The following is a 255262-nucleotide window of genomic DNA, read 5'->3' as shown; positions in this document are numbered from 1 at the left end:
AAGTGCTGGTTTTATCCTTAAACGCCCAAAATGGCTTGGGACTGGGTTACCTGTGAGAGCGCCTTGCCCCATATGTCCCAACCTGGATCTTAAGACCTTTTTTTGGAGATCTGAGTGCCCCTGCCAAACAAGATGAGGTGGGCAGCTACTAGGGAGAGGGCCTTTTCGGGGGTTGCAGCTTCCTGAAGTGATAACCTCCCCACTGAGGTTCACCTGGTGTCATCATTTTGTTCTTTCAGATGCCAGGTAAAGACCTTTTTGTTCACTCATGTCTTTTAAATTTTGATTTTCAATTTTTATTTTTAACTGATTTTAAAAGAATTTTTAAACTGCTTTGTATTGTGTTAGCAGTCCCCTGCTAACGGAGCAAAGAGGCACCTTTTTTAAAAAAATTACTTTTTATTCAATTTTTCACAACGTAAGATACACACACGCACGCACAAAAAGAAGAAAGAAAGAAAGAAAGAAAGAAAGAAAGAAAGAAAGAAAGAAAACACAAACAAAACAAACAAACAAAAAACATGAGGACTTCCATCTCATCATTAGAACAAGTATCAGTTACAATACCCAAGTCTTGCCTGAGTTAATCGTGAGTTAATCGTTCTCCCCCCAATAAATCGTACATAAGTCAGCTCTAGGGCATTTTAAAAACATTTTTGTTACCACTCAAAAGCCTGATAGAAATCCATTTTATAATATGTTTTTAGGTAAATAAGGAGAGGGTCCCACTCCCTTTTAAATGCTTCAAATTTATTTCTTAATAATGCGGTTCGCTTTGCCATTTCTGCCAACTCTAACACTTTAAGTATCCAATCCTCTGTACTCAGGGACTGAATGTCTTTCCATTTGTATGCAAATGTCAGTCTTGCTGCTGCTGTCAGATACATAAAGAGTATTTCCAGTATTTCCTAGGCAATGTATTTCCAGTATTTCCTAGGCAATGAACTGTTATCAATACCTAATAGTATTGTTTCTGGGCTCTTAGGGAAAGTCATTTTAAACACTTTCTTAAGCTCATTGTATATTAAATCCCAATAGCCTTTAGACTTATTACAAGTCCACCATAAAAGTATATAGGAACCCTCCTCTTTTTTACACTTCCAACATTTGTTTGACATGTTCTTGTAAATTAAAGCCAACTTCTTAGGAGTTAAATGCCATCTGTACATCATCTTAAGATTATTTTCCTTTAAATTAGAACAGGCAGTGTATTTAATGTCTTCTATCGATAGTTTTCCCCATTTCTCCAAGTCTATATTGTAACCAAAATCCTGAGCCCATTTAATCACTGAAGTTTTCACTACTTCCATTCTTGTATCTTCTAATAATAATAACAGATCGTACATCCTAGAAACTAGTTTGTCTTCCTTGTCACACGACTGTTGTTCAAATTCTGACTTTGATTGATTAAAACCCTTTTTGCAATCTTGCTTGAATAAGGTGCTAATTTGGTCATACTGAAACCAAGAAATGTTCCAATCCTGCGTAAGATCTAGTTTTTAAAGTTTGTATTTTGCACCTTGGAGAACAAGCAGTTGTCGATACATAGGCCATGTCTGTTGCATATTTTTCTGTTTTCTAGATGTAACTTCCAGTGGAGATACCCAAAGTGGAATTTTTGGTTCTAACACAAGTTTTTTTTTTCATCCATACCATATATAAACTTTTTCTGTGATTTAAGAAGTCTTCATTTACTTTTACCTTATCATAAAATAGATATGCACGCCAACCATATCTTATATCGAATCCTTCCAAATCTAACAGTTTTGGATTTTTAAATGTAATCCATTCTTTCATCCAGCTTAGGCATATTGCTTCAAAATATAACTTAGAATTCGGTAACGCAAACCCTCATCTCTTCCTGTCATCTGTTAGGTTTTTAAAATTTATTCTTGGTTTTTTGCCCTGCCAAATAAAGTTCTTTACGTCTTTATGCCATTGATCAAAAATTGACATTGTATTTATTATTGGTATTGTCCGGAAGAAATATAACATTTTCGGAAGAACATTCATTTTGATAACAGAAACTCTTCCACTTAACGATAAATTCAATCTATTCCATCTACATAAGTCTATCTTTATTTCCTTCCAGATATTAATATAATTATTTTGAAACAATAAGGCATTATTTGTTGTAAGTATAACTCCTAGGTATTTTACCTTTTCCCCCACATTGAAACTAGATCTCAAGACAAATTTTTCAATATCTTCTTCGTTCATATTTTTAATTAATACCTTTGTCTTATCCTAATTTATATAGAACCCTGCCAAATTCCCATATGATTCTGATATTTCCAATAGTGTATCAATTGACTCTAAAGGATCTTGTAAAAACAACACTATATCGTCTGCAAAGGCTCTTAGTTTGTATCTTTGTGTCCTTATTGACAATCCTTGTATTTTGGTCTCTTCCCTTATCATCCTGCACATAATTTCCAAGACCAATATAAATAATAATGGAGACAGGGGGCAACCTTGTCTAGTACCTTTTTGAAAACTAAAATAATCTGTAAGTTCTCCATTAACCTTAATGTTTGTGTTTTGTTCAGAATATATAGACCCAATCACCCTTATATAATTAGCTCCAAACTCTACAATTTCCAGGGTTTTCAACATAAATTGCCAGGAGATGTTATCAAAAGCTTTCTCTGCGTCCAAAAATAACATAGCCAGTTGTTTATCATTATGCTTTTCGTAATATTCTAATACATTTAAAACAGTTCACACATTGTCCTTTATTTGCCTTTTTGGTAGAAATCCAGCCTGATCTTCATGAATTAACTCTACCAAGACTCCCTCCATTCTTTTAGCAAGTATAGAAGCAAATAATTTATAATCATTATTAAGTAAGGAGATTGGTCTATAATTTCTAACCAGAGTTTGATCTTGGCAGGATTTTGGTATTAATGTAATATTCACCTGCCTCCATGAATCAGGGAACCAACCCTTCATCATAATATCATTCATTGTCCATTGTAATGATTGAGACACCTTTTAAAAGTAGTGATTCTCTTTATTTAGGAGGCGAAGAACAACTGGCCCATCCATCCCCAGCACAGCATCCCTTCAGTGGCTGTTGCTGGTGTCTATCTTATGTTTCTTTTTTAGACTGTGAGCCCTTTGGGGGTAGGGGTGTGCACGGAACTGCCAACTGCGGTCCGGCACTGGGGTGGGGGGTACCTTTAAGAGCGGCGGGAGGGTTTACTTACCCCTCCCGCCGCTTTCCCACTCTGGCGCCGTAAACTTACGAGTAATTGGGGTGGCAGGATACCTCCCTGCCGCCCCTTCCCCGGCGTTGCTTGCAAAACCTCCCAGGAGTGCTTTGCACGCGCACGTCACAGAGATGTGAAGCGCGCGCTCGTCTCTGTGATGTGCGCGCGCGCAAAGCACTCCTGGGAGGTTTTGCAAGCAACGTCGGGGAAGGGGCGGCAGGGAGGTATCCTGCCGCCCCAATTACTCGTAAGTTTACGGCGCCAGAGCGGGAAAGCAGTGGGAGGGGTAAGTAAACCCTCCCGCCGCTCTTAAAGGTACCCCCCACCCCGAACCGAACCACCCAGGTCCGGACCGGTCCGGAGGCCTTTTCAATGACCGGTCTGGGCCCATCCCTATTTGGGGACAGGGAACCATTTTATTTATTTATTTATATCTATTGTAAACTGCTTTGGGAACCTTTGTTAAAAAGTGGTATATAAATAATTGTCATATTTGTATTTTTTATTTTCTTTCTTCCCTCCACCTGCCCCTTTTGGCCTACTATGATTTAATATGTTATGTGTTTTTATTTCATGTTTTATGCTGTGTTGTGAGCTGCCCAGCGAACAGTTTGTTATGGGGCAGCTAAATTTATTAATAATAACAACAACAACAATTATTAAATAGCACAGTTGCATAACAATTTTTTAACTCCACTGACTGCAAAGAAAACAGAAATAATTTAGTGGTGTACAGTGAACATTTTGAAAACCAAATTGGATAGAGATGTACAAGAAAATCTAGGAGCACAATTGTTGACTTTGATGGGAAATGGAATTAGACCACTGTCCTGCTTTCTTACAGGAATGCCTAGTGCACTGGCAAGTGACCTTTCCCCAATCAAATGGCATTTGGAATAGCTGATTTTTGTTAGGCTGTTCATTAATGATTACTCATCTTGTTCCTGTGTGAGAGGATCAGTCTGGATTATGTTTTGTTCAACTTAATGTACACTTGGTCTGTTACTTATTTGGGAACATTAATTGAAGAGCAGAGACCACAGAAAGAACCTTGTCCAGGCACAGGCGAGTCATACAGTGCCCAGTATCTTGCATTTTGTATTGCATGTCTTTGTAAGACTTAAAGAAGAAGCATCTGGTTAGGAACATAGCAACATAGGAAGCTGCAGGGGCGTATCTAGGGTGGGGCAGGCAGGGCACATGCCCCGGGCGCCACTTGAAGGGGGGCGCAATTTTTAAAAATTATTTTTTTTAAAAAAAGTCCACCGAAAACAAAATGGCCACCGCACATGCTCAAATGGCCTCTGTGAGACCCTAGGCCATGCCAGGCCTTGCAGAAGCCATTTGAGCATGCATGGTGGCTATTCTGTTTTCAGCAGCCATTTTTTAAAAAATAATTTTTTAAAATGGCCACTGTACATGCTCAAATGGTCCCTGTGAAGCCCTAGAGGCCAGCAGGGGGAGGGGGAACCTTTTCATACCCCCCATGGCCTTTAGGAAGCCCCCTGAAGGGTCTACAGGTAAAAAAAGAGTTTTTTAAAAAATTTAATATAATATGTCACTGTACACATATTCAGATTGGCACTATGTACAGAGAATCAGGGCTTGTGAATACTGAGCTGAAGCTTATAAGCTAGGATTGTATTCATTTGCTCTTACTTTGCTTCTTGTGATAAGTGAGTTAAATGTGATGTCTTAATAATATGGCTATTAATGGTGAGTTTGTCTTTAAATCAGTGTGAAATCCTTAGTATTAAGGCCCACTGGGAGTTTCTTGCTATCTTTCTCTCATTTTAATTGTCTTTCTGAAAGACTAGAATACATTCTAAACAGTGACACAGTTTACTCTGTATATCCTTTAATTATTTTCAGAGTATCTGGGAAAAGTCAAATTCTCAATTTATTTTTAAAACTTGTGTAATAGTGATGCTACAATGCATAGTAGAGAATTAGACAGGCAATTGTGTTTAGTTTTCCAAGTACAGCTCCACATAGTATTTGGGTATTTCATGAGCCCCAGCATACTGAAATTTGTAGTTTTCCAGCATTTTTTGGTCTGGCTATGTCCACTGCTAAATAGTTTTTGAAATATTAATAGATTGATGATCTTGACTTGTATTTTTCAGCTGATAGTATGGTAAAGTTATCTGAAAGATGGGTGTCAGATGTTTAGACAGGGGGCGTAATTTCAATGCTTGCCCTAGGCGCTATTTTCCCTAGATATGCCTCTGGGAAGCTGCCATATACTGAGTCAGACCATAGGTCCATCTAGCTCAGTATTGTCTGCACAGACTGGCAGCAGCTTCTCCTCCAAGATTGCAGGCAGGAATCTCTCTCAGCCCTATCTTGGAGAAGCCAGGGAGGGAACTTGAAACCTTCTACTCTTCCCAGAGCTGCTCCATCCTCTGAGGGGAATATTTTACAGTGCTCACACTTCTAGTCTCCCATTCATATACAACCAGGATGGACCCTGCTTAGCTAAGGGGACATGTCATGCTTGCTACCACAAGACCAGCTCTCCTCTCCAAGGTTGCCACACTTGAGGGATGCAGATGCCATCCATGCCATGTAATAATCCCAGAAGGCACTATTAAGATCATACATATTCCCAGTCTTGTTTACTAACCAACAGGCAAAAGTCTAATGAAATACCTGTAAAAGAACACCCTTCTCTGCTTCCCTAATTTCAGCCACGAGCAGAACACAGGAAAATTCACCAGTTTACCATGCTTTATATAATATTTGCCGGCTTTTTATTTAATGAGAAGAAATGGGAATCGGACCTTGTAATTAGTTTACTGGAGTGGAAATTCTCTAGCTGACACTCTTGTGGCACAGAACTGTGTAATTTTCAATGATTACAAATACAAAACCCCAAAATTATGAATGATTGATCACAAGATAAATTGGACATACAAGTTCTATGATATCTGCATTTGCTGGTCTTGTGGTAGCAAGTATGACTTGTCCCCTTAGCTAAGCAGGGTACGCCCTGGTTGCATATGAATGGGAGACTAGAAGTGTCAGCACTGTAAGATATTCCCCTTAGGGGATGGGGCCGCTCTGGGAAGAGCAGAAGGTTTCAAGTTCCCTCCCTGGCTTCTCCAAGATAGGACAAGATTTTTTTTTTATAGGACAAGATTTTTTTATTGAACCAACACACTACCAAAGCATACAGTACATTGCCAAAGCACAATTATATACAAAGTGATAGGGCTGAGAGAGATTCCTGCCTGCAACCTTGGAGAAGCTGCTGCCAGTCTGTGCAGACAATACTGAGCTAGATGGATCTATGGTCTGACTCAGTATATGGCAGCTTCCTATGTTTCACCTTGTGAATGCATGAATTTGAACTTTGCTTTGATCATTTATTTCAATTATGATTATGAGCCATGTAAGTGTTCAAAATGAATTTCACCTATTAATCCAAAGCATTCTCCTATGCAAGTTCAGAGATTATAGATCAAGTCTAGTGTGGCCCAAAGACTTCACAGTCCCTTAAAGTAATTGTCAAGCATTATTTCATTTACACCAGCTATTTAGCTTTTCCAACTTGTAAGTATTTTATTGCATGGATGCTACTAACCATTTGTGCATTAAAATGTTTATTTGAAGATGCTGTGAGCATTAAGTATGCTTGTATGCATGTAAAAGGAACTTTGTTTCTCCTGGCAGATGAACTCCAAACATGTTCAAGATAAGAACATTGCTTTAATAATGATAATGATAATGATAATGATAATAATAAGAAAAAGATCGCACAGACTGACTACAAACAAAGGCATGACAAAGTAGCAGGGATGATACACTGGAACATCTGCAAAAAATACAAGCTACCTGTAGCCAAAAATTGGTGGGACCATAAAATTGAAAAAGTTGAAGAAAATGAAGATGTAAAAATATTATGGGACTTCCGACTACAGACAGACAAACATCTGCCACACAATACACCAGATATAACTATAGTCGAGAAGAAAGAAAAACAAGTCAAAATAATCAACATAGCAATACCAGGGGATAGCAGAATAGAAGACAAAGAAATAGAAAAAATCAACAAATACAAAGATCTATAAATTGAAATTGAAAGGCTGTGGCAGAAAAAGACCAAAATAATCCCAGTGGTAATTGGCGCCCTGGGTACAGTTCCAAAAGACCTTGAAGAGCACCTCAACACCATAGGGGCCACAGAAATCACCACCAGCCAATTACAAAAAGCAGCTTTACTGGGAACAGCCTATATTCTGCGATGATATCTATAACAACTGACAATAAAATTCAGCCATCCCAGGTCCTTGGGAAGGACTCGATGTCTGGATAAAACAAACCAGTCAATAACACCTGTCTGACTGTGTAAAATAATAATAATAATACTATAATTGCTGTCAATGTAAATGTTACTTGGTAATCTGACAGATGACCGACTCTGACACTGATACCTTATTCAGGGTACCTGCCACTATTTTACCATAGATCTGCATACAGGTTGATATGAATTATCGTTTTTGCTTTTTAAAAAATCTTAATTATTTTTAACTGCCATGATGTAAACTGTTTCGGCACCTCTAATTTCAGGCAGAAAAGCAGGTCTCCCTAAAATCAAAGATCAGCCGAGGAGGCTCTGTTTCATGTTCCTACTTCCATGGAAGTCAGATTGGCCTTCACAAGGAGCAGGGCCTTAATTGTTGTCCCCAAATTGTGGAATGCATGTTTACAGGTTGTACATCCAACTCCTTCCTTTTTAGCATCCTGCAGGCAGAAGGCACTTCTCTTTTAACAGGCCTTTGGTTCTAGCATCTAGCAATATCTGCTGCTTTGCTGCTTTTTAAATTGATTTGATTTGATGAATTTTAAATTGACTCTATTGTTTTATTTTTAACTGCTCTGGGAAAAACTACTTTATGAAAAGCAGTCTGTTAAATAAAACCACCAAATAATTATTCCTCCTCTGCCCACTGAGCACAGCAGCTAATTCTCAAATCAGGTTAGAGGAGCTGGCTGTAAGAAGATGAATGTACACACCTGTGCATAGGTGTGCAGACATGCATCCTGAATGTTCAGCTTCCGATCCTCACTCAGAAATGCATAGGAAGTGCTTTGTCATCTTGCTGAGGCATGTAAAGGCCCATTTCTCAAACTTTTTTTTGGTAATCCAGTTAAACATAGTCAAAATGGAAGGAGAAATGACCGAAACAGCATGAATAGAAACCTAAGAAATGTCAGGCCACCATAACTATTAACACCCAGCTTCTTTAAATGAGTGGAAGTGCTGTCCTCTAGAGGCTACATTTGAGCATGAAATGACAACAGCATGACTTAGGGCTGTTAAGTTCATAAATGTGCATCACTTGATCATTTCTAGAATATAAATACTAATTGAACGGCAAAGCATTGTTCTGGAGGGGTGTGAGGTGATATGAGTTGTTCTATCTGTGATGTTTAATAATAGCTATTTATACATGCAAATTACCACAATATTTGCTTTTGTGCTTTTACCACCTGCATAGCTTGCAGAAATGCAACTTTAAAAATGTATTTAGTTATTATTAAGGCTGTCCGAACCTCCTCTTTGGTGCTGTTGCATATATTTCAAAGCACACATTTTCCCCATTCCATAACTGATACTAGCAGGAATGTTGTTTGATTTAGGCTTTCAGAGATTTTAGTGTCAGCCAAAGTTAATACCTGTGGATTCTCCTTCATTCTGCATAAGTTAGGGGGTGGTGGGCTTCCAGTTCTGGCAAAAAGCGATTGTTGCTATTTGTCTTGATTTCTTTCTGTCTGTCTGGTGGAATATCTTTGCCACATTTGTAATGACTGAGGGATTTGTTTTATCTTCTCACCTAATCTCCTCCAGTACAGATCCAGCTCCTCCCAAAAGCAGCAAGAAAGCAATGCTGCAAGCTGGTGAGGGGAAGAAATTTGAAGATGCACAAAAGAAACAAATTTCCATGCGGTGAGATATGCAGTGACTGGAAAGGAAGACATAGATGCTATTCACATGCACACCGAAAACCATGCTAAGGAAGCACAGCCCAGTTGCTGTACACGTCTGTACCGCTGGGATTGGGCCTGATCCTGGTGGCACCTTGGTGGCAAACCTGCCTCGACAGTCACCCTCCATAATGAGGATAGGAGAGCGAGCCCTCTTCTAATCCTGTTTTTGTGATTGCCAGCTTGCAGATCGTCTGTGGCTTGCAGCCATAGCTGGAAGACTGAGGAGATCCTGGACAGCTTCAGGGAGGGGAAGGGGATCCCTATAATGCATCGTGCACTCACATGGTGCCTTATTGGAGCTCTGGGGTTGGGCGGTGATGCAGGGAGACATGTTTCTGCTCCCCAGCCCTCCGAGTGACCACCAGCACCCGGTAGTTGTCTGGGCAGGTGATCTGCCCGCTGAGGAGGACACCATTGATCATCTGTGGGGAGGTAAGCTCTTTAGGACTTCCTCCCCACTAACCCTCTTGCCCTTGCCTTTGTCACTCCTTGTGAGAAAGAGCTCATAGTTTAGCATGTTATTCAAGGATGATAGAATAAGATGTTCATTACAAGGCAGTTCATTTGAAAAACTAAAGGGACCAAAAACTATTTCAGGCCAAATTTCATATAGTCTGGTCAATTTTGTATGTCACAATTTCCTGTTAGTCTTAAAGACACTTAATAATGCTTCATCTTCATCACACACAATCAGATTTTTGTCTACAAATTCTCTGAATGCAACTTCACTGCTGCTATGACAAACATCATTTTAGTAACATATTTATCTCTACCAGAGCAAATTCAGCTACTGCTGTGTTGTCCATGACCTGGATCTGGTTATAAAATGAGGGAAGTCCTTAGATCTTATATTTTCATAAAGATTACATTCTAATAGGTAATATGGAAAGGCTTCTACAACCCAGTCCCCACAAAGACCTAACAAAGGAACATAGGGAGCTGCCTCATATGGAGGCAGACCATTGGTCCATCCAACTCAGTATTGTAATGTCTACACTGTCTGACAGTGGCTCTCCAATATTTCAGGCAGGAATCATTCTAGTCCTCCCTGGAGATGCCAGGTATTGAAGTGATAAAGCAGATGCTCTACCACTGATCTATGACTACATCCCCCACTGAAGCTACAAACTTAGATTCATAAGATGTTCTTTGTTTTTCTATCAGCCTTCCAAAAGTAATCATAACAGAATTTATAGTGGCGATAGTGATAAATCATGTAGGCTGAGCATTTGAGAAGATGGTGGCAAAGACAACTGTTTAAAATGAGTGACACAAATGACTCTGCTTAATTCTTATGAAAGAAATAACCCAGCCCACATTAGCCTTCAGACACTCAATGTTCATTAAATAAAGAGAAATTAAAAATGTATTGATTGATCACTTTTAGAAACCTTTAGAAGTATTAGTTCAGAGGCCTTGATGTGTGTATTAGTTCAGGGGCCCAGAGTGCTAAATTTATTTTAACCTTGATTTGAAATTTGAAAACTGCCCAGAGACATACGTTTTGGGCAGTATAAAAATATGTTAAATAAATAAATAAATAAATAAATAAATAAATAGAGATTTTCCACATGTTAAAATGGTTATGTGCTGATTAACATTTTTTAAAAGACTGACAAAAAACTTTACATTCAAGCGGCATTTATTTATTTATTCATTCATTCAACACATTGTATACCGCCCAAAACGCAAATCTGCTTGGCTTCCAAAATGTCAAATTTTGAAACCTAAATTACACTGTGTTCCACATAAATTGAGTTGTAGAGTGCCACTACCAATGCTACAATCCAGTCAGATTCTGAAACTTTTCAGATCTGAGGCATTTGAACTGGAATTAATTGTTCTGTTTCAAATTCATTTCAAATCTAAATGCATACACATAGCCACTATTCCATATCCAGATTTTGCATGTCTTCAATGCCTCATTCGACTTTATGCAGAAGCAGACATAAGGCAGGGCAGGGGAGCACGCTGGAGAGGATTTTCTGGCTGCTTTACCCTGAGACTTGGTCTGAAATGAATTTTCTTTTTCATGAGGAGGAGAACAAGTAGATCGTTGAGTAACAATGCCATTCATTGAGTAAAGAGGAAAGGCCCAGCTGTCTCTGGGGAGGGTAGGATGAATGGGACAATCAATTTTAAGCAGTTTTCCCCTCAAAAAATTTCCCAGTGTTGCACTTTTATGTGGTTGCCACTCTGGCAGGAAGCCCCTGTGCTGTAGACATATGAAACATTCATTTTTTAAAATGCCATGGACATTAAAGTGGGTTTCTCAGTGCCCAGGTGTTATGCAGGCAAGAATTTGGGCAGCAGGGTTGTATATAAACACACGGTGGCATGAAAAGTTCCTAGTCTGTTTATTGAATGAAAGACAGCAATAAAATGCCATCCTTTGCAGTTTGTACACCCACAAGCACTCAAGCAAACATCCCCTGAGCCTCTCCTTATCACTTTATTACACCTGCTAAAATGAATAGATTAAAAGGCAGTGGAGGGAGAGAAGGCATAAGAATCCTGCAGAAAGGCTGGGTTTTGGGATTGTTAATTATTCTCTGGGGTCTCTAATCTTTAACTGGCAAACAGCATCACTAACTGTCTTAAACCTCCTCCTGGAAGACACTGATAATAAACCATCTGCATGAAGGAACCCAATTATCTAGCCCTCTGCAGCCGCCTCTGACATGGCTGTAGCAGGAGATAATAAATGCACAGTATGTAATAATGACACGTCATTTACGATTATCTCACCGATACATGACCTTTTAGCTCTATTGTTTGCACTCCTAAAAAGAGAGAGAAAGAGAGAATATTTGGTGCTAATCTCTCTCTCTCTCTCTCTCTCTCTCTCTCTCTCACACACACACACACACACACACACACACCTTCCTCAATCCTATGATGTAACCTTGTTGTGAATGCAACTGGAACCTATCGGTCTGGTTGACTGGATTTATAACCCATCCCCTCAGTCCTCTTTAATAAATTTGCTGTTTCAGTTGCAGCCATCGTTACCATGGTGATGGAGAGAGAAGGCTAAAAAGGTACAGAAATAGCATCATGCTAAAGGGAGCTGTTTGGGCCTAACACTCAAGTGATAAGATGTCTATCTCCATTACTGACCATCTCCCATCCGCTCCCATCCACCCCTTTCCCACGATGATGGATTTGAAGTTGTCCTCAAAGAGAGAGGGGAGGAGGAAGAGGGCCTTTACCATGACTTCTGGAGCCAGAAACTCAGTCTGACAGCATCTTGCTCCCAAACCTGCTGAGAATGGAGGTGATGAAAAGCCCACAGTTTCAGCCATAAGCCAGAGCTCAGGTTTTCAGCATTATCAAATGATAATGATATTGTTACAAAGAAAGATATTTTTACATGCTCATACAACACTGTACTTATTCTTTTCTTTAGAAGATAGAATTGCTCTTGTCCAGTTTCATACAAACCCCATCCAGACATTATTAAAAGTGCTGCTCACAGTTACAGTGTCAAAAGCAGTTCAGAAGTCATTTACTCCCTTGACCTAGCAGCTCACGGGTACAGTGGTATGAAAAGGGAAGTGCCGTAACCATGATGACAGGCACGTCCGTGATTGTCAGTCTCGACTGATCAGGCTGAGGAGGTGAGTGACAGCTAGGGATGTGCACGGAACCGTGCCAGGGCAGTTCGAAGGCTACGGGGGTCTCCCTTTAAGAGCAGGGGGAGGGTGCACTTGCCCCTCCTGCCACTTTCCCCCCCACCAGTGTCAGTTTTTTAAAAAAGCCCATCGGGGTGGCAGCATACCTCCCTGCCACTCTGTTGCCCTCGTCTTCCGGATATGACCGGAAGTTGCTGACGTGTGCGTCAGCGTACCTCCCTGCTGTCGCCCCGATGGGCTTTTAAAAAAACTGACGCCGGTGGGGGGAAAGCAGTGGGAGGGGTAAGTGTGCCCTCCCCCACTCTTAAAGGGAGACCCCCCCGCTGCCTTTGAACCGGCGGAATTGCCGGTTCTTTGAACCGGTTCGGCGGCCCATAAAGGCACTTCCCTAGTGACAGCACCGCTTTCAGTGCTGTAACCATGAGCAGCACCTTAAAAAACAATCTACATGGGGCTACAGTGGTGGTTAATTGGAGTGCAGTTTTCATGACATATTCAAGGTAAGTATATACACATGTAGAGGAAGGATGGTCATTAAGACATTTGACCCTCTGAACATGACTGATTTTTGCGGTTCGGTTTGAATTCAGACTGAATTTGATCCGAACTGCTGGTCTGCAAACCAGTTCAGCTGAACCGAATGGCTGATCCATTCTGTTCAGTTGGATCAGTTTGGCATTTCCAGGGGCTCTGCTTGTAAAGGGGAATCCAGTGAGGATTCCTCTTTAGAAGCAAAGAGGAATCCTGGCTTTAAAAGGCTTCTAAAGGGCATCCGGGGCAGGGATGGGAGGCACCTTTGAAAGAAAATGTAAGGTGCTTACTGCCTGGTCCAGCCACCTCTCCTCAAAATCCTGACACTCCCCGCAGCAGGCCGCCCACATGGCAGCAGCGTGGTTCTGCAACTGACCTTGCCACACAAATGGCCTCTGCAGATGCACGGAGGTCACACAAATGACCTCCCCACATCAACAGAGGCCAGGTCAGTTTCCAAAATATGCTGCTGCGCGAGCAGGCTACTGAGGGGAATGCCAGGGTTTTGAGGCGCAGTGGCAGCCTGGGAAGAACCAGGCAGTAAGCACATTACATCTACTTTTAAAGGTGCCCTCTCTCCACTCCCTAGCTGCCCTTTGGAAGCCTTTTAAAGCCAGGATTATCCTGTGTTTGTAAATTCCCTTTTACAAGTATAGCCCCTCAAACTGTAGCTAACTGGTCCGCCATGGCCCAGGCTCGGTTCAATTGTGGACCAGCCTGCTTCTCCTGGAGGCCGGTCCGGCTTGCAATAGAACCAGCCTAGTTCATGGCGGACTGGTTCGGTGTCAAACAGTTCGTTCACATCCCTACCAGACTCTAGGCTTGCCATTTGCATGTATGGAATCCTACATGCACAGGGCACTTTCACAAGACACTGAACATATTGCTGCTGGAGGATATGGACAGCAGGCATGTCAGGTGCCCTCCCACTTATGTTCAATATACATATGTTGGAGAATGTCTGCACATCACTCTGCAGGGCCGGACTGGGGGCACTGAGAGGGTGGTGGAATGTATGTGGGGAGGGCGAGGGTTTTGAGGAGAATGGGTGCTTAAGGGTGGGAGTATTCACTGCTGCCAAGTGCAGCAGGGCTCAGGGGCACCTTGGAGATGGGGTGCACCGGGAATATGCCCTGTTGCCCTGTGGGCCAGTCTGAGCCTGCCACTCTGTGTATGCTCAGTTGAATGTCTGCATGGTGTCTATAATGCATGTACAAAAGTTTGCAGGTAGGATTCTCTTCCTTCAGGCTTCAGTGGGGTCAGAGATTAGCAGCAGGTACAGGTACATTACCAGAGAAGGCGGGAGGTGGGGAGGAACCAAAAGCAGCTATGTATTTATGGTTGGGTAGTCAGGTTCCCAAAGATGGTGGGGGTAAGGGTGGGGTAGGGGAGGGGAGGGGAGGGGGGAGGGGAGAGAAAGCAAGGCAAAACAGTCTGTGCAGCTTAAGTTGTTCAGATGGCGGAACCAAGCCTGAAGCAACAGCTATATGGCACCACTCAAGCCCCCAGATAATCTGGTCTGGCTGGGCTGATGAGCAACAATATCCTCTCTGGCCATCATATGGGTGGCACTGCATATCACGCACCTGAAGTGTGACCCAGAGGAGTCCCAGGATGAAGAGAGCAAGACCCCTGAGCTGGACACTGGGCAGTCTCAGATGAAGTGGTCTTCACCCCTGACCCCAAAGTAGACTCTCAGGACGAGGCAGGGTTCAAGGGGCCCTTGCCTCCATCAACAGAAATGCTAGCACCTGCTGACCCCCTCAAGGCTCCCTTGCCCTTGTCCTCCAAGTCAGAAGCAGAAGCACCCTGATCCTCATCAGGGCGCTTTCCAGACTAGACCCTGCAATGGGGTCAGGATGCATCTCGGAAGTGTGTGCTTCCACACTTCATGCGTTCTGACACCGCAGTCCCTACGCAGACAGCAGGGTGCCGTTCACATTTCCAATGCCTTGTTTCGAATTTAATCGCTGCAAAATGGAGCTACAATGTCGTACATTTGGCATGGAAAAGTTGCTGTTTTGTCAGGTTATTAGTTGCTGCAAGACTTGCCCGAACGGAGGCATTTTGGTGCTCATGAGCAGCTAGACTGGAAAGTGCCCAGCAGCCACCCAGCTATGCTGCAGCCAGGGCACAAGAAACAGGATGCAGACCCTTTAAGACCACAGTCATTTCAGGCTTGAGTGGGTCTGCATTGCTGGTTCTGTATTTAAGGCTTCGGTTTGCCTCCACTGTTTGCTGAAGCAACTTCATTGTGGATGCATGCTACCTTGTGCCTGTTCCCTGCACTTGCATTTCTTAGCTTCTCTGACTCGTTGCTTGTTTTAACTCCAATCTTGCCTGTTACTAAGAGACTGATTTTTGGCTCCTGACTAAGGAGTCAGGTTTGTATAACTTTCACTTGCCTGCCCCTGACAAACTGATCTCTAGCTTCTGACTTCTTGCTTGTTTGACTCTGGCTTGCCTCCTCCAATGGTGCATTTCCTGCTACACTTGACTAGGGATGTACGTACCAGTCTGGTTCGAAACACTGACTCAAACTGGGTGGGTTTGAGAGGTATGGGTTTGAACTGGACTGATCCCTGTTTGAACTGGATCCCTGCATGGGATTGCGAGTGGAGCATGGCAGCTTGCAGGTGCTGCGTATATGCTGGTAAGCACCTGCTTATTATTCCTTAAAGGTGTCTCTGGCTACCCCGCCAGCACTGTCCTCACTGGCCACTCCTGTCCAATATACAATATGGGAATAGTAAATATGACTGACATTGTACAGGTTGTTGTGAGAATGCCTGAGATGCTCAGTAAGTGCTATATAAATGCTGAGTATTATAAACACTCATTTTTTAAAACAAGAAAGATGTTCCGTGTCTTGCTGATTTTCTTCTGACTGAAGCATTTACATTTAAAGACTTACATAAGAACATTAAAAAGCCCTGCTGGATCAGGACCAAGGCCTATCTAGTTCAGCATCCTGTTTCACACAGTGATCCACCAGATGCCTCTGGGAAGCCTACAGGCAAGAGCTGGAAACTTGCCTCTCTCCTACTGTTACTTCCCTGCAACTGATATTTAGTAGCATCTTGCCTCTGAGGCTGGAAGTGGCCTATAGCCCTCAAGCAGATATTGATACTGATAGCTACTTGATTGATATCAAGTAGATATTGATAGACCTGTCCTCCATGAATTTATCTAAACCCCTCTTAAAGCCATCCAGGCTGTTGGCTGTCACCACATCTTTTGGAAGAGAATTCTATAGGTTGATTATGTGTTACATGAAGAAGACTTGAATGCCATTTCAGAAACCCTGTCTACAGGAACAGAAGGAGGCTGACGGCGGCCCGTGTTTGGCTACTGCAGTGGTCCCCTGCCCCCCCCCCATGTCTGACGTCAGAAGCAGAGGGCTGGCTAGCCATGCCCCACATCTGATGTCAAGTGCAGGGGCGTGGTCTTCCTCCCAAACGGGGCCGTGCAGCCCTATTTGGAAGGGAGAAAGGCCCCACTGTGTTGGCATCGAGGCCTGGAGCAGCTTTAAAAGGCAGGAAGAGTCACTCCAGCTGCACTGCCAATGCAGTGCGGGCCAATTTCGGTCCCAAATGGGTCTGTGCAATAACGCTCCCCATATCTAACATCAGACGTGGGGGCTGTGTCTGGGGCCGCGAGGCGTGGCCCCAGGGGGCGGTGGCCTGTATTCTTTGAACCCGTTCGCCTAATGGTGGCTCCGCCCCTGCCTGTCTACATGGCACTTGCTTGCTGTTAAATCTTATATATTTTACCTTAACAGCTGTGATATAGTTTAAAATTAGCCACTTTCAAAGCTTTTTTAGCTGTACAGTTTCATTATAGCATTGCAGTTCCAACTTTATATCTGGAATGAGAGCAAACAATTGGATTTTACAGGAGAATCCTTTTGTCTTTTGAAGTATTCTGGAGTGTAAAAATAATTGAAATGCTTAAAGTTCTCCCTAAATATATTTCAGACAGACTTTTTGCTTCTTGGTATTTATTTTTTTACCATCCATGTAGCTGGTTTCTTCTAAAAATATATGCAATAATAGTTTGTAAATCCCTTTGCTGCCACCTAGTGTTTTGATTTAAGTTAGTTTCCTTCCTACCTTTTGCCACTTGACCTTGCTGCACATTCACACTGGACTTCTGGAAATGCTTTCACCGCTTTATGAATTATATTGAATTGCTTTACATGATTATAGTGTGGAAGAAAGCAACAGTCCTGTTGTTTCAGACTAAGCTGATCAGAATCCAAGTATGCATTGGCTTAGAAATAAATTCAAGATAGCCAAATTCCACGGATAGTTGGGCATCTGACTCTTGAAGCTATCTGAGGCAGCTTCAAAAGTACTGGGGCAACATGAAGTGGTTGCCTCCAGTGCAGTGTGAGAAGGGTCCAGGTGGCAGCGAGTGCTGGATGGATCCCCCACCTCCACAGGTGTCACCCCATGGGCCTTCTGTGTCTGCCCACTGCCACCTCCCTTCCTCACCCTACTGGAACATGCTGCTTATCTCCTCCTCCTTACCCCTCTGAGTGCCTCTTTCCCCCACCAATGCAAGCTGGAAGTGCTCCTGCCTGACTTGTTCGCATAGTTTGAGAGTGCTTGTCTGCCACTAATGCCACAGTCGCATTGGTCCGAGAATGCTGAGCACCTGCCTGCAGATGGAAATGACAAATGGTGGTGACTGCAGTAGCAGGTGGCAGCAGAAGGTGGCAGCCTTCAGTCCCTCTGCTGCCGCCATAGGTGTGCCCTGTTTGGAAGAAGGAGCAGAAGCAGTGCTGGCACACCACCATTTGAATTTCTCACAGTGCCTTTTGATCTGCAACACATCTGAAGCACTGTGAGATAATTACAATGATGGTGCATCAGCTCTGAGAGGAACACCAGGAAACAGGTAGGCCCAGTGGCACTGCAGGTGACAGTAGTGATGGGTCCCTGCTGGGACACCGGGCCTTGGCAGTTGTTTGAAGGTGCCACATGCTAACACTAGGCCTGGCGTTATGATACAGATGAGCAGAGCCACGCTATAATGTTCTTCAGTCACATATAACAGAACCAAACCTTACTAAAGCATGCTCACCTAAACCATATTGTAACACTGCTGACAAGGATGAATATGTGGATTGGGAAAGCGCTTTTTAAAGAAAGTAGTGTGGATTATTACTGATATTTAAACACTACAATGAGATGCAGTAACACGAACACACCCTTACTTAAAGTTGTGTAGCAATATTGGCTGTGGCCTATGATTAGTAGATTTTTTGGTGCCTGCCTGCCCCCATGCCCCCTGCTGCGGCTGCTCACCTTGCAGACTCCCGCACCCTGCCTGCTTCTCACCTTCACTGCCCCTGCTTAGCTGCTCACTCACTGTCACTGACAACACTGGTGACACATCCTAAAAACATCACCACCCTGGCACGAGCCCATCTCTATGAGAACAGGCGCCAGGATGGTGACTGTGATGCCTCACCGTGAGATTCTGAGATGTTTGCAGCTGGATAATCAGCAGCTGCCACCACTTGAGGAGACTTTCAGCTCTCAGCCGGATCCCTCAAGCATCTCAGGGTAACTGTGTGGACTTGCCAAACCATCCTTCTATCTTCACATGGGAATTGGCAGCAAAAGATGCCACAGAGGATTAACAACCACCAGGGATCTATTCTTGTTTGAAATAAATATAAGCCAGCACTGGGCTCCCAGCCTAGCCGGGAACATGCCTCTCTGCCTTTGCAAATAGGGAGAGGCACTCCTGGCCGCGCTGCAAATGTGGCACTGGCCGAAATTTACTTGCAAATGGGTTATGCGGCCCCACTTGCTAACATGGCCAGACCCCCTGCGTCCGATGTCAGATGCACGGGGTGTAGCTTGGGTAGTGGGGGCTGGAGGCAGCAGGGTGGAAGGGGGCCACCAGCATCCTTGCTCCACCATTGTAGGGTTTTGGGGGTGTGTTTTTTTTGAGATTGTGGCTGTGGGAAGCAAACCCATCTTATGCCTTCTATCTGCTAGGGATGTGCATGGAACTGGTGCCCTTGGAGCCAATGGGGGGGGATAGCTTTAAGGATGGTAGAGGGTGCACTTAGCCCCCCCCACACACACCTCACTTCCCCCTCTGGTGCTCTGTGCAAAAATAGCCCAGTGGGGTGATAGCGTACCTCCTTGACACCCCATTCAACCCCTGACCGGAAGCGACCAGAAGTGCCCAGCATGCGCACAAACGCTGTGCATGCGTGTGACATGCAAGTGCCCACCCACGATGTGTGCATGTGCGCCGGGCACTTCTGGTCACTTCTGGTTGGGTGATCAACAGGGCTGCAAGGAGGTATGCTGCCGCCCCACTGGACTATTTTTAAACAGAGCACCGGAAGGGGAAGCACGGTGGTGTGTGTGTGTAAGTGCAAGTGCAAGTGCACCCTCCTCATCCTTAAAGCTATCCCCCCCACCTTTGAACTGTCAGAAGTGCCGGTATTTTGAATCGGTTCGGAGGCCCGTAAAAAGGCCTCCAAGCTGGTTCATGCACATCCCTACCATCTGCCTGGCCGTCTGTCTGGCCGTGCATATCTTTTAAAAAAAACCAAAAACTTTCTGAAGCTTTTTTAGCCCATTCACTCACAAGCAGCTGATTTCTGGGTTTCACCTGGTGAGGTAACTCTCCCTTAGATTTTCTGATGTTACCTCACTTCCCCTGCGACTCTCTGGTTTTATGTTAGTTTTCTTCCGGGTTCACATTGCGTATCCATGGTTACTTTAAATTTTTTCCCTCTGGTCTGTCTGACTGACTTCGTTTGTCTGAACCACAAACTCAACTCTGATCCTGACCCTGAAATTACAAATGGTTCAAAGGACCCCAAACCAACATTTTTGAAGTTGGATTAGATTAGGTCGGACTCAATCCCAACTTTTCTGTCCATTCACAGGCCTACTAATAACTCAGGAACTAGTGGGTAGATTTTTCTCTCAAAACAATATAGGATTATGCTTCAGCATATACCTGAATTTTAAAAAAACATTTAAAGGGACACTAAAAACATTATAATATGTATCACTCAATGACAAATACACTGAACCAAGACTTACATTCTGTTTTGGGTGGCAGTATCAAGGCAATGAGAGCTTATGTGCATTCAAAGTGGGGCCTTCCTGATTCAACCGGAGCGAGATCTAAAATTAACCGAGTGAACATCAAAAAAACTTGTGTGTTCCCCTAGAGGGAACACTGGAAAGGAACTGTTTGTGTAGGCTTTCATTTGTTTTTGATCCTACTAAACTGTTTAGTAAGACTGTTTGTGGAAGCGTTATCAGCTACTGACGTTGCCAAAAGATTACTGTTAGCACAATTGCTAAATTCTAATACCTCTTTTAAAGTTAGAAACTGGGTTATTATCTGAAAATATATCAACCAGGAAAGGAATGTGACAAGGGTGGTTGCTGGTCCCATTTTTGTTTGTTTTGTATTAATAATATCGTACAAGAATTTACTAGTCCAAAGTTTTGGATATTATACTTTCTGTCCTTTTGGCTGACATTTCCACTCACAGAAAAGCAACAACAACACAAACCACAAAAAAAACCCGCATGTGCACACCACTAGTGGCCCCGCTTCTGAAGCAGGGATGCCCACATGGGTGGGAGGGGCAATTTTCATGGATTCCTTCTCCCACAAAAGCACTCTGTGAGAACTGGAAGTAGGCCACCGAGGGTCACACAGGGGCTATTGCTGGTACCTCGCTCCCTTTTTAGTTTTTGAAAACATTTGACGGGAATATTTTCCCCCTTATTTCTCTTTCAATGTAAACTGGTTTTAGAACTTCTTGAAAAGCAATATATACTTATTGTTAACAAGAACAATAATTCATATATATTTAAAATCCAGGCCCTCATTTAGGCTTCATCTGCACATTTCAATCGAATGGGAACTGCAGATAATGAACTGGGAACCAACTCGAACATTTACTAACACTTTTGCAGTAAAGAGGACAGGCTGGACTTACTATTCAGCATAGAACCTCATCCTGCCTCTTTGCTTTTAAAATTATTATAAACATCAAGAATACTTCTCTGGCAGAAATCCTATAATTTTCATTAAAGGAATAACAAAATCCTGGCATTTACAGCTAAAACTCAAGGCACATACCTATTTTAAATTTTTTTAACCCTAGCAATTTTATGGACAAAGTCTTTCCACTTCAAGGTCTGATCATGCATCTTCCCCCCCACCCACCCTTCAGAATATTCTACCCACAAACAAGAACTCTAAACAATTAATTCAGGCTCACTCTACATACACTATACAATATCATATTTGTGAATCTAGCAAAAGAGAACACATAAAGTGCTCTCTTAAGTGCTCTCCCAGTAAAGGTTATTACTGAGCCTTTATGAGTTTCAGTAATTAAGTGATTTTAATTACTGAACAGTAGCTATAATTGCGCTAGACAAGTGTTCAAGTCAGTACAAGATGCAGGGTTGAGCCATGGAGATGCTATTGCAATATGCAGATTTCATGCTTATTAAAGTGCTTTTGAACTTCTCTCTGCTGTTAATATGAATGTGTAAAAGACAGAACTGCAGTTTTACATGTGCTTGTATGAGGTTTTTTAAATGATTGATTGATGGCCATATAGAAAGGTGGATCTAAAATCACAATTCAGCTCTCCTGCATTTTTATTTTGCCAGCAAACACATGCATTCTGTCTGAAATGTATTTTCAGTCCTTGGTCCACCATGTTGTTCACAGAGCTGTAAACATGTAAGAATGCCTGCCTGGAGGTGGTAAGGGGCTGGATGAGGGATAACAAACTGAGACTGATTCCAGATAAAAGGGAGATACTTCTGTGTGTGGTCGGAGCTCCAGAGACTATTTTGATCTGCCGATTCTGGATGAGGTCACATGTCCCCAGAAGGAACAGCTCTGTGTCCCTAAGCCCCTGGACACTCTGATGCTGCTTTGACATTTTTGCTCCCCTTTTGGTAAGCTGTTGTATAGTTTTGGCAATAGTGTTTTGACTCTGTGAGGAGGCATCTGGAGTGGTGTGGCCTTTTCCTTTCCCCCCCTTTTAGGAGGCATGGCAGTGGTTTAAAGGGCAGGAAGGCCAAACCAAGCATATATTGGAGTGGACTATTGGGGAAGCCTAAAGCAACAACACCCCCCGCTCTGATTTGGAAATTGATGTGGTGAGTGGTTTGAGATTCTACCATCCCCATGTGCACCAACACCACTGATAATGAGAGGAAGTAAAAGAAGGGCAGCCTACCCCACTACTTCCAACTGCAAAGCAAGGTACAGATGCCTATCTTTCCTAAAACCACAGCCCTTTGACTCCCAGTGGCAAAAGCCATGCTGATGCTAGGATTTATCGGATGCTTAGCCGCCAACGAACTCCGAACTTGGCAGCTACGCTGGCTGCCGAGCTGATGTTGAATGGACATGGACTGGCAGGGTGAGACTTTATACAGCTGCCCCACAACCTCTCCTATTGGGCATACAAGAGTGCACTGACCCACGCAGACAGCAGCTCTATGTATCTCAACACCCTTTGGGCCGGGCACAACCTTGTCCCCACCTCAGAGCCCTGATGGGCTGAACAGGAGTGGTAATTCATGCTTGACTAACAGTGGATGACAGCTAGACGAAATTACTCTTGAGTAGTCCCCTTGAAACTAATATGCTAAATTAGTCATGACTATTTTTTACTCCCTCTGCTAAATGGCCAAAGAAGCAGCTTTCAAAGTGGTAATTCTCTTATATATAGCAGGGGAAGAACAACTGACCCTATTCAGATCCAGCACAAGATCCTTATAGTGGATGTTGCTGGTGTCTACTTGATGCTTCTTTTTAGACTGTGAGCTCTTTGAGGACAGGAAACCATCTTATATAGACATAGACATAGGCATAAGACCTGTTCAACTTTGCCCCCCCCCTGCAGATGTTGGCCTACAACTCCCATAATCCCTGGCTATTAGCCAATGTGGCTGGGGATTATGGGAGTTATAGTCTAAAAACAGCTGGCGGGGGGCAAAGGCCACACACACACACACACACACCACTTTGATAACTTTTTGAATAATAAATGATCTATAGGTACTTCTCAGTTCATGTTGAGAATAAGTTCAGGATCAGTCCAAAACATTTTGCTGTTGGAGGCAAAAGACAAGAAGGCCCACTGCCCCAACCAGCACCAGCTTGCTAGAGACCCAGAGAAAAAGCTCTGCAATGCCACCCCCACCCCACCCCCCAGCATTCTGCCCCCATCATCTCGAGTGAAACACTAAACTAGTGTTTTGAAATAATAATGTTATGGTCAGTTGCACTGAGGCAGAACTCCTTGATCCCAAAATCAAAAGGTTGTGATGTAAGTGATAAGAGCATAGCTACTGCATTTTTAAAATTATCAGACATAATTGTTTCATGGAATAGAATAAGCAGCTCAATATTAGCCTCACAACAACGAGAAATGGCAGGCTGTTGACCTCATGGTACATTAGTGTTCATGTGTATGCATGTACACTAGCAGGGGTGTGGGGACAATGGAGCAGGGGGGACACGCCTCCCTTGGCTGCCAGGATCTAGGGGAACCACCAAGGAACCCCCATGCCCAGAGTACACCTCTACACCCAACCCTTCCTCACCCAGCCAGAATTCGGCACGCCCCTCTCCTTCGCAGCAAGCATTTCAGTGAAACGCTGGCTGGGAAGGATCCCTAGCGGTCACTCCCCCTGCATCCACATCAGATGCAGGGGGTGTGGTCAGTGCCTGGACAAGGCTATTCAGCCTCCTTGCAAAGTTTCCCCTCCACAGTCAGTGGTTCGATGAATCATTGACTGGAAGTTCCTCTCTCTGCAAGGCAGAGAAAGGAGCTCCCAGCCAGTAAATTCAATGAACCTCTGACTGAGGATGGGAAATTTGCATTGGGGCTGAATAGTCCTGTCCTGGTACAGACCATGCCCCTGCATCGGTCATGGATGCAGGAGATGTGGCTAGGATGCACACATGCTAATACGTGCACAGTAATCAATGAGGAAGGGAGCTGCCAGTGGGACCTATCCCATGGCAGCCAGCAGTCTCCCTACATGCCTGTGTATTAGAGACAGGATGAATCCATTGAGCATCTAGATTTGGGGGTGGGGACTGGACTGGACCCTGAAGTACAGCACTTCACACAAGCAAAATCTTTGCTTCCTCAAAAGACAAAAACAGGGAGGGACAAAATATGGAAAGTGATTTACTAGGGACAATTATTATTTTCTGGTCCCTGTCCATAGTAAAACACTACCCAATATATGTCCCACTGCTGCAGGCTCCTAAGGAACTGCTGGTAGTCTTGCACAAGAGTGCAAGAGCACAAGTACATGAGGTAGCATGCTTGCAATTCAGGAGCACTACTTACACTGGAAATACCAGTAAACCTCTACCTGCAGAACTGCTATTTGCAGTTCCATGTAGGGATGTGTGAACCAGTTTGATCTCGATCCAATTTGAGCTTGAGCTTCTTTGGCTCAAGGTCAAGCCGAACCCCCTGGGCCAACCAGGTGACAGGGCCAACCATGTGACAGGGCCGAACCCCCTGGATCAACCAGGTGCCAGGGGTGTCAGGTGACATTACATTTTGTTTTAAAAATCTTTTACCTACAGCTTCTGAGGACTTTGGAGGCCTTGGGGGTGCTGCAGCAGCTGCAGGGGGTTCCTCCAGAGGCTCCCCCTCCCCCTGCTGGCCTCCCACAAGTCTCTACAGGTTGGGTTAGCCCATTTTGGGACTTTTGGGGGGGCTGTTGCACATGCACACAGGTCATTTACATGACTGGGTTACAGCCTGGGTCATGCAGATGGCCCATGTGCATGTGTGGCAGCCCAAAAATGGCCGCTACATGCGCAATCAGGGCCGAAATGGCTCTGAAATGGGCCGAACTAGCCCATGGAGACTCGGAGGGAGGCTGGTGGGGGAGAGGGAGCTACAAGATACCCCCACGTGGATGCAGCAGTATCCGCCCACCCCCCGGCCACAGGTTGCTGAAGTCCTTGACAGTGGTAAGTCAAACTTGTAAAAAACAAAATTTAATGTTACCTGGAACCCCTGCACTAGGCCCAAACCAGTTTGAATTTGAACCGAGCCGGGCCCTCCATTCAGGGGGGCAAAACCGAACATGCCTGGTCCAGTTCGAGTCCAGTTTGGTGCACAACCCTTGTTCCACGTTTGATTAACACCCAATTTCATTATTAAGGGATATGAAAGGGTTAAAACCCATGTATCCATGGTTTCTAGAGGGTGGTGGTCACTTCCGGTTGACAATTTGTCAGGACGAGCCATTTTGTGGCTAATTTCGTTTTTAAAAGGCATTAGGGGTGTGCATTTCGTTTTTAAAAGGCATTAGGGGTTTTTTGTGATTCGATTTGTACCCAAATCGAAACACCCCCGTTTCGATTTGTGTCCGAATCTGACCCATCCGAATCAGCCCAGATTCTATTTGGATCCAAATTTATCTGAATCGGAATCGATTTGGATCAGAGAAATGGGTCGTGGGCCAAAAGAGTGGGATGGCTGGTAGTGCCTAATGGGTGGAGGCTACCACACCAATTTCCAAAAAATTGGGCAAAGGGTTGATTTAAACTTTTTTTTTGACGTTTATGAGTCTTTAAGATTCCCCCCCCCCCCATTAGCAATAGCAAATGAGAGTGGATTCATGGTTTCTCATTGAAAATCTCATATGCGAGAGAATCTACACTCAGAACACTTCCAAAACAACAGAACCCAGTACACCATGGGTTATCAAGCCATGGGGGTAGTTGGCACCCTATGTTCACTATGCCGCCACTCTCTCTGGGCCACCCAAGTGCCCCACATGTGCAATTATGGGGCTGCTGAAACCTCCATTCTTCCCTATGGCAAAAAATGAGTAAATGAGTAAACTTCATTTCAAAATGAAATGAGTAAACTTCATTTCAAAAATCAAATAATATTGAGCCCTATGCCCAATCACTCTGAAACCTAGGTGGTAGCAGGCACCCATTGGGGCACTACCACCCAAACCACTCTCTCCCCCCCCCCAAATAACATCAACATCACACATCTACCCGCAGAGCTTTGCAAAGAACAAGTTTTGGTCATGCACATTCACATCCCCCCCCCCGAAATGCAATTTATCCACACACAAGAGTGTGAAACAACAACTAAAAACAAACACCACACATAACTTTTAAAATTCAATTGCTGTAAGCCAAGACCCCGCACTCCACTGAAATTCAATTGCTGCCACCCCTCAACTCCCTGCTGCCCTGCTGCCACCCCTCAACCCCCCCGCTCCCCTGCTGCCACCCCTCAACCCCCCGCTCCCCTGCTGCCACCCCTCAACCCCCAGCTCCCCTGCGGCCACCCCTCAATCCCCAGCTCCCCTGCGGCCACCCCTCAACCCCCCGCTCCCCTGCTGCCACCCCTCAACCCCCGGCTCCCCTGCTGCCACCCCTCAACCCCCCGCTCCGTGCTGCCTCCCCTCAACCCCCGCTCCCCTGCTGCCACCCCTCTGCCACCCCTCAACCCCCCATCCCCTGCTGCCACCCCTCAACCCCCGATCCCCTGCTGCCACCCCTCAACCCCCCGCTCCCCTGCTGCCACTCCTCAGCCCCCTGCTCCCCTGCTTCCACCCCTCAACCCCCCGCTCCCCTGCTGCCACCCCTCAACCCCCCAGTCCCCTGCTGCCACTCCTCAGCCCCCCGCTCCCCTGCTGCCACCCCTCAGCCCCCCGCTCCCCTGCTGCCACCCCTCAACCCCCCGCTCACCTGCTGCCACCCCTCAACCCCCCGCTCCCCTGCTGCCACCCCTCTGCCACCCCTCAACCCCCCGCTCCCCTGCTGCCACCCCTCAACCCCCCACTCCCCTGCTGCCTCCCCTCAACCCCCCACTCCTCTGCTGCCACCCCTCTGCCACCCCTCAACCCCCCATCCCCTGCTGCCACCCCTCAACCCCTGCTCCCCTGCTGCCACCCCTCAACCCCCCGCTCCCCTGCTGCCACCACTCACCCCCGCTCCCCTGCTGCCACCCCAGACCCCACGCTGCGCTCCTCCAACCCCAGACCCCATGCTTCTCTCCTCCAACCCCAGACCCCACGCTGCGGTGATGCAAATGCAAAGCCCAAAGAATACAGCATTCCAGAGGTAGGGTACACTCACTCACCAGGGCTGGGGCTGGTGTCTAGCAGACAGAAAGAAACATCACAGGCTGACATCAATTCTCTCAAGGGGGTGGGGGGTGGGGAATCTTCCCAGGAACTAAAAAGCGATAGATCCAAGCCATTCCCATGCTGGCATGCAGTAGCAGGCTGGGCTCTGGCTAACCACAAGGTAGGCACAGGCAATAGTGGTGGTGGCTAGCATGGCATGGCATGGCATCATCATCATGGCAAGCAACTTGAGGCATGCAATATAAAGAACAGCTGTACATTGAAATAGAAAGGCAGAATGGCGACTTGAAAAGCCCTCCGTGAACTCCCACCCCGCCTTGCCCCTTCCCCTGGCCAATGTGGGGTCAGCAAAGAGTGGCAAGAGGGAGAAGAGCCAATGGGGAACAAGGAGAGGGAGTCATCAGCTGGTCAGATCGTGCTTACGTGCACCACTGGAAGGCTGGAAGCACTAAAGAGATGGCAAGGAAACAGAAAGCAGAGAGAGACTCAGAGATCATCACAAAATGGAGTCCCGAAACTACAAATACTTTGGTATCGAAGCAGGGGGTGATTCGTTTCGGGGACAAATCGTTTTGGAAATGCAATTGGGTGATTTGTTTTGTTGACAAATCACCCAAAATGGCCATTTTCAGGCACAAATCGTTTTGGGGACAGAACATTTCGCTCATCCCTAAAAGGCATTCCACCTGCAATTTTTCACAGTTGGGGGGGGGCATTTTGCAGTTGGGGGGCATTCCTGAGCACATGTAAACCCCATGGAGCATGGTATAGTAAACATTTTCAGTTATTTTTCAGTTTTTAACCCTTTTTCACTGTTTTCCTGCTATTTTTTCCACCTTTTTGTCCATCTTGGAGCCTAACTCCCCATTTCGGATAGGCATAATGCCTTGTTACTCACAGTAGTAGGCAAGAAATGGAACTCCCACAAGAAACGGAGTTTGCCTGTACCTGAAAGGCTAAGCCCATAACTTGGGGGTTCTTTAAGCCTCAACACTATCCCTGGAGGCCAAGTGATGGCAGTGCCCAGGAGTGCCTTTTACCAGCTTTGACTGGTATGCCAGCTGCAACCCTACTTGGAGAAACCAGAACTGACCTCTGTCACTCATGCATTGGTCACATCCAGATTGGACTACTGCAATGCACTCTATGTGGGGCTTCCTTTGAAGACTGCTTGGAAGTTTCATCTATTTCAGAACACTGCCCAAAGGATGCCTGTGAACAGCAGTCGCTACACAAAGGCAGAGCTATAAATGGGCAGAGGTGTTCTAACATGAGCCACCCAGTGTTTGGGAGCTGCTTCTCACCTCTTCCCTCTCCTCCACACCGGGCACCAGCCATTTGACTAATCTTGCTGCTACTTCCTGCCCCCACTCACTTGCCTGCCACCCTCTTGCTAGTGGCGCTGCCAGGCTCCTGGGAGACAGGAAGCAGAAAAGCCCTGAAACAGGAGCTTCCTCTTTCTGCCCAGGAACTGGCTGAGAATTGAAGATGCATATGCTGTTTTGAACTACACCTGGTTTCGCACTCTGTACATGCTCAGAGGGAAAGAGGCAAAGTCACATCATACACAAACTGAATTGGTTCTTGGAGATGGTGACCATGTAGGATCTGGGCGCGCAAACAGAGATAGAGAGACACACACTCAGAAAGTTCAATGGGCTTTATTATAAAAAGTTGCTCATCAGGATAAAATAATCCACATTAAAAACATGTTTCCAATTCAAAGTGTAGTATAATGTGCCTAACTAACATATGTGTGTGCAATCCAGTAATTACAGCTATCTAACAATCTAACAAATCCTAAATAAAACATTTAGAGAGAAGCAGAGAAAGAAAAAGGAGGCAGGAGGGGGGGCTTAGGAAGGGGGTAGCAGTGATTAGTAGGAAGGAGGGAAGAGGGATCCAAGGCTTGTGAAGGCAGCATATTACCAGGATTAGAGGCTTGAGAGCAGTGGGGCTTTCAGCTGAAGAAGAGCGGCTGTAGCTGGGAACAGCAACTTGGGAGTGGTGGTCTGGCTTCTGGTGTTCAAGCAGGCTGGTCAAGCAGACAGTTTGCTCAGAGAGAGGCAGAGAGTGAAGGTACCATGGCTGGGGAAGTCTTGACTTCTCACTGCGCAGTGGACGTCACAGACAGTTCCTGTCCATGGACAGAGTTCTTGCTTGTTGCCCCGTGGCTTAGCAGCAAACCCTTGGATTGCTCATGAGCAGATCTTGCTTGTAGGCAAAAAACTGCCTGTAGGCACAAGACTGCCCATCTGCCATGTCCGGAGACTCCTTCTTATAGTGGTTCCATCCTTTGATGTTCATTTGAGTCTTCTGGATCACAAAAGGCATCTATTCCTGCTAACCTCTGAATATTGTCTTTTAATTATCAAAATTAGCTCAGGATATTTGGTCAGTCCAGGGTAAACAGGGTCTCTCTTGTTAGCAGAGTATTGTTCTATTGTCATTCCCCAAAACAAATCTACATCTTCTCCTGCCTTTCCCCAAGAATGTTAAAAGTCAGGAGTTAGTGAAAGAGTTAGTTCTATTTTTGTGAGACAGTAATTAAATTACTTCTTGTGTACCTCTATCTAGTGTGTAATTATAACAAAAGAATATTTCAAGTAACATCAAAAAGGGGTACATGCGTGAGGCGAGTTAATCAACACATTTGACTAAGGCAGAAGCATCCTGTCAGTGAGGTAAGGAGATTACTGGACAGCAGGTTAATTTCAGCAGTGTGAGACTGGTAATTAAGCCTCACCCATTGTATCTCTTGTGAGTTCCACAAACACTTATAAACAATGCTAGATTACCCCTGCCTTTACAAATCATTTACCAAGCAGTCATAAGATCTGGGTGTCAGTTCACCTTGAGTTCAGGCATTTAATTGAACTCTTAATATAAAATGAAATCAGACACAGACCGGAATTCCATATACTTCTGGGCCGGTACCTCTGGATCTAAGGCTGGGGTACATGTGCCCCCAACAATGCACTCTCCTGAATGCACATGTGACCACCCTCCATTTGCAGCCAGTTACAGTCCGGGTGGAAGGAGAACACTCCAGTTTCATGGTTTTTCTGCTTCTTGCCACCTGGGAGCCTGAGAAGCCAGCAGGAAGCAGAGCGAGCGGCAAGAAGCTGTTCTACTGTCAAGTGGACAGTGGGCATCCCTCCACAGGAGAGACTGCCTGGGTGGTGGTGGAAGCAACAGAGGCAGGGCTTCCACGCTAATATGCTTTCTTACCTTCTTACTACTCTGCTCCATGCACACACACATAATAGATCCCTGCTTCTAGAGGCTTATAATACAGAAACAAGCACACAAAGGAGAGTAGAGGAAGGGGAACAAAATGGGGACCAGGGGGAAATATGCATTTATTTCAGTAAATACAGTAAATTTGGTTGCAGCAGAGGATGGAGAGCAAGGAGTTTTGCCAAAATGGAGAAGGTGGGGTTTGAAGCAGTATTGGGAGGAAAGGAAATGGCATTATGCAAATGTTATCGGGTAGGTGCCATTATGTGGAAAACTATAGGCTATGAGAAAGTAGTGTTGGTTCATTAATCATTACACCACCTTCAGATCCTCATTTGTAAAATGGAATCACAGTGAATCTCACCCTTAACAAGGTGCTAACTCATTGCTGCTGCTGTTGTGGCACCAGATCGAAGTATACAACAAGGGGAAAGAAACAGAGCAGGATAATTAGAAACAAGGAAGTAAATAGGAGATAGGGAAGGGAGGAAAGCAGACCACAGTGGGAAAATAGCCTAGGAAGAGAGAAAGAAGGAAGGACACACAGGGAAAACAGATTAAAGGGATACAAAACAGGAAGAATGTGGAAGCTTTACTAAGGCAAAATGGAATCAAGTTGGAAGGACAAAGGCAAGTGAAATAGTGCTGATGAGTTAAAGAATGGGTGGGGTGGATTTAAAGAGGATAACAAGACAGAGAATGTAAGGACAGGTGGAGATTGTGACATGTGAAGGAGGATGAGAGAATGGAGCAAAGAAGTGGGAAGGCTGGATGATGGCAACAAAATAAACTTGAAGAGTAAAGGAGGGGAGATGGGAGGACGGCGACGACAACAACCTTTGTTAGCTGCCACATAGACAATTGTTTTCTGGGTGGCTCACAACACAGCATTAAAACATAACAGACCAAAAGGCGGGGTGAGGGACAAGAAAAGGATTTTGAAGGGTGGGGGAAGTGGCAGGGAAGATAAACTGAGTGAAGGGTGCAAGCAAGCAGATTTTTCCTGAAAGCAGCACAATGTGCACCCTCCTCCTCCTCCCTGGGACTGAAGGAAAGGTTCCAAATGGGAAACAATTGCTGTAGTTCCCACCCAGGGGGGCAGTGCATGAGGGAGAATGACTTGATTCAAGGAGCCTGCAAGAAAAGTGAGACAGCTGCAATTCTGTTCCCTTCAGCAATTCTCAAACCAACCAATGGGAGATGGCCCTAGAGCAGGGCTGCACAACCTCAGCCCTTCAGCCAATGTGGGACTACAACTCTCATCATTACCAACTATTGGCCACTGTGGCTGGGGATGATGGGAGTTGTAGTCCAAAAACAGTTGTAGGGACAATGGTGTGCAGCCCTGCCGTAAAGATACCCAGGATGTCATAGAGGTTTGGGCAATTTTCTATTTCCCAATGTGAGGAGCACATGGCAGCAATGACGTGTGACTCTCTCATGCTCTTTTTAGCTAGCCACTACTGAAGGGGTTAAAAGCAGTGTGTAATGGCGTTCTCTGCTTCTTCCTCTAAGCACCTTTCTGTTGGCATATGGAGAATTGAGGGGCTTGTGACATCATAATGGAGGGGACAGCCACCCCCACACCCTCCCGTCCTATCTTATTGGGCTGTCCATCAAGCTATTGAGCAGCTGCTTGGTCAGTAGGGAATGGCTGGGAGACCAAATGGCAGGTGGCTGTCTCTGCTCTTCCCTGATGGGTGGAAGCTCTGCTTTGCAGCTCGGCAGCTGTTTCCACTGCCACCAGCACCATTCTAACTGGACTCAGGATGAGAGGAGGAAGTGAGTGGGTGCTACCTCTGCCTCCACTGCTACTGTAGGCGATTGGCATGCAGCTGTTCAAGCAGCTGCTGCCATGCTGATGTATTTTCATCTGCCATTGGGACCAATGTACTGCGCTGTCACTTCTTCTAGGCCACTTGAAGAAAAGGAGGAGAGTGGAGCAGCAGCACAGAAGCTTCAATGGAAAAGGGAGATGAAGAAGTGAAGTAGTGTAGTCCCATTTAGCCTTGTTTCATTCTCCCCACAATGAGTGGGCTAGGCATGTGTGCATGCCAGCTGACCCCATGTGGTGACTAGAGCAGATGGGGCAGTGCAGAGGACTCTCCCCCCACTCCTTTCCTCTCGCTCCCCAACCACTCTCTCAATATGCTGCTGAGTTAGACAGCAACACTGGCACAGCATTCAATAATCCACAGCATGAGGCAATGGCCTCACTGTGCCTCATTAAGTTGCCGCCCTTAGTATAAGCGACTTCTTCATCATTAAATATTAGGGCATTCAAAGACTCTAGAAAAGGCTTAGTATTCCACTTAATGAAGTTGTTCACCTTCATTGCTACAGAGAAGAGGTAGCCATGCAAATGAAGATTAGTCAAGAGGCTTAGATATGGGGTGGATTGAACATTGTACAAATGTGTGCAGAGCACATGGGCCACCAAGAAAGGTGGTGGGGAGCTACTATACATCTCCTGATGCATAATCAGAGGCCTGTTGCTTGCCTCCACAGGCCCCTGTGCACACCCGCTGCTCACCTTCGTGACCCTCACCAAAAAAGCTAGCCATGGGCCACTACAACATTGCTACGCCACTGAGAAAGCATATGCCTAATGAGACCTTTACTCTGAACATTAAACAAATGTTTGTTTAAAGCCATAAACACACACATAATCTAATACATAATTTGCATTAACTGATGCAAGGAGCAAAGTGTGAAGTTTTATACCTGCCCTCTTTATCCAGAGTTTGTTTATAACTCTCTTAACTGAAGTAGGGCAAAATGTAGATGATATATGAATCATAATATGATTAAGAAATATAGGTTACCCTGGGAGCAATGCCAATAGCTCCACCTCAGATTAGGTGTGTGTTTGCTTATTGGCTGCAGCAGCTACTTTTATGCAGGTTAAAAAAAAAAATAGATTTTTGTACATGCTGAAAAGGAAATCGATGCTTATCACCACTCTAAAGAGTCCATCATAGCATTCATGACAGAGAGAATGGCAGACCTCTTTTCCCAGCTCTTGCTCTCCGGTGTGGGAATCTGTCTTGTTTATGTGCTGATGAAAATTATCCAGTTGTATTACAAGAGACAAGCACTGCTCAAAGTCTTCAAGAATTTCCCAGGCCCTCGTAGCCACTGGCTGTATGGTAATGTCCACCAGGTAAGCAAAATGATGGGGATGGGGTGGGGTATGCTTGAGGGAGGAAAGGAGGGAGGAAGGAGGCATATCTACAGAAAATAGTGTCCATGGCAAGCACTGAAAATGCGCCTCTGTCCAAACATCTGACGTTAACTTAGAATAAAAACTGCTTGGTTCCAGTAGGGTGGGAAAAAAGTAACTTAGAAGGGAAATACAAAAACAAGCCCAACTCCCACACAAAATCAGCACAAGTTTCCTGTAAGAATTCAGCAGTAAACTGGGTTTTCCAACAGTCTCCAAAATTGTCTCCTCCCTATTTACTGAGCCATCCATGATTGATCCCTACAGGGATCATAATTCATTACAGTAGAGATATTCAAATGTGTGCCCTCTGATGCTGCTAGACTACAGCTCCCATCATCCACAGACAAAACCCCCCACCATGGGTGATGGATGATGTAGTCTAACACCTGGGGACCCATGTCTGAGAACCCCCCGCACTCAACAACCGAGAAACAAAGAAATAATTACTTTGACATTTATCTTTTACATTTGTATTCCAGTCTTCTTCTAAGGAACTCGGGGTGGCATATATGGAGGTGGTTCCCACGATCTGGGAACCGCCAAGATGGGGTTTGTGAGGAGAGTGGGCTTAATCTGCTCTCCTTGCAGATGACCCGTTAGTCAGCTGCGGACAGCCGAACCAGCTACCCACACGACTGCCAGCTCCATTATGGAGTCGGCGGGGGCTGGGGAGTTCGGGGGCCGCGTGGCATCTCGGAAGATCCAGCATGCCCTGCGTGAGCACACAGGGCATGCTAGAGATACCCCCGGGCTGGGAGGCTGCTTTTCAGCCCCCTCATGAGTAGCCGTGGCGCGGAGGCGCACCACTGCAACTCACAATTTTTTTAAAAACGGGTTTGTGGAGCACTCACTCCGCAAACCTGGTTTAAGCGGAGGGGTAGTTTGGCGGGTTAACCCCCTGGAGGACACCGGACTCACTTGCGAGGCCAGTGGTTCTCACGGTCCACTGAAATCGGGCTAAGCTCCCCTAGCCCGATTTCGGTGGCCCGTGTGAATAGCCTCATGGACTCCCACATTTTAGTCTCTAACTTGAAAGGAGGATGCTCAAAAACATTCAAAAACCTGATTCCCACATGCACCCTGAAGCAAAAGGTAAAGGTAAAGTATGCAGTTAAGTCAATTTCTACTCCTGCCGCCCACAGAGCCCTGTTGTTTTCTTTTGGTAGAATACAGGAGAGGTTTACCAACCCTGAAGTGGTACAGTCCAATCTTTCACCTCAGGGCTATACTACATCATTTTAATGAATATGTAGGCTGGAACTGCAGTGGATCCGCCTATCACAAGCTCTTCAGACTTTGAGTGAAGATACTTGTAGGGTTTGCATTCTTACTGTAGCAAAAACTACTTTAATTTTTCTTACAATAAACTCCTTTTGTTAATTAAAACCTCTCTCCCAAGCCAGTTTTCTTGAGTACAGACACTTGCACAAATTAAAACTGCTTGGAACTGTCTCCCCTTTTGATCTAAATTCCCCACATTTGCCCAAACTGGGGGTGTTGTCCAATCATCCCGAAGGCAGTTCCTTCAACAGTACAAGCTGACAAAGGATGGAGAACTACATTGTGTAGCGCACACATGTACCCAATAAACACAGTATCACAGTTCCAGACTAAATAACGTCTAGAAGTGCCCTTCTATTCCTTTTGGCCGGAGAGATATTTGAAAAATATTTTTTTTAAAAAATAAATAACTCAGAAGCCATAAAGTGCTGAATAAAACTTCTGATAGTCATACACTGGGATTTTGATGCTTGTTGGCCAGAGGCATATCTAGGGAAAATAGCGCCTAGGGCAAGCACTGAAATTGCGCCCCTGTCCAAACAGGGATGATAGGACTTGTAGTCAACAACATCTGGAAATCCCTGTTAAAAGGAACACTGTACCATCTAGACATGGTTGTTGATCAAAACCTGAAAACATGAGCCATTTTTATTAAAGACTTAGAACAACAGTCAGGAGTTATGTGAGGATTCCAGTGTCATTTTCTGTCTCATCTCATGCTTTTTAAAAACCATGACTTTGTCCTAAAGAATCACCTGCCCAAATTCCTGACAGCCTTTGTCTTGTGATGACAGTTGGCTCATGATGGGGTATATGTGCATTCACCACCCGAGTGCTTACTTTGGCACCAGGAGGGAGGAGGATACATTAGTTTGCCACACTTGACAGAGGAATTTGCAACAGGAGAAGACAGCCAAGTTCTGCCAGCGCCAAAACCAGCCCTTGCCAGACTAAGAAATTATTGTAATTTGCCCCTTCCTGTCACAAGCAGTGTGCTGTTCTTTTATTATTGACTCTCAGATATCCTAACTCAGATATCTCAGTCATGGATGGAAAATATAGGGTCAATTTACAAGAGACACATTTTCTACATGGAAGTTTCTTCTGTGCAGGTGTTGTGCAGAAACCCATGTGTAGTGATCAATACATATGTATCTATTCCGCACAGTTTCTTACAAAAATGACATCCCCACAGGAAATTTTGCTTCACATTAACTAGTTCTGGGTGAGGCAATGGACAAGAATTTGGCAAAAGAATTTGGGTAGTATAAAAATACGTTAAATAAATAAAATATGTGTTTTTATCTTGTTGTAAACCTCCCAGAGACATAAGTTTTGGGTTGTATAAAATATGTTAAATAAATAAAATAAAATGATATTCCATTTACCAAGAAACGCAGACAATGTAAGCATAAAGCCAGATACAATAAAGCCGGAAGTGCATCAGAGACCCTGGGCTACAGCAAGGTCTTTTATATGTTGTTCTATATGCAAGGAACTATCATATTTGCAAGGAAGTTAAAGGATAAGCAAATTACAGTGTTTAAGAAGCAGAGCCCCACACACCCAGTTCTTTTCCCTATGACCAGAACAGGGTCATGTTCTACTGGAATATCTCCTATGTTAATGGATAACTTTCTACTGAATTTTACTCTTAGTGGAAGCAAGCTAGGTGTGTTATTTATGTTTCAAAATCTAAATCTAGATCAATTTGCTTGGATTAATATTGAACACACAAAATTTGAATCTAGATTAATTTTAACCTGTTCCTTTAAAATGAAATTACATTAATATAAATGTAAAGCTGGCTTTATTTAACTGAATGACTATTTACATTTCAATTTTTAAAAAAATCATATGAAGTTCAGAATAATATCTAATTCAGCAAAGTAAATTAGTTAATTTTAATTCTGTTTCACTGAATATAAATTTTTGGCAGTTTGAGAGAAGCAAATGTTTACATCAATTGCAAACATCTTGTATTTTTAGAGCTAAATGGCTATTTAGTACAATGTGTTGGATGTAGAGAATTTTGAATTCATAAAAATGAAAGTGTAAATCAGCTTTCTCAGTTTAAAAGCTGCACCTACCAAAATTCCCTTCCTCCATATACAACTAAAAGGAAGGCACTCTCTCCTCCTTTGCAGCTGAGCACTCGATCTGCAGCCCTGTTCCTTCCTTTTCCCCACCAGCAATGGGTTTTCCCTTCTTCGATACAGTCAAGGCTTCCGTTCTCTTCCTTGAACTCACCCTCTTCTTGCAGGATTTCCATTGAAAAACCTCCTGCCTTGCAAACTGCAAGCCACAACTGCTCACAGTTTGGAAAATGCAAACACAAGTTTTTTTTAAACAAGAAGGAGGCGGGACAGGATGGAACCTGGAGAGCATTCACATTTCTGGACCTCTCTAGGCATGAACTCTCTGTTCATTTAACCCTTTCAGCCTCTCCTGAAAAACTAGTTTGTTGCAGTTCTCTTACATTTCTTTTATTGTATACATTTTGAAAAAGAAACAAACATCCTCTGCGGGGGCAGGGGGGAAGCATCAGCCTGAGAAAGCACCAGTCAGATATAATTTCCTTGAGACTACTTGAGAGCAGGCAGGGCACAGGCAATTTACTTACTTTGGACTCTGGGGTGGGTCAGGACTTGCAGCAAGAACATAGGACTAGACAGCAGGGCAGGCAGCTGCAGTGCTTGCAAATGGGAACAAGCAACCCTGCCCAGGTTACTAGGATTCCCCCTCCCCAGCACTTGCCAGTGTTTGCTGCCTGAAAGCAAGCCCTCAAATGAATCGGAAGAGATTGCTCAGGCTCCTAAGAGCTTGAGGCCACGCCCCCTTAGATATCACATGCAAAGGGGAGGGGCCTCAAGCTCCTTGCTCTGGCTCTTTGGAGCTTGAGGCCACGCCCCCTTTGACACCACATGCCCTGCAATGGTGCCCAGGGCACGTGCCCTGCCTGCCCCACCCGCCCCACCCGCCCCACCCTTGTTACGCCACTGCTGTTGGCTTTTCTGAAGATTTACAGAAGCAACTTAGATACATTGGAAGCTGCTTTATGCTGAATCAGACACTCCATCTAGCTTGGCATTGTCTACTCTGATGGGCAGCGGCTCTCATTGACATATATATAATATATATATATAACCTTAGCCCCTTTGGGGGGGCTTCTTAAAGGCTGTGGTGGGTCTGCAAAAGTTCCCCTCCTCCTGCTGGACTCTTAATTTACCACCACAGCCCATCCTATGCTACAAATTTGTAAAAATGACCACCAAAAATGGCTGCCTCACAAAAATTAATCTCTAAAATGTATAAATTACTACTTTTGGAGGAGACTAGAGAGGAATTGGTTAAAACAACTATGATAAAATGGGCTCAAGATGTTGGACATAATATAGAAATGGCAGCGTGGGAGAAGCTATGGAAAAGTGATTTAAAATTTACTGCTTGTTATGCTTTGAAGGAAAATTATTACAAAATGATGTATAGATGGTATCTAACGCCTAAAAAACTGGCATTAATGTATAAAAATGTTCCAAACAAATGTTGGAAGTGTGGGCATACTGAAGGTACTTTTTTTCATATGTGGTGGACATGTGGGAGGGCCAAGGCCTATTGGGACATGATATATAATGAACTGAAGAAGATATTTAAAGTGACATTTCCTAAGAAGCCAGAATTCTTCCTGCTAGGAATAACACAAGGAGCAATTTCTAGAAATAATTTAACTTTTTTTATGTATGCTTCTACGGCGGCCAGAATATTATATGCACAGAAATGGAAGACTAACGAACTACCTTCAAAAGAAGATTGGTTGATAAAAACTTTAGAATATGCAGAAATGGCAAAACTTACAACATTGATTAGAGACCAAAGTTTAGAACGCTTCAAGGAAGATTGGAAACCTTTTTTGGTTTATTTAAAGAATTATTTTCCCACTATGGATCTTACAGCAGGATTTGAAATCTGAAATGCAGGATGGGCAGTTTAATGGTGGTGGAAGGTTTAAATTTGTGTTTTTCGTTTCTTAATTAATGTTATAACAAGGGTAAAATTTATAGTTGGTATCACGAAAAGAGGTGCGCGGGAAGTCAAATTATAAATCTGTTTATTAGGGGGGGGGGGAAATGGCTGCCTCACATGCTCAAATGGTCCCTGTGAAGTCCTAAGCCTTGCCAGGCCTCACAGAGGCCATTTGAGCATGCGTGGCGACCGCACTGACCTGTGCAGGCCTGAATGGGCTCAAAAATCAGCCCGGGAAGGGCTGCAGAAATAAATTAATTGGCTGGTGGGGGAGTGGGAACCTTTGGAGGGCCCACCCCTCCGGCGGCCTTTAGGAAGCCCCTCAAAGGGGCTACAGGTTAAAATTTAACCACCACCACCCCCACGAACTGGGGAGGTGGTGGGAAGCAGCATGGCATTGGCGACCCCCTTCAAGTGGTGCCCAGGGCACATGCCCTGGCTACCCCAGCCTAGATATACCCCACTAGGTACAGGACAACATTGAGCATAATCAAGACATAGCTTAATTCATCCTGTAACATTTGAAGACTTTTTACTAGGCTTATTATAGTATATTACACGGAATCTTGTATGTTTGTTTGGTGATTTAGCTGAATCTGTCAATTGGATGTGTTTGTTCATGCATTAGAAAGATTTATGAGAAATTCTGTTCAAACAGAGCAAAAACAAAAACAAGCAGAGTAAAAGCACCCGCAAGGTAGTAAATAACTTCCTCTACATACATTCTTTTTTTTTCAGGGAGGGAGGAGTTAGGGTAAGCAGCAGGCCTTCCTTCTATATTAGAAACCCACTTCTGCATATCAGACTTCTCTATCAGCTGTCACAGTTTTCAGTCCCTGAGCACTTTGAGTCCCAAAGTGCCACTGAAGTTCTCTATCAAAGAATGTCCTACTCTGTTTTGATGTGCATGGTTATGCTCTAAAGTCCATAACCATGTACATCATGTGGAATTGGCACAGCTCAACTGCAGTATACTCTGCAGATTGTATACCCAAGCTATAGATATTTTAGAACTCACTCTCAGGCAACAAGTTTGGACTTATAAACAAACACTTGCCTGTCTGTCAGTGGCAAGTAACAATCACCTCAAGGCCAGCAGGGGTCAATTTTACAAATGTTCTTTTCAAAAGATCATAAATGACGAAGGTAAGCATGTATAGGCTAGTAGCATTCATGAGACTATTTTCAAAGCGAATGTGATTATTCCAGTTAGCCTAGTTGATTACAAGGAGTGGTTTTATTAGTAGTTACACAAGTAGTAGTTAGTAGTTACACAAAACTTTCTGAACAGACTTTTCTTGCAGCATACTCATCAAAGCCTTCATGGGAGGATTGCTGATGTTGTGGTAGCAAACATGCATTGTCCCCTCAGCTAAGCAGGGCCCACCCTGGTTTGCATTTGAATGGGAAACTACATGTGAGCACTGTAAGGTTTTCCCCTTAGGGGAAGGGGCTGCTCTGGGAAGAGTATCTAAGGTTCCAAGTTCTCTCCCTGGCATCTCCAAGATAGGGCTGAGAGGGACTCCTTTCTGCAACCTTGGAGAAGTTGCGGCCAGTCTATGTAGACAATAGGGGTGTGCATGAAATGATTTTTTGTGATTTGACTTGTACCCATATCGAAACACCCCTGTTTTGATTTGTGTCTGAATCTGACCAATCCGAATCAGCCCTTTGGATCCGAATTTATCCAAATCTGAATCGATTTGCATCAGAAAAATTGGTCCTGGGGCCAAAAGAGTGGGGTGGGGTGGTAGTGTCTAATGAGTGGAGGCTACCACCCAAATTTCCAAAAAAAATAGGCAAAGGGTTGATTTAATTTTTTTTAAAGTTTATGTGTCTTTAAGATTTTCCCCAGAGGGAATAATGGGTTTCAGCAGCACCATAACTCCACTTGTGGGGCACTTGGGTGGCCCAGAGAGAGTGGTGGCATAGTGCACATAGGATGCCAACCATCCCCATGGCTTGATAACCCATGGTGTACTAGGTTCTGCTGTTTTGGAGGTGTTTTGAGTGTAGATTCTCTGGTAGCAATAGAAAATGAGAGTGGATTCATGGTTTCTCATTGAAAATCTCATATGCTACCAGAGAATCTACACTCAGAACACCTCCAAAACAACAGAACCCAGTGCCCCATGGGTTAGCAAGGGACAACTTTTTAAATTCAATTGTTGCAACCCCAGACCCCGCGCTCTGCTGCTGCAACCCCAGACCCCGCGCTCTGCTGCTGCAACCCCAGACCCTGCGCTCCGCTGCTGCAACCCTAGACCCTGCGCTCCGCTGCTGCAACCCTAGACCCTGCGCTCCGCTGCTGCAACCCTAGACCCCGCGCTCCGCTGCTGCAACCCTAGACCCCGCGCTCTGCTGCTGCAACCCCAGACCCCGCTCTCCGCTGCTGCAACCCCAAAGCCCAAAGAATACAGAATTCCAGAGGTTGGGTACACTCACTCACCAGGGCTGGTGGCTGGCAGACACACAGAAACATCACAGGCTGGCACAATTCTCTCAAGGGGGTGGGCAGAAATATCTTCCCAGGAACAAAAAAACAGATAGATCCAAGCCATTCCCACACTGGCATGCAGTAGCAGGCTGGGCTCAGGCTAACAACAAGGCAGGCACAGGCAATGGTGGTGGCTGGCATGGCATGGCACGGCATCATCATCATGGCAAGCAACTTGAGGCATGCAATATAAAGAACAGTTTGTTGAACATTCAAACAGAAAAGCAGAATGGCGACTTGAAAAGCCCTCCGTGAACTCCCACCCCGCCTTGCCCCTTCCCCTGGCCAATGTGGGGTCAGCAAAGAGTGGCAACAGGGAGAAAAGCCAATGTGGAACAAGGAGAGGGAGTCATCAGCTGGTCAGATCATGCCTACGAAGTGTGGGCAATTTAAAGAGACGGAAAGGAAACAGAAAGCAGAGAGAGACTCAGAGATCGTTCCAAAATGGAGTCCTGAAACTACAAATACTTCGGCACCGAAGCAGGGGTGATTCGTTTCTGGGGCAAATCTTTTTTGGAAATGCAATCAAGTGATTTGTTCTGTTGACAAATCACCCAAAATGGCCATTTTCAGGCACAAATTGTTTCAGGGACAGAACGTTTTACTCATCCCTAGTAGACAATACTGAGCTAGATGGACTAGCGGTCTGACTCGGTATAAGGCAGCTTCCTATGTTCCTATGTCCATGTCATATTGTTGACATCCTTCATATCATGTTATTGTCCCTTCCCAATTGTCTCCTCCACGTACATTTGCCTTTCCCTACTGTATGATATGATCATCAGTAACCATGTTTTAAATTCCAGCAGGAGTACCCCCATTCATCTGTTACAACAAAACAGAACCAGAAAAATCAGGCACCTTAAAAACCCAGGCTTATAATGGCCCACATTTTCACCATTACTATCCCAGTTCCATGCTTTGTACAAGATCTTGGTCCAGGGCAAAAGCAGTCTTCTCTCCAGCCTCTTGATACCAAGCTATACAGATCCAGTAAATGATCTGAATGACCTCATGAGCCCATAGTTCAGAGAGGGGGCACAAAATTAGGGGGCAGTTTACCTGGTCAACTTATGGCAGTTTCTTGGCAGTTTAAAATTTAAAAAACACACACCACAAATTAAAACAAAATCAGAACATTAAAACGATTTAGAATTTAACACAATGTTAAAACTGTACAATCTGTTAAAAACTGTAAATCTAATTAAAAGCCTGGGTGAATAAATGTGTCTTAACTGCCTCTTAAAAAGTTGTTAGAGATGGGAAGGCTCTTATTTCAACAGGGAACACATTCCAAAGCCTTGGGGCAGCAACGAAGGCCCATTCTTGAGTTGCCACCAGATGAGCTGATGGCAACTGCAGACGAACCTCTCTAGATGATCTCAATGGGCAGTGGGGCTCATGGTTAAGAAGATGTTCATTTAAATACCCAGTGCCTCAGCTGTTTAGGACTTTATAGGTAATATCCTGTACCTTGTATTGTGCCAGGAAAACTTATCAGCAGCCAGTGTAGCTCTTCCAAGACAGGAGTGATATGGTCTCTCTGAGATGACCCAGAGACCAACCTGGTTGCTGCATTCTGTACCAACTGTAGTTTCCAGACTATGTACAAAGGCAGCCCCACATAGAATGCATTGCAGTAGTCAAGTCTGGAGATTACCAGCATATGTACTACCATTCTGAGGTCATTCCTCTCAAGAAACAGATGCAGCTGGTGCTATGAGGCAAAAGGCGTACACTGCGCAGATGAAAATGAATGACCCTTCTTTCCCTGCAGATCACCAGCTACAGTGAAGAACTGACCATGATGAGGGGTTGGGCAGAAAAATTCCCCTATGCTTATCCTAGATGGTTTGGTGGATATATACCTATCTTAGTTATCACCCATCCCGATTATGCCAAAACTGTTTTTGGAAGAGGAGGTAAGTGCATTTCATTGAAGATTGGTATATGCCCCCACTTCCCTGAGCAGTGAAAAGCTACAAGTGCTAACTGGGTTTTGGTTTCTTTTGGAGGAGAAATCCACTGGTGACTTAGGGTGTCTTGGTGATGTTTGGTTTATTTACAAATATGTACGTTGAACACCAGGTGGAGACAACCAGCATGCACTCCCACAAGGCAGCATGGCTGCTACCTCATATCACATCCTCAGAGAGACACCCCTAAATCACACAGGTGCCTTCAGGCTCAGTCATCTCTCAGCACAGTCTCTCATTCTATCTGGCCCAGTTCGGACATAGTGTGAAACCTTGGGTAGATGAAGCTGCGGTTAATCTTTGAAGCTGTGAGTCATGCTGCAGACAATCATTCGACCGCGGTTTCCCAACCTGTGGATTTGGGGCATAAGAACCACTCCTTCTTCTTAGTCCACCCAGGCTGCAGCCCAGTAAGATCTGTTCCGCTCATGTCGTCAACCTGTAGGGATGTGTACAGAACCAGTTCAGTGCTCCTTTTCTGGAGTGCCAAACCAGTTTGAAATGCTGGCATTGAAGCCAGTTCAGAGGTCAGGGGAGTTACTTTAAGGGGCAGAGAGGGTGCTTCTTACTTGCTGATCCCTGCCCCACCGCTTTCTCCCCACCGGCGCTCTCCCAAAAAGCACAGGGATGCAGCATCCCTCTTAGCAACCCCGTTCACTGTTGCCACGCAAATGGCTGATGCACATGGGAGGAGGAATGCTGCAGCCCCACGCCCATGCTTTTGGGGAGAGTGCTGGTGGGGGGAAAGTGGTGGGGCAGGGATGGGCAGGTAAGAGGCCCCCTCCTTGCTGTTACATGATGTCACAGCCATGCAATGTCCATACTCAAACTGCGCAGGCGTGCAGGAGAGGCCAACCAGCCACAGCACCTACCGCTGCTGTCACAGGGTGTGTGTGTGGCCTGCTCTGTTTGGCACCCCCCCCCCCTCCAACAGTGAAGATGAGAAATATTGGTGGGGTGGCAGGCAACAGCACAGCAGTGGTAGGGCAGCCCCCCAGATCACTGTGAGGACGTCCAGGAGGCAAGAGGCCTCTGCTTGTGGGCCCCTTGTGGGGCCTCTGACCCTCTGGGCCCAGGCACATTTGTCCAATGGATGCTACACCTATAGTCATGGGAAGCTTTCTGCTTGTAGTCTGCAATCGCTGCATTTAAAAGGGCTGTCATGGGGACTCCCCCTGGTAGCAATTCCATTTCTAACCCATTCACCACCATTGGATGTGAGCCTACAACTAGCAAGTGGACTCTCCCTAGGGGGAATCTGCTTGCTGCATTGGTCTTAAACATCCAGAAAAATGACTTGTCTCTTCTGGCTGTGAAGATCCCTATATTCCCCTTGTGGGGGTCCTCTTTTAATCTCCCTGGGGAAAGATAAACTGCCTTCTTCAGTTGGAGAGGAAGGGACTTGGGACCCCTTCCCCTTAAAGGGATAACATTTTCCCCAATGTATAGGTGGCAGAGGCTCTCCTGAGCAAGGGATTGACCTGTGTAGGCACTATGAGACACAACAAGCCAGATATACCCCCAAAGATGCAACCACATTCACAAAGGGAACACTGCTATCTGTGTTTGGCTTGGATGGACAGAAGAAGTTAGTATTGGTATTGGTATCAAGCAGAAGACTATTCAAGTGATTAAAATGCTTCAGCAACAGCTCTCTATGTTGCTATTAAATGAAATTGAATGGAATTTAAAATATGTGAAACAAAAGTCATTTGAATTTGCAAACAAACCAGGCAAGTTATTGGCTTGGAAAGTTATTTCCAAGTTATTGGCTTGGAAAATTAGCAGTGAGAAAAAGAATAAGCACATATCCAAGATATCAACAAAAAATGGGCTTTCTTATGATGAAAGGGAAATAAAAAGGGAATTCTTCAGATATTACTCTGAATTATATAAGGGAAACAAAGTAGAAGATATAAAAATCGATAAATTTCTGAAGACACAAAATATTCCACAACTTTCTAAGGATCATATAGAAATTATGAATGCACCAATTTCAATGATGGAAATAACGGAAGTAATAAACCAAAGCAAAGCTAATAAAGCACCAGGGCCTGACAGCTTACCAGCTTCATACTACAAATCATTTAAAGATCAATTACTACAGCCTTTGCAATGATTGATGATGAATGATACTTTGCAAAGCGGAAAGATGCCGGAGTCTTGGAAGTATGCCAACATTGCAGTAATTCCAAAACCGGATCAAGATTCAACGCAAGTCAGGAATTAAAGGCCAATCTCACTGTTAAATAATGATTATAAACTTTTTGCTGCCATTTTGGCAAGGAGAATGAAGGTTGTACTAAGAGCTTCTATTCATGAAGATCAAGCAGGCTTTTTGCCAAAAAGACAATTAAGAGACAATGTGAGAACAGTCTTGAATGTATTGGAGTATTATGAAAAACACAATGATAAACAGATAGCTATGATCTTTCTGGATGCAGAGAAAGTATTTGACAATGTCTCCTGGCAGTTTATGTGGAGGCTACTGGATGCAATGGGAGTTGGTAATAATTTTATTAGGGCCATTAAGACAATATATTCGGAGCAATATGCTAAAATTATTATAAATAGGGAACTATCAAATAATTGTAAAATACAAAAAGGAACTAGACAAGGTTGTCCACTTTCCCCATTACTTTTTATAATCGTTCTGGAAGTGCTCTGTAGAAATATGAGAGAAGATGAACAAATACAAGGCCCGAAAGTAGGGAAACAGGACTATAAACTTAGAGCCTTTGCGGATGATGTGGTGTTTTTTCTAGAAAATCCATTAGAGAAGATCGGAAGGCTCTTGGAAAAAATAGAACAATTTGGCCAATTGGCTGGGTTTTATATAAATAAGAGTAAAACGAAGGTGTTGACAAAAAATATGGACCAGAAATCCAATGATAGATTTTATGAAATAAGCAAATTGAAAGTGGAGAAGAAAATTAAATATTTGGATGTCTGGCTGACAAACAAAAATTCTTTGTTGTTTTCAAATAATTATATCAAAATATGGAATACAGTAAAAATTGATTTGCAAAGATGGACTAGAATGAACTTATCTTTAATGGGAAGAATTTCAGTTGTGAAGATTGACGTGGTTTGTTTGACATGGTTAAAGGAATGGATAACGTTAAGAAATCCCAGAGTACTTGATCTGGAAAGATTCGATAGAAGGTTTGGATGGCATTCATATCTGTGGTACAATAAAAGCAAAGTGCATAAAGATTTTCTTAATCACTATGTAAGAAGGAGTCAAATGGGAGTGTGGGTAAAATACAAAAAATGGCTGGAATCTAAAACTCCATTATGTGTATCCCCGATTGAAGCTTTGGCACGTAAAGAGACAAATATGCAATCTGAATGGGGTACCTATAGAGATTTGCTATGTTTTCAAGAGAAGGGCTGTAAATTAAAAAACCTAATTGAAGTACAAAATTTGGTTAGTAACTGGTTTCAGTATCATCAGCTAAATGAAATTTATAAGAAGGATCTTAAAGTTGGATTTGAGGATCAAATGTTGAGATTCGAGAAGGAGTTGTGTGAAAATGATGAAAAATTAGTATCTAAGATGTATGTTGTTGCTTTTGGAGGAGACAAGAGATGCAGTGGTTAAAATGACTATGATAAAATGGGCTCAAGATGTGGGTCATAATATAGATATGGCAGCTTGGGAAAAATTATGGAAAACTAATATAAAGTTAACTGCATGTTATACTTTAAAAGAAAATTATTATAAGATGATGTACAGGTGGTATTCGACACCGAAAAAATTAACATTAATGTCTAAAAATGTTTCAAACAAATGTTGGAAATGTGGACAATGTGAAGGAACCTTTTTCCACATGTGGTGGTCATGCAGGAAGGCAAAGGCCTTTTGGGATATGATATATAATGAGCTGAAGAAAATTTTTTAAATGACATTTCCTAAGAGGCCAGAATCCTTCCTGCTGGGAATAAGTCAAGGAGAGTTTTAAAGAAGAAATTTAACATTTTTTATGTATGCAACCACGGCAGCTAGAATAGTATATGCACAGAAATGGAAAGACAATAAAATGCCCTCAAAAGAAGACTGGTTGATAAAAATTTTGGAATATGCTGAGATGGCAAAACTTACAGCACTTATAAGGGATGAAAACTTGGAATGTTTCAAAGAAGGCTGGGAACCATTCTTACTTTATTTAAAGAACTATTTTTCTAACATGGACCTTTCAGCAGGGTTTGACATTTAATAATAACAGCAGGTTGGGTAGGATAAAATCGCATTGCAGTGTGGAGTATATATGTTTTGAATTACTATAGCAATGGTTTATATGTATAGCTAACATGAACCACACAGACTGGTAAGCAGGAAGTCAATATTTACTTAGTTAAATGTAATTGGATTGTTAAGATATTATAAAAACCAATAAAATTTTAAAATGCGAAGAAAGGTGCTCTAGGCCCCTGATCATCTTGGTTGCCCTCTTCTGCACCTTTTCCAGTTCTACAGTGTACGTTTTTAGGTGTGGTGACCAGAATTGTATGCAGTACTCCAGGTGTGGCCGCACCATCGTTTTGTATAAGGGCATTATAATATTAGCCATTTTATTTTCAATCCCCTTCCTAATGATCCCTAGCATGGAATTGGCCTTTTTCATAGCTGCTGCACATTGAGTCGACACTTTCAACAAGCTGTCCACCATGACCCCAAGATCCCTCTCCTGGTCAATCACTGACTGCTCAGATCCCATCAGCGTATACTTGAAGTTGGGGTTTTTCGTCCCAATGTGCATCACTTTACACTTGCCAATATTGAACCACATTTGCCACTTTGTCGCCCACTCACCCAGTTTGGTGAGATCCTTTTGGAGCTCCCCACAATCCATTTTGGATTTCACTACCCAAAAGAGTTTGGTATCACCTGCAAATTTGGCCACCTCACTGCTTATCCCTACTTCTAGATCATTTATGAATAAATTAAAAAGCACCGGCCCCAGTAAAGATCTCTGGGGGACCCCACTTCTTACTTCCCTCCATTGTGAAAACTCTCCATTTATCTCTACCCTCTGTTTCCTGTCTTTCAACCAGTTAGCAATCCACACATGTACTTGTCCCCTTATCCTATGACTTCTAAGTTTCCTCAGGAGTCTTTGATGAGGAACTTTGTCAAAAGCTTTTTGGAAGCCCAGGTATACTATGTCAACTGGATCACCTTGATCCACACACTTGTTGACACTCTCAAAGAACCCAAAAGGTTGGTGAGCCAAGATTTACCTTTGCAGAATCCATGCTGGTTCTCTCCCAGCAGGGCCTGTTCTTCTATGTGCTTTACAGTTTTATCCTTGAGGATGTTTTCCATCAATTTGCCTGGAACTGACTTTTTGAAAATCAGTATTGCATTTGCTACTTTCCAGTCCTCCGGTACAGAGCCCAATTTCAGGGATAAGTTATATATTTTAGCAAGGAGGTTGGCAATTTCACATTTGAGTTCTTTGAGGACTCTTGGACGGATGCCATCCGGCCCTGGCGATTTGTTAGTTTTTAGTTTTTCCAGACAGTTTAGAACATCATCTCTTGTCACTTCTATCTGACTCAGTTCTTTAGCCTCCATCCTCAAAAAGCCTGGTTCAGGGACAGATATATGCTCAGTATCCTCTGCCATGAAGACAGATGCAAAGAATTCATTTAGCATCTATGCAACCTCCATATTCTCTTCAATAATCCCTTTCACTCCCTCATTGTCTAATGGTCACTGCCTCCCTGTCAGGTTTCCTGCTTCTGATGCATTTAAAGAAGCTTTTGTTATTCCCCTTGATACTTTTAGCTAAATGTTCCTCAAACTCTCTTTTTGCTTCCCTTATTGTCACCTTGCATTTCTTTTGCCAGAGTTTGTGTTCCTTTCTTTTCTCTTCATTTGGACAGGCCTTCCAATTTTGGAAGGAAGTTTTCTTCCCTTTTATGGCTTCCTTGACATTACCTATTAGCCATGCTAGCATCCTCCTGGACTTAGTGGTACCTTTCCTCCTTTTGGGTATACAATCTAACTGGGCATCAATTGCTGTTCCTTCAGTTTCTCAACTGTGGATGGTGCTTCTGTTTCCCCTACTCCACACACACTTGGAATTTGGTGTGGTTTTTGACATTTGGTTTTTGTATTTGTCTGCAATGGGAATAAAAAAGAAGATTTCTGTTCTTTCTTAAAAATGCCACTATGAACTAAGATGTCCAGACTTGCTGTAGATTATAATTCTTAACTCCAACTGAAGTTTTTCACTTCTCTTATTTTCTAGATCCAAAGGCTAAGATCACCTATCAGTGCTTGATTCCCTGGATTGGTATGTGTAAACATTTATTTATGAGCAATTTCTCTCTATTATTTTTTCATATGCATAGCAGTAGAGAAGCGTGGTGTAGTGGTTAGAGTGCTGGACTAGGACCGGGGAGACCCGAGTTCAAATCCCCATTCAGCCATGAAACTAGCTGGGTGACTCTGGGCCAGTCACTTCTCTCTCAGCCTAACCTACTTCACAGGGTTGTTGTGAAAGAGAAACTCAAGTATGTAGTACACCGCTCTGGGCTCATTGGAGGAAGAGCGGGATATAAATGTAAAAATAATCATCATCATCTTAAGAATTTCCTAAGATCTGTCACCCAACCCCTAATGTTATTTATGCAGCTTAGAAAATTTTCATTCTGCTTTCAAAGTTTGGATGACTTCATCCCTAAAAAGTATACTTAGGACACACAATCATTCTTAGATGGGACTTGGGAGGTATAGGAGAATAATGAAGCACATCTGAAAATAACATATTGTGGGTGTGGGCCAGCTGCGTTGACTACAGGAGATAAGCAAAGAATGCAGCACCAAAGTTTATTCTTGTATCTTGCAATCCTACCAAGTTTTGGGAGCTGGGACCACTCCCGTTTTGCACTCATGTACTTATAAAAAGCAAAGTAAGGGGGGGCACTTAATTGTCTGTCAAGCCACAGCTGGGACGTAGAAGTGTGCCTTACCCAGATTCCATCCTCAGCTTCAGAATGAGATAGATGGAAAAATCAGGGACGGAGCTCTAATTGTGCACACGGGTTCCATGAATCTATGCACAGCTGCCATCAGGACTGCTGCGATCACTGCAATGGGCACCTGGCAGTGGCCTCCCCAGTGCCCCTTTTCTCCCTGCTGCGCATGTAGTGCCCCTTTTCTCCCTGCTGCACATGCAGCAGCGGCAGCCTCCCCGAGGGAGCAACCTGCCGCTCAGCTGCCACTTCTGCCACTGCCATGTGTGGCAGGGAGAGAAGGGGCGCCCTGTAGAAAGGTGGAAAGAGAAGGTGCACTGCTGGGGGGGGCATTGGGAGGGGGAGGCTGCTGCTGGATTGGGGAAGGCAGGCAGCCCAAACGCAGGCTGCCTATGCTCTCCCTACGCTACAGGGGAAAATAGTTAAGCTGGGGCTTGACAGACTATCAAGCTCCCCCGACCTATCCCGTTAGTTGTCACCAGGAATTCAAATTACATTGAAGGTGAGGAACCTGGCTCACTCCATGTATGAAATATTAACCATATAGTCTGAACTGAGAGACCAGGCTGTGCCCCAAAGTCCTTCCTTATTCCCTTTAGTCTTGGCTGGGCCTCGGACACAGGGAGAGGGGGTTGAGTTCACCCTCCTCCTGTTGTGCTGTTTCGCCACTGAGCTCAGCCCCTTGCCGAGTGTCCTGTACTTCCTCTGGGTTTGGTCTGCTCTCATCACTGGCTGAGCCTGCATTAAATAAAGGGGAACAGGTCAAACATCTGGTCCTGGCTACTCCCTTCTGCCCTACTAGCTTGTACATCTCCTCAGGCATTTCCTTCTGCTCCTGCCCCTGCCATGCCCATTTCCACCTCCTGCCTCTTTCCTTGACTGTTTGTGCTAGCCACCCTGCCAATCCCCTTGGCACTAGCTGACTGACGTCATCTTGTGTTGCCGACCCTGCTCTCCGCCCCCATTCTACCATCTGGCTGCTTGGGGAGCTCCTAGCCCACTCATTCATGTCTTGGCCTGCCACTGCTGCTCTGACTCCTCTGGAGTGGCTAGCTGCCACCTTGGAGAAACTTCCAGACAATGAAGTGACCAGCAAGGGACAGAAACCATATCAAGAAACACCCCTCACCCTCATAATGCAGGATATCCTTGGCATGGCTATTGTCAGACCGAACAATATGGACAGTTCTTCATTCAAACCACTAATTGTATAGACTGGTGCTCATGTACTTTGTCTTACTGGTGGAACCCACACCACCAGAAGAACATAACATATGGTTGATGATGAGTAGGAAATGGAGTTTCAGTTAACCAACTGATTTTAGAAGCTATGAGCATGACTTTTTAAAGTGTCACAAGCAAGGATTCTGATTCTCAATTGACTCTAAATCAGTGGAATGTGAAATTAAACGATGTAGCAGAACTATGTGCTGTGTTTAACTGACATTGGGAAAATCCTAATATGCACCTGTATGCACAGATATTAAGAAAAGGCCAACATAGTTTAATCTCCTGAATAATATAGGAGCTGGAATTATTTAACTGAGGGGTTGTTGTTGTTTTTTAAATACTCTGCAACCTTCCTTCCTGTTTTTACAAAAACATGGAAGTTGTTGGCTATAATCACTGAATTAGGTAATAATTCATTATGTATCATTCTGCAATTTGGGGGTGGGGTTCAACCTCTTACCACATTGTTGTTATATAAGTAATAAATAATATTGAATAAATGTTATTTTATATATATATATATATATATATATATATATATATATATATATATATATGCTTTTTGTTACCACTATTCAGCCTCATTTAAGATTTTTTTACTTCATGAGTTTCAGTGAGGGGGGGGCATTTTAAAAAATCTTATCTCTGGGCCCACTCCAACCTTGCTACGCCTCTGGTCATCTTAAATTGAAAGTCATCTTGTATTCAGGTAAATAATGTAATTAATTTGCCCTTGTATCATGCAAGCAAAAGCAGGATGGAATTCATAGTCCATAGAGAAATGGTAACCTGTGACTGATCACAGACAATTAACAATTATTTGTGTGGTAACCCTGGAATAACTACTCTGAGACTGGAGAAAGGCAACTGGTGGTAAGAGCACTGAAGGAGCCATCACTGACAATGGTGTATGTACATACTCTGTATTCACAAGGGCAGACATCTACCACCCCACCCCCAGTCATGCACAAAGGAAAGGACACACTGTAATGGCATTGCTTCTTTTCCTGGAGCATTATGAGCTGGCTGTTGAGAAGGAAAGCAGAGTTTTTAAACCCCACTGTTGTTGTCTGTGGAGGCAGTTAAAGAGTTAAAAGAGAGAAGACGAGCCCACCATGCTGCCACTAGATATGCCTCTCCTCCATCCCAAGATATCAGACTGATCTGATGAGGAAGGATAGCCTTGGATGCAACATCAACCTGATGTATTTGTTCAGAATCGTATCAGACCTCGTTCAATCCAAACATTTTGTCAATGCACAATCCCAATAAGCAGTCTTGAGTGCAAGCTCTTACATCTGTCAATCTGGGTATAATACAAACATTAGTTTATTGTGATCTGCTGATTTAAGAAGAATTTGCTATTTGTATGCATAGGGGAAGGACTCCTTGTCTTAAACGGTCCCAAGTGGCACCAGCATAGGCGGTTGTTAACACCAGCTTTCCATTTTGATATTTTGAAACCCTACGTGGCACAAATAGCGGATTCAACCAAAGTTATGCTGGTAAGTAGCCTATTTTTCAGATTGTACAAGTGATATCATAGGTCTCAATTCTACTAATATACTTAACAGTATAGGGTATACCTGTAATTAGGAACATAGAATCATAGGAAGCTGCCATATACTGAATCAGACCACTTGTCCATCTAGTTCAGTATTGTCTATGTAGACTGTCAGCAGCTTCTCCCAGGTTACAGGCAAGGGTCTTTCTCAACCCTATCTGGAGATGTCAGAAAGGGAACTTGAAATCTTCTGCTTTTCCCATAGCAACCCCCTCCCCTAAGGGGAATATCTTATAGTGCTCACATGTAGTCTCAAATACAAATAAGGGTGGGTCCTGCATAGCAAAGGGGACAATTCATGCCTGCTACCACAAGACCAGCTCTTCTCCCATACACTTTATTGCAGCAAAGTGTAAGTCCTAACCCAATTTTTATGCACATCTTTATGGGGCAGGTGGTGGAGTACCAATCAGAAGAGTCAGCACTCTTTGCAGTGACATGAAGGCCTTCCCTTTTCAGAACTTTATGTTTCCCTAATGCTCCTCCCATGGTGCTGCACGGCTTTAATATCTGCACGTGACGGCAAGCGGGGCAATCTGTCTTTGTTCTCCATTTCCAAAGACTCCTTTATGCCAGCTGCAATTTGAGATTCCTTTCCCAGTTCTACACTGCATAGTGTTCAGCTGCAGTCTGAGCACAAGTATTCCAGACTTCATACAGAGCAATATAGCACAAAGAAAACTGGGGATCAGGTGCAAATTGAGCATATCTAATGAGAATCCTGCATATTTCATTTTAAAAATTAGGAGCAGAATAGCAAGAAATGACCCGATAATGTTCCTAACATGAAGCAGGTAATCAGAGTGATCACACTACCAATTATACTCATTTATGGTGCAGATCCTGTAGCATGGTTACACAGCACTGCACCAATGTACATCCTATGCATGGTGTAATGCATATTACACAAAGATACTTCACATTGGTACGCACTCAGAGAAGAAATGAATAAAATTTGTGGGCTTCTATAGACACTGCCTAGATGCAATGGCTGACACGACACACAACCTACTGCCTCCATAATAATCCGCCTGGGACTGCTTCAGACTTCAAAGGCAGCCCTGATGCCAGGGGGCATGGCAGATGGAGGTGGTTGCCAAGCCGGTGGCAGGGATGGGGTCGGAGAGAGGAGAGAGGGGGGAGAAGGAAAGCACTGTACTGAAGGGGTAAATAAAACACACGGGGGAGGATACGGGTCGGGTGAGGCTTGGGTGTTTGGAGTGTGAAGCCGCCTTTAAATATGGTTTGGCCAGTGATGAGGGGCAGAAGGGAGAGCTGTCGTCTCCTGGTGAGGAGCCATCCCTAGTACAGAACTGCCAAGGAGGAGGACCCAGATGCTGCTAACCCCTTCCTCTTGCTCTGAGGCCTGTCCCTGGTGCTTCCAACTGACCCCCTTAAAGGGGCCAAGAGCACACCTGGACCAACATAATAAAATAAATAATTTCATTTTAAGAGCAGGTGCTTCGCTTTCAGGCCATCTAAGCAATAGAAAGCGTCTCATCTCTGTTTACTACATTAGGATAAATGGGAGAAGCTGATTGCAAAGGATCCCACAACATCTTTGGAGATGTTTGACCATGTCAGTTTAATGACTCTTGACAGCATCATGAAATCTGCCTTCAGCTACAAGAGCAACTGCCAGACGGACAGGTCAGTACTGTTAAATTCTACTACGGTGGAGTGTTCTTGGTGGCATTTCCTTAATTTGTATTTCATGTTTGTTTCCCTTTAGAGAACTGGTTTATTATGTCAAAGCTGTGTCTGATCTGACTCTACTAGTATTTCAGAGAGCTACCTCTGCATTTCTTCAAAATGACCTCTATTACCTATGCCCATCAGGATGGCGCTTTAAGGAAGCCTGCAAGTTGGCGCATCAGCATACAGGTACCTCTCAAAACATTCTTCTCCTTCTCCCAAATAAGGTTCAAGGAAATTATCTACCGCACTCTGTGACTTAGTTTGCCATGATAGTGACTAACTAGTGAGTGGTACTATTAGAGAAATACTATTAGAGAAATAGATAAAGATGGCTGGTGGATAAGAGCCAGGAATTCTGGGCTGTATCTGTTGCTTGACTTTGAGAGTCAGTGGTGCTGGGCAGCAAACTGACCTGGAAATCTTTTTAAAAGCTGGAACCCCTTCCCATAATATTGTTGTGTAGGGGCTATGAAGTGGTATGGGAAAGGGGCTCTAAACATTACACACACACACACACACACACACACACACACACACACACACACACACACACTATTGATATACCACCTTATACATCTCTAGGTGGTATACACAAGCCAGATTACAATATAACAACAATTAAAACACTTTCACCAAATAAAAGCAATTAGAAAACAATTCACAGAGAGAAACCAAATAATTCCACACGATAAAAACAATTAAACAGTTTTAAATTAATTTTAATTAAAGGCCTGAGAAAACAGGTGTGTCTTAAGGGTCTTTTGAAAAGCAGTCAGAGATGGAGAAGCTCTTGTTTTGACCAGGACTGCATTCCAAAGGCCTGGCCCTGAGTCGCCACTAGATGAGCCGGTGGCAGCCATAACTGGACTTCCCCAGATGATCTTAATATTCATTTGGGTTCATGACAAAGAAGACAATCTCTTAAGTAACCTGGACCTAAGCCGTTCAGGGCTTCATAGGTAATGACCAGAACTTCATATTTTGCTCGGAAACATATTTTCAGCCAGTGCAATTCTTTCAGAATTGGTGTTATATGGTCCTTTCAGGTTATCTCAGAGACTAACCTGGCTGCCACATTCTGTACCAGTTGTACATAGGCAGCCCCATGTAGAGTGCATTACAGTAGTCAAGCCTGGAGGTCACCAGCATATGTACATTTACCTCCAGAAATGAGTGTCGTTGACTATTATTTGGGGTGTTTTTCTCTTTTAGGATAGTTTAACCCCACCTTTTGGGTTTGTTTTATCAGCATCAAGAGTCAGCATAGTTGGGTAGCTGCCAGGCCCCTCAGAAGGACCTGCTTTTGATTGCTGAGACCATATTTTTTTCTGTAGCCTTCATGTGATGCTGGTGGAGCAACTCTCTTGGGGCCCACTGAAGTACAAGGGGGCCCACGGAAGGCTTTTTGACTCTTATTATTGCCCCTGAAACAAAAAGAGATTTGTTGAGTAAAAGAAACATGGCTTGGATGAACTGAATTCACATGTTTGTCCTGGGTGGGCTGGGAGGGTGTGGGGGGCAGGGGTGGATTAAGCTTTTTGCTGTCTATAGGCAGCCAAAGATTTGCTGCCCTGGTGGCAAGGGTTCCCCTTAACAAGTAAAGGGCTTGTGGGGGGGCAGTTAAATGTGGGGGAGATTTTTTACTTTTAAACTATGGCTGAGCAGGAGTGGTGTGGCAGGGACAGCGGCAGGAGCTCCTAGTGGGCCCACCCACTGGCGAAAACATGACAGGTTGAGCACTGGATGGTGTCGGAGATGGTGGCAAGAGAGCTCCTCACATGGGCTCGCCTTCCTCACAAATGACACAGATCAGGCCCATTTTAGACCTTTGCACATGCATGGAGCTGCCCAGCTTTCAGGAGCCGGGCAGCTCAGGTTCTTTGAACCCGTCTGTACAATTATATCTCCACCCCTGCCTCCTCCCCATGCCACTTGCAAAGTGTGCAGAATTTTGAGAGGGGGCTGGCCTCCATCAGAGGTGTGGGGCACAGCAGCACTTGGTATTGAAGCCACAGGCCAGTTCCCACAAGAATGAATTGTTCCCTTTGCTAAGCAGGGTTCATTTGGGTTTGCATTTGGATGGGTGACAACATGCGAGCTCTGTTTGCTGTAAGATCTTCCCCTTAGGGGATGTGGCTGTAGCACAGTGGTAGAACATCTGCTTACATATAGAAGGTCCCAGGTTCACTCCTGGGCATTAGGGATGTGCGGACAGGTTCATTTCTGAACCTGTTTGACACCAAATTGGTTCGGTTCAGTGGTTCAATATTGGGCTGAACCCCCCTCCTGGTTCGATTCGATATCGAACCGAACCCTCTGACCTGTTCAGGGGGTTATAAGTTTTTTTAAAAAAATTTAAATTTACTCACCCCCTCTGGGAGGCTTCTCTGAGGCTGTAGGGGGGTGTCTGGAGGTGCCCCCCCTCCCACCGGCTCAGTTAATGCCCAAATGGCCTGTGGCTTCAGGCCTCTGCATGTGCGCAGAGGCCTGAAATGGGCCGAAACTGGCTTGACCTGTGTCATTTGGGAGGAAGGCAGGCCCATGTGAGGAGCTTTCTCGCCACCATCTCTGCCGCCATCCAGCGCCCAACCTGATTTGGGAGGTGGGTGGGCCCACTAGGAGCTCTCGCTGCCTTCCCCACCATGCCACCACCTCACAGTGGCAGTTTTAAAATTTTTTTTAAAAAAGATTTAACTTCCTCCCACCCCCTAAGATTTGCCATTCCCCAAGATTTACTGCCGTAGGCAATTACCTCTATTGTCTATGTGCTAATCTGCCCCTGCATGGGGGGTGGGGGGAAGGCTGCACTTAAGCTACCTTCCCCTCAGATGACCAAATTTTCTTTTCTCAGCGTGCCTCCCACATGCCCACATTGACAGGCAAGCTCCGTGAAGCATGGGGCAGGGTGAAGGGATCCGGGGCCAGAACTTGTTGTTCCAGCCTCCATGCATCCTTCAATGCAACACGTGGCACATGTGTTGCATTGGGGATTCCCGCATCAGACGGGCACTCTGTGGACAGCCCAGGCAGGGTTAGGCTGGTTGTGCGAACAGCCTCAGAGGCTTACACACCATTCAGCATGACACCTATGGAAGGGGGGACACTGCGGTTCATGGAAAGGGGGTGCACACATGCCCGGCTTCTGGAGCAGCTGAGAGCCCCTCCCCACTGCTAGCAGAGACAGGGACTGCTGTGTGCACACTAATCCATGTGTCTTTGCTCCTGTGCCACTCCTGCTAGTGTGAATAGTAGCAGGAAGGGTGCAGGAGTGAAGATGCAGGACTTGGCGCCCATGCAGCAGTCCCTGTCTCTGCTAGCAATGGGGATGGACTCTCAGCTGCTGCAGAAGCCGGGCATGTGTGGGTAGCATGCTGTGTGGTACACATGCCACTGGGAATTAAGTACTCACCACTCCTGTTTAAGTGATAGCTTCCCAGAGGGAAATAGATCTTTCTGCTGGACCCTGCAGCTCCATGCCATTGCTTGAGCTACCCCCACCCCACCCCCACCCCACCCCCTTTCCATTACCGCATGCCATATCCTGTACTGGGTTAATCCTTTTTGCTTTATTTAATTTTTATTGTATATTCTAGTATTAAAGTGATTACTAGACCATCCTGACTTCTTCCATAAACATATATAATTTTATCATTCATCACTTGAAGCAAAAGGGATACCTTAAAATAAAACAAATCAAGCACAACATTATTTTTGAGTCAAGTCTCCTTTTATTCTCTGGCTCTCTCAAAGAGAATTGACATCCAAATTTCCATCGAATCTTAACAGGACATTTTAGCTGTATACGTGTGTGTGTGTGTGTGTGTGTGTGTGTGTGCCAGAAAAAGGTTGCCAATACTTTTACCCCTCTCTTTTAGGAGTTAAAACACTAACCTGCTGCATCTAATAGCAATAGCAATAGCAATAGCAATAGCACTTACATTTATATACCGCTCTATAGCCGAAGCTCTCTAAGCGGTTTACAATGATTTAGCATATTGCCCCCCAACATCCTGGGTACTCATTTTACCGACCTCGGAAGGATGGAAGGCTGAGTCACCCTTGAGCCCCTGGTCAGGATCGAACTTGTAACCTTCTGGTTACAGGGCGGCAGTTTTACCACTGCGCCACCAGGGGCTCTTCTAAGCCAGAGAGCCAGCGTGGTGTAGTGGTTAGAGTGCTGGACTAGGACCAGGGAGACCCGAGTTCAAATCCCCATTCAGCCATGAAACTAGCTGGGTGACTCTGGGCCAGTCACTTCTCTCTCAGCCCAACCTACTTCACAGGGTTGTTGTGAAAGAGAAATTCAAGTATGTAGTACACCGCTCTGGGCTCCTTGGAGGAAGAGCAGGATATAAATGTAAAATAATAATAATAATAATAATTATTATTATTATTTTTCAACAGATTGTGCCAAAACAGATTGCGCCAAATTGTGGGTGGTGGTGTCTCTTTGTCACTTAGTTGAGGTATGCAAGATTTCAGGGAGATTGGAAAGGTACTTTTGATTGAGTAATAGAATATTTGGGATTTATAATGGTGAGACAACTTCTTATCGTAACTATACTGGCACTGCCATGCCAGTATAATTTTAATATTCCTTAATTTGTGCATTTGAAATGTTTACTACCTATTGTGATCTTAAGGATAAAGTGGGTCAGTTTTGTAAACAAATACATTTTGGTATGTCCCTGCTGGTATAACTTTATCACTCTTCTAATACTCTTCTAATACTCTTCTTTTGTAGTAAAAGTAATTGAGGAGAGGAAGAAATCCCTTCAGAATGAACAGGAACTTGAAAAGATCCAGAAGAAGCGACACTTGGATTTCTTGGACATTCTTCTTTGTGCCAAGGTGAGAAATCATATGAACCTGTGTGGCACCCCCACCCCCCAACCTTATATTATTCTTATCTTTAAAATCACCACTCTAAGAGACTGAGTTTTTCAGTCTGTTTAGAGCTTTGTTTCTGCTCATGAGGGGATGAGCCATTAAAAATGGTATAAACAAGAACAAACCAATGCAACAAATATAAATGACAGATCTTAAAATCAATATCATTAACATTGTTAATGAAGCTATATATCCGCTCAGAATGTTTCAAGTAGATTTATACATAATACATTCCAAATTATATCCTATAGCCTGGCACAACAACTCTATTCAGATGTTTGATAGGAAACCACTATACACTGTCTCAGTGCCAAAAGCAGGTCCAGATCTCCAGTCCCGGTATGTCACTTACTCCCTCCACCATGCCACTCATGGTTACCATGGCATTTGTCTGAAGAGGCAGACACTGTAACCATGCGGGTGACTGCTTCTATAATTGGCAGCTGGGATTGTCCTCCAGCTGTTACAGAAACACTCACCATCACAGCTACAGCATTTGCCTCTTCAGACAAGCACAGTGGTGAACATGAATGGCACTGTGGAGGGCATGGGTGACATGCTAGGGTGGGACATCTGGACCTGCATTTGGTGCTGGAACCATGTACAGCAGTTTCATATCAAATGTCTGAATAGGGCCAACATGTCTCTGATTACACAGTGCCTGTGTATTATTAGGGATGTGCACGAACCTGTCTGGAGGCCATGTTAGAGGCCTCCGGACGGGTTCGGAATTGGGCCAGTCCGGCAGTCTGGCACTGGGGGGGGGGAGGGGAGGGGAGGGGAGGTAGTACTTTCCCCTCCCGCCGCTCTTCCCCCTCTGGCGCTCGACTTTTACGCAAAGTTTTGGGGGTGGCAGCGTTCCTCCCTGCCGCCCCTGGCCTCGTTGTTGCCTGGAAAAAGAGGAAGTTGCTGGTACGCATGTGCCTGTCGCGGCCCATGTGCGCCTGTCGCTGCTGTGCGTGCACCGCACACGTCACACGTTGCGTGCGCATACAACGTGTGACGTGTGCAGCGCACGCAACATGTGACGTGTGCGGCGCGTGTGCGGTGCGTGTGCGGCACGTGTGCGGCGCGTGTGCGGCGCGTGTGCGGTGGCGACGGGCGCGCGTGGGCCACGACAGGCCCATGCGTGCTGGTGACTTCCTCTTTTTCTGGGCAACAATGGGGCCAGAGGTGGCAGGGAGGAACACTGCCACCCCTAAAACTTTGCGTAAAAGTTGAGCGCCAGAGGGGGAAGAGCGGCGGGAGGGGTAAGTACTAGACTCCCCCCCAGTGCCGGACCGCGCCTCCGTGGTCCGTGCACATCCCTATGTATTATAGGGATGTGCACAGAACTGGATTGCACAGTTCAGCGCAAATCTAGACCAGATTCGAGCCACTCTGGGCAGCTTGGGCTAGATCGAGCCCGGCCCAATCCAGTTCCACCATCGAGGAGCCAGCTCAAGGGGTTTGACGGCTATACTTGTAAGGGGGAATCCAGCAAAGATCCCAGCCAGTGTTCCCTCTAACAGGGATTCCCAGATGTTGTTGACTACAATTCCCAAAATCCTCAATCAAAAGCCATTGCAGCTGGGGATCCTGGGAGTTGTAGTCAACAACATCTGGGAATCCCTGTTAGAGGGAACACTGATCCCAGCTACTGATGTTCCAGCAAGGATCCAAGCTATTTGTGGATCCCTGATGATAAAAATGAAAGTGAGAAGTTAGATAAGAAGATGAAGAATGGTATACCGCGTTTGAGCGTGAAAAGTGGGATAGATCTAAGGAAAGAAGGTCTGGTTTTCCATGCCACAGTAAATTTCTTCACTGTGAATGCAAAGAAGTATAAAAGATAAATTGACTAGCAGCTCAGTCCAGGGATTCCAAAGTCTGCATGCTGGGCTGACATTAGATTCCAAGCTGAGATAATTCATAGTATGTAAAGTAAAGTAAAGTGTGCCGTTGAGTCGGTGTTGACTCCTGGTGACCACATATCGCTGTGGCTGTCTTTGGTAGAATATGGGGGTGGGGTGGGTTACCATTGCCATCTCTCGTGCAGTGTGAGATGATGCCTTTCAGCATCTTCCTATATCACTGCTGCCTGATATAGGTGTTTCCCATAGTCTGAGAAACATACTAGCGGGGATTCGAACTGGCAAACTGGCTTGCTAGTCAAGTCATTTCCCCGCTATGCCATTAAGTGGTATTCATAGTATGTAGTAACAGCCAAATAATCTTATTTCAAGTCAAGAGCTTGGAGGATATATATGTGTGTGTGTGTGTGTGTGTATATATATATATATATATATATATATATATATATATATATATACATACACACACACACACACACACACACACACACACACACACACACACACCCCCTAGCTGCAGCAGAAATGCACAGGTAAGGAGAGCACTGCTAATTAATATGGCCTGGAGACACAGAGTTAAAATTCTAAATAAAGTAGTTTATTTAGGAAATACATCAGGGAAATAAATAAGCCTACATGTCTAGCTGGTTGCTAGCTACATACAAGAAAAGGGGAAGGGAGAAGATGGAAGTCTCTCTCTCCAGGGCGCTTTCTAGATTCCAAGCTGTTCAGCAGTAAAATGCTTTGGCTTGGCAGGATTGTTTTGAAAACGAAAATAGCTTGCGCAACCCTCCTACAATGGGAAAATACAGCTATTTTTCTGCAATGAACTTGCAACATTGTAGGACTAAAACACGAGGATAAAATCTGAAAGAAAGCATCGGAAATGTGAATGGCACCTTTCTGACAGTGCAGGGACTGCGATGTCAAAACACAGGCAGTACAGAAGCACATTTAACAGACAGTAGTGACACTGTTGTAGTGTGCAATCTGGAAGTGCCCAGGCAAGAGAATGAAACCTAAGATTAATTCTAACAAAGGGGAATCAGAGGAGAGAAAGCATGCTCAGAGAGGGAATGCCCTTACCAGCTGTCTGTACTCCGAATGAACCTAGTGGTCAATAGGGTTGCTGGTGCCAAGAGTCAATGCCATTAGGAGCTGCATCTCCAACAATCCATAGGATTAATCTGAAGACTGAGATCCCATTTTTCTGACACATTAGGATCTGGTGTGGTTAATTTCACATTCCCATTCAGTTATAGTGATAAAAAAGTCAAAAAATCATTCTAATCAATTTTTTCTCTGTTCATCCACACTACTGGGATGCTTTGCCTGTTAGGAATGTGCTGAACTGGTTCATTCATGAACCAGAACACTGTGAGCCATGCCAGTTTGAGTGGTTTGATCGCAAACTGCTTCAAACTGCTGTGAACTGGTTTGTCAAAATGAGCAGCCCAGCCAATCAGTTTCACTGAACCGGTTCGCATACCTGCGATTCGGTCTGAATTCTGTTTGAATTTGAACTGAACCACACCAAATGGTCTGTGCTCATCCCTAGCACCTGCACAGATCAATATCCAGGGCATTTCCATAGTTTCTCAAGATTCTTCTGCATCACCCTATAAGCCAAGTGTGACCATCAAGGAAGGGTGGTTGGAAATGTAATGCTTCACCATGAGGTTTTGAGATATTTATATCTAGATCATCAGTCACTGCCAGCACTTGAGGAAACTTTCAGCACTCACCCTGATCCCTCAAGAATCTCAGGGTCACTGTGTTGTCTTAGCACAACAATTCTTCTGTCTTCATGTTGGAATTGAGAATTTAAATGAAATGCCACCGAGGATAAGCAACCACCAAGGATTTATTCTGGTTTGAATATAACACTTTTCTCCTTTGCACAGAACTACATAAAGCACATCTTTCCACCAGTAACAGTTTCACTCCAACTGACCTTAACTGTCACAGACTTCTTCCAATTTGCATATGGAATCCCACTGCCCAGTCACCACAGTGCTTGTGCTACCTCTGCAACATCCGTACAAAAGCCTCCATTATAACTGTACACCTCATGTTCTACATATTTTCTAACCGCAATTCTAGAATAAGAGAAACCCCCCAGGGTGTCACGGGAACATCTCCCTTCAGTTTCTTTGTGAATGCTACTGAGGAAACATTAGACCTTGCAATTCCAGCTCTCTCTTTTGATAGTTCCTGACAGTGAATAAAAGAAAAAGATGAGTTCAGTGTAGCTTCAACAGTGTTGCTGTTTTTAGTTAAGTAAACTACATTTATATTTAAAATGTTCACTTTTTAAAAAACACACCAAGAGCTCTGTCCTTGCAAGGACTGACTGAACTAACCGTGCACAAGGCTTGCTTCATAGTTCTGGGTGGTGGAGGGGTCAGAGGAAGCAATTTCTACTTGGCTGTCTGCAAAACTGCTCATGGTCCAGGAATCTGCCCATGATGGATTCATGATCCTCATGGACATATTCGTGGACCCAAAAGGGCTTTTGGAGATGGGAAATAAGCAAAGGTAGAATGGGACAAAACTTTCAGAGGTGGTAGACCATTGTTAGGGATGATGGTGGACCCTTGTTAGGGCTGGATACCATTGCAATTTCATGTAGAGATGCTGGGGTTTCAGAGAAGCAAGCACACAACTCTTTCACATTTAGATGCTTAGATACTTGCTTTCAGCAATTGCAAGCCTAAAAACATAACAAACAAACAAACAAACAAATAATGAGGCTATTCACACAATTGTAGAAAATTGGGCTAGCCTCCACTAGCCCGATTTTCTACAACCATATGAACCACCGGGCTTGGTTGCGAACCTGGTGGTTCCTGAGTGGGTAACCCGCTCAAGTAACTCTCCCCTTAAACCGGGTTTGTGGAGCGAGCACTCCACAAACCCGTTTTTTTAAAACTCGTGAGTTGCCATGGTGTGGCTCCATGCCGCAACTACTCACGAGTAGACCCCCGGCCTTAGAAGCAGCCTCCTGGCTCGGGGGTCTCTCCAGTATGCCCTGCATGCTCGTGCAGGGCATACTGGAGCTTCCGGGGGCTGCGCGGCCCCCGAACTCCCCAGCCCCGGCTGGCTCTGTGACGGAGCCGACAGTTGTGTGGGTGGCCGCTGCGGCTGCCCAGAGCAGACTGGCTGGTTGTCTGTGGAGAGAGCAAGCTAAGCCCGCTCTCCCCGCTCACCCTCCCCAGGTGGGTCTCTTTGATCATGAGACCTGCCTCAATAACAGCCTCGCTGGATCAGGTTCAAGGCCTATCTAGTCCAACATCCTGTTTCCCACAGTGGCTCACCAGATGCCTCTGAGAAGCCCACAAGCAAGATGTGAAGGCATACCCTCTCGCTTGCTGTTGCTCCCCTGCAATTGGTATTTAGAGGCATCTTGCCTCTGAGGCTGGAGGTAGCCTATAGCCATCAGACTAGTAGCCATTGATAGACTTGTCCTCCATGAATTTGTCTAAGCCCCTTTTAAAGCCATTCATTTTAGTCATTTACTCATTGAAAAACCATTCTTATCAGTCAGATAACTCTTCTTCCCTCTCAGCATTTTCCACATATGGAACATCTTAAGATGTTTTTAAAATACAAGTTTTGAAACAAAATAGAAGAAAAACACCAATCAGAAAACAATGCAGAAAATATTGGCCAGAATTGTATTGAATAACACTTGATATTATAATGTAAAAACTAGGGATGTGCAAAACGTTTTGATGTTGAAATGTTTCAACTTGAAATTGGCTGTTTCGAGTGTTTCAAGCTCAAAACAGTGTTTCAAGCTCAAAAAGGCCTATTTCAAGCCTATTTCAAGCTCAGAACAAAACAACTCCATTTTGATTGAAATCTTTCAGCGTTATACTGCCATTCTGGAGGCCTGTTTCCCCTTTGCTGATTGTTTTCTGTCACTGGCTTCTGATTGGCTTGCAATGGCAAGGAATGCAAAAAGAGAGCCAGCATGGCATAGTGGTTAGAGTGGTGGAATAGGACCAGGAAGACCCAAGTTCAAATCCCCATTCAGCCATGAATCCCCATTCAACTCCATTTACTCACTGGGTGACTCTGGGCCAGCCACTTATCTCTCAGCCTAACTTACCTCCAGGCCCATAGCTAGCCTCAAAGCTTTTGGGGGGAATCACAAAAGTCGGGGGGGGGATATATGGCTCTTTAAAAACAATTTGCAGCCTGGGGCACTTATATTGAAGTAGTGCAAGGACATCATTCTGCATACAATTTTTCTGAATCCAGTTTCTGATCTGGAAAGGTCCCTCCATACACTGGATGTCAGTAGGTGCATGTCAACTACATCAGTAGAACACAACCTATAAGAAAGGACAGAAATTAATTTATTGCATACCAGGGGAAGAAGAAAAAAATACGTTATGTCTCTTCCCAGAGATCATTTCATTGGATCATGAATACAATTAATGTGGCATACTAACTTGCTAAGCAGTCCTCTCTATTGTGCATAAGAACACATTTTTCAAGGGCAGGGGGGACTTCAGCCGCAAATATTCAGGCACTTCAATCCCTGATGTATGTAGCACTGCAACTTGGTCCATAGTATCCCTGTTCATCAAGCATTATGCCTTGGATGTCCCATCAAGGAAAGATGCATTATGTGGAAGAACTGTCCTACAGCATATTCTACTATGACTTTATCTACCTCCAGATAAGTTAGCTAGCTGATCCCTCAGTCCCCTGTGTGGATGCACAGAGGACCACAAAGCATATAAACATATATGCTTTGGACCACAAAGCATATAAAGCCAGGGGTGCTTTCTGTCAGCTTCAGCTGATACGCCAGCTGCACCTGTTTCTTGAGATCAATGACCTTAAAACAGTGGTACATTTGTTGGTAACCTCCAGACTTGACTTTTGTAATGCGCTGTACGTGGGGCTGCCTTTGTACGTAGTCCAGAAGCTCCAGTTGGTTCAGAATGAGGCAGCCAGGCTGGTCTCTGGGTCATCTCAGAGAGACCACATTCCTCCTTTACTGATGTAGCTTCATTGGCTGCCAATAGTTTCTGGGCAAAACACAAAATGCTAGTTATAACTTATAAAGCCCTAAACAGCTTAGGCCCTGGGTATTTAAGAGAGCATTTTCTTCACTATGAGCCACACCGTTCATTGAGGTCATCTGAGGAGGTCCGTCTCCAGCTACCACCAACTCATTTGGTGGCTACACAGAGACGGGCCTTCTCGGCTGCTGCCCCAAGATTGTGGAATGTGCTCCCTGCTGAGATATGATCCTCCCCATCTCTGGCAATTTTCAAAAAACTTTTGAAAACACATCTCTTCAACCAGGCTTTCTCAGCTTTTAAAAACTGTCTGTTTGTGTTTTTAATTTTATGGCTGTTTTTTAATTGTTGCATTGATTAACTTTTATATGTGTTTTAATTGTTTTTATGTTAACCGCCCTAGAGATGAAAGTTTGGGCAGTATAGAAGTTTAATAAACAAACAAACAAACAAACAAACAGCTTGCTTACCCCTATGTAGATACACATGATCCACCTATCTATCCCATTAAAGGTGAAAAGAAAACTTTGTGGTTAAAGTTTCTTACCTTGCTGAATTTAGGTCAACATACACTTGCTGTCGGCAAGATTCCAGGCATCCTTCTTTAGCAATTCTGCCTAGTATGTCGGGCAATGTTAATGTGTCTCAAGATGCTCTGGAAGTTCTGGGTGTTGGTTTGTGCAGGCAGTTTTCCAGTAGTGGGTATGTGCAAAGGACCACTTGAAGATAATCAGTTACAGGGAAGCAACTCTTTTTTAAAAAATACATTTTGTTTTAAAAAAATACTCACCACGTTATTTGCTTCTCCCCTTTCCCCCTTCATATACCTTATCAGGATGAAAATGGAGTTGGGTTGTCTGATGAAGACCTCCGTGCCGAGGTGGACACTTTCATGTTTGAGGGTCATGATACAACGGCCAGTGGGATCTCCTGGTCCTTATTTTGCATGGCACAGCATCCTGAGCACCAGCAGAGATGCAGGGAAGAAATCAAGGACATTCTGGGAGATCGAGAGAACATTCAGTGGTGAGATCAATACTGTTTGTCTTTCTTTTCCCCTTAATTTTGTAAACTAAAGGATAACTTAGATGGTATATAGGAAGTCTGTGAACAGTTTCCCTACTTTTTTGTTAACTGAAAAGCGCTGCAGAAGAAAGATAGGTGGGAGGGGGTCCTTCCTTTCTCATTCCACTGTTTATCCACTCAAATGAATCATCTCCACGTTGCTTTTCTTCTTCTTTTTCCCCTGGCTGGGGAGGTAGGGGAGATTATGAGAGGAAAAACATCAGGAAAGAAAACAGTTAAGCAGCCCCTCCTGCTTCCACTCCTGCATTCCCAATCATATATGTTCTAAGAAATAAGAAGCCTAAAGATAAAAATGTCTGTTCTTTAGATGTTTGTAATCCCCTGACATGTGATCACAACCAGTGGTGGAGACAGGGGAACGGAGCCCCATGTTCTCCCCCCATCGCTGCTGGCCCCACTGTCCCTGCTGGGTGCATGTCAGTGACACCTCTTGAGTGTGATGTAATGAGCATGGGGCATGGCCCAAGCTCTGGAGGGCCTGCGTGAGCCCTCCGGAGCTCATTTGCAGCTGGTGTTTGCTGGATCGAGGCATTGATTTCCCTTTCTCTCACTCACTGGGGAAAGAGAACAGGAGATGCATGTGCCCAGCCAGCAAACGCTAACTGGAAATGAGCTTGGGCCATGCCCTGGTGCATGGCATCACACAGAAGGGGCCTGGCTAGAACCCCAGAAGGGCCATGCAAGCCCTCTGGGACTCATTCCCAGACAGCATTTGTTGGCAGGGTGAACCTTTCATTCATTTTCTCCCTCAGGGGAGAATGGACAAAACACATACCCAGTCAGCAAATGCCAGCTAGGAATGAGCTCCAGAGGGCTAATGCGGCCCTTCAGGAGCTCTAGCCAGGGGCAGGGGCCGAATCAGGTGGTTCCCACGAGTTGGGCAGCCCAGGTTCTTAAAACTTGTATGGCCAGTTATAGCTCTGCCCCAGATTACAACCACCCACTTGTCAGTCTTTTTCCCACTCCTGGTGCATCACATTCCTTCTCCCAATCATGTGTGGGTGGTGGTATCCAAGCCACCCCTTCATACATGATCTAAATACTTGGTTACAATAGTATTTTGAGCCTGTGTGAGGGGGTAGTACAGGGGGAGTACAGATGGATACCAAGTTCTTATGATCAGGAGTACAGGAAAGGGGTCCCCAGAAGGGGGAACAGGACATGCTTGTGCACATTCCTAATCATGTGTTGGTGGGGTCAAATATGTGGTCCAAACCAGTTCCATGATAACTGGAAAATTCTGCCAATCTTCAGAATATGGAGCAGATGAACAATCATTAGTGGATGCTCTTGTTTATTTCTCTGCTATGTTTCAACTCAGAGAAGCAAATCCTAACCACATTTACCGAGAAGTTCCACTGGACTTAAGTGGTATTTACTTCCATACAAACATGTTTGTGATTTCTGCCTTAAGGTTTAAAGCTGGATGTAAGATTCAGGGTTTAGGACAGGTTTCTTCCAAATGCCACCATGAACATTAAACAGCTGTGTCATCTCAACATGGTATCAGCCTCAAATCACCAAATCATTAATATCATAATTACCATTTGAGCTAAAAGGGTTCTTCCCATTACATCAGGTATAGAAAAGGAACTATTTTCTCATACCTTGACTTTAAAGAATTCAAAATAGGGAGACTATTATTTAGTTTTCATAACTTATACTGCATAACTTAGACCTAGATGGTACACAGTAACTGGTGCCTGCTGATTCACTAGCAGAATAATGAATTGCTTTCTCTGCAACTTTCAGGGATGATCTTGGTAAGATGACTTATACTACCATGTGCATCAAGGAGAGCTTCCGTCTGTATCCTCCAGTTCCACTAGTGTCCCGACAACTGAGCAAGCCTATCACATTTTTTGATGGACGCACTTTGCCTGAAGGTTTGCAGAGTTTCTTTATTAAGAGCAAAATTCTACTTTTCATTCCATTCTGTGTTGCTCAGTGCAAGAGCAACTTGCCCTGACACCTTAGCCCTGTAGTCATAGTACTAATGGCAAACAAGATGACCAGGGGCCTGGAGCACCTTCCTTATCAGGCAAGGCTACAGCACCTGGGGCTTTTTTGTTTGGAAAAGAGGTGACTATGGGGAAACATGATAGAGGTTTATAAAATTATGCATGGAGTAGAGAAAGTGGCCAGAGAGAAAAGTTTCTGCCTTTCTCACAACACTAGAACCAAGGGTCATCCTATGAAACTGATGGCCAGGTCCAACAAAAAGAAGTACTTTTTCACATAGTGCACAATTCATCTATGGAATTCTCTGCCACGGGATGTGTGAAGGCTACTAGCTTGGATGGCTTTAGAAGGGGTTTAGACAAATTCATGGAGGACAGGTCTATCAATGGCTACTAGTCTGGTGGCTATAGATCACCACCTGCTTCAGGCAAGATGCCTCTAAATAGCAGTTGCAGGGGAACAACTGCAAGGGAGAGGACATGCCCTCATCTTTTGCCTGTGGGTTTCTCAGAGGCATCTGGTGGGCCACTGTAGGAAACAGGTTGCTGGACTAGATGGGCATTGGGTCTGATCCAGCAGGGCTCTCCTCATGTTCATATGGGTGAAGCTTTAAGATACCATATTTCTAGGTCAAGGTGGCTTCAGGTATAACCAGGACACACCAAAAGAGAAGTGCACAATGAATTTGGTCCCTCTTTTTGCCTCGGTAATGTGCCACAAAGGAATTTGCACATCTCCTTGTATTCCAGTATAAGGGTAGCTAGCTACCCTGTAGGAGAGATTAATTAATTCACCTTTCAGATGTTACAAAGGAAGTGCCAATGATGAAAGAGCAATGTATTCATGCTTTCTAGGAAGTTATGAAACTGCCCAAAGACAAGCTAGCATTTGGAAATCCCATCGAGGTACCTATGGAGCACAAGCTATTGGCTACCTCTTCTGTGCAAGGCCCATTGAAATGATGAAGAAGTGCACAAAAGCACAGTGCCCTAATATTTCTTCAACTTGTCTAGAAGATTCTATTCTCATCCATGTTAATGATCTTATCCAGGTAATAACCTTATTACAAGGAGGCTCTGTCATGCCCTTCTAGGGACCTAAGGCACAGTTCTAAAGCACACAGTTTCTCAGGAAACTGACAACCACAGGCTTTAATCAAAATCAACAATAAACTTCATTGATTACAAACTTTTATTGAACACAAAACAAGGCTTGGGTAGGATAAAATGCTTGGGGCATTCCCACATGACACAGAACATGCAAGATAGACTGGGCGCTAATGCTTAACCTGTGCTATGTGGATTTTTTGATGTGTATGCTATGCTACCTAAGCTACTCTAATTTGAGGTGCTGAAATGATTCAAGCAGCTGCAGCTGAAACATTTTGGCGGGGGGCGAGTGGTAGCTTTAAGGAGCAGGTATGCAGGTCCTTACCTGCTCCTCCACAGCCCCACCACCATTCCAGTCATTGTGCTGCCAAAAAGAACTCATACAGCTGCTTCCTTGTTCCCAGCAGCCTGCATGCAGTGTTGGCATATACATGGTGTCCATGTGGGCACCAACTCTCTATAGGCGTACATGCAGGAATGCATGGAGTATGGAGAACGTGTCTCAAAAGGACTATGCAACGTTGATGGCAATGTTGACTAGGCAATGTTGACAGGGTTTGGGGAAGTCTTCAGGACTGTTGGGAAATAACCATGTGGTCAGCCTTGCTTAGGGAGTCAAGGAGCCTTTGTCAGACTCTCAAAGGAATCAGATGAATTTGCCATGCTTTTTGGCTTCCTAGGCTATTCCTAATGCCAGTGTTAAACACTGTCCAATTCCTAGACTGTTTCCTCTCAAACACAGGTCAATTCATTGCCAAGTACTTCTGTAGGGGTGCCAAAAAGAAAGATGTGTGCGCCGGTGGATCTATTTTGGGACGCCATAAAAGCTTAAAGAAAGTTACTAACTTATCCTTGTACTAATTTAAACTTGTCTAGGTAATACTACAAAGGTACTCTAGTTTGAATAAGCACGTGCTTGCTGTAAGAAAGCTCCATTGAAACCTAACATGTATCTTTCATTTAAAGTAGAAGTCCTACAAATTTCCATACTCCTTGGCACTTCCTGCCTCAAGAGCTAAAGACTATCTATCTATCTATCTATCTATCTATCTATCTATCTATCTATCTATCTATCTATCACTTATTTATTTAACATATTTATATATTGCCCCAAACCTGCATCTCTGAGAAGTTAGTAGAGGAAAGGTAGAGATAAGAATGAGATGGGTCCACATGGCATCGAGTGTGAGTGAAATGGGTAAAGATTGTCAGATCCAGCTGCAAAGTTATTAATTTGTTGCATACAGCAATATTTGATGTCACTTTCTGCAGGATGGTGAGGTTTTGAATGAATGACCAGCCTATCTGGTTCTGTACTTAGGATCTGGACAAACTAATGTCCAGCTCTTACTGGTCTGAACTTGAAACTGCTTCATGATGAGCCAAATGCCAATGCTGATGTCTGTGGGGAAAAAACCCTTTTGTTATCAAATCTGGAGTTCTGTTGAGCATTCAAACCACTTTTTCAAAATACAACTGTACTTACAGTTCTCAGCAGTGTTCACACCATCTCTGGATGGAGATGACACAGAGTTAGATATCTGTGCAGAGAAGGATCAGTTTTGTTCCAATGTCCTGGCTGAATCCCAAGGACCTGGGATGGCTGAATTTTATTGTCAGTGTTGTTGCTGTTGTTATTGATATTGTCGCAGAATATAGGCTGTTCCCAGAAAAGTTGCTTTTTGTAATTGGCTGGTGGTGATTTCTGTGGCCCTTATGGTGTTGAGGTGCTCTTCAAGTTGTTTTGGAATTGCACCTAGGACGCCAGTTACCACTGGGATGATGATGATGATGATGATGATGATGATGATGATGATGATGATGATGATGGATTTACACAGTCAGACAGGTATTATTATTATTATTATTATTATTATTATTATTATTATTATTACATTTATATCCCACTCCTCCTCCAAGGAGCCCAGAGCGGTGTACTACATACTTGAGTTTCTCTTTCACAACAACCCTGTGAAGTAGGTTAGGCTGAGAGAGAAGTGACTGGCCCAGAGTCACCCAGCTAGTTTCATGACTGAATGGGGATTTGAACTCGGGTCTCCCCAGTCCTAGTCCAGCACTCTAACCACTATACCATGCTGGCTCTTTTTAGGATATACCAAACCCAATTTAGGATATACCACACCCAAACTTCTTCAGGGGTTAAAAGGACCAGATTAACAAGTCTTGATTCTTTTACACTCAGGTTTGTTAATTTGTAGCATCACATAGAAAACTCATGGTTGTAAACACTCCAGACAGAACCATTACAAAAAACATAGGTCAGAATCTAACAAATGGAAGCCCAAAGTTGTGGAAGTAATTCTTCAGGTCTTTGGTAGGGATGTGCAAATTGATTGGGCTTGCTGGAGAGCTGGTCTACCAATAGAACCCAATGGGTAGACCAAGTGTCTAGACAGTGACCTGGAATGACCCAGTCTAAGGAGACCTGCTCTATCCATTGTGTTCTATGGGTAGACCAGCTCTCCAGAAAACCCAATGGGTAATCTGTGTAAACCGCCCTGAGCCATTTTTGGAAGGGCGGTATAGAAATCAAATTATTATTATTATTATTATTATTATTATTATTAAACACCTAACAAGCCTTCATAAACAACTATCAAAACAGTTCAATCACATTATGAAAGGCGGTGATATTGAACAATGGCTAACAACTGGGAAAACTCATCTCATTATGAAAGACCCAGCAAAAGGTGCAGTTCCAAGTAATTATAGACCGATAACCTGCCTGCCAACCATGTTCAAATTATTAACTGGAATAATAGCAGATGAAGTGATGCAACACTTATTAACTAACAAACAGCTTCCAGTTGAACAGAAAGGAAATTGCCCGAACACCAGAGGCACAAAAGACCAGCCGCTGATTGACAAAATGATTTTAGAAAACTGCAAGAGAAGAAAAACCAATCTAAGTGTTGCATGGATTGACTACAAGAAAGGCTTCGATTCATTGCCTCACACATGGATACTAAAATGTTTAGAAACAACTGGTGTCAGCAAAAACATTCAGATATTTATTTAAAAAGCAATGAGCATGTGGAGTACACAGTTAACAATCAATGGCAAGGCACTTGGACAGGTTAGCATTAGAAGAGGCATTTTCCAAGGGGACTCACTATCTCCTCTGTTGTTTGTAATCGCCATGACCCCACTTTCACAAATACTAAACAAAACAAGCCTCGGATACCAAACATCTAAAACATCCAGTAAAATCAACCATCTGCTGTACATGGACGTTCTGAAGTTGTATGGAAAGTCCCAGTCAGAAATCGAATCACTGCTAAACACTGTCCATATATTCAGTAGCGATATAGCAATGGAGTTTGGACTAGACAAGTGTGCTGCATTAATAATGAACAGAGGGAAAATAACAAAAACAGAAGGAATAGAACTGCCCAATGGAAGCAACATCAAGAACCTGGAAGAGAAAGAACCTTACAAATACTTGGGCATTCTCCAGGCTGATAACATCGAACACACTGAAGTTAAAAGAAAAATTGGAAGTGAATACATCAGGAGAGTGAGAAAAACCCTCAAGTCCAAACTCAATGGCGGGAACATCATACAAGCCATAAACACCTGGGCTATATCTGTTATTAGATACACTGCAGGAATAATAGACTGGACCCAGGCAGAGCTAGAGACGCTAGATCGTAAGACCAGGAAAATCATGACCATCAATCATGCTCTGCACCCCCACAGTGATGTAGATAGGCTCTACCTCCCTCACAGCTCAGGTGGAAGAGGAATGCTGCAAGTCCATCAAACAGTAGAGGAGGAGAAAAGAGGCCTTGAAGAATATATAAGGGACAGTGAAGAAGATGCACTTCAAATGGTCAGGAACACAAAACTATTCAACACCAATGAAACAAAACAGGCCTACAAGAAAGAACAAGTCAAGAACCGAGCAGAAAAATGGAGAAATAAGCCCCTGCATGGTCAATATTTACACAATATAAGTGGAAAATCAGACATCACCAAGACCTGGCAATGGCTTAAGAATGGCAACTTGAAGAAAGAAACAGAGGGTTTAATACTGGCTGCACAAGAACAGGCACTAAGAACAAATGCAATAAGAGCAAAAGTAGAAAAATCCACAACAAACAGCAAGTGCTGCCTTTGTAAAGAAGCAGATGAAACAGTGGACCACCTGATCAGCTGTTGTAAGAAGATCGCACAGACTGACTACAAACAAAGGCATGACAAGGTAGCAGGGATGATACACTGGAACATCTGCAAAAAATACAATTGGTGGGACCATAAAATTGAAAAAGTTGAAGAAAATGAAGATGTAAAAATATTATGGGACTTCCGACTACAAACAGACAAACATCTGCCACACAATACACCAGATATAACTGTAGTCGAGAAGAAAGAAAAGCAAGTCAAAATAATCGACATAGCAATACCAGGGGATAGCAGAATAGAAGAAAAAGAAATAGAAAAAATCAACAAATACAAAGATCTACAAATTGAAATTGAAAGGCTGTGGCAGAAGAAGACCAAAATAATCCCAGTGGTAATTGGCGCCCTGGGTGCAGTTCCAAAAGACCTTGAAGAGCACCTCAACACCATAGGGGCCACAGAAATCACCATCAGCCAATTACAAAAAGCAGCTTTACTGGGAACAGCCTATATTCTGCGACGATATCTATAACCATTGACAATAAAATTCTGGCATCCCAGGTCCTTGGGAAGGACTCGATGTCTGGATAAAACAAACCAGTCAATAACACCTGTCTGACTGTGTAAACAAGAAATAATAATAATAATAATAATAATAATAATAATAATAATAATAATAATACCCATTGGATCTGCTGGAGAGCTGGTCTACTCATTGAACCCAGTGGGAAGACCATGTCTTCCTTATAAAAGTAGTAGGTCTGCCTTTTAAAATTTTTAAAAATTTACCAAAAATCAACCAAGTGCTCGATTGCTGTGTGGGTTGGGTGGTGGGTAGCACCCATGGTGCTTCACCACCCATCCCATTTTGGTGCCCCTAGCCCTTTAAAAATTGGCCAAATCAATTCAAATTTGAATTGACCCAGATTAGATGGCAGCAGATTCAAGTCTGAATTGAATCAGGCTGATTCAATTTGAACTCAAATCAAATCACAAAATTCAGTTTGTATACATCCCTAATCTTTGGATCCTGGTCTTCATTTATCTTGTCTTAAAGCATCCAGTGTTCTAAGATTTTGTTGAAAGGTTGTGCTGTCGAGTCGGAGTCAACTCCTGGCAACCACAGAGCCATGTGGTTTTCTTTGGTAGAATACAGGAGGGGTTTACCATTTCCATCATCCATACAGTGTGAGATGATCTCTTTCAGCACCTTCCTATATTGCGGCTGCCTGATATAGAAGTTTCCCATATTCTGGGAAACACACCAGCAGGATTCGTCTCTAGTCAGCCTCCTGGTCTCTAGGCAGGAACTTCCCCACTGTGCCATGTAACCACCTATTAATATTTTTTTACAGGCATAATGATTGGAATTAACATTGACTGCATTCATAAGAACCCAACTATATGGCAAGATCCTGAGGTAATTAATTTCTTTAAAATCAGGGGAAGAGGACAACTGTTTAACTAAATGAAAGGATTTCCCTATAGTTTGAAGTTCTACAGGCTTCCAATGTGCACAAGCCTTAAGATTAACTTAAATGTTGAATGTACGGCATACTCACTATTTTCAGGTCAAGATAAACCACTCTTGCTTTCAAAGGACTGCAAGCCTGCCTATGCTGAGGCAGCAAAGGTAAAGTGTGCTGTCAAGTCAATTTCGACTCCTGGCGACCACAGAACCATGTGCTTTTCTTTGGTAGAATACAGGAGGGGTTTACCATTGCGTCCTCCTGTGCAATATAGGGGTGTGCACGGAACCGGCTGGCCCAGTTTGGTTCGAGTCCAGACTGGACTCAAACCAGACAGGACAAGTGTGGTCTGGCCCCCATCAAACCTTCCCCGGTCTGGTCCAGGTCCGGACAGTTTGTGGATTTTAAAAAATATATATTATTTTTAAATGAATGTAAAAGTACCTTTAGCTCCTTTGGGGGGCTTCCTGTATGCCACGGGGGGAGGGGAGTGTCTCCGCGAGGGTTCCCCTTCCCCCCCCGCCGGCCTCTGAAATCACCGCTGCTGCCTGGGAGACTGATCATTTTTGGTTTTTTCAAAGATGTCCACCGTGCATGTGCAAATGACCTCTGTGAGGCCGTGCCCATGGGCCATGCCAGGCCTCGCAGAGGCCATTTACGCATGTGCGGCGGTGGCCAAAATGGCTGCCACTGCTTACTACAGAGGCCTGAATGGGCCAAAAATGATCAGTCTCCCAGGCCGCGGCAGTTATTTCAAAGGCCGGCGGGGGGAAGGGTAACCCTCGTAGACACACACACACCCCGCGGCATACAGGAAGCCCCCCGAAGGGGCTAAGAGTATTTTTACATTCATTTAATTTTTTTAAAAAAAATCTGCAAACTGCCCAGAGGTTTGGTTCCGGTCCAGACGGAACGGGGGGGGGGGGTTCAGTTTGATCCCGAACCCCCGAACCTCCAGACCGAATCTCCGGACCACCAAACCAGTCCACACATCCCTAGCTCAGTATGAGATGATGCTTTTTCTGCATCTTCCTATATCCCTGCTACCTGCTGCCCGATATAGTACAAGCAGGGATACAAAACGGCAACCTTCTGCTTTTTAGTCAAGCATTTCCCTGCTGCGCCTCTTAAAGTGACTTCAGAAGGTATATACAGAGAATATAAAACCAAGGCCTCACTACTTATAATAGTGCAGTTGGCCCTAATTGGAGTGAACATTGCTGCACGCATATTTAGGCAAGGTTGGGTAAATTAAGAGAAGATTATTGAAATACAACACTAAGCAAAAAAATAAATCCAGCTCTTATGAGGTATTCTTAGTAAGCCCTGGCAGACAGAGGCGTAACTAGGGAAAACGGCGCCCGGGGCAAGCACTGAAATGGCGCCCCCCGTGCCACCCCCCCCCAACATACTACATTATACTTAGGTTTTTCCTCACAAGCGCCCGCCGCCTCCAAGCCAGGCCACTGACTGGCCACCAGGTGCCAGCAAAGCAATGGGGGGGTGGGGTGGGCGGCGCGGAAGGGACCGCTCGTGGGGGAGGGGGCGCCGATGTGCTCCCTTGACTGCTGCGGCGCTGCTGCACTGAGCAGGAAACATTTGTATTAACAAAAACTAACAAAAAATTTAAAAAAAATTTGTCATGGCGGCGCCCCCCATGTGACCAGAAAAGATGGCGCCCGGGGCACGTGCCCCCCCTGCCCCCCCTATAGTTACGCCTCTGCAGCAGAATTCCTCAGATATCCATAGGCTGATCAACTACAAACTATGAAGACGAATCTAGTCAGCTGCAAGGTAGCAAAGGGCATGCTGGCCCTCTCCGTCTTGAGTCTGGAAGTCACCAGCTGCTGGATTCCTGCTCAGACCAGAGGCCGAATTATCCTGCTCTGCAAAAGGGGACATGATGATATTGACCATATGGAGTTAATGTGATAATGTGAATTTATGTCAAAGATTCATAAACAGGAAGGGCTTCTGTTCTCAGACAGAAGTGGGAGAGTGGAATTGACTATTTAGGGGGCAGAGTGACAGTTAGTGACGGTTAGTAACAGTAAGAATGTCAGAGACAGAAGCATAGTAGAGTTTATAGGGGACAATGTTAAGAAGCTGGTGATTGTATAAAAGTTAGGAAGCCTAACTACCTAAGAGAAAAAGAGCATTTTTCTGGAAAATAGTACAAGTCAGAAATGGTACAAGTTGGAAAGTTCTATTTGGATACATTTTTCTCTTGTTTTGTTTTGTAAGAGGCTGACTTTAATTGTTAATTGTAACAATTGTTAATTGTTAATTGTAACAATTGTTAATTGTTAATTAAAAGGTATTAGACAATATACATGAGTATATGCTATTATCAGAAAATGAATCATTTATTTATATATATAATTCTCCTGGGTGTGCCCAGGAGAAATGCGTCCCGGCAGCCCAGCTGATTGGCTGGGCTGCAGGGGGCGCCTGATTGGCTGGCAGCACACCCAGGAGAATTCGCTTGCTGGGCGGCTGCGGAGGCAAGGCGGCGGGCCGAGGGCCGCGGCGGCAGAGCCCAGCGAGGCGGTGGGCCCAGCAAGGTGGCGGTGGCGGCGGCCCCGGCCGTGAGGCGGGGCGAGGCGGCGGGCCCAGCACGATGGCGGCGGGCCAGGCCGTGGTGGCAGGGCCCAGCGAGCGGCGGGCCCAGCGAGGCGGGGCAAGGCAGCGGGGCCCAGCGAGGCGGAGGGGCCGGGCCCGGCTGCGGAGGCGAGGCAGCGGGCCTGATGGCGGCATTCTGGGGCTGGCCGCGGCATCGGCGGCGGCACTCTGGGGCCAGCCAGGCCCGCTGGTGGCGGCAGCCGCACTCTGCCCCGCCGGAGACGGGGGGTGGGAGGAGAGAGAGAGGTAGCCTGGCCCGGCCGGGCCCGGCCGCGGAAGCGAGGCAGCGGGACTGGCCGGGCCCGGCCACGGAGGCGAGGCGGCGGCGGCCGCACTCGGCCCCCGCAGGGCGGCGGCGGCCGCACGGGTCAGCTAGTATATATATAATTCTCTAAGGCATACCCATGGCTAATCCTGTGTGTGGCAGCTCTTGCAAGAGTTTGTGAGCAGAAGCACCTGACTGGGCAGTGTGGATTCCATATGCAGATAGGGAAGAGGAGCCTGTGAGAGCAGAAGCACCATGGTGATTAGGCAGTGGGGATTCCATATGCAGATAGGGAGGAGAAGCGTGTGGCTAGATGCTACAGCCGTGACCAAGAGGGGTGAAGGGGATGGAAGCAATGGGATGATGGAGGAGGATCAGGAGTGCAGCTCAGGTGAGGGTGGCAAGAACTCTGAGGTGATGGGGGCTGTGAGTGAAGGGGGCTCTGGGGTGAGGGGAGCAATCAAGTACTAGCGCGCAGATGTTCTGCGTGGGTTAAGCTACTTTATAGTATTAACAAACTGGCTATTTGTTTTAAACTGGTGGAGTTCTGGTTTGTTGAACCCCTGTCCCTAAAGCCATACCACACCACACCACACTACCTTTCCTTGTAGCAAGGGCAGAAAGTGACAATAGGGGAACTGAGATAAAAAGAGGAGCACAGTAGCGAAGCTGAGGCTGCATGTAACTTGTTTTGTGTCCATAAGGATTATCATGTTAACAGCTCTTTCAGAAATAGATATAAGATACATGCTGCAGCTGGTGTCAAAACCTATCATCTAAAGAACCCCCAAGAACATAAACATGAACTCTCTTACTAGGTTTATGATCCTGCAAGATTTTCAGCAGAGAACAAATCCCGAAGGCATCCTCATGCATTTATCCCCTTTGCAGCTGGTTCAAGGTGAGTATGACACTTGCTCTTTTAATAACAGTGGCTGGCATGATGCACAGCAGCAAGTCCTTGCTGAGCACCATGTAGGGGGATTATACAGCAGCCCCAAAACTGCAGGCAATAAGCAGTTGTACCATCAGTGCTAATGCAGTTACTCCCATTGTTGAATGGGAGCCACTGTAGTCACACTGATGGCACAACTGCTTGTTTCCTGCAGCCATACTGCTGCACAGCATGTCAGCCATTGATTTTTAAAACACTATGGTTTGTCTCAAGGCATTGCTTGGATATACTAAACATGACAGTATGTCTCCAAATACTAGTTGCTGGGAAATAACAATAGCAGAGGGCTGTTTGTCCTATGACCCACTTTTGGGCTTCTACGTTTCAAGTTCCTATGAAAACTAGATTTCCGCTAGAAGTTTCCGGAAGGAAATTCAACCAACAGGGCAATGTCTTACAATTAGAATAATCCCAGGAGGCTGTGAAATTCACACTGCTAATCTCCCAGATTAAATGTGGGGATGTCCTTGAAGGTAGTAGTTGATTTTCTCCAAGGCAGATCCTGAGGGTTGCTTTGCCCTCAAGGAAATATTTTCACATGTTAAAGGGAGGGCTCAGGAAAGGAAAGATCAGCAAAATTTCCCCCCTCTCTACAGACATGATGGAACTGGATTACTAAATATTGCGAAGGAGCTTTGCATGAAGCACCTCCATTCCATTAGTGAGATGTGAGCCATTATTTTTCATATCCTACGCTAGATAACTATATATATATATATATATATATATATATATATATATATATATATATATATATATATACACACACACACACACACACACACATACTTCTATCAGTGGCGGAGCGTGACCACCGGCGGCCCGTGTGCAGCCGTGGCGGCGGCCCCGCTCACCCCACCCCCCCGCGTCTGACATCAGACACGGGGTTGGCCACACCCCCGCGTCTGACATCAGACGCGGGGGTTGTGGTCTGGTTCCCGAATGGAGCCACAAGGCTGCGTTCGGCAGCAGATGGAGTCTAGCTCCTGAAGGAACCGTGTGGCAGCTTCGAGAGCTAAATGAAGGCTCGCGCTGCATTCTCAGTGCAGCCAGGAGTAGCTCTTCCCTGGGAAGAGCCACTCCTAGCCGCCTTCGTTTAGCTCCCAAAGGGGCTTTTGCAGCACTGGCCATTTAACTCCTGAAGTGGCCCCTTCAGGAGCTACTTAGGCTGGCGCTGCATTTGCAGTGCAGCCAGGAGTGGCTCTTCCCTGCCTTGGCTGCGCTGCAGTGGCCATTTAGTTCTCAAACGGGGGCTGCGTGGGCCCCACTCAAGAGCTAAACCAGCACCCTCGCACCTGACGTCAGACACGGGTGTGTGTGTGTCGGGGCTGCAAGACGCGGCCTCTGATTGGGCACGACCCGGGTTCTTTGAACCTGTTGGCCCAATGGTGGCTCCGCCCTGCAGCTCACTTATACTTGCCATAGGCATGGCACATTTGCCCCACTCAGTCTGCTGAAGCATGAGGCAAGAGGAGTTTTGATTGGTGGAGGTACCTGGTGTGATTAGGGTAAGCTCATTGCTCATTCTTCTGCATGCCCAGGCCCTCATTTGGCTTCAGAGCAGCATCCCTCCCTCCCTCCCTCCCTAAAGCACAGTGTGGCCATGTGCTGGTTGTTCTTCTGGGAGCTGGGTAGGCATTCTTTTGCTTTCCATGAATTGGCCATGTTGGGGAATCTTGTTTACCTACCACACTGTTCTTCTTAATTAGGTTTCCTGACCACAACTGGCAGCTGCAGTCAGTGTGAGTCTGTGGGCACCTAGGCCATCTTACTATTGGGCACCCTAAGGCACACATTTGGCATGATGAGATGTTCCAGCCATTTCCCTAGAGCAGGGGTGAGGGGAACCTTGGCCCTCCAGCTGTTTTTGAACTACAACTCCCACCATCCCCAGCCACAATAATTGTGGCTGGGGGTGATGGGGTTTCTCTAATCAAGATGGTATTGCCAACCTTAAAGACTGCATGGCTTGAGCATGTATGTGAAGTGATTTACCTATACCTGGACTTTTTCAGGTTAGTTAAGAGGAGCAGCAGTTCAGCCACAGAACTTTGATGCTGCTTTGAACTAGGGTGTAATTGCCCAATACACACTTAGGCTAGGGGGTTCACAAGTGGTGAACCCCCTAGCCTACACTGCTGTGGAGATCCCACTCTACTGTGGAAGTGGAGTGCCAATTCCTTTTCCAGTCTTAATTGCATGTTGAATTTAAGTAAAGTTGTGGCCCTTCTTCCGGGTTCTGCCTCATTGTCTTCATTGGTGTGGGGACAATATATATATACCGATTTCCAACAACCACAACAATTCTCAAAGTGGTTTACAAATTTCATAAATAATGACCTATGCTATTAAACAAGCATTACATGGAAGATCATTATTACTTTTGTTCAACCTGAAATGGTTAAGTCAGTGACTGGTTACTGGCCTCATTTGCATGTAATGCAAAACCACAGTTAAATGGGGCAGAGGTTGGAACTCTGTTACATCCAAATGCATGCAAACATGGTTTTGTGACAAAAGTGACCTGTGATTTGCCTTACCAAACTCCAATTTGAACCTTCAGTTTGTAGCATTTCACCACCGCAGCCTGAGGTTTGGCGGTGTTGCCGTTACATCCAAACATGGACAGCGCCATAACCGTGGTTTTGTTCACTGTCCAGAGCTGCAATCATAGAGCAGCACAGACCCACCCGGGAGTGTGACCACTCAATGCCTGTGGTGCTTCTCGCTGGCTGCTTCTCTGAACACTTGTCCCACTCCCGCTGTCTCCAATCCAACAAAGCAGTTGCCCAGTAACAGGGACACCACAGCATCCCAGCCCAGGTTTGTCAGCTTGTCAAATGGCAAAGACACACAGGAGCATCTCCTCTTTCCACTCTGTCCCTTGCCCCCCCTCCTCGGTAAGCAGGAGAGAAAGGGGATGGGATGACAGCATGGGCATTAAGTGCTTTGCTCCCCAAGAATGAATCAACACTGACATGTGTTTACGAGCATACCCCTTTGAGATGGCAACACAGACGGGGCAACCCTATTAGAGCGCTGGGACAGAAACGTATGGGAGGGTGGCAATATATGGGGTTGGGTATAATAGGCAGTCCCAACCAGGGTTTCTTAAATGTCTATTTTTTGCACAATGATGTTGAAGGGGCCCCCAGTCACTTCCCCTTGTGGGTACCTGTGCAGGTACTCTAGGCTTATTCATGAGAAGGGCCAGGCAGCAGGATCAGCATTGCCTCAGTGAAAGGAGTGTTTCTACATGCATGACAACTATGGACGCTGATCCTGAGCAGACCTCTCACTAATGAGAGTCTAAGGCCATGGGGATACCCCCTCACAAGTCATGAAAAGAGCCATCTGTGGGGACAGGGGTGTTGGGCAGAATCGCTAATAATGTGTGACAACAATCCCCCTTCTCCCATGGACCGCTCTCTCATGAGAATGTCAGGCCATGGGGGTGGGGTGGCAGATGCTGGCAAGCCTGGTTGCTCTATATAAGAAAGCCACGGAGATGGGTACCCTGCCAATGGCTCTCCCCGTTGTGGTTATTTCCTTAAAGAAGCTGACAAACTGTGCCCTCTGCCAGCCCGTAAGCCCATTTGAACATGTCTACCTTTCTATGTTCCCGGAACAGCAACCCCACTCTTCTGGGATTGCTGGAAATTGGGGCTCCCCTCCTGTAATTCCCTCAAGTGGCAGATCTGCATACGGCACAAGTCCAGTCCCAAAATGAAAATTTGGAATTAGAGTAAAGATTTGTCCCCACGCCCGGTATTTCCCCAGGCTGCACGCACGGCTAGGCTCTGACATATGGAGCTTCAAAATATCATTTGGGAGCATCAAAGGCTTCCCTGGAGATGAGGGGGCAGATGTGTCAGTTCTATCATTAACCAGAGAGTGTGGGGACCCTGCACAATGGGGGCCCCTTTGTTGGGTATGCTTAACTCATGAGTGCATAGTCTGATGGAAGACTGAAGGTCTGGATGAGCCTAAGATCCTCTCCAGCAGACTAGCCCTCTCATGAAGTATTAGTCTGCTGGTGGCAAGCCACCAGTGGGGCAGGAGTGTGGTTTGGTCTGCATCGACTGCTTTGCCCGGGCGAACCCTTGCAAGAGCATCCTTGGTCACAGTGGGCAGACCCTCAAGATCCTTTGCCCCCCCCCCATATACATATCCCCTTCTAGGAAGTCATCATGTTCCCTTCCCTTTCCTGAGTAACAGGGAAATATTGCTTCCCCAAGAACTCCCGCACATGGCTCTTTGGAGGGTGGTGATGCAATCCGCTGTCAGAGTAAGGACTGGCATGGCATGACACTTAAAGGGATTTAAATGCCCTTTCCTGAGGGGTGGGGTGGACCATTCTGAAAAGGCTCAATTGCATTTGGCACACCCCTTTTAAGATTGTGGCCAATGGCTGCCGCTCCAGTGATGTGCTGACGCCCACAGTCTGGTGATGCAAACACTATGGACCTTGCTGAGATGCGGCCTTGGCAGGGCAGGAAGGAGGAGGGGCTCCCCTACCCTGAAATCAGAGGTTGCCGAACTGCAGTTGGATGAATGTCTGTGATGCGATTCACATGAGTTAGAAAAATTAAACACAGGTCTGGCAACTTCCCGATTCACTTTACATGTGAAATGCGGCCATTGAAATATGTAGCTATGGTTTAAAGAGATTTGTTTGTAAAAAAAAAAAAAAACTGCTTATAAAGACCAGATCTTACTGATGCCTTTCAATGTCCTGATTTACTAAGGAGCTCAGGGTACAGCTGTAAACTAGAGATTGTCTGTGAGCCATACCCCATTTTATTGTGCTTCATACTTGATTTGCAAAAGGAGATCACTGACTGCTAGGTGACTGAGTAACATATAAACTAGCTTGGAATGTTTGAATATAAAGAGGGGTCCCTTTACAATTGGACAAATGTGGACAATTTTCACTGACTTCTTTCATTTCCTCTCTCATTAGGAACTGCATTGGGCAGCTGTTTGCCATGAATGAGGTGAAAATAGCTCTTGCTCTGACATTGCTGCGCTTTGAAATCTTGCCAGACCCAACCAAAATTCCCTGTCCTGTACCTCAGTTGGTCCTGAGGTCTGAAAATGGAATACATCTCTTCTTAAGGAAGCTCAACTGATATAAGAAAATTCTCTCAGTGATCTGTTTGCCAGCCTTCCACAACTGGTGTCAGGCATAGTGTTTGATATGCTTGAATTGTATAGTGAATCTGCAGATAGGTTTCATTCAATTGGAGTACGCTGATTTTGCCAAACTATTGCATCTGCTGTCTTGACTTAGTGAGGTCATTCACACAATCAAAAACCTGGGTTTGGGAGTTGTGTGTACTCCCAATTTTTGATTGTGTGGAAGCAAGGTTAGACGAAACCCTCGCTAGAAGTGATTGTGTGGAAGCAAGGTTAGAGGAAAACCTGGCTTTTCCTCTAACCTTGCTTCCACACAATCACTTCTAGCCAGGGTTTCGTCTAACCTTGCTTCCACATAATCAAAAATTGGGAGGCACACAGCTCCCAAACCCAGGTTTTTGATTGTATGAATGACCTCATTGTGTGTGTTGCTCAATGAAAATGCTGTGTGAAAAGCTATATGCCTGGAGTTATTCTGTGTGAATACTACACAAGATCTTATAAGTGGCAAAGATGATGGGATACAGAAGCTTGTACAGAACAGAAAAAACCTGGAAGATTAGTGAAACTGCAGGCTATAGAGGACCAACTTTGCTAGTCCTGTGGAAGACTAGCCTACTTTACACAGAGCAGGTTAGCCTTCTCCCATCGAAACCCTTCAGAGCTCTTGGCATTGAAGAGCCCTTGGAATTGATAGACTTGTTTTTTAGACCCATCGGGAGGAGTAGTCCTTGCTTGGCAGGAACTGGCAGTGACTGCAGTTCTTTAAACCTGACTCCCACATAAAACCCACAAAGACATCCCTGCTCTGTATCCTTTTGTGTCCCTTCACATATCCACTTGACCAGCCCCCACTGATGTCTGTTGTCTGGGGGTGCATAGGCACATCAGACGGATCCTGTAAACCATGGCCATATCATACATTAACACCTTTGTGCACTGACACATTGGCTAGGTTGCTTTGATCTAGTATTAATAATGGATGAACAACAGAGTAATTATTTGCATTGGATCAGATCCAATAATTTGATCTGTGCACAGCCCTAGGAATCAGCTTCAACCATTCACCAACTTACATTGTACTCTAACTAAAAGGTGAATGCCTCACCCAGTAGGTGGCATGACAACCATGTTAATCTCTTGCAGCAAAAAGGACCAAGGTTCCTGTGGCCTGGCAATTACACCAAATAACTGGATCAACTTGTTTGTGAAAATACAAAAGCAAACTGGTTCTGAGACGTGTTCTTTGTTGGGCATTCTTCTTTGTGTTAGAGGCAGTGGCAAATCACACAAATCCCCTTAAGAGAAAACGCTAAGCACAAATGAAGGATCCACAATGTATGAATGAATTATTATTTGTGAAAAAAATGACTGAAAAGCTTTAAACAGATCCAAATTTTGGATGATCTAATACCAAGGATTCTTATTTAGTGTTACTTGGGTATGCATATAATCCAGAAAGAATTCAGACTTTCAGCCAGGCCTTATATGCTTCTCTTTACGTTCTTCTCTTTGTAAACCTTACTGTTGGCTGCTTGATTACTGTGTAATGTAGTATATTCAGGAGGGCCCCACAGGCATGAACTTGCTTATCCAGTTAACATCAGCTATGATCCAAGATGAGCCCTATGCTCCCTGTCTCAATTTATCAGGGACAAGCCTGGTTTTCTGGAATCTGTCCCTAAAAAATTATTTCCCCTATTATATTTTCTCCCAATTTTTGCCTCTCAGGGATGCCTTCTTTAATTCAATTTTTAATGTAAGTTGCTAGAGTTGTCATTCTTCAAGATCCTACTCCACATGCTGAAATCTGCTGAAGCCCGTTTGCCAAGCACGCAAGACAGGGCCTCCTTAGTTGTTGCCCCCAGACTGTGGAACTCACTCTCAGCTGTGACCTGTGTGGCTCTCTCTCTCCCAGTCCTTAGGAGGAAAGTGAATACTGCCCTGTTTATCCAGGCTTACGGCCAATGCCCTGTCTTTTGTTCTTTTTAAATCTTTAGCTGTATTTGTTCTGTTTTAATGTTTTTATCGAATTAATTTTATCTAGTTAACTGCCCTGGGGTTTTAGGATGAGGGGCGGTATAATAATGAAATGAATAAAATAAAAATTTGGGCTCTGGGGGTAGCTGGGTTTGTGTGAGAATTGAGAGTCTGCCTGCACCTAAGATCCCCGCTGCCGTGTCTGCAGAATGAGGCGGGGGCGGGGTTGTGCCTCCAACCACTGAATCAGGCATGTCGGTCACCATCTTAGGCCCCCTCCACGTGGCCAGTACCGACCAATTGTGGGCGGGGAAAGTCTTACCCGGCCGCTGCCATTCCACTCAGTCCTCCAGCAGCCAGGCAAGTGGAAGGAGTGCTGGTCGCTCACTCATCGTGGTCAGGCCGAACATGAGCGTGCGGAACATGGAGCCTGTGATGATTGCGAGTGTCAGTGGGCCAGGGAGCCAATCAGTGTGGCATTCAGGGGGAGACCCCGCACTGGGGGCACCCCGTAATGGGCCCAGGTGGGAGAGCAGCGCTGAGAGGCGCGGCGAGGCACCAAGTGGCCGGGGGCCTTTTCTAGGCCTGGAGTGATATCTGAACACTTTACTTAGGGTTCCTTTCATTGGGGGTGGGGTTATTTGGCGACCTCCTTACCTGCTAGCATCAGTTCAGTGGGGAGCATTCCCCGAGGGAGTGAATTCAGGGGGAGCATTCATCTATTCAGGGGGGAGCGTGCATTAATCATTGGGGAACATTTATTGATTCAGAGGGGAGTGTTTATTAATCTTGTTGGGGAGTGTTTATTAATCTCAGAGAGCATTTATTAATTTCATTGGGTAGTTTCTGTTAATTCTATTGGGTAGCATTTATTAATTGGGGGGCATTTATTAATTTCATGGAGGAGCATTTATTAATTTCATCGGAAGCATTTATTAATTTCATCGGGGTGCATTTATTAAATTCATCAGGGAGCATTTATTAAATTTATTGGGGATTCTATTGGGTAGCATTTATTAATTGGGGAGCACTTATTAATTTAATGGGGAGCATTTATTAAATTCATTGCAGGCCATTTTTAAATTCTGTTGGGGACATTTGTTAATTCAGTGGTTCAGTGGCTTTCAGTGGCGGGGGATAACCCATTGGGGACAGCTGCATTACTGGAGGCGTTTGCTGACTCTTCTGGATTTTAGTAAGCCATGTCATCAAGGAAGGGGCCTGGCAAGGCTAAGGGCAAGAGGAAGACCCCTGCCCCTAAGCAGCCTCCACCATGGCCCAGAGATCCTGAAGCCTCCTCCAGTTCAGAGGATGAAGGGCAGCTCATGCTGCTGCAGATCTTGTCCTGCTTGGAGGCTCTGGAGTCCAAAGGGTGGAACTCCCCATGGCGAGGGTTCCAAAAAAGTTGGGAAGGAGGGGTCAAAGGAGGCAGGGAACTGGTCTAACAAGCAGCTGCAACCTTTACAGTTAATCGAGGCGAGGCTGGTGGTGCTGGAGAAAGGTGCTAGGAAGAAGGCTGGGACAGCAGATGCTTCCAGACTTCTGGAGACACCCAATTGTAACACCTTGGACACAGACGTAGGATCATTTGGTGAGTCTGGTTGGGGTTGGGGCTATCCCCCGTGGGCTGGGCATCTGGCCAATGTCTGGGGAGGTGGGGTTGAAATGCCAGCATGGCAGATGGGAGCAGGTTTCTCAACCCCCAACTGGGCAGGGACTGCAGGGGAGGGGAACTGGATAAAAGGGCAGCACTAGTAGCACAGCATCAGCAGCTTATGCCCTGGGAGTTGAGTGGGGGGAGTGATGATGGCGGGCACGGACCCAGGACAGTTGGATGAGTGCAAGGTGTCAACAGCGATGAACGATGAGATGGAGCAGTACCCTCAGGGGGAAGTGTCTTTGCCCTTGGGCAATCACTTGCTGCTGGCCACAAAGGAAAAAATTTGGAGGAACGAATATATGGATATGTTCTGGGAAATGGAACCCAGGGATGGAGACAAAGGGGACTTTAAAGACAAGGAGAGGCTCAGGTACAAGGTGGTAGACCACAACTGGTCGAACTGGCTGGTTGGGTACATGGTGTATAGCTGGCTGTAACTGGCTGGTTGGGGGTGTTGTTGCAGAAACTGGCTGGTTGGGGGTGTTGTTGCAGAAACAGCCAGCACGGGGAGCGTCCATGGTTCAGTAGCTAGACATCATCCACCACACATTCTTAGAGTTCAGTGGGCCTGCTTGGGCCCGTTATGATGCGGCATTTAGGAGACACTTAGCCCTGAAGCCAGCTCTTCCTTAGGATTGTCACCGTCAACAGCTCTGGTTGTGGATTATGGGTCCCAACTGGCCAGTGAATGGGGAGTACTCTGACAGTGGACACTTAATAATTAAGTCTGCTGCAACACCCACTAGGGGCTAGGCACCTGGGTCAGTAGGCTAGTTCCACCAGCTTTGCTAGGAATTTGCATCCTCAGGAGTGTGCTCCCATCGCCTGTGTCAATTTCCTGTGTCAAGGAAGTGGTGGACCTCCTGGTAGAAATGTTCCAGTGTGGGCGACCTGCAGGAGGTGATGTTGGGGTTCCAAGAGAAGGAGCTCCCAGGTGTCCTTTACTGTATAGATGGCACACATGTGGAGATTTTAGCGCGCGCGCACACACACACACACTGATGAGTACTTCAGGCAGAAGCACTACTACAACATGACCCTCCAAGTTGTGGTGGACTCAATGGATGTCTACACCCAGGTGTCATGGACGACTACACCCAGGTGTCGAGCAGAAGCCATGACATAGCAATTTTCTGGACCTCCCCGCTCACCTCAAGCTGCACTCCAGTACCTGGGTGAACTAAGTGAGTGGGTGACAGGTAAAGCCAGTGATATTCAGGAACCAGGGATATAGCCTGCAGGAGTGAATGGTCATCCCTTATCATGCACCCATAGATGCCCAGAAGAGGAACTTCAACTTTAGGCACAGCAGTGTGAGTATCGTTGTGTGACAACAGTGTTCAGGAAGCTGGAGGCCCAGTGGTGCACCCTCTACACCTTGCTGGATGTGGAGGAGAATCTTGTGCCAAAAGTGATTGTGGTCTGCTGCATCTTGCACAATATATATGAGTCAAGGGGAGGCATCCTGCTTGAGGAGCCCGTGGACCCACCCCACACATCCAGATGGTGAATGCGGTGGTGAAGGGATGCCCGACAGAATTGAAACCGTGGGTTCATCAACCTCTGGTTTAGCGTTATGTGCAAATGCAGCCTATGTGTTTGATTTTATGTGCCCGTCTTAGACTACAATAAAAGGTCTAATAGTCTGCCTCTCAAATTCTGTGAATGTTTTCTTAAGTTGGCAGCGGGATGAGCAGGTGAAGGGGCACCCGCTTCTTTGTTGTTTCAATTGCGTAAGGGCAAAGTTCTGCACCTGAAGAATGTTCTGAAGCTGAACTCTGGCACAAATAAATTCCTGCTTCAGGACCCTTTGCCACAAAAACCTTTATCCCAAATGTATGAGAACTGGATGGAGTTTAGATACACCCACCCACATGCAATTAATGGCACATGGGGGGAGGACAGAGTGAACCGCTAGTGAAACCTCATTCTAAGGGTGTGCATGCAGTTTCTGATTTTGAAATCAGTTAATTTGTGGGGGAGGGTCCTCTTTGGTTTGTTTGGGGCAATTGCTTCTTATAATATTTAAAAATTGTATGAACTTAAGGGAAGACATTCACATGCATTAGATATAGTTTACATATATCCTTGTATTGTGGGAATGGGTGATGAATAGCGCTTGGCAAACCCTCCCTGGTTGCTTCTGGGGGGGGTCAGTGTGGTATTATTCCCAATATTATTCCCAATAATGCCCATGACAGAGAGTTGCTTATAAATTAAATTGCCCTTCTTTCCCAAATCAAAGACATCCATGAATATGATAGAGTTTTAGATCTGGACGAGGGACAGCAACCACATAAAACATTTGCAAAAAATAAACAGAGAATTGGCTCAGAGTACAGAAGTCATTCAACAAACGTGCTTGTGATGTAGGTGGCGCGCGTGCACAGTGGCGACAGGCGCGTGCACGCCGCCACTCGCACATGCGTGCTGCTATTACGGAGACTAACAAGCAACAACGAGGGAGACTAACAAGCAACAACAACGAGGAACGCTGCCGCCCCAAAAACTTCACTTTAAACTACAGCGCCAGAGGGGGAAGAGCGGCGGGAGGGGTAAGTTCTACGCCCACGCCCTTAAAGGTAGACCCCCCCTCGGTGCCGGACCGCTCCGAACCGGTTCAGAGGCCTCCAACATGGCCTCCAGACCGGTTCGTGCACACCCCTATTGTAGACATGTGTGAATGCAGTTGTGCAGCACAACACTGGAAATAATGGGTGTCACATTGTGCAATTGAGTTTGAACACCATCAGCAGTGCTTACATACATGTAGAAGTGTTAATGGTGTTGCAATCACCTGTGTTACCCTGTGCAGTGTGTGAGCCATTCACTTTTTAGTTAATGTAATCTCACAGCAATCCATGAAGGCTTCAGAAAGAGAAAAGGATTTAACGTTTGCACGTATGCCAACAAGGCAGTTGGCTTTGGGTGTCTGATCTGTAGAATGCTGACTGGTCATGCCCAGAATATCATTTTATGGTCCAAACTGGAGAAGAACCTTTGGGGACATGGCACTCAATTAGGAATGCAGCCAAGCATTACCAGCTGGACAAATGCATATTCCAAACGAAATCATGATGAATGTTGGCAGCATCAATAGTGGTAATGAGCTGGGTATTTTTCCCCAAGCACTTCAAAACAAAGGAAGCTTCCTGCTTCTCACAGGAAGTGAAGCCCCTCTTTGAGACTTTCCAGATTCTATAACATTCCTTCCTGGGTTAACATGAGAGTTGTGACTAAAGAACCAGACAGATGATCTCACCAGTAAGCATGACTATTCTATTGAGCAAGTGGCTGCAGGCACATCCTGGGCATCTATGGGAAGGTACTCTTGACATTAGTACTACTAAGTATGAGTAACCATTCTCCCACACTATTGTGAAATGCTTACATTCGGGCAGTTTTTCAGTTTTTCTTCTCTCTTTGATACTAGCTGCCTACTTTTCAACAGTGCAGGTGGACAGAAACCAGTGGGAGTGAGGTTTTCCTTTAGTAACTTCAAGCCTTTGAGATTCAGCCTTTGGGGAAGAGGAGCTGGTGTTGTGGTAGTGAGCATGGACTGTCCCCTTTGCTAAGCAGGGTCTGCCCTGGTTTGCATCTGGATGGGTGAGTGCTGCCTGCTGAAAGCTATTTCCCTTAAGGGATGGGGTCATAGCTCAGTTGTAGAGCATCTGTTTGCATAGAGGAGATTCCAGCTCCACTCCCTGACATCTCCTGGCGGGGCTGGGAGAAACTCCTACCTGAAATCTTGTAGAGCTGTTACTAGTCGGTGAAGACAATACTGAGTTAGATAGACCAATGGTCTGTATAAGGCAGCTTTCTATGTTCCTAGCATATGCTGAAACCAAAGAAGCAAACCAACCAGTGGCAGTGACATTTTCCTTTATTAGGTCCAAGCCTTTAAGGCTGGAGTTCTATATACACTTAGCTGTGCATAAGCCCTTGTGCATTATCTGGGGCTTTCTTCTGAGTCAATGTGCACAGAGTTGGACCACACATCGCAAGTTTCCTCTCCAAAGCGAGTTGATATTACTTTACCTGTGTAGGCTGTAATTTTAAACAGTGGAAATATCTGAACCCTTAAAACTAAAAGTCCTTCCTTCCTACCTACCTTCCTAATAACCTTTGTCCCACTGTAATCCAGTGGGTAGAAAATTTCCCTTACATAAATTTCCTCTAGATGAAAGGGAAAGTAACTACCGTATTTTACGGACTATAAGACGCTACAGACTATAGGACGCACCTTAATTTTAATCCAGTTTTTCAGGGTTTTAACATATTAAACTGTTATCAACTGTACCGAAAAGTCCTGCTACCGGTAGCGCCAGGAAAGGACTCTCAGCCTTTCTTCTTGCCTCAGATAAGTCCTCTTTCAATTGCTGCTACTCCACTCCTTGTTTTCTCTTCAACCTGCTTCTGACTCTATTAAAAAACAACAACACCTCTTTCGTTTCCCAGCTCTCCACTCCTCACCAGTATGCACATACCAGATGAGGGAGCTCTGCTTTCTTAATTCTTTTCACTTTCTTCACTCCTGCTAGCTCCAGGAAAGGACTTTCAGCCTTGCTTCAGTTTGTTCTCCTCGCCTCAGATAAGTCCTCTTTCAATTGTTGGTACTCCACTCCTTGTTTTCTCTTCAACCTGCTTCTGACTCTATTTTAAAAAAAAACACCACCCTCTTTCGTTTTCCAGCGCTCCGGTTCTCATCAGTATGCACATACCAGAGGAGGGAGCGGCTACCACTTCGGCTTTCTTAATTCTTTACACTTTCTTCAGCTGAATATGCTTGCAGAAAGTAAAACAGAAAGCTGAAAACAATGGTGTTGCTGGTGGTGATGTAATTGCACGATCGGGGAGTCCACAGGCCTAGCGGCGGAGGGTGAGCTGGAGCAGCAGTCCCCAGGCTGCACAGAGTTAATAGCATCGTTTAGCATTGTTTGCTGGGGGATACTCCCCCCGCCTCGGGCAGGCTTGCGAGTAAAAGACGCACCTGAATTTTGGTGGCTATTTTTCGAGTGAAAAAATGCGTCTTATAGTCCGTAAAATACGGTAAGCATTACAAAACATAACCCAACCTGAGAAGGAAGCGTGAGGGGCAAATGACTGGCTATTGTTTATTAACCACAGAAGACACACACACACACGCACACGCACACGGACACTCTCTCTATAAAAGCTACTAGAAAGGATAGGAGTTTCAGCACAATGGCTTCCATAATGGAGAAAATAGTGGCCTCCAGTCCCCAGTTCCTGCATCTATTTATTGGGCTCTTCTTCTTTTATGTGCTGCTGAAAACTGTTCAGTTATATTGGAGGAAACAGGTGTTTCTCAGAAGCTTCAGGAGTTTCCCAGGCCCTCCCCGACATTGGCTTTATGGCAACAACAAGGAGGTAAGGAAGGTGGCTTTGGGGAAAGGGGGACATGTAATTTCAACAGGAGTGATCCGTAACTAGGGTGACCAGGTGCAAAGGAAGACAGGGAGTCTGCATTTCTAATAGGGATGTGCGTTTCATTTCGGATACAAAACAGGCCATTTCAGCTGTTTTGTAGCCAAAACAAAACACCCAATGCTCAAAACAGAAAATTTTGTAGCCAAAACAAAACATCCCTGTTTCGGATACAAAATGTTTTGTTGTTTCAGCTGTTTGGGAACTCCATTTTGCAATCGCAGAAAGTCTTTCTCCTTCAGTCTCCATTTTTAGTTTTGACATCTGTTTGAATTTCCAGCCCTTCCAGCACGCAGATTAGCCAGAAAAAGCATGGCCAGCAAAAGCATGGGCTGATCTGCTGGCAATTGCCTCCTTATTCCTTTTAAGCAAATTTAAGGGTAAATTTTACCCTCATTGGCCAGTGGGGCAGTGTGCATTTCATTGTTGTTGTTTCACACTGTTGTGTGTAGATCAATTGCATTTCGGGTGGGGGGGATGTGGATGTGCATGACCTTTGGAAATCTGCCTGATTTTTTCCAACGCTCTGCTATTGTTGATGTGTGATGTTGATGTTATTTGGGGTGGATTGGGGGCAGAAAGGGGGCTTAAGGGGCAGAAGAGTGGTTCAGGTGGTAGTGCCCCAATGGGTGCCTGCTGCCACCCAGATTCCAAAGGAATTTGGAAAAGGGCTGATTTTTAAAGAATTTCTGAAGTTTACATGTCTTTGGGGCAGATTCGGGGCAGAAAGGGGGCCTGAGGGGCAAAATGGTGGGTTGGGTGGCAAGGGATGCCTGCTACCCAAGGGGTGCCTGCCACAGCCCAAAGGAATTCCAAAGGAATATGGCAAAGGGCTGATTTATTAGTAATTGTTGGAAGTTTACGCTTCTTTAAATCCCCCCCCCCCCAGGAATAATGGAGGTTTCAACAGACCCATAACTCCACCTGGGTGGCACTGGGGTGGCCGGGAGTGAGTGGTGGTGTAGTGCACATAGGGTGCCAACCACCCCCATGGGTTGCTAACCCATGGGGTGCTGGGTTTTGTTGTTTCTGAGGTGTTCTGAGTGTAGATTCTCTGGTAGCATATGCGATTTTCAATGACAAACCATGAATCCACTCTCATATGCTACCAGAGGATCTGAATCTACACTCAAAACATCTCAGAAACAACAGAACCCAGTAGCCCATGGGTTAGCAACCCATGGGGGTGGTTGGCACCCTATGTGGTCTACACCACCACTCGCTCTGGGCCACCCCAGTGCCCCCCAAGTGCAGTTATGGGGCAGGAATTATGGAGGTCCATCATTCCCTATGGGGAAGAACTTTACAGACATCCAAACTCCATTACATCTTTAAAAATCAGCCTTCTGCCCAATTCCTTTGAAATAATTCTGGCAGCTTCCTTGTCCCCACTGGGCATTACCACCCACCCTACTCTGCTCTGGGCCACCCCCTTTCCCCCAACATTAAGCTATACTTTTGCTAAAACCTCAATTCTTCCCTTAGTGAAAAATCCTATACTTCAAAAATTCACCAAAACCCAGCCCTTTGCCCAATTCCTCTGAAACTTGGGTGGTAGTTTCCACTCATTGGGCACTATCACCCCCACCCACTAGTTTTTCCCTAGGGCCATTTTTTAAAATCCAAAACGTTTCGGATTCGGATTTTGCAATTTCAAACAATAACAAAATTGGGGTGTTTCGGATTGGCTGGTTTAGAACAAAGAACAAAACGGGGGTATTTTGGATTTGGGCCAAAAACAAAAAACAAAAAATTTGGGCCGAAAACAAAATGCACAACCCTAATTTCTAACATGTAGAAGAGGGGATTTTGGGCAGGGGCAGGTTTCCCCCCCTTGCATAACAAGCTAAGAATGCTAAAACCTCTTTGCCTAAACAACTGTTAGAGATACTTTATCTGTTGATGGGATATTCTTGAGACATTCTAGGCATTGGGTTAAAGAGCACAAGGACAATTATGACTGCAAGAGTGAGCAAAAAAATATTACAATTTGAAGGAAGGAAGGTGAAGGTCTAATCTAGTTTCATATTTCATCAACTTTAGTTTGCATTACTGGAAAAAATGGTGGCGTGCTGGAGAGAAGACCAGCTTCCCAGTGGCAATCACTGAGATGATCACCTGCCACAGTAAAACACTGCCACAGTAAAACACTGTGGTGATCAGCTAGTACATGCTGTCAATCAAAAGGAATTTACATTTAGGAACCTCCTCTGGAGAGAATTCCCAAAGGAGGGGCTATGTAATTGTGTAACTGGTGTGTACAAAATTCAGTTGGAGCAAACTGACATTCTCAGATAGGGCTGGAGGGAGCCAGCATTAGATAGGGCTTCGATGATAGGGGTGTGCATAAAACCGGCTGGCCCGGTTTGGTCTGAGTCTGGACCGGACTTAAACCTGACCAGACCAGTTCGGTCTGGCACTCCTTTGAACCCACCCCCCAGTCCGGTTCAGTCCCGGGGAGGTTCGCAATTTTTATATTTCTCTATCTCTATATTTATTTATTTTAAAAAATTACCTTCAGCCCCTTCAAGGGGCTTCCTGTAGGCCACGGGTGTATGTGTGTATGTGTCTGTCCACGAAGGCTCCCCCTCCCCCCACCGGCCTCTTACATCACCGCCACGGCCTGTCCGGAGCCTCTTTTCTGGCTCATTCGGGCCTCCGTAGATCAGCACAGTGGCCATTTTGGAGGCCACCGTGCATGCGCAAATGGCCTCTGTGAGGCCTGGCATGACTCAGGGCCTCGCAGAGACCATTTGCACATGTGGGGTGGCCATTTTGTTTTTGGCAGCCATTTTAAAAAAAATTAAAAGAAATGGTTGCTGTGCATGCACATATGGTCTCTGTGAGGCCCAGGGCTATGCCAGGCCTCACAGAGGCCATTTGTGCATGCACAGTGGCCTCCAAAATGGCCACTGCAATGATCTACTGAGGTCCGAATTGGCCAGAAAAGATGGGCCACGGTGGTGATGTGAAAGGCTGGTGGGGGGAGGGAGAACCCTCATGGACCCCCCCCCACGGCCTACAGGAAGCCCCCCGAAAGGGCTGAAAGTTTTTTAAAAATATATTTTTTTAAAAAATTGTGGACTTGTGCAGGGGTTTGGTTCTAGTCTGGACAGAATGGGGGGTGGGGGTGTTTGGTTTGACCCCAAGCCCCTGAACCAAACTGCCGAATCCCCGGACCGGTTCTGCACATCCCTATTGCATGCATGCATACGTTCGATTTCTATACCGCCCTTCCAAAAATTGCTCAGGGTGGTTTACACTATTAGTTGAGCCAGGGATGGGGCAGAGGGCTAGAGAGAGGATCTTTGGTTTGGGTCTCTAAAGCAGGACTGAGGGTGGAATTGGGAGGCTGGTGGGTAAGTTGTACACACCTAAGAATACCTCTATAAATCAAGCCTGACTATCACTTTGTGAATCCTATGAGTGTACGGTTTAATATACAGAGACACCTAATGGCGCAGTGAGGAAGTAACCTGCCTAGAGAGCAGGATGCTGTTGGTTCGAATTCCCGCTGGTGTGTTTCCCAGAATATGGGAAACTCCTATATTGGGCAGCAACAGCATAGGAAGGTGCTGAAAGGCATCATCTCATACTGCACAGGAGTAGGCAATGGTGGTAAACCCCTCCTGTATTCTACCAAGAAAACCACATGGCTCTGTGGTCACCAGGAGTTAACACTGTCTCAAAGCAACATAGGAAGCTGCCATATACTGAGTCAGACCATTGGTCTATGTAGCTCAGTATTGTCTTCACAGACTGGAGAAGCCAGAGAGGGAACTCTCTTGGAGAAGCCAGAGAGGGAACTCATCTTGCCAGAGAGGGAACTCATCTTGGAGAAGCCAGAGAGGGAACTTGAAACCTTCTGCTCTTTGCAGAGTGGCTCCATCCCCTGAGGGGAATATCTTACAGTGCTCACACTTCTAGTCCCCCATTCATATGCAACAAGGGTGGACCCTGCTTAGCTAAGGGGTCAGGTCATGCTTGCTACCTCAAGACCAGCTCTTGTCTCCAATCGACAGTACAATCTTTCCTTTATACAGCCAAGGAAGTTATGTCCGAGGAATGGTGTTGAAAGTCTAAAGAAGCTTGTTTTGCCTTAATAGACACCTCAATATCTTTACAGTAAAGCCTTTGTTGACACTGACAAAATCTTCTATAAGTACAAGAGTTTTGAATACCATCATGAAAAATAAGAAGTGGTGTACTGACTAGCCAGTAAAGACTAAGCTTGTTACTTTGTTCCAGAAACCATTACACATGTGTCCCTACATTGTAGAGAATAGAAACCACCGAAGCTATTGTACTACAATAAGATTATTTTATATAGGACTTGCCTAGTCCCAACCTCGGGTGGGTCCCTGAAAAATAACAGGAAGAAAAGGCAGGCATCCCTCAACTGGAGCAGCCGGGAGCAGAGGGTTCCCAAGCAGCTTGAGTCGTGAGAATAGCCTTAGTACCCTTTTAATGTCAAAGGTAATGATATCCCCATCTTTGGTATCAGTGCCTCTAATATTTCCTCGACAATAGAGGAAGTAGCTTGGGAATGAGGAAATGGGAAACAACTTTAAGCAACAATGGGATCACATCCTTCCATAGAACCAAGTCTACCATACTCACAAAAATATATCCATAAAGGACCATGTACGAATCATATTTGGAAAACAAATTTTTTATACAATGCAGGCACGCTCTTGTAAAACTGTGAGCCCTTTCTCATGACAAGTGAGAAAGGGTAACCCAGTCTGCAGGGAGGACGCCCAAAAGCACTTACCTCCCCGAAGGCTATCATTCCATTGTCCCTGGGCGGGCAGATCACCTGCCCAGACAAGCACCAGCTGCTGCTGGCAGCTCCAGGAGTCGGAGTGCCAGGACATGCCACCGCATATCGCCCTGCCCCCGGAGAGCCAATAATGCACCACGCAAATGCACAGTGCATTATGGAGATTCCCCTCCCTGAATATGCCAGCCACGGCTTCATAGGTGGGTTTGACGCCATGCTGCTGCCGGGATTGGGCTGATCCCAGTGGTACGCATGTACCTACAAAACTGACCTGGGCTCTCTTAGCCTGGTTTTGCACACACATGTGAATCGCCTCTGTATTTTGCAGAAAAGGTAAATGATTCAAGTTTTTGTGAAAATAAAATCATCTGCATACAGTAGATGAGGTTCCTGAATAAACATGTTCTCTTTTTACTCTCTGTAATCTCAGATCAGTCGAGGAAGAGAATTAGACAAGCTCTCAGAATGGGCAGAAAAATATCCCTATGCCTTCCCTAGATGGTTTGGTGGGTTTTTGCCTGTGTTAGTAGTCAACCATCCTGATTACGCCAAAGCTGTGTTTGGTCGAGGAGGTAAGTTTTTTATTCCAGAAAGATCAGCCTTCAGTAGCAGAATGCTCTTTCTGCAAAGCGGTTCCCAAATTTCTCTTCATTCATGGCTTTCTTTCCTACTTATTAATAGTTTATTGAATGTTTTTCCTATAACAAGTAACAATATACAAAAATAGCAATAGCAATAGCAATAGCACTTACATTTATATACCGCTCTATAGCTGGAAGCTCTCTAAGCGGTTTACAATGATTTAGCATATTGCCCCCCAACATTCTGGGTACTCATTTTACCGACCTCGGAAGGATGGAAGGCTGAGTCAACCTTGAGCCCCTGGTCAGGATCGAACTTGCAACCTTCTGGTTACAGGGCAGCAGTTTTACCACTGCGCCACCAGGGGCTTGAAAAGAAAAGAACATACAGAGAGCAGTTCTTTTACCCATAGTGTTCCCCTGCAACACTCCACCAACAGCTGCCCTGAGACAAAGCAAAACAAACAGATGACAAATGAGGGGGAGAAAAACTTACTGGGCATTTTCTAGATTAAACCCTACAACAGTGTCACTACAGATCTGCTGAGTGTGCTTCCGTACTTCCTATGTTGTGACACCGCAGTCCTTGCGCTGACAGCAAGGTGCCATTCACATTTCCGATGCCGTCTTTCGGATTGTAACTTTGTGTTATAGTGCTACAAGGTTGCAAGTCCGTTGCAGAAAAATAACTGTATTTTCCCATTGCAGGAGTTTGAGATTCTGGGGATCATTTTGAATACAATCCTGCCAAGTCAAAGCATTTTACCCCTATTGTAGTGTGTCATCTGGAAAGCGCCCTTTTCTGTTTAAGGCTACTGTGCCTTATGCAAGGTGGAATGTTACGGTAGGAACTTTAGTTAGCAAAAAGATCATCTGTTCTTTGTGGCCCTTTCAAGTTCCACTTGGATGGCATTGATACACTGCCACCAAGAGGTGTGGGGGGGGGGGCGGGGTAATAGATCCTTGTATACCAGGCCCCAAAGGTAGCAGGGGCCCCATCACATTGCTTTGCCCCTCCCTCTGGTGCAGCACTGGCATCCTGACCACAGAAAAAGAGAGAAACAGTGCAGGGGATGGGTAATTTCTGGAGCATGCTTGTTGAAGAGTAGCAGAAAGCACACTCCAGACACAACCCGTCCTCTGTTCTGTTAACCTTTCTCTGTCTGTGGCTGAGATTCTGGTGCTGCAGCCAAGCCACAAGGCCAAGCTGCTCCTCCTGACCACAGCAACTCAGCCTGAGCCACCTTGCTGGGCAGGCAGACATGAAAATAGAGGAGGTATCTCATCCAAAATGTGCTTGCTGCTCCTCTCCTGGGCACTTGGGAACAGTCTCAGGGAAACTAACAACCTGAAAAAGCAGCAACTTTTTCACGCCGGATTACACAATGTCATAGCACTAAATCACAGCGATTAAATTCAAAGCAAGGCATCGGAAATGTGAATGACACCCTGCTGTCCACATTGAGACTGCAGTATCACAACGCAGGAAGTGTGGAAGTTCACTTCAGACATCCACTGTGACCCAGTTGCAGGGTGTAATCTGGAAAGTGCTCTGCTGTGAGGCTCATTTAGCTGCATGTTTACTGCCAGCTCCCTACTGACACCTCCTGCGCCTCATAATCATTCAGCTGCTGGGGTGCAGGAGGAGGGCTGCAGAGAGGTTAGTTTGGGCTTTGTTGTCTTTCAGTGTTTCAGTAATAACTAAACTAAGTCCAAGACAGACCTATAAATATCAAACTTAAAATAACAAACAAAAGCTTGGGTGACTGGCTGACATACTGCTCAAATCTCCACATGCGTTTAGCATAACACTGATGCTGCTGCATTTTCCTACTGCAAGCTGCACACTTGCAGAAGTGCCAGAATTCACGCAAGGGACTTGCGTGATCACACAGAGCTATTATTTCCAATTTCAGCCTTTCCACAAGTTGTGCTTTTGCAACTGGCACTAGGAAGACACAGCAGTCCTCTTGTTGCACTAAATGCACGCAGAGTGTTGCATGGTATGTCAGCCATTTACTGCAGCCTTACCTCAGGGGAAATGCTTGACTAACAAGCAGAAGGTTGCCGGTTTGAATCCCTGCTGGTATGTTTCCCAGACTATGGGAAACACCTATATCAGGCAGCAGCGATATAGGTAGATGCTGAAAGGCATCATCTCATACTGCACGGGAGATGGCAATGGTAAACCCCTCCTGTGTTCTACCAAAGAAAACCACAGGGCTCTTGGGCGCCAGGAGTAGAAATTAACTTGGTGGCACACTTTATCTTTACCTTACCTCAGGCTCCAGCTTTGCACTTTGCTGTTAAATTCTTCTGTTATATTTTTCAGACCCCAAGGCTATGGTCACCTACAGATTCTTGGCACCTTGGATTGGTAGGTAGAACTATGATTCATCCACTATGCAAATTTGAGTGTTTGGGTACAAGCATTGCAACCCCATTATCTGAACCTTAGTCATACAAAAATGTTTATTATCACATTCTAGTCTTCTTTCCCCTGAGGTTGCCCTATTTGTGTAAAACTAAGCTCACTCCCATGTATTCCATCTTTTTATTCCAGTATTGGAGGTGTCCCACAAGATATTCAGTTAAATATTATGCTACTTCTGTTGTACACTCCCCACTTCCCTGAGTGCTGATCAGTTTTCCATAGGCAAGGTGACTCAGGTTTTGGCTTCCCTTGAAGCAGAGATCACACAATCCTGGCAATCCTGGTTAAAGAGTTAACCAGGATTTCTGAACCCTGCTGAGTTGATTGTGAGAAACCAGAATTTCTGGGCAATCCTGGTCATACTGCTGCGGTTAAACTGCATTTAAGCAGGATAGATGTCCAGGGTCTGATCTGATCCTGGTTATCTATCCTGGTTAAATGCAGTTTAACCACAGTAGTTTGAGTAGGATTGCCCAGATATTCTGGGTTCTCACAATCAGTTCAACAGGGTTCAGTGATCCTGGTTAACTCTTCAGCCAGGATCACTGTGATTGTGTGAACACATCCTTAGTTTATTTACAGATATATAAGCTGAGCATCAGGTGAAAGCAACCAGCATTAACCATCCGGCAGCATTATCTCATATTAGATTCCCAAATAGAGACCCCTGAACCCCAAAGGTGTCCTCAGCTTTTGGTTTAGTCTCTCATTTAATGTCTCTGTGTCACTCAGAAGCTGCAGACTGCAATTTCTTGTCAATCCCACAGCCACTGTCCTCTCAACTGGGGACGCCTTCCAGTTCTGTAGGCTTTTCTACTTTGCAGACATTCCGGAGCCTTATATCTCCCAGTCATTAATTCCCATTAAGAAACATCTACTGGCCATTAAAGAATGTTGATGTTCTTCTTTTGTCGTCCCATATTCTGACCAGGCATTGCCTTAGGGCAGTGATGACCACTCAACAGCAAAAGGACATTATATCTACAGCAATAATGTGTCTAAAAGTTTCAATCTCAAATTTGCTTTATTGGTTGAAGCCGAACTATTCACAGTATGTTTCATGTTCTATTGTTCCAGAAACAGAATTCCACACCACACCTTTTATCTTGAGGGTGCCTGAAGCTACCTGGGGGTTCTTTGATAGGGGTATGCACAAAACAAAAGTTTGTGGTCCAGTCCAAATTCAGTTCTGAATTCAGACCAAACTGCTGGTCTGTGAACTGGTTCAGTCCAGTTCAGCCCAGCCACGAACTGGTTCAATGGTTCGAGGGCTGGTGAGGGCAGCAACAGGCATCTTTAAAAATAAATAAGCAGGTCCTTACTGGCACTACCAGCACTACCAGAGCTCCAGGCAGCTTCCTGTTGTGGCAGCACTCCCCCCACAAGCAGCCCACGTGCGGATGCATGGCTCTGGCACTCACCTGGCCCCTGTGCATGTGCAGGCTGCTGGGGGGAGTGCTGCCTCAACAGGAAGCTGCCTGGAGTGCTGGTAGCTTTGGTAAGGACCTGCATATTTACTTTTAAAGATGCCTCTTGCTGCCCCCCACCAGCCCCACCCTCACCAGCCCTCGAACCAACAACTGGTTGTTCGTGCTTGGGCTGAACACGACTGAACCGGTTCTCAGACCAAAGTACAAACCCTCAGTCTGCTCACACCCCTATTTTTTGAGTTGATGGTGAGGTCAGTATTTTGAATAAATCAGATGCTAAATGCACAGGTTTATCTATCTATCTATCTATCTATCTATCTATCTATCTATCTAATTTATAACATCGAAATCTCTAGGCGATGTATAGAATTAAAACATAATATAATATAAAACATTTAAAATTCATAAAAAGATAAAAATCATAATAGATAAAAACACATTAATAATTAAAAATTAGATTTCAGTTAGATTTAGATTTAATTAATTGGATTGAGTTAGATTTAGATTTAAAATTAGATTTAGTTTTGCAAAATTAAAAACAAAACAAAACAAAACAGAGTATCGTGTAGGCAAAAACTAGCTCTTGATCTTTATGCCCACAGGAGAAGGACTGCTGCTCCTAAACGGACCAAAATGGTTTCAGCACCGCCGATTGCTAACTCCAGGGTTCCACTATGACATTTTGAAACCTTACGTAGCACTGATTGCAGAGTCAACCAAAGTGATGCTGGTAAATGTGGATGCTGGTGTTGGAATGTCTCACTAATGTAACAAATGAGCATTTCTTTCTTTTTAAAAAAATTTAATGTTTTCTGACATTTTGTATTTTACATACATCTTTCCCAGTCCCCCCCTCCCTCCCCCCCACCCCGCCTCAGAGCACGACCTCCGCTCCCCCAGCCAGCCTTCTTACGCTGCACTGGCTGTGAGGAGATGGGGAAAGAAAGGAGAGGGGGAGGGGGAGGGGGAGCAGAGGGGGAGGGAGGGAAGAAGAGAAGGAAATACACACTATTGCACCAATAGATCAGAAAGGGTGTTTTTTCTAAATTATGGCTATGGAGAAGCTTACTGGTATGGAAGAGATTAACACTGCGACAATTGAGCATTTCTGTGTGAACCAAGGAGAAAATGTTTGGCAAGCCATCCCTCTCCCCAACACCTCTCCCGACAGGGCACATTCACATGATCCAGTGTGTTATTTATCAGACATAAAGGTGATTATCCCTTGGTAAGGATGACTTTGTTGAAATATATGTTTTTACATGATTTAAAAAAGCTGTGATTGATCTGTGTTAACAACTATGCTGTTTTGTCTCAAAAGCTTGTGCTCTATCTTTTGATTTCTGTTTTAGTGTAAATGGGAGAAGCTGATTGCGAAGGATACGATGAAATCTCTGGAGATGTTTGAACATATCAGCTTGATGACTCTAGACAGCATAATGAAATGTGCATTCAGTTACCAGAGCAGCAGCCAGACTGACAGGTTTCTGTTGTCCAAACTTGTTTAGTTTAGTGGCTAATTGATGAATTGATTACGTTTATATCCGACTTGTCCTCCAAGGAGCCAAGCATGGTGTGCATGGCTGTGCCCCAGTTTTATCTGTTGAGGGGTGTGGGGAGAAACATTAAAGTCCTCACATAGCAGAGTATGCTATGATGGTAAAGAAGGTCAGCCCAAGAGATTATATGAAGACAGTAGGTTGAGTTAAAAAAAACAAATAAAGATTTATTAAGAAACTAAAACATCACATACTGAGAGAGACATAGACCAACATCCCACACAAGCACTAGCTTTCAACAACTGAACAGTTTTAACTGACCAAGACAGACCAATTAACATCTCAGCATACCTCAAGTGGCCAAAAGAGGTTACTTCAGTGCTAAGAGCAATGTTTTTAGAATTCTCACTTCTAACACTCATTGTCATTGCTAGGGATGTGCACAGAACCGGCTGGCCCGGTTCAGTTCAAGTCCAGACTGGACTCAAACCTTACCAGGCAACTTCGGTCTGGCACCCCCTCGAACCCCTCCCCCTTTGGTTCAGTCCAGTGGGGTTTGCAGACCTTTTAAAAAATTTATTTATTTATTTATTTGGTATCTTACCCAGCTCAGGGGAGTTGGAGGTGGTGGTGGGGTCGGGGGTTCCGCTGAGGTTCCCCCTTCCCCCCACTGGCCTCAGTACAGCCCAAACTGGCCCATTGTGCACAATTGGCGTCTGAGAGGCCTGGCATGACCCAGGCCTGTCAGAGGCCAATTGTGCAGGCGCATCAGCCTCCAAAATGGCTGCCACATTGAGGGGGAAGTCTCGAATGGGCCGAAGAGCTGCTGAACGGGCCAGTTCAGGCTGCATTGAGGCTGTCGGGGGAGAGGGTGCACACACACACACACCTGCCGCCCCAAGGAACTCCCCCAAAGGGGATAAAGTACCAAATTTTAAAATTTGTTTTAAAGGGTCCACCCCATCCCCACCCCCGAACAGTCAGGGGGTGTTCAGTCTGTGGTCGGACCAAACAGGGGGTGGTAAGTTCGGCCCCAGACTGTCAAACTAAACTGGCTTGACATCAAACTTGTTCAACGTTGAGCTGGTTTGCACATCCCTACTCATCCCTTCTCATTGCTCGAGCACCAATCAACAACACCCATAATCTCTTGCAATGCAAGAAAATGATCTCTTGGCAATGTCTTATTCTCCACTGGGCAGTTTCCAATTCCATGAATCCCTTTTTCTTGTACATAGATTTACGATCTGTTCTGTCTTCTGCCCAACATGCATCCACATAATCCACTAGTGTAGGTTTACTGTTTGTTGCAGGCAATTTAAGTTTTAAGGTACCTATCCAGTCTTTTAAATCTAGAGCATAGATTCTCTGGTAGCAAATGAGATTTTCAATGACAAACCATGAATCCACTCTCATTTGCTACCAGAAAATCTACATTCAGAACACCTCAAAAACAACAAAACCCTGTACCCCATGGGTTAGCAACCCATGGGGGTGGTTGGCACCCTCTGTGCACTACACCACCACTTACTCTGGGCCACCCCAGCACCCCCCAAGTGCAGTTATGGGGCTGCTGAAACCTCCATTCTTCCTTATGGAGAAAAAAAAGATGCATAAACTTCAAAAATCACTTTAAAATCAACCCGTTGCCCAGTTCCTTTCAAATAATTCTGGTAGATTCCTTGCCCCCCTTGGGAACTACCACCCACCTCACTCCTCTCTAGGCCACCCCTTTCCCTACAACGTGAAGTGATACATTTGCTGGAATCCTCATTATTCCCTATAAGGAATTAAAAAATTCTTTTAAAAATCACCAATAATTGGAGTGTCCGATTGCCTTGGGGGTTTGTGGGTGGTAGGAACCCCTGGATGCCTACCACCCACCCCACTTTTGTGGCCCTAGGTGCTCCACAATAGGGGATTATAGGCTGGTTTGAGTCCCATTATACCCTATGAGAAAAATAATTAAAAATATTTCAAATATTCATAAAAAATCATAGGAGTGACTGATTGCTTTGGGGTTTGTGTGGTTGTTGGCACCCATGGGTGCTCTGCAATAGGGAATAATGGTCTGGTTCGAGTCCCATTATATCCTATGAGGAAAAAATTAAAATAAATGTCAAAAATTCATTAAAAAATCATGAGTGTACGATGGGGGGTGGGGTCAAGCAAAACCAAAACCGAACCTCCCTCTCCTGGTTTGATTTTTTCCTCAGAATTTATAATGCATTTATTAGTAATATAAGTAAAAACGGAAAAGGTTACATCTCTGAGAGTCATACATGATTACAAACAAAAGCATATCCATCATAAAAGCCTCTTCTATATGCAAGATACAAATAGTAATTAGATATATTTTTATGTGTGTGTGTGTGTATATAATTATAGAGTAAGAAATGTTAACATGGGCCTCAGTCTTACCATCAGTAAAATTTCAGACCTCTGAACCAACTGAAAATTTTTAACAGTTAGACAATATGAAGAGGAGTGAGACATAACGAACAAAAAAAACCCCATATACATGAGTATTATAGCTGATTCGGGCACAGAGTAAAACATCCACAGCAAGGGTCCCTTCTCATACCCACAAGCTCAAAGGTATTAATAAACATATTATTAATTAATAATATACAATAATATATCAATAAAAACTTATGATTAACCAGGGTGAAAATTCATACCCAACAAAAAGTAAAACCTTCATAAATGTAACTCACTGAAATTCATAAAATCAGTGAATATAATTTCCCTACATAAATTTCATCCTTCTTTTGATTCAAAACCTGTATAAAAATTGTCCAGAAGCTTTCTCAAAATAAGGTCCCAAATGCTCAAGTCTCTTTCTAACCTTTTCCATCCTAGTTCTTCTGACTGACACGTAAAAATACTGATAAAATAATTCCTAACAGAATACCGAATAATAGCATAGCAATAATAATAATACCATTTGTTCCACTGCTAGATTGATAAAATCTGTGAGAAAACAACAACAAATTAATATCTTTTAACAACCCTTCCTACTAGTACAAAAACAAAAGAAAGCTTCTCTTGTAAAGAACTATAAATTCAATAGGCCTATCATGACAGATTAAAAAGGCATGGAAAAAAATTCCTGGTCCGGGTTTCAATATTAAGTTATATAAACAAGAAATGAAGGTTCAATTGGTTGTTACCTGACTTATAAAAGCTAAAAGCTATATTTCATACAGATACATAAATGCCATAAGTTCTAGACAGGAACTCGAAAATAAAAATACAGTTATTGTATCACCAGCAAAGTACGTAGAGGGGTCCCTCAAAACAGAACAATAGCCAGCCAAAATATAAAGCTCAGTGCCAAATCATGCAGCAAAATCTTCAGCATATGATGAGAGATAATTGGACCAAATGGGAGCCAAAACATCTGGACAGCTAGCCAGATGTTTCTCTTCGAGACGCCATCTTCGTAAACTCCCGGTTTGAACCCAGATTGAATTCGAACTGAACCTGGCAAACCGGTTTTGTGCACATCCCTACCTCAGACTATACACAAGTGTGGGCACAAACAATGCATCCTCAATAGTCAATTTCACTGTTTCTCCTTTTTGCAGTTTGCAGTGAAGCCTTGCAGAACCTCTGCCTTCACCAAACATCTGCTTCCCATATGCTAGAAAAATTGGAATCTTATAATTTGTGTCCAACTTAGTAAATTTTTATCTTTATTTAATCAAACTGCAGGTTGTGCCTGAATCAATACAAATTCCAGCATTACATTTTGTAGAACTTGCTCTTAAATTCTTCTCTGTATTAGCAACTTATGTTTTATGTTTGTCAGACTTATTCTCTTCTTGCTTCTTCTTTGTATAGTTAGGTGACTCACATCGCTTGAAAAGTGGTTTCACCTACATTTTATGTGCAAATTCTTTGTTCCAAAGAAACTGAGCCTTCATACGTCTGGGACTCCCACAGACAAAACACTTTTTGTTCTTTGGATAAATATTAAAAGCATTTTCTTCACTTGACTCCAGTTGCTGCCCATTGCCTCTGCATAAATCTCTCTCTCTCTCTCTCTCTCTCTCTCTATCTCTATCTATCTATCTATCTATCTATCTATTTATAGATTTAATATATCACCTAATCCACAGACTCAGGGCAGTGTACAAGGCAAAACAGCATCCAAGATTTTACAGGGGGGGGGGGAGAGAGAGAGAGAGAGAGAGTTATTCAAAGGGCAAATGCCTGGTGGAAAAGAAACGTCATCAATAAGACCTTAAAGGCTGAAAGGGAGGAGGCAGACCGAATATGGGGGGGGGAGAATTCCAAAGTGAAGGGGCAGCTACAGAGAAAGCCCTTCCATGGGCCCTAATACTACGGACCTCTCTGAGACCAGGGAACGAAAGAAGGGTAACCTGAGAAGAATGCCCATTGCTGCCCATTGCCTCCCATCCACCCCACACCCAGCCACTTATTTCAACCCCATTTTTTGCTGCTAGGGTTCCCTCTTTGCTTGTAAAGCAGAATCCTTACTGAATTCCCCTTTACAAAGCATGCTGAACCGGGTTGAAATGGGCTGAACCAGTTTGACCCAAGGTGCACAAACTGAACCACCACCAGCCACTAGCAAACTGGCTTGTGGATCAACGGTTCAGTTACAATTCAGTTCTGGAGCGATTCCATGCACACCCCTACTCTAGGCCCATAGACGCAAAACCCAGAGAACTTACATTTTGGGCGGTAGAAAACATTTAAATCCTCACATAGCAGAGTATGCTTTCGTGGTTAAAAAGTTCAGCCCAAGAGATTCGCTGAAGACAGTAGGCTGAGTTCAAAAAAAGTATTATTAAAAAACTAAACATCACATACTAAGAGAGAGTCATTGAACAACATACCCAAACAGACACTAGCTTTCAACAACATCTGAACAGTTCTAACTGGCTCTAACTAACCAAGACAGGCCTACTAACATCTCATCATGCCTCTAGTGGCCAAAAGAAGTTACTGTGGTGCTAAGAGCAATGATTTTGAATTCTCACTTCTAGCATTATCCTCACAACAACCCTGTGAGGTAGGCTAGGCTGAGAGATAGTGACAAGCTCACTATCAGACACGATGATGGATAAACCACAAATGGGTTTCCTCAGCCACAAGTCCTATACTCTAATCAATCCTTTGACCATTCTCATGTAAATTAAAGAGTTTTTAAAACAAGGTCTTCCTTGCTTTTTCCTCCAGTGAGTTGGATTGTTACATCAAAGCTGTCTACGACCTGACCTATCTGGTGTCTCGGAGAGTCCGCACTCTCTTGCATCGGAATGATTTAATCTATCGGTGCAGCTCACCAGGGCGTCATTTCCTGGAAGCCTGCAGATTGGCTCATCAACATACAGGTAACATGCCATATTTGATCAGCTTCCCCCTCTTTCACTTATAGGAGAACTAATGGATGAAAATATTAGTATTTTTTCTGTAAACCTGTGTTAGTCCATGGTGGAGGAGAAAAAGACAAAAGAATCCAGTAGGTTGGGGAGAACAGGTATGAAAATGCTGTATTAATCAGACTTAAGGGGATATCTTGGATGGTTTTAATAGGGATTCCTATAAACTCCTTTCACTTAATTAGCTAAGGTGAAATTTCCATGTACCTGAAAAATTGCCACCTTAGCAACACAATTGCTCAGGATCATTTCCTGGAAGGCTACAGATGAGCCCGTAAGTCAGGACATCCTGTTAATTACTGAGAGGTAACGGTTCTTGCAAGGTGGAAGTTTCAGTATTTTACTGTGTTCATTAAGATCACCCCCTAATACATCAATATCACCACCACTACAATACAGCACATCAGACTGCACAATTAAGCACTCAGTTACCTCTGTTGTCAGTGGTTCCTTTTTCCAAGCAAGGACAGTTTCCACGTAATTGCCAAATTCAGATCTAACAGGAAACTGGAGGTCTCTTCACCTCTGGTTTCCTAACCTGCATTTCCGAACTTGGGGAAATGTAGTTTGTGGGGGAAAGCAACCCACAGTTTCCCTCCCTGAACTCCAATCTGAACCTTCAGTTCAGAGTGGAGTTTGGGCACTGCAAACTTAATTTCTCCAGCACCAACATTATATCTGAATGCCTGGCACCATAGTTTCAGCCCCTTGGAACTGGAGCTGAGGGAGGAAGTTCCTCCCTCACTCTAGCCCAAATGACTGTGCAGACTGTCCTTCTGTCGAGAAGGAAGCCCACACAGCCAGCTTCCCCACCTCTTTGCAGTCTCACTGACTGCAGAGAAGCAGCTCTCCCCAATGTCCAAACATGGAGGGGAGAGCAGTGGGGGCGGTGGGAGGTGCAGAGTGTCTGAACGTCTTGCATCTGAACAGAGCCAATGACATCTCTTACTTCATCCCACAGAGATGAAGCATATGTGAGTGCCTCTGCATATGTGAGTGCCTTTTTACTGCAGCATATGAGAGTGCCTCTTTCATTAGGTAGACATAGGTTGAGATAGAAAGAAAAATAGACTAGATAAAGTGTTAATGGAGGACAAGAGAAATATAAGCAATCTATAGCTAATTATGAAAAGAGTGTGAAACACAAGACATTACATAACCTAATTTGCTAGAACTTCAAACCGTGAACTCTGGTACTCAACATGCTGCCTATATTGAAATAGCTACTGGAATTAATATGTTGCTGTTGAGTGCGGCAGACAAAGGGGTAAATAGATTGCAGTTCTGCAGAGGAAGGGGGTGAGCACTTGAGATGCTCCTACAAAACAATATCCATAATATTCCTTCATTCCAATCTACAGAACCCTGCATAGAGAACTTTGTGTGGTGTAATAAGACTAAGCTGTGTATAACTGTTTCTGCATGCTCACCTGATGAATAGGTCAACATTGGGTTAGAGGGGTTCCCAACCTTTGGACCCCATCTACAATTCCCATCACTCCAGCCACATCCCCAGCCACAGTGGTCGAAGGCCATTGGTCAAAGGCCATCACCATTTATCAGTTATGAGCATAACATGATTGGATTGCCTTCAGGGAGTGGGGCACAGGGAATTAAAGACCACGGACATTTACTGGTTATTGGTTTTACATGCTAAGTTATGGCATCTCCCTTAGGCATCTCACTTCATCATCTATCTGAGGAGATTCCTTTAAATAACAGATCCCTAGTCCTTACAATCCCACTGCTCTAATTATTTTTAATCTCTGAGTAAATCCTTTTAAACATTTCTTGATAGAATGGAATAGCCTTAGGCATTGGAAAGAACCACTAAAAGAGACAGTGAGAGACATCATGATGCATCCATTGACATTACCGATATACCAGGAATGCTGTGCTTGTAAAAGGCAGCCCCAGCAGTGCTGCTTCCATTGGTGGTCCTTCCATTGGGAACAATGGAAGTGGTGCTGTGTAACTGCAGCAGCACTGGTTTTAGGGAGCTGTGCAGGAGTACTCTTACACAAGACCACTGGGACTGCCTTTACAAGCATAGCAGCCCTGGCATGTCAATAAAACTGATGGAAGACTGCATCATGTTGGCCATTGATTTTTATTTTGTTATTTTACATCTATGTACTATAGAGCCTCACCAGTACTCTAATGCCATTTCCTCTTTCTCCCCCTTCTCATTATCAGTCCAGTAGCAAATGAAGGAGAGGCATAGGTGGATGCATGTGGCAGCAGCTATTGCTGCTGCAAATGAGAAGGCAGCAGAGGTGAGTGTGTGTGTGCATGCAAAGACACGTGCACATGTGCATGCGCACATGCACACACACAATATCAAGGAACAGCTCTTACTGCTACAGCTTAAATAAGTATAGCCTCCCTCAAGCCATCACTGCCAAATTTATTCTGAGGCAAAAACACATTTTTTAATATCAAATACAGTGGTCCCTCTACTTACGAAATTAATCCGTTCTGAATGCACATTTGTAAGTCGAAAAGTTCGTAAGTCGAAAAGCGGTTTCCCATAGGAATGCATTGGGAACGGATTAATGCGTTCCGGAGCCTAGAAAAAAGACCCAGACCCCCAGTAAGGCTTGCAAACTGCACAGGAACATTTCTTTTCAAGAATAAACAGGCAGTAAACAGGCAGGCAAGTCAAGGAAACCACATGTAAAATTCGTAAGTCGAGGAAACCCCATCTAAAAATTTGTAAGTCGAAAAAAACGCATCTAAAACCGGATCTAAAACTGCCGTTTGTAACTCGAAAAATACTTATGTCGAGTAGTTCGTAAGTCGAGGGACCACTGTAATCCTTTAGAGTGTTCTCCACAGTGCTTCTATTTTTTTTTTTTTTAAAGAGGAAGGATATAATACACAAAGATATAAAACTCAGGATCCAGAGGAGGAAGCAATTGTAACATGAAGCCTTAAGAGAGGAAAGAGTTGCTCCTTTAGTGTCGCTTACTAAGCAGACTTATGAGAGAGCAAAGATAGAACTCAATGGGATGCCCAGCCTGGGTTAGGCTGCACGTGAGACCTGCCAGGATCAGGCCCAATCCCGACTCCCTCCCCCCAGACTACTTGCTCATGTGTGAGCGGGGCGCTTAGAGTGTGCGTGCCACACAGTGTATTGTCGGATCCCCGGAGACCAGGATAACGAGTACTGGCCTCTATTTACCCACGCTGCCAGGAGCAGCAGGGAGATTCATCCTCTTCAGAGATGCGAACAGTCATCTGGGGGAATGTAGATTGGACCCTGCCTTCCCCCCACCCACCCGACTTCACGTGCAGTCGTGTGAACAGCCCAAATAAAAAATCTTGCCTTCAATTTAAAATCTGCACATGTTTCAAATAACAGAAACCATGCTTTGTTCAATGGCTTTCAGCCATCTAGAGCTGCTCACAGTAGGATATGAGAAACAGGGCTATGTGAATAAGTAGTCTGATTTCAGTTGTTGCTTGCAAAAGAGTGTAAAGACCCCCTCAAAAAAGCAACATTTATTTTAAGGCTGTATATTCCAGTTTACCTTCAAAAAGCATCCAAAGTGACTTACAACGGTTCATTCAAAAACAAAAGTACAATAGAAATGAACAACCAGAATACTGCAGCAATCAGAAAATAAAAGCCAAATGGAGCACAAGAACACAATAAAAATAGCTCTAAAATACCTGTTGAAAAAGGTGAGTCTGTAATTGGCACTAAAATTAGGGTTTAGCACCCCTACTAACTTGGCAAAGAGGCACCTATTAACATGGTATTCTCTTTCTTTAGCAGGGGGAGAGTAACTGGCCCCATCCACCCCCAGCACAGTATCTCCAGTGGTGACTGTTGCTGGTGTGTATCTTATGTTTCTTTTTATATTGTGAGCCCTTTGGGGACAGGGATCCATCTTATTTATTTATTATTTCTCTGTGTAAACTGCCCTCAGCCATTTTTGGAAGGGCAGTATAGAAATCAAATGAATGAATAAATGAATAAATAAATAAATGCCAAAATGTAGGAGGATCCGTAGGAAATCTCATCTCCCGTGGAAAGGAATTCTGCAGAACAGGTACCACAGTAGAGAAGATCCTTTCTTTATTCTGCTTTATCTGCTTGCTGGGACAGCATTATCCTGACAGAAGTCCAACAACTCTCAATGACAATTCCTTAACATTTGTCACAGAAAAAGTCATAGAAGAAAGAAAGAGATACTTCAAGGAGGAAGGAGAACTTGAAATGCTCCAGAAGAAACGGCACTTAGATTTTCTGGATATTCTTCTGTGTGCCAAGGTAAGAAACTTCAATCCAGCAATACAATGGACACTGTGTCTATGTGCCATTGGCAGAGATCTGAAGAAAACTGACACTAGCTAGTCCACAATCACCATGCTGTTTTCCAGACTGGGGTTTGTACGACGGTGTAAAGTGGTGTAAGTTAGGACAAGAGTATATAAAGCACAAAAAGTCAATAAGTATTAATAAGCATAAATCAGAGTAAATCAGAGCGTTCACATTGCTGCTTTTTATTATGATTGATTATGGTGCCTTATGTTCTTTCAAACATTGGTTTGTTCACAGACGTTGGCTTTCCCCAATGCATCCTGCCCATTTCTGGTCAATAGGGTTCAAGAAGAGGCAGGGATGTCCTACCTTCTGCTTTGTATTAGTGCATTTATCTTGCACCCAGATAGGCAAAGAGTACCTGTGTACACATGCAAGGTGCCCATTTTTAGCCTACTTTCCAGTAGGCTCATGAGATCACCCAGCATTCCATGTCTGTGTCTGTGTGTCCCAATCAACTTTGCAATGCCTAAACCAATATGAACCAAATTGGGTACAGTTGTAGGGACAAATAGGGCATAGTTTGTGCCTCCATAGCCTAGTTTGTGATGTTGTCATCCATCCCAATTCAAGATGGCAGATGTGTAAACATTTGAGGTGCAAGTGGGATATTATTTATGGACTAGGACTGGGAAGACCCAAGTACAAATCTCTATTCAGCCATGAAACTCACTGAGGTCATTCACACAATCGAAAACTGTGTTCTACCTGGGTTTGGGAACTGTGTGTACTTCCAATTTTTGATTGTGTGGAAGCAAAGTTAGAGGAAAACCTGGGTAGAAGTGATTGTGTGGAAGCAAGGTTAGAGGAAAACCTGGGTAGCTTTTTCTCCTACCTTGGTTCCACACAATCAAAAATTGGGAGTACACACAGTTCCCAAACCCAGGTAGAACACAGTTTTCGATTGTGTGAATGACCTCATTGGGTGACTCTGAGCCAGTCACATATCTTTCAACCTAACCTACCTCACAGGGTTGTTCTGAGGGTAAACATAACCATGTACTGGGTGCTCTGGGCTCCTTGGAGGAAAAGCGAGATATAAATGTAATGAATGAATGAATGAATGAATGAATGAATTTGATTTATATACAACCTTTCCAAAAAATGGCTCAGGGCAGTTTACATCAAAATACCTTGTGAACCGCCTAACCAATTTGAACCAAATTTGCTGCAGCTATAGGGACACCTTAATGGTGTAGTTTGTAATGATATCAGTCATCCATCTGTAGCTTAGCTCCTCAAAGTCCACCCTCCCCAGGTGTTTTTCTCCTCAGTTAAGTTCTGAGATGGAAAGTGACCTCATCTGGGTAAAAGGTGCCTAAGGAAAGGGGAGGTTAGAGACAGAAGGCTCAGTATCCCTTATCTACATGCTCCTTTTACTATTCTAATTACCCCCTGTCACATTTGCATCCACACTTTTCACTCTCTACATGACTAGGGGAGGACGCTTAACTTTAAGCATGCATCTAGTTGTAGTAGGTTTCCTACTAGTTACTATGAAACATATATGTGCAATATAAATATTGCAAGCATGTGTATTACAAGACAGGTCTGAAATATCTAGAGCTCACATTTATCATGGCTACTCCCATTGGGCTGAATCCCTGTGCCCTGAACATGTTGTTAATTTGTTCCTGGTGCCAGAGGTACTCTTACCCCTGGAGTTATGTGCCAAAGTCCAGGGCCCCCACAGCTCCGGGGCCTGCCAAATCCTCTCTAGTCTTTCCCAGGTAGTGTGGTCAATGAGCTGCTGGCCCGCACTGCACTGGGTAACCGAGCTTGACTGTGGCCAAGCATGACCTCTGCTTTAGAGACAGAGTGGGGAGTGGGGAAAGAAATATGTGGACTGGGAATATGTTAAGTTGTGTGCTGAAATGTTTCTGCTAATGCATATTTTCATAAATATAGCTATTTTATACACTTACATTCTTGTGAGTTCAGTTGCTGTTTGTGCCCTTGTGTTAAAAATACTGCATGTGTCACAGTGTGTGTGTATAGGGGGATGATGCTTCCCTTGCAGTGAGGGAGGGGGCAGGCTCCAATGGCTTTTAGGTCCAGACTCCAAAATTACCTAGGTGCACCTCTGCCTGGTACTTCTGAACCACTTTGATTAATAAATGTCCAGCAAATGGGGCCTTTTTCTCCTTTCCATGCCTTTTAACTATGACAATGTATTTATCTCTAACCAGCCCTAACTTATCTAATGGCTAATCTCCTTGTTTCCTGAGGATGAAAATGGAGCTGGGTTATCTGATGAAGATCTGCGTGCTGAGGTGGACACTTTCATGTTTGAAGGCCATGATACCACGGCCAGTGGGATATCCTGGACTTTATATGCCATGGCTCAGAATCCAGAACACCAGCAAAGGTGCAGAGAAGAGATAATGGAGACACTAGGAGAACGAGACGTAGTTCAATGGTGAGAGCTTTAAGACAGCATCTCTGCATATATTTTTAAAGTTTAATGGAACTCAAAAGGGAAGCAAGCCTACTGTAGTTCTGCAATTTAGAATTAGAAGCTCAATGTAAGAGGGGAGTTACATAGAACATTTCACCATTCCACTCCTCCTCCTTTCCCCCCGTTGAAATAATGATTTGCTGAGAGGAGGATACAATTAGGTTGCATAATCCTAAGGCTCTTTACTCCCAAGCAGACACTGAGGCTATTCTCACGATCGTCTAAAATCGGGTTAGGGGAGCCTAGCCCAATTTTAGCAGAATGTGAGAATCACCAGGCGAGCCCAGTTGCCTCAAAGTGGGTAACCCACTTGCGAAGCCCTCCCCTGAGCCCAGGTTTCGGGGTCCTGTGTTGCTGTGGCGTATCTCCGCAGCATGGCAACTCATGAGGAGACCCCCAACCGGGAGGCTAAAAAGCAGCCTCCCGGTTGGGTCTCTCCAGCATGCTCTGCATGCTCACACAGAGCATGCTGGAACTTCTGGGGGCCATGTGCCCCCCGAACTCCCAAGCCCCCGCCGGCTCTGTGACAGAGCTGGCAGTCATGTGGGTGTCTGATCCGGCCGCCCAGGGCTTCTCCTCCAGTCATCTGCGGGGAGCCCGCTCTCCCTGCAAACCCGCTCTGGGCGAGTCTCACCGATCGTGAGACTCGCCTCACCGATCGTGAGACTCGCCTCATTGACAGAATTTCACAATTGCTGAGTTTATCTTCCCCTTATTACAAGATTACTCTGTAGTACCTCCTTGGGATCCTATTGTTCTTCAGTTTTCCATTGTCTTAGTCCCAATCATAGCAAGCTGTTTCATTCATTTTGTAACATTTATTAACAGAGTTTGATATGTATCTAAAAGCTCTTGTTGTGTTTTTTTTTTAAAAAGCAATAGCCCTATATGTAAGATTCTGATAAATTACAAAGTTATGTGCTCAAAATATAGTATCCAAGATTTCTAGACCATATAGGTATCAGCTCCATTACAGAAGCATTTCTGGATAGGATATCTGAGGCAAAGAGAGAGATTGGTGTTCAGTGATATATTTCAACACCAATACACCCCCCCAGACATTCTGAGTGATAATCTGTTGCACAGCTGCCAGTAGTAATTATCATTGGGGGAACAAGAGTTGCTTAAACATGGTTTCCTTCAATTCTTTCAGGGATGACCTGGGGAAGATTCCTTACACCACCATGTGTATTAAGGAAAGTCTCCGTCTTTACCCTCCAGTCCCTTCAGTGACCCGGCAGCTCAGCACACCGATCACATTTTGTGATGGACGTACCTTGCCTGAAGGTTAGTTCAGACTTTGTGGGCCATGTTCTACCTTTTGACTCTTTGACTACAGTGAATAAAATATTTGGAGGCATGATCCAACTAAAGTTATGCTTTTTTCCTCAATGAAATCAGTGTGCAGTAACTAACTAATGCAGCCCTTGCATTAGAACATTTGTATGCACAACCGTTTTTGTTGATTCCTCACTTTCTTCTTCCTCTTGAAAATATGTCCCTGAGAGCCAAGAAACCATCAGATATATAACTGGAGGTAGCAGAAGGAAGAAGGAGATTGTAAAAAATGGTCGCACGTGCAAAACATTCTAATGGGAGAAGCATTAGTCTGGACACTTAAAAGTGTTTAATCTTAACTGCATTGTGCCCTTTTAAAAATGGTTCCAATTTGACTCCATTTCTAAGCTGGCTGAAATTCTGCCACTGTAAATGTCAGAATTCAGATTCTCTGTAGACCTATTCAGACACTGAGACACTTCACACAGGCAGCTTCACACAGGCACACAGGCACACAGGAATTTGGTGGGGAGAGCGGGCTTAACCCGCTGTCTCCACACATGAGAACGTGCTCACTGCTGGGCGGCCAGATCGTCCACCCAGATTAGTGGCTGTTCCAGTCAGGCACTCCCGCACCTGGCTGTAGGGATTTGCGAACAGTTCAACGGGGGTTCGGTTCAATGTCGAAACAGTTCATTTCGATGGTTCCGGGGTTGAACCGATCCTCCCCCTGTTCGAACCAACCCTGCTTAAAAAAATTTTTTTTAATGGCTGCCACGCATGCGCAAATGGTCTCTGCGAGGCCCTAGGCCATGCCAGGCCTTGCAGAGGCCATTTGGTGGGGAAAATGGCCACCGCAGAAAAATACGGAGGCCCAGAAAAAGTGGCCGAATGGGCCACGGCAGTGATGAATGAGGCCAGCGGGGGGAGGGGGAACCTCGGCCTAGAGGAAGCCCCCCAAAGGGGCTAAAGGTAATTTATTTGTTTTAAAAATTAAAAAAAATATTACGAACCCCCGCGGACTAGACCGAACTGAGGGGGCGGGTTCAAAGGGATGCCAGAACAAACTGGTCCAGTCAGGTGCAAGTCCGGTCCATACTCGAACCGAACAGGGCCAGCCGGTTCCGTGCACATCCCTACCTGGCTGCAGATCCTTTGGGGAGCTCTGGGGGTTGGAGGAAGGGGAGTGTGGTGCCACTGTGTGGTGCCCAGCCCCAAGAAGGCACCACACAAGTGCATGGTGCCCCCATTAGGTTACAGGCAGCCACAGCTGACACATGATCAAAAGGACGAAGTTAACAGAGCGCTTGCTAACCTCGTTTAGGGGTAGGGTTTTTTAGGTGGGCTAGCCATCAGAGAACCAGCAGGCACTCCCACAAGCCTGGTTGTTCTCACAACCACTTGAAAGCAGGCTGGGCTGCATTAGCCTGCTTTTGCGTGGTTGTGTGAATAGCTTCATTATGCTGTATCAGAATACAGATGTCCTTATACAGGTACATGTATTTGTGTGCATTACTTCACCTGAATTTATTTAAAAAGTCAACCTGTATACACACCCCTCAAATGCATGGTACAGACAGATGTACTGCTGAAGGGTACTACTTTAACATGTGAATAGTGCTTTTGTTGCCCTTCTCCCTGGTCTTATCCATGTACCAGGATGTTTGAATCCAAAACCTGGCAACCCTATTTAGGAAGCTGTTCACCTGCACTGGTGTGACATCAGAGTCCCGCTTGAGGACTGCTTTTTGCTCCCCAGTTGAACCCACTGATGAAGGCCCTACTGGTGCGCCATCATTGCTGGAGATATGGTTGATGAAGACAGAGGAGAGGGCCTCCTTAGTAGCAGCTCCTTGGCTTTGGAACTCCTGCCTGTCTGCTCTGATGAGCAGAGCAGCTTATCAAAACGACATCAAGGAAGGAGGGGAAAACATCTCTGCAACGGAGCTACTCTTCTCCTGGCACACTGGAGAGGCAGAAGAAAGAGAGAAAAGTGCATTTTGTGTTTTTCCTGTTGGGGTAATTACTTAAACAGCAGCGTATTTCAAGAGCTAACTCACTCCCATTACAGCAGAAGTTAACAGGGTCTCAGGGGCAAAGCTTGTAAATGGTAAGTATGGAGATTCATGTAAGGTTAAACTAATCTACTTTATTCAGAAGTACATGAAGATAGGAAAAGACCTATATCTAACTTCTGGCTACATGTTGGTCAGAGAGAAACCTATAGAAGCATGGTGCTCAGAGAGAGAGAGCTAGAAGCATTCTGGGAAGCAGAAGGAAGTCACTCCAAGGAATTTCCTGAGTGCATTCTATCAGTAGAGGGGGGTCACAGAGGAAGAGATAAACAGGAAAGAGAAGGAGACCACAACTATCTATTTCTACTCCCAATGCCCCTAGTGGTCATTAGGGTTATTGGTCCAAAAGGTCTATGCCATCTGGAGCTGGATCTCCAACATTTCCCCACCACTGCCAGGAAAGGTTAGGGGAAGATAGAGAACTGGCAGAAGAGAAGGGGGTGAAGAATTTCTCCAAATTCAAGACAAGTCTTGGAGCTTTTTAGAAGGCTTTTCTGTAATTAATGAGGATCTGTTAGCTCAGCATATTCAAGACTGTTTTCTCACAGGAATACAGAATGCAAACCTAATTAGCACTGCACCTCTGGAAAGCCATTGCACTTTGTTATGCAGAAGAAGATCAGAATATTAGCTGTTAATTTCTTGAAGAAGCTCACAGAACTGTTGATGGTTGAGACTTCTTGTCATTATTTTGATGACAATCTGCACAACCATATCCATTACTTTTGTGGTCTCCTCTGGAAAGGAGAACAACACCTCTTGGTGGACTATGCAGTGAAATGAAATTATTTCATTCTCCATCCTTTTTCAAAATAAGGAAGCAAAACCCTTTTGTGCCCTCTCTGTGTTCAGTGCCCCATCTGTAACAGCAACAGAAATTATTTTGTTAATGTCAATATCTTTTGGTTTCAAGCATTCATGGATCGCAGATAATGAGGTGGGTCTCACGATCACAAGATCTTAGCCCGCTCTCCCCGCAGACGAACAAGGCAGCAAAGCTGGCCAGATCAGCTGCCCACATGACTGCCAGCTCTGTCACGGAGCCAGTCTTTCTTCCCTCAGTTGATATCTTAGCTATGGGCAAAAGCCTAAGTATTTACTGTCTTTGGATACTAACATCAACCTTGATATCACATTATTTTCCAGGTTCCTTGGTAGCAATTAACATTTATAACATCCACCGAAACCCAGCTGCATGGCAAGACCCGGAGGTAGGGGTGTGCCTTTCATTTTGGATACAAAATGTTTTGTGCACAAAACAGGCCGTTTCGGCTGTTTTGTAGCCAAAAGAAAACACCCAGTGCTCAAAACAGAAATTTTTGTAGCCGAAACAAAATGTCCCTGTTTCGGATACAAAATGTTTTGTTGTTTCGGCTGTTTTGGAACTCCATTTTGCAATCGTGAAAATTCTTTCTCCTTCAGTCTCCATCTTGAGTTTTGACAACTGTTTGAATTTCCGGCCCTTCCAGCCTGAAGATTGGCCAGCGAAAGCATGGGCTGATCTGCTGGCAATTGCCTCCTTATTCCTTTTAAGCAAATTTAAGGGTAAAATTTATCCTCATTGGTCAGTGGGGGAGTGTGCACACTCCATGGGGCAGTGTGCATTTCATTATTGTTGTTTCACACTGTTGTGTGTAGATCAATTGCATTTCCAGGGGAGGGGGTGGATGTGCATGAGCTTTGGAAATCTGCCTGGTTTTTTGCAAAGCTCTGCTGTTGTTGTTGATGTGTGATGTTGATGTTATTTGGGGTGGATTCAGGGCAGAAAGGGGGCTTTGGGGGCAGAAGAGTGGATCAGGTGGTAGTGCCCCAATGGGTGCCTGCTGCCACCCAGATTCCAAAGGAATTGGGGAAAGGGCTGTTTTTTAAAAAATTTCTGAAGTTTACATGTCTTTGGGGCAGATTCAGAGCAGAAAGGGGGCCTGAGGGACAAAACAGTGGGTTGGGTTGCAGTGCCAAGGGGTGCCTGCCACAACCCAGATTCCAAAGGGTTGCAGTGCCAAGGGGTGCCTGCCACAACCCAGATTCCAAAGGAACAGGGCAGATAGCTGATTTCGTAGGAATTGTTGAAGTTTACACGTCTTTAAGGTTTTACCCATAGGGAATAATGGAGGTTTCAACAGACCCATAACTCCTCCTGGGGAGCACTGGGGTGGCCAGGAGCGAGTGGTGGTGTAGTGTACATAGGGTGCCAACCACCCCCATGGGTTGCTAACCCATGGACTGCTGGGTTCTCTTGTTTCTGAGGTGTTCTGAGTGTAGATTCTCTGGTAGCATATGAGATTTTCAATGACAGACCATGAATCCACTCTCATATGCTACCAGAGAATCTACACTCAAAACATCTTAGAAACAACAGAACCCAGTACCCCAAGGGTTAGCAACCCATGGGGGTGGTTGGCCCCTATGTGCTCTACACCACCACTCGCTCTGGGCCACCCCAGTGCCCCCCCAAGTGCAGTTATGTGGCTGCTGAAAACTCCATCATTCCCTATGGGGAGGACTTTAAAGATGCGTAAACTCTATTAAATCTTTAAAAAATCAGCCCTCTGCCTAATTCCTTTGAAATAATTCTAGCACCTTCCTTGCCCCCACTGGGCACTACCACCCACCCTACTCTGCTCTGGGCCACCCCCTTTCCACCCAACGTGAAGCTATACTTTTGCTGAAACCTACATTATTCCCTATGGAAAAAATCTTAAACTTCAAAGATTCAACAAAAATCAGCCCTTTGCCCAATTCTTCTGAAATTTGGATGGTAGCTTCCACCCATTGGGCACTACCACCCCCCCACACCCATTAGTTTTGCCCCAGGGCCATTTGTTAAAATCCAAAATGTTTCGGGTTCGGATTTTGCAATTTCGAACAAAGAACAAAATTGGGGTGATTCGGATTGGATGATTTTGAACAAAAAACAAAATGGGGTGTTTTGGATTCGGGCAAAAAACAAAACGGTGGGGGGGGGAGCACAACCCTACCTGGAGGTAATTGTGTGAAGGCAGCTGACAGTTTTCACAAGTTACAAAGTTTGAAAATATGGCTTGGGCTTATCTGTACATTTTAATTCAATGTGAATTAGTTCTATAGTGGAGTAACCACAGCTCTGAGATATGTTGCCATTAGAATCAAATAGAGTATGCTACTGCAAGGGGTCTTAAACTCTGGTCACCAGTTGTTGTTGGCCTACATTAGAGCTGTAGTCTAACAACATCTGGAGAACAGAATTTGAGAACCCCTGTGCTACCACTTGCTTCAAGCCCCAGTGGCTTCCCAGAGGCAGCTAGCTGACCACTGTGGAATGCAGGATGACGGATGTGATGGACTTTTGGTCTGATGCTGCAGACCTCTCCTTAATTCAGGAGACCAGTGCTAGGGCCAGTGCTTAGATCTTTCCCCTCATGCCATTTCCTGCTAAAATCACCTCTTTTCCCTAGTGGAGCTTCAAGAACAGTGTGTTTTTTTTAACAGAAAAATGGCATAAGATGAATAGAATTAAGAACACACACAGAGAGAGACAGCTCTTCTGCTTTGCTGCCTCTTTGTTTTTTGTATTTCAAAATGCAGCCAATCAGTTTATTACTGAGAGTAACACGCCATTTAGTCAGTGACATTTTTTTCTAGAATTGTTGTTGACTAATCTGAAAATAAATCTTTTGACTCAGCCCTTCAAAACTGTGCTAAGGAATGACATTTTTTTAAAGATATGTTTTAAAAATAGACATATTTGTCCTGATCATTGACAAATTAGATCACATACACAAAATGATGCTCTGTGCACAGTTCCTATAGATGCATCTCGGCATTCAGCACCTACATCTGCTTATATGACTCCACTTACTGGATGGAACCATGGACAGCACTCAGCAGAAGGTTATTTAACAGCACATCACCAGGGTCTTTTACGCAACAAGTTTTACCGTGAGTTCGCTTTGCTGTGAACTTGAAGTCGTCCCCCCAAAACCTGCTGCAAATAGTGGATTTTTTTTACCCCGGATATAAATCGGGCTATACCCTAACGTGCAGTTAAAAACTCGAATTGTGTGTTAATGGCTCCCCAATAACTCGCAGGGACTTCGGAGTAAATCTAGCCAATATGTGGACTCTATTCCAGAGGAGATGTGATTTAATGGGCTTCAAAAGCCCCATGTGAAAAGCTTCCTGCTAGGGAAGTGGTCAGTGTACAGCTTGGGACAATATAATTGGGTTTCTTTAATTTGTTCCTTATTTTGGAGCATTTAACTAGATTTCGAATTTAGCTCTGTAACCTTGAGGAGTAGAATTTTACTTTGAGATAAATAAGGAAATCTGGAATTCTGAGAATTCTTACACAATCCTGTAGGCAGCACAGAAGTATCCTGAAAAGCACTGGACCTAGAAGATGCATATTGCTCAAGATGGCATTAAAAAAAAAACCAACAATGTGAAACAAGATACAGCCTCAAGAGATTATAGCTGACATAGGACTTCAGCAGCCAGAGGTGTTAAAAATACCTTTGCATTCTCCTACTTTAGGTATTTGATCCCACAAGATTCTCACTAGAGAACTCTTCTCGGCGTCATTCCCATGCTTTTGTGCCTTTTGCAGCTGGATCAAGGCAAGTATGCATTTAATTGAATTTGATCATTATCCACATCTCTGCATCTCAAAGACAAAGTGCACCAACTCTTTACACAGAAGATCTGAAGTAGGGGAGTGAGAAGTAGATGACAAGCAAGAGATAAGGGAGGAAAGGACTAGGGAAGCCTGTCTTATGGTCATGATCAATACTATCAAAGGAAATCAGATAGATAAATAAATAAATAAATATCTGGTGGAATCAGTAGGGAGACATTGCTGGAGTCAATGAAGCTATTCCCACGATCACTAGAAAGTGGGCTAAGCTCCCTTAACCCACTTTCCAGTGACTGCTAGAACCACCGGGCAAGCTTGGTGCTTCCAAGGCAGCTAACCCAACTAAATCCTCCTCCCCTTAAACGAGGTTAATGGAGCGAGTGCTCCATTAACCTTGTTCTTTTGCACATGTGCAGACACGGCATGCAGGTGACACATGAGTAGACCCCTGACCGGGAGGCTACAAGCAGCCTCCCAGTCTTGTGGGTCCCCCCACAATGTCCCGTGCACTTGCGTGGGGCATCCTGGGACTTCTGGGGGCCGAGGGGCCCCAATCCTCACAGCCTCCACCGGCTCTGTGATGGGGCTGGTATTCATGTGGGCAGTCGATCCAGCCACACAGGGCTGCAGTCGTGAACGTCTGTGGGGAGAGCCCAGTAAGGTTCTGTCTTGTGCTTGTGTATGAGGGACACATTATTTTTGCTGGTCCCCCTCCACTTCTCTCTCTAGACCCCTGTAACCCCCCAAAATATGCTTCTGAGAGTTGGGGCAGGTGCAGGCAGGCTTTGGGAATACAATGATATGCAGTACAGGGGGACTACAGAGTGAAGAGGTGAAAATCACATTTCCCCCTGCACAATTGCGAGACAGTGAGGCTATTCACACGATGGGGTGAAATCGGGCTAGCAGAGGCTAGCCTGATCTCGCCACATCATGTGAGCCACCAGGCTCCACTACGAGTGGTGGTTCCTAGGCAGGTAACCCGCCTAACTACCCTTGCCCTAAAACCAGGTTTGCAGAGCGCGTGCTCTGCAAACCTGGTTTTAAAGATCATAAGTAGCCATGGCGCAGCTCCCTGCCATTGTTACTCATGAGTAGACCCCCCGAAAAGCCACCTCCTGGCTGGGGGGACGACTCCCCAGTATGCTCTGCGCAGTGCATACTGGAGCTTCCGGTGATTGTGATACCCGGCACATTGTGTGAAAAACAGGGTTTGATGCAATCCATTCTTTAGAATAAGGGGCTATTCTGACGATCGGCAAAAAATGAGCTAGGAGAACCTAGCCCTCCTAGCCTGATTTTTGCCGATTGTAAGAACCACCGGTGGTTAACCCACTCAAGTACCCCTCCCCTTAGCCCGGTGGTTAACCCGCTCAAGTACCCCTCCCCTTAGCCCAGGTTTGCGGAGCAAGTGCTCCGCAAACCCGGGCTATTTGATCATGAGTAGCTGCGGCACGGCTTTGCACCATGGCTACTCATGAGGAGACCCCCCCAGAGGGGAGGCAAAAAGCCGCCTCCCGGCTCCAGGGGTCTTGCCAGCATGCCCTGCGCACTTCCACAGGGCATGCTGAAGTTTGCGGGATTGGCCCCTGCTCTCCTCACAGTTTTTGAAAAAGCGTCGCTCACGGATCGTGAGACCAGCCTCAACGTGTCACTGCTGCTACACCTGACTCCCATAATTCCCAATGAGAGTCAGGTGCAACAGCAATGACACAGATCATTGTTGGCATGGAGCCTCCTGCATCTTCACTAGTAACACAGACAGAGTAGTGAGCCTGTGTCATACATGCATACAGCCAGTGAGCCTGCATCCCTCTCGGGTGCATAGCTGACTGCATGGTGTGTAAGCCAGTTTGACTATTTTCAGCTTTAGGAAACAACCAGAGGGTTCTCATTCAATCAGCTTGTAGCTATATGGTTACAACATGGTTCCAGGCCAGGAAGTAGTGAGACCCCAAAAAGAGACTGTATGCTTTATATCAGGTCTGCAGGCCTTATTATGGGCAGCTTTTGCTTACAAAAACTAGAAATGTTGTCAAATAGAACATTTTGATAAATATGTCCTGTAAATATGCCCATTGATATGCCTCAAACACCTGGCCTGCCAAGCTAATATAAGGAAGAACCATGTATGTCAGTGTGAACAACTTGAAAGTAAGGTGGGATAGAAATGAAATAAATAAAATGTCTCAGAAGATGAAGTTTCATGGCCTGTGAGACATCAGTGCCTTCTGGACAAAAGAAAGTAAAATTGTGTCACACTTACATTTCTTCAAATGGGAATCTGAATCCCACAGGGCCCAACAGCTGAGGAACAATTCTTGCATGCATCCAACTTGTATATAGGGCACATACCTGATCTTCTTGCCACAATGTTCCAGGGTATGTGAGACCTCCCTCTTCCTCTCCTTACCTGCAGCTCAAGGCAGGAGCCTCCTCGCAATTATGGTGCTTCAGTGATATTGGTAAACCAAGCAACTGGGGACATATCTGGCAAATTCTAAACTGGAATGACGGAAAGTCCATAGCTCAGTGGCAGAGTACATGCTCGACTTCTGTAACACCCTAGATTCAGCATCTGGAATATCCAACTAGAAGGGCTATATCAGTCTGAGAGACAATCCTTAAAGGGCTAGAGATTCTCTAAAGCAGTCAATACTGGACCAGAGGCAACAATGGTCTGACAAGGAGTCAGACTGCACATTATCTTAAAGAAGTTCTTAACACTGGCATAATTGCCTCTTTTCAATGAAATAGCAGCTGAATTGGGCCTCAGATTGGGACCACAGTATGGAGGGAAGAGGGCTTTAGCCTACCCCTGACATGGTAGAGAGCCAGCGTGGTGTAGTGGTTAGAGTGCTGGACTAGGACCAGGGAGACCTGAGTTCAAATCCCCATTCAGCCATGATACTAGCTGGGTGACTCTGGGCCAGTCACTTCTCTCTCAGCCTAACCTACTTCACAGGGTTGTTGTGAGGAGAAACCTAAGTATGTAGTACATCGCTCTGGGCTCCTTGGAGGAAGGATGTAAATGATACAATGTAAAATAAAATAATAATAATAATAATGGCCCTCATCCAGATCCTCTCCACTCTGTAGGTGCTATATGCTAAGGAGAGAAAAATATCTCCCATCGATACCAGCTTCCACCCACCCCAAGGGAAATACTGTAGCAGCTGCAGAGATATGAGACCCATGGCAGAGGACAGGATTAAAACCCCTTTTCCTCCATGCCACAGTTCCCATCTGCAGGGACTCAATACAGCTACTCTTTAGTTTAAAATTAAGAAGCATGTCACCATCATTAAGCATATGCTTAACGTTGTGTGTAGTTTGACCCTAACTGAGAGCTGATGCAGAGCAGGGCTTAAGAGCAGGCTGTCAATAATATTAACATTAGCTCCAAAGAAACTCCTTATTGAAATATACAACGTGGATCATTTTCTCTGAGAGAAAATCTTTATCCCTAGAGAAGCCTGTGTTCAGCTCATAGAACTTTAGGGTATTTGGAAGTAAAGCTCCCTCTGATTGTAAGCTCCATACTGCCATTCTCAAAAGCTTCTCTCTTTCTCCCTCCCCCCAGGAACTGCATTGGGCAGCAGTTTGCCATGAATGAGATGAAAGTGGCTCTTGTCCAAATCCTGCTCCGATTTGAAATCTTGCCTGATCCAGCAAAGCCTCCTGTCCCAGTCCCACAGCTTGTCCTGAAGTCTGATAATGGAATAAACCTATTGCTAAAGAGACTCAACTGATAGCAAAGAGCCCCAAAGGAATTTTTCTTTCAGTATCGGTTCTCAGGGTCAAACTAGATGAGACAACAATGATCCTTGGTCAGATCTTTCATCTTTTTGAATTCTGTAAAAGGCAGGCACTAGGGCCCCTAAATTCACTTAACCCTTTACCCCCTTGCTATTTTCCCGATAAACCCTCCACCCCCTGGAGTTATTTGCCTCATTTGTGAAAACTTATGTGTACCTATATAAGAGTTTCATGGAGGTTATTTTCATCAGGAAAATGGCAAGGGGAAACAGTTAACATCTTCTTTCACAGCCGAATGGTCACATTACAAACTGGGTTTCCAGTTACATAAATTCCCATCGCTTTCCATTAATATAAATGGAAAGAGGTGGGAGATCCAGTCCCAGATCTCCAGCATCTCGTCTAGTTTGGCCCTTCGCTGTATGTCATTCTTCGTTGCTGTAAACATTTGCTTCTATTGTGACCACTCCTTTCCATTTCATTGTTAAGTTCCAAAGGGAAACAAATTAAGTAAAATCCATTTCATTTGTTAGGCAAGGTCATTTCTATAAAAATTCTGCTTCTGACCTCATTTCCTGTACAGAGCAAGGCATTCTTCCTTGGTGGTGGAAAACATGGGCCTGATTGGAACTAGAGTTAATCTAGTCATCATGAACAGAAAACATGGGCCTGATTGGAACTAGAGTTAATCTAGTTATCATGCACTTGGCAGACCCATTAACAATTTGATGTACATATTGCATTGTTAGCAAAGGCCCAGAATGTAGCGCACACCCTAAGGGCTGGAAATTGGCTCCTTGTTAGCTCCTTTGCTATGGCATTTGTTTACTTATACCCTAACCCCAGGCCATAGCCAACCTTCCTCAATTGGTAGGATTGCTATTTTTCTGGGTGAGACTTCATAGAAATGAATAGAAAACCAGTTATTTCCTTATAATCAACACAAACTCCTGTATCCCTCTTACCAAGTCCCAAAATGTCCATGAATTGCTGAAAACGTCACTTTGAACCAAGCGGAATCTTGAACTAGTATAGCTGTGTGACACTCCCGCTGAATAAAACCCATGAAGTTTTCCTGGGTATAACAGGAAATTGTGAGTGGTATTGCAACAGGGATAACAGCTAAGTGGAGGAATATGTGAGCCTAATATGACCAGACACAGGCCAGAGTTCGTTTAAGAGCTTTTTCCATGGCACTGGTAGAGGTCAAGTAATCATATTTCTCTGCCACCATAATGTCAGTACAGTTTCTGACAGGAGAGTTTTTCCAAGTAGTAAAAGACATTGAAAGTTCCGGATGCTTCACTTAAGTGTGTGACTGCTCGGTGGACTGTTGTGACATTGTTGTGAATAGTCTCTTCTCTCTCTAAAGAGCTAACAGGAAGCAAACCCCTGTCTTGAATGACAGGTTTTTGCACCTAGGACACCAATTTTAAAGTTCTGGTTTAAATCCAGTTTAAGTCCAATTTTTAAGTCCAGTTTTAAGTTGTGCTGAGGTTGGGTTGAAGTTGTAATGTGTGTGGGTTTCTCTGGAGATGGGGAGTCAGGGAGTGCCTTCGTTGAAGGTGGGGCAGCTATTCCGGTGGTGTTGGAGAATAGAAGAAGAAACGTTGGCAGGTCAGCAGGCTGTTCCAGGGGAAGGGTGGTCAGAAATCTAATAGCTGTCCCCCTTTCCGGCTGTCCTGCCAGCTCTTTGACCTCGGGGAGCACTGCCAATATCCCACATAACCTTACTTTGCTCCTCTGCAATGCCAGGTCGGTCCAGAATAAATCAGAACTCATCCATGATTTGATCATGGATGAAGGGGCCAACCTGATGTGTATTACTGAGACTTGGTTGGGGGAGGCTAGTGGTCCAGTCTGGTCCCAGCTTCTCCCGCCAGGATAGTCTGTAGAGGAGCAGGTGAGGGGATGTGGGCGGGGAGGTGGAGTGGCTGTGGTCTATAAGGATAACATCTCCCTTACCAGGGTCCCTGTTCGGGTATCGGACCATATTGAATGTGTGTATTTGAGTTTGGGGACCACGGATAGATTGGGACTTCTGTTGGTGTACCGATTGCCCCGCTGCCCAACAGAATCCCTTACTGAGCTCACGGACTTGGTCGCGGAACTTGCGTTGGAGTTTCCCAGACTTTTGGTGCTGGGGGACTTCAATGTTCATTTTGGGACCAATTTGTCCGGGGCAGATCAGGAGTTCATAGCGGCCATGATGACTATGAGCCTATCTCAAGCGGTCTCTGATTCAACGCATATTGCAGGTCACACGCTTGATTTGTTCTTTTATTCTGATCAGGGTGGTGTTCTGTGGGTGGGGACTCCTACGATTTCCCCGTTGTCATGGACGGACCACCATCTGGTTAAGGTTGGACTTACAACTGCTTTCCACTTTCGCAGGGGCGAGGGGCCTATTAGAATGGTCCGCCCGAAGAGGTTACTGGATCCGGTAGGATTCCAAGAAGCCTTGGAGGGATTTAATGTTGGCTCTGCTGGTGATCCTGTTGATGCCCTGGTTGAGAACTCAAACAACTTGCTCACTAGGGCAGTAAACACGATTGCTCCTAAGCGTCCCCTCCGACCTGCTTCAAAATTGGCCCCTTGGTATATGGAAGATCTACGGGGGCTGAAGTGGCAAGGTAGGCGACTGGAGCGCAAGTGGAGAAAAACTCGACTCGAATCCGACAGATTACGACATGGAGCACATTTAAAGATCTATGCTCAGGCGATACATGCGGCAAAGAAGCGGTTCTTTTCTGCCCGTATTGCCTCTGCGAGTTCACGTCCGGCGGAGTTGTTCAGGGTTGTGAGGGGACTAGTATCTGCCCCCTCTCCCTTGAACCAGAATTTGGAGGCATCAGTTACCCGCTGTGGTGTGTTTAATGAATTTTTCGCAGACAAAATCTCTCGGATTCGGGCCGACCTAGATGGAGACTCCACAATTAATTTGATGTCTGAACTGGAGGTGTCCGACAACTCCTCTTATACGATTTGACTGGATCAATTTCAGTTTGTGACTCCTGATGATGTGAACTAGTTGCTTGGAGTGGTGAGGCCTACCACTTGTCCTCTTGATCCTTGTCCAACATGGCTTGTTCGATCTAGCAGGGAGGCTGTTGTAGGAGGCCTGGTAGAAATCATAAATGCTTCTCTGAGGGAGGGCAGGATGCCTCCTTGTCTTAAGGAGGCAATTATTAGACCTCTTCTAAAGAAGCCTGCGTTAGATCCCTCAGAGTTGAGCAATTATAGGCCAGTTTCCAATCTCCCATGGCTGGGCAAGGTAATTGAGAGGGTGGTGGCCTCTCAGCTCCAGGCGGTCTTGGAGGAAACTGATTATCTAGACCCATTTCAAACTGGTTTTCGGGCGGGCTATGGGGTGGAGACTGCCTTGGTCGGCCTGATGGATGATCTCCAATTGGCAATTGACAGAGGAAGTGTGACTCTGTTGGTCCTCTTGGATCTCTCAGCGGCTTTCGATACTATCGACCGTAGTATCCTTCTGGAACGTCTGAGGGGGTTGGGGGTGGGAGGCACTGTTTTACAGTGGTTCCACTCCTACCTCTCGGACAGATTCCAGATGGTGTCGATTGGAGATTGTTGCTCTTCAAAATCTGACCTTAAGTATGGTGTCCCTCAAGGCTCCATACTCTCTCCAATGCTTTTTAACATCTCCATGAAACCGCTGGGAGAGATCATCAGGGGATTTGGAGCTGGGTGTTACCAGTATGCTGATGACACCCAGATCCACTTCTCCATGTCAACCTTGTCAGGAGTTGGCATATCCTCCCTAAATGCCTGCCTGGAAGCAGTAATGGGCTGGATGAGGGAGAATAAACTGAAGCTGAATCCAGATAAGACGGAGGTACTTATTGTGTGGCGTCGGAACTCTAGAGACGATTTTGATCTGCCTGTTCTAGATGGGGTCACACTTCCCCAAAAGGAACAGGTTCGCAGTCTGGGAGTACTTCTGGATCAACGTCTCTCCTTGGTTTCTCAGGTTGAGGCGGTGGCCAGGGGTGCTTTCTATCAGCTCCGGCTGATACGCCAGCTGCGCCCGTTCCTCGAGATCAATGACCTCAAAACAGTGGTACATTTGTTGGTGATCTCCAGACTGGACTTCTGTAACGCACTCTATGTGGGGCTGCCTTTGTACATAGTCTGGAAACTTCAGTTGGTTCAGAATGCAGCAGCCAGGTTGGTCTCTGGGTCATCTCGTAGAGACCACATTACTCCTTTGTTGATGGAGTTACAATGGCTGCCAATAGGTTTCCGGGCAAAATACAAAGTGCTAGTCATAACTTATAAAGCCCTAAACGGCTTAGGCCCTCGGTATTTAAGAGAGCGTCTTCTTCGCTATGAGCCCCACCGGTCGCTGAGGTCACTTGAGGAGGTCCGTCTCCAGTTGCCACCAACTCGTTTGGTGGCTACACAGAGACGGGCCTTCTCGACTGCTGCCCCAAGATTGTGGAATGCGCTCCCTGCTGAGATACGATCCTCCCCATCTCTGGCAATTTTCAGGAAACACCTGAAAACACATCTCTTCAACCAGGCTTTCTCAGCTTTTTAAAACTTGTTTTTAAATTGTTCTGATTATTTAATTGTTGTTTTATGATGTTTTTAATTGTTAATCATTGTTTTATACTTTATAATTTTTGTTTAATTATTAATTGATTTTAATGGTGTTTTAATGTAAACCGCCTTGAGCCTTTTGGAAGGGCGATATAAAAGTTTTATTAATAATAACAACAACAACAACAACCACTGGGATAATTTTGGTCTTTTTCTGCCACAGCCTTTCAATTTCAATTTGTAAATCTTTGTATTTTGTCATTTTTTTCCATTTCTTTTTCTTCTATTATATTATATATATTCTATTAATAATAATATATTAGTATATATTATATATTATATTATATATATTCTATTCTATTCTAATATATATTCTATTAAATAATAATAATAATAATAATACAAAAAGCAGCTTTACTGGGAACAGCCTATATTCTGCGATGATATCTATTGATGTAGTATGGTAGACTTGACCCAGTAGGGGAGGTTCTTTTCTGGGCGGATGGAGCCCAATAACCAGCCCAGATGAGAGGACTTAAAGATCAAAGCTTTTATTCTGCCTTAAGAACAGAGGTGTTACTTTGGCTTATGCTCAAAGCAAGACAAAGGAATATTCATACATCCATACCTTTATACAAGAAAAATTCAAAAGTCATCCACACAAAACAACAGCATGTTGTTGCCAGAGTGCTTAACCAAGGCCAGGCACAAACCACAAGCATGTACACGGGCAGACAGCCAGCTTCTTCCTAGTCATATCAGCTTTTTCTTACATATCACAGTCGGTCACTGTAACCTATGGGGGATGGAAAACTACTAGAGAAACATAGTTTTGACAGTGCGTTGCACTGACAAGCAAAGCAACATCTCTTGCAGAGAACCATTATTTCAAACTAATTCAGGCTGTGCAATTCTATGCATTTCTAATTTACTATACATCAATTCCCTATACATCATCTATAACAACAACAACATTGACAACAAAATTCAGCCATCATAAGAACATAAGAACAGCCCTCCTGGATCAGGCCCAAGGCCCATCTAGTCCAGCATCCTGTTTCACACAGTGGCCCACCAGATGCCACTGGAAGCCACAGGCAGGAGTTGAGAGCGTGCCCTCTCTCCTGCCATTACTCCCCTGCAACTGGTACTCAGAGGCACCCTGTCCTTGAGGCTGGAGGTGGCCCATAGCCGTCCAACTAGTAGCCATTGATAGACCTCTCCTCCATGAAGTCATCCAAACCCCTCTTAAAGCCATCCAGGTTGTTGGCTGTCACCACATCCTGTGGCAGAGAGTTCCACAAATGGATCATGCGTTGTGTGAAAAAGTACTTCCGTTTGTTGGTCCTAGACCTCCTGGCAATCAATTTCATGGAGTGACCCCTGGTTCTAGTGTTGTGTGAGAGGGAAAAGAATCTCTCTCTCTCCACTTTCTCCACACCATGCATGACCTTATAGACCTCTATCATGTCTCCCCACAGTTGTCTTTTTTCTAAACTAAAAAGCCCTAGGTGTTGTAGTCTTGCCTCATAAGAAAGGTGCTCTAGGCTCCTGATCATCTTGGTTGCCCTCTTCTGTACCTTCTCCAGTTCAACAATGTCCTTTTTAAGATGTGGTGACCAGAATTGTACGCAGTACTCCAAGTGTGCTCGCACCATAGTTTTGTATAAGGGCATTATAATGTTAGCCGTTTTATTTTCAATCCCCTTTCTAATGATCCCTAGCATGGAATTAGCCTTTTTCACCCTAGGTCTTTGGGAAGGACTCGATGTCTGGATAAAACAAACCAGTCAATAACACCTGTCTGACTGTGTAAACAAGAAATAATAAAAAAACAACTATTCAACACCAATGAAACAAAGCAGGCCTACAAGAAAGAACAAGTCAAGAACCGAGCAGAAAAATAAGCCACTGAATGGTCAATATTTGCACAATATAACTGGAAAATCAGACATCACCAAGACCTGGCAATGGCTTAAGAATGGCAACTTGAAGAAAGAAACAGAGGGTTTAATACTGGCTGCACAAGAACAGGCACTAAGAACAAATGCAATAAGAGCAAAAGTCGAAAAGTCAATCACAAACAGCAAGTGCTGCCTTTGTAAAGAAGCAGATGAAACAGTGGACCACCTAATCAGCTGTTGTAAAAAAAATCGCACAGACTGACTACAAACAAAGGCATGACAAGGTAGCAGGGATGATACACTGGAACATCTGCAAAAAATACAAGCTACTTGTAGCCAAAACTTGGTGGGACCATAACATTTAAAAAGTTGTAGAAAATGAAGATGCAAAAATATTATGGGACTTCCGACTACAAACAGACAAACATCTGCCACACAATACGCCAGATATAACTGTAGTCGAGAAGAAAGAAAAACAAGTCAAAATAATCGACATAGCAATACCAGGGGATAGCTGAATAGAAGAAAAAGAAATAGAAAAAATCACCAAATACAAAGATCTACAGATTGAGATTGAAAGGCTGTGGCAGAAAAAGACCCAAATAATCCCAGTGGTAATTGGCACCCTAGGTGCAATTCCAAAACAACTTGAAGAGCACCTCAACACCATAGGGGCCACAGAAATCACCACCAGCCACTTACAAAAAGCAACTTTACTGGGAACAGCCTATATTTTGCAACAATATCTATAATAACCAACAGTATTGTTGATAAAATTCAGCCATCCCAGGTCCTTGGGAAGGACCCGATGTCTGGATAAAACAAACCAGTCAATAACACCTGTCTGACTGTATAGACAAGAAATAATAATAATAATAATAATAATAATAATAATAATATTTCATTCATTCATTCATTCATTCATTCATTCATTCATTCGATTTATATAACGCCCTTCCAAAAATGGCTCAGGGCAGTTTGCACAGAGAAATAATAAATATATAAGATGGATCCCTGTCCCTAAAGGGCTCGCAATCTAAAAAGAAACCTAAGATAGACACCAACAACAGTCACTGGAGGTACTGTGCTGGGGGTGGATAGGGCCAGTTACTCTCCCCCTGCTGAATAAAAAGAATCTCCATGTTAAAAGGTGCCTCTTTGCCAAGTTAGCAGGGGCTAACTTGAATGCCATGTGGCATTTTGAATGCGGTCAAGTTTCCCCCAGCATTGCCTCTTCCATGCATGCGGCTCTGTACAATTCTGTCTTTCATTTGGTGGTTGCCATAGCACCACCAGCCCACTGAATATTAATAGTATGTCCTATGTCAACTTGCAAAGGCAATGCAATGCTACAGGTTGCCAATTTGCACAGTTGAACAGTTGTTGCTATGCAATCATTCTAACTTGCTTTTGTTCTTGTTGTTGCAGTTATCATGTTCATTAAAAAAACACAACAATGCCAATATTTTTTGGTTCACAAGTTTATGTTAAGAGTAGGGATGTGCACAAAACTAGTTTGCCCTGTTCGGTTCGAATTCAAACCAGTTTCGAACCAGGAGGGGGTGGTTCGGTTTTGGTTTTGCTCAAACCTCCCCCTGGTTCGGTTCGAATTTGAACTGTTTTGAACCACTTATAACTGGTTTGGACATCCAAAAATGGGTAGGGGGGTATCTGGCAACCAGGGGTACCTGCCACCCAAACCCCAAAGCAATTGGATACTTGTACGATTTTTTAATGAATTTTGGGGAAAAAAATTATTTTTTTCTCATAGGGTATAATGGGACTCGAACCACCCCATTATTCCCTATTTTGTAGCACCCATGGGTGCCAAAAACCATGCAAACCCCGAAGCAATTGGACACCCCTATGATTTTTAAGAATATTTGAAATATTTTTAATTATTTTTCTCATAGGGTATAATGGGACCCGAACCAGCCCATATCCCCTATTTTGGAGCACCTAGGGGTGCAAAAGTGGGGTGGGTGGTAGACACCCAGGGGTGACTACCACCCACAAAGTTCCAAGGCAATCAGACACTCCTCTGATTATTGGTGAATTTTAAAATTATTTTGAATTCCTCATAGAGAATAATGAGGATTGCAGCAAATGTATAGCTTCACGTCAGGGAGAAAGGGGTGTCCTAGAGTGGAGTGTGGAGGGTGGTATTTCCCAAGGTGGGCAAGGAAGCTATCAGAATTATTTGAAAGAAATTGGGCAAAAGGCTGATTTTAAAGTGATTTTTGAAGTTTACGCAACTTTAAGGATTTTCTCCATAAAGAAGCATGGAGGTGTCGGCAAATGTATAGCTTCACGTCGGGGGGAAAGGGGTGTCCAAGAACGGAGTGTGGTGGGTGGTAGTGCCCAAGGGGGGCCAGGAAGCTATCAGAATTATTTGAAAGGAACTAGGCAAAGGGCTGATTTTTAAGTGATTTTTGAAGTTTATGTGTCTTTAAGGTTAGCAGACGAGAGTGGATTCATGGTTTGTCATTGAAAATCTTATATGCTACCAAAGAATCTACACTCAGAACACTTCAGTAACAACAAAACCCAGTACCTCATGGGTTAGCAACCCATGGAGGTGGTTGGCACCCTCGCTCTGGGCCACCCCAGCACCCCTCAAGTGCAGTTATGGGGCTGCTGAAACCTGCATTCTTCCCTATGGAGAAAAACCTTAAAGCCACTTGTGGGGTGCTGGGATGGCCCAGAGTGAGTGGTGGTCTAGTGCAAAGATTTACGTCCGAACTTACCTGATATCCCTGGTGCACAACCTGGAGGCGGTCTACCCTCCTCCACTCGATCTCCTCCGTAGAGTCAAAAGCCAAGTCTTCCATTTAGTATGGCACACGGCATCCTTCCCGTTGGACCATGTGGTAGCCTTTATGGAGGCTGAGCGGGTGTCTAGCTTTACCGGCCCTGCAGCCCTACGTTGTGACTGAATTTATGTCCTACAATTTTGGAAACTGGATTTTTGTAAATGTTTGCAACAGATCCAACCTCTTACAAAAGACTTGGGTTTCACTTTTCGCCCTGCACTGGCAGAAGTCAATATGGGGTAAGGTGTGGTGGGAGAAAGGAAATTTTGAGGGAAACGTCATGCAAACATTGAAAGGGGACCATCAGGATTTTCTGAGAGATTTGTTATTTACATTTTTAAAATGGAAGCTTGTTCCAGATCTCTTTAAAGAATCCTCCTCGGTCAAGCAGCTAAGGAAAACAATTTATGTGGGGATTCTGGAAGAGGCTTTTTTCAAACCCGCTTTAGAACATAAATGCCACATACGCCACACTTCACAATATCTGTTGCAGCCCGATAAGCCTATAGCTCTGTTTAAGGGGGAAAAGGTCCCCTTTCATATTTGGGAAATGAGGTGGCATTTATACCACCAAGTGTTACTGCTTAATGAGACTAAAGCATGGCTCCCAGAGAACCAACACACAGGAGTGTCCCAGAATTATTTGCCAGCAAAAAGCCAGCGCCCTAGGCACAACGTTCAGGGAAACCTACTCGCACTTCTTAAAGGAGTGTGTGGTGGCCAAGGCAGTGTGACATAGAGTAAGTAGAGTAAGAAATTCATAATCTTAATTCCTTACTGACCTTCAAGAAAGCCCTTAAAACTCATCTGTTTGGCCTGGCCTTTCAGGGTTTTTAATTAGTTTTAATTGTTTTAATGTTAACCTGGTTTTCAGGGTTTTAATTGTTCTGATAGTTTAATTATTTTTAAGATGTTTTTAAATTGGTGTTCATATTTGTATTTCTGTTTTAATTGTTTTTAATGATTTCTGTTTTTAATTGTAAACCACCCTGAGCCATTTTGGAAGGGAGGTATAAACATCAAACAAATAAATAAATAAATAAATAAATAAGCAAGCAAGCAAGCAAGTTATTAGAGTGGCCTGGTTTGGAAAAACAGACTTGGGAAGAATTAACCTCTGGTTCGAGTGATAGAACCATTATTCGGGGTCCCAGTAAAAAGCCCTCGAAGAAATGGGATGGGATGGGGGCTCTCCTATAAGGAAATTGGAACATCCCCCCACTTTGTAATCTGGCTAGTAAACCTATATGTCATTAACGCTATGTTCCTGCATAGGACTGGGGAGGTAAGACGTGACCAAGAGATACATGTGGATAAGACAGTGAATTTTTTCTGGAAGAGACTGTATGGTTTTGTGCAGAAAGACAAATGTACTTCTTCCAAAATTCAATGGGACAAGTTGTGGAAATGGACCTTAGATGTGACACCCCCGATCACCTGATTTGTTTTATACCCCCTTTCCTTGGGCTACAGTATTGTTTACATATACCTCACAACTTTGTTGTTTTCCAACCTCATATCTCTAAATCTCTGTGGGGTGTGTGTGTGTGTGTGTGTACACACCCAATGTAAAAACAGATCTTTTGTATATAATTGTGCTATGATAACGTACTGTAGTCTCTCCCCCCACCGCCCACCAAAAAAAAAGGTCTTCCCAAGCTGTCTCTCCATTCCAGAGAGCAACTAGAGCTTTGACAGGAACACCTACCCCCAGAGCCTTCAGGAATCGATTGGAGTCCATCAGTTAGCACATACTGTAAGATGTTCCTTTAAAAAAAATACAACTAAGGCATTTATACTTTTAAATGTCATAATTTTACTAAACAATAATTATAAATCGGTTAAAGCAAAAAACGGTTGGTTTACAGGGTAATTATGAGTGTGACAGTTCCAGCTGAACTCCAAAAAGCAAAGAGATTTGATGGCCCATGATGTTCACACTTCAGACCTGATGCCCAGTCTGAGATACTGTTTTGGCTTACAATATCATAACAATGGAAATACAATTTGTCTTCCATGCTCCAGTACCCTACCTCCTTAGGTTGTGTAGCTAACAGCACTCACCATATGCTCAGAAGCACATGTTAACAAACTATTCCTAAATATAGCTGTCACATTAGTTCACATATTTTTTTTAATCTTGCCATCAACCTACAAAGGTAGTGGATTGAAGCATGGAAGACCTTGCCAAATTGTGTGGGAACCCCAGCAGTTCCCAGATGCCCTGTGTGAGTGACGAGCCTCCTCTTTGTCACTCCCCATCCACTCTTCCTTTCTTTTAATATTTAAATTTTTATTGATTTTAACAATATCTTAACATTCACATCACATTAAACAAATATTGACTTCCCGCTCACACCTCCTCATGAATCACCAACTATAGAATTAACCCTTGCTATAATAATAATTCAAAACATATATCTTAAACCTTACAAATTCAATTTTGATCTACCGAACCTGCTAATATTACTAAATTTCAAACCCTGTTGTAAAATCAATATTAGGGAAATAGTTCTTTAAGTATAATAAAAATGGTTTCCAATCTTCTTTAAAACATTCCAAATTTTGATCTCTTATCAGTACTGTGAGTTTTGCCATCTCCGCATATTCCAAAATTTTTATCAGCCAATCTTCTTTTGAAGTCAGTTCATTACTCTTCCATTTCTGCGCATATATTATTCTGGCCGCTGTAGTAGCGTACATAAAGAATTTTAAGTTGGTTGCAGAAAACACTCCTTGCGTTATTCCCAGCAGGAAGGATTCTGGCTTCCTAGGAAATGTCATTTTAAAATTTTTCTTTAACTCATTATATATCATGTCCCAAAAGGCCTTAGCCTTCCTACAAGACCACCACATATGAAAAAAGTTCCTTCAGAGTGTCCACATTTCCAACATTTGTTTGAAACATTTTTATACATTAATGCCAGTTTTTTAGGCGTCAAATACCACCTATACATCATTTTGTAATAATTTTCTTTTAAAAGATAACATGCAGTGAACTTTAAATCAGTTTTCCATAATTTTTCCCAGGCTGCCATTTCTATATTATACCCCACATCTTGAGCCCATTTTACCATAGTCGTTTTAACCACTTCATCTCTTGTCTCCTCCATAAGCAAGAGCTTATACATTTTAGAAACTAATTTTTCATCATTTTCACACAACTCCTTCTCAAATCTCGACGTCTGACCCTCAGATCCAACATTAAGATCTTTCTTATAAACTTCATTTAGCTGATGGTACTGAAACCAATTACTGACCCAATTTTGTACTTCAATTAAACTTTTTAACTTACAGTCCTTTTCTTGAAAACATAACAAATCCCTATAAGTACCCCATTGCGATTGCATATTTACCTCTTTAAGTGCTAGAGCTTCAATCGGGGATAACCATAGCGGAGTTTTAGGTTCCAACCATTTTTTATATTTTACCCAAACTCTCTCCCCATCCACTCTTCCAGATGATCCCAAGGAATGCTGCAGCTGCCCAGCTTTCCCCACACCAGTGCTAGGCGGCTTTTAAAGAGCCATCCCCACCACCCTCCTACATGGGGCAGACTTGCCCCATGAGAAGCTAACTCCTAGTGGTCGGGGATGGGAATTCTGAAGCAGAATTCCAACTTTTACCAAAGTGCACAGTTCTAAGCAGAAATATTTCCCCAGCCAACAATGGCAGAGGCCTTTCAAAACTGTTTCCAGGGCAACAAGGGCAGAAGCTGTTTACTCCTCCCTCCCACTCTGCCCACTCACTCCCTTTCCCCTCCCGCTTTCTCCTCACAGACATTCCAACTTTACTAGGCATATGCAAACTTGATGTTATGGGCCCTCTTTGTTCTTAATTTGCAGAAATTCAACACACATTTATTTGAAGTAACCCATGACAGTGTATTGTGCAGAAGACAGACTAACTAAAGAGACTTTTCCTAAAGCAATCGATTCAGCCTGTGCTTCCCTAGTCTACACTAAAAAAAATCCCATCATAAAGATAGAAAAAAGACCCAACTGTGGTCTAAATGTTTCATGTCTGCTTTTTAACTTTTACTGCTCATAACTTAGCCATTTCCCCACAGATTCGATTAAAAAACAAGTTATTCTAGTAAGAACTAATCTGCTACTTTCCTTTCACTATCTCTATAACTGGACTACATTTGGTTCAAATCGAGGTCCACCAGTTAGATCTCTTGCATGTCAAATGTTCACATGTCTGCCATTTTGGATCTGGGTGGATGACATCATTACAAACGACACCACTGAGGTGTCGCTGTGTGTCACTCACTACGACTGTACCAAATTTGGTTCAAATCGATTGGACAGTCCTCAAGTTAGTGCACTTGCACCTCAAAAGTTCACACGTCTACCATCTTGAATTGGGGTGAATGACATCATCACAAACTACGCCATTGGGGCATCACTATGTGTCCCTACAGCTATAGCAAATTTGATTCAAATTGGTTAGGTGGTTCACAAGTTAGCCGACTTGCGCCTCAAAAGTTTATGTGTCTGCCATCTTGAATTGGGGTGGATGACATAATCACAAACTACACCATTGAGGTGTCCCTATGTGTCCCTATAACTGTACCCAATTTTGTTCATATTGGTCCATGCGTTGTGAAGTTGATGTGGGGAACACAGACATGGACACTTGGATACACAGAATGTCGGGTGATCTCATAAGCCTACTGGAAAGTAGGCTAAAAAATGACACAGCACAGTTGTTCAGCCGGTGATTCTGAGTGTAACATTCCTCATTACATGAATAATGCAAACAGAAAGAAGCCACAGAAGGTTGTGCAGAGGTGGGGGCAGAGTCAGGACATTCTTCACACAGCAGGCTTTACCGCAAGTTTACTGTGAACTCCAAGTTGTCCAGAAAAAGTAGCAAAAAGTGGATTTTTAAAACCCCAGAAATAAATTGGGCTACACTCTAATGCACAGTGAAAAACCCAAATTTTTCAATGTATGTGAAGATCTCCCTGCTAGCTTGCAGGGACTTCGGGGCAAATCTGCCCAATATGTGAACACATACCTTCCATTCCAGAGGAGATGCAAAGTAAATGGCTTTAAAAGCCCTGTGTGAAAAACACCCAGATGAAATAACATGATGGAATGCTGTTCTACCTCTCCACCCATACAGAAGTGCTCTTACTTCTGGGCCAAAGTCCAGGGCCTCTGGGCCGAAGTCCAGGGCCTCCACATCCTCTGTGGGCCTCCAAATCTTCCTTAATCTGTCCTGAGTGGTGCTGGCCCACCACTGTGCCTGTTGCCTGAAAGTGACCTCTGCTTTAGAGACAGAGGGGGAGTGATGAAATAAACACGTGGGATGGGAGTATACTGTGTTGTGTGTTGAAATGTTTCTGTTAATGCATATTTGCATAAATATACCTGTTTTCTATTCCTAAATTCTTGTGAGTTCAGTTGCTATTCCCTCAAGAATCCACGTTACAAATACTGTGTGTGTCGCGGTGTGAGTGTATGTGTGTGTGGGGGGCCCTCCAAAGTGGTGGCGGGGGTGGGGGCTCCAAAGGCCTTTAGATCCAGGCTCCAAAACTACCTAGGTGCACCTCTGCACCCATAACATACAGCCACTCCCATGCCTGTGTAATATATGTAGTGCTTGTGATTAACCTATAAGATGCTGATTATGTACTTCCTTGTATGGATCTTCGTGTCAAGATGAATTGGGGTGAGACTTGGAGGAAGCAGATTCCAAGCTACCTAATTTAAATGTTCTGTTCTTTCCTAAGAGTTTTCTACCTACAACAAGCCTCTTGCAATATCTGACTTTCTTTTCACTCTCTCCACACAAGTAGGCAGGGTAATAGATTGCTTCTTTCCCTGCAGGAGGGTGAAACACAGATTCCCCCCAACCTGAGATATGGACCAAGTTGGCACTGCAGACAATCACATAGCTCAGTTTCTTGGAAGTAGCCAAGCTAAGCCAGAGGTATGCCCCCAGCCTCAACCTCCAAGTGAGGCCCTGGATGCTATTCCCAGCCTGCTTTGCACGGCCTTCCAACTGGCAAGCTTTCACCATGTAATCCACCTAGAAACCATTAGCCCTGATTGCAAAAGAGGGCTGGTTCATCTGGAATGAAGCCAGAGATACATGTGGGTTCAGAAACAGCACACACCTCAGTGGGAGAAGCACTTAGTAGGGATGTGCAAACCAGCTCAACGTTGAACGGGGCCAGCTGGTTCCATGCACATCACTAGCACTTAGTTTGGCAAGCCAACTTCAAATCTTGGTTACACATCTAGGCTTGATGTCCTCAGTGAAACTCAGGTTTCTGGCAGAGGTGCACTAACCCCTGGACCTTGGAAGTCTGTTCCTCCAAGGTCCAGGGGGTCTCCAAATGGCCCAGGCTGGGAGCCTCCAGCAGCCTCCCCACACCCACCAAAGCTCTGCTATTTTTTTAAATGCTTACCATGGCCAAGGGTGTGGCTCCAGCAGGGAGTGGAGCAGACCCACACATACATAATCTAAGAGCAGTGGCTTACATAATATGCAAGCTTAACATCAACGGAAGACATTAGAGTGCTACTGCTGCAGAAAGAGAAGCATTGCTACGAGTATGTCATGTTTAGCCTGCTTTCCAAGGGGAAGAAAGCTTATGAGATCATGTCTGTATGTGTGTCCATGTTTCCCCAAAATAACTATTGTATTTACAGTCCAACACAAAACAAATTTACAGTACCTGGGCGGGGGTCTCAGGGAATCCTGATGGGAGTATTTTTATTTCAGTCCAACATATTTAAAAAGTTGGCAACCACTCAATTTAGAAGCACCCTCACTTTAGAACCCAGATGTTTACAGCCTGATACATACCAGATCAGAGGCGTATCTTTTTTGTTGTTCTTTAAATTTTTATTGCTTTTAACAATATCTTAACGTTCACAACACATTAAACAAATATTGACTTCCCGCTCACACCTCCTCGTGAATCACCAACTACAGAATTAACCCTTGCTATTATAATAATTCAAAACATATATCTAAACCTTACAAACTCGATTTTGATCTACTCAACCTGCTAATATTACTAAATTTCAAACCCTGTTGTAAAATCAATATTAGGAAAGTAGTTCTTTAAATACAATAAGAATGGTTTCCAATCTTCTTTAAAACATTCCAAATTTTGGTCTCTTATCAGTACTGTAAGTTTTGCCATCTCCGCATATTCCAAAATTTTTATCAGCCAATCTTCTTTTGAGGGCAGTTCATTACTCTTCTATTTCTGCGCATATATTATTCTGGCCGCCAAGGTAGCGTACATAAAGAATGTTAAGTTGGTTGTAGAAAACACTCCTTGGTTATTCCCAGCAGGAAGGATTCTGGCTTCCTAGGAAATGTCATTTTGAAAGTTTTCTTTAATTCATTATATATCATGTCCTAAAAGGCCTTAGCCTTCCTATAAGTCCACCACATATGAAAAAAAGTTCCTTCAGAGTGTCCACATTTCCAACATTTGTTTGAAACATTTTTATACATTAATGCCAGTTTTTTAGGTGTCAAATACCACCTATACATCATTTTATAATAATTTTCTTTTAAAACATAGCATGCAGTGAACTTTAAATCAGTTTTCCATAATTTTTCCCAGGCTGCCATTTCTATATTATACCCCACATCTTGAGCCCATTTTACCATAGTCATTTTAACCACTTCATCTCTTGTCTCCTCCAAAAGCAAAAGCTTATACATTTTAGAAACTAATTTTTCATCATTTTCACACAACTCCTTCTCAAATCTCGACATCTGATCCTCAAATCCAACTTTAAGATCCTTCTTATAAACTTCATTTAAGCTGATGGTACTGAAACCAGTCATTAACCAAATTTTGTACTTCAATTAAACTTTTTAACTTACAGTCCTTTTCTTGAAAACATAACAAATCCCTATAGGTACCCCATTGCGATTGCATATTTACCTCTTTACGTGCTAGAGCTTCAATCGGGGATAACCTTAACGGAGTTTTAGGTTCCAACCATTTTTTATATTTTACCCAAACTCTCATTAAACTCCAGTTCAAACTCCAGATCAGAGGCGTATCTAGGGAAAATAGCGCCTAGGGCAAGCACTGAAATTGCACCCCCTGTCCAAACATCTGACACCCATCTTTCAGGTAACTTTACCATAATATCAGCTGAAAAATACAAGTCAAGCTCGTTAATCTTTTAATATTTCAAAAACTATTTAGCAGTAGACGTAGCCAGACCAAAAAATGCTGTGAAACCACAAATTTCAGTATGCTGGGGCTCATGAAATACCCAAATACTATGTGGAGGTGTACTTGGAAAACTCAACTGAAGTGCCTGTCTAATTCTCTACTATGCATTAAGGCATCACTGTTATATAAGTTTTAAAAATAAATGGAGAATTTGACTTTTCCCAGATACTCTGAAAATAATTAAAGGATATGCAGAGTAAACTGTGTCACTGCTTGGAATATATTCTAGTATTTCAGAAAGACAATTAAAATGAGGGAAAGAGAGCAAGAAACTCCCAGTGGGCCTTAATACTAATGATTTCACACTGATTCAAAGACAAACTCACAATTAATAGCCATATTATTAAGACATCACATTTAACTCACTTATCACAAGAAGCAAAGTAAGAGCAAATGAATACAATCCTAGCTCATAAGCTTCAGCTCAGTATTCACAAGCCCTGATTCGCTGTACATAGTGCCAAACTAAATATGTGTACAGTGACTTATATTATATTGTATTTTTTTAAAAAAATACCTGTAGCCCCTTTGGGGGGCTTCCTAAAATCTGGGGGGGGGTCCTGCAAAGGTTCCGCCTCCCCCCACTGGCCTCTCGGGCCTTGCAGCGACCATTTGAGCATGTGTGGTGGCCATTTTCTTTTTTCTTTTTAAATGGCCACTGGAAACAAAATGGCCACCGCACATGCTCAAATGGCCTCTGTGAGTCCTGGCATGGCCTAGGGCCTCACAGAGACCATTTGAGCATGCACGGTGGCCATTTTGTTTTCGGTGGCCATTTAAAATAAATAAATAAATGGCGCCCCCCCTTAAAGTGGCGCCCAGGCACGTGCTGGGCCTGTAGATATGCCCCTGTACCAGATTTACAAAACATGGGAGTGGGTTTGAGGAGGTCCTAACAGGGGCAGTGGCATTTCAATCTGCCATCTTGAAACAAGATGGTTAGAGAGTTGCTCTGTAGACTGGGATGTATGGATTCCACCTGACTGTTCCTCCGTGTTTTCTTTGACATGGATATTGCTGGTCAGTCATGCAAAAGGCGAATTTGGCCTTTTGAGTGATATTCAATTATGTAATTATTGTATTACATAATTACAATACATTATGTAATTACAACAATTATGTAATTATTGGATTACTATTCTATTCATTGTAATAGCAAGAGCAGGATACTATTTCCATTTATAAAGCAAAGGACTTTGAACCCTTGCCGAGACCCTGGAAGAAAAAAAGGATCAGGACTGTGATCCTACCTGCCCCTGCAGCACTGCACCACTGCTCTAGAATTCTGACTACATTGTGATAACACTGCAACAGCGTGAGAGCCAGTGTGGTGTAGTGGTCAGAGTGCTGGATTAGGACCGGGGAGACCCGAGTTCAAATCCCCATTCAGCCATGATACTTGCTGGCTGACTCTGGGCCAGTCACTTCTCTCTCAGCCTAACCTACTTCACAGGGTTGTTGTGAGGAGAAGTGTAAGTATGTAGTATACCGCTCTGGGCTCCTTGGAGGGAGAGTGGGATATAAATTGTAAAAATTAAAAAATAAACAAACAATGTCCAGCCTCAATTCTAAAAGACTCCATAAACAATGGGCTAGTTTAAGGAACAGTCTATAAAAGAGCAAATGTACCCTGGTCAGTACTTATATTTATGGAGTCTACCATTTTTATTCTTAGGAACTGGAAGTAATGAAACATAACAATTGTTGTAATGTCAAGCATCAGGAGAGAGCCTTCAGATTCAGATATATCCCATTCTTGGACCGGGTAACAACCTGTTGAATGGGAATGGGGTGGTGGGAAGGATCAGGAGACAACTCAAACCGCAGAAGCGTCAAGGCAAGAGCAATTTTCATCTCATTCATAGCAAATTGCTGCCCTATGCAATTCCTGCATAGGAAAAGAGAAAGAAATAATACATTTTAAATAGTCTTTCAAGAAAATGGTGCATTATGTATTTAGACAAAGAAAACTTTAATCCTGGAATTCAGGTCCAGGTATTATATACCTTCTGAAAGTATCTGGATATATTTATTTAGTGTATTTCTATAGAAGTGATTTATATAGAAGTGATCTGCAATTTTATAAACCTTGAATACAGTCTTGCCTTTCATGGAAGATATGAGATGACATCCAGACTAATATTCCATGGACATGCCAGGTTTTTCTGTTGCATGAGGGGGATTTTTGCCAATGCGCCTTTTCCTCAGCAGCTGCCTGTGCCTTTCTAAATCATGTCGCTGAGAGTTGGGGGACCCTTAGGGAGATAATTTCAGATGGTACAGATGGCTGCAGAGGCTAGGGAAGATACTGATAATCACACACACACACCATCCCAACCCCATGTACGAGGTGGGGGGGAATGGTGCATCCATGGAAGATTAATCTGGATGCCAGGCAATGTCATGACCTCCTTCATGGAAGATTTTTTATTTTAAAAAATCAGAATATCAAATTTAAAAAACTTACCTTGGACCAGCAGCAAAAGGAAGGAAAGCATATGGGTGGCGATGTTCTGTATTGCCTGGGGAAAATCTTAGAGGATTGAAGAGCTGAAGCAGAAAATAAAAATCGTGAAAGTCTGAATCAAGTGGTAATGGATCCATTAGGCAGTAGTCAGGGCCAGAGGGGAAACTGCCTACAGGAAAACTGCTACACTTAGCAATGTTTTTCTGCAATAGGTTAATCAAGCGAGCCATGCTGCACACTGTAATGAAAGGTGAAACAGCAGCTAATATAACCTTCAAGAAAATTACTTCATAGCTACAAATGCAGTGATTAGTTAACACCTGAGGTGCTACCCAGAAAGGAAGGAAAGGGCTTTTCCAAACACCCCACAAAACAAAACAAAAAGATCAACCTATTGTAGGCAATACTCCAAATCCAGCTGTTGTCCTTTCTGTCAGCGTGCTATAGTGGTTAGAGTGCTGGACTAGGACTGGGGAGACCCGAGTTCAAATCCCCATTCAGCCATAATACTAACTGGGTGACTCTGGGCCAATCACTTCTCTCTCAGCCTAACCTATTTCACAGGGTTGTTGTGAATTCAATTCACACTCAATTTTCGATGGGTGTCTGAATTTAAATTGACCAAAGGGCCTGAGCAGAGCCATTTTGGCCCAAGCACAATCATTTTGTGCTGTTTTGCTGTAAGACTCTGTTTTTGCTGAGAACAGCAGAAGAGCACAAAAACACCTCCATTGTGGAGCACTTTGGTTTTCGCCTCTCTCCTCCTAGTCAAAACAAGGCCGAGCTTGGAGCATGATAATGAGGCCATCGGCTACTGGCCTCATTGGGGAATTGGGAGGGGAGAGGTGAGAGTGAAACTGCTTAACTAGGGCCTGAAACAGAATGTCTTTGTTTCAATATCTGAAACAAAATTTGAAATGTTCTTGGCCAGTAAACTCCTCTCCCCCTCCAATGATGCTATACACAGGACACAGGTCTGTAAATTGTGGCCTACCAAGCAGAATATAACACACAGCCATGTTTTGTGACCTTCAGGTACCTACTAACTCCCTAATCATTTTGCAATCCTAGACAGTTAGCAAAAACAGATAGTTTCTCAAGACCCTGAGAGACTGCCATACATTTGGTTAGGTATGGGAATATATAACCATAGGGTATGGTAGGGGACAGGTTTTGGAAGTTGCCTTCAGAGAGGGCATCTGTTTCCCCAAGAGATGGAGAAGTGAGAATAGTGACATTTGCATGAGAGGTGGGGAAACACTTCTTTCCCCCTTCCTTTGCCTGCTGATGAAGCCATCTTAACAAAATGTGAATGGGTAGCAGAATTCCATGATAAACCTACTGCTTCTCCCTGTCCCACCCGCCAACACTTTCCCCGTAATGCAGCAATGAGAGCCAAAAGAGGAGAGGTATTTTTCCTTCCCATTTTGGATATTTGATTCTGGAGAAAGAGAAACATTGGAGTCACCTATGAGACCAAAAGGACATGACGTTAAACATGCCATCCTTGTTCTGGGGCTTCCTGTCACTTTCAAATAGCAATCATGCAAGAGAGCATGGTTAGGTGCAGAGGTAGAAGATGTTTTGCACCACTTTCATGCCAAAAATACCCCCTACAAGCTGCTATGGTTCCCTGAAGATGCAACTGAAGCAAATGCTGTCTTTGGGGGCTCATAATAGTTGGGGGAGCAGACTTTCCGCAGGAAAATGGTGCAGAATTAAAAGGCTGAAGACCCTCTACTGCCATATAGCAGTGCCAATCAAGACTGGGCATTTCATTGGCTATGTGAAAGTGAAAGTAAGCCCTAAACAGAGCCAGCCTCATTATAAGGCAGACAGAAAGCTTCCTCAGAATGATCAGGGACTAGTGTAGGAGGGCAGTTACCACCCACCACCACTGCCCCACCTGCCTACCACCTAGCATCAAGACTCACTCTACGCTCTTACCTGGCAGCTTGTGGTGATCTGATGCACTCAGTCAGTAGGCCTGAAGAGCTGCTCCTTCTTCCACAGTGGATTTCGAAGAGAGGAGGGTGGGGGAGATATTCTAGCCCACCACTCACCTGTCCTCCACTTCCACTCCATCCCCCTCTTCTTTTTCCAAATCAGCTGGGAAAGGAGGAGGAGCTCTTTGTATCTGCTGGCTGGGCTCATTAGATCACCACCACATGTGTGCTGGTGGGATGCATTTAGCACTCCAGACACCTAGATGTTTTGGGCCATTCTTGGTCCCAAATTAAATTACAATGTATTTAACATCATGGTAGCTGGGGTGGCAACTCCCCTAGGATTACAAGACTGCTGCAAAATTTTATGAGTTCCACAGATTTGCGATGGGGGCAGAGAATGAGTTAGCAGCATCTCTAGAGTAAGAGTGTAGTGGAAGAATGAGAGACAACTGGAGAGAGAGAGATGGAATGAAGACAGTATTTTAGTCATTCATTTTTATATACCGCCCTTCGTGCTCCTAGGATGGTTAACAAGATAAAAACAATTCAATAAAAACATAAAAACAGAACAAATGCAGCTAAAGAAGGATTAAGAACAGTAGAAGGATGAAGGATGACTGAGGACATTTCCAGATGACAATAAACTGTGGGATGTCGAAAGCTTTCATATAATTCCAAGTGTGATCTTCCTCCTCATACACACACTTCTGCAGGCTTGTGTGTTACTTCCTAGCGCACACATTGAGCAGGAACCTCACATGGTTTTCACAGTGCCACTTGCCAGCCAGCTTTTACAGTCCAAGAAGACCCCACCCTTTTTCATTACTATTTTTGTGGTGACTGGAGGGATGGGTGGATTCTGCTCGGAAAGCAAACATTGACCAGCAGGTGGTGCTGCAAAAACCATTTTGTAGTGATGTGCACGGTCCGGAGAAGTCCGGACCGGCACCGAAGGGGGGCCTTGTTTCTAGGGCGGGGAGGGCTTGCTTAGCCCTCCCGCCTCCTTGCCCCCGCCAGCGCCCGTATTGAACAGTATAGGGGCGCTGGAAACCAGCCGCCCCCCCCGCTGCCACCGCCGCCGCGGTGAAATAACCCCCAAAGTCAGCCAGCCAGCCAGCCCTCCCTCCCTCCCAGCTAGCTGCCCTCCCACCCACCCACCCGCTCGAACACTGGATAAAAAACGAGAGGAGCTCCGGCACAGAGCTCCTCTCGTTCGGAAGGCCTCCTGAAGAATGGCGGCTTGCGCGCGCGCGCATGCGCGTGCCGCAAAGCACGCCGTTCTCCGGAGGCCCGGTCTACCCGGTGGGAAAGGGCCGGGTAGACCGGGCCTCCGATCGCTGAGTAGACCGGGCCTCCGATCGCCGGAGGCCCGGTCTACCCAGCGATCGGAGGCCCGGTCTACCCGGCCCTTTCCCGCTGGGTAGACCGGGCCTCCGGAGAACGGCGTGCTTTGTGGTGCGTGCATGCGCGCGCGCGCAAGCCGCCATTCTTCAGGAGGCCTTCCGAACGAGAGGAGCTCTGTGCCGGAGCTCCTCTCGTTTTTTTATCCAGTGTTCGAGCGGGTGAGCGAGCGGGTGGGTGGGTGGGAGGGCAGCTAGCTGGGAGGGAGGGAGGGCTGGCTGGCTGGCTGACTTTGGGGGTTATTTCGCCGCGGCGGCGGCAGCGGGGGGGGGCGGCTGGTTTCCAGCGCCCCTATACTGTTCAATACGGGCGCTGGCGGGGGCAAGGAGGCAGGAGGGCTAAGCAAGCCCTCCCGCCCTTAAAGGCATACCCCCCACCCGGACCCGGACCAGGCAGGGCCGGACCGGTCCGGCAGTTCGGCCATTCTTTGGAATGGCCGCCGGACCGGTTCGGGCACACTGCTACCATTTTGGGTCCCTGCTCAGCACAGAGGGTAAGATCATGCTAGGAAGTAGCACTGAAGCCTGCAGCAGTGTGTGCAAGATGGTACGTGGAACTTGCACAAAGGTTTTGAACATCTCACAGTTCATTGCCATAAGGAAATGCCCAGAAAAAGGTTGGTGATGAAGAAAGCCGATAATGCTGATTATCATATAGTTTATTATTTAGAAACATTTCTTCATTTATTTATTAAGTGACTGCCTGGAGTCATGTATCCTAAATACATCATTTATTAATTTAAAGCACTTCTGTGCTCTGATCTGGGTGTATGCTGAGCATAATATATCCCCTTCCACATTCTTGCTTTGACACTGCTCAGGTAGATACATTAAAGGAGAGCCCTGCTGATGTCTAACACAATAATTGCTGGTGGTAGCTACTTATTTCGGGAGTTTTGATCCAGTAGTCATGAACTAGACTAGAGTACTAGACACAGTCTTATTTTAGCTTACTAATTGACTCCTGAACAGGGCCAGCCAAGGATTGCCAGGCGAAGACTGCCTTTGGCATCCCTTTCGTCCGCACAGGAGGGCACCTCCTGGAGGGTGGGCAAGTGGGCGGGCGGGCGGGCAGACAGTCCGTCCCCATTGCCCTCCCACCCATCTGCCTGCTCTCCTCACTACCTCCACCTGCAGCTCCTGCTGCTGCCTCCTGCTTCTGGACAGCCGGCCCACCACAGTGCATTATAATGACATCACTGAGCAACACAGCAATGTGATTATAATACACCATGGCAGGCCAGGTGCTCAGAAGCAACGGCAGTGGCAAAAGTGGCAAGTGAAGGCAGTGAGGACAGCAAGTGAGCAAGTAGTCTACAGGGATGGAGAGCATCTGCTTGCTCACCTGCCCGCTTGGGTGATGGGAGGTGTGTGCATCTGCCTACTTGCACAGGGAGGCCCATGTGGATGGCACGTGACCCAGGCCATTGGTGCTTCTCCCCACTTGGCAACCTAAGCAATTGCCTAGTTCGCCTAGCGGACAGGCTGGCTGGCCCTGCCTGAAGGCCAGGGCCTTGAGTGGGACCCCAGGTACATCACAGTGATCTGTTTTTGTTTTTATTGAAACTCCTATGATCCTGCGTTATCAGTACTCCCATCAAGATATGGTTAATTGAAGCTTTTTTCAATATACTGTACTCCACATGGCATAAGAAATGCCTCTCGCTTTACAAGAAACAGAGGATGCATCTGTATTTCTGGTGTGTCCAAGCTCTCTCTTTTATCTAAACAGGACATTTGGAAGTACTAGTGTTCATGGGATAGGAAAGAACAACCTTCAAGGATATTCCAGAAGTATTGGGGGGGGCAGGGGGCATTTGGAAAGGATTTCAAGCTTCTTGCACTAAAACTTGATTGACTAAATTTAATCAATTCCTGATATTTTCCATTAATCTGTTCTTAAAAGTCCCTAGTGTGGATATTCCCCTCAACCTCCTCTGTTAATTTGGTTGACTGCCCACCCATTCTTTGATAGTTTCTTCTAGTGTTCAGCTTTGATCTTATCTTCTGTGAACCTGTTCTATTCAGTGCTCTTTTCCTTAGAGAAATGTTTACATGACGCAGAATTGTTGCTGTATTCTTTGCTATCTTGTTCTCATTTCAGTACTAAATGCATTGTTACCACAGCCTCATCAACAAGATCTTGCTATCATACATCTAGTCATCTATCAGAAAAATATTGCAATCATTTTATTATTTATTACCTCAGGATCGTCCCAAATCTCAGAATTTCTATGAAGTCCATAAATACTCAGTGAAACAAGGAATCCTGTGAAGAAAAGAGAGAAGCAATTAGTCGAAAGTCTATTATAATACAATTAGCAGAAGTTAATTAACATGCCATGTGATTTAAACAACACTGAAGTTCTCAGCAGCTGATTTGTACAGACTGGTTGATTTATGCAGTAGCTGTTGGAGATGGAGTTCCAGTGCATCGGCCTTTTGCACCAACTATCCTAATGACCACTAGGGGCATTAGGAGCAGAGGTAGCTAGTGAGGGTCTCCTTTATCTGTCCCTGCTTTTCTTTACTCTATGACCCCTACTTTGACTCCTCAGGTACTTCCTGTAGTGAGTCAGTTCTCTTCCTTCCCTCCTAGAGAGAAGATGGAAACATCTCTCTCTCTCCCTTCCCTTATGTAGCTGAATATGTAGCCTTCCCTTATGTAGCTCCCTCTTGCTCTCCCTTCCCTTATGTAGCTGATAGATAGGATAGGTCTTTCCTATCCCAAATGTATCCTCTCTAATAAAACGCTTGGTGTCCGTCCGTGCCTCCCTGTTCTGGGCATGCGCGCAGCGCATGCCCAGAACAGGGCAAGGGAGACATGATCGCCGGCACCCAGCAGCCATCTTGGGCGGCCAGAAGCAGCTGCCCCGAAGAAGCCAGAGAAGTGGCGGCGGGGGAAACTGACCGAGGCGGCGGCAGAGCCGCCGCCTCGGCCGAAAGAGACGGAGGCCGGGGGCGGAGCAGAGGCCATGTAACTTTTTAAAAAACTGCTCCTGCGGCCGACGCCGCCGACCCTCCCTCCCAGCTGCCGAGTCCCCCTTACACTGGCCCACTTCCATCGGCCGAAGAAAGCCCTCAATTTAAGAGGCAGAGAGGAGCTCGCAAGCAGAGCTCCTCTCTGTGCAAAGCCTCTTCCCGAACTGCCGCTTTGGGCACAAAGGACGCAAGCGCCCAAAGCGGCAGTTCGGGAAGAGGCTTTGCACAGAGAGGAGCTCTGCTTGCGAGCTCCTCTCTGCCTCTTAAATTGAGGGCTTTCTTCGGCCGACGGAAGTGGGCCAGGGTAAGGGGGACTCGGCAGCTGGGAGGGAGGGTCGGCGGCGTCGGCCGCGGGAGCAATTTTTTTTTAAAGTTACATGGCCTCCGCTCCGCCCCCAGTCCCGGCCTCCGTCTCCCCGGCCTGACGGGGGCAAGTGCCTGGGCCGATTTGGCCCTTAAATGTAGGGGGGGACACAAAGGAGCTGGGAGGGCGGGCAGCCAGACGGCGGAGGGAGGGGGAATGGCGGCGGGGGGCCAGGAGCACCGTTACTAGCGCCCGTTATTCAACGGGCCGAAATTCACTTGTTTCACTAATAAACCTATTTAGTTTAGACTCTACAGTGATTTCCATGTGTGTTACTTAAACAGCTACAACAACTAAACTCTGCACTCTAACTGGAGTGATAGCTTCCTTGGTGCTTTGCTAAATAATCACAAACCCCAGCAGTAGCGCCCATGTTCTCAGCTTATTCTTGCACTGAGAACAGGAAGTCAGTTATAGAATACATGGCCTAAACTCATCCACATTGCTCATTTGTTTGTATAACAATCAACCAGTAACAGCCTTTCCTTTCCCCTAAACAGTGAACTGGAAGTGTACCCTGTCCTGACTGACAGGCTAGTGCTCAACCAATCAGCCACAAGGTGTGTGGGACCTAGAGGGCCATAAGGCAGGAAGAAAAGGGTTTCTTTGTTCCAAAGGAGCCAGGCTGGGCTTGCAGCAGGATGTGTGGCCATAGAAATGGCTGCAGAGAGGAGGACTTCAGGTCTTGGAAGATAAGACTGCAGAGGTGAGTTCAAGGGAGAAGGAAGCCAGGGCTTTTTGGCTTCTGGACGTTTAGCCTAGGGAACAGTTTGTTAGTTTGTGTTCAACTTTTATTTTCCTTTCATGTGCTCTGTATATCCTTACGACTGGTCTAGGACTGTGTACCTGTAATATAACTAAGCTAAGCAACAATAGCCTGTGCTCATCCATCCAGGGTGCTGCAGAACTCTCTGTAAATTTTTGAAGGTGCTTTTGTATGTTCCTACATCCCTGTTCCTTGCAACTGGGGTGCTTTTTTGAAGCATTATTGCAACTACTGACTGTTTCTTTTACCTGTAACTAAAAGCTGAGAGAGGCTCAGATGGAAACTGCCTATAGTATTTTGAATAAAATTTATTTTTCTTTTTTGTTCTTTGTAGTTTTAACCAGCGTCTTTGAGTGGATTTTTAACTCAGGAAAAGCGGGGGCTGGAAAGGGGTTTACACTGGTGCAACACGCCTCAATTTGATCATTCAGCTACCAAATTTTCTCACCGTGTGTAAGCTTGCATGTGGAAGGCTTTTGTACTTTTCCAATTGTAAGAGAAGGAGAGTCTCCCTGGAAATTCACCCAAGCCCGAGGGGTGGGGGGGAGGTAAACTCTGTTGGTAATCAGGTGTGGTGGCAGCGTATTATCTACCAGGAAAGTTTTGAGGGAGAAGCCTTTGACCCAGAGAGCATGGAGGGAATGACTCAGCATTTTTCTTCCCCTCACATGGGCTTGCACTAAGACAAAGGATGGGTAAATCCGCTATAGTTTGAACTGTAATCCCATTTTTTGCAAGGAAACACACACACACACACACACACACACCTGTGGCCTATCACTAGTTTGATATCACTTGTTAGTAATCTCAAGTGGCCCTACCCTTGGCAGTAGACTCATCAGAAACTATCATTTCCAAAGTCTGCCTAGGAACATAACACTCTTATCGGAGTCTTCCAGAGCTATTTCATAAAAGATGTAGTCCAAAGCATTTTTCCAGTTCCAGACATGTTTTCAATACCCTAAAGTCAGACTCCTCCAGTATGGAGAAGCTGGGTGTAAACAAGATCAGACATATGCATTATGTAATACCACCAATTCCAAGATGCACAGTCTAATCTGTGAAGCCAGCATCATATGTGAAGCATTTTTCAAGTTTGTTTAAATGACATGGAAATTAAGGTGGGAAGGAAACAAGAATGGTGCAATGCAGTTTATTAAAGAGTAGATCCCAATGCATTTCAGGTAAAACTCTTCTTCAAGGGAAGTGGTTTACAGAGCACAATAAAGGTAAAGTGTGCCGGTGTCGACTCCTGATGACCACATAGCCCTGTGGTTGTCTTTGGTCGAATACAGGAGGGGTTTACCATTGCCTCCTCCTGTGCAGCATGAGATGATGCCTTTCAGCATCTTCCTATATTGCTGCTGCCCGATATAAGTGTTTCCCATAGTCTGGGAAACATACCAGCAGGAATTTGAACTGGCAACCTCTGGCTTGCTAATCAAGTCATTTCCCCACTGCGCCATTAGGTGGCTACACAGGGCACAATACTTGACTTCTAAACAGTTTAGCCTTTGGGAGTACAAGCAGTCCTTGACTTAAAATGTTCCAAGAAGATAAATGGCACTGAAAATGTTTGTAAACTGCTTCCTTGTTTCAACTTTACAACACTAGCCACAAGAAGGGAGGCTCTGCTAGATGGCTGCTGGTGCATGGGCTAAAGGAGGAGGAGGCAGAGGAAGTAACAATGACAGCTCAGGCTCACGTTGCCTTTGAGACAGGCAGTCCTGCTGGCAGCTGTGTCTGAGGCAGTGGAGGGGCTGGCTGACTTTCCATCCAAGATAACCCCCACTGCCACTTCCGTGCCTCCAGCCTCAGCTGCTGCACTGGGATGGTAAGAGGGAAACAGCCTGGTCTGTTCCCAGACCGCATATCACTTCTGTTGGAGTTTGTGATTGTTTAGCAAAGCACCAAGAGGAAGCTGCCCACTCTAGTTACAAAGTAGTGCAGAGCTTTATTGTTGCAGTTAGTCAAGAACAAGCATGGAGATTCTAGTGCAGTATAAACTAAGTAAGGTTTATTAGGTTAAGTACATTTGAGATAGGAAAGACATATCCTAACTATGAGCTACATAATGAACAGGAAGGGGGAGAGAGAGAGAGATGCTCCCATCTGCTCTCACAGGAGAAAGGAAGTAGGATTGACTCACTACAGGAAATGCATGAAGAGTCAAGGCAGGGGTCATAAAGTAGAGGCAAAGTAGAGACAGGTAAGGGGACCCTCATAACTACCTCAGCTCCCAGTGCCCCTACTGGTCATTAGGATAGTTGGTGCAAAAGGTCGATGCACTGGAACTCCATCTCCGCGGCTCTTCCCACGCAGCCCCATTTGGGACCAAAATAATGAGCCCTGCATCTGATGTCAGATGCGGGGGGGCATGTCTGGGACCACGCTCACGGCCCCTGATTGGTGGCGGTCTGGGTTCTTTGAACTTATTTGCTCAGTGGTGGCTCCACCCCTGGTTTCCAGTGAGAAATCAGTTTCTAAGTTAAGACACAGTTTTCAAGAACAAACTGTCTCGTAATTCTGAGGACATTCTGTAAGGGTGAAAATCATAAGAACTAACTCTCATCTTAAACCAAGGATTTTACATACAAACACACGCTCATGCCTGTGGCCTGGAACTGTTTTGATATCACTTGGTAGTTATCTCAAGTAGCCTTGCCCTTGTCAGTGGACCCAGCAAAAACTATCATTTCTACAGGCTACATAGGAACATAACAGCCGTATCAGGGTCTTCCAGAGCTGTTCCAGAAGAGGCATTTTTCCAGTTCTAAACATGTTTTCAATACCAGAAAGCTAGACTTCTCCAGTACTGAGAAGCTAGGTATAAACCAGAAAAAACATATGCATTATATATTACCACCAGATGCAAGAAGAACCACCATCCATATCCAGATATACCCATATATGAGCTCAGCTTCCACCTGAATAAAGGTATAAAGATTGTGACAAACTGTGGCAGCTGGAGAAGGCTGTTGGGAAGAAGAGTCACATGTACATCTTCTACAGTCTCCTCAGATGAACTCCACATCTTGACTGATCTCAGCACATATGCCTGCTTGGAAGTGGTGACATTTGACAATACACTTTTCAGAACCTGCTACTGTTGATTTCATGTGAGCTTAGTTGAAATAATTACATAATCTTTAATGTGTAAGAAGAGCAACTAAGAATCAGAGCACTTTAAAAATACAAGCTAAAGAGAGCAGCATTACAAAACCAAAACAGCAGTGGTAGAATTCAATGGATGCAGCAGATAAATCTATCAAGAAGAATCAAATATTGGTCCCAAAATGTTTCAAGGATCTACTTGTCATCAGGGGACTAAAAGCATTCTAAATTTTTCTGCAGAAGCCTTCCCCAGGAGAGTAGCACACAGTGTCCTGTGCCTTATGTAAATATGACCCTGAGGGTTACATAGCCATCAGGGACATATTTTAGGGTTGTGCAGAGCACTTCCAGGGGAAGGAGAGAGGAGTGAAATTCAATCACCACCACCCCATTTCTTTTTTCCCTGGAAGTGTTCTGTGCCACCTGAAAGTATATCCCTGAGGGCTGTGTGACTTTCAGGGACATACTTATACAAGGCATAGAATACTTTGAAGAGAAGGAAGGATTCCTGAAAATGTGCCCTTCCCACTGTGCCTAGGGCAGGTTCTCCACATAGGGTGCAATGTTCACATTCCATGGCCACTGCATTTGTTAAGATGTCAGCCACTGTGTAAAAACAAAGTCACAAGAGGAAATGAGAGTTAAGTAAATGTTTGGATAAAGCAGAGGAAAAACAGACCTTTTGGTAAGGTTCGTCCATCATGAAATGTTACAGGTTTATTCAGTTCTCGACCTATTAGAGGTACTGGAGGATAAAGGCGAAGACTCTCTTTAATGCACATCGTACAGTAAGTCATCTTCCCCAGATCTTCCCTGAAAGTCATCAGAAAATATATTGGATTTAGGTCTCATAAACATTTTGTTTTATAACTGCTTCCCTCGTAAACACAAAAAAATCTTATGTAAGCTTAACTAAGACATTACTCAGAGACAACTCCATTTTCTCCTTCTCCTTTCCCTCTTTTTTCTTTCTGACTCCACCCACCACACTCTCCCTACAGGATCCCCCCACTGGGATAAACTTCTAAAAGACAAAACATAAAAGATTACTAGATAGAATACAACAATAAAAGATCTCTTCTCCACTCGCAAATCCAATAATCCAAAGCTCCAAGGGGTACATTTGCAGGAATTCAAATTGGAAAACTTCAGATCCAAAGCTCACACATGAAAAACTTGGTATCTTATGAGCGGACAGGCTGAGCACTGAAGTAGAGAGAGGAAATGAGCAAGAGCTGGTCCCTACAGGTATGCAGGAAAACAGTATTTGGAAACTCCTCTCAACCTTCAGAAATGTCTGGTGTCTTCAAGGATGTTGCTTTCATACTACCTCTCTCGGAGGTTCTCAGTCAGCCAGTAGACTGGAGGAGAGCACTTCTGTGCCTTTGGTCCTAAAGGGGGAGCAGGAATTGGATGTGGAGGACATTTGTCTTTTGAGACAATGCTCTTGCATAGGATCCTTTAAACAATACCCTGTCAGAGCCAAACTATACATTTCATTACATGTATACTTTGGTCCTGTATATTTGTCCCACCGCCCCACAAGATAAATAGCAGCCATGTGTGTACTGTATATAGAGGTGATGAGAATCAGCACCGTAGTGTTCAGGGAGGGGGGCTTTAATGCTTTCCCCCACCATCTTCTGAATCCAGATTCTCCCCTATTGCAACTGTTATTTTCCATAGTAGGGAAAGTTCCATTGGCACTTGTTATGCTTAGTTGTGAGCCCCCACTTCCCACATCTAACATCCAAAGCTGCAGTCCTATATGCAATTAGGCTGACTTCCTTAAGATTTAAACAGCCTCACGATTATGCAGTCCAAGACTTCCTAAACTACATTGCAGTGCTATCTTTTATCATATGTATTTGTAAAAAAAATCTTCTTCTCTATATTTGTTTTACATTTCTTTCTTTTTTAAAGTCAAGACTATGACCCAGAGATGCATGCATTAAGTGAAGAACAGGAGAAACGTCTGACCATTGAATATTCCTTTGATCCTCAAGAAGCTCCATTATCTCTTCTCTGCATCTCTGCTGATGTTCAGGGTTCTGGGCCATACAATAGAAGAGCCAAGAGATTCCACTAGCTGTAGTATCATGGCCTTCAAACATGAACGTGTCCACCTCAGCACGTAAGTCTTCAGCTGATAACGGATTTCCATTTTCATCCTAACACAGGGAATAGATTATTTTATGGCTTTTGTAAGACCAAATGTATGAGCTTGATATGGGAACAAAGCCATTCATCATCCTTTTAAAACAAGCCCGCACAATGACCCACTAAGCTGTACATGACCCACCTGGTGGGCCACAATGCATGGCTGGCAGATCACAAGTTGTGCAGGCGTGCTCTAAAATGGCGAGAAGCATCTTCTTCTTCAACTGCAAGCTGTCTACCAGAAAGTGCTGTGCCATGGAGAGATGAATGGCCTATCAAGCATAAGACTCCTATAGTCAGGCCTACAAAGTTGACGTAATCAAAATAATGCATGTAGATACTTTTTCATTGTGTACTTCTGAGTTCCTGTTTGTTATCCCTTGTCTGAAGAAGAGCAGGAGAGCAGAGAGTACTGTATCTACCTGAATCCAAGACTAGATTTTTGCCAAATTCTTTGCCGTTAGAAATTGGAGGGTCATCTTAAATTCAGAATCTTCTTCCTTTTGGGTTAATTCAGGTATAACTTGTATTTAACCTCTGTTTTCTATGGGAGTCATCTTAAATTTGGAGCTGTCTTGTATTAGGGTAAATACGACACATGCACTGGAGTAATGGCATCATCAGATGCCAGAAGGCTGAGATATAATTTCGCTCTTGTGCTGATGTTCTTTGGCAGAGGTTCCCAACCTTGGGTCCCCAGATGTTGTTGGATTGCAACTCCCAGCTGCCTCCTCTACAGTGACTGGGGATGATGGAAGTTGTTTCCCAACAACATCTGGAGACCCATGGATGGGAACCCCTGCTCAGTGGTATGCATGGGGGGTGGGGGTGATTGCGCCAGCTGGTCTTGCTTCCTTAGCATTCATTACATTCACACATTGGATGACATGTCTGCACAGACACATAAGGGGACATATGATGGCATGACTCCATCCTATGCACATTGGGGTCTACATACATATATGAGTCCCTGGGCAGACATGATGTCCAATGTGTGGTATTTGTGTAACTGGGGGTGCAACCAGCAGGTGCAATCACCATCTTCCCATATGCACAATGGGCTTCTGTGGCATTTATTTATTTTACTTATCCTCATAAAAGCCCTGTGGTCATCATTATTTATTTATATCTATGTAAACTGCTTTGGGGACTTTTGTTGAAAAGTGGTATATAAATATTTATCATAGTCATAATAATAATAATAATAATAATTATTATTATTTTGATTTCTATACTGCCCTCCCAAAAATAGCTCGGGCCGGGTTACAAAGAGAAACAATAAATAAATAAGATGGCTCCCTGTCTCCAAAGGGCTCACATTCTAAAACGAAACATAAGATAGACACCAGCAACAGTCACTGGAAGTACTGTGCTGGGGGTGGATAGGGCCAGTTACTCTTCCCCTGCTAAATAAAGAGAATCATCACAGTAAAAGGTGCCTCTTTGCCCAGTTAGCAGGGGTTCATATTATCCCTATCTACAGACAGTGGGATTAAAAGAGAGATGCATTTCCAAAGAATGACTCAAATGAACCCTTTGGTTACTAGGCCATATTGGCTATCACATTTCTACAAATAATGCATGGCTCTTGCAATATCCAACCCATGCTGCTGCATGAAGGAAAGTAGGAAGGGTTTTGGACAAGCTTTCATAACTTATGACTCACCCAATCGGAATGCTTCCAACCATTCGTGTATTGTGGCCTGGGCTTGAAAGACTGGTAGACTACATGGGAGGAATGGCCCAGCCTCAAAGGCTTGAGGGTTCTGCTTGGGAATCTAGAGGCTCTCAGACAATTAGACATGGAGATGGTCTCATGGTAGACCCACAGAGAGTGACTGAAAGACTCTGGTTTCCAAGAATGCCCAGGGCAGGTCTCCCCACAACTGCCCCACACAACGAATGCTCAAGGGCAGTGATTTCAGTTCAGATCAGCTATTCTGAACACTATGGTTCAGTGTCCCAACTTTGGGTTCAGTTTAAGAGGAAACAGATTATGCACACAACTACTCAGCTGGGTAAGGTCTATAGCTGGCAGCTCTTTTCACCAGATTTCCAAGATAGCAGCAGCAAAGACACCTTCAAGGGATCTCACAACTGTGTCTAGGAGACAGAACCTTTTAGAGAATTATTTCCTCTGCAAGGCCCCAAAGGCAGGAAAACATAGGTTTAAAGGTGGCCAGAGGAATTCCAGGTACCAGACTTGGAGAGGATGTAGTGGTGGCTTTTCAGAGGAAGCCCAGAACAAATGGGTGCTATTATGCTGAATCTGATTAACTGATATGGAATTTGAACTTGATAAGTTATACATTTTAAAACAAAATAATCAATTGTTTACAAAGTGCTTGCTGGGGCCATGTTATCTGGGCAGATCAGTGATAGCTGTGCAGATGACTTGTGAAATGGATCTGGAAAAGCTCCTAGCATTTTCTAACCCACAATGATTGAAAGTTCCCCTCCCCTCTGCCTCGTGCTGCGGGGAGGTCCTTTTCCCCAGCCCAGCTCAGCACGAGGACCAAGAAGGGTCCTGATTGGCTGGCCGGGCTTGGTGGGCGTGGTTTCGGCCGAAAACGGCCGTTCCACGCTCTGAGCCGACCAGTCCTTTTGGATTGTCGGCGAGAGAGGAGCTCTTTAGTCGAGCTCCTTTCTCCTCTAGTGGGGGGGGGGGGGTTTCGCCCGAATGCGGGCGTGGGGGCATTCGGCGGTGGTTCCGTCGCGGCGGCAACAGGTTTCTGGGCTTGTCGGGGGTAGCCCCGGAGAGGCGCGGCTGCAGCTGCGGGGGTTGTTCCGGCCCGGTGGAGCCTTCTCGTCGCGGCGTATTTCTTTGCTTCTGGGCTTCGGCCTGTTGGGTTTGTGGGTCCCTTAGCCACTGGGGGGTGGACAAGCCAGGGTGTGGGGTCCGGTGCGGGGGCGGGTGGCTTCCGGGGGCCCCCATTTTCCTGTTTTGGGAAGGTGCTGGTGGCTTTTCCTAGTTTGGGCTACTGATTTTGCTGGGGCCTTTGCAGGCCTGTGGTTACAAGTCTTCCTCTGGGCTTTGGGGGCTTGCTTTGGGGGGTTTTTTGTCTGTGTTTATTTTTTACTCCTATCTGGTATTGTGTGCTGTGATGCCCCGTAAGGCGAAAAGAAAAGAAAGGGGGGCGTCCCGTTCGTCCGCCTAAGAGGCCTGCACCCCCTCCTTCTTCCTCAGAGGAGGAAGATGAGGAAATGGCTCTTATTCGTGGCTTAATCACCCGTATCGAGGCGCTAGAGAAGGCGAAGGCTGCTCCTTCTGACCCGGGGGCCGGGCCTTCTGGCGGGGGTGGGGTTCCGCCTCCCAAGGTTCCCCGGCGGACCAGGGGGTCTGCCAGGAGTCAGCTACTAACGTCTATTTCTAGCAGGTTGGAGGCGCTGGAGAGAGGATTGAACCCATCAGGCCTGGCCCCCCCCGGGGGGCCGGAAGCGCCTTCTGCTCCTGAGGGACCAGCCCCGGCTCCGCCTGTTCCTGTGCTGCCATCTCCCGTGGACCCGGCTCCTGATGTTCCTGCGTCATCGCTGCCTGTGCCTGCCGCTTCGGTTGGACATCCGCCTGCAGATCCGGCTATGCCGTTGGTTCCGGGTGAGCCAGCAGCACCGACACCTCCCGGCGGCACCGGCCAGTGGCCTGCTGTTCCCTGGCCGATTCCTGCCATGGGTGGATGGGGGCCAGCTTCCTACTGGTCCCCCTATACACAACACTTGGGTATGGGTTTTCCTTTGGCGTTTCCTGGGGTCACGGCTGGTACACAGGGTGCAGCAGAGCAGGTATGGTTGGGCGGGCGGCCTGCGAGTGGCCCGTTCCCCTCCCCCAGTTTTCCTTCTTCAGAGCAGAATGCCGCTAATCGGCCTGGGTATTACCCAATGGGGATTCTGCCTTCGGCCCAGCACGCCCCCTACGGGGGCATGGGCCTTCCCCTAGGGGATCACTTGTTGCCTTCTACCAGGGAAAAGATTCTCAAGGGGGAGTATGTAGACATCTTTAGTCTTCTGTTTAGGGAACCAGAAGTTAAACATAAGGAGGGTGAGTCTTGCAAGGAGCATGAGGCCACCAAGAGAAAGCCAGTGGAAAAAACATGGAATAACTGGCTGTCTGGCTTTACTATCTACATGGGCGTGATACTTCAGGCGCAGCCGGCTCGGGGCCCGGCTCTCCTGAAGTATATGGATATCATTCACCGTGCTGTCTCAGATTTTGCTGGATCTTCATGGATCCGTTATGATGAGAGTTTCCGTATGAGGGCAGCTTTGGATCCCACTCTGCCGTGGGATACACCTCTGCAGGAACTATGGCTGGTGATCATGTCTCCAGCTCGCCCAGTTGAAGGTGACCGCTCGGATAGTGGACACTTGTTGTCCAGGCCTTCCGGGGTTTCGGCCGCAGCGGGGGCGGGCCAGCAGTGGGTTCAACCCCATCTGGTCTGCTGGGAGTATAACACCAGCGGCAAGTGCTCTCACTCCCCCTGTCGCTTCAGGCACGCATGCGGTTTTTGCGGAGCAAAGCACCCCAGTACATCGTGCTCCCGAGCCAAACCTGGTGGTCCCGGGTCCAAGTTTAGGCCTGGAAACAATCGGAAGGGTGGTCCCCCCCCACCCCCTTCGGGTAAGGGGCCCCAGCCCCATCAGGCTTGACGTGTTAGAGCGCTTGCTGATGGACTACCCTGACCGGTTGGCAGCCTCTTATCTACTTTTGGGCTTTCGGGATGGCTTCCGGATTCCTTCCTCTGCACGCCGGGGGCTAGGGAGTCCTCGTAATCTTAGATCTGTGGTGGGCAAGGAGGATGTGGTATTACGGAAGATTACTAAGGAGGTGGTGGCAGGTAGGGTGTTAGGCCCCTTCGATGCCCCTCCTTTTCCCCGGTTACGAACCTCGCCCCTTGGAGTGGTTCCAAAAAAGGTTCCTGGTGAATTCCGGTTAATTCACCACCTTTCGTATCCCAAAGGGTTGTCTGTCAATGATGGCATACCCGATAGTTTGTGTTCGGTTCGTTACACTTCCTTTGATGAGGCAGTCAGAGTAGTTAGGGGTCAGGGCCCAGGGGCCCTTTTGGCCAAATGTGATATTGAATCCGCCTTTCGCCTGCTGCCCGTTCATCCGGACGACTTTGAGTTGCTGGGCTTCACATTTGCTGGCCAGTTCTATTTTGATCGGGCCTTGCCAATGGGTTGCTCGATCTCTTGTGCCGCCTTTGAGGCTTTCAGCTCTTTTTTGGAATGGGCGGTCAGGCGTAGGGCGGGCCTTCAATCTACAGCTCATTATTTAGACGATTTTCTTTTTGTCGGTAGGGGCAATTCAGGGGAATGCCACCGCTTGTTGCGCTCCTTTATGGGGCTGGCGGAGGAGCTTGGGGTACCGCTGGCTAAGGATAAAACTGAAGGGCCAGTTACCCGGCTTTCCTTCTTGGGTATTGAGATTGATACGCTTGCTGGTTGTGCTAGACTCCCGCAGGCTAAACTACTAGTGCTGGTGGAGCTGCTTAGGGCCTTAGGGCGGGCCCGTAAAGCCTCCCTTAGGGAGCTTCAGGTGGTAACGGGGCATCTTAACTTTGCTTGCAGGGTTGTTGCCCCTGGTCGGGCCTTTCTGCGTAGGATCTGTGACTTGACAATGGGCCTGCGCGCTCCCCATCACAGGGTCCGGGTTACTGAAGGGGTCAGGGCTGATTTGTCCCTTTGGGAGTCCTTTCTGGCCGGCTACAATGGGGTTACTTTTTGGAGACAGGAGCAGCTTTTAGAGGCTGATCTGCAGGTCCATTCGGACGCTGCTGGAGGTGCAGGTTTTGGGCTTTACTTTAGGGGCCGCTGGTGTGCTGCTCCCTGGCCTCGGGACTGGTTTGAACGCGGGGTAACGCGGGATTTGACCTTTTTGGAACTGTTCCCAATAGTGGTGGCAGTTCACATCTGGGCTGAGGAGTTTGCTGACTCCTCAGTTCGTTTCTGGTGCGACAACCAGGCAGTGGTGCAGGTTGTCAACTCTCAGTCTTCGCGCTCCCCTAGGGTTATGGTTCTGGTCAGAGCTTTAGTTTTGCAGTGTCTGCGGGCCAACATTTTGTTCCGCTCCCGCCATGTGCCGGGGATTCGGAACGACATCGCTGACGCTCTGTCTCGTTTCCAGGTGGACAGATTCAGAGCGTTAGCTCCCGAGGCTTCTCTGCACCCGGACCCCATGCCGGCTTTCCTTTGGCAGCTTGGCAGGTGGAGGCGCAGCAGGCGATAGCGGCGTCTCTGGCGCCTGGCACCAGAGTTAGCTACGCAGCCAAGCTTGAGGCTTTTGCCCTTTTTCGAAGGGCTGAAGGTTTGCCTGAGGTTTGGCCGGTCCCCGTGGGTCAGCTGCAACAGTTCCTAGTCACGTTACGCAGAGCAGGACGGGCCGTGTCCACCCTGGGTGGTTATTTAGCTGCCCTTGCATTTGAGGCGCAGGTGAGGGGGGTGGGTGATTTTTCCTCCGACCCTCGCGTGCGGCGCATGCTGGAGGGCTGGGCCAGGGCTGACCCTGGCCCTGGAGACTCTAGGCGGCCCTTTACCCTGGATATGGTGACCGCTACACTCAGTCAGTTAGCCGGGTGCTGTGCAGATTCTTGGGAGGTGTCTTTGTTCCGGGCTGCGGTTTTAGTGGCTTTTTTCGGAGCCTTTCGCCCCGGGGAGCTGCTCCCGCGCAGCAGGGTTTCCCCTCGTGACCGTTGTCTGCAGTTCTCCGACCTGTCATTGTCAGGAGAAGAGGCGCAGCTTTTTCTTCGCCGCTCTAAGACGGATCAGCGGGGGAGGGGCCAGACGGTTCGCTTGGCGGCCGCTGGGGATAGGCAAATTTGCCCGGTGTCGGCCCTCAGAGCCTATGTGGCTCTGGGACCGGACTCTGGGGGGTGTTTGTTCGCGCATTCGGATCGGACTCCTCTTACCCAGTATCAGTTTCTTTCAGTGATTAAAAAGGCCCTTAGCGCGGCCCTGATTCCCCTTGAGGGAATTACGCTTCACTCTTTCCGCATTGGGGCAGCTACTACTGCCACGAGGTTGGGCCTCCAGGAAGCGGAGGTTCGGAGGATTGGGAGGTGGAAGTCCGTGGCGGTCAGATGCTATGTGCGCTGACAGCGGGCTTTTTTCGGCTGCTATTGATTGTGTTTTTTCCCTTGGCAGGTGTTGGGGGATCGGTGGCTCCAGTACGGATCCTGTTGTGCGGCCACTCGCTGGTCTTTTGGGCCTTCAAGCGGGCTAGCACGTCTCGTTGGGGATCCCAGCTTGGGTTTGGAAGACGGGCTGCTGTGTACTGGTTGGGCATGCGTGGGATGCTCTGGAACCAGCTACTGCCCGCACTTAGGGAGCACTTAGATAGTTTTTCCCCGCCCGACATCTTGGTTTTGCATTTAGGGGAAAATGACCTAGGCAAGCGGACTGGCCTGTCTATTGTTCAGCAGGCCTCCTCTGATTTGTCCTTATTGCAGGAATGGATGCCCGGGGTGCTTATTCTCTGGGTTAATTGGCTGCAGTGTAGGGTGTGGCGGAATGCCCGTTCGGGGCTTTGTCTAGAAAAGGCTAGGCGCAAAGCTTCAGCCGCAATTGGGAAACTTGTGATAGCTGCCGGTGGTGCTGTAATACACCACCCTAATGTGGTGGCTCGTCTTCCCGAGTTATATCGTGCCGATGGGGTTCACCTTTCGGAGCTTGGTTGTGATCTATATTTAGGTAACATACAGAGGAGGCTTGCTGAATTTTTGGGCAGTGGTGGGGCAGGGAGGTCAAGCGTGGGCTAACCTCCCTGGGTGGCGGTAACAGTGCGGGCTGAGGGGTAAGCAAGGTATAGTATCGGTGAGCACCCTTGGATATTTAAAGGTGGATTGGTTAATCGCTCCTTTGTTGCCTGTGCGGCGCGGGGAGTAATTGATGGCCATGAAACCTGCTCCAGGTCTTCACCATCCTTTGGGCTGCGCGGTCCGGGGGGGTGAATACCGGGAGCTGTCCAGGTCCCCTCTTCTAAGGGGGTGGTTGGCTTTGATGGAATAGGGCAGGGCGTGCCTGCCCCCTTTCCGGAGCCAGGGTGTGTCGCCCAAAGTGGCAATGGGCAGGATGAGGGTAATCCTAGCCCTTGCCTAGGAGCCCGCACTGTTTCGTTGGTGATTCATCACCCACTGTTCAGTTCGCCTTTGCTGGTTGTTAATTAATTAATAAAGAGAGGCCCTTTACCCATAAAGAATGTCTAAGTGTCTTCTTGGGCCGGGGTCTGGGGAAAGTTCCCCTCCCCTCTGCCTCGTGCTGCGGGGAGGTCCTTTTCCCCAGCCCAGCTCAGCACGAGGACCAAGAAGGGTCCTGATTGGCTGGCCGGGCTTGGTGGGCGTGGTTTCGGCCGAAAACGGCCGTTCCACGCTCTGAGCCGACCAGTCCTTTTGGATTGTCCCCTCCCTCCCTTCCCTGGTGCAGAGCGGGTCTAGAGATTGGTCGCCTCTGGGGCCGAGTAGGAATTTTTTGCCCTTAACCGATTGGCCATGGTTGGGGTTTTTTTCGCCTACTCCGTTCTGTATTCAGTGAGTAGTTAGGTTTTAGGTTGGCCACGTTAGCGGTAACAGTGCGGGCTGAGGGGTAAGCAAGGTATAGTATCGGTGAGCACCCTTGGATATTTAAAGGTGGATTGGTTAATCGCTCCTTTGTTGCCTGTGCGGCGCGGGGAGTAATTGATGGCCATGAAACCTGCTCCAGGTCTTCACCATCCTTTGGGCTGCGCGGTCCGGGGGGGTGAATACCGGGAGCTGTCCAGGTCCCCTCTTCTAAGGGGGTGGTTGGCTTTGATGGAATAGGGCAGGGCGTGCCTGCCCCCTTTCCGGAGCCAGGGTGTGTCGCCCAAAGTGGCAATGGGCAGGATGAGGGTAATCCTAGCCCTTGCCTAGGAGCCCGCACTGTTTCGTTGGTGATTCATCACCCACTGTTCAGTTCGCCTTTGCTGGTTGTTAATTAATTAATAAAGAGAGGCCCTTTACCCATAAAGAATGTCTAAGTGTCTTCTTGGGCCGGGGTCTGGGGAAACAATCATTTCAAACTATCAATAAGTTCCTACAACATTCACCTTTGCACAAAGAAGAATGTCCAGAAAGTCCAAACGCCTCTTCTTTAGGATTTTCTCAAGTTCTTGTTCATTCTTGAGGGACTCCTTTCTCTCTCTTATTACATTATCTGCATTAGATATTAAGATTGAGAAAAGATGTACATAAGACCTAAGTGGAAATAATGATATTGCTTGTGCAAAATTCATCTGTATTGGTTTGCTTTATATAATGATGTTGGTGTTTGGTTACTATAAAGGATGATCTCTATGTTCACTGAGGCAGTTGCCCTGTAACCAATGAAAGTTCTGTTTGTTTAGCTGGCTTGTTCTACCTTTTTCTGTTTACAGACAGTAGTTTTGACACACTACTTAGGGGTTTTGATGTCATTGCGAACTGTCCAATGAGAAGGGTCCCACAGATAAAGGTCCTGCCCAATCAAATTAAAGCAGAACTCTGCAGATGAAGGATTTAAGCCAATCCGTTTAAAAGGTGGCAGCTGCTCTAGGATTGTCTAGGCTTACCTGGCCATCTTGGAGACTGGAATAGAAGCAGTGGGTTCTGAGCAAACTCACAGAGTAAGTTAGCTGGGATGTCAGATGGAGAACCATGGAAAAAGAAGAGCTGAAAAAAGGAGGAGTAAAAGGAAGAAGGCAACATGAGGAGGGCAGCAGAAAGGTAGACACTGAAGAGCTGATCATTAGAAAGATTGAACAGGAAGGTTGTCTCTGACCAAGATCTTAAAAAGAGCTGAGAGTCTGGCTTGAGCATCTCACCTAAGGAACTTTACCCCTGCATCTTCAAGAAATTGAACAGTTGAGGGAGCTTAGCTGATTAGAGAAGATACCTCATTTTTAGAGAGTCTGGCAGTTGTGTTCAACTGGCCAGTATTGGAGTGGACAACCAGACTGAAGACTTCATACCTGAGACAGCAGACAACAACTGCTGTCTTCATACCTGATATAGCAGACAACACTTGGATAGCTGCAGCAGAACTCTCAAGGTCCAACATTCTAAAGCTACCTGCCACAACATCCACTAGAGACTGGTGAAGAAGAAAAAGTTCCTTTTCATTTGAGGCTTGTGTCATCCATATGCCTCAATGAGTACTGGATGAAAAAAGAGAATCAAATCTGGAGTTTTGGGAGAGATAGGGAGTAAACTCAGCTTAATTAGACAAACCCTTTAGAACTTTAAGATTATTTGTTTTAAAACTAATTTTGAATTACTTAGCTTAAATACATTTTTTTATTATTCCCATGATACCCAATATTTTGCTGTTACATCAACAATCTCAAATCTCTCTGTGTATGGTTCCATGCCTTTGCGAAAACAGCACCTACCACAAGGAGGAACTGCATGAGGGTGATTAGGTATCTGAGGGGTGCTGGGGATTCAGTCTTTAGTGCTTTTGTGGCAAAGCCTCTGACACTGACTGAACTGCAGTGGTAGCTCAGATTGTTTCATTGCCCAAGAAAGCAAATACTTTGCAGTCCAAATTGTTGAGAGAAAAGAAAGTTGTCAGTTTGCATGAAATTAAAATCTCACATAGAAGAAGGCTGAGATTGGGAAAAGGTCTCAGGACTTAAGGAAGCTGGGGAAACTGAGATGGAAGGTGACTGAATAAAAAGTGCAGAGTGGGCAATGGACTGAGAAAAAGGAACATGGAGGAAAGCTAAGAGGCAAATAACTATTATATAAAATATGTATTCGCTGATTACTAGCCTCAAGTCTCTTTGGTAGTAGCCAAGTTTTAGGCAGTGGCTATTAACATCAGAAAGCAGCTGGCGATGTAACCAATAAGAAATATACTTTGGGGTACCTATAAGAAATATTGGCGGGGGGGGGGCTACCCAGGGTCAGATTGTTTCTCTGATTGCTGTCAATACTGTTCCTATATGGATTTTTGTTATGTTAAAATTGGTTTATTCACTGTAATAAATTATAACCTACTTACAGTAACTCAGATCAGAAAGTGGAGAACAAGGTTTGATGAAAAGGACAGGGAATTAAGGCATCAAAGGGCTAATAAGAGAGGAAGCTCTGAAAAAACTTCACAGCACATATGATAAGGAAGGGGTACAAGCTGAGGGGAGAGAAAGAGATGAGTGCTAGAGAGGCTGGTCTCGCGATATGAAATGGAATGAAGCAGGCAGTGGCCCGAGAACATAAAACAATTGAGTGGTGGATATGTGACACTGGAGAAAAGAGGATCCAAGGAGAAAGTCAGACTAGATGACAGGGAGATTCTGCCAGTTGTGGCTTCTACTGTTGGGACTTTGAGGGTCCCAATTAATTACTGATTACAATTAGACACCAGTAGTAGTTTGACTGCATGAAACATGAACTGACATACTGTGCAAGGCAGCATGAGTGGCTTGAGCACTATCTGTACCCCATGCACACATGTAAACAGTTTTGATGGAGCTGTGCTGCAGGCAGGGCAGCAACACTCTATAGTAAGGGCTCCCTGCATGCAGTTGCACAATGCTCATTATTTCGAATGGGCGTCAAGTTGCCCAACTGCATGTAGGGAGCCCTTAATGCAGAGGGCTACTGGCTTGTGGTGGCACACTCCCGCCAGAAGTGTTTACATGTGTGCAGGGGTGTGAGAGGCAGTGCTCAAACCAGCCACAGAAGGCATGCTTCTCCTTCATTTTATCAGGTCATTTGGTGCAGACATCTAACCTTTATTCAGGATGAAAATGATTAGCATACCAATCACTTCCACAACCCATTATTTAGTACCACTCACAGACAGCAATTACTGTTTAATGAAAATGTTGTTTAAATGTGTGACCAGTAAGAATGACTGTTGCCTACTGTCTTCAGGAAAGCTTTTTTATTGTTTCATTTATTATCATACATGTATTCCTGGATTTTCAAAGGACTACTTACAAGTTGAAATTGACAACCAACATGTAGCTGCATGTGTATATACAACTTTCATTCTCCTGAACAGGAGAATGATGTAGGGGCAGGGTAGAAATATTTTAAATAAACATATTTACTCTATACATCTTGGTAATTGTAGTGTATGATCACATGACTACCGTGTAAAATAGCCAATGAATGAAGCTTATCTTCACTCTTAATTTCCACTTCCACAACAGCCATTCACAAGCCAAAAGTAAGCAAATATCTTGACCTCTCTAAACCTTTGCAGTTCAGGAAGGGTTGAGTAAGCTCTAGAAATATATACCAGAAGCCAGAAAAAAAGCTTGAACTATAATGATGTGGGGAGAAGAAGACCTTATCTATAAGACATACCTGTGTGAAGATGGGCTACTTTGCAAGCCTTGTAAAACTGACGTCCTTGGGAGCTCAACCAATATATGAGTTTATAATGGAATAAAGGTGTCTTCAGTTGCTGATCAAACATGAAGCTGAGATCAAGGACAGTATTAATGTAGGGATTATCCCTGTGGGCAGAGAGAAAGTGGAAATGGATAAGACTGAAGCAGCAGTTTTTAATTTATAAAATACTTATATACCACTTTTCAACAAAAAGTTCACATAACATTTTACATATCAGAGAAATGGGGGGGGGGTTGTTCCATATGCCAAAGGGGCTCACAATCTTAAAAAGCAAACAGAAGGGAGATACTAGCAAGAGCCACTGAAAAAGATATTGTACTAGGGCTGAATAGGAACAGTTGCTCTCCCCCTACTAAATATAAAAGAACCACCTTCTGAAAGGTGCCTCTTTGCCCAGTTATAAGGGGGATAGATCATAAGAATGTAAGAACAGCCCTGCTGGATCAGGCTCAAGGCCCATCTAGTCCAGCATCCTGTTTCACACAGTGGCCCACCAGATGCTGCTGGAAGCCACAGGCAGAGCATGCCCTCTCTCCTGAAGTTACTCTCCTGCAACTGGGATATTGCCGCTCTGAAGAAAACAAGATTATTGATTTGATTTGATTTGATTTGATTTGATTTGATTTGAATACAACCCTTCCAAAATGGCTCAGGGCAGTTTACAACATGATAAAAACAATTAAAACAAATTAACAATTAAAATTAAACTATTAAAACACAATAAAACCAATTAAGCAGCTAAAAACCCTGGAAATCAGGGCAACAATTTAAAACAATGTAAAACAGTTAATCATTTAAAACCCTGGAAGGCCAGGCCAAACAGATAGGTTTTAAGGGCTCTCCTGAAGGACAGCAATGATCTCAAATTACGAATTTCTGCCAGGAGTGCATTCCACAGCCCAGGAGCAGCTACAGAGAAGGCCCGCCTCTGCGTCACCACCAGATGAACCGGTGGCAACTGGAGACGGATCTCTTCAGATGATCTTAACATGCAGTGGGGATCATGTAGAAGTAGATGCTCTCTTATATAACTCACACCTAAGCCATTCCGGGCTTTAAAGGTAATAACCAGCACTTTGTATTTTGCCCGGAAACATATCGGCAGCCAGTGTAACTGTTTCAAGACAGGCATAATGCGGTCTCTCCAGGTTGCCCCAGAGACTAATCTGGCTGCCGCATTCTGAACTAACTGAAGTTTCCAGACTACATACAAAGGCAGCCCCACATAGAGCACATTGCAGTAATCAAGCTGGGAGGTTACCAGCTGATGCACCACTGTTTTGAGGTCATCCTCTTCAAGGAATGGGTGCAGCTGTTGAATCAGCTGAAGCTGAGAGAAAGAACTCCTGGCCATGGCCTCCACCTGAGATATCAGGGTGAGGCCTGGGTCCAGGAGTACTCCCAAGCTGCACACCTGCTCCTTTTGGGGGAGTGTAACCCCATTCAGCACAGGAAGATCGAACTCACCCCTCAGATTCTGAGCCCCCACAATGAGCACCTCAGTCTTGCTTGGATTCAGCTTCAATTTGTTATCCCTCATCCAGCCCATTACTGCCTGTGGGCAGGCATTTAGGGAATGAATGCCACTTCCTGAAGATGAAAAGGAGAAGTAGATTTGGGTGTCATCAGCTTACTGATAACACCCAGCACCAAATCTCCTGATGACCTCACCCAGCGATTTCATGTAGATATTAAAAAGCATTGGTGACAGAATGGAGCCCTGAGGGACTCCATATACCAGCTCCCATTTTGAGCAGCAACTGTCACTAAGCTCCACCATCTGGAATCTACCCGAGAGATTGGAGCAGAACCACTGCAAAGCAGTGCCCCCTATCCCAACTCCTCCAGGCGATCCAGGTCCGGACAAGACTCGAACCTGACCGCACCAGTTCAGTCTGGCACCACCTCAACCCTCCCCCCCCCATTCGGTTTGGTCCGAGGGGCGTTCGCGCAGAACTATGGAGGCCTGTAGTTTGTGCAGTGACCATTTTGGATGACGCCGCACATGCTGGCCTCAGTGAGGCCATGGCCTCATGGCCAGGTGAGGCCATGGATCATGCCAGGCCTCACACACGCCATTTGCGCATGCGTGGCAGCATCCCAAATGGCCACTGCACCAAACTACGGAGGCCTGAACCAGCCAAACCGGTCTCTTCCACAGACCCCACCCCTGCCGCCTCGACGACCTTCCTTGAAGGGGAAAAGGTTAAAAAAATTAACTTTTAAAAATCATGAGTGGGGGGACACCAGGTGTGGGGACTGATCCTTACTCCCATTTAAAATTCCTGGGCTCAGGCCAGCATTACACCATATGCAAATCTCCTGCCATGGGGAATAGAGGGAGAGGAGAGCCCCAATTTCCAGCGATCCCAGGAGAACGTGGTCACTCTTTGAGGGCACAAGCAAGGGTGCACATGTCCACATGGGCGGACCAGCTGGCAGGGAGTACACTTTGACAGCTGCTTGGCAGCAGTCATCAAAACAGGGAGAGCAGTTGTTGGGGTACCTGTCCCCATAGCTTTCCTGCATAGAGCAACCTAGTTTGATGTAGCACCCCAATGGCCTGGCACTCTTGTGAGAGAGTGATCCATGGAAGAAGGGGTTGTTTTGTCATCAAACACTGTTCGAGATGGTGGCTGACACCCCTGCCCTGTCACTGCAGATAGTTCTTCTTATGTGTTGTGGGGGTGGATTGTCTCCATCATGAGCAGTCTGCTTGGGATCAGCATCCATCATTATCAGAGATGAGGAATCTCCCCTCTCTCTGTTGGCAGTACTGATTCTGCTGCCCAACCCTTCTCATGAATGAGCCTAGTTTATGAAGCAAACGTCCCCAATGGGGAAGGGACGGATTCCCCCCTTCCCCAACTTTTTTGTGCAAAAAATAGAACTTGGCTGCTCAGGAATTCCTGGGTGGGGCTACCTTTTGAACCCAACCCCAGGTCCCCCCACAAGCCATATGTTACTATCCCAGTGCTGTGATGGGGTGCTCTGTGTATGGGGCCACCTAGAGTGTTTGTGCAAGTGAACATACAACATTGTTCCTTTATTTTGGGGGAGTGAAGCACTTTATATCCGCCCTGTCACCCCATCCCCATTCCCTCCTGTTTACCAGGAGGAGGGAGCAAGGGACAGAGTGGGAAGAGGTGTGTGACTTTGCTGCTTGACAGGCTGACAAGCTTGGGATGGGAAGTGGTGGCGTCCCTGTTGCCAGCCAGCAGCATGGCTGGATTGGTGACAAGATGGGTAGGGCTGGTTCTCAGAGAGGTGGCCAGTAAGAAGCACCTCAGGCATAGAGTCGGCACAATCCTGGGTGAATCTGCACCGCTGTCTCTATAATTGTGGTTTCAAAAACAGTACAAAACCATGGTTATGGTGGTATCTGGGTTCGGATGTAATGCTTCAGCGGTCAAACCCCAGGTCTCAGCAGCGAACATTACTACAGACCCAAGGTTCAAATTGGAGTTTGCTAAGGCAAACCAGAGGTTGCTTTTGGCTCAAAACTGTAGTTGCATGAATTAGGATGTAATGGAGTTCCAACCTCTGTCCTGTTTAACTCTGGTTTCACGTTATGTTTGAATTCAGCCTAAAAGATCTCCTGCAAAGTTGATGAGATATGACAGACAGATAATATTAGAAGGTCCCAGTCAGTATTCCATCTAACAGGGATCCCCAGCTTTTGATAACTACAAGTTCCATAATACCCAAACAAAAGCCATTGCAGCTGGGGATTCCGGGAGTTGTAGTCAACAACACCGAGGAATCCCTGTTAGAGGGAACACTGGTCCCAGTTCTGAGTCCTAATTTATTATTGCGATAGTATTGTAGTTGCAAAAAAATTGTTTCCTCAGAGTCAGTCTTCACACTGGAATGGAAACATATGCACACACAAATCACAAGGGTTGCTGCTGGGATCGTGCAGTTACTTCTCATACCAGCGCCAGCCCTTGGCACAGACAAGTATGTTTCTGGCTACCCAACTTATCTGAAGAAGGCATATTATACTCACCTGTCTGTCTGACAATTGCTCTGATAGCTGAAAGCACATTTCATGATGCTATCAAGAGTCATCAGGCTGACATGTTTGAACATCTCCACTGTTGCTGTAGTATCTTTGGGGACCAGTTTTTGCCATTTATCCTAATATTGTAGGAAAGAAACAGAAATGAGAGCAGGGATGCCTCAAGAAAGATGGATTGATTAATTATCAGACACTGGATCATATTCTGTAGGTGTATGCAAACTTCAGCATTGTACAAACTATTCATCATATCTAATGGAACAGCTTTTAGTTTGAGAAGTTCCTTCAGGAGGGAGGTGTGGGAAAGCAAATTCTTGGACTTTATCCCAGAGATATGAGGGAGACAAAATAATGATGGGAGGGGAATATTTTCATTATTCAGCATCTGGAGGCAGAGCTAGAGTGGACCAACTTTAGCCACATTTTGACTGAGTAGAATTTGCAATGCAGATTGCAGAGAAGACCAGAGCAGTGAGCGAAGCACAGAGTCACCCCTGCTGACTTAGCAAAGAGGCACCTTTTAAAATTGGTGATATCTTTACTTAGCAAGAGGAGAGCAACTGGCCCTGTCCATCCCCAGTACAGCATTCTTCCAATGGCTGTTGCTGGTGTTTACCTTATGTTTCTTTTTCGATTGTGAGCCCTTTGGGGACAGGGAGAAAAGCAGTATAGAAACTGTCTAGAGCCTTCAGTAGTGGGCAGTATACAAATACATTAAATAAATAAATAAATAATCGTCATGATTCATATTATAGCAACGTAACATTGTGCATCATTCATTCATTCATTCATTCATTCATTTGATTTCTATACTGCCCTTCCAAAAAATGGCTCAAGGTAGTTTACATGGAGAAATAACAAACAACATAAGATCATGTTGTTCAATGTCCCCTTCTCATGCCAGACATACTGGCATAAATTTAATGGCTACAATAAAAAGAACTGTACATCCCATTTACACACTAAAAAGGGGTGGAGATACAATAAGACAGACGAGTATGAAAATACCGCACTCCCTGTCTCTGGCACTGCCTTGACCTAATACAAGGGCTGTCCAGCTTGCAATCCCCTCCCTCCCTCCTCCCTATGGCCAGCTTGCCAGCTCACCAGCCACTCCCACTGCTGCTTGCTGCCGTGCTCCTCTCCACGGCAGTGCACCACACTGCCCATTTTGGGACTCAAGGAGATTTCAAAATATCTTTGTGATAAGGCATATTGTGTTGCAGGGGGCAGTCAGTCTGTTATTTTAGAAAGTGGATTCATGGAAACCCCTGGACATGTTTAAAGTAACTCTGAACTGAAGCAATAAACTGGATTTTATATATACACACACAGACACACACCCCTGTATCTATATCTATATCTATATCTATATCTATATCTATATCTATATCTATATCTATATCTATATCTATATCTATATCTATATCTATATCTCTCACAGCAGTTTCTCATTAAGGGAATGAGCAGAGCTGATCTTGGGATGGTAGAAATCAAGTTCCTTACCAGCATCACTTGGACGGAATCTGCCATTAGAGTTACATAAGGCTTCAGGATATCATAATGAAATCCTGGAGTCAGAAGCTTCCGGTGCTGCTGCCATTTGGATCCACTCAGGAGGAGCAATCCCTTACCTACCAGAGGGGAAGGGAAGATGAAAAACTCAAGCCAAAGAAAAATGATGGCACATTTTACAACATGGTCTAATTCTAATAGTAAATTCCATGCCAAAAAGCAAAGTATATTTCCCTACCATTGGTGGAGGGAGGCCAGCAGTGGCCCATGTCCGGCCGCCGGGGCAGCCCTCCTTGCCCCACCCCTGCATCTGACATCAGATGCGGGTGGTTAGCCACGCCCCACACATCTGGCGGCAGATGCGGGGGGGCTGATCTAGCTCCCGAATGAGCTAGACCATGCCCCCTCGTCTAACGTCTGATGGCCATTTGGGAGTTAGATCAGGGCCAGCGCTGCATTCACAGCAAAACCAGAAGCAGCTCTCCCTGCCAAAGTCAAGGAGAGCTGCTCCTGGCCGTGCAGCGAATTCAGCGCTGGCCATTTAATTCCCAAACGGGGCCACGCAGCCCCATTCAGGAGCTAATCCACACACACCCTGTGTCTGATGTCAGACACGGGGTGTGTGTTGGGGTCATGAGGTGTGGCTCCTGAGGGGCAGCGGCCTGGGTTCTTTGAACCCAGTCGCCCAATAGTGGCTACACCTCTGTTCCCTACAACTTTAAAAGTGCATCGTTTAAATGTCATAAACACTTGTAAATGGGACAGAGACACTTTTTAAAGTAGTCGCGATCTTACATTTAGCAGAGAGAGGGAGCAACTATCCTATTCCTGTGCAGCCCAGCATAGTGTGAACTAGGGATGTGCATGAAATGTATGTTTTGTTTTGTTTCAAGCTCAAAACAAAAATGCAGGTGGTCATAACATTTTGTTGAAACAGCCGTTGAACCGACTGTTTCGACAAAACAAAACTCAAAATATTTCGAGTGTTCCAGCCATAGAGAACAATGGGGGAATTGAAACACTCCATTGTTCCCCATGGGTAGCACCTAGGGATATTATTCTCAGTTCTAAGAGAACCACAAAATCATATGTTCTTTCCTCCTCTCCTGATGTATCTGCTTCAAGAGGGGCATACTATAAGGGCTCTCTCTGCCTCCCAGTCCCTTTGAATACATTTGAACCCATCCCCCACTTTTGGGCTCCCCCCCCCAGCCAATGGTGGCACCCTTTGAATACATTTTGAAACTCCCTCCATTTGGGATCCCTCTCTCTCCTCTCTCTCACCAGCCAATGGGAGCACATTTGCCTATGACAACCTTTGATTTGTATGATAACAAGCCAACCAAGAAGCATGGAGATCACAAGCCAATCGGAAGCCAGTGCCAGAAAATCATTCAGCAAGGGAAGAACAGGCCTCCAAAATGGCGTTTGAACCATTGAAATGCTTTGAATCGAAACTGGGTTGTTTTGTTCCGAGCTCGAAACAGGTCCTTTATTTAAAGGGTGTTTTGTTTCGAGCTCAAAACACTTGAAACAGCCCATTTTGAGTCGACTTGAAACGTTTCGAAGTTGAAACATTTTGCACATCGTGAACCCTTTGGGGACAGGGAAATATGTTCTCATTCCTTTTGCACTCTGATAACATTCTGTTGGTGTTGAAAAGCAGTACATACACTTCCTAAACAATAACAATAAATATATACACTTATTATTGCAAATATATAATGGTTTATTCATACACATAAACCATATTTCATCCTCAAAATATTAAGATTTTCAGAATAACCAGATTTATTATAAAACATTTGTAAGTCTGATTCCCAAGTAATGTGGGCAGAAAAATGCTAGCCAAACAAGTACACGGGGCAAGTAAGCCCACTGTCAGGGCTTCATTTTTTAAAGCACACACATACCAGCAACCTAATGTGAAAAGAGAGCATTTGCATTGTGAAAAGGTGTGCCTATGTAATTTTGGAGCCTGGACCTAAAGGCCTTTGGAGGCCACCCCCAGTGCAAGTTAAGCATCATTTTTTAAACACATGGGTTATTGAGGGAACAAACCACACCAACCAGCACAGTCTAAAGTGGGGGGGGGCAGGGGTGTGTTGAGGCCCTCGACTTTGGTCCTGAAGTCTGGGGGTAAGAGTGCCTGAGATACTGGTATGTATGTAGCTGTAGTTAGGAGTGTGCACAAACTGTTTGCCGTGCCGACAAACTGGTTTGGCTCAAACCGGGCTGGTTTGGACCAGGCCAGACCAAACCCAGTTTGGGAAAACTAGTTCAGCAGCAAAGGAGAGGCTGGGCGAACAGCGAGAAAGGTAAAAGGGTCCTTACCTGGCTGGCACAGCTGCCACCACCACAACTCACATCCCCTGGTGCAGCCCCAAGCATGTATGAAGGTCCGTTTACCAAGCCGCCCACACTGCATAAACGGAGCCTCGTGCACACTTTGGGCCATGCCAGGGGACAAGTGGTGCTACCAGCAGCCACACCAGCCAGGTAAGGACCTTTTAACCTCTCTCAGCCAGCTAGTTTGACCAAACCAGTTCGGCAGCATACAGTTTGGCTCAAATTCGATTCAAATTTGAGCCAAACCATGATTTTTGGTTCGTGCACACGCCTAACTGTAGTACTGTCTTAAATTTCTGCTCTGAGTCGGGGGTAGGACTAAAAGACCTCCAGGATCCCTTCCAATTCTAAAATTATATATTTCGATGTAAATTTTCAATGTAAAAATGTAATTGTACATACAATAAGTAAATAATAATAACAATGAAGAAAATACATACCAATCCAAGGAATTAAGAAGTCGTATGTTACACTAGATTTAGGATCTGAAAATAGAATTCGGTAAATAGAAGGGGTGGAATAGTGTTAGCATAAAATGAAATAAAGCATTTGTGAAAACAAACTTTAAATACTTAAGGTTCTAAAATGTTTTCTGCTGTCTTAGTGTGAGGAACTGATACCAACTTAATGTCCTCTCTCATGATCTCATTATATGCAAAGATACAGTCTACAAATCATATCTTTGCAAATGTGAGCTGAAATAAAAAAGGGAAGCCTACATTTTCAAGAGATTTATCTGCACAACAGAATGCACCAAATTTTATGTAGTGAGACAAGAGAACTAAATTATATATGGTCTAAAATTATGTTTTGCTGAAGCTAATTAATTCCAAATGTATTCAATGGGATTTTAATGGGACTTAGGCATGACCAATTTAAACTGGATCAGTTTTCCTTTAGATGTGTACTCCAAAGAGGTTCATCAAAATCATTTCGTGAAATTCAGCCATCCTCCCTGGCCCATCATTTGTGCTGTTTTTGGTCACCTGAAACATACACCCTATGCTATCGACTCTTTCTGACATCAGTCTGAAGCCCTTTTTTGACCAGTTATTCTTGGTTCTGCCCTTCCTCGGTTATTTGTCCCCTTTGTCCTTTTTTGCAGGCCTCACACCTCATCATATTCCTAAGCCATGTTTGAGCCAGTTTCTTCGTCAGCCAAACAAACCACCCTCACAAAAACATTTGCCAGGTTTCTGACTGCTGACATAGTCGCACAATACTAGGGTTGGGAACTACTGCTGTGCTCAGTCTCCCAAAGGAGCGGAGCCTGACTGCCTAATAAAACCATTATCTGTGGAAGAGAACGAAAGCATCATCACACCCCCATTGCATACGTGTCCTAGCTGCAGAGTTGCTTTGGCCTGGCATAATAACAGGCTGTCCAGATGGCTCCTGCACCTTTAGTATATGCACAAACACAGGCATTTCAGCAGGTGCGACTTTTCTTTCTTCTGCACGACAAGCTGCACATGCTGAAATTCTCTCTTCTATACAATTATTAAGGATTTAGGAGCCCTGTCCTCTTTTCCATCTGGCCACTTTACCATTATGCCAGACCAAAGCAACCCTGCAGCTCCATCTGGCCACCTAAAAATTGGGCGGAGGGGCACTGAAAATGAGTCACAACTGTGGCTCATTCTCACTTCTTGCCACATCCCAGCTCCCTCACTTTTTTGCCTCATGCCACCGTGGCCTTAACCTAAGGCATTTAGATTGGGGACTGCACTGTTTGGTAGGCTGCCACCGATAGGTAGGTATGTCATAAAGAAAGAAAGAAAGAAAGAAAGGGTGGGGAAAACAAATGGCTACCCATCTTTGTTTTACATCTTGCCCAGATGGGATCACTTTTATATTAAAACACTTGGCACACAGACTGGTTATTCACCTGGTTCCCCAACCATTTGAATAATCAGTGCATGCACTTAGAGTTAATATGGCGGGAGGCAAGACAAGTCAAAGTGAGGCAGCCAGGGCAGGGGGTGGAGAGCAGGAATGAGCCACAGCTACAGTTCATTTATTCTCCCCTTGTCCTACCTGTACCATCCATTACAGATTTAAAAGACTTGTTTTGTACTCTAAATCTCCTTCTTAGGTCCCTGCAAGGCACAGGTGGTTCTGGGATTTGTAGTTCTTCCCACCCCGCCCCCGAGGTTTAACTACTAAGGATTTGCAAACTGGTTTAACAGCAAACTGGTGCAACATTGAACCATTTCAGGTCAAAGGCTTGGGGTTGAGCCAAACCACCCCCGGTTCAGCTCATCCCCAGACCGAAACCGCCCCACCCCTGCCAATCATTGGGGGTGGGGTCAGGAGCATTTAAACATTTAAAAATATATATATTATTTATTATTTCTCCTAGGTGTACCCATCACTAATCCCATGCGTGGCAGCTCTCGCAAGAGTTTGCAAGCAGCTACCGGACTAGAGACAGGGACAAAAATTGGGACGAGGAGGCTGCAGTGGTGGGCCAGGCCAGTCGTCGAGAGCAGGAGGCAGTGGTGGGCTGGACTGGCCAGCAGGAATTGGCGGGTGGGTGGGAGGAGGAGGTGGGCCGGCACTCTGGCCGGCCCACCAGCCAAAAAGCGTCAGGCAGGAGGGCAGAAGAAGAGGGTTGCTCCCTCCAGCAGGTGGCCAGCTGACCAGTGGGAGCAGGTGGTGGCCTGGCCTGGCCTGGCTGCTGGGAGCAGGAGGCAGTGGCGGGCCGGCCCAGCTACCAGGAATAGGGGTGTGCATGGAACCACGGAGCTGCGGTCTGGCACTGAGGTGGGGGATTCCTTAAGGGCAAGGGAGGGTTTACTTACCTGTAGAATGGCCTCTGGACCAGTCCGGGCACATCACTAACCAGGAATTGGTGGGTGGGAGGAAGTGTTGGGCCGGCTCTCCAGAAAGTCCCAGGCAGAGGGCAGAAGAACCGGGCTGCTCCTGCCAGTGGGCAGCTGGCAGATGGGAGCAGGTGGTGGCGACCCGGCCCAGCCACCAGGAGCAGCAGGCGGTGGTGGGCTGGATGCTTGTGGGCTGTCCCGGCCACTGGGAATTAGCGGGTGGGCGGATGAGAGAAGGTGGCGGGCCAGCTTTCCGGGTGGGCGGCCCGCCAGAAAGCACGGGGGGGGAGAAGCGGGCATGGGGGGGGGAGAAGCGGGCCAGTAGAGGCAAGGATGATCTGTGCCCAGCCCAGCTAGTATATTATTATTTTAGTAGTTACCTCTTCCAGGGGGCTTCTCCAACGCTGCTGGAGAGGGGCTGTGGAAGCTCCCCCTCCCCCTGCCAGCCTTCCTTTTGTTAAAAATTACCCAGTTTGGGCATTCCTCAGCCCATCCTGGGCCTTTCCCCCCTCAGTGTGGCCATTTTGGAGGCCGCCATGCATGCTCAATGGGCCCCTGTGTCGCTGGGCTGCTGCGTGATGTCTCCTCCTGAGTGATTCCTCAGACTAAAGACCCTCGTCCTATGCAAAACACGATATAAAGCTCTGCTGCTTCTCTGTTATTGCCCCCTTAGTGTATTGGTGGTGATGGTGAGCTTACACTGGGGTCGTAAAAGCCCTGATGCAGTGGGAGCTGATTCCTCAGAAAAATCAGATCCGGGGTGCTGGTGGTCCTGATTCAGGGTTTCTGGTTCAAGGTTCTCCCAGCTGACAGACTCAGGCTCAGTATCAGGATCCTGGACCAGCATCTCTGCAGCAGCAGCAGCAGCTGTTGGCCTTCCTAACCAAGGCAGCTGCTCTTCCTTTGTGTTTGAGTCTGAGCTGTCACTCAAGACTGAGATCATGATACTAGGCAGGCACTAAGCAATTTTAGTCCTGAAGTTGGCATTCATGAAAACTGAATCGCAATATCTGTTTCTGTTTGCTTGCTTCCTAAGTTGTTTCTGACCCTTGGCATTTTTCACCTTTACATTGTCAAAGATGCCTCCTTCAAACACATCTCTGCTTAAGAATGATAATCTTTTTTTTGTTTGTTTGTTTATTTTACTTCTGAAAATTAAAGATTCAGAATGTTTCTGAGATGTTGAAGTGAACATGGTTTGTCTTTGCTTTCCAATCTTTAACATGTATCTGAAATACTGGATAAATAAAGCAAATTTGAAGGTAAACTCTCAATAACATCAAATAGCACCACAAATAATTGCTCAGAGATAAATGCATGAATAATTCTGATAGCCTCTCTAACATATTAATATCCACTTTTCTTTAGAGGGACATAAAATACAAATTTCTTACCGCCTCTGCTATATACAGTCTTTGCATATTCAGGGTGGTTGACGTTCAGGTAGACTAAGAATCCTCCATACCACAGTGGATGGCAATGTGGATATTTTTCTGCCCATGCTGCAATGTTGGGAAGCTCTTCCTCAGCGTTCAGCTGCATGACATTTGTTAAAGATCAGTTTACATCACTGCCATTGTGTTTGCCTATCCATCAGTCAGCAAGTTCATATGTTTAGCAATTATTATTGGGTTTAAGCAAGACTATGAGGTCATTTACACACTCAAAAACTGTGTTCTACCCAGGTTTGGGAACTATGTGTACTCCCAATTTTTCATTGTGTGGAAGCAAGGTTAGAGGAAAACCTGGGTAGCTTTTTCTCCTACCTTGCTTCCATACAATCAAAAATTGGGAGGACACACAGCTCCCAAACCTGGGTAGAACACAGTTTTAAATTGTGTGAATGACCTCTATGTTTAAACAGAAAGATTTTAGCATTCCTTGCCCACTTGAATCAACAATGAAGCCACAGTCTCGTTTAACCTGTCTGCTCTTTTTCTATTCCGCACTGGCTTCATCTTATCAAAAAACCTGATTGATAAGAGCTCAGGCTCTCATGCACAAAGCCTAGGAACACAGGAATATAGGAAACTGCCTTATACTGAAACAGACCATTGGCCAATCTAGCTCAGTATTGTCTACTCAGACTGGCAGCAGCTTCTCCAAGGTTGCAGGCAGGAGTCTCTCTCAGTCCTATCTTGTAGATGCCAGGGAGGGGACTTGGAACCTTCTGCATGGAAGCATGCAAATTATCTTCCCCAGAGCAGCCCCATCCCCTGAGGGGAATATCTTACAGTGCTCACACATGTCACCCATTCAAATGCAAACCAAGGTGGACCCTGCTCAGCAAAGGGTACAATTCATGCCTACTACCACATGACCAGCTCTCCTCCCATGACCTGATGTAGCACACAAATAAGCCTGCATTTAAGTATCCTCATGAAACTCTCCAATCTGAAAACTACATGTTTCTGATTGAAATACATTAAAAATAAAGTGTGCCGTCAAGTTGATTTCGACTTGACAGCGCTTTCCAGACTACCTTCTCATTAGCAGCAAAATGCCTCCATTCAGGCAAGTTGCATTCAGAACAGAAACAGCAGGGGGAGCAGTCATGCAGCAACTAACAACCCGACAAAACAGCAACTTTTCCATGCTGGATGTACGTTGTTGTAGCTCCATTTTGCAGCGATTAAATTCAAAACAAGGCATTGGAAATGTGAACGGCACCCTGCTGTCTGCGTAGGGACTGTGGTGTCAGGACACAGGAAGTGTGGACACACACTTCCGAGATGCGTTCTGACCCCGTTACAGGGTCTAGTCTGGAAAGCGCCCTGGCGCCCACAGAGCCCTGTGGTTTTCTTTTGGTAGAATACAGGAGGGGTTTACAATTGCCTCCTCCTGCGAAGTATGAGATGATGCCTTTCAGCATCTTCCTGTATCACTGCTGCCCGATATAGTACCAGCAGGAATGCGAACCGGCAACCTTCTGCTTGTTAGTCAAGCATTTCCGCACTGTGCCATTAGGGAGCTTTGAAATACATTAGAAACATCAAAACATCTCCTATCATAATTTTTTCAATATGTATGGTTTATTCTTGATACCAGCCTTTGTTATGTATGCCAGGAGGGACTGAACCTCCCTTCAAGTGGCACCAGGATCCTGGTGGACCTAGGGCACACCATGGCATGCTTGGCCCTCTCCTCTGCTTGACATGGGCATGCACTCATTGTACCCCAAGGGTGCCTGTTGTCTGGGAAAGTAAAAATGAGAGTGGATGGATGTTCTCTGTTCACTCCTCATTTACCTTGACCAGGCGCCATGGTGGGAGGGGGGATAGACGGATGCTCCTCCAGCACAGAAGAAGAAGCAGTGTCAGCTGCTGCTCATGCCTGCCTGTTAAGCCTCACCGCAGGGCCATGGTTTAGCAGGCAGTGGTAGGCAGGAGGAGCAGATGCTCTTTCCAGCAGTGGTGCCACTTTAAATTCTCCATGCTCCAACCCTTGTGTTGGGGGATGGCGCATGGACATTTCAAAATAGCCTTGCTGCTGAGAGGATCACCTGTGGCTGCTGCCACCAGGGGTGTAGCTATAATAGAGCAGATTGGTTCAAAGAACCCAGGCCCTCCAGCTCCTGAGAGCCCCCGAACTCCATCCCATCCTATTTTCTTCATTATTTCCCTCACTTCAAGAGGCCATCAGAGAGAGGGGTGAACACGGGCTCCTTCTCCCCTAGCTATGCCCCTGGCTGCCACAGATCACCCACCATCAACCAGTGAGCCAGGGCCCAATAAGAAAGTTTATGAGTGGGCAATGGGCAATAGTGGATACTTCAAAGGTTGGCCAAGTCAGGTGAGCCCTTCAGTGGATGTGGGTCCCTGGAACCCTGTCCTACCTCCCTTAGGGTTGTTGTTGTTTTAAGATCTTAAAAGCCACTTGTTCAGTGAGGCTTTTAATTTGTTTTATTATAGCCCAGTGGCTTTTAATTTTAATTGTGTATGTTTTAATTGTTTTTATTCTACTTTGTGTTTTATTGTGTTAAATTTTATATTACCTTTATTGTTGTGAGTCACTCCAAGCAGTATTGTACTGGAGGGGCAGGATATAAATATTTTTATTATTAATAACAACAGTAACAACCCTTGCTGGTAAAATGTGAGAGCTTTTAAAAAACCATTGGGCAGGAGAGGAGTGAAGAGAGTTCACTTAGGGGTATGAACCTTGTAGTGAGTAGACAGCCTAGAAAGTTACTGATTACAAAAAAAGAACATGGATAGATTCTAAGTAAATAAATAAATATACAAAGGAGGTTCTATGAAGCAGCAGGTTCAAGATTGACCCATATGAGAACTGTGTAAGAACTGTAAACAAGAGCTGTACTGGAAAAGAATCCTATGTAACAGAGTAAGCATATGTCCCTACTATACTAGTAGTGAATGAAAACATCCTCAGAATCTTTAATCAATAAACCTTTATCTTATTATTTGTATTCAAGAAGCTAGTCTGAGTGTCTCTGTTAAACTGCCCTTGCCTATACAACTATGTTACTAGTCCAGAAGATAGTGAAAGATCTACTATGTACTATGAACCATAGCACTAAGGAAATAACAAAAGGTGTAAATAACAACTTTAAAGAAACATTAAGGCTATCCACATAAGCAGCCCTACCTGGTCTTGCGTTATGGCTGATCCCGGCATTGTCCCACCAGAAAGCCCAAGGTTTTATCTTGGGCTATTACCTAGGTAGATGGGCACAAGTGTAGCCTTCTAGGTAGCCCCTGCTAACTGGGCAAAGAGGCACCTTTTACCATGGTGATTCTCTTTATTTCGCAGGGGGAGAGTAACTGGCCCTATCCAACCCCAGCACAGTACCTCCAGTGACTGTTGCTGGTGTCTATCTTGTGTTTCGTTTTAGAATGTGAGCCCTTTGGGGACAGGGAGCCATCTTATTTATTTATTATTTCTCAGTGTAAACCACCCTGAGCTATTTTTGGAAGGGCGGTATAGAAATCGAAATAATAATAATAATAATAATAAGAAGAAGAAGAAGAAGAAGAAGAAGAAGAAGAAGAAGAAGAAGAAGAACCCAGTCATGTGTGTGCATGGGCTGCAGGCAGCCCAAGCACCTACAGAGCCAGGTGGCAAGAGTGCCCAGCTGAGGGGGAATCCTTCAATACACTGTGCTCCAGGAGCAGAGCATTGAGGGATGCTGGAGGACTTCCTCCTCCAGCTCCCTGCTCTGCTGCTCGTTGCAGCGCTGCCCATATGCCACACAAATGGCAGAGCCTTCGAACGTAATTTGATTGTGCTCCCTGCTCTGCTGCTCGTTGCAGCGCTGCCCATGTGCCACACAAATGGCAGAGCCTTCGAACTTAATTTGATTGTGCTCCCTGCTCTGCTGCTCGTTGCAGTGCTGCCCATGTGCCACACAAATGGCAGAGCCTTCGAACTTAATTTGATTGTGTGCGGAGAGACAGGCAGGAGCCTGCCTCCCCACCAGCCCTCCCCCTGCACCATTGTTTTCGTTAGTGTGAATGACCTTGTCCACTAACATATCAAACATGGCCCCCCTCTCATCACAACATGCCCCCAAAGACTTAAGTAAAGTAAAGAAGACTCACCTAGAGGATAAAAGATAACAGAAGTTGTCCCAGGCAAAGATCATGCAGGAGGGAGTTACAGGGTGGCTAACATCCTGACTAATGAAACACTTCTGTGGTGCTAGCTACATGTGCCAAATCTGGAGCTTGCATTCCAGACTACTGTTGTGCTACCATAAGCATGTGCACTTGCACAACAGTTGTGTGACATGTGGCACGCAACATTCGTTTTAAAGGGAGGTTTTGAGCAAGAGTGCAATTTTGCAAATCTCCAACTAAGCACTCTTCTTGTGCAAGAGCAATTCTGCTCATTAGACAAGTGCTTTGTGATTTATTATTATTCATTTACTAATTACATTTCTATACCACCAAAAACTTGCATCTCTGGGCAGTTTACAATTAAAATAATTTTAAAAGTCTAATCACTTAACAATTTTAATCATTTAAAACATTAAAAATTCTAACACATTTAAAACCCGGTATTTATTTTTTAAAAAATTAGAACCATAGATCTAATTAAAAGCCAGGGTGAAAAAATGCTTCTTCAGTGCCTTTTAAGAAGTTGCCAGAGATGGAGAGGCTCTTATCTCAACAGGCAGAGCATTCCAAAGTCTAGGGGCTGCAACGGAGAAGGCCTGTTCCCGAGTAGCTACCAGGCGTGTTGGCAGCACCCACAGACAAACCTCTCTAGATGATCTTAACAGGCGGTGGGGCTCATGGTGAAGAAGACGTTCTCTTAAATATCCAGAGCCTAAGCTGTTTAGGGCTTTATAGGTAATAACCAGTACCTTGTAGTTTGCCCGGAAACATATTGGCAGCAAGTGTAGTTCTTTCAACACAGGAGTCATATGGTCTCTCCTAGATGATCCAGAGACCAACCTGGCTGCTGCATTCTAAACCAACTGCAGTTTCCAGACTACATACAAAGGCAGCCCCACATAGAACGCATTACAGTAATTCAGCCTAGAGGATACCAGCATATGTACTACCGTTTTGAGGTCGTTCATCTCAAGAAACGGACGCAGCTGGCATATCAGCCAGAGCTGATAAAAAGCACCTCTGGCTACTGCCTCAACCTGGGATACCAAGGAGAGGTTCAGATCCAGAAGCACCCCAGACTGTGTGCCAGTTCCTTCTGGGGGAGTGTGACCATATCCAGAACCGTCAGATCAAAATAGTCTCCTGAGTTCCGATGCCACACAATAAGTACCTCCGTCTTATCTGGATTCAGCCTCCGTTTGTTATCCCTTATCCAGCCCATTACTGCCCCCAGGCAGGTGTTTAGGGAGGGCATGCCTTCTCCTGATGATGTTGACATGCAGAAATAGTATATTTAGAATATCAGCATACTGATAACACCCTGCACCAAATCTCCTGATGATCTCTCCCAGTGGTTTCATGAAGATGTTAAACAACATCGGAGACAATATGTAGCCCTGAGGGACACCATACAAAAGTTCAGATTTTGAAGAACAACAGTCTCCAAGAGACACCATCTGGAATCTGTCCGTGAGGTAGGAGTGGAACCACTGCAAAGCAGTTCCTCCCACCCCAGTCCCCTCAGACGTTCCAGAAGGATACTATGGTCAATAGTATCGAAAGCTGCCAAGAGAGCTAAAAGGACCAACAGAGTCACACTCAAACTGACAATTCCCAATTGAAGATCATCCATCAGGCCGACCAAGGTTGTCTCCACCCCACAGCCCACCCTAAAGCCAGTTTGAAATGTGTCTAGATGATCAGTTTCCTCTAAAGCTGCCTGGAGCTGGGAGACCACCACCTTCTTAATCACCTTGCCCAGCCATGGAAGATTGGAGACAGGCCTGTAATTGCTTAACTCTGAGGGATCCAAGGTAGGCTTCTTCAAAAGCGGTCTAATGACTGCCTCCTTAAGATAAGGAGGCATCCTGTCCTCCCTCAGAGAAGCATTTATGATCTCCACCAGGCCCTCTACAACAGCTTCCTTGCCAGATTTTATAACAACATAAAGATCAACAGGGAGAGGAGAGCTGATCTTATGGTAGCAAGCATGACTTTTCCCCTTAGCTAAGCAGGGTCCACCCTGGTTGCATATGAAAGGGAGACTAGAAGTGTAAGCACTGGAAGATATTCCCCTCAGGGGATGGAGCCGCTCTGGGAAGAACAGGTTTCAAGTTCCCTCCCTGGCTTCTCCAAGATAGGGCTGAGAGAGATTCCTGCCTGCAACCTTGGAGAAGCCACTGCCAGTCTGTGAAGTAGGCGTGTGTCCGAACCGGTCCGGCGGCCATTCTATAGAATGGCCGAACTGCCGGACCGGTTCTGCCCTGGTTGGTCCGGTCCGGGTGGGGGGGGTATTGCTTTAAGGGTGGGGAGGGCTTGTTTACCCCTCCCGCGCCTCTTTGCCCCGCCAGTGGCCGTAATTTACTGTAAAATTGGGGCGCTGGAAACCAGCCGCCCCAGCCGCCGCCGCTTCCGCCGCCCCCCCCCCCGCGAGCAAATTAGAGGGGAAAAAGGCTACTGCCTACAAGGAAGGGCTACTGCCGCCCTGCCGCCGCCACCCCGCCACCCCCCCACGAGTGCTCACCAAGTTAGAAGACTTTAGAGAGGAGCTCGCGAACAGAGCTCCTCTCTTATCGAAGCCTCCGGCCCAACTGGGGCCTTGGGCGCGTGCGCACGCGCGCTAGAGCTCTTCTTCCACTAGAGCTTTTGCCGGAGGCCCGGTCTACCCGCCGGGAGGAAGCCGGGTAGACTGGGCCTCCGGCAAAAGCTCTAGTGGAAGAAGAGCTCTAGCGCGCGTGCGCACGCGCCCAAGGCCCCAGTTGGGCCGGAGGCTTCGATAAGAGAGGAGCTCTGTTCGCGAGCTCCTCTCTAAAGTCTTCTAACTTGGTGAGCACTCGTGGGGGGGTGGCGGGTGGCGGCGGCAGGGCGGCAGTAGCCCTTCCTTGTAGGCAGTAGCCTTTTCCCCCTCTAATTTGCTCGCGGGGGGGGCGGCGGAAGCGGGGGCGGCTGGTTTCCAGCGCCCCAATTTTACAGTAAATTACGGCCACTGGCGGGGGCAAAGAGGCGCGGGAGGGGTAAACAAGCCCTCCCCGCCCTAAAAGATAGTCTCCCCTTTGGTGCTGGTCCGGACTGCTCCGGACCATGCACATCACTACTGTGAAGACAATACTGAGCTAGATAGACCAATGGTCTGATTCAGTATATGGCAGCTTCCTATGTTCCTATGTTCCTATGCATGTGGTAGGATGCAACACTCCAAGCAACTTGTCCACATCCTCAGGGGTCATGAACTGAAACTGATCCTGGGTCATCACCTAAGGGGAGCAGCATCAGACTCTGTAACAACTGTGGAGTTTGAATTTAAGTCAGCCCAAATATGAGAGATTCATGGCTATTACAAACAACAGAGGGGATAGTGAGTCCCCTTGGAAAATACCTCTTCTAATGCTAACCTGTCCCAAGTGTCTCGCCATTGATTGTTAGCTGTGTACTCCACATGCTCATTGCTTTTTTAAAAATAAATATCTGAATGTTTTTGCTGACACCAGTTGTTTCTAAACATTTTAGTATCCATGTGTGAAGCAATGAGTCGAAGGCTTTCTTGTAGTCAATCCATGCAACACTTAGATTGGTTTTTCTTCTCTTGCAATTTTCTAAAATCATTTTGTCAATCAGCAGCTGGTCTTTTGTGCCTCTGGTGTTCAGGCAATTTCCTTTCTGTTCAACTGGAAGCTGTTTGTTAGTTAATAAGCTTTGCATTACTTCATCTGCTATTATTCCAGTTAATAATATGAACATGGTTGACAGGCAGGTGATCGGTCTATAATTACTTGGAACTGCACCTTTTGCTGGGTCTTTCATTATAAGATGAGTTTTCCCAGTTGTTAGCCATTGTTCAATATCACCTCCTTGCAAAATGTAATTGAATTGTTTTGATAGTTGTTTATGAAGGCTTGTTAATAACATTCCAGATTTTATTTATTATTATTATTATTACTATTATTATTATTATTTCATTCGATTTCTATATAGCCCTTCCAAAAATGGCTCAGGGTAGTTTACACAGGGAAATAATAAATAAGATGGATCGCTGTCCCCAAAGGGCTCACAATCCAAAAAGAAACATAAGATAGACACCAGCAAGTCACTGGAGGTACTGTACTGGGGGTGGATAGAGCTAGTTACTCTCCCCCTGCTAAATAAAGAGAATCACCATGTTAAAAGGTGCTTCTGCCACTCTGAAGTGGCAGATTGCCACATCACTGAAAATGCATTTGCCTCGCATGCTTGCTCCTAGAAACATCCAACATTTTCAGAAATTATTCAGCAAATATCACATTCAAGGTCAAGTTGATACTTCTGGAATGTACCATAGGTGTAAAATAATTGTGGAGTTCTTAAGTAGTTCTTGATGTGCTGCTTTTGCCACTCTTGATGTTTACCATAAGTTAGATGAGATTTCTTATTTACTTATGATTCCTTTCCTCCAAAGTGCTCTCAGAAGCAATATTTGCTTCCACTGACTGATTACATTCTTTAGATTCTGCACATTGAGTTAAATGTTTACAGTTCAGCCTTCTGTTATGCTGTTCCTGACCATGATTAAAAGAGTTAGTAAAATGACTACTGGGAATCTCACTGTGTAGCTTTTTTTCTGCTCCAAATGTCCTAAACGAAAACAAGGTATAAGAGTGGTGGCATAAATCACTTGTTTGGTGCCAATAGGACCTACCTGGTCTGACAAGTATTTTTCCTGACAGAAAATGAAAGCTTAAGAGACTTGAGCACAACTTGCTCAGCGCAGTGTCAATTTCACTGTGATCTTGAAAACCAACCAAGAGTGCCTTGCAAAAGAGAATGGATCACTTACTGGCCACCTTCCCCCGCCTCACTCCCTCATTATGCCAATCTACTGGGAGACTGTAAGGTGGGAAGGAACTGGCTGTGTGTTTGGGCTTCCTGCTTTGCATGAAGGAAAGCCATGGCAGCCAATCGAAGAAGGAGAGAGGGAGGAGCTTCCTACCCTCAACCCCAGTTTTACACAGTGGTAGCAGTTGGGTGGCATGGTACCACTTTCTGACCTGAGGTTTCAGTGGCAAAACTCAAGTGGAACCAAAGATTCCAATTCATATTTGGAGTTGAAAACCTCAGATCACATTTTTGAAAGAACTGCAGGTTCCCATATTCAGACAACCATGAACCTAAACCTCTAGCATGGTTGTTGCCTCTGGTTTGGTGCGATGTCAAAAGGTGGCCACTCCTTTTCTGGATCTTATTTTCTGGTGTGCTCCCCACAGGAAAGAGCCTCAACCTATCAAGTGGGCTTTCTGACGTAACTTTGTAGTAACACCCCCTCCCCTCCCCCGTGTATTGTATTTTATGCATGTTTGTATGTAAGTGTGTGTGTGTGTGTGTGTGTTAATTTGTTAGTTATTAAGCTTACCACAGGACTTTTTATTGTACCAATAGTTCCTTGTTTTAAGCTGCTTTGAGACCCCAATAGGACTGACTAACTAAGATATAAGCTAATATATTAAATTGTTCTACTCCACCTTGAGATATAGGTGCTAGGTGGTTAGTTAGTTTAATTGAATGATTGATTGATTGATTATAACCCATCATCTTTTAATATCAGTACTAAACTAAATTATCCCATAATGTAATTGCTGTGCTCTCTTTCATTTCAATTTGCCCCTTATTTTCCTCACTGCCCTGGCACTAATCTGTATATATTGTCATACAAAACATACTTCCTTCTATGGGAGCATAGTATCCTAATGTGGGTGCCCCCTTTCAAAAAACAGGAAGTTAATTTGTCTGTCTGCAACTGTGCATCCATTAAACTTTACACATACCAATTACTCTGACAAGGGATGATGTCAGTGGTGCAATCATGAAGGTAATGAGATTTGAAGGAGCTTGGATTTGCAAAGTCAGTAATGCTACTGCTACTACTGCTATGAAAAGTTATATACTGTTCTTCATCAAAAGTTCTCAAATATATATGGTAGACACCAGCAACAACCACCGAAGGGATGCTCTGCTGGGCTAGCTAAGACCAGTTGCTCTCTTCTTGCTAAATATAAGAGATCACCACTTTAAAAGGTCACCTCCCTTATCTCAGATTCTTATTACAGTATAAGAATACTGTATAAGTATACTGATATCACTTTTAATGTTGCAAAATTTTGCTCCAGAGTTGCTTTATTAGAAAACAGATGGCCAAACCTGTTACATAATTTCCTAAGAACTGTGCTGTTTTTCAAATCTGATGTGTACTGTAATGAGTTAATTATTAAGATAGTTTTATAGTAAGAAGTAACAGCTTTATAACTCTGTATTTTCTTGGTTGTTGCATCAGTTGCTGTTTTCTGTTCTTGGACAATAATAATAAATGTACTTACTTACACTTTAAAAGATGTCTTTTTGCTCAATTTGCAGGGGACTACCCCTTCATCTCCACTAAGTCAGCAGAGTAAATCAGCAAGGTGCTGTGGGGAACTGGTGGGTTTACAATACCTCATTCTTCTTAAAAGTTGCTTTAAAAGAAAATATGCTCCAATAATGAATGGAAAAGGCTTGGGCAATGGTAGCGGTGAGGGCCAATTTCTGGAGGAAGCCAGCCTACCTGCCAGAGTAATGCATGCCCTAGTTACATCACAAAACCAGAGTTTTGACACATAGCATACCTTTTGAAATCACTTTACAACTGAATCTGCAACAACCTTCTGGGTCTGGAGGTCTAATGTGTAATAACCATGCTTTTGACAAACAGGAAAAACTTGCTTCCATTTTCATATATCCCGTGCAAAAGTCATTGCATGAGGAGAAAAGAAATAGCCCTCTGAATCTACCTCCATTCTCACCGTTTCCTTTCTTTCCTCTTTCAAAAGGACAAGGAGATTTTTCAAACATTTATCTTTTAGTGTATCTTTTAAATAGAAGTTTCATGTTGTTTTAAAAGGGAGCAAAGATTATTGTGCTGGTTCTGCAAAGCACATCAGAATCTTGAATAAATGCCCATTTTCTGATAGTTTCTCAAACAAAGCAGCCTTGGTCATATAGCTGCACAGATTGAAATCCTTCCCATAACCAGAATCTATTCTGATATGATGCTGGACACATTTTATGCAATAGAGAAAAAATGTCCAGTGGAAATTAAGTTTGTTCTGTAGTCAGGAAATTCAGTATAGAGCTAGATAGTTTCTTAAAAATAAATTCAAACTGGTTCTGCACACTTCTACAATGGGGTGAGGAGAGTTAAAAATAAACCCAAACTGTTAGTAGAAGTCTCACCAAAAAAAAAAAAAAAAAGCACATTATTTGCTATATCTGGGGAACAAAAAGAAACACAGGTAGAATGCATCATTCGTCTTTAGTTTGGTATCAGGTTTACAAACTCTCCAGCAGTCAGCTTACCATTTTGATATGGCCGTACAACCAGTGGGTAGGTGGTCCTGGAAAACTTCTGAGTACTTTGACCAGGTTCTGTTTCCTCTGATATAACTGGATGGCTTTCAGGATCACATAGGTAAGGCTTAAAAGAACTGTCAAGTAGAAAGCTTGAGAGAAACTCTCAGGCAGCAAAGACCAAAACAAGTTCAGCAGAGTCTCTTGCACAGCTTCCATTCTTTCTTTCTCCTGTGTTTACAGAAGACTCTGTGCCAGCTTCCAACTGACTTCCTGTTGTTCAATGTGCTTTATGTAATAAAAATCTTCCAATATTAAATACACATTCTCATGTGAACCATGTCTGAGCTTGTTCTAGTGGAATCAGAAGTATCATCTTTCAGAAGGAATGCATGCGTGGCTGTTTTAAAAGAAGGACCTTTGACTGAGTTTGTTGATGCCAAAAAGGGCTGAACAACTATTTGGCCAATAAAATCTTTGCTTACACTGGAGCCAAGGGCGTAGCTATAATTGAGTGAAAGGGTTCAAAGAACACGGGCCTCCAGCTCCTGAGGGCCCTCCAGCTCCATCCCTCCCTATTTTCTTCACTGTCTCCCTCAATCTGGGGGGCCACCAGAGAGAGGGATGAACACGGCCCCCTCTCCCCTAGCTACGCCCCTGACTGGAGCCAGTGTGACAACTATCACATTCTTTGTTGTTGTTGGATGAAACGACACTCATATTTGCCTTAAAGTAAAGTTGTGCTGTCAAGTCGGTGTCGACTCCTGGCGACCGCAGAGCCATGTGGTTTTCTTTGGAAGAGTACAGGAGGGGTTTACCATTGCCATCTCCCGCACAGTATGCGATGATACATTTCAGCATCTTCCTATATTGCTGCTGCCTGATATAGGTGTTTCCCATAATCTTGGAAACATACCAGCGGGGATTCAAACTGGCAACCCCTAGGCAAGTTACTTCCCAGCTGTGCCATTAGGTGGTTGAAATTTGCCTTAGTTGTAGCTGTCAGCATATCACAGGGTGTTGTTTTAATATTAACTAGCTGAACCCGCACAGAGCATCTGTGCAGTAGTTTACTTACTTTTTGGAGTTTTGTTGCGAGAATTTGGTTGCTTGTTCAGTTGTTTCTTGAGTTTCCGGTGTGTCTTGTTTGGATGGGTGGTCAAGAAGACTGGGGGTGGGGGCGTTGGTGGTGGGGACTGCCAGCAGCTGGACTACACAGTCCCCAGTTTTAGTTTTGCAGTCAATGCTGGCCCACACAGGGTTTTTTAGGGGGTGGGATGACAGGGATCTGTGGGTCTCTGCTGCTTGGCAGAGTTGCTGTGTGGAGCTGTTCCTGTTTCTATCTCATTTTTTTGAGGGGGGGTCTGTTCCAAGCTTGAGGGGGAAACTGCCAGCAGCTGGCCCTCACAGTCCCCTGGTTTTTGGGTTTGTTTGTTTGTTTTTTAAGGGGAGGTGGTTGTGCCCTCAGTTCCCAGCATTGTACGGAATGCAGGTCCATACATTTTTTGATGAGTTGACTGGGCACCTTTGTGAGGGGGAGAGATGGGTGGTCAAGAAGACTGTGTGGTAGTTTACTTACTTTTGGGGGTTTAGTTGGGAGAATTCTTTTGGCTGGTCCTCCCTTTGTAGCCATGCATTGCACCGTGTTCACCTCTCTCACCCCCCCCCCCAACTGTCTCATTTGCTCACTCTGCTTCCCCCCTCAGCTCTCTCACTCTCTGTCTCCCCCCAACCCGCCCGCTCTGTCTCTCCCCAGCCCGCTTGCTCGCTCTGTCTCCCCCCAGCCCACTCACTCTGTCTCTCCCCAGCCCACTTGCTTGCTCTATCTCTCCCCAGCCCGCCCGCTCTGTCTCTCCCCAGCCCACTCACTCGCTCTGTCTCCACCCAACTTTCTCACTCGCTCTGCCCCCCCCCCCCTAAGCTTTTTGAAGGAGTGACTGGGAGTGGTGGTTTTTTGTTGTAGTCATTGGTTTGAGGTGTGGGGCGTGACAGAGTGGCTGTGGGGGAGGCGGGGCTGGGAACAATGGCAGGAAGAAGGTTAACAGCGCACCCTCACAGCTTCAACGGTTTTAACGGCCCTCACACGACCCTCTCAGACGATTACTGCTAGCCATCTCCAACATCATCTTCGTTCGTTCCTTCTGTTAGCTTAGCCACCGGCAGCCCCATTAGCGGTACCTGTCCTGCACAGAACAAATGGGCCCATTTGAAGGCCAGGCATGCGTTTTCTGCCGTTCGCACATTTCCCCCTGCTTGCAAAGCAGATAACTGGCCCCAGTCACCCAGAGTTTGCCGGCCGATTCCCACCTGCTGTTCCCCACATTCTGCCCCAGCCGCTCCCTCGTTCCTGCTTCTGCAGCCTTTCTTTCATCCCCCCACCCACCCACACCGAATATGCCAGCTGCCCTCAGTTGCCTTCCTCAGTTTGCCTTCCCACCCCAGCCGTTCCCTCGTACCTTCTGCCACCTTTCTTCCTGTTTCCTTCCCTTCCGCGTTTTCTTGCCTTTGAATCCTTCCCTACTTCCTCTGTTGGCCTCGCTTCTTCTTCTGCCTCTGTTTGTTCCCCAGTCCTTTTTGCTGATCCCAGTCCCGCCAGCCTCCATCGCTGCTGCTCCCTCCCCAGGGAATGCTTATAGATTCTCCGGATTCTGATAGCTGACAGCCAAATTAGACAATGTGGGAGAGACCTTCTGATCTTACCTAAAGATTTATTATGTCATCTAATTCTAGAACCTTCCTGTCTTTGCAGCTCCTCCTAAGACACCCCCAGTGTCCATATCGTAACCTCCCTGCACTAGAGGCAGTGCAAACAAAATTTTGAGAAACGTTTTTCAAGTTCCTAGATACGTACCCAATGTAGTCCTCCACATAGAAGCAGCCATCCCAAAGGCTGAATCCAGGGTATGGTTGAGTGTCTTTGATTGCTAGTTAAGCACTTTGGGCACTTCTGATTTGACACTGACCGGGGCGGCAAGGAGGTATGCTGCTGCCCCACACCAGCAGTTTTGGAGACAGCACCAGTGGGGGAAATATGGTAGGGGAAAGAGCACCTTCCCAGTCCCTTAAAGGTCACACCCCACTCCACCCGCCGCCGCCGAAACAGTCCAAATGCCGGACTTCCGGACCAGTTTGGAGGTTTGGAAAATGACCTCTGAAAAGGTTCGTGCACATCCCTACTGGTAACCCCTCCCAGAGGCGTAACTAGGGAAAACGGCGCCCAGGGCAAGCACTGAAATTGCGCCCCCCACCCCCACCCAACATCTGATAATCACTCCTCTCGCCCCCTATTCTTCTTCCAAGACCACCTTTTTTAAAAAAACAACTATGCTTTTTCCCTACGTTATTTTCCAAAACGCACACACTAAATTTAACAGCGACGCTGAAAAGAACAGGAGTTTCGGAATTCTCCCCCACCTGCAAAGCGGAACCCTTCTTTCGCAGCTTGAGATTCAGCGGGCCGTTGTTTGAGGAGGGATGGCAGACGGTGCTCTCTGCAGATGAAGTCTTATTAAATTTAGTAGACCTTTAACACCTGAATTCTATTGAGTAATATCAGGATATCAGCCACTGTGTTTAATGGGGTTTTCTCCAAGTGTGTTTAGGTTTTGAGCCTTAAAGAAAAAGGAATACACAATACTGTATTTACCTGAATGCAAGACTAGTTTCCTCCCCAAAGTTTTTTGATATTAGAAAGCAGGAGGTCATCTTAAATTCAAAGTCCTGTTCCTTTTGAGTAAATGTGGCTATAACCTGTACTTAACCTATACTTTTTAAGGGGTCATCTTAAATTCAGAGTCCTCTTTGATTCAGGTAAACATATTAGCAAATTTTAGCAATTCCACTTTTGATTTTGGTCTGCTTTTTCAACTTGCCTTATTACTGACTCCTTAACATAATTTCTTGCAGGAAAATTTAAAGTTCACCGAGTTAACTAGGAGATGAGTTCTATCCTATGCATGTCTACTCAAAAGTAAGCCTCACTGAGTTCAATGGGACTTTCTTCTTCCACTGTGAGGCTATGCACACATATCTCGGAATAATTAAGTCCCAGTGAAATCAAAAGGATCATGCACTTCTCCAAAGGTTGGGGTAATAGAAATAAGACTCACAAACAAGCACACATACAGAGGAATGAACTCCATGGAATATGCAGTCCAATTCTAAACATGTTTCCTCAGAAGTAATTCCTAGGCAAGTCTGCATAATATTGTAGCCTTCATCATGGGGCTCACTTCTGGGTAAATATGGATCAGCATCAGCAGTGTGGCTACTGTAACCACAAAAGTAAAGTTCTAATTAAATTTGTGTACAGATGTGCTTCAAAAACCATCAGACGATTTCCAGTGGTTGAGCGCTGACCTGACTTCTTATGCAGAAACGCGGAGGTGAACTTCCTTAGGAAATCCCCCCCCGCCCCCCGCCATGTCCCTATTAGTTTCAAATCAACATGATAAGCGTCAACCTTCCTCATCAGTACCACACAACATCAGCTTCGTTTCATCACTGCCTCCCAGAAAAAGCAAATCGTTTTACTCAAAAGATTCCGTTAAGTGAGCCAATGATACAATCATGTTTCTAGAAGTGAAGTTCGACTGATCATAGTGAATCGCCATAAAATCACTTACTTTGAATTAAACGCGTTTATTCTAATCTGAGCCGTGGCTCCCAGACTGGCTTTTTAAAAGCCAAATTCTGAGTTACGGGATTGCAAGCAAAGAAAGCAAGACACATCAAGCAATTAGAAAAGGTCGTGCTACATACTCTTGCAGACCAGCGGCTCACCCTTGTGCACGTTTATTCAGGAGTCAGTCCCACTGACTTCAGCAGGACGGGCTCCCAAATGAGTAAACCCAATATTGCAGCCTTAAGTTACCGGCAACACATTCTTGCTTGCCCAGTGCACAAACCATGGAAATCGAAAGCTCTCACTAGGCGCTGCCCCGTGGCAAGGGAGAACGGGGAGGGGCAACCCTTGCTGGGATCTGTGGTTTAAAGCCGGCCGGCGAACCGGTGGCGGGAAACTTTGCTCGGGGTGGCAAGGCAGGCATTGGTGTTGCGCCATCAAGAAGCTGACAAAATGTAGGAGCCAGTTGCGCGGAGGAAATAAGTTACTTGACCCTCGGATCGGGAGAAAAGGTTGCCAGAGAGCCCTCTCACCCACCCCAGCGCGCAGGAAGTTCTCGCTCACCTGCTGAGGGGTAGCTGAGCCAGCAGCAGCAGCCGAGGGGCGTCGAGAGGAAAGCTGGCTTCTCCAGTAAGAGGCTCGCCTCGCTACGCAGGAATTCGGCTCTGCTGCTCCTGCGGTGGCTGTTGCTTCGGAGGGGCGGACGGAGGATGGGGAGGAGGAGGAGAAGGAGGGAGAGAAGCCGCCGAATCTGGGGCTGCTGCGGACACAAAGACACACTGCGGACACTGCGCACACACAGCCCCAGCCAGCAGCAGCAACACAAACGCTCTCAGACGCCAGACAAATTCAACGTGCAGGAAGCGAGCTGGGACACGCATGCGTGACTCGGGGGTGGGGTGGGGTGGGGCGGGGCGAGGAGTGAGCCCTGAGGTCTGTGGGGCGGGCGGCGGCGGCGGCAATTGATTCAAACAAAAAAAAATTCGGGAAAGGAAGGGGATCGGCGGGGGCACTTTTTGGCACCCCCTACCAAGTGGCGCCCAGGGCACATGCCCTCCCTGCCCCCCCATCGTTATGCCCCTGACCCCTCCCATTCTTACTTCACCATTCTTATACCCATTTCCCCACAATGAAACCCTTAGAACACATTACCCTTAACCTTTATTTGTTTATCTGAATACTGATTGCCTGGAACCCTTATTCCTTAACTTTCATTTCACCTAATATGTGTACGTCAACTATGTACATAAATGTGTGGGTTTTTGATGCAGATGAGCATAGCTTCTGTGGTGAGTTTAATATTTCCTGAGCTGAAAGTTGTGAACTTAGGTATTTTGCTAATGAAACAGAACTCATGAACCCTGACTTTATGCAGAAAATAGGACTACTTGACCTTTCACAAAGAGCTGAAGTCACAGTTCGAAGGTCATACTGTTCCTCCTGAAGCCTGATAGCGATGCACATGCCAGGCTAATAGCCTACCTATGTTCTATTAATGCTTATCTTTTAAAAATCCCACTGCTAGCAAGTTATACACTTTGCTTTTAGACGTGTGTGTGAGACTTCTTATATGGGAGTGTGGTAGCATGGTCCTGAGCTGAAATCTCTGTCTTTAGGTTATATCTTGTGTGTGTGTGTGTGTTTTGCAGGTGCCTTCACTCCCTGTATTACCAAGGTTGCCAAATACCATATTTTCACATAGTGGCTTTGCTCTGTAACAAATAAACGTTATTTCTTTATTTTCAAAAGTCTTTAACTCTGAGTTTGTTTGCCCTTTGGAGTACTCTAATGTCTCAAAGCACTGTCTGAACTGTGATTCATATGTTATTTCACACTGGTAAACTTGGTTATGAGCAATTCCCTCATTCTCAAAGCATAAGTGCACATGTGTATAGGATATACACATTTGAGCAAGCATGATAACAGTCCTTTCCTACACAGATGAGGTCCCATTGTTCCCATCATATTAACCGATGACATCTTGCCCCATCTATTTTTATACCACTTTCAGCTTCCTGGAATTTAGAGAGTATTTGATATATCTTTGATAACAAACCCTTTCTGACCACTCTTAGGTGGATTTTCAAAGTCAGTTCATGGTCTATACATGTTAGAGTTCCTTGCCATTTTTAAAAGACAACTTGCCATTTATTCGTACTGAAAGATCAGAAAAAAACATGATCCTTGATTTTCCCATACTTGAAAATCACTCACCCTTAAATATTGATGTTTTATCCAAATATCAAAGTTTCCATTCTTCCTTGCCTCACAAAATTGAAGATAAATGCACATATGGAGAAAGTGCTGGTGCTAACTTAATTTTCTCACAGTTCTTCTCAATTGCTCCCTAGACCACATTTCTCTGTATTGCTTAATGTTTTATTACTTGCTATATATTACTTGTTATCCAGATCCATTCTCTCTTAATGGGAAAGCCACCCACTAGGGTGTGCAAACAGATTCAAATTCGAACCAGCTCAACGTCAAACACGCCCAGTTTGAGGTCTCAACAACAAGCTGGCCTCACAGTTTCCCTTTTCTGGGTTTTTGTTTTGATTTTTTGGGGGTGGGTGAGTGCATGACTGGTGCAAACCTCCCCTCCCCCCAGCTGATGAGCCCCAGTGTCTGCTTGGTGTAGAGTGTCTCTGAGTGCAACACCTGGCAGACTCCAGCTGAAGACGCTGGAATGAAAGCCCCTAGCTGAAGACTGGTGAGAGCCCTAACCCTAACCCTAGGTGAGAGTCCCTAACCCAGCCTTCATCGGGTTATTAGAGTTCTTTAAATAGAGCTTAGTTTGGGGAAGGGAGGGATTAGGTACTAGTAGGACTGTAGGACAGGAGGGTGGGCTTGGGTTAGACATGCCACAGTCATCCCCCTCCCTTCAACTTGCCCCATTGTTGATCAGTCCCCTCAGCAAGAAACCCCCCCTCTCCAATAAAGCCTGCTTCTTTATTTGGAGAAGTTTTTTAATTTTTCAAGCTTCTGTGTGGCACAAAGAGCATAAATAGACCACCCCTGGGCACATACCGCCTTAAAAGCATTTCTTCTCTCCCCCCACCCCCATCAGTTTTATGGCTTAATTTTTTTTAAACCCTAAGATGCCAAAAGGGTGCAAAGCACAGCCAGGAGAGAGTGGTAGGCAGTGGGAGGGGTGATGCTGCTGGTCGTTGTGGACAATGGTGAGCGAGGCCTACTCCGAGTCATCCCTGTCCTTGCTAACATGGTTGCACACAGGCTATATTTTCCAAAGGAGCCTGGTCCCACAGCACAGCCACCTATGGTGGCTGAGGTAGAAGTGAGGGAGGTCCTCCTCTGAAAGGGAAGAAACTCTTCTTCCTATGGCAGTAGAGAGGTGTCATTGGCTGCTAGCCCAGCCAGGTCACTCTCTCCCTCCGCCCCAATCCCCGTTGGCAGTGCGACACACGCACGCACACACACCATCTGAAAATGAGGAGGAGCAGGAAGTACCTCTGCTTCCTGGACCTTCTCAGCCCCAGACAGAAGGTGGCGATGGCGGCGGCCCCCAGAACAAAGCAGCAGCCTCAGAATCACCACCACCAAAATGTTCTTCGACCAATATCAGCCTGCTATGGGACCACTTTGAGCTCTGCCATGGTGACCCACACTACACTACCTGCATCCACTGTGGGACACAGGTCAGCAGAGGGAAGGACCCCAAGTATCTCACATCATTGGGGATGCTGCAGCACCTGTGACGGCATCACCCAGGGGGTCCCTGGCAGCAATAGGCCTGGTCTGTCCCCGGTTAGCAGGACACTCCCAAGTAGGGGAAGTTGCCTGTGCAGTCATTGCAGTTGTTGGGCAATTGGTCTGGTGGCCCAGAGCCTCTTTTCATCACCTGGACCATTTTCTGTCACAGCACACTGGTGGGGCAGGAGAGCAAGGGGACATCTCTTGGTGGCATGGCCACCCATCCCATGGCCAGCTCCTCCCAGGTGTGCTGTGCTGCATGTGCAGGTGCTGGACACTGAATACCGAGAAAGTGAGTACCTTCTCTTGCCGCCTTTCTTCCTGTTTCCTTGCCTTTGAATCCTTCCCTACTTCCTCTGTTGGCCTCACTTCTTCTTCTGCCTCTGTTTGTTCCCCACTCCTTTTTGCTGATCCCGGTCCCGCCAGCCTCCCTCGCTGCTGCTCCCTCCCTAGGGAATGCTTATAGATTCTCCGGATTCTGATAGCTGACAGCCAAATTAGACAATGTGGGAGAGACCTTCTGATCTTACCTAAAGATTTATTATGTCATCTAATTCTAGAACCTTCCTGTCTTTGCAGCTCCTCCTAAGACACCCCCAGTGTCCATATCTTAACCTCCCTGCACTAGAGGCAGTGCAAACAAAATTTTGAGAAACATTTTTCAAGTTTCTAGATACGTACCCAATGTAGTCCTCCACATAGAAGCAGCCATCCCGAAGGCTGAATCCAGGGTATGGTTGAGTGTCTTTGATTGCTAGTTAAGCACTTTGGGCACTTCTGATTTGACACTGACCGGGGCGGCAAGGAGGTATGCTGCTGCCCCACACCAGCAGTTTTGGAGACAGCACCAGTGGGGGAAATATGGTAGGGGAAAGAGCACCTTCCCAGTCCCTTAAAGGTCACACCCCACCCCACCCGCCGCCGCCGAAACAGTCCAAATGCCAGACTTCCGGACAAGTTTGGAGGTTTGGAAAATGACCTCTGAAAAGGTTCGTGCACATCCCTACTGGTAACCCCTCCCATTCTTACTTCACCGTTCTTATACCCATTTCCCCACAATGAAACCCTTAGAACACATTACCCTTAACCTTTATTTGTTTATCTGAATACTGATTGCCTGGAACCCTTATTCCTTAACCTTTCATTTCACCTGATATGTGTACGTCAACTATGTACATAAATGTGTGGGCTTTTGATGCAGATGAGCATAGCGTCTGTGGTGAGTGTATTATTTCCTGAGCTGAAAGTTGTGAACTTAGGCCGTTTGCTAATGAAACAGAACTCATGAACCTTGACTTTATGCAGAAAATAGGACTACTTGACCTTTCACAAAGAGCTGAAGTCACAGTTCGAAGGTCATACTGTTCCTCCTGAAGCCTGATAGCGATGCACATGCCAGGCTAATAGCCTACCTATGTTCTATTAATGCTTATCTTTTAAAAATCCCACTGCTAGCAAGTTATACACTTTGCTTTTAGACGTGTGTGTATGAGATTTCTTATATGGGAGTGTGGTAGCATGGTCCTGAGCTGAAATCTCTGTCTTTAGGTTATATCTTGTGTGTGTGTGTGTGTTTTGCAGGTGCCTTCACTCCCTGTATTACCAAGGTTGCCAAATACCATATTTTCACATAGTGGCTTTGCTCTGTAACAAATAAACGTTATTTCTTTATTTTCAAAAGTCTTTAACTCTGAGTTTGTTTGCTCTTTGGAGTACTCTAATGTCTCAAAGCACTGTCTGAACTGTGATTCATATGTTATTTCACACTGGTAAACTTGGTTATGAGCAATTCCCTCATTCTCAAAGCATAAGTGCACATGTGTATAGGATATACACATTTGAGCAAGCATGATAACAGTCCTTTCCTACACAGATGAGGTCCCATTGTTCCCATCATATTAACCGATGACATCTTGCCCCATCTATTTTTATACCACTTTCAGCTTCCTGGAATTTAGAGAGTATTTGATATATCTTTGATAACAAACCTTTCTGACCACTCTTAGGTGGATTTTCAAAGTCAGTTCATGGTCTATACATGTTAGAGTTCCTTGCCATTTTTAAAAGACAACTTGCCATTTATTCGTACTGAAAGATCAGAAAAAAACATGATCCTTGATTTCCCCATACCTGAAAATCACTCACCCTTAAATATTGATGTTTTGTCCAAATATCAAAGTTTCCATTCTTCCTTGCCTCACAAAATTGAAGATAAATGCACATATGGAGAAAGTGCTGGTGCTAACTTAACTTTCTCCCAGTTCTTCTCAATTGCTCCCTAGACCTCATTTCTCTGTATTGCTTAATGTTTTATTACTTGCTATATATTACTTGTTATCCAGATCCATTCTCTCTTAATGGGAAAGCTACCCACTAGGGTGTGCAAATAGATTCAAATTCGAACCAGCTCAACGTCAAACACGCCCAGTTTGAGGGCTCAACAACAAGCTGGCCTCGAACCAAACCTGCCCCTGTTTAGCTTGCTCTCAAACCAAACACCCCTGGCCAGTTTGGGGGTTCTACCTTTTTTTTAAATAAAATGTTTTTTAAACTTTAAATGACCATCTCCAGGGGTGCTGCAACAGCCATAGGGAGGTCTCCAGAGGTTCTCCCTCCCTCACTGCTAACCTTCCCTGGTGTCATTCCGGCCCATTCCAGGCCTCTGTGTAATTGTGGTGGCCATTTTGGAGGCTGCCACACATGCACAATGGGCCTCCGCAAGGCCAGGTCACCTAGCCATGCAGAGACCCATTGCACATGCACAGCGGCCTCCAAAATAGCCACAACTAAACAGAGGTCCAGAACGTCCTGAAAACTGTCTGAACCAGGCTGTAATGACACCAGGGGAGGCTATTGGGGGGAGAGGGAGCCTTCAGAGGCCACCACCACCCCACCACCCCATGGCCAGGACAGTACCTCCAGAGGTGGTAAGTTTCGGTAAAAGAAAAATTTAAAGGTAGAACCCTCAAACTAGAACCAAACTGGGGGTTGTTCAGGTATGCACAAAACCAAACCTGCCCTGTCCAATTCGTGTCTGGTTTGGGCTCAAGCCAAGCGGGCATACCGGTTTTATGCACACCCCTACCACTCACCCTTCTCTTTCTTTTCATAACCACATGACAGATGTTCTAGGCTTCTCTGATGTGTACATCACATCAGCATATTAATTTTCCTGTCTAAAGGCTCATAGCTCCATGTGGTGAAGCAGTTAATCTTTACGTTTTACAATCTACTGCTCCTTAAGAATGTCTGGTTCTGGAGGACATTGCTGTGACTCGGTTTTATTGCAGGATGTCTCTGAAATATGAAGATGTTGTTGGGAGGAAGTGAGCATGTGAATCAAACCACCATCAGCCCTGCCCACCAGGGGTGCCCTTCCATGAGACGAGGTGGTCACCTCAAGCAGCAGGTTACTGGAGCACTCACAAGTTGGCATGATGCCCTTTTGCCCCCTAACTTTTAAAAGGGAGGAAGAAGGGGAGGAGGGTGCACACAAGCGGGAGTGGCATTTGACAGTCTTGCCTCAGACACACAGTCACCTTGAACTGCCACTGCTTCCATTTAAGGCCTCTTAGCATTATTTCTCCCCTTTGCTTTTCATTTTTTAGCCTACTTCCCTTAAGGAAAGTAAGCTTATGAGATCATTTGACATTCTGTGTGTGTGTCCATGTGTCTCTGTGTGTGTGCCCCCACTATCAACTTCGCAATGCCTGGACCAAAATGAACCAAATTGGGTACAGTTGTAGGGACACATGGGGACACCTCAATGGCATAGTTTGTGATGATGTCATCCAACCCAATTCAAGATGGCAGATGTATAAACTTTTGAGGTGCAAGTGGACTAACTTGTGAACCACCTAACTTATTTGAACCAAATTTGGTACAGCTGTAGGGACACATAAGTATGACTCAATGGCATAGTTTGTGATGATGTCATTCACTCTGATTCAAGATGGCAATCATGTGAATGTTTGAGGCACAAGTGGGCTAACTTGTGGATAGCCTGATTTGAACCAAATTTGCTACAGGTGTAGGGACACATAGGGACACCTCAAATGCATCATTTGTGCTTATGTCATCCACACTGATTCAAGATGATGGATGCATGGACATTTGAGGCACAAGTGGGCTAACTTTGAACCAAATTTGCTAAAGGTATAGGGACACATAGGGATGGCTCATGGTCAAAGTTTGTGATGATGTCACCCACCCTAATTCAAGATGGCAAATGTGCGGACATTTGAGGCACAACAGGGCTAACTTGTGGGGATGGTAATTAAGATTATAGTGAAAGGAGAGTAGGCAGATTCGTTCTTAGCAGAACAAAATTGCCCAAAAATGGGGAAAAGGTTTTAAAGGGCAAAATAAAGTGCCCTACCTGCTCTGTGGGCCTCCAGCAACCCAGCAATGTCCCCCAGAAGTCAGAAATAGTCCTTGGGGGCATTTTTCTGCTATTTTTTGCAGGATTTTTCAAGTAAATGAGCCACAACTTTGCTCTGTTTCACAAAATGGCAGCCAGAAATGACTTCTGCACTCATTTCCAGTTGCCTCTGACCCATGGATATACAGAATTAACCCCCTGTGGGTTGGTTTTATTACTTGTATGCCGAGGTCAGGTGTCAACCACCTGACCATGGATATGCGAATCCACAGATGGTGGACCCACATATAGCAAGGTCCACATAAACTGCTATTTTGCTATAGGAAGTGAAATGAAAATAATTATGCTAAGCCAGAAATTAAAATCTCTCCCGCCTCTGCAGAAATAGAAGCTGTCATTGGGACAATTAAGAGAAATTTCATGGGGCATTTAGGAAGCTATTCAACAGGAAGCTATAAAATAGGCAGGACAGCAAACAGGAAGCTTTTATTTAAAAGACCCCAAGCCCTCAGCAGTTTCACCCATCCACACTGGACAGAGTGGTGCGGCAATTATATTTTATTTTTATTGTTTTATTGTTTTGTTTTAAAAGCTACAAATGAGATCTGAACAAACATGGGGAAGTAACACAAAAAATCACTGGATTGCAATTATTTGAAAGTGACATCATCTGGATTCTCCGTAAGAAGTGGGTGAACCAAGGATGGAAATTCCATAGAAAAGGAAGGACTTGCGTGGAAGAAAGCAAGAGCTGCCATCAATTGATATATCTTCCTTGAGGAAACTTATTAATTCATAAATCGTCCTTGAGGAAACTTTCCAACCAAGTTTCCAACCAACCCTGAACCAAGGATGGCAATTCCAGAGATAAGGACTTACATGGAAGAAAGCAAGACCTGCCGTCTGCATACTAACTGGTATATCTTCTTTGAGGAAAATTTCCTTGAGGAAACTTATTGATTTATCTTCCTTGAGGAAACTTTCCCTACATTCAGTTTCGCATTCAGCTGCACTGAGCTGTCTGCTAAATGTATCTTTATTTCCTTTACTTTGAAGCTGTTAACATTTTCAACCTCAAATGCATTAAGAACAAATTCTAAGCATCATGACATTTATATCCCGCTGATAAAGCAGTGTGTGCAGAAGCCATGGCACATGTCTACCCCACACATGCCTTCCTCTCACTCTCACTAAAAAATATAATTACTCGTTTCCCCACAAGGTTTATGATTACAAGGTCCAGTTGTCTGCATGCTTTTAGCTTCCCTAAATGAATGGTTATCCTGACTGATTCACAGAAGCCTTTAGACAAGTTTCTTTATATACAAATGGATCCCCGTCCACGAGCGCATGACAAGTTGAGGTTTTTCCAAAGGGGGATTAGCAGGATCTGGGGAAACGTGAAAACGCTGCAGCGTCAATGCAACAGCCAACTTCAGCTCCATCAAGGCAAACTGTTGCCCAATGCAGTTCCTGAGGAAGATGAAAAATTCAAGCTGAAATGTGAACAAAACCCTGACACTGAATGGTTTCTGCAAATTAGACCAATTCATACCCAATTGCTTGACTTTCCTCACTTATTCCAGTTGCAAATTGGGGGAGGACAGAGAGCAGGGGAGCAGGTCCTCCCTCAAACATTTGAGGAGCTACCCCTCATTTTATGGAACTTCCCCCTCATCAGACTTAATAATCCATATCTTTAATCTCCAAAACACATTCCCACCCACCAAGTGTATTTCCTCTTCACCTGAAAATCAAAGTGAGGAGTTGCTCCTCAAACTTTCCCTTTGCCTACACTTATAGGGGAGAAGGGTGTTGCAGAATTTGAAAAGAATGGGAAGGTGCAACAGCAGAAGTGACACATTCTGGAGCATTCAGGGTGAGAGAACAGCAATAGGAACTGTTATCCAGAGAGTGTGCAGAAGTTGGATTTTAGAGCAGGATTCTAGATCACGGCTTCTGGGGATTTCAGGCTAAACCAGATGAGCAGGGTAGGCATGCCTATGCTATGTTATTTATTTCACAAGTGTTTTCAAGCCCGTTTAAATAACAGGCGCTAGTAGGGGAGAGTTCTGCCGCTCGCCTTCCTTTCCCGCCCATCTGGCGGGCTCCCTCCTCCATCTTTCCCTCCCTCCCTGCCCTTTCTCCAGAGACCCAGTCACCAGCCGGGCGGTCTCCAGACGGGCCGCTGCTGGCCTCCGTGGCCGGGCCGGGCCCTTCGCAGTCGCCTCCATGCCGGCCTCCGCTCTGTCCCCGGTCTCCGTCTCCCCAGGCCGGTCTCCGTCTCTCCCTTCTGGCCTCTCTCCTCTGGACGAGGCGGCGGCTCTGCCACTGCCTCGGTCAATTTCCCCTGCTGCCTCTTCCCCGGCTTCGCGGTGGCCGCTTCTGGCCTTTCCGCGGCCGGGCAAAGCAACCAAGATGGCTGCCTGGTCCCTGTGTCCGTTTCTGCCTCGGCCTGTTCTGGGCATCCGCTCTGCGCATGCCCAGAACAGCTGAGGGAGGCACAGACACACGCCTTGGTGTCCACGGACGGACTCCAAGGCTTTTATTAGAGAGGATAACAACATGAATATGTTATTTATTTCATTGTTTTAATAATGCTTTTAAAAATAAAAATCCAACCAAGTGTTAGAAAACAGAAGACCAGAAGACACACTGAAAAGAACAATGAAATTAGGAATAAAGATCAAGAAACACAATAAAACAATTAAGCAGCAGAGTCAAGTGCATTAGAAATGGCACAAAACCTGAATTTGAACCAGCAGGCAGTAACTATAAGCTAGGCACAAAAACATCTTCAGTACTCATCTGAAGATGGCCAGTGGGGCAGGGGCTGATAAATGTGCCTGAGGAGGAAGTTCTACAATATGTTAAAAGTGTGTTTCCCTGTTGACATATAAAGTAGGGGTGCTGCTCTATGAACAGGAACAGCAAAGCAAGAGAAGAGAAAGCTACCTCCCCCACCTCTTTCTAGGTCAATAGCACTGGGAAAACTGTATTTCCTAGTGCTCCTTGTATCTGGCATGCAGAGGACTTCATACCAGATACTTCATGCCAGGGTCTGTATGTTTTTTAAAAATTATTATTAAAACAAGTATTAAGAATCCTCCTAAATTCAAATTCTGAGCTCTACCCTGATTTAGCAAACCATCATGAAGTAGCATACTAAAACTGCTGTGTTGTGTTCCATTAACTACTTTAATGCAGATATTTTCAGTATATGAGAGGGGGGACATTACCAAAGCTCTAGGAGTGGACATATGCATTTGTTCTAAGGCCCCCGTAAATACATACATACAGCACTTCATTCTAGAAGTGAGGGGGAAAGCTAACTTCTCTCTGATAGAAAGGCTTTGTCTGCTGCTCAATATTCTTCAAGAGAGAATAAACTTTATCTCCTGAAGAAGGAGGCCCATGCCATAGATACGCATCAAGAGTAAAGGGCAAAGACTAGCAGCAATTGACAATACTAGGCTTGAAATGTACTTATATACTATAAAGTTCAAGGTTCACTTTGTGTTTCAACTTTTGCCCCTGCAATCATCCATTAAATTATTTACATAACTATGTTACCTGGGTCCAGCAGCAAAGGGTAAAAATGCATAGGGATGTCGATGAGCTGAATTCTCTGGTGAAAACCTAAGGGGATCAAACACCTGAAAGAGAACAAGTTGTTCTAGTAAGAACTAATTTGCCTACTTTCCTTTCACTATCCCTGCAACTGGACTAAATCTTTCCCTGCCCATGGCCACTGTAAATGGGGGTGGCCCTCCCTCCCTCACAGAATGCTGTTAACAATACATCCTGGCAATTTTTAAAAAGCATTTGAAAACCCACCTCTTCACCTAAGCTTTTTCAGCTTTTTTCAATTTTTAGGTTTTAATCTGTTTTGACTTTTAAATTGTTTAAATTGTTTTTAAAGTATTATGTATGTTTTAACTTGTACAGTATGTTATTGTTAACCGCCCAGAGATGAAAGTTTGGGGCGGTGTACAAATTTGATAGATAGATAAATAGATAAATAAATAAATAAAATATATTGTGGTCATATGCATATTACAATGAATATTTATATACCACTTTTCAACAAAAGTTCCCAAATTGGTTTAAATAGATATAAATAAATAAATAAAATGGCTCACAATCTTAAAAAGAAATATAAGAGCAGTGCTTTTTACTGCCAATATCCTGCACTCAAAGGCGTTGAAAATGGGCTTGGAAATATCTGGGCAGTGCCTGGTGAAATCTCAGAGGATATGAGTGAAAACTTCCAGTGATCAGGAAATAGATCTCCCCTCTGGTCCCATTAATAGCCCCTCCCCATGACTAGCATGTATTGCTTTTGTTATTCTTACTCCCAAATAAAACTATAGACTTCTCTTCAGAGGGGAAATACCTCAGGATCCTTCCACACATCCGCATTTTTATGAAGAGCATAAATATTCAGGGATACTAAGCCACCTGTTGAGGATTGAGAGGGGGGAAGATCTCATTAGTAAATTGAAGAGAAAGCCCTAACATATATGTGTTCACTGATGGGTTTGCAAAAGTCTTGATAATGAATGGCTTAAAACAGGGGTTCTGAAATGGGTTCCCAGATGTTGTTAGACTACAACTTCCATCAGTCTTTGGCAATTTAGGCATGATGGGAGTTGCAGTCCTACAAGAAAGATCCATAGTAAAATACATGCGAGTTCTAAACCTCCAAATGTATGATATCGGAAGCTAAACTTGGTGCTTTAGTAAGGGGCTTTTTAGCAATTTTAGAGTTTTATTATGTATTTAAGCTCTCTGGAAATTCTGTTTTTTATATCATTTCTGTGGAGGACTGATGAATTACAAGCATTCTTCTAGATTTCCAGAAGAGGATTTTTTTCATAAGGAAACAACAACAACAAAATTGGAACAACTTCTGAATTTGGAATACTCATCCAATTGAAAAAGATATTTTGTTGAAATGGAGGTCACCAAGTCACCATTGTAGATTTGGTGGATGTATGGACTTTTTGCTCTTGAAAAGATATAGTATTTTTTAATCTTGTTGATTATAATTATATGTAGGCACCTTGTTTAATTGGTCTTATTCAAGGGATCACAACCTGTTGTACTCCAGATATTGCTGAACTACAACTTCCATAATCCCCAGCTACAAGCTGGGGGTGATGGGAGTTGGAGTCCAGGGACATCTGGAGTGTCACAGGTTGGGAAACCCTGGTCTTATTAAATAAATACACACATGTACTTTACTATGGGTCTTTCTTGTTATATTATTGTGATATATAGATCCCAGTATGCTCAATTTCTTCTTTGGGAGTTGTAGTCCAACCTTTGGAGACCTTAGTTTAAGAACCCCAGCTTAAAATATTGTGCAGCTGCCATTACATCACAATGTACTTTTTATTTAATCTGAATTGATTGCATAGTAATTACAGCTAGAGATGTACAAATCGATGCGAGTTTAATCGATCAGAGCTCGAATCAGGGTGATTTCAGTGATTTGAACTCAAATCAAATCATCCCTGGCCTGATCCAAGTTTGAATCAAATCAGCCTCAATTTGAGCTCAAATTGCTTGAATTGATTCAAGTGGTGAATGCCATTTTGGAGGACTGCTTTTCCCTTGACAATTGCCATTCAGCAAGGGAAAAACAGCCCTCCAAAATGGCATTTGCCGCTCAAATAACTCAAATCAATTGGAGCTCGAATATATTCAAATGGCAAGCACAATTTTGGAGGCTGTTTTTCTCTTGCTGATTGGTTTAGTGGGACTGGCTTCTGATTGGTTTGAGATCTCCTTGCTTCTTGGTTGGCTTGTAATCATTCAAATCAAGTGTGGTCAGGGGCAACTGTGCCCCCATTGGCTGGGGGAGGGAGCAGGGAGGGGAAGGCCAAAGGAGGGATTTATAAAATGTATTTAAGGGGCTGCTAAAGGAGGCAGAGACAGAGCCATTTGTGCCTCAGAAGAGAAGGATCATCAGAGGTACAGTAGGTAGCAGCAGCAGCACCACCAGCACTGAGAGTAGATTGCTGGTGGTGGTCTAGGCTCTCCAGCTGGCCCGGCCCGGCCCAGTGAGTGAAACAAGAGCTACGGAGAGTGCATGCTGACTGTTCTGTCTCTCTTTTTAAAAAATCCTTTAATTTGCAGTTGCTTTTATTTTCTTTTTCTATTTTTTTTAATTGTACCAGCAGCTCCCAGTGGCTTTAACTGGGAACAGCTTGGAATTTTATTTTAAAAATTGAATTTCTTATTCTTGCTTGTAGCCAGCCCCCAGTGGCTTTAATAACAGTGCAGAATTTTTCCCTAATTTTTTTTTAATTGTACCAGCAGCCCTCAGTAGCTTTAACTGGGTGCATTTCTTATTCTTCTTCTTTGTTGTCCCCAGTGGCTTTAATAACGGGTTGTGGTGCTTTATTCTTTTTGTTTTGGTGCCCCAAGCTGCACCTTTGCTGTTGAGCCTGGTGGATTAATGTTTGGTTTTTGTAGGCTGGTGTGTTCTGTCTGGTGCTCAGCCTACTAGGCTCTCACGGTTTCCCTTATCTGGGTTTTTGTTTTGTTTTGATTTTGGGGGGGTGGGTGAGTGCATGACTGGTGCAAACCTCCCCTCCCCCCAGCTGATGAGCCCCAGTGTCTGCTTGGTGTAGAGTGTCTCTGAGTGCAACACCTGGCAGACTCCAGCTGAAGACGCTGGAATGAAAGCCCCTAGCTGAAGACTGGTGAGAGCCCTAACCCTAACCCTAGGTGAGAGTCCCTAATCCAGCCTTCATCAGGTTATTAGAGTTCTTTAAATAGAGGCTAGTTTGGGGAAGGGAGGGATTAGGTACTAGTAGGACTGTAGGACAGGTGGGTGTGCTTGGGTTAGACATGCCACAGTCATCCCCCTCCCTTCAACTTGCCCCATTGTTGATCAGTCCCCTCAGCAAGAAACCCCCCCCCCTCCAATAAAGCCTGCTTCTTTATTTGGAGGTTTTTTTTTAATTTTTCAAGCTTCTGTGTGGCACAAAGAGCATAAATAGACCACCCCTGGGCACATACCGCCTTAAAAGCATTTCTTCTCTCCCCCCACCCCCATCAGAGTTATGGCTTAATTTTTTTAAAACCCCAAGATGCCAAAAGGGTGCGAAGCACAGCCAGGAGAGAGTGGTAGGCAGTGGGAGGGGTGATGCTGCTGGTCGTTGTGGACAATGGTGAGCGAGGCCTACTCCGAGTCATCCCTGTCCTTGCTAACATGGTTGCACACAGGCTATATTTTCCAAAGGAGCCTGGTCCCACAGCACAGCCACCTATGGTGGCTGAGGTAGAAGTGGGGGAGGTCCTCCTCTGAAAGGGAAGAAACTCTTCTTCCTATGGCAGTAGAGAGGTGTCATTGGCTGCTAGCCCAGCCAGGTCACTCTCTCCCTCCGCCCCAATCCCCGTTGGCAGTGCGACACACGCACACACACACCATCTGAAACTGAGGAGGAGCAGGAAGTACCTCTGCTTCCTGGACCTTCTCAGCCCCAGACAGAAGGTGGCGATGGTGGCGGCCCCCAGAACAAAGCAGCAGCCTCAGAATCACCACCACCAAAATGTTCTTCGACAATATCAGCCTGCTGTGGGACCACTTTGAGCTCTGCCAAGTGACCCACACTACACTACCTGCATCCACTGTGGGACACAGGTCAGCAGAGGGAAGGACCCCAAGTATCTCACATCATTGGGGATGCTGCAGCACCTGTGACGGCATCACCCAGGGGGTCCCTGCTCTTGCTGGCAGCAATAGGCCTAGTCTGTCCCCGGTTAGCAGGACACTCCCAAGTAGGGGAAGTTGCCTGTGCAGTCATTGCAGTTGTTAGGCAATTGGTCTGGTGGCCCAGAGCCTCTTCTCATCACCTGGACCGTTTTCTGTCTGTCACAGCAAACTGGTGGGGCAGGAGAGCAAGGGTACATCTCCTGGTGGCTTGGCCACCCATCCCATGGCCAGCCCCTCCCAGGTGTGCTGTGCTGCATGTGCAGGTGCTGGACACTGAATACCCAGAAAGTAAGCTTCAGTGGGCATGGATTGCCAGGTAGAGGCATGGCTGTCCAGGTTGCCAAACCTTTACCAGGGGTTCATGGTCACCAACAGTACTGCCAACATAACTAAGACAGCCAAGCAGGGTCAGTTTGTATCCATCTCTTGAGTGGTGAACACTCTGAACATGGTCATGCAGGATGTACTTGGCCCTTCTGGGGCTGCAGGCAGGCGAGACATCACCACTACAGGTGTTAGGTGCTACCCTGCTGCTGTCCCAGCTGCTCTTGTGGAGAGTTGCCACAATATAGCAGCTTTTGTCCACCAGAGCACAAAGGGTAGGTGGATGCTCAAAGAGAGGCAGTTTGAGCACCTGATGTCCAGCTACCTGAACACCTGATCCCTATCAGTGTGCAGCCTATCCAAACAGGAATAGGTGCTACTTTCCGAGGTTGTCTTGGCACATAAGCCATTCTTTGTTGCCATGAACAGTTTGTGTGCTGAGACAGCAATGCTGAGCCAGGCTTTGCCCACTGCTCTTCTCATCGAGAAGATGATGGGTGAGATCCAGACCTTGCTGACCCCTGGGGAGGCAATCACCATGGCAGGTCAGCTGAGTACTGGAGTTTTGGATTGGCTTAGCAACCCCTTAGGTGCATTGGCAGCTCATGCTTTGTCCTGCCTATGTGAACCAAGGATGAATGGCAAAGTGGTCACCCTGACCAGCTGTCCAGGTGGAGGGACCTCCTGTTTGAAGAGGTTAGGCAAGCAGAGGAGAAGACGCTGGGCACAACCAGGAGGAAGGTTTTGGAGTGCCTATTGCTAATGCAGTTTGGACCGGTTTGACTTGGCTCAATTGAACAGAATGGACTGTGTACTGGCGGTTCAGTTCAAATTCAGTCTGAACTGCCAAAAATGGTTCCATGCATACCCCTAACTCCTGGCCATAGCCTCAACTCAAGGAACCAGGGTTTTAAATCTTGTATAATTTAAAAGATAGTGAAATGCAGCCAAACATAATGAAGCAGACCTTCGGGCAATGTCCTTCCATCAGCAAATGTAACAGGCTTGTTGAGCTCTCGATACACCTGAGGGACAGGAGGATAAATGCGGAGGCATTCCTTAATGCACATCGTAGTGTAGGTCATCTTACTAAGGTCATTCCTGGGAAAATCCAAAGAGAAAAAGTGTTCAGGGTGAACAAGCGATCCCGAAATATTTCCCCGGACTGAATACAAAAGCAGATCCTGATATTTGAAGAAGTTGCATGAAGCAAATGTAAACATGCTCTCTGCTTATGCTTTTTTGGATTTTCATGAAAATATCTGAAGGGGAACTTGAATGGAAAAGAGAGACAAACTGCATAAGGACATACAACTTGGGTACCTCTCCCAAATAAATCCACCTTCAAACTTACTGTGAAATCTCAGAATGCAGAAGCATGAAATGATCTCACACCACTCTTAGTAATATCTGGAACAGATCTAGGCCTGCGTAACATCTTGCCTCTCTTGCATAGACATTGCATAGACATTAGGAAGAACCTTCAAATCCTCAAATTCTTCTATATAGCCTTGAAAACTAAGGTCTGAAAACAAAGGCTCTGAGATGTACATATCAGACAGTATAAAATATGATTGATGATAGATAGATGGATAGATAGAATAATTGCATTTCTGTCTTTTTGAATTTTGTTGTAATAACAGCCACAGAAGACGCTGATCCAGATTGCAACCATGACATTATTTATCATTTAGCTATCTATCATATTTGTATACAGCCCACTACTGAAATCTCTAGGCAGTTTACAACATTAAATCGACATTAAAAGAAAACAAAAAAAAATTAAAGAAAATTTAAAACATAAAAATTCAAACTAAAATAGCTAAAAACCACTAAATATCTAAAAAGCTTGGCTGAAGAGTTGTGTCTTCAGTTGTTTCCCAAAGATCAACAGGGATGGAGCAGCTCTCTAATCTCAGCAGGGAGTGTGTTCCACAGCTCTGGGGCAACTACAGAGAAGGCTCTTCTTTGAGTGGCCACCAGACGAGCCAGCAGCACCCTCAGATGAACCTTGCCTGAAGATCTTAATAGGCAGTGGGATTCATAACAAAGAAGGTGTTCTCTTAAATAGGGGTTAACTTAATTCTTTTCTCATAACAACTATTTTTCCTGACAAAACTCCCCCTCTAAGCTGCTTTTTGTCTTGGAAAGGAAACCATATGGGCAGTAATATGTTTTTCTTCCTGGGACAAACATCAGTTGGTAAGGCATTTTCACAGGGGAAACTGTGTGGAGGGAAACAGTTAACAACCCGCTAGCACTATGCAGTCCTGCTCTGGATTGAAGGCTCCCACAGCTGCTACTTTTAAAAATAAAGTTCAAAGAGATGGAAATGGAAATGCAATGCAATGCAATGACACATTTCTCATGTCAACCAGTTTGGCCCTAACATACCTGGAAATCCTTAAACAAACACTGATCAAACACAGATCTTCAAAAAGGCAAACCAGAAACTAAATGAAGGAAGCTCTCACCAATGCATAGTGTCTCGCTCCCCCAGAATTTCCTTTATCTCCTCCCTACATTTTTCCTGATGTTCAGGGTTCTGGGCCATTGCATATAAGATCCAGGAAATCCCACTGGCTGTGGTATCATGGCCCTCAAATAGGAAAGTGTCCACCTCAGAACGTATGTCTTCATCAGATAATCCAACACCATCTACATCCTGGCAACAAGAGAAGTGTCAAAAGCTACTGCAGCCTTCTTGGTCTTTTATCTTGTTTCATTCTGTTGGAGAGTAACTGGCCCTATCCGCCCCCAGCACAGTACCTCCAGTGACTGTTGCTGGTGTCTATCTTATGTTTCGTTTTAGAATGTGAGCCCTTTGGGGACAGGGAGCCATCTTATTTATTTATTGTTTCTCTTTGTAAACCGCCCTGAGCCATTTTTGGAAGGGTGGTAGAGAAATAGAATGAATGAATGAATGAATGAATGAGTAAAATTGGAAACATACTATCAATTGAGTTGTTTATTTTATGAATATGCACACACAAGTCACTTTTAGCAGGGATTATTCCAGTGGTATAACTAAGCAAAAACTGGTTAACCAGTTTGACGAGAGCCGTTGATTCCAAATGAAAACAAAGGTAGAAGTAGTATTAGTTACAGCCATATCTTATTTGCTTGGAATTAAGTCCAAGAGCCTTCAGAGTCAGGAGGTATATTAATTAATTAATTAATTAAGTAAGTAAATAATAAGTCACGTGGATTCTACTCACCTTGGCACAGAGAAGAATATCCAAGAAGTCTAGATACCTCTTCTTTTGGATCTTTTCAAGTTCTCGTTCATCTTTGAGAAGTGCCTTTCTTTCCCTAATCACTTTGTCTGTGTCAAAACAATTATAAACATAATTGTTCCAAACAAACATAATCACATTCACTGTTTCAGATGAACTCCCTATAGGTCTCTCATTTAAAACATATGGAAATGCCAAACTTCTAATGAAAGCTGAATTATAATGCGTCAAATTATTTATTGTTTGAGGGTTTGGAATGGGAGGGACATTAAGGTGGATTTATTGGAGCAATAGCATCCTTTCAGGAGTGCAGCTATAACTGAGATGATGGGTTCAAAGAACCCAGGCCCCCTAGGTCATGAAGGCCCCCAGCTCCACCCCTCCCTATTTTCTTTGTTATCTCCTTCGCTCTGAAGGGCCACCAGAGGGGTGAACACAGGCCCCCTCTCCCCTAGCTATGACCCTGCATCCTTTTTATCTACTGGAGTAGAAATGGGATTGGATCCTAACAAGAGTTTGTGACAGCAGAATGGCACTTCCATTCACGCAAAGAAGAGGTGCAATTTGTCACATACACACACACACACACACACACACACCATAAGCAGCCTCCCATATCATGTGCCACACTATTTTTGAGACTCCCTTCAGAATCTGTTCTTAGAGGAATACTGATGGCTACTATGGCATGGCCAATGATATTATAAAATATCATCAACCAAACTCATATTGGCTAGTCAAGGATGTAAGCTCAGGGGGGAAGGGGAGGGACAAAATTAAAAACACTTTTGTATAATACAATTGAATAACTTAATTTAAAAAATAAAATTTTGAATTGTTCCACACATCAGTTCAGAGATCAGCAAAAGAGACAGTGTTCAAGAAAATTATCCAAGAACAGCCCAGAACTGTGGGTAGGCCCATAGGGACCAGATAAAATAATTTAGTGGGACAAATTCTGCCTGTAGCCTGGCAGTTGATCACCCATCTCTCTTTCTTAGACATGTAGCTATGAAAACACAAGTGAGGATCCCTCATTTTCACAAGACATCAAGCAAAGGAAATACCTGTGTGGACATGGGCTACATTGCAAGCGTTAAAGAAACGGTACCCATGAGGACAGAGACGATAGATGAAATCATTGTGATAGACAACTTTTTGTACTCTTTCCTGCACTAAAGAACTGAGGTCACCAATTGCTTGGACATATGAATTCGTCCTACAAGGAAGATAGAGTGAGAGGTTAATTGAGAACTGAAACACCTGTAATAGTTTAAAAAAGAAAAGGAGAGCAACACAAGGCAATGCAATGGTGGGTTTGGGGCCTAGCTAGCTATAAATAGATATTTTCAATTTAGTTATTTAGTGTTTTCTCTTCTCCAGCTCCACTTCATTTTAACAGGTGACCAAATATCATTACACTGTGCATTGCTCTATCCCTGACAGGTAATATCATATGGAGGCAGGGAAATTCAACATTCAGGATAATCATATCAGATACTGTGTTCAATTAAATATTTCTAGGAAAACGGGGGTAGAGACCCAAAGTGGTGGTACCTCCATGTCTCTTTAACATATAGATAGAACCTGAGACTGTAAGTAAAGTTGATGACGATGAAAAAATGTTAAAGTGAATTGAAATTCTCCCATCACTGTGTGATTATCTCTCACAAGAGGTAATCTTTTCTTGAAGACTAGCAGGAAGAGGTCTACAAATTGCCCAAAACACTAGGCTCCAATTTAATTTTGTTGAAAGGACTCAGATATACAGCATTCCCCCACATCTCCTCAAAGGCTGTATGGTTCTGAGAGAAAGAGAAACACAATCCATATCTTGTCCTTTCAAGGTCTTAACAGGTCTGCTGCTGCAGTGATCTAGTCCCTGCACATTTCTTTGCAGGGCAATTTGTGTGTCACAATGAGTCCCAAAGCCACAGAAATACATAAAACTCTACAGAATTGGTGCCACAGCTGTAGAATGCTTATGACTAATAGTCCTATCCCAGCATGCATATTCTAGAAATGGGGAAGAGGCTCACACTAGACTTTGTGCTTTTTAAAAAGTATTATTTCTGGGGGAGGAGGATGAATTGCTGTTCTGGGCTCATCACTGGGCACCCACAATTATTCTGCTTCAATGTCCTGGGCCTAGTCAGTCTAGAGCACATAGTTATTTCCCACACCAGTCCATCTTTCTTCAAAGTCACTAATACTGCTGGGAAGTAATCACATGATCTGGATTATCCGCATAATTGGAAATCCATACATTATCAATGGAATATGGAGCACAGGGAAGTCAGTTTCTCAGTGGCTGCTTTTCTGCAATCATAACATTGGACTATATGCACTCTACAAGCAATGTTTCTCTCTTCCATCTTCTTCATGTCCCATTTGGGCTGCCAACTGAACTGAAGCTATTTCTGGAGATTTCCCATCTCCTGATACTTGTTCTTATATCCAGGATTACTTTGAATAGTGACCTGCAGATTAATGTAAAATCCTGGAGACTCCAAGCCAATTCTGGGTGGTTGGCAACCTTATACTCCACCCACCATGGGGCAGACAAATGAAAGACAAGAATCCACACATTATGTTCATTTGGGGATAAGAATACATGGTGACCTGAATATACGCAACTCTTAGCATTAATCACCGTACAACAGATCATTGTTTCTTGCTGTATCTAGCAAACAGTTCACAATGAGATTTAAACTAGGGACCATTTCAGACTAGGGATCCATTTATTCACATGAACATCTTTTGACATCTTGAAGCCATCACAAGTTGATTTGGGGAGAGATATCAGCATGGTAAATCTGTTTCCCATAGGTTACTTGGGTTGACTCACCACATCCTGACTCAACCTGTTTTTTGACGGTTTTTTTGAGGATGTGGAGTGCTCCATTCCAGGCACATCAGAGCAGGGGCATATCTAGGGGTAGGGCAGGCAGGGCACATGCCCTGGGTGCCATTTGAAGGGGGGGTGCCAATTTGTAAAATTATTTTTTTGGCTGCCAAAAACAAAATGGCCACCGTGCATGCTCAAATGGCCTCTGTGAGGCTCTAGGTCATGCCAGGCTTTACAGAGGCCATTTGAGCATGCGCGGTGGCCATTTTGTTTTCAGTGGCCTTTTAAAAAAAAAAAGATTATTTTTAAAAACAACCACTGCACATGCTCAAATGGTCCCTGCGAGGCCCTAGAGGCCAGCGGGGTGAGGGGGAATCTTTGCAAAAAAAAAAACCCAGCCTTTAGGAAGCCCCCCAAAGGGACTACAGGTAATAATAATAATAATAATAATAATAATATAATATAAGACACTGTACACATATTCAGATTGGCACTATGTACAGAGAATCAGGGCTTGTGAATACTGAGCTGACGCTTAAGAGCTAGATTGTATTCATTTGCTCTTACTTTGCTTCTTGTGATAAGTCAGTTAAATGTGATGTCTTGCTAATATGGCTATTAATGGTGAGTTTGTCTTTGAATCAGTGTGAAACCCTTAATATTAAGGCCCACTGGGAGTTTCTTGCTCTCTTTCTCTCATTTTAACTGTCTTTATGAAAGACTAGAATATATTCCAAGCAGTGACACAGTTTACTCTGCATATCCTTTAATTATTTACAGAGTATCTGGGAAAAGTCAAATTCGCCATTGATTTTTAAAACTTATGTAATGGTGATGCTACAATGCATAGTAGAGAATTAGACAGGCACTTCTGTTTAGTTTTCCAAGTACATCTCCACATAGTATTTGGGTATTTCATGAGCCCCCACATACTGAAATTTGTAGTTTTCCAGCATTTTTTGGTCTGGCTAAGTCCACTGCTAAATAGTTTTTGAAATATTAAAAGATTAACAAGCTTGACTTGTATTTTTCAGCTGACATTATGGTAAAGTTATCTGAAAGATGGGTGTCAGATGCTTGGACAGGGGGCGCAATTTCAGTGTTTGCCCTAGGCGCTATTTTCCCTAGATACACCTCTGCATCAGAGCATTCAAAAGACTGCTTCACCATTGAAAAATACCCTGAAAAGACAACTATTGATGTCTTCAGAGCATGAAAGACGTGCTTCGTGGTCTCTTGACTTTTCATGGATTGGGAAACAATGATAAGAGACAGAGAGCTGACACAACCATCAGTCTTTTGGTAGCAGCTTGACATTCCTGCTTGCACCAGCTCCTTGCCCATTATAGTCATGTGCAAGATAAGCATTGTACACACCTGCTGGAAAATGGCATTTGGAATAGTGGCACAAGGTGGTAGTGGCATGTGGATTCCAGGGGCCAGGAACCAGAATGCACAAGAATTTCAAAACATCCACTCTAAGCCTAATGGCTATATGAATTCGTTCTCATTGCATGGTGACTGATGCTATAAGTATGAATATTGGATCCCCTCCCCTCCCCACTGAGTCTCTGGTTCATCTTTAAACTGGGCTAAAGTTTTGCAGTGCCTTTGCTACAAGTCATTTTGTACTTCTCATGATGACCTGTCATTCTGGCAGTTGCTGTTGTAACTGAAGATGCATTTCAGCATGCTATCCAGTGTCATAGAGCCAACATGCTGGAAAATATCCATTGACTTATGGTCCGAGATCAGATTTTCCCATTTATCCTAATGAAAGAGAGAATGATTTCACACATTAAAAGGGAATTCCTTAGATGAATACATTTCTGGTAACTGATTTATTTTACCTTATTTAATTATTTCCATAATTTATATCCTTTTCAACTCAACCATTTTTCAAAATGGCATATAACACAAGTGAAACAACAACAACCACAAAACCAGATAATAATTCAAAAGTAAAAGGTAATAGAAAATAAGATTAAAAGTACATGAAGAGTCTCTTTTCTGTTGTGGCACTCAAAATGTGGAACTCCCTGCTCCAGGAGGTCAATTTGGCCCCTGCTCTAGCAGTGGCTACATTTGCACGTAACACAAAACCAGAGTTGAAGGGGCCTCCAGTTACAATTTATGTACGTCCAAAGGTCGGCAACTGCAGTTCCGACAGAAAATGAACCCGCAGTTTTCCTCCCCATACTCCAATTTGTACCTTTGGTTTTTAGTGAGTTTTGCCACCTGGACCTCCAGTTTAGCAGTGCCAGTGTTGCATCCAAACACGGCACGGCAGTTTGGCTGTTCCACAACCGGAGTTGAGGGAGAAAGCTCCTCCCTTGCTTTGGCTGCTATTCACTGACAGGGATTTCCTTCAGTCAAGGAAGCCCAGGCAGCCAGTTCCCCCTCCTCTCTGCAGTCTTGCTGACTGCAGAGAGGGAACTCTCTGTGATGTCCGAATTTGGATTGTAGGGGCGAAGCCAAACAGCAGGTCTATTGGACACACAGTTCCACATTATGTGAGATGTGGCCAGAGTCCTGCCATCAGCTAAATCAGGGGTTCCCAATGGCCATTGTGATTATGGATTATGGGACTTATAGTCTAACAATGACTGGGGACCCAAGGTTGGGAACCTCTGAGATAAAATCTTTACTTTTTCAGCCACTGTTTGGTTTATCTGATAACTTTTGTTGTTGCTGCTGCTTTGGTACCAGGTTGTCTATTTTATTTGCTAGTATGTAGGATCTTTTTTTAAAAAAAAATTAGTGTTGTGTTTTTTAATCAGTGTTTAATTATTTCAGTTACATAAGCTGCATTGAGCACTTCCTTCTAGAAATGGAAAAGTGATATTAAAGTGCCCTTATAACTAAACAAATAAATTGGCAGTTGATCAAATGGTGTAAAATGACAAATAAACCAGCAGTCACAATAAGTTTTTAAAAAAACCTGTTCAACAAAAAGCTCAGGCAATTAATAGATCTTCATCTGGGCCTAGAATGTAGCAAAGAAAGCATGGTGACCCAGCCTCCTCACCCTCTATAGGGTTAACTGGAGGTGAACCCCAGTCTTCACTGACAGCCTGGTGACTCAAGGTCTCGACCAATCAGTCCACCAGGTGGGTAGGACAGGAGAGGGGCCGGGGCTTCTGGGATGAAGAAGAAGGAAGTCTGTGCAGAGAGGGCTGAGAAAATGCAACCTGGAGCCCGTTGCTCTTGCATGTGATTCTGCAGATCCTTGAAAGACAGGATTGCAGGAGGCTAGACATGACTAGGACTTTTGGTGAGTGTTCAAGGGTAAGGAAGCCAGGCTGTGGCTTCAGAATCTAGCGTAGGGAACAGTTCATTTAGTCAGACTTTGTATTAGCAGTTAAAGTTCTTTTCTGTGTTGCTGTGCAGTCCTATTTATCTGTTCTTTGCAACTGAGTTACTAAGATTTCAATGTGTGCCGCCTAAGAACAAGATGTGAAATACTCTGTAACCAAAAAGCTGAAACGTAAGCCAAACTATTTTTGTAGCAATTTAATAAATCATTCTTTTCTTTTCTAAAAAGCCTCACAGAGTGTTTGATTTACTCTGGAAGGCTGGGGTGAGCCCCTAGTGCAAACAGCCCCCAACAGGACCACTAAAGCCCGCTACCTTGTTTTCTCACCATGTGTAGGCATACATGTGGAAGGTTTTTATACTTGTCCAATAGCAAGTATAAAACAGCAAGAAAAATCTAGGCTGTGGCACTGTAGCCCAGGCTGTCCAGTCTGATAAATGCAGCATTTCTAATCTACCGAAGGTCTAAAATAAAAAGTTGAGAAGGGAAGCCCACTCAGATAGCTCAGCAGGGGTGACTCAGCACTTTCCCCCCTTACATGAGCTGGCTCTGAGTCAAAGACTTAATAATTCCTTACAGAAGGCACCTAGTGGAACTCTCTGGAGAGGGTGTTATGAACAGTCATAACTTATCAGAACCAGAGATACCAACTCAGAAGTATGGTGAAATATAGGCCTGGGTCTGATTTCAGTTTATTAAGAAATGATACCTGAACTCGAGGTGAACTGGCACCCAGGTCAAACTGCTCTCTGGAGCAGGAGGAATCCAGCATTGTTTTGTAAAATGGGTGAACACAAAGGCTTTGGCCTGGGCTACTCATATGCTAAAATGCATCTGACTCACTATGTCTATGGAAGAGTCTGCCAGAGGCTGATTCCCTCCCCCCCCCCTTTTCCTGTTACAAGAAGTCAGTGTTAAATGCTTGTCAGTGATTAACTGTATTGTTCTCCATGGAAGTTCAACATAGCCAAATGCATACAGAGATCCGTCTGTAGATTTTAATCTCACTTCACTGATGCTACAAATGTATTGAATGTCTCACGCACATATATGCTACTTTAAATATAATTACACACTAGATAAGAGGTACACAAGAAATAAGAATGGCTGTCTCACACCAAATAGGATCAATTCTCTTACTAACTCTGAATTTTAACACCTTTTGGGGAGATGCCATTGTGGCTCTCAAGTGCAGATTTGCCTTGGGCAATGCTCCCCATCCCTCCCTTCCTGAGCGCACAGTTTACAGAAGATGAGATTCAGATATCTCTCTGGACTGGCCGATATCCTGAATAATTAAGAAGGTAGCACCAAGTTGTCACCTTTTTGGACACCCAGGAAAAGAGGAGATTTTGAATAGATTCTATTCAAGGATCAAAGAGAAAATACACTATAAGAATGAGGCTTTTAGACAGAGAGTTCAGCAATCTTTTGCCTACAGCAAAAAGCTGCTCACAGGATCCCAGGGTTTGCTGCTAAGCCGCGGGGCAAAGCAGGAACTCTGTTCATGAACAGAAACTACAGCAATGCCTGAGTTTTGCTGCCCAAGCTGCCTGATCTGAGCAACTGCACAGCTCCTGCACAGTTACAAGCACATTATTATTAGTATTATTATTATTATTATTTTAAAAAATTAAATTTAAAAGGCCTGAGTGAACAAAAAGCTCTTTACTTGGCATCTATAATAACAAAGTGATGAGGCCTAGTGGTTGCCTTCTGAGTAGGTTTTTACTATTAAGGTTTTTACTATTTGCCTTATATGGTGATCCTCTCTCCTGAAACAAACAACAGGCTGGCAGGAATCATTGGATGGAACAGACAAATGCTATCAGTGCTGGAAAAACAATGGCATTGAACAGAATTAAACATATGTATAGGAGTCAGGAACATAAACAGTTCCTCCAGCCAACAAGTGAAGCTATAACCTCGCACTTTTAAGTGGTTGAAACTATACAGGTTGGTTTGTTTTTTAAAACTAGCTGGGAATATTTCCAGTTCTCTTCTTCAGTCCATGTGATTTCCTATCTAATTACATCTTATTGATTCAATTCTCTTTACCTTTCAGCACCATGTTGCACAATATTGTTTGCCATTTCTTATATCATTCCAAGAAACTCTTACCTCTGTGTGATTGGCTGATCTGTGACTCAACCGACGCCACCCCTCCCCCTGCTCTTTTTGGCATGGTTAACAGAAAAACAAATGTGAAGGCTTTCCATTACAGCATCTCCATGCCAAAAAGTGTGATTTACTGAATGTTTGCTATTACCTTGAAGCCAGTGGTGGCTCTTACCTAATGGCAGAGTGGGTGGCACCCACCTGAAAATATTTGTCATCCATTTTACCTGTTTGTCTTCTGTAGACATTTCTCTGACTGCCTCTCTGTCTGTGCCTCTTCCCTATCTGCAGCCTGGACCCAGTGTGTATGTAGGATGGGCAACAGTACCAGAATTTTGTGAACACCACTAGGAACACTCAGTGTTGTTCACATTTGAATATTAATGAGGCAGGAGCCAATTACAAGGCTTGCTGATTTTCAGAAAGTGGGCAGAGCTTAAAATACCCTGTGCACCATTCAGAAGGCATCATGCTGATTGACTCCTTAGGCAGCCAATCAGAGTGCCCAGGGGTTGGGGAAGTCCTTTTCTTTTAGCTACTTGTTTTATTCTAGTCAGTAATATTTTGTAATTTGTTTGGATGTTCTTTTGTTTGTTTGTTTGGACATTTGTCCCAAGGGGGATCCTGTAGAGAGTATGGGGGAGGAGTCAAGAGGAAAAGAGAAGGAGAAATTGGAGTTGTTGCTGAATAAACCTTTAGTTAAATCTACTTAAGATTTCCTTGTGTGTATGAGGGAAGCAGCTATAAAACACTAAGAAGAATCCAATCACTGTTTTTGTTAAAGAGCAGGTAGGCTGACTGGTGACTATTGGTAAGTCTGATCTTTTGCTGGCTTCTATGAAGGGAGGAACGCAACCTTGCTTTCTCTCCCTTCCTCTCTGATCTGATCTGTATGCAAAGCATTACGGCCCATTCCACATTGGAAGGAACAGCAAACTCTAAGGTTGGACTAATTAGATTGGAAACTGACATAAGAAGCCAGAAAATTCTTTTTGTGCATATGCATGGATTTTTTAGTCCACATTTTTTTCAAATAATTGCAGAAGTGGCTTTTCATGTGGGTATGATGTATGAAAATAAGGAATGGATTCTTCTGGAAGGAAAATAATTTTAAAAATACATTTGCTATACAGAGAGATAACCAGGTTTTTCTCTGGATTGTGACCAGTATCTGTAATATTAATATGTCCACTGGGGGTTATGGTTCATTGGGCAAGGATTAAATTGTTGCTTGCTGAGATAGACACCCATGCTAATGTTTGGCACCAAAGGTGGATAGAGAGCGGCATCCAGTTGTTCAGCTGGCATGGAGTAGGGGGAGGTTGTCCCCATGTAACTTTGCTTCCCATGGTGTCCTCTAAGTTACATGAAATGGTTCATAGCTGCAGCAAGCATCATTGAAAAACCTGTGGTTTTTCTATTATTTATATATGAATAGACATGCATTCATGTCTATGAACATGAAGGACATGAATGCATGGCCTGCAGCATTCTCTTTTCCCTAACTTAACCCTACAGCTTCCTGGGGAGGAAGAAAGGAAGCTCATATTGCCCCCTCTGTCTGATCTGGTTGCTCTTTTCCAGGCAACACAACTATACAGAATTTGTTGTATTCTATCTAGTTATATTTTATGTTTCGTTGTTTGGACGTTTGTTCCAGTGGGTTCCTGTAGAGAGCGTGGGGGGTGGAGTGAGAAAGAAAAGGGAGGGAAAGAACAAGGAAGAAAATGGAGTTGCTTTTGAATGAAGCCTTAGTTAAACCAGCATAAGATTTCTTCAGGTTTATAAGGGAAGCAGTTATAAAAGAAATACAAGTGTTTGGTCCATGTGCTGACCAGAGAAAACAGAGTGGCTTTTAGGGCTACCTTTCCTACCATACAAATAGTTTAGGGGTAGATGAACTCCCTTTTATTCGAGCCTCTAAGGATATGAAATCTAACCATGCAGGCTTGTGTCTAAGTCGCATGGTTTTTAGAGTCAATTTCACTATACTGAACAGCTCAGTCCCCAAAGATCACCTGCTGAGTTCACTTATTTGGCAGGTTCTAAGATGAGCCTTATTGACTATTTCATTTCCTCAAGAAATCTTCTCCCTTATGTGGAGAGTTTGGAGGTCACCCCTAGATTTAATAGTGACCATTTACCTATTTTTCTTTGTCTCAAGTCCCCCTTCCTTCACCCACACTTAAAATCTTTGTACCCATTTCCTGTTGAGGGTGGGGATGCAATGCACAGAAAAAGATGGTCAACTCAATTGGATCAAATGTTTAAAGATCTGTTGGCTTCTGATAATTTGAGGAATATACGTGAATCTGTTCTTAGTAATGATTCACCACCTACCCTTTTGACATCTTATAACGCCCTAGTTCTCAAATGTCAACAGCTATTATTAATACTTGTAAGCCTTCTCGGCACCGTCAAAGGGGTTCCCAAGCTTGGTTCAATGGAGAATGTGTCGGTGCCAGGAAAGCTCTTCTTATTAGTTTTCAGAAATATAAAAGAACTTCTAGTGGGCATGATGCTCAGATTCTGCTGCAGGAAAAAAGACGATATAAGCGCTTGTTGTGGCATAAAAAAAGAGAAGCTGTGAGGGAGAATTAGAAGAGGTTAGCCCAGGCGGTCAGAACTAAAGATTCATCGCTATTCTGGCGCTTAGTTAAGTATCTCTCCAGTTATAATTTCACTCCATCTAGCTGTCACATCCACCCTGAAGTGTGGGAGAAATACTTCTCCGATCTGCATAGTGAACCTATGTTTCTGTTTTGGCTTGTGGCTGTAACATTAAAGAACTTGAACAAGACAAGTGCTCTAGGCATGCATCTCTGTGTCTCCTCAGGCTACATGGAGGCCAAGGAGACACATGGGCCCAGCAGCCAGTTTAAGGGAGCATTAACTCCCTTAACCTCAGCTTAGAGCTGAGCTTGGGAGCGGGGTTTGGACTAGGCTGCTCATGAGAACAGTCTCATTGTCTCAGCAAAAGAGTTGGTAGGCAAGAAAGCTAGAGAAGATGACTTTTGCATCTGTGAGTAGGCATCCTGCTGTTGAACTGCTCAGTGAAACAACTACAGAAAATAGTCCTTCAGAGTGAAAATGTTGCTGAATGCTCTTGCACTAGCCTGTGTTCTAGAGGAACAAAGACTAGAGAGAATGAAGAGATACAGTGAAAACGGAATTCTGAAAACAAGCAAGCCATGCAACATACATTTCTGACTGTCAGTGATCAGTTAATCTATCATATAGAAGAAGAAGAAATACAGCAAGAGAAATGTGGGAAGGATTGAAGGAGGTCTTTCAACAAAGAACAAATAGTCAAGTATCTCTTAGGCCTCCTGCAGTTTTGTAATAAAAGGTTCAGAGAGGAAGAGAGTTTGCAGAAGCAAATGTGCTCATTTTTGGGAATGCTGAAAGTACTGGAATTGCAGGAGACAAATATGCAAAGACTGGACTTTTGCTTAATACTTTGCCTAAAGATTATAAGAATATTGTCAATTTTCTGCAAATTCTCTCTTAAAAATCAAGCCAACACAGTTCCTGATGGTAAGCAATGTTTTATTTGTGGAAGCACCTTGCATTTGAGGAATGCTTGCCCTATTAAAGAGCAAGGGAATTATTCTCAACAGAGAAAAGGGATAAGACTAAATTCCAGAAAAATGGACTTCCTAACAAACAAACTTGCCTATGCAAAAGTTAAAGTGGTGAATATAATGCTCAGAAAGAAGAAAAATTGTGTGCTGCAAAAGAAATAATCTGCAGGACTGATTCAAGTCAAAGTAGAAACATAATATATTTGGATAGTTGAGCTACTTTGCATTTCTTCAATATTTGCAAGATTTATTTGAAATAAGCATGGAACATAAAAGTCCTAGATGCCTTGCTAACGGGCAGCAAATTTTTGCAGAATGAAATGGGTCAAATTTGTCTGAAGTGTAATCTTGGTGAAACTAGAGTGAATGAAGTGTGTGTTCCAGAGACATACTATGTTCCAAGTTTGCAAAATAGTTTAATGAGTGAAAAAAACAGCTACAAGCTGTGGATGTAGAGTTCTTTTCAGAAGGGACCATTGCTTTATTTTCAAAGGAGGAAAGTTTCTGATGAAAGTCATATTGAAAGATGATCAACTCTATGAATTGGATTGCAAAAGAGAGCAAGCTAATGTTGCATGGGATTGTGCACACAAATATTGCAGCATTTTATGGCATCACCAATTTGGGCATCCAAGCAAGGAATGCATTTCAAAATTAGTAAAAAAATAATTGGCAAGAAACCTACCAGTTAAACCATGCAAATCTGAAATCAAATGCATTGAATGTGTTAAAGCAAAAGCAACAAGGGGCACAAATTCATCAATCAAGTGAGGTTTTGGATTTGATTCACAGTGGGCCCTTTCCAGTAAAGACACCAGGAAAGAGTCTCTTATTTCCTGACTCCTCTTATTTCCTGACTCTCATATACATAGATATAGATATTCATTCTCACTATTCTTATATTTAACCTACTCAAAGGGAAAAATGAGGTGTTACCAAATCTTAAATAATATATGGCTAGAGCAAGCACAAGCTTTGAAGAAAATACAAGACTTTGAACACTGATAGTGGTGGGAATATAATGGGACAGATATTGAGCAATACTTAAAAGAACAAGGAATTAAACATAAGAGAACAATACCCTATACTCTAGAGCCAAATGGAGAGGCAGAGGGGAAGAACAGGACTTTGACTGAAATATTTAGAAGTATGCTTCTTGACTCAGGTCTGGAAAACAAATACCGGGGAGAAGCTGTAATGACTGCAACTAATTTGCAGAATAGACTTCCAACTAAATATAAAGGAGTAACTCCCTTTGAACTGTGGAATAGGTCAAAAACTAACTTGAAGCAGATTAGAGTATTGGGATTCAAAGCATATAATATATTCCTAAAATTCTAAGAAAAAAATTAGATTGTAGAAGTGAAGAAGGAATATTCATAGGATATGCACTGAGTAGTAAAAGCTACAGAATACTTGATCCTGTCACAGAGACTGTTAAACTGTGCAGTGCTGCATATTTTGATGGGAGGCAAAAATCAAATGCCAATGTGATGTCTGACTGTGACATGGATGTTCCATTAAGTTAAAAGGCTGAACAGCAACCATGGCAACAAAATTAATCATAGCCTATGATATAATAGACAAAACCGAGAAGGGGAGATTGAGACAGAACCAGAGGGATCCAATCAAGAAGGGCAGATAGTTGGGATTTATGTTCATATACAATGTATTTGTTCTTTCCACTGATATATTGTATGTATACAATACATATACATATATTTTATGTATCTCATAGGCTTGGAGTAGAGTTTATAATGTTCATGCCATTCATCAGTTCTTTAGACTGATTGGTCAGTTTGTATATATTAGTGGACATTTGGAGCTGTTATCTTTCTGTCAGGATTATCTTTCACTCAGAGTAGGACTGCTGCTTACATTTTGGTAATAGTTAAGTAATAAACCTTAGTAACTTTGTTCAATAAACTTAACAAGTCTCAGTTTTCACTCTGTTATACTCCGCTACTGAGATTGAGACAGAACCAGAGAGTTCCAATCAAGAAGGTTTACATAGAGAAGTAAGCATATTGATGTAAAATATCATTTTGTAAGATAATTACAAAGGGGAAATATTATTCATATAAAATGTTGTGCTTCAGAAGAAATGGTTGCAGACATACTGACAAAACCATTAACCAGAGAACAGTTTCTGTGGATGGCAATTGGGCTTATAAATTAAAGGAACAAGAAATGAGAATAGCACTTAGCAATAGCAATAGCACTTACATTTATATACCGCTCTATAGCCGAAGCTCTCTAAGCGGTTTACAATGATTAGCATATTGCCCCCAACATTCTGGGTACTTTTCTGGGATTTATGTGTATATTAATTGTCTTTGTTCTTGCCACTGATGTATTGTATGTATATCTGAATATAGGCTTGGGTTAGAGTTTAGAATGTTTGTTTCAGTCATCAGTTCTGTAGACTGATTGGTCAATTAGTATTTCCTACACTTGTTAGGATAATCTTTCACTCAGAGTGGGACTGTTGTTTATGATTTGGAATAGTTAAGTAATAAGCCATAGTAAATCTGTTCAATAAACTTTACAAGCCTCAGTTTCCACTCTGTTATACTCCGCTACTGAGACTGAGACAGAACCAGAGAATTCCAATCAAGAAGGGGAGACTGAGATGGAACTGGTAGTGATATGCTCAAGCAGAGATAATAAAGAGATTCTACCTAAAAGATTATACTGGCAGCCAGAGTGGAAAAAAGGCCAGAACCTAAGGATTGGCACAAAATTGAAGGCATGCCAGATTCAGAGACAGATACACCAGGAAAGGAAAAGATTGCATCACATCATAAAACAAAATGTGGGACTCAGAATTCAAGAATAAGACAATGAGAAGGGGAATATTAGGATTTTCCCCTAGACATTGTCTCAGTTATGTGTATGGGGCATGCTTCTTTAATTTGAATGTATCTGTGTACTGGCTTAGTGATGAAGTCACACTGGCCACATTCACACGTCACACAGAACCAGAATTGAAGGGGCCTCCAGTTGAATTTTTTGATTGTCCAAATGCATGCAACTGCAGTTTGGACAGAAAATGCACCCGTGGTTTCCCTCCCCAAACTCCAATTTGCACCTTTGGTTTGAAGTAAGTTTTGCATCTGGTTTTAGTAAGTTTCTCTGCCTGTACATCCGGTTTTGCAGTGCCAGCATTACATCCAATTATGGCACCATAGTCTCATTCTTCAGCATCCAGAATGAGAGAGGAAGCTCCTGCTTCATTCTAGCTGTAATTTGCTCCCAGGGCTGTCTTTCAATCAAGAAGGAAGCCCATACAGCCAGTTCCCCCTCCTCTGACTGTTGAGAGGGTGCTTTCTGTTAGGTCCAGATTTGGATGGGAGAGCAGGGGTGGGGGGATCATGAATCCATTGGATCCACCATTCCACATTATATGTGAATATGGCCAATGTTTGTTTGTCTGCTCTTCCCTTGCTGACTTAAATCCAAACTGAGAGGTTCTCCCTCTCTCTGCATAAGAGACCATTAGTCTGTTTGTTGTTTTCTTAGCCTATGTTAAGTAATTAATAAATCAAACTCTTGTTTCTCAGTTAAAGTTGCTTCCTGTTCAATTATTTACAGTGGATATGTAATTTCTCTGCAACAGGCATGACTAGTCAGCATGATTGGGTTTGCCCTATATCTGGGTAGTACAAATATCCATTTTCTGAATACATGAATGGGGATAAAGTGTTTTTCCCATATTGGTACAGTGTAATCAAAAGGTCGAGGGCTTAGATTTTCAATTAGAAATATAGAGAGGATGTTAAAAAAAAAAATCAGTTTACTTACCAGCATCACCGTGATGGAGTCGACCATCAGTGTCACATATGACTTTAATATATCACTATGAAATGCTGGAGTCAACAGCCGTCGGTGTTGGAACCATTTGGGCCCATCTAAAACCAGTAGGCCTTGCCCTAGTAAAGGAAGATCCCTTCTTGTTTTTAATATCTGCAGGGCATGTGTGAAAAGATACATGTTTATAACCACTTGCACAGAATATTTAAGAGTTCATGTGAAACTCAGGCCAGTACCAAAATTTATTTATTTATTTCCATTTATCTCCCACTCTTCCTTCAAAGAGCTCAGAATGATATACATGGTTATGTTTATGTTCATAACAATCCTGTGAGGTATGTTAGCTGAGAGTCTAGTGACCAGCCCAGAGTTAACCAGTGAGTTTTGTGGCTGGGTAACCTCACAGGATTTGAACTGGGTCCTCCCAGTCCTAATACTACACTCTGACTTCTACACCATACCAGGGGTAAGGGGTTGATATCCAGTCAGAGGGATTCCTCAATAAGGATCTATATAGAAACAAGTTCATTTGTAAACATGTAGAAACAAAACAAATTACTACTTACCAATCCATGGGAGAAAGAAATTGTAGAAATCAAGAGCCTTTGGATCTGCAACATTAAAAAAGGATGAGAACATTCAGCAATGAAAAATCACTCTGAAATGATTTTAAAATTTAATATTAAAATTATACTGAAATAATTTTAAACTGGTTTTAATTTTATTTTAAAGAGTTGGTTTTTTAAAATCTGTTTTCATGTTTGTGGACCGCCTAGAGCCATTTGGGTGAGGTAATACAAAAATCCAATAAATAATAACAAATGTTAATAATGACAATTTGCCATATCTAAAACAGCAAGGTGGCACTTCAACAGTAGGTAGGTAAGCAGACAGACAGAGCTATATGAAGCAGCTGCACTTCACTGACCAGTTAAGTGCTTCAGGAGATCCCAAATTTGATATTGGACTTTAAAGTGTGCTTCAGCTGAATTTGGAACCAAATGAAGAAGTGCTTCAGTGCTTTGGCCGAATTTTGAACCAAAGCTTCAGTTCAGAGCCAAGCACTAGCCTCTCACATCTATCCTCCAATTCTGGCACGCTTCTCAGATTACATGCTGCAACAGTTTTGCAACATGCCTGCTAAGTGTGCTTCTGTATTGCCTGTGTTCCAACATCACTGTCAGTAACTGTCATATTTCTGATGTCATATTTGAGGTTTTATTGCTGCGCTGCAATGGTACAACATTGCATCTGCATTGCCCAAAAGTAGCAGTATTTTTCCATTGTAGGAGGGTTGCAACGATGTTTCTGCAGTGTAAGTGGCGTGGTGTGAATGGTTCATTTGGTGGGGGAGGCATCTGTCCATATTGCCCCTTCCAGCTTTGATTTTATTTTTATCTTTTTATTTTATGTTTTATTTCTCTCTCTCCTTTCCTCCCTTTTTTCATTGTGCAAAAAGGGAGCGGTGGGTGGGTGGGTGGATGGATGACTGGCCAGCTGGCCAACCCTCCTCGCTGCCCTCTGGAGCGCTCCCGCCTCCTACCTCCCCAGGATTCTAGGAGAGGGTCAGGTGGTGGCTCTTCTGAGCTCGCTGCAAGTGAATGCAGTGGTGGTGGTGGTGGCTCTTTGCAAGGGGGCTCCTTTGCAAAGAGGAGGAGCTTTAACAGCCACTCTGAGAGGCTCTGCCTGGACTTGCTTTGCTCACGGCTTTTCAGGGGCAAAAGCAAGGGGGACAGCTGCCTCAACTCCCTCAACTCCACCCTCTTGTTCCAAATCCACCCAATCCCCAATTCCCCTGATCTTTATCTAGGGGCCCTCTCCACTGCGGTTGGTTGGTTGTTTTTCAGGAATTCTTGCACAAGGGTACAACACTGCAGTTATTTTTTTGTTTTGGAACAGCGCTTTCCCCACCTGACAGCTTTGCGCAAGGCAGCCCAGAATTTTTTAAAAAGTCATCACATCATCCCTCTGTGATCCCATTGGCCCAAAATGGAGTGGGAGGAGGGGGCAGGTAATGTGGTTCGAGGAGAATATGGACACCCCCAGCTGGAAACCACATTGCAGTGGACAGCAATATGAATGGCCACCAATCTACAATGAAGCATTGAACAACGCTTTACTCGCGGTTTGAAACCGTTGCACCATTCCGTCACACCTTGCAACACTTTCTACAGGCGCAAAGCTCGTAATCTGGAAAATATTCTGTAGTCACTTCCCAGGCACGGGCAGGAGACAGGCTGGGTTTAGTTTTAGTTTTATTTGAGTATGACAAGGTAGCAGTGTCTTCTATTATTAATTATTATTATTATTATTATTATTATTACTAAAACTTTTATACTGCCCTTCTACTGTGTCATTTTAAAATAACTCCCATTAGTGGGGTTCCCCCCACCCCACCCCCTGAAGTCCTGGGAGAGATGCAGGGTTTTCTAGAAATTGTAGTATTTTCTGAGGCTCCAGCAATGGCTGTCAGCATGCTTATTCAGTTTAGTATCAAGGTTTCAGTGGCTGAACTGTGCCAAATCTCCCCTGTTTCAAATTAGGCACTTAAATTTTGCACAGCCCTAGTAGAGAGATACAGTCATCACTCTACACTCCGAAGTATGTGCTCGCTTCGGCAGCACATATACTAAAATTGGAATGACACTTAAAAATTTAAAGAGAAATATAGTTGTGGCTTGGCCTCAGCAGTGAACCCTCTCTGTATGTAGTCTCTGCTCCAAGAGTAAATCCATTACACACTCTCAGCCTAACCTACTTCAGAGGGTTGTTGTGAGGAGAAACCTAAGTATGTAGTACACCACTCTGGGCTCCCTGGAGGAAGAACGGGATATAAAATGTAAAATAAATAAAATAAATAAAAAATTACCTCTGTGATAATTTCCCCTTAACCTCCCACCAATTTCCTTAATCTCCCATTAATTAACACATTATTACTGTGAGACAGATTTACATTTGCTGCCCACACATATGTAATTCCATATTGATCTGGGCACTTGTGTTACATTTCATGCCCTCCTGGATCACAATGCTGAGTTAGATTAGCTAGTCGGGTTGGGTGTTTAATGACTTGTTGGGTCTTGCCTATATAAAAGTGCATGTCTATTAAGGTCAAACAGACTACTGACCCATAAGAAGCAACTGCAGATGGCATAGCACTCCCTAGCAGGCTACCATAGTGTGACTGGGGACATTGATGATGTGAATGAACCTTTTGCAATAGAACTGACTCGCTACATGACACATAACCTGCACAAAGGGGGAAGAAATATATTTATACTGGGCAGCATCCAGAGTAAGACATGCAAGTACAGAACACTTCTGCTTGCATACTGAGGGAGGGAGGGTTCTTAACCTGGGTCCCATAGAAAACTAAATATATCATTAAAGATAGTTCCCAGGAAAAAAAACATTTATAATTAAATTAGGTGCGTCCTTTATTTTTTCTTGAAATTTAATTATGCCTTACATTAATTGCAGCATCCTAAGGGACATATTTTCAGCATGCACAGGGGGCTTCAGAGGGGAAGAGGGACTGCCAAAAATCATTCCTCCAGCCCCATGCATGAACAGAAGCATTCTGCTTGCACACATACTCTGGATCCTGCCCATTGTCTCAAAACTGACTTTTTAATTACCTCCTCTGCTGTATACAGCCTTTGCATAATCCGGGTGGTAGATATTCAGAAAGCCCAAGAAAACGCCATACCATAGGGGATGACCGTATGGATATTTTTCTGCCCAAGACACTATTGTGTCTAGTTCACCAATTCGACCAAGCTGCAATTGTCAAAGTAAAATAAAATGAATAATATTCACCTAGGTATGAACTACTGGGTGTCAAGCTCATTTATGGGCTAAATCAGGCTAATAAACATTACAATGAACAGTGGTCTCAGAAGCTTAACATTGCTCTAACAAATTCTACCCATAACACTGAAATTAATCAAGATTTAAAACTAACTATTCTTAGATTAGCAGAATCAGCAAAACATACTCCAGTGAAGAGGTGCAGAAAGTAGCATGTCTTCTTCTAAACAAGATCTCATTTATATGAATGGAATAATATATATTTACAAACGTTTACAGATTTTAAACTGTACATTGTGTTTGATTCACATTGGGCAAAATTGCTACACTCATCTGTCTTCACACTCCCACAATCTATATTAGTTGCCTACAGCATTGACTTTTAAAGTAAACATATATACAGTCATTCATACAAATACATGCACATGTACCTATATGTATGTATAAACTAATGTCTGATTTTGGCTTAAATGGTACAATTAAAACATTTTTTTAAAAAAAAGATTATACTGTATTGCCATGAATGAGTCCTACCTTATTGGCATGGCCAAAAAACCAATGTTTGGGAGGACCTGAGAAATCCTCTAGAGATTTTATCAGTTTCTTCCTTCTCCTGTAAAGGTAGATAGCTTTCAGCAGCACACTGCCCAGGCAGAAAATAACAGCTCCATAAAAAATAAGGTAGAGGTTCACAGGCAGCCCAGACCAGGCAAGACACATTTTGCTCAGTACAGATGTAACTTGTCAATCTCTGTCAGCTTCTGGGTCTCTCTATTTAAGTATGGTTACAGCTCAGATGCAGTCCTATTGCAGTGCAACTGATTGGCAAGGAAAGGATAGATCTCATATTTCACTTTCAAAGTAAGTCAACAACAAGTAAAACAAAAGAAATCTAGGTCAGCTCTGTGTTATTAATGCTGTCTCTACATAATTCTGGCTAGGTATGAGAAGCCAGAGTTAATCAGTAAGCCTTGATACAGCAAGTAGCTATGGCAGTTATGCCAAGTTCTTTAGGTATGAAATTTCTAATCTTATTATCAGAGAAAAACAAATTCCTCAGTCTTTCTGTTTGGTTTGGTAGCTGGTGCTGGCAGGGGTGTATCTAAGGAAAATAGTGCCTAGGGCAAGCACTGAAATTGCGCCCCTGTGGTTGCCAGGAGTCAACACCTACTCGACGGTGCACTTTACCTTTAAGCAAGGTTAGGAAATCACATGAGGGAGACACACCCATGGCTGGCAGAATGTCCATCAAGTGTTTTGAAATATGAATCTCAAAGTTTAGACATACCTACAGTCCAGAAAGTGCATCCTAAAAGCATTACTTTTCCTTGTCACAAAACATCTTACTTTCAAAATAACTTTCCCAAACTACTTGCTGTCAGAACTTGCAAGCAAACCTATCCAGTTTCACACTGAGCATAGACCCTATTACGAAAGTGCTTTCAAATTTTCCTCCTGACATCTTTTTAAAGTAACACTTTTTGCCAGCTTTTTAAAAAAAAAAGTGGTGGTGGGGACAGGGACGGGGCATGGCAGGCACTTTGCACCCCCTTCAGCTGCGCCCAGGGCTGCGCCCCCCTTCAGCTGCGCCCAGCTGCGCCCAGGGCCCTGCCTGCCTCACCCTGGTTACACCTGTGGGTGCTGGCAGATACTGAGAAGGTTATGGATGTCACGCAGCAGCTACATGATCTGATTCGCAGTGCTGGTGCACATCAGTACCAACCATGTTGGGAAATGCAGTCAGGAGGTCATGGAAGCCAAATTTAGGCTGCTAGGTAGCATATTGAAGTCCAGGAACTCTAAGGTACTGTTCTCTGAAGTGCTACTTGTTCCACATGCAGGGCCAGCAAGACAGGTAGAGCTGAGGGGTCTCAATGCATGGATGGGATGGTGGTGCTGGGAGAAGCAGTTTAGATTTGTTAGGCATTGGGATACATTTGGGGCATGCGAACCCTGTACAAAAGGGATGGGCTCCACTTGAACCCAAATGGTTGCTGCTCAAAATCAAAAAGGTCACAGAGCAACTTTTAAAATGAGACCTTAGGGGTTGCCAACAGGAATTGTTGGTTCAGCAAGCAAAATCCCCTAAGGTGTGAGGATGCAGACTAGGTATCTGCACAAATCATGATTCGAAGAGCGATTCATAACACATCCCCGGCGCCTTTTAAATTATTTATTTATTATTTATTTAAAATATTTCTATACTTGCATCTCCGGGCAGTTTACAATTAAAAGCATTTAAAACATTAAATCAATTAACAATTAAAATCATTTAAAAGATTAATAACATTTAAAACCCAATATTAAAATTATTTAAAACTATAAATCTAATTAAAAGCCTGGGTGAATAAATGTATCTTCAGTGCCTTTTAAAAAGTTGCCAGAGATGGAGAGGCTCTTAATTCAACACGGAGCGCATTCCAAAGTCCAGGGGCTGCAGCAAAGAAGGCCCATTCCCAAGTAGCCGCCAGATGAGTTGGTGGCAGCCGCAGACTAACCTCTCCAGATGATCTTAGCAGGCAGTGGGGCTCATGGCGAAGAGGACGTTCTCTTTAATACCCAGGCCTAAGCTGTTTAGGGCTTTATAGGTAATAACCAGCACCTTGTATTTTGCCCAGAAACGTATCAGCAGCTAGTCGGGAGTGAGCAGTCCCTATCTGCTCTTCCACTGCTCACCTGCAGTTTCCTGTTTGGGCAGTGTGCCCTCCAGCTGCTATAGAATTGAGTGCATTGGCACTCTCCCCAACTGCCCTCGTGCAATGGCAAGACACCCATGTGCGGAGGCCACATGCATCCCACCATTGCATGAGGGCAGCTGGGGAGAGGGTGCACTATGGCAGCTGGGTGTGTATGCTGCTGGAACAGGAAGCTGTGGACAAGCGGCGGAGGAGCAGGTATGGACCTACTTGATCCCTTTTAAAGGTGTGAGAGATGTGTTATGAATTGCTCTTTGAATTGTGATTCATGCACATTCCTAGTGCAGATGTTTCAGATAAACCAAAAGGGAACAGAGTAGAACCAGGAGTAGAGCAGATGGAAACACTTGACAGCTGATCAAAAAGGTCAAATCACCAGGGCCAGATATGATAGAACAAGGTGGCAACATCAGTTATATGGATTGCTCTCACTTCACCTTGCAGTTCTTTCACCCCACACTAGAACACAAGCATAAGAACAGCCCTGCTGGATCAGGCCCAAGGCCTATCTAGTCCTGCATCCTGTTTCACACAGTAGTCCACCAGATGCCTCTGGGAAGCCCACAAGCAAGAGGCGAGGGCTAAAAACTGAGTCAGACAGAGGTGACGAGAGATTATGTTCTAAACCCCTGCTAACTGGGCAAAGAGGCACCTTTTATCGTGGTGATTCTGTATATTTAGCAGGGGGAGAGTAACTGGCCCTATCCACCCCCAGCACAGTACTTCCAGTGACTGTTGCTGGTGTGTGTCTTATGTTTCTTTTTAGAATGTGAGCCCTTTGGGGACAGGGAGCCATCTTATTTGTTTGTTGTTTCTCTTTGTAAACCGCCCTGAGCCATTTTTGGAAGGGCAGTATAGAAATTGAATTAATTAATTAATTGATGATGATGATGATGATGATGATGATGATAATAAACAACTGTCTGGAAAAATTAAAAATTAACAGATCACCAGGGCCAGATGGCATCCACCCGAGAGTCCTTAAAGAACTCAAATGTGAAATTGCTAACCTCCTTGCAAAAACATATAACTTATACCAACAGTCAGGTTTGATTTGCTTCAACAGAGTTCAGGGTGGAGAGAACTACAACGATAACACATGCATTCCGCAGTTGTGCAGTAGCTAGTGAAATTATAAGCAAAGTTCAGCTCAACAGCCTGTCTCCTTAATGGATGTGTTTATGGACAGCAAGGGCTTCCCAGTTCAAGCATACTCTCTGCAAATGCAAATCCTAAACCCACTTACTGGGAAATAAGTCCCATTGAACTCTCTTTCACAAAACAAAGCTGACAACAGGCTCTGAGGTAAACAATCAGCCAGGCCATTGTTGAGAGGAGTTTGCTTGTCAACATTATTTGAGCATGTAGAGTTCAGATAAAGCCGACTAACATGGCACCAGATTTTGTGTACTAAAGAGGACACATTTAGACAAAATGGCACTGGTTTTAGCCTTATACCTTAAGGGATAATCTCATGAGGCAGGGAAGGTGGCTTTGAAGTTATCTTATTTGGATAAAGCCTCCTTAATATACATCAGAAGTTATATTTTATTGCCAAGATACATATTTAAACAAAATAACAAGATTTCAACCATATGACTTATGGGATACTTTGAAATACCCTAAATCTTAAACTCACTCAAAGTTGCTTTGTAAGGTTCACACTTTATATATACTTCTCTCCAGACCTTTTTATTGCATAAATTAAAAAGGGGGGAAATTGCAACAAAGACTATACGTTTTGACATACATACATCAGCTTCAGTGTTTTTTATGTCCCACTCTTTAAAATCCACACTCTTATATCCAGAACTATTCCCAATATTATATAAGATATAGTATTAAAGGTGTGGATTTTAAACAGGTAATTTAATAATAATAATAATATAATATAAGTCAGTGAGAGCTGCTGCCTGTCAGAGTAGACAATGCCAAGCTAGATGGAATGTCTGACTCAGTATAAAGCAGCTTATCCTGTATCTAAGTTGCTTCTGTAAATCTTCAGAAAAGCCAACAAGCATCAAAATCCCAGTGTATGACTATTGGAAGTTTTATTCAGCACTTTATGGCTTCTGAGTTTTTTGTTCTTTTAAAAAATATTTTTCAAATATCTCTCTGGCCAAAAGGAATAGAAGGGCACTTCCAGACTTGCTGTTTAGTCTGGAACTGGGATACCGTGTATATTGGGTACATGTGTGCACTACACAATGTAGATCTCCATCCTTTGTCAGCCTGTACTGTTGATGGAACTGCCTTGGGGATGATTGGTCAACACCCCCAGTTTGGGCAAATGTGGGGAATTTAGATCAAAAGGGGAGAGAGTTCCAAGCAGTTTTAATTTGTGCAAGTGTCTGAACTGAAGAAAACTGGCTTGGGAGAGAGGTTTTAATTAACAAAAGGAGTTTATTGTAAGAACAATTAAAAGTAGTTTTTGCTACAGTAAGAATGCAAATCCTACAAGTATCTTCACTAGGGGTGTGCAATTCGGGAATTTGGTGATTCGGTTCAGGACCCAAACCGAATCACCCCTGTTCTGTTTTGTGCCTGAATATGGGCCACCCGAATCACCCTTGTTTCGGTTCAGATTTGGATTTAATCTGAATCCGAATCTGAATCAATTTGGGGGGTAAAAAAGGGGCCCAGGGGCAAAATTTTGGGGTGGGGTGGTAGTGCCCAATGGGTGGAGTCTACCACCCCAATTTCAGGGGAATTGAGCAAAGGGCTGATTTTTGGGGATTTTTTGAAGTTTTAGTGACTTTGGGGCAGTTCGGAGGCATAGCATGGGATCTGGGCAAAAAGAGTGGGGTGGCGTGTTAGTGCCTAATGGGTGCAGGCTACCACCCCAATTTCAGGGGGATTGGGCAAAGGGCTGATTTTTGGGGAATTTCTGAAGTTTTCATGTCTTTGGGGCAGATTGGGGCAGAAAGTGGGGACTGGGGCAGAATAGTGGGGTGGGGTGGTAGTGCCTAATGGGTGCAGGCTACCACCCCACTTTCAGGGGGATTGGACAAAGGGCTGATTTTTTGAGAATTTTTTGAAGTTTTAGTGACTTTGGGGCAGTTTGGGGGGCAGAAAGTGGACCTGCCCCAAAAGAGTGGAGTGGGGTGGTAGTGCCTAATGGGTGGAGGCTACCACCCCAATTTCAGGGGGATTGGGCAGAGGGCTGATTTTTTGGGAACATTTGAAGTTTTGGTGTCTTTGGGACAGATTGGGGGCAGAAAGTGGATCTGCCCCAAAGGAGTGGGGTGGGCTGGTAGATAGTGCCTAATGGGTGGAGGCTACCACCCATCCCCAATTTCAGAGTGATTGGGCAGAGGGGTGAATTTTGGTGAATTCTGAGGTTTGTCTTCATAAGGTGAAGTGTGCTAAATTGATTACTTCCTCATATTCATAGTAATTTAGAGTGTGAAAAAGTGAAAGTGGGGTCATGAGAGTTGTCTAATTGAAAAAAATCTCATTTGCTATGATAGAATGAGAATTCACACCTCAGAAAAAACTTCTACACGCCACCCCACTCTTTTTGCCCAGATCCCATGCTATGCCCCCGAACTGCCCCAAAATCACTAAAACTTCAAAAAATCCCCCCAAATCAACAATGAACCGAATCACCCGAATTTTTCATGCCCGAAATTCGGGTGATTCGGCTCGGTCCCGAAAAATATCGGGGGACATCGGGGGTGATTCGGTTCAGCCCCGAATCACCCAAAATTGCTCATTTCGGGCACAGATCGTTCTGTGCCCGAAATTTTTTGCACATCCCTAATCTTCACTCAAAGTCTGAAGAGCTTGTGATAGGCGGATCCACTGCAGCTCCAGCCTACATATTCATTAATATGATGTGGTATAGCCCTGAGGTGAAAGATTGGACTGTACCACTTCAGGGTTGGTAAACCTCTCCTGTATTTTACCAACAACAGGACTCTGTGGGCAGCAGGAGTAGAAATCGACTTAACTGCACACTTTACCTTTACCTTTTACTTCAAGGTACATGTGGGAATCACGTTTTTGAATGTTTTTGAGCATCCCCCTTTCAAGTTAGAGACTAAAATGTGGGAGACCATATATGCCACCTGGAGTTCCTTAGAAGAAGAGTGGAATACGAATGTAAAAAAATAAATGTCAAAGTAATTATTTCTTTGTTTCTTGGTTGTTGAGTGCAGGGGGTTCTCAGACATGGGTCCGACATGTTGGACTACAACATCCATCATCCACAGTGGTTTTTTGGTTGTGGATGATGGGAGCTGTAGTCCAGCAACATCTGTGGGCACACATTTGAAAACCTCTACTGTAATGAATTATGCTCCCTGTGGGGATCAATCATGGATGGCTCAGTCAATAGGGACGCAACAATTTTGGGGACTGTTGGAAAACCCAGTTTACACTGAATTCTTACAGGAACCTTGTGCTGATTTTGTGTGGGAGGTGGGCTCGTTTTTGTATTTCCCTTCTAAGTTACTGTTTTCCCACCCTACTGGAACAAAGCAGTTTTTATTCTAAGTTTGCGTCAGATGTTTGAACAGGGGCACAATTTCAGTGCTTGCCCTGGGCGCTATTTTCCACAGATACGCCTCTGATCAATACAAAGCAATGACCCTGCAGAAATGCTCTTGGTCACCCAGGCTTGGGCAGCCCTACCTTGTGTGAAGAGCCAGGATCGAGGCTGATCCCAGTGCGGCCCTCCTGGGTAGCCTGGGATTTTTACCTGATGGCTTGTATGGGTAAAAGGGAACAAGCATGCCCTTTTACCCAGGTACAGCTTTGTGTGAATGCTTGGGCTGCACACAGCCCAAACGGACACAGAGCCGAGCACCTAGTTTACCTGACTCATGGTTGGATCCCTCAATGAATTGCAATGCATTGTGAATACCTGGAGGCCGGGACACATTTCCCTGGCCCACAGAATGCCGCATGGCTCATAAAAGTGCCGGTCATGTGGGCATGAGCCATGCAGCCTGGGACCATGCCAGATCATCTTGGGGGAAGGTAGGTGTAACCTCAGTTTCTACATTGGTCCTATTTAGGTATTCTCAAACTGCATTCAATGACCATGGGAAGAGAGGGAACAGGCGCATGCCAGCTAGCCACACCTCCTACACTAACACATTGCTTAACCACATCACTAGCTCTCTCCACATTCTAACACATGGGAAGAAACTCTTACATTCAGTTCCATTTCTTATGTTCAAACAAGCACTGAATGTGAGGAGAATCAGGGGATGGGGAACATGGCCAGGGTGTGTCAGCGTATACTAGCCAAGACACTCCCATTCCTCCTATCCACACATTCATTGAAAGCCATTTTGGAACTTTTTTAGAGGGCTACTGAAACCGTTCCAGTGTCCATATTGATGGGGCAGGCCATACAGTGAACTACTTTTCACATATAACCTCTAGATGGAGCTGTTTCAAGTGGCTTCCAAGAGATATTTGTAATATGTGTACCTGGCCAGGCCTCAGTGGGATAGCAAATTGTCCCATATTATATTTTTGTCCCTATATGAGCAGTAGATATCTAGCTCTGGTTCTGTGTATGTACACTGCAGAGCAGTATCCCACTGAGAGACATACAGTGGAGAAGCATGAATGCACTGCACCATAAATAAGCTGTTGAATTGCCTGAAGATCATCTGACATCTGGCCCACTTACAACACAGATGTTGCTATGCAAGTGTATGACACATATGTACAAAGAACGATAACCTGTGTCCTGCATATAATGCAGCATACAGGTGAAACTCGGAAAATTAGAATATCGTGCAAAAGTCCATTAATTTCAGTAATGCAAATTAAAAGGTGAAACTGATATATGAGACAGATGCATTACATGCAAAGCGAGATAAGTCAAGCCTTAATTTGTTATCATTGTGATGATCATGGCGTACAGCTCATGAAAACCCCAAATCCACAATCCCAGAAAATTAGAATATTACATGGAACCAAGAAGACAAGGATTGTAGAATAGAACAATATCGGACCTCTGAAAAGTATACAGTGTACTGTGCTTGATTGGCCAGCAAACTCGCCTGACCTGACCCTATAGAGAATCTATGGGGCATTGCCAAGAGAAGGATGAGAGACATGAGACCAAACAATGCAGAAGAGCTGAAGGCCGCTAATGAAGCATCCTGGTCTTCCATAACACCTCATCAGTGCCACAGGCTGATAGCATCCATGCCACGCCGCATTGAGGCAGTAATTGCTGCAAAAGGGGCCCAAACCAAGTACTGAATACATATGCGTGCTTATACTTTTCAGAGGTCCAATATTGTTCTATGTTGGTGTTGCGCCCTGCTCGCAGAGATTCGTTTCAGTACCCCAGTGGAATTACATGAAGACTTCAACATACAAGGTTTTGAACCGAAAAATATATTGAACAATGTCTTTCCTCCCCTTTTACTGATGTCCAAAAGCATCGTTTCATGACCACCTTTGGCTTGTTTTTACCATCCTGTTTCCTATTCCCTATGCTTGTCTTATTTTTGAAATTTAGAAAGGTTCTTTTGAGTGTTCCTCACTCATTGAGGCAGTCTGCACAGGCACCTCCCTGTGATTAGTAGTGGGACAGAGTTCCAGGTGTGGCGGAGATGTGCTTGCTCACACTCTATCCATGTGATTTGGTGGGGCTGGTAGGACATATCAAGCAGAGGAATACCTTTGTCTGTGACCTGGAACACAGCAAAGGTCCAGAAATGGAAGGTGCTGCTTGTAGTGAGATGCCACCAACCCCATCCCAAATGCTGGGTGCAGCACCCTCTTTTGCTACTGACAAATAGCCAGATGTTGTGTTCACCAAGCAGAACAAGTGCAGAAACCAGGCTGACAATTGTTAAGAACAACCAGATTGGCCTAGCTCAGCCAGGCTGCATCCCATTGACTTGAACCACTAGGGGTGGGGCTTGCAGAGAAATCTGGGCATACAGAGAGATCTAGGGCAGGGCTTCCACTTTTGAAAGGACCAATGTCTCCCTCTTCTTGTTTGGCAGGGAGAGAGCCAACAGACACCAAGAGGGAGAAACAATATTAAGAGTGCATGAGCTTAATTCTCATGAATGCAGGCTGCAAGTCTAGGAAAAGGGAGAGCATGGGTGTGCCTCAGTCCCATTCCAGGATTAACCTCAGAAAATCGCACTCCATCTGCTCAGCGAAAAAAAGATAAAGATGACCAACTAAAACAGTATGAAGATAGAAGGTCAGGAGGGGAAGGGGCACTTCCCAGTGTATTGCACAGAGTGCCACATGTACGACTATTTGCCCCATGGGCAGAGGTCATGGGTGTGTGCTCGGTGCAAGGAGCTCCTGGCTCTCAGGGAACAAATCCGTTCCCTCGAGACCAAGGTGGCGGATCTGGAGAAGCTCAGGGAGACAGAGAGGCATGTGGATGAGACCTTCAGGGATGTGATAGAGGCATCCCACTCCAGGGCTGGTAGCTCCTCTGCTGTCAGGGAGATTAAAGGTCTTGGGCGAGGAGGACATCGGTCTGAGGAAGAGGGAAATGCTCCTTTAGAAGGGACCCCTTCTGTGGATGATGAGCCCATATCCTCTCGCACAGGGGATACTCCTCTGGGGGGTGGGGGCCTCCTTGTAGTTGGTGATTCGATCATTAGGGGGATAGAGAGATGGGTTTGTGACCCACGTGTTGACCGCACGGTGACTTGCCCGCCTGGTGCGAAGGTTGCGGACATTACACAGTGTCTAGACAGGCTCCTAGGCAGTGCTGGGGAGGAGACAGCTGTCGTGGTGCACGTCGGCACCGACGATGTGGGGAAATGCAGTCGGGAGGTCCTGGAAGCCAAATTTAGGCTGATAGGTAGTGTATTGAAGTCCAGGACCCCCAAGGTAGCATTCTCAGAAATGCTACCTGTTCCATGCGCAAGTACAGTGAGACAGGCAGAGCTGAGGGGTTTCAATGCGTGGATGAGACGTTGGTGCCGGGAGGAGGGGTTTAGATTTGTTAGGCACTGGGACACATTTTGGGGCGAGCAAGGCCTGTACAAAAGGGACGGGCTGCACTTGAACCAAGATGGAACCAGACTGCTGACGCTTAAAATCAAAAAGGTTGCAGAGCAGCTTTTAAAATGACACCTGGGGAACAGCCGATGGGAGCTGGGCGGTATCCCATTTGGCAAAAGCCATCCTTTAAAGTGTGAGGCTGCAAAAAATTCAAATAAAACAGATGGGGACGGAGCAGAACTGCATAAAGAGCAGACGGGAGGCTGTGCCAGCAGGTCAAAGAGTCAAAAGAATAGCATACATCAGGGCAAAGATTCAGTGTATAGGTGCTTGTATGCCAATGCCAGAAGCCTCCGAGCCAAGATGGGTGAGCTGGAGTGCTTGGTTGCTAATGCAGAAATAGACATAGTGGGCATGACAGAAACATGGTGGAACAGTGAGAACCGGTGGGACACTGTTATCCCTGGGTATAAACTCTATAGGAAGGACAGGGAGGGGCCCCTTGGAGGAGGGGTAGCACTGTATGTTAGAGAAGGGATAGAATCTAACAAGCTAGAAAACCTAAGTGGACTGGAGTCCACAGAAACCCTGTGGGTGACTATACAAGGCCGGAAAGGAATCGTGCTACTGGGGACATGCTATTGCCCTCCAGATCAAAATGCCGAAAGTGACTGGGAGATGCAGGAGGAAATCAGGGAGGCATCAAGGAGAGGCAGGGCTGTAATTATGGGTGATTTCAACTACCCACACATAGACTGGGTAAATTCACATTCAAGTCAGGACAAAGAGGTCAAATTTCTAGATACGCTAAATGACTGTGCCTTAGAACAGTTGGTCATGGAACCGACCAGAGAGAAGGCGACCTAGGATCTAATTCTGAGTGACACCCAGGACCTGGTGTGTGATGTCAGTGTCATCGACCCTTTAGGGAACAGTGACCACAGTGCCATCAAATTCAGCATACATGCGGAGAGAGAATCACCAAGGATGTCAAACACAGACATTTTAAATTTCAAAAGAAGAAACTTCTCCAAAATGAGGAGTATGGTGAAAAGAAAGCTGAGGGGGGAAATCAGGAGAGTTATTTTGCTCCAGAGTGCATGGTGTTTACTCAAAACCACAATACTAGAAGCCCAGTTAGATTGTATACCCACAAGGAGGAAAGGTACCACTAAGTCCAGGAGGATGCCAGCATGGCTAACGGGTACCGTCAAGGAAGCCATAAAAGGGAAGAAGACTTCCTTCCAAAATTGGAAGGCCTGTCCAAACGAAGAGAACAGAAAGGAACACAAACTCTGGCAAAAGAAATGCAAGGTGACAATAAGGGAGGCAAAAAGAGAGTTTGAGGAACATTTAGCCAAAAGTATCAAGGGGAATAACAAAAACTTCTTTAAGTACATCAGAAGTAGGAAACCTGCCAGGGAGGCGGTTTGGTCATTAGACTATGAGGGAGTGAAAGGGATTATTAAGGAGGATATGGAGGATGCAGAGAAACTGAATGAGTTCTTTGCGTCTGTCTTCACGGCAGAGGATACTGAGCATATACCTGTTCCTGAACCAGGCTTTTTAAGGATGGAGGCTAGAGAGCTAAGTCTGATAGAAGTGACAAGGGATGATGTTCTAAACTGTCTGGAAAAACTGAAAGCTAACAAATCACCAAGGCCGGATGGCATCCATCCAAGAGTCCTCAAAGAACTCAAATGTGAAATTGCCGACCTCCTTGCTAAAATATTTAACTTATCCCTGAAATTGGGCTCTGTACCAGAGGACTGGAGAGTAGCAAATGTAACACCGATTTTCAAAAAGGGATCCAGGGGCGACCCGGGAAATTACAGGCCGGTTAGCCTAACGTCCGTTCCAGGCAAATTGATGGAAAGCATCCTCAAGGATAAAATTGTAAAGCACCTAGAAGAACAGGCCCTGCTGGGAGTGAGCCAGCATGGCTTCCGCAAAGGTAAATCTTGCCTCACCAACCTTTTAGACTTCTTTGAGAGTGTCAACAAGTATGTGGATAAAGGTGATCCAGTTGACATAGTCTACCTGGACTTCCAAAAAGCTTTTGACAAAGTTCCTCATCAAAGATTCCTGAGAAAACTTAGCTGTCATGGGATAAAGGGACAAGTACATGTGTGGATTGCTAACTGGTTGAAAGACAGGAAACAGAGGGTAGGTATAAATGGAGAGTTTTCACAATGGAGGGAAGTAAGAAGTGGGGTCCCCCAGGGATCTGTACTGGGACCGGTGCTTTTTAATTTATTCATAAATGATCTAGAAGCAGGGGTAAGCAGCGATGTGGCCAAATTTGCAGATGATACCAAACTCTTCCGGGTAGTGAAATCCCAAACGGATTGTGAGCAGCTCCAAAAGGATCTCTCCAAACTGGGGGAGTGGGCGACAAAATGGCAAATGCGGTTCAATGTTAGCAAGTGTAAAGTGATGCACATTGGGACGAAAAACCCCAACTTCAAGTATATGCTGATGGGATCTGAGCTGTTGGTGACGGACCAGGAGAGGGATCTTGGGGTTGTGGTGGACAGCTCGTTGAAAGTGTCGATTCAATGTGCGGCAGCTGTGAAAAAGGTAAATTCCATTCTAGGGATAATTAGGAAGGGGATTGAAAATAAAACGGCTAACATTATAATGCCCTTATACAAAACTATGGTGCGACCACACTTGGAGTACTGCGTACAATTCTGGTCACCACATCTTAAAAAGGACATTGTTGAACTGGAGAAGGTACAGAAGAGGGCAACCAAGATGATCAGGGACCTAGAGCACCTTTCTTATGAGGCAAGACTACAACACCTGGGGCTTTTTAGTTTAGAAAAAAGACAACTGCGGGGAGACATGATAGAGGTCTATAAAATCATGCATGGC

At 44.7% G+C, this 255262-nt stretch overlaps 5 protein-coding genes and 1 long non-coding RNA gene across 12 annotated transcripts; 3 read left to right on the top strand and 3 right to left on the bottom strand.

The window, feature by feature from the left end:
- Positions 1–43227: 43227 nt before the first annotated feature.
- Positions 43228–86035, top strand: LOC128325304 (cytochrome P450 4B1-like). The gene is made up of 12 exons (XM_053250959.1): positions 43228–43275; positions 43594–43738; positions 50053–50097; positions 53387–53514; positions 55093–55223; positions 55306–55457; positions 60016–60122; positions 67889–68079; positions 69892–70025; positions 76709–76773; positions 80528–80610; positions 85628–86035. The coding sequence occupies exons 2-12, from the start codon at positions 43621–43623 to the stop codon at positions 85794–85796; spliced, it is 1323 nt and encodes a 440-aa protein (XP_053106934.1). The 5' UTR covers positions 43228–43275; positions 43594–43620; the 3' UTR covers positions 85797–86035.
- LOC128325305 (uncharacterized) lies at positions 65106–73139 on the bottom strand. Its single transcript, XR_008307363.1, has 4 exons — positions 72697–73139; positions 68177–68303; positions 66475–68053; positions 65106–66354 (listed from the first exon to the last, which is right to left on the bottom strand). It is a non-coding gene; the product is annotated as an uncharacterized LOC128325305 (long non-coding RNA).
- Positions 86036–93691: 7656 nt separating the features above from the next.
- LOC128324412 (cytochrome P450 4A11-like) lies at positions 93692–139883 on the top strand. 3 transcript variants are annotated; one of them, XM_053248949.1, is made up of 12 exons: positions 93693–94492; positions 100105–100246; positions 102588–102632; positions 104722–104849; positions 105472–105602; positions 110830–110984; positions 115205–115311; positions 117591–117781; positions 118974–119107; positions 122320–122384; positions 125686–125768; positions 129369–139883. In XM_053248949.1, exons 3-12 carry the CDS (start codon positions 102599–102601, stop codon positions 129535–129537), a joined length of 1197 nt encoding a protein of 398 aa, XP_053104924.1. In that variant the 5' UTR covers positions 93693–94492; positions 100105–100246; positions 102588–102598; the 3' UTR covers positions 129538–139883. The 3 variants fall into 3 exon arrangements, with proteins under 3 accessions (XP_053104925.1, XP_053104924.1, XP_053104923.1); XM_053248948.1 differs by lacking the exon at positions 93693–94492 and adding an exon at positions 94506–94834; XM_053248950.1 differs by lacking the exon at positions 100105–100246 and having other exon boundaries at positions 93692–94492.
- Positions 139884–147809: 7926 nt separating this feature from the next.
- On the bottom strand, positions 147810–200907 carry LOC128323812 (cytochrome P450 4B1-like). 4 transcript variants are annotated; one of them, XM_053247620.1, is made up of 12 exons: positions 200702–200907; positions 186711–186852; positions 182932–182976; positions 180134–180261; positions 178616–178746; positions 174559–174710; positions 171312–171418; positions 162074–162264; positions 160773–160906; positions 155072–155136; positions 149519–149601; positions 147810–148939 (listed from the first exon to the last, which is right to left on the bottom strand). In XM_053247620.1, exons 1-12 carry the CDS (start codon positions 200846–200848, stop codon positions 148771–148773), a joined length of 1494 nt encoding a protein of 497 aa, XP_053103595.1. In that variant the 5' UTR covers positions 200849–200907; the 3' UTR covers positions 147810–148770. The 4 variants fall into 4 exon arrangements, with proteins under 4 accessions (XP_053103595.1, XP_053103596.1, XP_053103594.1 ...); XM_053247621.1 differs by lacking the exon at positions 200702–200907 and adding an exon at positions 199825–199944; XM_053247619.1 differs by lacking the exon at positions 200702–200907 and adding an exon at positions 198255–198563.
- Positions 165443–170007, top strand: LOC128323814 (uncharacterized). Its single transcript, XM_053247623.1, has 2 exons — positions 165443–165848; positions 169394–170007. The coding sequence occupies exons 1-2, from the start codon at positions 165458–165460 to the stop codon at positions 170005–170007; spliced, it is 1005 nt and encodes a 334-aa protein (XP_053103598.1). The 5' UTR covers positions 165443–165457.
- Positions 200908–211504: 10597 nt separating the features above from the next.
- LOC128324191 (cytochrome P450 4B1-like) lies at positions 211505–243207 on the bottom strand. Of its 2 annotated transcripts, none has more exons than XM_053248409.1 (12): positions 242274–243207; positions 241568–241709; positions 238496–238540; positions 237921–238048; positions 226744–226868; positions 223318–223469; positions 222233–222339; positions 221489–221679; positions 219982–220115; positions 215358–215422; positions 214535–214617; positions 211505–212434 (listed from the first exon to the last, which is right to left on the bottom strand). In XM_053248409.1, the coding sequence occupies exons 1-12, from the start codon at positions 242457–242459 to the stop codon at positions 212266–212268; spliced, it is 1527 nt and encodes a 508-aa protein (XP_053104384.1). In that variant the 5' UTR covers positions 242460–243207; the 3' UTR covers positions 211505–212265. The 2 variants fall into 2 exon arrangements, with proteins under 2 accessions (XP_053104384.1, XP_053104385.1); XM_053248410.1 differs by having other exon boundaries at positions 237921–238082; positions 242274–242413.
- Positions 243208–255262: the final 12055 nt, after the last annotated feature.

The sequence above is a fragment of the Hemicordylus capensis genome, chromosome 4, assembly GCF_027244095.1.
Source record: "Hemicordylus capensis ecotype Gifberg chromosome 4, rHemCap1.1.pri, whole genome shotgun sequence".
Taxonomy (NCBI): Eukaryota; Metazoa; Chordata; class Lepidosauria; order Squamata; family Cordylidae; genus Hemicordylus; species Hemicordylus capensis.
The sequence above is the reverse complement of the archived record's forward strand: the minus strand, read 5'-3'. Positions and strand labels throughout refer to the sequence as shown.

Excerpts from the sequence above, each read along its gene's own strand:
- LOC128323812 (XM_053247619.1), bottom strand. The coding sequence starts at position 198,464 with ATGGAAGCTGTGCAAGAGACTCTGCTGAACTTGTTTTGGTCTTTGCTG. Across the intron at positions 186,853-198,254 it reads TGTACGGCCATATCAAAATG|CTGAACGCTGAGGAAGAGCT; the intron begins GTAAGCTGACTG and ends AATGTCATGCAG. Across the intron at positions 182,977-186,710 it reads GACTGTATATAGCAGAGGCG|ATCCTAAATCTAGTGTAACA; the intron begins GTAAGAAATTTG and ends TTCTATTTTCAG.
- LOC128323814 (XM_053247623.1), top strand. The coding sequence starts at position 165,458 with ATGGCTCTTATTCGTGGCTTAATCACCCGTATCGAGGCGCTAGAGAAG. Across the intron at positions 165,849-169,393 it reads GGCTATGCCGTTGGTTCCGG|GTGTTGGGGGATCGGTGGCT; the intron begins GTGAGCCAGCAG and ends TTCCCTTGGCAG.
- LOC128324412 (XM_053248948.1), top strand. The coding sequence starts at position 94,649 with ATGGCTTCCATAATGGAGAAAATAGTGGCCTCCAGTCCCCAGTTCCTG. Across the intron at positions 94,835-100,104 it reads TTTATGGCAACAACAAGGAG|ATCAGTCGAGGAAGAGAATT; the intron begins GTAAGGAAGGTG and ends CTGTAATCTCAG. Across the intron at positions 115,312-117,590 it reads ATATTCTTCTGTGTGCCAAG|GATGAAAATGGAGCTGGGTT; the intron begins GTAAGAAACTTC and ends TTGTTTCCTGAG.
- LOC128325304 (XM_053250959.1), top strand. The coding sequence starts at position 43,621 with ATGATGAGGGGTTGGGCAGAAAAATTCCCCTATGCTTATCCTAGATGG. Across the intron at positions 68,080-69,891 it reads GATCGAGAGAACATTCAGTG|GGATGATCTTGGTAAGATGA; the intron begins GTGAGATCAATA and ends TGCAACTTTCAG. Across the intron at positions 76,774-80,527 it reads CTATATGGCAAGATCCTGAG|GTTTATGATCCTGCAAGATT; the intron begins GTAATTAATTTC and ends CTCTCTTACTAG.
- LOC128324191 (XM_053248409.1), bottom strand. The coding sequence starts at position 242,459 with ATGTGTCTTGCCTGGTCTGGGCTGCCTGTGAACCTCTACCTTATTTTT. Across the intron at positions 221,680-222,232 it reads ATATTCTTCTCTGTGCCAAG|GATGTAGATGGTGTTGGATT; the intron begins GTGAGTAGAATC and ends TCTTGTTGCCAG. Across the intron at positions 215,423-219,981 it reads TGGAAGGACATTGCCCGAAG|GTGGCTTAGTATCCCTGAAT; the intron begins GTCTGCTTCATT and ends AATCCTCAACAG.